General features: G+C 42.4%; 3 protein-coding genes across 11 annotated transcripts; 2 read left to right on the plus strand and 1 right to left on the minus strand.

Annotated features, from left to right (window-relative positions):
* Positions 1 to 27,778: 27,778 nt before the first annotated feature.
* On the plus strand, positions 27,779 to 38,758 carry Chrna9 (cholinergic receptor nicotinic alpha 9 subunit). The gene is made up of 4 exons (XM_046441532.2): positions 27,779 to 27,965; positions 28,865 to 29,019; positions 31,512 to 32,044; positions 36,223 to 38,758. The coding sequence occupies exons 1-4, from the start codon at positions 27,963 to 27,965 to the stop codon at positions 36,762 to 36,764; spliced, it is 1,233 nt and encodes a 410-aa protein (XP_046297488.2). The 5' UTR covers positions 27,779 to 27,962; the 3' UTR covers positions 36,765 to 38,758.
* A 12,822-nt stretch (positions 38,759 to 51,580) lies between these two features.
* LOC124090774 (succinate dehydrogenase [ubiquinone] cytochrome b small subunit, mitochondrial-like) lies at positions 51,581 to 52,186 on the plus strand. Its single transcript, XM_046441658.2, is given in 2 exon segments — positions 51,581 to 51,659; positions 51,662 to 52,186. Coding segments are annotated over 2 exon segments (471 nt in total). The 3' UTR covers positions 52,054 to 52,186.
* Positions 52,187 to 74,974: 22,788 nt separating this feature from the next.
* Positions 74,975 to 237,099, minus strand: Rbm47 (RNA binding motif protein 47). Of its 9 annotated transcripts, none has more exons than XM_046453382.2 (10): positions 236,977 to 237,097; positions 236,658 to 236,815; positions 236,151 to 236,283; positions 202,391 to 202,502; positions 165,688 to 165,773; positions 110,384 to 110,497; positions 87,718 to 88,874; positions 86,729 to 86,932; positions 83,677 to 83,885; positions 74,975 to 77,778 (listed from the first exon to the last, which is right to left on the minus strand). In XM_046453382.2, the coding sequence occupies exons 7-10, from the start codon at positions 88,841 to 88,843 to the stop codon at positions 77,536 to 77,538; spliced, it is 1,782 nt and encodes a 593-aa protein (XP_046309338.1). In that variant the 5' UTR covers positions 88,844 to 88,874; positions 110,384 to 110,497; positions 165,688 to 165,773; positions 202,391 to 202,502; positions 236,151 to 236,283; positions 236,658 to 236,815; positions 236,977 to 237,097; the 3' UTR covers positions 74,975 to 77,535. The 9 variants fall into 9 exon arrangements, with proteins under 9 accessions (XP_046309338.1, XP_046308907.1, XP_046309416.1 ...); XM_046452951.2 differs by having other exon boundaries at positions 86,729 to 86,935; XM_046453460.2 differs by lacking the exon at positions 86,729 to 86,932 and having other exon boundaries at positions 236,977 to 237,099.
* Positions 237,100 to 288,358: the final 51,259 nt, after the last annotated feature.

Consider the following 288,358-nt stretch of genomic DNA (forward strand, 5'->3'; position numbering starts at 1 on the left):
TCTCCCATGCTCCTGAATAGGCAGAATTAATATTGTCAAATGGTCATGCTACTAAAAGTGTTATAAAGATTTAATGCAATTCCTATTAAAATTCCAATGACATTATTCATAGAAATAGAAAAATCAATCATGAAATTCACTTGGAAAAAATAAGAGACCCAGAATAGCCAAAGCAATCCTTAGGTAGAAGTGTGAAGAAGGAGGCATCACAATATCAGACCTTAAACTATACTACAAAGCTATAGTAACAAAAATGGCGTGGTATTAGCACTAAAACAGGTAGATCAATGGTACAGAATAGAAGACACAGAGACAAACCCACATAAGTACAGTTGTACTAGACAGAGGTGCCAAAATCATTCACTGGAGAAAAGATAGCCTCTTCAACAAATGGTGCTAGGAAAATTGGAAATCCACATGTAGCAAAATGAAACTAAACCCCTCTTTCTCACCCTGCAAAAAACTCAACTGAAAGTGGATCAAAGCCTTAGACTCTAGAACAGAGACCCTGCCCCAGTAGAAAAAAGTAGGCCCAAATCTTCATCAGGTCGGCTTAGGACCTGACTCCCCTAACAAGAGTCCTGAAGCGCAAGAAGTAACATCCGGATGTGCTTTTAAAGGAAAGCAGGTGACTTTGCTCCCTTCTTCCTCCTGCCGGCTGAAACGCAGTCGTGATGGTGGGAGCTGCAATGGCCACCTGACTTCAGAGGAGGTGACTATGTACTGATAACAGCAAAGCAGAAAGATAGGAGGAAACGGGGTGCCCAACCTCATGGAGCCCCCTGACCAGCTCTGAAAAGCTTGTGCTCAGACTCTTACATCAGAAAACAAGCTTCCATTGTAGACTCTTTTAAAAACCATAGTTAAGTGTGTCTTCACTAGTACATCCAGTCCCCAGCTGGGCCCCTCGCGTAGACTGCGATAGCAGGGCGAAGACAATTCATGATTCTGCAAGTTGTCTTTACGTGCAAAGGGGACCTAGGCAGGCAGCATGGGATCACATGTGACACTGAAGATTCCTAGCGCTGTCTCAAAGCCTCCGCTTGCCAGGGACACACTGCAGTGGCTGTGGACTGGCTTGTGCGAAGGGCTCTTGCCCAGGATGTGCGAGGCCCTGGGTTCCACCCCCAGCACCGCCAAGGTCAGAGATGCCAAGAGAAGTCAAGGCCACCTCTCGGCACAGCACGGCCGCCCAGTTCCTGGGCCTGCGCCACCTTCTCACTCGTTTTCCTTCACCTTGTCTTGAAAGGCCACGCTCCGCAGACAGCCCTCCCGCCCCTTCTCGGCAGGGCCCTGAGCGGAAGGGAAGTAGAAACTTCTCGGTGGGTACTTTTCTGGTTCCCAAGAGGCCAGCGGAGGCTTCCTGGTGCTGAGCACGAATCACCGAACATCCTGACAGTTCCCTTCTGAGGAGACCTGCTGCATGATGTGGGCGCAAAGGGCCAGTTATGACAAAGTGACAGAGAGGACCCTGCCACCCCGGAGGCAGGTTCTCAAAGGGACATGTTATTGTGTTTCTCAAAGCTATGAATGAAAGTTACTAATTATTATAATAATTGTCATAATACCAAAAATGATGATTATAATGCCACACTATTTGTGTGGTCAGTGACAAAGAGCCTTCCAGGCCAGAACTATTTGGGGGTAGAAAGAACGACTTAATGAGCACTTCATGTGCCTTAAGTCTCATATGTTTTCTCATTAGTCACCTCAAAGACACTCTGACGCTAAGAAAAGCTAAGCAACTTGACAAAGACCCAGAGCTGGAAAACAGAAAGTCGGGATTCTGACACAAATCTAGTGAGGTATGTTTATTCCCTATCATGGAGCCTCAGGGAGACGCCAAGGTTGGCCTAGTAAGGAGCAGGAGGCAACCAAGATCAAGGTCAAAGCCAAAGGGGAAGGGCAAGTGTGGGGAAGGTAGCTCAGGGGCAGAGTGCTCTACCAGTGTGTGCGAGGCCCTGGGTTTCACCCTCAGCAGTAAAAAGATTAAAAAAAGCCAGGGATGAAAGTGACTGGGTGGAGAGGGCACTTTATTATGGACACAAGATGTAAGAAAGTGGGAAAAATTCACATTGAAAATGTACCTGCATCAGGGCTGGGGTTGTGGCTCAGTGGTAGAACGCTTGCCTAGCCCACATGGGGCATTGGGTTTGATCCTCAATGCCACATAAAAAAATAAATAAAATAAAAATATTGTGTCCATCTACAACTAAAAATATCTTTTAAAAAATGTATACCGGCATCAGATCATCCTAAGGTCCCACAGTTTGTTCTTTATTTATTTAACAGTACCAGGATTGAACCCAGAGGCGTTCTACCACTGAGTGACATCTCCAGCCCTTTTTATTTTGAGGCAGGGCCTCATTAAGTTGCTGAGGCTGGCCCTGAACTGGCCATCCTCCTGCCTCAGCCTCCTGAGCTGCTGGGATTACAGGTGTGCAGCCCCTCACCTGGCCGGGCCTCACAGTTTGCAGAGTGTGGGATGAGGGCAGCTGGGTGGTCCCTGGAGGAGAAGGGATTGGGCAAGAGGCCGGTGGCTGCTGTGCCCAGGGAGGGCGGATCTGGCAGCAAGAGGAGATAAGTCAGGAAAATAAAGTTGACCATGTTCTTCCCAATGGAGACTCTTCCTGGGAGACTGTTGACATGACCTGGGGAGGAGAAGGAACTCTGAAGAGTTAAGCCGAGGAGTTCATGGTTCTGTGCATTTCCATAAGTCTGCTTTCCCCGTCTCTGGAAAGTTCTCTTGTTCCGCCCGGTGTGCCCAGGGTGTCATTTTATACAAATGGCCTCTCAGCCCAACCATATTGATCCAAAAGATCAAAGGAGAAAATAAGTCCCACAGCAATGTTCCAAACACTGCTTGTCCTCAGTCACCGAGAAAAATTAGATCAACTCTCCTCTTTTCAAACTCGTCTCTCCCTTTCTGCCCCTCCAGAGAGGCACTTCATCTTTATTTTCATTCAGTGGTAAAATATTTTCTAACGGCATCAGCGAGATCTCATCCCAAGTCAACGGCCAGCTGTGGGGCGGCGGGGTGGGGGGTGGACAAAGGTGACCTCAGTTACCATTCCTCACCCATGTGCTAACACCAGGAAGCTAGGAAATTCGTGACATTGTGGAGCGCTCTGCCTGAAGTCTCCTGCCTTCTGAGTGAAAGGGAAATGCAGCCCTCAGTGCCAGGGAGCCGGCTCTCCATCACTGTGGCCCTGGGGTGCCCAGGAGGAAGTGAAAGCAGTGTGGACCAAGACACAGCGCGCCTGTCCTCTCTGTACTGCTCTGTGGGCCCTGGGGTGGGAGACAGGTTATGCATTTAGCCTAGAAGAGGAAACGTGGTCTGAAGTGGGGCTTTGAGGTCAGGGATAGCCCAAAACTTAGTAATTTCCTTTTGCTTCAGAATCACTCTGACCTCATGATCTTTTTTGTAAAGGGATGTTAGCAAACACAAAAGGCGGCATTTGCCAAGTATTACAGTTGACCTAAAGTCGACTGGATTCTGAACATGAAGGCCCTTTTTATTCTTCCAGTAAATAAAAAATAATAACAGTACTGTGTTTTGCACTAATTTGTAGGTTCCTCATTGACTGCTCTGATAAGGATTGACACAAGGGTTGCTATCCTCCTGGAGGTGGGAAACAGAGAGGAGAAGCAACTTGCCCGAGGTCACACAGCAGTAAGTGGCAGAGCCTAGGATTTCTGTCTTCCTTGTCCCTGTAATTCCCAGGGATGACTGTCACTCTAACACGCGCTCAGGGTTCTATTGCCAGCAGCCCTCTGATTCCTAAGGATGCCTTCTGGAGGGTTCTGACTTGGTGAGAGACATTCTTTACCACTGAAGACAAAGAAGAAAAGAGGAAATGAGGGAGACCTGAGCTGGGATGTTCTTGTGGGAGTGGGGACCAGGCTGGCCCTCCTCCGACCCTGGCAAGAAAATGGCTCCGTTTTCTTTCTCCTCTTCTTGAGAGAACAGGAACCACTGCCTTTTGAGCCAAATGGACTGAGGCTCCAATCCCAGCTCTGGTGAAAACTCTTGAGGAAGCTGTGTGACCTCTCTGAACCTCAGTCTCCTCATCTAGAAAATGGGAATCATGCAATCGCCCTGGTCATTGGCTCACTCTGGGGACCTAAGTAAGGGACTGTTTCTCTCAGTGTGATCTGCATGCTGCTGGGGGTGCAGTCCCTGGAATTTCATCAGCTGTTCCTGCTCTCCCCTGGTCCTGGGCTGTGCCCTGTGTCCTGGGAACCAGCAGGTGCACAGCCACCTTGAGGCCCCGTGCACTGTCCTTCCTGGCCCCCTCCCCTCTTCCCCAGTCCCCAGCAGTCCCACCAGGCCTTGGCCGGCCCTCCTCCTGATGCCACTTCCTGCCGCAGCCAGAGGAAGGTCCCGCCCCTCCTGCTCACAGTTCAGCGGAGGATGCTGGGATGCGCAGGAGTGAACAACCAATGGGCTCGGCTTCCCAGGGGCGTGTGATTTAAAGGGAACCGGTTGGCAGGCAGGGAAGCCGCTACTTGTGTGTTATACGAGAAGCTGGCCTCTATGGACCCTTATCTGTAAATAGAATGAAATCCTTGTATTTCTCTCCAAGTAGTTTTGCAAGAAACCTTCAAAATTGTCTCATTTTTAGTGTTACTTAGAACATTATTTTACAAAAACAAAACAAAACAAAACAAAAACCAATAAAACTGGATAAACACCCCCCAAAACTGTTGTTGTTTTTTCCGATTGACTCTTTTATTCAGTTTTTAACCACATAGGGGATAACAGAATGTCAAGTTTCCCAAAAGGCAATTTTTTTTCACATCAGAAAAATAACTGGTTTTTAAAAACAAAAATGTCTTTATCTCTCACGTAAATAGGCAACCCAAGTCTGGTATGCTGGCTCTCAGAACTTTGTGTTCCTTGTGTTTTGTTCTACCCTTTTCAACATGTGGCTTCTATCTCATGGCCCCAGAAGGCTGCTCCAGCTCCGGACCTTGAGTCAGCATTCCAGTCCCTGGTCAAGAGGGTATGCACTAGTCCTTTAAAGTACTCACTACTCTCCTCTGTGTTCCACTGAGAAGGCTTGGGTATGATTTATTGTAGGGCATACTGGGTAATGTGGCATTTTTTCCCCCTGAGCAGGTGTGTGTCCAGCTAATATTTGACACTTTAATACTGAAGAATGGAATAGTGGGTCTTGGAGACGGTCAGCCTCTGCAGGCCTATTGCTAGTGTTGTGAGGAACATTCAGACACAAGCAGGATCAGACTCAAAATAGGTTCTGGCATTTCTCTCCTGCCGGGGTAGGTCTGCTGTTGGAACCAGAGATATCACTTCAGACTCACAACAAGGATAAAGATTCTAGTTCTGCCTCTCCCTCTGGCCACTCTCAAAGCCTTGAGAGGTACTTAACCTTCCAGGGCCTCTAAAATTGAAGTTGGTTAATTCGATCTCCAGGACCCTTACCTGCTCTAACATTTTGATTATATCTATTACTGTCCTGTCATCTATAACCAAGCAATTAAATAGAAAATGAATGTACTGTAGTATCCCTTACCTGCACGTTTTCGTGATTGCGGGTATCTATTGTCTATTATAGTTTGAAATATTAAATGGACAAATCCAGAAATAAAGAATTTTAAGTTTAAAGTTGCACATTGTTCTGCTTAGCATGACAAAATCTTGGGCCATCCCACTGCCTAGGATTGAATCATTCCTTTGTCCAGTGTATCCATGCTGTATACACTACCTGCCCATCAGTCACTAATAGCCATCTCAGTTATCAGACTATCTCGGTATCACTGTGCTCGTGTTTAAGTAACTTTCACACAGTAACCTAACACCATGTTATGGCTTCTACTTCATCTCATCACTTTCTATCGTTTTCTATGACAAGAAGGGTGAATATAGTATATTTTGAGAGACCATACTTACCTAACTTTTATTGCAGCGTATTATTACAATTGTTCTGTTTATTATTCTTTATTGTTAATCTCTTACAGACTGAAAATTCCAGTTGAACTTTACCATAACTATCTATGTAGGGGGAAAATCATAAGAACATACAGGGTTTGGTACTTCTGTGGTTTCGGGTATGCACTGGGGGTCTTGGAATATACCCCCATGGGTAAGGGCAGACGGCTCTGTCTTTTTCCCATTCTGCCATGAACATTAAATGCTATGGAGAACTAAGAACCCATGACCCACTGCTGGTCCCATTATCCTTTTGACCTTGCCGTCCTTCAGGAGGACACCTTCCCCAAGAACTCACGAGATACAGGGTCATTGGCCAGGAGACGCCCTGCGTCCCCCACTGACCTCTGGAAGGAGAAAGTCTGAAGAGAGTGGCCGACAGGGGCCCTGACAGTGGTGAAGGCTCTGGGTACATCCAGTGGCAGTGGCTGCTATGGCCCATCTCAAACCACAGGGACAGGAAGCCCCTGCAGTCAGTCCGCAAAGAGGCACCTGCTGTGAGCACCCTAACCTAAGGAAATGGGGATCCCCAGGGCACTGGATCTCCACAAACTCCAGGAGCCCTGTTAGAGTTCCTCTGGTTGCTAAGGCACGCCATGTCCCCACCCAGGGGAGGAAGACAGAACTCACTGCTCACCCTCCTTAGCAGCAGCCCCGCGGCCTCCTGTCTGGACCTTAGTGACCAAAAGCCACCGCGGCTGCTTCTGGATGCCGGAGGGACCCTGCTCGCTGGCTGCTCACCATGGCTGTGATACAGTGCTTTTCTTGCTCTGTGTGACAAATGAATGAGCCGGGTGGTGACAGGAAGAGGCCACAGAGGACATGCAGCTAGGAAATGGGGCCACCGGATAGCGCCCCTGTTGGGCCCTCCATCTTAGGCGGAGCCTCCCCCAGAGATGGGCAGACTGTGGAGGAGGACAGGCACCCCCAACTCTGTCATCTGGGGTGACATCTTCCTTGTAAGACGACTCCTCAGGCTCAGGAAAACCCAGCCTGCCTCAAAGGCGGAGTCCTGAGCGAGGCCGAGTGTGTCTGAGCCCTTGTAAAAATGCATCTGCCTTCCGTTCAGGGAGAGCAGTTCCTTTCCTGGGCTGCCCGCAGGCTGGCCTCCGCCTGCCTGACCGGTGACCTAGGTCCTCCGCGTCCTTCAACAACACTGAACTCAACTCTGGGCAGTGGATGTTGAGAGCCACTGTTGGCCGAGTGCCTGGGCCCTGTGCTAGCCTGGCTTTTCCAATTTGATCTCACGACCACCGTTATTCCCCCTGGACAGGCAAGGTGTTGGAGCACAGAGAGTTTCAGTAACTTGCTCAAGGCCACACAGCCAGGTCCTGGCATAGCGGGGACTCCAGCCCATTGCCATCTGGCTCCAGAGACCACGCTCCTGACCCCGCTGCCTCCTCATTCCCAAGGAACTGGACCCGCTCCCCAGTTCCCCAAGGCCTGGGAAAAATCAGGCCAGGCCTGGCGAGGACACTGAGAGCCTGCGGAGGTGAGGTTGGGAGGGGGCAGAGGATCAGGCTAACTGGGCCCAGGGAAAGTCACGTCCGTTGTGAGATGCTGTCGCTATGTCAAGGGGTGGGGTGCCTTTAGACAGGGGACCCATTCCTTCATGGGATCAGGAAGACAAGAAGGGACAGGGCAGGGAGGGGGGACACGGAGTCAAAACAGCAAGTGGGCGAACAGGAAGCCTTCGTGGAACGAGGGCCGCTGCCTCTGTGACCGGAGGTCGCCCGTCCGCCTGGGACTCCTGGGCTTGCTTCTGGTCTGGTTCACTTGTCACTTCCTTCCAAACCCCCAGTGGGCTGCGGCTTCCTTTGTACAGCACGTCCACACACTATGCTTTGTTTTAACGACCGAGTTCACCGCGTGTCCCACGATGGCCTGCGCGCCTTGCCTGTGGTGCCACCAGAAGGCTGTGCCACGATTATCCCCACTTCACAGATGGGGAAAGCTGAGGCAGACTCAGTAGGCAACTTGCCAAACTCACACAGCCAGGAGGTGGAAGGACGGTTCCCATCCAGCCAGACTGGCCGGGAGTCCTGCTCTCTCCTGCTCTGCCTCTCTGCTGACCACTAGGACTTGGTCTGCCCCAGAGCCTGTGCTTACGGGGTCTCCTCCAGGACACTACACTCCCCTTGGTCCTCAGAGACTTCAGCAGTCCCAGGACTGCACTAGCTTCCCTAGAGACCCTTTAACTGAGAGATTTTCAGGGTTGATCCTTCCTCCTAGCCTAAGGCTGTCTGGGGCCACATGCTATTTCTTCGGGAGAGTTCCCTGAAGCCAGGGTTAGAAATGGAGTCTTCATCTGGGATGGGGACAAGGCCGGAAGCTTTAGAGCAGAGAGTTACACAATATGACTAAGCAAGGTCTCGGGAGTCAGGATGAAGGGTTGTCACTGTCCAAATCTGATATAATTTAGGCACCAAAATGATGAAGGACAGCAATGGATTATGAGCTGTTGAAAAACAGGAATCCACATGTGCCTGGTGATAGGTGAGAGGGAAGGGGTGGGCCTTGCTTGCCGAGTGCAGGGTGAGCTGGAGTTGGGAAATCACCGTCTGCAATCATCCAAGGAAACAGTGGCTCACGCAAGAGTCAGCAAGCGATTGTTAAGTCTCAGTGGAGTGTGTGTGTGTGTGTGTGTGTGTGCGCGCGCGCGCGCGCCTGTGTGTGCGTGCGGGTGCACGTGTGGTTTTGGGGATGGAACCCGGGGCCTTGCAAAGGCTGGGCGAGGGCTCCACCATTGGAGACACCCCCAGCCCCAGCAAGTGGAATCCTTTTGTTTTCCGAGAAGCAGGATATTTGCACCATGTGAAAGGGCCTACTCACAGAACGCCTCTTGGTTGCAAGGAACAAAATAGTAACTCTACGGTGGAGAAGTCGAATGACATCTCCACTGGATGATGGAGATGACATTTGATGGAGATTTAGGCTGCCATTAAGGAGCAGATGGCCTTTGTGTGCGTCCAGATGTGACCCCTGAGAAGGACAGAGTACCACTGAGGTACTGTTCTGGCCAGGAATGTGTAACCTGAACTCAATGACAGGGAAAGTAGAAACACTCCAAATGAGAAAGTTCTGTTTCAAAACAGGGGAGCACATTCTCCAATAATGTCAGTATCATGAAAGACAAAAGAAGACAGTGCAAGAGGCTCTAAATCAAAGGCGACAGGAGTCATGACAACTAAAAACTAAATCTAATGCCTGACCCTGATCTTAGACTTAATGCTGTACTAAAAGAAATAAAATAACATATAAGACGTCATTGGGACTGGGGCTGAGCAGTAGGGCATTTGCCTAGCATGTGTGAGGCACTGGGTTTGATTCTTATCACGACATACAAAAAAAAAGGTCTATCAACAACTAAAAAAAAAAGGATGTCATTGGGTCAAGTAGGAAAATAGACGGGGCGGGGGAGGGTTAGATAAATTTACTCTATTGATGCTACAGTTTCTCAGGCTGGTAAATGTACTTTGGTTATGTCAGAATCAGTCTTAGTCTTGGGTGATACACACTGAGGTGTTTAGGAGTAAAGGGCCAAACCTGGCAGATAGATGATAAATAAATAGATGGTAGATAGACAGACAGATGACAGATCGGTAAAATGCTAACTACAGTTGGCCCTTTATATCGGTGGGTTCTGCTTCCAGGGATCTGACAAACTACAAATCAAAAATATTCAGGGAAAAAAATTACTCTGTACAAACGGATTTTTCCTTATCAGCATTCCCTAAACAATCCAGTACAACAGTCATTTGCATAGCATTTGCATTGTGTTAGGTATTATAAGTAATGAGAGATGAATGGGGGCTGGGGTTGGGGCTCCATGGCAGAGCACTTACTTAACATGTGGAAGGCACTGGGTTCCATCCTCAGTACCACAAAAGAAGATAAATACATAAAAAAATAAAGGTATTGTGTCCATCTACAGCTAAAAATTTTTTTTTTTTAAAAAGAATGAATGGGTTTGGGTTGATATGAAAAGATATCTGAGACACAATAAGTGGAGAAAAAAAGTAGTAAAGCAATATACACCATCAATATACATGAAATACAATACATGCTTCCATATTTATAGAAAATCTCTGCCTGTCATAGGGAGTGGCACTAGGGAGAAGGTAATTTACTTTTTTGGGGGGGGTGGAACTGGGGATTGAACCCAGGGGTGCTTAACCACTGAGCCACATCCCCAGCCCTTAAAAAAAAAAAAAAATATATATATATATATATATATATATATATGTTTGTAGGTGGACACAATACCTTCATTTTAATTTATTTATTGTGGTGCTGAGGATCGAAACCAGTGCCTCACATGTGCTAGGTGAGTGTTCTACCACTGAGCCACAACCCCAGCCCCTTAGCTCTTTTTTATATTTTATTTAGAGACGGGGTCTTGCTAAGTTGTTTAAGCCCTTGCCAAGTTGCTGAGGCTGGCTTTGAACTTGGGATCCTCTGCCTCAGCCTCCCAAACTGCTGGGATTACAGGCACACGCCTCCGTGCTTGGCAGTAATTTACTTTTTAATGGACTGGTTACATTTCTTTTAGAAAATTTAAACATGTATTCGTTCGAGTTTTAAAAAAACGATTTAAACATGCTCAGGCTCTTTGAAACTCGTCTTACGATTTTTATCTTGAAGACTAGAGATACAATAAATATTTTGAACCGAGAGGATCATGACAGTATTTACCATGGTGAAAGATTGGGACTAACCTAAATGTCTAGCCTTCCGAGAATGGTTAAGTAAATGAAGAAATATGCCCTGTTTTATAATGCAGCCTTTGAAAAATAAAGTGTCTGAAAAATTTGGACAGATGGGAAAATGCTAATAGCATGCTAAGTAAATTCAGTATTAATCTTAATGTAAAATCAGTATTAATCTCAATGAAGATTAAAATGCATAGAGGAAAAAAAGCGGGGAGGGGAGCCTGGAAGAAATATTCCCACATGACAACAGTGGTTACCTCTAATAGCAAGATTAGGGAAGAATCTTTGCTTTCTGGACCTTTATATTTTCATATATTTTTTTCAATGTTTCTGCAATAAGCATGCATGATTTTATGATGTGAAAGAAAAAGAAAGTAAAATACTGAGAAAACCATGACGCTCCTTCCTGGCATGAGTCAGGGGCTGAATTTTCATGTTTAAATCAGTTTCAGAAACAAGGAGTGGTTTCTAGGCAACGCGCTTGGGAAATCGCGTTCATTTCCATTGTTGCTGGAGAGTGAGTGGCTCAGAGAAACTGCAAGAGAGGAGCCCTTGCGAAAGCAGACTCCTGCTAAGGAGCAACAAGCTCCGCCACCCAGTTTTGGTCATGGGGACTTGCGTTACCATGACCCCAGAGGCATATAGGGGCCTGAGAATTTTTTTTTTTTTAATTTTTTTATTTTGGCAGATGAATGATTGATCTAAATGAGGATTGCTGTAGGTGGATACCGCACAATAGAAATTCAAGATTTGGCCTAAGGTGTGGGAAACTGAGGGGGGAGGGAGCCCAAACAACCTCCCAAAGGCTTTGCCCAGAATCCAGGGCTGTGCTTACCGGGGTGGCAAGGCCTTGTGGGATAGATTGTAGCTCAAGATGTGAAAAGATTGCCTCGTCATTGTATGAGCCATTTACTATCATTATAGATAATTCTGCCGAGCCAGAGGGCTTTTAATCAGGCAGAAACACCGGAAAATGAAATCAGGGCTAAGAAACCCTTGGCCCAGCCTGGTGGGCTGTGGAGGATGGGCTGGGAGGCTGGGCCTCAAGAAAGATGCGTTCTTCACTGAGAGTTTGCACAAGGTGCAGAAAGGACTGCTCTCAGCCCACAATGTACATTTTATTGATTTTGACTGTATTTTTCAGCAAGGAGAGGCATGTGGCTTCAAAAATAAGGGGCAGAGCTTGGCCCCCTAGTGGTTGTCTTTTGCATTAAAAACAAAACAACAACAACAACAAAAAAAAACAAACAAAAAACAACAACAACAAAAAACAACAACAACAAAAAAAAAAACGAGGCTGGGGATGTAGCTGGGTGGTAGAGGCTTGCCTGACTGCTGTCAGGCAAGTGAGGCCCTGGGTTCATCCCTAGCACAGCAAGAATACAACAAAATAAACTGTAATTAATGAGTGAAGGAAACAGTCTGGGCTCTGGGGGCAACAACTAGAGTTTGCTGCCTCTGACCTCAGCTACCCCAGACTTTCTCACGGCTCAAGGGAAATAATCAGAGGCTGTGGCCTCACGGGGGTCAGGAGGGCAAGAACTTTCCACACCAGATGATGAAGAGATTACTTTACCTCCAACCCCCTGAACCACCACCCCACACTGCACTCATGCAGCTCGCTGGGTCTGACCCACCCCAGCCACCGTAAAAACGACAGGCACCCGGAGGATGAGGGAACCAGGAGACTGCTATGGCTTGGATGTGGTTAACGTCATAGACGCTTGGTCCCCAAGGCAATGCCACGGAGAGGTGGTGGAACCCTTAAGAGGTGGGACCTCGTAGGAGATAATTCAATCAAAGGGCAGCACCTTTGGGGGGGATTAAAGGTTGTCTCTCAGGACTGGGTTAGGTCTTGTGGGCCACGAAAACAGGTTGTTATGGAGTTCTGCTTTCTTGGCTCATTCTCTCTTTTCTTCTCTCACTGTCTGACCTCTCCCCTATCCCCTTGTATGTATACTCCCCATATGATGCCATCCACCATGTTATGATAGAACATGTGACCCTTAACAGGTGTGGAGTTCTAGACCTGGGAGCTAAATAAACCTCTTTTCTTTATAACTTGTCCTGTCTCAGGTGACTTGTTGTAGCAACACAAAACAGACTAACACAAGAACTAACCTGTCAGGTAAGATCCGCACAGTCTGTGCCTTCTCCTAGTCAGTTCACCCTCGGGGCCCATTTGTCAGCCAGTCAGCCCTCTAAGGTACACTCTTCTTGTATTACGTCTTCTTCTTCTTCTTCGTCTTCTCCTTCTTCTTTTGGTACTGGGGATTAAACTCAGAGGCACTCACCCACTGAGCCACATCCCCAGCCCTATATCGTATTTTATTTAGAGACAGGGTCTCACTGAGCTGCTTTGCGCCTCGCTGTTGCTGAAGCTGGCTTTGAATTTGCAATCCTCCTGCCTCAGCCTCCTGAGCTGCTGGGATTCCAGGTGTGCCCCACCGTCCCCAGCTTCTTCTTATATTACTTCTTTAACTCTTTCACTGTTATTTGAATTTTCTTAGCATTCACTTTCTCCTCCTAATAGTCCATAAGCCCCTTAAAGGAAGGTGTCCCCTCTGTGCTCAAGCTCTCTGCAAATATTTGCAGTGTGAGTGGATTCAGCAGCAGGGTTCTGATCAGAACTTACTTCCTAGCACCCGTTTGTACTGAGAAACTAGGAAAAGGTTCTAATTTTTATCTAAAAATGTTTTCATCAAAAAACACAACCACGTTCCCACCCCCCAGCCCCCATCCCCAGCCTGCAGCTGGGGTGAGTTGAACACAGGCCTCTTTGGTGTCAGAGCTCAGCGCCTCCCCCCACACCCTGCCTGGCTGTCCCATGGATGTAGCAGGTCAAAGGTGGACTCTGAACTCACCTGGCTTCTTCCGTCCTGACTCAGTCTGTCAGCTGCTGGGCCAAACAGGGATCTGCCTGGGCAAGCTGAGACACTGTTGGGCCTGGGGACAAGCTGGCGTCTCTGCCCGGTGCACTTGGGTCTGGTTTGTTTCATCTCCCTGCCCAGGTTGCCCTCCAGGGAGGGCCCAGTATGGTTAGACCCAGCTGCCACCATCCAAGACTGCCTGAGGGGCGAGGTGGCCCGGGATGAGGCCCACCAGTCCTTGGGGGACCTTCACAGGCCTGGCTCTTGCCACTACAATCATGTATCTTATGAGCCTTTATTTGGCACCTCTTGTATGCTAGGCACTGGGATACCAGGACAAATAGAGCATCTGGGCAGTGTTCAGCGTGGCTGGGGAGACAAGCTAGTAAATGCTGTTATTAGCCAAGAGGACAGGCATCATTAAAGACCGGTGTTCCAGAAACTTCAAGAACATAGGAGGACGTGCAGAATTCTGCCGGAGAGGGGGTTGGAAAAGGCTTCCTTGATAGGTGATTTTCCAAGTGAGTCTTGAAAGAGAAATTAGTCACTAGTTGGGCAAAGAGGGATCGAGTGTTCCCAGGACAACAGCTCAGAGGCACAAAAGAGGACACATAACAAATCTACCTTGTTATGACAGCTATGTGGGGGTGGCAGGAGGTGAAGTGAGGATATGAAAAACCTTGAATGCCACGTTTTAGAGAAGTGATTCATCATATGGATAGTGGGGAGCATGGAAGGATCTCAAGTGGAGGGGCTGTAACATGGTCAGACTTTAAAAGATCTAAGCAATGACAACGTGAAAGTGGGATTAGAGCTTGAAAAGGGATCAGGACCCAGGGGATGTGCATAGCCCAGGGTGCAGTACCTCGTCCTGCGTCAGAGGAGATGAGAGGAGCACTGTGGATTTAGCTGATGGCGACAGATGGGATGCAGGGAGTCCAGGACAGCTCTCCAGATTGGAATGGAGTCTGGGGAATGCTGGCTCCATTCACCACAATCAGGAAGAGGTTGGGGGTTGTGAGTGAGTTCACTCTTGGCCGTGTCTAACGGGATTGTGAAATATCCAGGCAGAACTATCTAGTAAGTAGTTGGTGTGTGGGAGTCTGAGCTCGGAAGACTCTGGTTTCTGATGGAAAAGGGCTGGATGGGGCTTCTCTCTCCACAGACATCCAGTGAGCATTGTTTTGGGTGTCTAATTAATGATTACAGGGTGCGGGAGAATCAGACGATGGTGCAGTGGATGTGGATGCTCCTACAGTCATGGGCTGCTGGTTGCAAAAAGCTCAAGCTAAATAACTCTAATTTTTCATCTATAAATAAACCTGCCTCTGCAGCCGGGGCTTTCAGTAACACGGGGAAAGACGTGCAGCCATGGAAACAGGAGGAGGGCTGGCTGGAGGGCACATCACGCCTGCAGAGCTGCACCGCTGGGAAGCTCCAGCAGAGGACAGGGAGAGTGGTCGGATCAGGGGGAAGTGAGACGCATCTGAGCCCTGGGCCCCAGAGCAAGTCGGGCGTCTCTGATAGGTCACCAGACCTGGGGGGCCCGAGCTACCTCCTCTTAGGGATGCAGTCATTGCTTTAAGCTCTTTGTATCTATCCCCTCATTCAATCACCGTATATCCTTCCTGCCTCCTTCACAGATGAGGAAACATAAACAGGGGCTTAAATGACTGAGCGTTGGCCTCTCGGCTGAAAAGTAGCAGTTCCAAGATTGGAACCCAGACAATCTGGGTCCAGAATTCTTTCTGGGTCTCTTAATTATGAAGCTTTGCTGGTCCTCCATGTAAAAAGAGTAGGGATGGAGAAGGAGGGAGGCAGAAAGGTTGATCAATGGGTACTAAGCCAGAGAAGTAGGAGTAAGAAGCTCTGGGGTGCCAGGCGCTGGGTGCACCCGGCAGTGCTGGCTACTCAGGGGTTGAAGCGGGAGGACCACAAGTTCAAGGCCAGCCCCAGCAACTCTGCAGGCCTTGTCTCAAAACAAAACAAAACAAAAAGGCTGGGGATGTAACTCAGTGGTAGAGTGTCCCTTGGTTCAATCCCCAGGACCGCCCCCCCCCCAACACACAGAAAAATGAAATAAAAGAATGAAAAAAAGAAAATCTGGGGCAGTGTTCCCCCAGGTGGGTAACCACAGATAACAATTATTTACTGTACACCTCAAAAAGCTAGAAGAAAGGACATTGGATGTTTTTACCATGAAGGAATGATAGGTGATTGAGAAGACAGATGTTTAATCTGATTTAAACATTATACAAAATTTACATACGTGGAAAGTTCACCTACTACCCCATGATGATGACAATTTTCACAAACAGTACACGATGTATACATATGTAGAAAGATCAGATGGTACCCATTAGTCTGTACAATTTCATGTTTTTATGTATCAGTTAATTTTTTTAAATTAAAAATATTACTTTGCTGGGCCTTTGTTATTTTCAGTTCATGGGTTTCGCAAAGGGTAAGTGGCATGATATATATGAAGGTTTAGATTGTAGGTGTGTATCTTCATTGTGTTCTCTCATGATTTGTCCCGCAAGGAAGCAGTGTATCAAGATTTGCCCCAAACCTCCACAGGGAGGGGAGTTTCTGTCCTTCTAAATTTGTGTTTGCAGAGCACAGAGGTGACCTGAGCAGGGTGGAGATCACTGCTTCTGGGACTCAGCACAGTGACAATGATCCTGGGCTCACAAGGGAGAGAGAGAGAGCCAGGTGCTCTGTGTCTGTGTGATGTGGCCAGGCCTGCTCCCGGCAAAGGGCATAGCACGAGAAGCTTCCTAGGGGCATAAAGACCATGTTGTCTCCACTGACCGGGATTCACAGGCTGGATAAGAGGCCCTGAGCACACGACTGGACAAACTAGCACACAGAGACTGGGGGAGGTGACTCCAGGGAAAAGGAAGTCTTGCGTTGGCAGGAAACTCGACTTGTGTGATCTGCTAGAAGAAAGTCAGCAGGACCTTCTCATAAGGGAATGAAGTGATTAGCATTCTTTCAACTGTCCACATTTCTCCATTTATATAATATATACATGACTAATAAAACAAAATTTAAGATTTTTAGGACAACTCACATCATGCATCTCTCAGCCCAGATGCATCTATCTAGAGATGAGAGATCAAGTCTGCCGTTAGCCCTCCTCTTTGGGGCAGCAATCGATATCATCTTTTAACCCACCTTTGCTCCTGCGCTCCTTATAGTTTGAGGCTTCCTCAGGAGGGCTAAGATTTTCTGCGACATTGAACAAAAAAAGAGAATCTGGGACTGAATCTGAGAAATCCAACACCAAGGGAGTGGGTAGAGGAGGATTTGCTTGGGAAAGTTAGGAAGAGTTTTACCAGCATGGAAATCCAGAGAAATGACCATTCAGAGATAATTTCTGGCAGATTCCCCTGGTGTACTGACAAGTGGGTGGTGAGCACTGAATGGTGAGCCCCCACGTTGCTCTGGCTGAGGTTACTATGAAGAGCAATTCTAAAGGGGAATGGAGGCTGTCTTAGGGGGGCTGGAGAAGCAGAAGGAGCAACATCACAGAGGTCTCTCCCAGAGTTAATTTTGGGCCCTTACCGGAAGGGTCTGTGGTCCTTCCAGGGTGTTGAGGGCATGAAGTGAATGGATGATAACTTAGGTTTAAAGAGAAACACAACTGGCCCACCACTCTGTTTGGGCCTTTACCATGCAATTATCTTTTCTTTTCTTGTCTTTCTTTCTATTTATTTACTTGTTTGTTTGTTTTAGAAGGACACAAAACCTTCATTTTATTTATTATTTTTATGTAGTGCTGAGGATCAAACCCAATGCCTCACACATGCTAGGAAAGTGCGCTACCACTGAGCTATGACTGAAGCCCCACAATTATCTTTTTGAACATAAACAAATGGTTTGATCATTGTTTTCAAAACCCCCTTTCCTGAAACAGTGGGTGAGATCTAGTCCCCCAAACCAGGGGAATATTTAATTTCTCTGAGACCCTCCTGGAATATACTATTATGGTAGAAAACAATCTGGCTAAGGAATGGGGAAAGGAAGGAAGCAGGGATATTCTAGAAAATATATCAATTAGGACAAACTGATTTGTTAATCTGTTTCTTAGAGCTTAAATCAGTTAATAGATTTTATCATCATAAGCAATTGGCTATTAGAGAAAAATCCTGGATCTTTGTAGATTTGATATTTGAGGCTATTACATTTCAAGCGGCTTTTTTTTTTTTTATCTTTTTTTCTTTTGGTACCATCTCTTTAGAATTGATTGAAAACAGCAGATTTCACACATGACCATACCTTCTGTGTCCTACGCAGATCTGCAGGGAGTTTAGAGAGACACCTGGTGGCCAGGAAGGTGAAGTACCCTGGCTTTGTTAGCAGATAAAGAATTTGAATTGTGTCTAAAATTGGGTTGATTTTTGTAATGGAGAATTTCATTCTTTCTTCCAATGCTTTTAGTAGAATTGTAGTTGCGTTAAAAAAAAACAGGATTTAATTCTTTTTAGAGCTTCTAGTTTTTCCTAAAAATCCTAAATTAATCAGCTCTATTCCTGGGCTAAATCTTTTGGGGGCAGGGACTGAGGTGAGACAAGAGAGTCAAATGCACATTTGAAGGGAAGCTAAAAATATCAGTAGTAAATAAAGATAAAATTTTAATACAATATTTTTCTTTTTCTCTGTGTGGATGTTTTTGGGTCTTCGGGTGTTGGTGAGAAGTGGGGTTTATTTATTTATTTATTTATTTTTGAAATGGGTCCTCATTGTGTTGCCCAAGCTGGTCTTGAACTTGGGGGCTGAAGTGATCTTCCTCCCATGTAGATAGGACTACAGGCATGCACCACCACACCCAGCTCAAAGCAACATTTTTTAAAAAGTCAAAACTTATGCAAAAATTTCATTATAAACAAAAATGTTGACATTTTAAACACATAATTGGTATCAGCGATTTCCTCTTTTATCTCAGGTTCCAAAAGGGATGGAAAAGAGCTAACATACCCAAGGGCATCGCCTTGGGCCGGCTCATCTGTGATCAGTGGATGTATTCCCCTTCCGCGATCTGCTCCCCATCTGTGGCTTCCCATATCCTTGCTGAGGCTCTTTGGTCTCCTCTCATGCTGATCAGAAGCACAGAGTCTAGTTCAAAGGCAACGAGAGGTGAGAAGAAGACGTGGAGAATAGGTTAAAAAGTGACCTGGAGGGAAAAATTCAGAAAGAAAACTTCCAGTTGTCTTGCTTTATTTTACAGAACCTCCCCACTTCCTTAAGGATATAGCTTCCTCTCTCTTCCTCTCAAATTGCTTTCCCTAAGCAGGGGTCTAAGTCCCGTAGTCACAGGAAAGTGAAGAGCTGAAACTCCAAAAGAGTAGTTCTTGTGTTCCGATGAAAGAAAATGTAAAGTCAGACACCACAAGCCATGCAAGAGGACTTTATTATAAGTAAAAGTAAAGTTAAAGCAAAGTGAGTCTCCAGCAGAGAGCACCCTCAAGAGGGGGGGGGGCAGCTCTGAGCAGAGATGGTACCAAAAAAAAAAAGGATAAAAATAAAACCCCAAACAAACAAAAGCCACTTGAAATGTAACAGCTGCCTCCAAACGTATTACTGTTTGATATCTACCAGGAGAACTGGGGACCGCCTTCAGCAAAATTCACCCATCAGGTATTCACCTCCTCCTTCATGTCAGGTGACGGAGTTTTGGTCTTAGTTGGTCCTCTCTGGAACCCTCACAGTGGCCATCTTATTTGGGAGGTTTTCATTTATAAGTTAGTCCCATGTTAACATGGGCACTGGGGTCAACAGCTGGTTAGAAGTTACCTTAGTGCACCTGCGCTGCTAAAGGAATCTTCCTTCCCAGACAGGTGGAGACACCTAGAAGCCTAATTCCTAGCTTCACACCACCCTCAGTGGGCCCTGTCAAGAGTTAGTCCCATTAATCCTTTTCTTTTGATTCATTTTCCCCTTAGTTCCTTTGCTTCTGTTTATTTTCTACAAATGAACCAACACCCTTTGCTCTCTCAGCCACCCTGAAAGCAGTTTAAAGACCCGAAAGTAATTTAAAGAACACTTGTGACCTTGCCGTGCATTTCTCGGCTTCTCATTACCTAACAACGTGCTCTGGTTTAGGTATCCCTTAAGGGTCTGGGGGTTAGAAACTTAATCCCAAATTCACATGTTAATGATATTTGGAAGAGGGGCTTCTGGGAGATCATTGGGATAACACAAGGGCAGGATGGAGGGCAGGATGGGATTATAAGAAGGGCGACCTGAGTTGCCATACTCCCTCTGTCCTGCCACAAGATGTCCCCTGCTCCGTTATGAGACCAGCCAGAAGGCCCTCTCCTAATACCACATTCTTAGACTTCCCACCTCCAGAACTGTAAAAAGTAAACCTGTTCTTCATAAATCTTTCAATCTCAGGTACTCTGTTACAGCAACCCCAAACCCACTACGACATCCCTCATTCCCACCTTGTTAAGTGGGCCTGAGCCGATGAGATGTAGGCACTCAGAGTAGAGGGTGGGAGTAAAGGAGGACATTGCTCTGGTGAGAAACCCCCTCCTTGCTCCTTTTCTGTTTTTTTTTTTTTTTTTTATTGATTGACCTTTATTATTTACTTTTATGTGGTGCTGAGAATTGAACCCAGTACCTCATACATGTTAGGCAAGCGCTCTACCAACTGAGCCACAACCCCAGCCCCTCCATTTCCATTTTAACACATCCTTTTGGCTCTTGCTTGCCAGGACCAGGCAGGAGATGGGTGGAATAAGTGAAAATCCAGGACCCAGGGACGCCCTGCTTCTCAGGAGCCCACCGCTGTGGGAGGTGTTGAGAGTCACGGCTCCCACATTAGCCTGGATCTCAGTTTGGTTAGCGTGGTGCCATCTGCATTTCTTCATTTCTCTTCATGACGCTTAACAAACTTGAAGTAGGCGTGACGATGCTTCTCTGCTGCTTCCCCCCCAGGCTTGTCATTCGTCCAACACTGGCGTGGTCATCAGCGAGGAGGTAGTGGCAAACATCAGGGAAACACTGTACACTCACAACCACACAGTCTGCTAGGAAAGAGGAAGTAGGTCACTGGGTGAGAACACACATGCGTGAGAAAGGATCAGAAACTTCAGAACACTTGTGGCCTGAGGAGGAGGCTAGAAAGTTCCCACCAAGAGGGCCTCCCACCACACAGCGAGGACAGACCCAGAAGCAAGAGGAAGCCAGGGAACTCAGGCCGGGGAAAGTTTTCTGTCTTTCAAGTGTATATTCCCTTGGGGATTTCAGAGAGCAGAGTGTGCAGCCTCTGGCAAACAGACACCAGAGCTTGCTGTGGTCCCCGGGATCTTTCACCCGGTCACACTGGATACCCGGTATCATGTCTCAGCTGTTCTCCTGACCCAGAAACTGCAGGTCCCCCGTCACCTGCCCTTGTCTCCTCATGAACTCGGCAACTTACTGGGTTTCTTGACCAAGGCGGGTTTGACCGCCTCCCAGAGCTGCCTAGTTCAGCAGCAGCATTTATTCAGAGACTGCCATATGCCAAGAATGTCCTTGGCCACATACTTGTTTTCTCTTGAGTCCCCACAGTAACCCCTTTGGGTAAGTGTTACAACTCTTGTTCTTACAAATGAAAAAGAAAATGAAACTCCAAGAAATTATTATTAATCACATGACTAATAAGTGGTTCTTCCAGGACTTGAACCTGGGTCACAGGATTCTTCCTATGTCCTCATGTTCTTTCTGTCGCATTAGGTTGGCAGAGACCTGGGGGAGAAGGCTCCAGGCCTCTTCCTGTAACGTGGCAGATGCTGCTAATTGACCTTGGGGGTTGTTCCTCTCTAGGCAGGACTATGTATGAGGCAGAGAGGCTGGACGCAGGAAAGTCAAGTCTGGGGTCCACATTCTCAAGGAATTTTACTTTGACATAGTTAAAATACATGAACAGTCAGTAGACCAACAAAGTAAGCTCCACCCAGCTCCCTAGCCATGAATGCTAAAAAAAAAAAAAAAAAATCTGGGGAAAATTATAGGAAACATATCCATCATTCGTCTAGCCTTTCCTCCAATTCTTAATTCCTTATATTTCTTTTCTTATTCTAGATATTAGTGATTAACACAACGAATACAGTTCCTCTTTATTGCTGGGCAGCATAGAATAAGATCAAGTGTCCACTGCCCTGGAACTAGTAGGGATTTAGACAATAACCAGACAAGGGCATCCCGTGACACATATACATGGGGCAGCCAGTCCTAAGAGGAAAAAGTAAAGAGGGAAGTGGAGAGAAAGGGGAGGAGAGCTGCTCAGAGCAGGATCATCAGGAAAGGGCGTCTGAGAAGGAGACCAGGAGCTGGCCCGAGAGGGAGCCAGGAGAAGGCACCCAGGCAGAGAAGATAGAGCGAGCCCAGGCCTGAGCCGGAGGGGCAGAGCCTGTTGTGCAATAGCAAGGAGCCAGTGGTGTGGGATGGAGTAGGCCGGAGGAGGGCACTGGAGATGCAGAGCAGGGGAGATGTCACGCAAGGCCCTGAGGATGGGGATTTGGACTTTCACTCTGAGTAAGATGAGAATACTCCGGAGACTGCTGAGCAGGCTGTGGTGTGGCTAGACTTGTGCTTTAACTGACTACCTGGCCCCTTTATGGAATCTGACTATATTTGGAAATGGGATCTTCAAAGAAGTAATCAAGGCTAGATGAGGTCCTCGGGGCAGGACCTAATCCAGTCTGCTCCTTGTCCTTTTAAGGAGAGATTAGGACATAGACCCCCACAGAGAGAAGAACATGTGAGGACACAGAGAGAAGAAAGATGTGCACAAGCCAAGGAGAAAGGCCTCAGAAGAATCAACCCTGCTAACCCTGAACTTCAGAGAGGGAGGAGAGTCAGGGATGATGCCCTGGAGTTTGATCTGTTTTAAGTCATGGTTAGAAAAACTCAACAGAGAGCCAGCTGCGGTGCGCACACCTGTAATCCCAGCAACTCAGGAGGCTGAGGCAGGAGGATCGCAAGTTTGGGGTCAGCCTCAGCAACTTAGTGAGACCCTAACCAACTTAATGAGACCCTGTCTCAGAACCAAAAATAAAAAGGGCTCAGGGTGTGGCTCAGTGGTAAAGCAACCCTGGGTTCCATCCTCAGTACCAAAAAAAAAAAAAAAAAAAGAGCCAACTCAAGAGTCGGAGTCTTCCTTCATGATGCTCAGAAGCACCAAGTCTTTCCTGCTGGGTTTCACTTGGAAGAGTGCACTGCACACCACTAACATGCCAGCCCCGTATCAAGCTCAGACCCTTTTTGGGGCCCAGAGCACAGTGAGATATGGCGCCACTGTTTGTTTCCCCAGGAGACCCTCCCTTCTCTCTTTCTGAATCCCTTTTGTTCTGATTTAATCTGTATTTCCCCAGACAAATGCATTTGGGTACAGCTGGGGGATAAAGGTCACAACCCTAGAAATGAAGCAGTGCTCTGGGACTCTCACCTGTGAGGGAAAGGGCTAGCACCCCACCCCCCGGCTCCTGGGTGGGACTCATGGGGCTGAGTGTTCTGACACACTTCCCCGATCCTCACCACAGACATTCCCTGGCCTGGCCGTAGCCACATTTGGGGGAGATTGTAATTCCTTGCCCGTGATGCTCTAATGGTCATTTTGTGGGAGGGAGGAGGCTCGTTCAGGCTCCAGACTTCAAACAGGGCTGCTGTGTGCTCTTCAGTCCCATTGTATTCTGGCTCTTCATTAGAAAGACTCCTTTGGTGCATACCAGCCCGTGGGGAAGACAGACCTAACTGGCTGAGTTCACTCGGGGTCAGCCTTCGTCCTGCTATGCATCTGCCCATGGGTCCACAGATGACCTACCAGCTATTTTTGTAAATAAAGTTTTATTGGAACACAGCCGTGCTCATTCATCTTGCCTATGGCTGCTCCCACAGTCCAAGGGAGGGTGGCTGTTACAGCAACCATATGGCCTGCAAAGCTGAAAATATTTACTATCTAGTTCTTCACAGAAAGAGTCTGCCAATCTCTGTGACAGATTTAGATCGGATAACTCTCATGTAGAGCATCACAGGACTAAAAAGACTGCTACAAAAATAGGTAAGTAAATAAATAAATCCACTGTGGATTGACGAGGATGTTACCACTGCAATTTAAAAAAAAAAAAAAAAAAAAGGACAAAAAAATGGCAGAACTGATATTCTCCCACCTGCAGTACAAGCTGTTTGTCAGATAAAACCAGTATTCTCTTCCTAGGTCTGTTGAGAAGTTGTGGGGCATGGTGGCGTGGTGGGGACATAGGATGGGGGGAAGAAGGGAGACGTGTGGGAAGTGGGGAGAGGGAGAGAGGGAGAAAGATAAATGGTGGAATTGTGGCTACAGGTAACATGCTCTTTTTCCTGTCAATTATTATGTATTTAGCACTTTTATGGTAGGGTTTCACATAGATGAATTCATTTATTCCTCAAAACAACCCTAAGCGGTAGTCACTCTTATAAATCACCCCCATTTTATAGATATAGGAACTGAGGCACAGAGAGGTTAAGTAATCTATTCAGAGTTCCACAGCTAGTAAGTAGTGGGGCTGGACTTGAATCCAAGCAGTTTTGACTACAGAGTTCCGTGCTCTCAAACTATGTATTGTGCTGCTTTTCTTGAAAGCAAGGGCAGACATAAAATCCAATATGTTGCGAATATGAGGCCTTAGTGAGCAACACTTTGCATAACTTTGTATCTAAGCTATTGACCCTCATTCCAAACATTGGTGCATGGTGAAATAATTTGGAGACCTCTCCTTTAAAGAAAATTGGTAAGTGTGTGTGTGTGTGTGTGTGTGTGTGTGTGTATGTGTAAGACATATGACCAAGAGGAATCCAGCAAATGTAGGGAGTAGCAGTGAAATGGTCTCAGGCATGGAGGCCCATCAGGGCACCTCCTGTGAGCTCAATAAGTTGTGCCTCATGGGTGAGCAGGTGGGGTGTCACTGAGCACCCAGAATAGCCTCCTCTGACAAGATCTTGGCTCCAAAGGCTGAGGGTTGCTGGCACCATGCCAGGTTAACATCCTTTTCCATCCACTCCTTCCTGTGGGGCAGATTGGGGTCCCACCTACCCTTGGTGGCCCTGTTGATGGAGGGAGCACTATGTGACATATAGACATTGGGTTCCATCCCTGGATAACCAGGCCTGCTTGGGAGAGCACTTGACCTCTGTGGTCTCAGTTTTTTCATCTGTGAAGTGAGTGAGCTGAGGTAGCTGGCCTCTAGGAGCTCTTCGGGTTTTGGCCATGTTCTGATTCTGTTTAACAACATGGAGAAAATATTAAAGTCAGTAATTTCTGGGGGAAAGAACACTTTACAAAACATGATGTTTGACTCTTGTAATTTTTGTTACAAAATATACCTGTGGCAGAATGAAGATATCTGTCCTTCCCATCTGCCCTCTGTTCATCTCCCCTTTATATATATGTATCTAAAGAAAAACAGTCTAAGGAAATGTGCCAACTTTTTGGTCTTATTGAACCCCAAATAGTGGATTCAAGTCATTTTATCTTCCATGTATCATTCTGGAAGCTATGGGACCACCATATTGCAGGGTTTCTTTTTGGGGGCTGGGGTGGGGATTTGGCTTGGAGCTGATGGAGAGATACAGTTTGGGTGGAGGATGAGAGGCTCCTGTAAAAACATTCAGTAGTCATTTTTAGAATGAATTTGAGAGGAGTTTGCTTCCTATTCATTAGCATTTTGGCTTCAAAAGGCAAAGAAAAGCATTTGTTTAATTTGGTTCATGTTAAACACTGAGAGGTGACCATCGATTTTCATCATTATTTAAAAAAAAAAAAAGGCGGGCTCGGTGGGGCACACCTGTAATCCCAGCGGCCCAGGAGGCTGAGGCAGGAGGACCCCAAGTTCAAAGCCATCCTCAGTGAGGAGCTAAGCAACTCAATGAGACCCTGTTTCTAAATAAAATACAAAATAGGGCTGGGGATGTGGCTCAGTGGTTGAGTGCCCCTGATTTCACTCCCTGGTACCAAAAAAAACCTTGTAAGTGACCAACCAAAGGCACTGAATTAACCAGATGTCATGGAAGCCCACCGGGACCTTTACCTGAGAGGCAGCTTTATAACAGCAACCGCAGCAGCCAGCAGAGTGTTCACTGAGCACCTATTACCAGGGGCTGCCCTGGGTGTCGTGAAGAATAAAAGAAACATAAGGCAGAGAGTCTCAGCCTGCAAGCAAGTCACCACCACCCCCCCCACCCCCCCACCCCGGCATCTGACGCCACGTTGAGGAAAGACACCGAGAAGAAGGAGAGGCGTGTACGTGTTGTAAGCACAGTAGAGTGGGGCAGGTGGTCTTGACTCTGTCACTGCCATCTGCTGCTAGAGGCAAGCCACTCTGCATCCCTGCATCTCAGTTTCCTCCTGGGAGAACAAGGTGTTAAATCAATTCCAAAAGCACACTCAGCTTTGGAGATCAGAGCCGGAGGTTGAAGGAAGCCCGAGCCTGGGCCCCAGGACTTGGGTCATTGGATGGTGAGTCAGACTGTCATGTGAGGAAAACAGCCTTCACAGCGAACATGAGGGGGCAGGCAATTAAGAAACACACTTAGCTGACGGCTTGGATGACCCTTCCGTGCGGAGGATATGTTCCTGAAGAGGAGCGGGTGACTCATCAGATGGCTGTAACTCGATGAAATAGAGCTATCCAATTTCCTCGCTCTGATTCCAGGCAACCAAATTATCTTAATTTGGTTTCCAAGGCAGTTTCCCCAGGCAAGACGAGAGACAGACATGAGAGCCCAGACTTCATTAGCAATTGGAAATCGACATTCTTTTGTGGGAGCAAAATTGGATCACATATGAGAAATGACTGTGAAATTATACAAAGTAGCATTCAAATGCAAAGGGGGAGCATAGCGTCCTTAGTAACATCATCGCTGGTTAGGAATTGTTCTCATGCTGATTTGGTTAGCCTTTGAATCATCTTTTTTTTTTTTTAATTAAATTTAAAGAGCCCACAAACCCTTGATGACTTGGTAAATGTAGAAATTCTGGATCTGCAAAGCTGATCAGAGGTGCAAATCATTAGCACCTACATAATGCTTTCCAATTTACAATGTGCCTCCATGTACAGTACATTGGTAGCTCTGGGGAAGAGAGAATATCATTTTCCCTAGTCTGTAGTTTGGGAGCACTCAGAGTCTAGGTAACTCATCCAGAATTATGGAGCTCCTAAGGGTCTGGGCTGGCAGTCATACCCAGCGTTCAACTCCAAATCCAATTTACAATGTTGCTGCTTTTTCAGGAAATAAATGCTGTTCTCTGATACAATACCCCCTCACACCAATACTCACACATTTACTATGTGAAATCCAAACCCAGTGGGACAACTGAAGAAGTGATCATAGGCAGAGGTGGTGAAGAACCCAGAATGCCAATCTGTTCAAGAGATCACAGAGCTGCTTCTCCTTCCCCCTTCAGATGCTTCTAGAAGCACCAGGGGCCTCTCTGGATGACTGCATCTGTTGTTCAGTTCCCCTTAGACCCTGCAGGCAGAGTCTGCTTGCTGCAGGTGTGGAAATCTCCATTCTGCTTCCTGTTCTCCCATTCTAGGGGGTCAGGCATGCCCTTGACTCCAGCTTCAGTTCTTTTCTTTGGTCTAGGTGGAGTTCCTGCTGAGGGTAGCTAGGGACCCTGCACTGGGGTGGCTTTTCCAGAACAGCGCTGCCTAACACACCCTGAGCTCCCGGCATCTCAGCTACTAGAGCTGCCAGTCTCCTATTACCAGAAGGGAGGGCTGGTGGGTCTGGATGTGAAGATATTGGTCCTACGTGCAATGCAAACCTGTGCTCTCCATCTGCCAGGTGAGACTGGGGCAGTGCAGGCTCTTGAGTCCAGTCCCTTTCCCTTCACAGAGGGAAGTAAAAGCCCACACTGCCTGGCCAGGACATTTTAGGAGATCAGAAAAATGATGATCTGGCCCCATTCTTGCATCTCCTTTTGCTGGATTTATTTTGCTGCTTCCAGACTGAGAGGTGAGAGGCTGGTGGTGTGTAACCATCTGTATTTTTCTGGGGTCATTCCTTGGCAGGAAGTTGGGGCCGGGGCAAGAAAGACAGGAGAACTGATCTAGCTGCAGGAAGTGTCTGTACTCCCCACTGACTCGTGCTGATCTGGGTAGGACAGGCCAGAAAAACAACCATCCGTCTACCTAGAGCTTTTCTCTAGCCAAAGTTGGGCCATCCCCCATTTTAGACCTCAGCCTGGTATTCTTTGTCTTAAGTACACACAGTACCCTGAGTGTTGATACCGTTCTCTCTTTCTGAGCAGCTGTAGAAACAGCAGATGGAAAATATGCTCAGAAGTTGTTTAATGACCTTTTTGAAGATTATTCCAATGCTCTTCGTCCAGTAGAAGACACAGATAAAGTCCTGAATGTCACGCTGCAGATTACCCTTTCTCAGATTAAGGATATGGTGAGTAACGGATAGTTGTGACGTTTGGAAAGGGTCTCAGGATGAAAGAAAGCATGTTTCCTGAAGAGAAGGTCTTAAGGGGGAACTTGAGAGGGAATGAAGCAGAGTCCTGTGTACAAGCTGGCAGGAGAATAGAATGACAGTGGAGGGAAGATTTCTAAAAAACTGTTTCACTAAATGTTACCCAATGTTCATTAATGTTACTGTGACCTACAGCTCTGGTCATGAAACTTAACAGTCTTAGATCCTATAAAGAAAGCTGGGGTTATGTTTTGTATGATTCCACTTATACGACATTTCCAAAGTAGGTAAATCCAGCGAGAGAGAAAGCAGACTGGTTGCCAGGAGCTGGTGGGAAGGAAGTGGGAGACTGCTCAGTGGTTATGGGATTTCCTGGGGGGAGATGAGAATGCTCTTGGATTAGACAGTGGTGAGGGTTGTACAACCTTGAGAATGTACTGGAAGCCACTGAACTGTACACTTCTAAAATGGTTAAGATAATTTTGGTGTTTTGTGAGTTTAATCTCAATATTAACAAAAGTAAGCTGACATTGTAAGCTATGTCATCTCATAGCTTTAGTGCACATATAAGGATTTTTCCTCTGTTCATGGTAAATATTTCTTCCTCCCTCTATTAGTTGATCCCTTTTTATTGAAAATCAAGCAGTCGATCCATGCAAAAATCCAAAGACTTAAATATCTATTCACTTTGCATTTGAGACACTAAATCGAGAAGGAAAAAATGGCCTTGGTAGTCCATCAAAAGGATAGAATTAAAAAGTTATCACTTACTAATTGAAAATCTCACTTATTAATTGTGAAGAGTAAGTTTCCTGAAGATGAAATGCATTTGGTTGAAGTGTCAATCAGATAAAGTGACATTTAGATTCATTGTGTAGGATGAAAGAAACCAAATTCTGACCGCCTATCTATGGATCCGCCAAATCTGGCACGATGCGTATCTCACGTGGGATCGAGACCAGTATGATGGGCTGGACTCCATCAGGATTCCCAGTGACCTGGTGTGGAGGCCAGACATTGTTCTTTATAACAAGTAAGTACAAGTCCAGGTTTTCCTGGAATGAACCTGTTGATTTAATAGAACCTATACATAATGAAAAAGGAATTTTTAAAACATGCATGAATTTAAGGATTAATCCGTGTTCTTAGACCTTAAAATAATGGTCATGAAAGCTCAAATAGTAAAATAATAGGTCATAGAAGCTCAGAGCTGGAAGGAAACCATCAAATTCCATCTATAGTCTCCTTTTTCAGGTGAGAAATTGGAAGCTGCATTAGTTTGCTAGAGCTGCTGTAACAAAATAGCACTCGTTGGGTGACCTAGAGAACAAAAATTCGTGATCTTGCAGTTCTGGAGGCTGGAAATGTGAAATCAAGAGTTGGCGCCCTCTGAGGGTTGTGAGGAGTAGTGTGTTCAAGCCTGTCCTCTGGCTTCTGGTGGTTTCTTGACATCTTCAACATTCCTTGAATTGTAGAAGCAACACCCTGAACTCTGTCTTCATCTTCACTTGAAGCTCTCCTTCTGCTACCTGGGCCTAAAATTCCCATTTTATAAGGAGACCAGGGATCTTGGCTTCGATGCCCACCCTATTGTATAAGTTAATCTCATCTTAACTAATTATATCTACAATGAGCCTAATCTTTTTTTCCTCTTTCCACATTTTATATTGGTTCATTATAGTTATACATAATGATGGGATTACAATGATCCCAATCTTTTTTTTTTTTAAACATTTTTTAGCTATACATGGACACAAATATCTTTTTATTTTGTTTATTTGTTTTTATGTGGTGCTGAGGATCGAACCCAGTGCCTCACATGTGCAAGGCAAGCGCTCTGCCACTGAGCCACCACCCCAGCCCACAATGATCCCAATCTTAAATAAAATCCCATTCTGAGATGTGGGGCTATTAGGATTTCAAAATACGAATTTTCTGGGGATACAATTTATGGAACAGCAGCATTCACTGTTCATGATTATATGTCAATAACAATGATCCTACTAAAATGAAACTAGAATGGTCCATCTAGAAGATGGACTATGGATTTTGGACTCTGTTAACAGGCTTATAGGACAGTTGACTCTTTTCCACTCTTGGAGCAAGGGGCCTTCGGTAAATAAGTAGGTAAGAATTATGTTCTTCAACTATAAAGTGCACACAAATTACCTAGGAATCTTGTCAAAATACAGATTCAGATTCGGCGGGTGGGCCTGTGTTCTTCCTTTCTACAAGTTCCGGATAGTGTTGGTACTGCCAATCCACAGGCCACACTATGAGAGGGAACCAGAGATCTCTGTCACAATCTAAGCTCAGTTTTTTCACCTTTTTTTGAGGGAACCTCTCTCTCTCTCTCCCCCCACCCCCCTCTCTATTTTGAAAACAAGTTTCTGTGGGTTGAGAAAGGTTCTTTTGTTGCTCAGAACAATGTGAATGAGAGGTAGTTTGGGACAGGATTCTTCCCTGGGTGGAGCATCTACTGAACACAAATTTCCCTTAAGGAAGCAAGACTAGTAAGAAGCAGTTGGATTCAAGTGTCACTTCTTACTCAGAGAGCTCATCCGAGGACCACCATCTCCTGAATCATAGCCCCAATCCTGCTGTCCATTCCCCACTCTGAGTGACCAGGGGGATTTTCCATAGTCCTTCCAAGCAACATAACATTCAAGAACGTAACTGGTGCCTTATTACTCCAGTTCACCCTTGAGAATACAATTGGCTTAGATGATTTCTGATGGCATTCTGTAAGTTCTAACAATTTTCCTTGGAAAACAAACAGAATGCTGGTTCTCTCCTCTGGCTTGCTTTGCTTGGCCAAGGCAGTGACCAGCTCTTACTGAAATGCTTCCTTGCAAGCTCAGGCAAAATCCTAAGTCAAGCGATCCTAGTGCCCCGTGTTAGAGAAGCCAGTTATGTGCTCATGAGTTCATGCAAATGGTTCCTCTGCCTTTGCAATGGCAGTGGAGAAAGAGTAATTTTTTCTAAAGGAAAATAGAATTTCTATACTCAAAAATGTAAGGCATAGATTTTGATAATGCAAAGGAAGATATAACCTGATAAGTGATTATCTCTAAGATTATGGATGAATGATTGTTTTTCCCTGTGTTTTCTAAATACAAATATACAACGCTTACAACAACAACAAAAAGCTATTTTTAATGTTCTGGGGCCTATGTGAACAAAATCAGGTAAGCAGATTTTAGTCTCAACAGGCTAATTTTTGTCTGGATGTTCAAATCATTGACCTGGACCAAGGGAGTAGGACTGGGAATATAGATGGAAGGAACATAGAGCAGAGGTGTTTTAAAGGAAAACTCCAAGAGAACCTAGTCCTGGTGTGTCAATGGAGATGGGAGAGAAGGGCACATTAGAGGTGAATCCAAACTCTCAAGCCAGGATATCAGGTAGAAAGTCAATCCATTGCCAAGGACATTGAAGTGCCCGGCACAAGGCAGTGAAATATCTTGGGTAAGGCAGTTGAGTTCTCTTAGGAAGAGACAGTCATTGTCCTCATCTGACCTCCAGGGCTGATGACGAGTCTTCAGAGCCGGTAAATACCAATGTGGTCCTGCGGTACGATGGACTCATCACCTGGGATTCACCAGCCATCACCAAAAGTTCCTGTGTGGTGGATGTCACCTACTTCCCCTTTGATAACCAGCAGTGCAACCTGACTTTTGGTTCCTGGACCTACAATGGCAATCAGGTGGACATATTCAACGCTCTGGACAGTGGAGATCTCTCGGATTTCGTCGAAGATGTGGAATGGGAGGTCAATGGCATGCCTGCCGTGAAGAACGTGATCTCCTACGGCTGCTGCTCTGAGCCTTACCCAGATGTGACCTTCACCCTCCTTCTGAAGAGGAGGTCCTCATTCTATATAGTCAACCTCCTCGTCCCTTGTGTCCTCATATCTTTTCTCGCTCCCTTGAGTTTTTATCTTCCAGCAGCCTCTGGGGAGAAGGTCTCCCTGGGAGTGACCATCCTATTGGCCATGACTGTGTTTCAGCTCATGGTGGCAGAGATCATGCCAGCCTCAGAAAATGTCCCTCTGATAGGTGAGTTCAAGTGTCTTTGAGTCTCGCTTGGTAGTGACCAGAAGTTGTGTATCTGCCTTGAAATTGTAACATTTGGGCCAACTTAAGTCTTAATATAGGCTGTTGCATGGTTCACTGAGGGTCTGCAGTTGGTATCTTAGATGGGGCTATTGGAACAAAACTGGTCTTTTGGACAACAAGATGCTTTATGGTTTAGAGCAGTGGTTCTCAAAGTGGTGGTCCCGAGACACGCCGCCTCAGTATCACCTGGGCACTTACAGATATAAATTCTCAGGGCCCACATTGGACCTACTGAATTAGAAATTCTGGAAGTAAAGCCTGGCAATCTGTTTAAACAAGCCTTCCAGGTGATTCTGATGCACTTTCCGTGCAAGTCTGAAAACCATTGACTCAGAAGGTAAGGCTCAGATTTTGAAGCCAAAGAAGCCTGAATTTGAACACTCACTTTACCAGTGACTCCTAGATTAACCTTGGGCAAGTTACTTCATCTGTAAATCTCTGCTTCACCATCTGCAACATTTATATAATTGCAACCTCCTGAGAAAATGCTTGGTGCAGAGCCTGGCATAAGGCAAGTATTGAGTTAACAGTGACTTTTATTATCTTTTCACATTATGAGGGTTTTCCTCCGGGGAAGACTGGGAATCATGATAGAAAGCTGAGCTGGAATTCTAAGCCTGACATCCAGGCTTAATGAGATAGTTCTTCACATTTACTGGGTATAAGAGCAGTGGAAGAACTTATTAAAATGCAGCTTCCTAAACTGAAGGAGTTTGGTTTAACAATTTTGACCAACGTTTGGGAATTGAATGAAGCTCATTCTAAAGCAGACCACATTTTCAAAACTCTGCAGTGGTGAAATGTTTCTCCAAGGGTGAATACAGGATGAGGCGATCATCCTCATCTCCCTGCTCCTTTACCTACCTTGGTCTGATATCTCTCCTGTCACCATTAACACCTACTTCCTCCACTGGGGATGTCCCCGAGAGTCAATGCCTCCATCTCCAAAACTTGCTGTCGGAATAGATACTTACCAGAATAAAAACCTAGATCTAATTTTTAGTTCTTTAAAATAAGCAATGAGGAAAAATTTGAGATCTCCCAAGATATTTAGAGTCCTTTGGTTCAAAGGGAGGCTGAATGATCTTTTCTTCTCTGTGGAATCCAGTTTCCTCTCTATGGAATCCTCTCTAACTAATCCAGTATGGAATTGGTTTCTTTGGAGATTTCTTCCTTTTCATTTCTCTTCTAGCAACACCTACACACACACACACACACACATACACATACACACACCCCTACCTTTTTGAGAAATAAACACACTAAGTTTGCCTCTCCAGTAATAAAAAGCAAGAGAGACATTGGCATTGTTATTACCTCTCCTGAGGAAGAAATGATTTACAGTAATGACAGCCAATCATAACAGTTTGAAGCAGATCTATTGGCAGATCCTCTCTTCTTTAGCCTTGACGTTGAACATCTAGTTGGCACAATTTCTAAAGAGAGATGACTCTCTAGAATTTTGCAAGCATCACTTGTTTTGTTTCTATGATGGCATGAATTTTTTTTCAGGAAGTGTATACACAGTTCTTGAGAAGATTAACAGTCACAATTTGTTATTAGTAGCACTTAGGAAATGTGTGCCCAATCTTACAGAAACATGTTTAAGTTTTCCACATTAAGTATACAGTATTTGGTGTGTGTGTTTCTGGCACATGATCTTTTTTTTTTTTTTTTTACTTTTTTTAAAATTTTTATTGTTGGTTGTTCAAAACATTACATAGTTCTTGATATATCATATTTCACACTTTGATTCAAGTGGGTTATGAACTCCCATTTTTACCCCATATACAGATTGCAGAATCACATCAGTTACACATCCATTGATTTATATATTGCCATACTAGTGTCTGTTGTATTCTGCTGCCTTTCCTATCCTCTACTATCCCCCCTCCCCTCCTCTCCCCTCCCCTCCCCTCTTCTCTCTCTACCCCCTCTACTGTCATTCATTTCTCCCCCTTGTATTATTTTTCCCTTTCCCCTCACTTCCTCTTGTATGTACTTTTGTATAACCCTGAGGGTCTCCTTCCATTTCCATGCAATTTCCCTTCTCTCTCCCTTTCCCTCCCACCTCTCATCCCTGTTTAATGTTAATCTTTTTCTCATGCTCTTCGTCCCTACTGTGTTCTTAGTTACTCTCCTTATATCAAAGAAGACATTTGGCATTTGTTTTTTAGGGATTGGCTAGCTTCACTTAGCATAATCTGCTCTAATGCCATCCATTTCCCTGCAAATTCTATGACTTTGCCATTTTTTAATGCAGAGTAATACTCCATTGTGTATAAATGCCACATTTTTTTTTATCCATTCGACTATTGAAGGGCATCTAGGTTGATTCCACAGTCTTGCTATTGTGAATTGTGCTGCTATGAACATCGATGTAGCAGTGTCCCTGTAGCATGCTCTTTTTAGGTCTTTAGGGAATAGACCGAGCTGGCACATGATCTTTACCTTAAAAAACAAACAAACAAAAAAAAAAACTACCTCCACTTTTAAATTGACCTGAATTTTTAACAAATAATAAATGGACTATAAACATTATCAAATGCTTTTCTTCATCTGTTAAGATAATCACGTGAGTTTTCTCTTTCACACATTAATAGAGTAAAATACATCACAAGGTTTTCTGGACCACACTCTCCCTTTTCATGACATATTAATATCTGAAGACAATATGGGATTCAGTTAGTTAATATTTATATAGAACTCTTCAAATATGTCTCTAAGCAAAATTGCCTTAATATTTCTTTTCTCATCACTTTAAGATCAGGTTAAATTGACTTCATAGAATAAAGTTATCCCTCCTTTTCTGTTTCTGCAACATCTTACATAAGATACAAATTTTTTTTTCCTTGAAAGTTTGATAAAACTCATTTACAAATTCTTCTGGACCTAGAGTTTTTTCTATATGGGGAGAAGCAGTATAATTCATTCCCATTTTTATTCAAGTGTTCTTTTTTCTTGCACTAATTTTGACATTTGGTATTTTTTCTTGAAATTTGCCTAGATTATCAAGTACATTATCATAAAGATGTTTCTAATATGATTTTATTTTTTCCGAATTTCTACTCTTTTGTATTCTCTCTTCCTCTTGCTCTCTTTCTCTATCCTGTGAGTGGGCATTTCAAAGATCCGTCAGTTTTATTATTCTTTTATTCTTCTCCTTTGTATCTTTTTCTTTCTGGGAGGGGGTCTGGCTATGTTGCCCAGGCTAGCCCCACCTCCCAGGGCTAGCAATCTTCCTAGCTCTGTCTCTGAAGTAGTTGGGACTAGAGGCCGCCATCACCATGCCCAGGTTTATTACTCTTTCCAAAAGCTTTCCTTTGTTTTGTTCATCTTCTTAATTTTTTGTGCTATATTTCATGAACTCGCCCTCTTTATGTTTCTTTCCTTTATTTCCCTTTTTCATGTACATTTGCTTTATATACTCCCATTTTACAGATATAGTGACACGGTGTCTCTTTTCTTACCCAGTAGTAATTCTCCTCCATATTAACAAAGTTTAAAGACAAGCCTGAGACTTGCTCAAGTTCATAAACTGCTTGTATGTTGAGAGTGGCAAGGTTTTTCACATCATCATCTCTGCACACATTTGCAAACCTTTTAACTTGGAGCCAAGAACAGTGCTGAAAATGTTTACATGCATCATTTCTATTAAGCCTCCTCATATTTTCGTGATACTATTTTGTTATTGTTGTTGTTACCGGAGATTAAACTCAGGGGCACTCGACCACTGAGCCACATCCCCAGCCTATTTTGTATTTTATTTATTTACTTTTTATTTTATGTACTGAATTGCTTATCACCTCGCTTTTCCTGAGGCTGGCTTTGAACTTGCGATCCTCCTGCCTCAGCCTCCTGAGCTGCTGGAATTACAGGTGTGTGCCACCACACCCAGCTCGTGATACTATTCTTATACTTGTTTCACACAGCAGGAATCTGAAGCGTGGCAGGTTATAAGTCCAGCTGGGATTTGAACTCAAGATATTTGATTCAGAGGTCTGCACTAGTGACCACTGAGTAGACCAGTTCCTGAGAAAAGGTGTTGATTTCTTTCTCTTTAAGCAAATCAGAGAACTGTGTTAAAGCTGACTTAGCTGTTGTTGTTTTAATTCCAGGAAAATACTACATAGCCACCATGGCCTTGATCACAGCCTCCACGGCCTTGACCATAATGGTGATGAATATCCACTTCTGCGGGGCCGAGGCCCGGCCCGTGCCTCACTGGGCCAGGGTGGTCATCCTGAAGTACATGTCCAGGATCTTGTTTGTCTACGACGTGGGGGAGAGCTGCCTCGGCCCTCGCCACAGCAGGGAGCGGGACCACCTCCCCAAGGTGTATGGCAAACTCCCAGAGTCCAACCTGAACACAGCCAGGAACAAAGACCTTCCCAGAACAAAGGAAATGAACAAACTCTTAAAGAATGACCTGGGGTGCCAGGGTGAGAACCCACAGGGTGCGGATGGTTACTGTGCACGGTATGAAGCGCTGACAAGAAATATCGAGTACATAGCCAAGTGCCTCAAAGATCACAAGGCCACCAACTCCAAGGGGAGCGAATGGAAGAAGGTTGCGAAAGTCATAGACCGGTTTTTCATGTGGATTTTTTTCATCATGGTGTTTGTGATGACTATTTTGATCATAGCAAGAGCGGATTAGGAGATATTTGATACCTGGGGTGAAATCAATAAAATTCCCTGCGATCTCCTCCAGTGTTCTTTTAAGCCAGATTGTTGTTCAAATGTAGTTTAGGGGTTTTGTTGTTTGTACTTTTTATTTTTGACTTCAAGTCCACATTGCAGCTATCTGTCAGGTTAAAAGGCGATCCAAAAGTTCAAAGGCCGGGAAACTGGAGGAAATAAGGAAAGACTCCTTTCATAACCTTCCAGAATGTTGGGTGACACCTCTAATTGACACAACTATTCACCTCTTTTGCTGTTCAGATAACAAAGCACTGCAAATTAGTGTTTAAAATTTAAAGGAAAAAAAAAAAAAGAAAAAACAAGACAAAAACGTTTTCCCATTCTTCCCTTAGTTCATACTAAAATATGCTTTTTGTTGTTGTTGGAAAATTCTTCCTTTAATTGAATCTAATGACATCTCTTAGACTTTTCTTTGACTTAGCTTGTCATCATGGTTAGCTCTGACAAAGGGTTTCTCCTGAGCAAATATTTCCCCTTTAGTTCCCTCTTTTCTCAACTCACTTTCTAAAACATGCTCTGAGAATGATTTAAGTCTCAGTGGTAAGTTTGCTAGGCAGGGTACATTTCAAGCCAAATCTCAAGTGGTAGAAAAAAGGTTTTGTCCTACATGAAGTTTAAGGGTCAGCAATCCAAAAGGGAAGAGAATTTCTTTTATGTTGATGTCTACATGTTGGTTATGTTGTATATAAACCCTAAAGATGAGGTCATTCCCACATTATCTTTTCTTAAAATAAGATAAATAAAGTTGTTTCTACATTTAGTCTCTGACTAAAATAAGGTCATCAGCAAGCTGAGCTCATTCGTTCAACTATTCAAACATTTATTTTCTCCTACATATAATAAAGCAACATGATTTGTATTTGCATTGGCTAGCACGGCAAATCTTGTGATCATCACCACAATTCTTTGAGATAGGCAGGCAGATATTGCTGTTCTTTCTCAGAGGGAGAAACTGTAGCTTAGAAAAGTGGGTGTAAGTGACCTACATCCTCAATGTCCAACTAGGCTGGGATTCAACTCTTGGTACTATGGCTCCAAGTGGGACCAGAGTTGCTGAAGCCACACGGCTTTTGACCACAACAGATTGTAACTTAGAAGAGACTAGGGATTTTCATTCTTTATTCTAAACTTTCTGCCTTAATTTACTTCCTGTGTATCTCAATTCCTTTCCTACTTTCAATCAAATATACCTTCAAAGGTGGCCATGCCTAATTTTCACAACCTGTGTGTGTGTGTGTTAAGTTACAGGGCAATGAGGAATTAAGATTGTAGATCAAATGACCTTAAGATGGGGAGATTATCTTGGATTATCCAGGAAGGTCCAGTGTAATCATGAGGATCCTTATAAGTGGAAGAAAGAGGCAAAAGAGGGTACCAAAGAGATGATGTCATGAGAAGGACCCGACCAAGGTTGCTGGCTTTGAAAATGGAGAAAAGGAGCCATGAACCAACAATATGAGTAGCTTCTAGAAGCTAAGAGAATTCCTTTTTGCCTCTCCTTTTCTCAATTATAATCTGACGTGGCAAAGAAACACATTGTTCCCAAGAGCCTCTGGAAGAAAAGCAGTCATGTTGAACACTGATTTTAGCACAGCAAGACTCCTTCCAGACTTCTAACCCTCCACAACTCTGAGATAATAAGTGATTTTAAGGCACTAAGTTTGTGACAATTTGTTAGAGTGGTAACAGAAAGCCAATACAGTTCTCATGAGCATTACTGTGTGCTATGGTGTCAGTAAGTCTCTCTACCAGTGCGTTGGAGGTTTAGACCTCAGGGTGGTAGTATTGGGAAGCGTTGGAACCTTAAGAAATGAGGTCAAGCCAGGTGTGGTGGTGCTTGCCTAGAATTCCAGTGACAGGAGGCTGAGGCAAGAGGCACAAGTTCAAAGCCAGTGTTAGCCACTTGGTGAGGCCCTGAGCAGCTTAATGAGACCCTGTCATAATAAAAAATAAAAAGGGCTGGGGATGAGGTTCAGAAGTTAAGTGCCTCTGAGTTCAATCCCCAGTACCAAAAAAAAAAAAAAAAGAAAGAAATGAGACCAAGTAGGAAGTCCTTAGGTCAATTAGGGGTGTGTCTCCAGAAGTGATCGTGGGACTTCAGTTGGTTTTTGGCTTCCTGTTTAGAGATTTGATCTCTTCCATACTTGCCCCCATTGTTGCTACCTGCCATGAGGTGGTGCTGTCAAAAGGGACCCTCACCAGAGCCTACACCATGCTTATTTGGACTACAGGCCTCCAAAACTGTGAGCTAAATAAACCTTTCTTTATAAAGTTTGCCCATCTCAGATATTTTCATTATACTAACACAAAATGACTACACTGTGTATTTAACTTTTCCCATATTTAGATTATTTAATTAGGATGGATTTACCTACAGCCACTTTGAGAAGGTCTTGTTGAGCCATGCCCCTGGGAAACCCTGGGAAAGCACAAAAAAGATTTTAAGCAAGGGAGAGAGACAGTGTCAGAATTGTGATTCAGAAATAAGACTGCGGTGGCAATTAAAAGATTGTAGAGAAAAGAGAAGAGACAGGGAAATAGATCCGTTGGGATGTTTCTTACTAGTTCAGGCAAGTGGTAATGAAGGCTTGACCTGAGACAATGGGAATAAAAAGTAGGAAAGATTACAGATCACAAAATATCTGTGACCTAGGGTAGACCGGGCTTGGCGATTGGTTGGTTAAGAACCGCTGAGGAGATGGTGTTTAGGAGAGATATGAGGATGAGAAGGAATTCGACGGGGTAAGAGTTGAAGAAACTGCCAAATTGCAGGTCAGAACTCAGGCTCAAGGGCAGAACAGGGCTTATTACATAGGAGAAAATTTTAAAAAGGTTTGGGAGGTAGAGAGATGCAATCAAATCACCGACAAGAGATGAAAAAGTCAAGTTTGGCAAGGTGAGCAGGGCCAGATGATGCTGAGCCTTGCGAAGTTTAAAAAAAACACCAACCACTTTGTTTATCTTCTGACCACCTTGGTGCACTGAGATACACCCGGTTTTTTGAGGTCCTGAACTTTGTACTTTCTTCTCTGTATCTCTGTGCCTACTTTTCCATCGACTGTGGGTCCAGACCAATACATGCCAACGAGCCATGGGCAAACCTGGCAAATGGACTGTCTTTGAGCAAACTGGAAACACAAGTTCTAGGATATCTGAAGCAATGGGAGTGAGGCCACTTGTAATGTCACCGACTTCAGAGGCTAACAAGGAGCTGCCTCTTTCTTCCTCTCTGATTGTGCCTTTGAAATAGGACCTGGCTGTTAGAACTTCATGAACTTGTCAATATACCTAAGCCTCTCCAACGCTTAACAAATAAAACCCCATGACAAAACTTCCCTCGCTTTGTGTACCTCTCTGTCTCTGAACCTCTCAGCCAAGGTTCCTGTCTGCACCAGCCAGTATCAGCAGGAGTTGGGTTCAAATTAGGATAATCCATGGACGGTTTCACCAAAGACCACGCGCAAGAGTGTGAGCAGGTCTAGAGAAACACACGGGTGGGGAGAGAGCCCCGGTGCTATCCAAGCAGAGCTATTCCCACCCTGAAGCCTGGAGGAGGAGGGAGAGAAGGAGGGGTCACTTGAAGCAAGGAGAGGGAGCTGTGACCTCTGGGTGACCCAGACCCCAGACCCAGCAGGGAGGCACTGGGGAGTATACATCCCCCTTACTCTCAGTAGTTTGGCTGTTGGCCAAACTCAACAGTCATGAGAAACTGTTGCCCGGGCCAGAGAGCAGAGTGGAGAAGGGTAGAGTGCGAATCTCCAGGGACGCATAAAGGAGAGACATCTGGCACTGTCCCTCCCCCTCTGCCTTTGTCTCTGCAACTAAAATCTGACTTCATTTCTCTCCACTCAAAGGAAACTGCTCCTGTCGAGTTCATGATGAACTTGACAACTGCCAAATCCACTAGCCACCTCTGAGGCCTCTCAGTGGCTTTGACACAGCTGACCTTCTTGAAAGGCTTCTCTCCCCTGTTAAAACCTTCTGCTTCTTAAATGGCTCATTCTCAGGACCCCTGGCTGGCGCCAATCCCTCCTCCCCTGGTAAAGATCGGCTTCCCTCAGAGTCCCACCCTCAGCTCTCCTCCCGTGGTTTTTACGGCCACATGCATCCTGATGGCTCTCAGAACCATTTGCCCAGGCTTGCTCTCTTAGCTCCAAACCCCAGTAATCTCCATGTCAATTGGAAACCTCCACTTCAATGTCTCCGGGTCTTCAGATCCAACAGGTCCCAAACTAAGTGTATTATCTACATCATCATCCAAGTCTAGGCTCCTCCTGCATTTCCTGTGTCCTTTAGTTGTAAACCATCCACCCCAATACCTGGGTTACAAATCAGGCATCCGGTCATTCTGGATTCTTACCTAACCCGACATCCAACCAGTCACTGATCCTGACAATTCTACCTAGTAAATAAATGCTTCTCAAATCTGTCCACTCCTCTCTATGCCTACACAGTTGCCTGACTTTCCACTCTCTGTCATCTTTGGCCTACTGCAGTAGGACCCTCCTTAGGCCTCTCTGTTCCAGTTTCTTCCCCCTCATCAGTGCCAAACCAATCTTGTGACTCTTCCACGTAAAACTTTAAATGGCAAACGAAATGCCTGTAGGACAAAATCCAGCTTCCTGAATATGATATGACAGAGATTAGAAGTGTGTGTATGTTTTCTTTTATGCTACTATAGGAAGAGGTGTCCTTGTGTTCACCCCAGGAGTCTAAATCAATTTCCTGGCATAGAAAGTAGCTTCTTTCAGGGGGAGGACTTCTGTTGTAGAGGTCCAAGACCCCGGTAACTGTCAGGGTCTTTGTCAATGGAGTGGTATAGAATAAGACCCTTGGTGTTTGAGGGGTAACAAAGAGGAAGCAGAGCTGGTGTCCCACCCGGGACTTGTGACTCAGGTTGATGTGGACCTTTGCCTAGACCTTGAATCTGGATGTTTATACAGCAAAACAAACACAAATAACAATAGCCAAGAAAAAATATGCAAAAGAAGAATATGAGAAATTCATTCTTGAGAAAGATATTGGAGATCATGGTTAACAAATCAAATTGTAACTGGGCTAAGAATAGATTGAAAAATTCAGTGAGATTCCATAGAGAATCCAGAAATGGATCTCAGTCCATGTGAGAACTTAATAGATGATAATAGGGTAGTTGAAATCAGGAAAGGCCATCCATCAGAAAAGAAAAATAAAGTAAGATAAAGTCAAGCATTTGTCTTAAATGTATAAAACAAAAATAACTTAAACCCTATGAGAAAAATCTAGGAAATGACATGGATGTAGCAGAGGAGATCACTTTAAAAACAAACAAACAAACAAACCCTAAAAACCAGAAGCTAAAATAGTGAAGATAGGTATATTTGGATTATTTGGATGATATTTCTTTTCTTTTTCTTTCTTTATTTTCTTGTGCACTGGGGATTGAACCCAGGGGAACTCTACCACCAAGCTACATTCCCAGCCCTTTAAAAGTATGTTTTGTTTTGAAACAGGATCTCACTAGGTTGCCCAAATCCGTCTCAAACTTGTGATCCTTCTGCCTTAGTCTCTCAAGCAGCTGGAATTACAGGCCTGCCATAGTGCCCAGCAAGATAAGTATATTTGGACTACATAAGAGCCCCAATTTTAGCTGGGGTTGTAGCTCAGTGGTAGAGCACTTGCCTAGCATATGTGAGGCACTGGGTTCAATCCTCAGCACCACATAAAAATAAATAAATAAATAAATAAAGGTATTGTGCCCATCTACAACCATATATATATGTATTGCTGGGGGCGGTAGTACATGACAGCTCAAGAGGCTGAGATAGGAGGATAGGGAGTTCAAAGCCAGCCTCAGCAAAAGTGAGGTGCTAAGCAACTCAGTGAAAAACCTGTCTCTAAATAAAATAGAAAATATGTCTGGGATGTAGCTCAATGGTTGAGACCCTGAGTTCAATCCCCAGTACCTGTATCCCCCCAAAAAGAAATAACAAAAATATCTATAATATGATCATATTACCTATAAACTGAACAATAACTATATATATATGTATATGAATATGACTGATTACGTAAGCATCCCATCATTGTTCAAGGGCTGCCACGAGCAAGTGGACTGTTCCCTCTGAAGGTTTGGGGGAGAAGGCTTGCCTTTTTGACTCTGGTCGTTGCCCACAATCCTTTGCTTCTTAGCTTCCTTGGTTTGCAGCTCTAACTCTCTGGTCTTGGCCTCGGTCTTCACATGGTGTCCGACTGGGCCCCAATTTTTCTCTTCTCATAAGGACACCACCAGCACTGGATTAGGACCCACCCTAATCCAGCATGACCTTATTTAACCTGAATATATCTGCAAAGACCCTATTTCTAAATAAAATCACATTCACAAGTGTCAGGGCTTAAGACTTCAACATATCTTTGGGGGGGACATAACTTAACTCAGAGCAGGCTTTCAGTTAGACACTGGGTGAAATAGTTTTTAACTTCAGTTGAAGTCACATTAATAGAAAAATTTATAGAAACTTTAACAAAGAATAAAGTTTTAATAATCTTAGGGAAAGTCTAATAAAAGCACAATGTACTCTGATCTATAGCCAATAATCCACGTCAATATGGGGGGAGTAAAGTAAAATAACAAAACAAGTTCAGGTGGGAATGGGGATTATGAGAGCTATCATAGAAGACTCCCACCCTTTTACCTGTTTCCTTCTTCAGACCCAAGAAACACAAATATAATAAAATTTCTACATTACATGGTTTGTACCTTAATTGCATTTAGAAAAAAGTGACTTACCACAGGTTGAAAGTGGAAGTTAGGATCAAGACTAGAACTCACATTATATATATATATATATATATATATATGCATGCATATATAAAATGTTTATGTGTGATGCTGAGAATCGAACCCAGTGCATCACACATGCTAGGCAAGGCTCCACCACTGAGCCACAAACCCAGCCCACCAGAACCCACGTTTTTAAATCAAGGAAGGGGCACTACTTCTAGTGTCTTTGGTTCAAAACAGAATATTCTATAGACCTATTGTTTTCATTAACTAAGCTCAAGAAACAAAGCTGACTAACTCTTGGCTGGAAGGAATACGCAGAATTCAGTGTGAGAAAGCTTTGCAGCTGAATTGGGAGAAAAAAAGTTGAGAAATGATAGGCAAGAAAAAGAGACAATGGTGTGATTCAGAAACAGAACTGTAAAACAATTCAGCATTTTCAGGGAGACAATGAAAATCTGATAGTTTCTTGGGTTTAGGGACACAGCATTTTCACAAATTCTGACTGAGAGCTCCCTTTTCGGGCTATAACCCAAGGAGGGATTTTCTTCACTCTGTCTCTGGCCTGAAGAATGGGGTTAGCGTCTTCTTGCCTATTCAATCATTCTCAGAAAAGTAATTCCCCTTGCTGGTCCCAAGGCTGATACAGAGACCCAGAGCAAGTGAATTGTCTTGTTTTAAATCTTGGAGATTTGAAGCAGGACTCTCTACTATTACCCCTGAGAATATTAGGCTAGGGTGAAATGAATTCCCAGCCAAAGTGGATGCTATCATCTTTGTTTTCTTAATTAATCCAATTACTAAGTGGTACACAGTGATGGTAGTCATTGCACAGTTGCAAGGGTTTAGACATAACCCACAGGTGTCCCTGTAATCCAGAAAACCCACCTACAGAAAGGGATTTGTCAGGTTCTTTGCCAGCTACACTGAATTGTTAATGGCTGGTTTTGAGGGAAGTAATTTAAGCTGTAAGCCTATCTGAACCTTCATAGGTAATATGGCTGTAAAACATATAGCAATCGAGATTCTCACATCAGATTACTGGGCCAAGGTCCAGAGACCAACTACCAGGCAGAGAGATGGCCGACATCCAGATGCTCTTTGTCCCCAGTAGTGGACTCCCAGCAATCCAATCCCAGCCCTCTTTTGGCAACTGCTGTTGGATCCAAGTTACAGAACCCTGGCGGTTCTAATTTGTTGGAAGGCACCAGCTCTAACATTTAGTTCAACTCTTCCTCAGAGAATTAAGCAGTGATTTTTACTATTCTAAAAAAATGTTCTGCAGATGGAAAGGGTGTTATAAAAAAAGACTTGCAATGAGAAAGAATTAAGAAATGGAATCTCTTTATGTACTTTTACCAGGAAGTAAAGTCCTTCTCAGAGGCTCCAGAAATATACCTTCTATATCTCATTAGCCAGAAGTTGGTCATGTGAGTAGTCCTAGACCAATCACTGACAAAGGTGTGGACTGCCCTGACCCACTGTAACATGATCAGATTTATTCCTTGGAGCTGGGGAGGCTTGCACTTTTCTTACCTAACTGTTGCGCTTCCTATAACCTGAACAGTATGAATCACAATGGCATTGGAAAAGAATAGGAAATAGGAGATCAATTAATTCAGGTATCAACCCATTGCTCTTTATATAACAGGGCAAACATAACTTTCTATCTTGTCAAATTCGACATCAACCTTGAAAGGGGAGCAAAAGTTCTTCTCTAGGTCTGTGTTGAGTGTAAGTAGCCCACATATAGGCCCAACCATCCACTGTGAGATCAATCGATTTCAACATAAGGGCGGTTCTTAGAGCCAGCTGAAAATCTGAAACATAAATCCTTTACTAATTTTCCACAGAATTTGTCAGGTTTGATAAAATTGTAAAAGAGCACAGAAGAAAGAGAAAGAACTTCAGAAATCAAGGAAACATGAACATCACAAAAGAACAAAGTAAACTTAATAAAGGTTGAAATAGACTTTGAAGCTACATCTATTAAACCATGCTTAATGATTGTAAATGACCAAATAGTCCCTAGTTATGAATGACAGAAATAATATAAGATGAAAGTCACTGCTGCAGAAGTTAAAATGTCAGGCTATGTGCAATGTCAAGAACTAAATCTATTTTTGAACACAAAGATACATGTGTGCGGTGTGTAATTTTATTAATAGAAAATCCATTTCTCTTGCCTTTATTAAAATAAACAACAAATATTTACTGAACATTGCTTTGAAAAGGTGCCCAGTTACTCTCCTGCCAAGATCTAACTCTAGTTCTGTCAGTGAAGAGCTGGGTGTACAAGACGGGGGCTCTGGCATTCTGAAAGGTGACCTTGACCACAGGCCACAGCACTTCTGCCTCTCTGAACTTGACCATGTTCTTACTCTTGGCAATTTTCATATCCTCAGTTGTAAAATGGGAACCACTGATCCTAGAGTGCTTCGGTCTTGGTTAATTGTAGATTCCTGAGCAGTGGTAGCTAACCTTGAATACTTGGGAACTTATTAGATTTGCAAATTCCAGGACCCCATCCCAGGCCTACTGAATCAGAAATTCTGGGTTAGACTCAGCAATCAGGGTTTTAACAGGCTGTCCTGGGATCCTGACATCTCCTCCAGTCTGAGAACCATTGGGAAAGTGCAAGGGCAATTAACCAGATTTTCCAGGTGTAAAACCAGCTCAATGTCCTGCAATCTGTGACCCTGAACAAGTTAGTCAAGGGGCCTCAATTTCCACATCATCACGATGAGGATAATAGTTCCATCTGTCTCAGGACTGCTCTGAGGCTTGAATGAGTTAATACACAGAAAGTGCTTAAAATAGGGCCTAGCTCACAGCAAGTGTTTAATAGATGACAGCTGGTATAATTAATGATTAATAGTTCTATTGTGGTTCTCGGTCTGCTATGAATGTTTCCAGGGCAAGGGTTAGTGGAGTGAGGTGACAGGCACAGTATGGTGATGTTTTGGCATCCCAACACCTTCCTCCTGTTCTGTAGCTTCCGCTCCACTCCTACCCAAACTGATTTGAGGAAATTTGGGAATGGTAGGGATATTTAAAAAAAAAAAAAGATCTTGGCCAAGAAATTGCTAAGTCTGGTCATGTTGAGATATTCAGCGAGCTGCTTAAACCACGTTGGGATTGTTTATCACTGTGCATCACCGGGCTTAAACCAGGTTGAACTGGTCCTTATGAGAGCAATCTCACTTTTAGGGGTTACAAGGAGCTGTACCAGGGACTGAACCTGGGGACACTCGACCACTGAGCCACATCCCCAGCCCTATTTTGTATTTTATTTAGAGACAGGGTCTCACTCAGTTGCTTAGCACCTCACTTTTGCTGAGGCTGGCTTTGAACACGTGATCCTCGAGTCTCATTTTTTAAATGTTAACAGTCTTTTGATTTAAGAAGTAACTCATAAGAAAGCATGAATATTGTATGATTCCACTTATTTGACTACCCAGAGGAGTCAGATTTCACAGATACAGGGAGTGGTTTTGCCAGAGTCTGGGGGGAAGGGGAAATGGGAAATTATTGTTTAATGAGCACAGACTTTCAGTTTGGGAAAAAGAAAAAATGTTCTGGAGCAGGCAGTGGTGAGTGACGGTTGTGCAACAATATACTTAATGCTACATAATTGTTCACTGAAAAACGGTCAAGTGGTAAATTAACGCTATGTATATTTTACAATAATAAAAATGTGAAAATAGAACTATTAATAAAAAGGTATTACATGGAACTAAGGGGTGGAATATACAGTAAAATAGTTTTTAACAAGGCAGAATTCTAGGGTGCAGGCAATATTCTATTCCTTATCCTGGATGGTGGTTTCATAGGTTTTGATTTTATAATATTTTGTCAAGCTATTCTTCTATGCAATTTTGTGCCTCTATGTTATGTTTCATAATAAAAAGAGTGATGAATACTTCAAAATAATCAGTCATGAACTTACAAATCTATCCAGAGATAATCACTATCAATGATTTTAATTATTTCCTTTCTTTTCTTCTCTGCGTATGTATTTGTTATTCACTCATTTATTCAACCAGCATCTATAGCACACTATTTTAAGTGCTAGGATGTATTACTTATCTATGGCTGAGTTGAGAATTACCCCAAAACTTAGCATCTTGTTTCAACTAGTATTTATTTTCTTAGAATGTCTATAGGTTAGGAATCTGGACATGGTTTGCCTTGATGAATTTAAGACCTCTCATGAGGATGTGGTCACAATAGGCCATTGTCTCATATAAAACCTAGAAAGGATCCACTTCCAGGCTCACTGTCCTGACTCTTGGACCTGGGGACCTGAGTTCCCGGCTAGTTATTGGCTTGAGGCCTCCTGCAGTTCCTTGCTGAGGGATGTCTTCACAGGGTTGCTGGCTTCTCCACAGCTGCCCTTGCAAACCCAGAATCTATCATTAGTCAGAAGTCCCCAACCATGTATGGTAAAGCCCTAATTTAAAGTATCTCATAATGTTACCATATAGGGTCTTGAAAGTCAAATGAGGTAATAACAGTGGGGTTTACTCTGATAGGACTTGTGTCCTCACAAAAAGAGGAAGAGGGCTGGGATGGAGCTCCGTAGTGGAGCACTCTCCTAGCCCACACAAGGCCTTGGGTTTGCTCCCCTGCACTGGAAGAGAAGAGAAAATAAAAGGTGAAAAAATAAAAGAAAAGAAAGGACAAAAAATAAGAAATGAAAAGACACCAGGGATTCATGTGCACAGAGGAAAGACCATGTGAAGACGCAGCTAGGAGGCAAAGAAAGCCTCAATCCAACAACTTGACCTTGGTCTTTAGAATGCTAAGGAATAAATTTCTGTTGTTTACGCCCTGCCCCAGCTTGTGGCATTTGGTTGTGGCAGCCCTAGCAAATGAAGACATTAGACCTCTCCTCTCCCATCTCCACCTGACTTCCCATTTGGTTCCTGTCAGGGCTGAAGTGCCTCCAACCACCTACAGAGCCCTCTGCAGTCCAGCCCTACCCCTTTCTGCAACCTTGTCTCCGGCCCCTCTCGGCCTCGTTCGTTCTGTTCTAGTTGCTCAGCACTTTGCTTTCCCTCCAACACAGCATCTGGGTCCTTTGCCCTTGCTGGCAGTTCTGCTGAGACGCTCCTTCCCCAGACAGGCACGTGGCCCTCGCCTTCACCAGCTTCCCTTCTTGCTCATCCCTGCCCATCCATCTAAAAGAACACTGCCCACAGCCACGTGTGATAGGTAGCAAACGTCTGTATTCTCATGGATGTAGGAGGCTGAGGCAGGAGGGTAACTAGTTCAAGGCCAGCTTCAGCAACTTACTGAGACCCTGTCTCAAAAAATAGAAAAGGCTGGGGATGTGGCTCAATGGTAAAGGGCCCCTGGGTAAGCAGTACCCACGCATGACGCCCAACTCTTGCTGGCTTTGGCTTTCTTTCTCTTTTTAGCTCTCATCGCTCATCTAAAACATACTATATATTTTACTTATTTATTGTTTTATTGTCTGTCTCTATGCCAGAATGAAATTTCCGAGATGGGGGATGTGCATCTTTTTTTTCCACTGCTGAAGCTTCAGGGTCTGAAGGGTGTCTTACCCATAGTCCCTGCTCCATATTTATTTCTTGCATGAATTAAAACAAAATTTGAAGGCAGAGAATTTTTTTTTTAATTTAAATGTATTTGATTATCAATAGTTCAGATACAATTCGGAGTCACTTGTATTTACTCCTCTGTTTTGTCTATTCATGTCCTTTGGACATTTGCTTTAGTCAGCTATTTTGCTGCTGGGACCAAAAGACCAGACCAGAGCCATGTAGAGGAGGAAAAGTTTATTTGGTGCTCACAGTTTCTGAGGTCTCAGTCCATAGACAGCTGGTTCCATTGCTCTGGGCCGGAGATCCAGCAGAACATCATAGCAGAAGGGGAAGGACCTGACAATCAGGAAGCACAAAGACCTCTGCTGACCCGGGACCAAATAAATAAGGCAAAGACGCCCCTCGTGACTTACCTCCTCCAGCTGCACCCGAATTGCCAATTAAATCGGTTAATCCATTCAAGTGGATTAATGCACCAATCAGGCTCTCACAACCCAATCCTTTCGCCTCTAAACTTTCTTGCATTGTCTTCACACATGAGGTTTTCAGGGACCCCTCATGTCTAAACCTTAATAGTCATGTTTAAAAATTAAGAGTCTAAATAGAATGCTGTCTCTGTGTTGATAGTGTCTCTCCTCCAGATATTAGTACCTAGTATGAGTTAGACGGGGGGAGATCTATATGCCATGTATTGTGACATATATTTTGTCAATAGCCTTTAAATTATTTCTCAAGAAAAATATATTTTTATGTGGTTAAATCTACTCTGAGGTCTTTCTCTGAGATAAATTTAGGAGGTTATTGTTGATTTTTTTAAAAGTTTTTGGTGCTGGGCTTAACCCCAGTGGTACTTCTACCACTGAGATCCATCTCTGGCCCTTTCTTATTTTTCATTTTGAAACAGGGTCTCACTAAGTTGCTTAGGGCCTCACGAATTTTGGTTGGCCTCAAATTTGTGATCCTCCTGTCTTGATTCCCCGTTTGCTGGGATGACAGGTGTTTGCCGCTGTTCCCATTTCAGCTTGGTTTTAAAGCAGCAATTTTGAATAATTCAGTCAACTCCCTAGGAAATCTTCCTGCCTTTATTTCCAGAGGTCCTTCTGATGTTCATTTATATGAAACTCACTGACTGGGGCAGGCAGAAATAAGGTGTTTTTCTGTAAAGAGTGTCTGTTTTTATAGCAATAATGACAAATGGATTTTGCCCTGGTGAAATCATAATTGTCAGCAAACAGTCATGCAGGTTTAGGAATTTTTTTAATTCTTATTTTTATTTTATTTTTTTAATATTTATTTTTTTAGTCATAGGTGAACACAATCTCTTTATTTATTTTATGTGGTGCTGAGGATTGAACCCAATGCCTCACACATGCTAGGCAAGTGCTATACCTCTGAGCCACAACTCCAGCCCTTATTTTTATTTGTTATGGTGCTGTCTAGGGTCCAGTTCTACCAGATTTGAGTTTTGTGGCTGATGGTTTGTCTCAGCAGCAAGATACTGTGCATTTTCTAAGCTGAATTGTTTCTAGATGCCAATCGCCAAATTAGCCTTTCCTAGTCCAAGGTCCTATTTTGCAAACTCTGGCGGAAAAAAAAAAAATATATATATATATATATATATACCAAAGCACACGCACAAAAAAAAATTATTGGTTCTCTCCTTCCTTCCTTCCTTCCTTCCTTCCTTCCTTCCTTCCTTCCTTCCTTCCTTCCTTCCTTCCTGGGATTGAACCCAGGGGCACTTAAGCACCGAACCACATCCCTATCCCTTTTTTGTATTTTATTTAGAGACAGGGTCTCACTGAGTTGTTTAGGTCCTCGATAAGTTGCCTTAGCTGGCTTTGAACTCACAATCCTCCTGCCTCAGCCTCCTGAGATCTGGGATTACAGGCGTGCACCACCACACCCGGCTATTGTATATTCAGATATACATGACAGCAGAGTGTATTTTGACATCTTATACATTCATGGAGTATAATTTCCCATTCTTGTGGTTGTACATGGTGTAGAGTTTCATTGGTCCTATATTCATATATGAACATAGGAAAGTATTGTTTGATTCATTCTACTGTCTTTCCTATTCTCTGCCCTCCTCCCTTCCCTTCATTCCTCTTTGTCTAATCCCATGGGCTTCTCTTCTTTCCCTCCTCAACCTCCCTGTTGTGAGTCAGCATCCACATATCAGAGAGAACATTTGGGCTTTGTTTTTTGGGGACTGGCTTATTTCACTTAGCCTGCTATTCTCCAGTTCCATCCAAATGCCATAATTTCATTCTTCTTTGTCTCTGAGTACTATTCCATTGTGTATATATAGCATATTTTCTTTATCCATTCATCTGTTGAAGGGCACCTAGGTTGGTTCCATAGCTTGGCTATCATGAATTAAGCTGCTACAAACATTGACAAGACGAGTTGAGACCTTGAGCCCTCAAAAGCAAGATGGCGGTTCTCTTGAGGCTGGGTGTCCTCTGCGGTGCTCAAGGAGGCAGAGCTCTGTTCCTCTGAACCCCATTGGTCAGATCTGCTCAGCATTTCTCCAGGATCAACCCACCCCAGAATGGACTGGAACACAGCACATTAACCTGTCACCAAACCGCCATTCTGGTTCCAAGGCTGCATCTCTTCACTGGACTAGTGAGAGGGTTGTCAGTGTTTTGCTCCTGGGCCTGCTTCCAGCTGCATATTTGAATCCTTGCTCTGCAATGGACTACTCCTTGGCTGCAGTCCTCACTCTTCATAGTCAGTGGGGCCTTGGACAAGTTGTCACTGATTATGTTCATGGGGATGCATGGCAGAAAGCTGCCAAGGCAGGCCTTTTGGCACTCTCAGCTTTAACCTTTGCTGGGCTTTGTTATTTCAACTATCATGACCTGGGCATCTGCAAAGCTGTTGCCATGCTGTGGAAGCTTTGACCTTTTTGACTTGAGAATTGATTGTATGCCTCTGCCTCTGCTCTGTCATTCAACTCACAATAAGGAGGAAATAACAGAAAGCTCATTGGTGGGCAAACCTTCTTCTAATCACATGGTTATTTTATAATTTCATTGTTGAGGAAAAGGTTTGAGAGGAAATGTATTCAAGAAATGATGAGACCCAGTTCTGCATTCTAGTGATTTAATGGGGTTGTCTTCAAGCTCATGAGACTCACAGTATGACCTAAGCTTTATGTATGAGCTTTTGCTTTTGTCAGTCTCTTAAAGAGAATTTAGCTTTATTGTTACCAATATATGATCATTTCTGCATTTGTCTTGGAAGTAAGGGACAAAGGGAAAGACTGTTAATTCATGACTTTGCAAAAAATTAGATAGTGTTTACTTTTGGAAACTTCCCTGTCCAGCCGAACAGCGGCAGTACAGTGGGCAGCCGAAGACCTTAAATGGCAACTGGGTGAAGGTGTTTCACAACCTGGAAGATGCTCTGTGAGGGGACTGTAACCACTGGCCAAGGACACAAGGTGACATTTTCATAGCTTGTGAACCAAAACAAGAGTCAACAGAACTCCAAACCTGGACACTGAATAAGCTAAGGGACCATCAGAGGAAAATAATAAAGCAGCTGAATGGGTGGCTCTGACCCTGTCCTGTTGCCAGACTTTCCAATTCTTTTTGAGAACCTGGATGAAGAAAAGAGATGCTATTTATTGGAGAAAACCCTTGGAGCACCATCATGAGTCAGCCGTGTGTGTGTGTGTGTGTGTGTGTGTGTGTCTGTGTAATGAGTGGTTCTAGAAGTAAAGTGATCAAAGACATTGTTCCCTTTTGTAGATGAGAGCAGTGGCTTTGGTAACACCAAAGGCACAAGAATGGGAAGAGAAAGGTGGCTAAGTAATCCTTTTTTATTAGTTGTAGATGGACACAATGCGTTTACTTTACTTATTTTTATAAGGTGTTGAGGATTCAACCCAGGGCCTCACACTTGCTAGGCAAGCGCTCTACCACCGAGCCACAACCCCAGCCCCAAGTAATCCAGTCTTTCAGCAAAGAGCAAATACAACCCATAGGTCAAGTTGCTGCTCTACCCTCACACCACTGTGTGTTTCAGACACGTCATATTGGTACGTATTTATGGGACTCGGTGTGATAATTCAGTACATTTATACAATGTGTAATGATCAAATCAGGGTAACTAGAATTTGCATCTCCTCAAACATCATTTCTGTGTTGGGAACCTTCAGAATCTTCTAGATATTTGAAATATATCACATGTCGCAATTCATAGTTACCATATTGTACTACATGACATAGATCGAATTCCCCTTATCTAACTATATTTGGGGGCTCCTTATCTAATCTCTCTGTCCCCCCTTGCCAGTGTCTAGTGACCACTGTCTCATGCTCTTCTTCTGAAGTGTTTTTTTCAGATTCCACAAATGAGCAAGGACATTGGGAATCCCACCTGCTCCGGCCCTCGAGGGCTGCTTCTTGCCACCAGCCCTGCCTGTGTGCTCTGGCAAATCCCTCTCCATGTCAGGCTGTGTGTTCTAGAGGCAAATCCTCTTTGAAGAGGTCTCTTAAGACTTTAATTCCTTCTTTGTCCACTCTCATTCCTTCTTTGCCCAGAGGAGGAAGCTTGTTTTTATTGCACTGGCTACTTCTGAAGCCCTTCGAGGCCTCTCTTATTCCTTTTAGTGGCTAATCACCTTCTCCTGGGGAACACAGCTTTCTATTAAGCCTTGCCTCTTCAAATAACTGCTGGGTTTCTTTTCTCTTTATTGGAGACATATCTTCAGTTTCTCCACTGAACACTGTGGTCCAAGATCAGTGACTGTAAGTATTTCAAGTAACTCCCCCTGCCCCATCTTGCTCACCTAAGGACCATTGCCAGCTGAGTTTCCCAAAACTTCTGTGACCAAAAAGAATAAGGAGAATGGGTAAAAATAGGAAGCTAGTCGGCCTTCCGTAATACGGAACTAGGGGAGTGGGAGAAAGATGAGCCCAAAGAAAGAGCATCATGGGCTGGTGTCGGAGAGAATGGGATTTGAGACCCTGTTGGGGCCTGTGAATTGTATTTCTGCTGATATTCTTGGAGAGAGTTGAGTAAAGACTGACATTTGGTTCTCATTGTTTTGGGTTGTTGGAGTCTTGCCTACTCACCTGAGCCTGAGACGTGACCACATAGGCACCTGGCTTTTGACTAGGCTTTTCCTGATCTCTCTTTTATCTTAGAAAAACCTTCTCATTTGTTCACACTTTTATTTTCTGATGTCCGAGCACAGATATTATTAGGACTACAGTCACTTGAAAAGCCATCTAGAAGGTTCTAGACAATGTTGAAAAGTCCTTAGGTATCTGTTTTCAGTGATTTAAACAGGCATCCACTTCCAACGAGTACCCTCTTCTTTGGTTCTGGAAAACTCTTTCCTTTTTACTAAATTAATTTTTTTTTAAAAAAAAGCACACCATAGGCATTCAGCCAGGCATGGCCTGGTATAAAGAGCACCGGCTTTCATCTTTGTGTTTGTGTGTGTGTTGGCACTCCTTCTCTGTGGGTTCCTTCTCTGTGGGTTTCACATCTGTGGATTCAACCAACCGTGGATGAAAAACAAAATTTTTTAGAAATTGCATCTATCCTAAACATGAACAGACTTTTTTTCTTTGTCATTATTCCCTAACAACAATTACATGCATTTTCCTTATATTAGGGACTATATATAATGTAGCAATGATTTAAAGTACCTGAGAAGATGAGTGTAGGTTATATGCAAATACTATGCCATTTTCTATAAGGGCCTTGAACATCCTCAGATTTTAGTGTCCTGGTACCAATCCCCTATGGATATCAAAGGAGACTATATATTCTCCAAAAGAAACACAAGAAAGACAAACTCGGAGTTAATAGAAATTCTCCCCCTATAAGGAGGAGAAGGGATGAAAAGAAGGGACGAAGGGACAAGGATGAAGAGAGTATTATACAAATTAAATTTAAGCCAAGTTCAGTGGTGCACACTAGCAGCTCAGAAGGCTGAGGCAGGAGGATTGCAAATTCAAAGCCAGCCTCAGCAACAGCGAGGCCCTAAGCAACTCAGTGAGACCCTGTCTCTAAATAAAATACAAAATAGGACTGGGGATGTGGCTCAGTGGTTGAGTACCCCTGAGTTCAATCCATGGTAGTAGTAGTAGTAATAATAATAATAATAATAATAATAATAGCATCAGACTGAGAGACAGATGTAGGTTATTAAAAGAGATAACACCTGCTGAAAATATTTACCCTGGTGCCTGGTAAGTAATGATGCCGGGTTAATGATAGCTGTGGTTAGTATTGCTGTGGTTAAGCTTGCAAGAACTATGACTATGTGAACCTTTTTTTTTTTCCTGTGGTGCTGGGGATTGAACTTGGGGCCTCACACATGCTAGGCAAGGACTCCACCACTGACTGAGCTACAGCCACAAACTCCCTTCTAAGATCCTTAAGCTTTACAACCATCCCATTGTATTTTTCTTGTTTGCCTGCTTGTTTTTTTTCTGGAATCTTTGAGAATCCTTGGGAGAGTAAAGACATATGCTTATCTTTGGAGGCAGCTGGAATGAGATCCTACTCTGTAGCTATTTAGGGGTAGTATGAAGGAGGAAGGAGAACTCTAGAAGACAGAGTGGGCGTTAGAGAGAAAATGGAAACCGGATGAGTTCCTGGGGCTTCTTGCAAAGAAAGAAAGGGGAGCCCAGAGCTGTGTGCAAATCTCAGGGCTGCCTTCCTTGTTCCAATCAGGAAACAGCTCTCAAACTCCCTCCAGCCCTCAATGCTGCATTGTCTAGTTGAGGAAGTCCTTATGCAGATTAGATTATCCAGACCAGACCTTTAGCATTTAACGCCCCTTCTTTTCCTTGTCTTTCAGTTGAACCCAACGGCTTCTCAGCATTCTGGTTGCCTGGGCCAGTGTCTAATCCTCCGACTTGAACATGCTTCTGTCCCTAGTGGAGAAGAGCAGCACCAGGACTCTTGCTGTTATCACCTGTCTGGCCAAGTCTCTCCCCCAGGGTCACAGATAGCAGTTTTAGCAAGTGTGACAGGTGGCTTTTCCAGTGCGTTTTCCCCCACATGTTCCACCTTGGTACCTTCCTTGCACTTCCAAGATTTGCAATCCAGGTGAGTCAGCCTTCTAAAGGTCCTTGGCTTCTCCTGTTGCAGATGAAGAACGGAGACTCTATCAGGCAGGGAGCTGTTGTTGGACATGCTGGTCATTGAAGGCAAAAAAAAAAAAAAAAAGAAAAGAAAAGAAAAGAATTTATTGGAAAGCTGCTCACAGAATCAGTATGAAGCCATGAGAAGCAGGCTCAGAAACCAGGGAGGGGAGGTTATGGGCACAGTGCGACAAGATGCCACCACCGCTGCCAACCCTGGTCTCCATCCTTGGCCATTGATGTCACTGTTAGACTCCCACTACCCTGGACCCAGTATCACTGTGTGCTGTTGCAGGTTCAGAGTCCTGTAGGGTGACATCCTAGAACCCCTGTGGCTTCATGGGCAGCCAGTAACAAGGCTTCCTGCCTTTTAGCTTTTGTGCTGGGGTCACAAGCCACCAGTCGCTCCTGAGATCTTGAGGCTGGAAGAACGCTCTGCCTCACGGTGGGGGATTCTTTAAAATTAGGAAGGGATTAGATCTGAATAGCAGAGGGGGACAAAAAGGAATCTCTGCTGTCATGCCAGACTTGGACAGGGTGATGGCCACAGTGAGTGTTTCCGCCAGGCCCTTGGGCTTGGCCTCCTCCCTCTTCTCTCCTATGGGGGGGTCTGGCCTGCCCAGGTCCCGTAGTGCTTCAGTAACTGAGCAGGTGCATTTGCTCCCTTCCGGAGCCTGGAGTCCTGCCAGTTATTGCTCAACTCCAACCTCTTGTTGTTTTGGCGGCTGGCCTCCATCTCCCGGGCTTCTCCTGGCCATGGTTCTTGGAGTCAAACTTCCTTCCCTGAAGCTGCGTGTTGCCAGCTGAGCCAATCAGATCTTCTACTTAGGTAGAAATGACTTTTTGTTTCCCCTCCTTCTTGGCTCTTTCCTCTGAGGGTCTTCTCTCTATTCCCTGGGTATAAAAGGAAATGTGAAACAGAAGCTTGGAGACCCAGGGATCAGCCCTTAGGCCTTCCTCGCCTTGGTGTCCTTTCCTGGAAACAGGGGGGTGGGGTCAGTAAAGACTCTGAGCTGCTGAATCGCAGGGATCAGGATTCTAATCCAACTGTCTTTTTTTCTGACTCTGCTTCTTGGGTCTTTAACCCCCTAATTTTGATCTGCATTATTTCTATTCTTTTTGTTCATTTTAATCTGAGTTAGGGAGCTGCCATAAAGATGGGAAATTTCCATTGTTTGCTCAACCTTGTGCCCTCCCACTCAGTATTGCCTTAGATCACTGAGCTCCTAGAGTAGGACTTTTCTGGACTCACAAAAGAACAGTAGATAATCCCAGCTGCTAGGGAGGCTGAGACAGGAGGATCGCGAGTTCAAAGCCAGCCTCAGCAATGGCAAGGCGCTAAGCAACCCAGTGAGACCCTGTCTCCAAATAAAATTCAAAATAGGGCTGGGGATGTGTCTCAGTGGTCAAGTGCCCCTGAGTTCAATCCCTGGTACCCTCCAAACAAACAAACAAACAAACCCCTAAAAGAACAGTAGAAGACTGGTTTCTCAATGTTTGGTTCTTACTGACAGCACTGGGAGTCAAATATCCTGGTCATTTTCTTGGTAAAAACATAGATGATCCTGGTGACATGATGTTCCTTCCTGACATCGTAGGCTGCGACCCTAGAACTGTATCTCTGCTCCTTGGTTTTTCCAAGAAGAAAGAAGAAAGCTATACAAAGCAACCTTTTGTTTAATTTTTATACCAAAAGATCCTCTTGCAGGTTTTCTACCCTGCCTTCCCTGAATGGTTCTGTTTCACTGGGGTTTTTATTTTTTAAATGGTGGCCTAAAGACAGAAACACTTACTCACAATTTGCTATGTAGCAGGCTCTGTGCCAGGTGCGGGATATAAGTTATCTCAGTAGGTCTCTCAATAAACAGGAGGGAGGTGGGGTGCCCTCTTTCCCCAGGGGAGGAGAACCGACTGACCTGCCTCTCAGGAGCTTGTCTAGCAGCAAGCTGACCCTCAGATGCCCCCTCATTTCCACAGTTTCTGCATCACCAGAGGTAGAGGAATCTCTGCTGTCATTTGTATTTTCTCCTTTCCAGAAGCCTCCAAGTCTCTTAGAGTTGATCAAGTTTCAGCAGTCTTGCTGAGAAGGACTTAGCAGACATGGAGGAACCCAAGACATCTTGGCCCCATAATGTTCTGGCTCTCACGGAGGCCGTGATGGTGGGTGTGGCCATAGGGTGCACAGGTTCATGAGCCTCTTGGACCGTAGAGATACACTGGATTCTAGAAAAGAGGGCTGTGTCTTCATCTCTGGCCTTCCTGGGGTAGGAGAATAGACACAAGCTCCGGAAGAGATTTCCAGGGATCTCTGACTTCGTCCATTCATTTTTGGCACAATTACCCTTCCTTCCTTCCTCCCTCCCATTTCCCAGTGTGGCTACATATTCGGATTCCCTCATAGTGCTCAAAACATTTTCCATTTTGACTTAACCCAAGTTTTCCTTTTTCGACCCTCTCAAAAAAGGGATTAAGTCGTTATCTTTAAGATATCAGGTTCCTTCCTTCTGAGAGCTATGCCAAGTGCAGATGGCAGTAGTGGGTGCCAGCTGAGTCCCCAGGGCCAAGCACCCATCCAAGGACCTGCACAAAGCTAATGCATCTTCTTCCTGCAAGGATACCTCGGACCTCAGCCTCAGGCACCTTCTTAGGGGGCAGTGGGAGGAGAGAGCAGCTCTCAAAGGGGACCGGCTTGTGTGATTAGGACTAAGGTCTAAGCCGGATTGGGCACACAGTTGTATTTCTCCTCTTTATCCCACAAATAACAACAAATACAAGGTCAACACAAAGAAAGTGTTTTCCCTGCACATCCAACATGTATGGAGATGATATTTAAGTCTGCCGTCCGGTATCTTAGTAAATTAGCCATTTTTTACTTCATGCCTGTGTTTTCAGTCTCTTTTACATTCTTGGTTCTAGCTGCTAGATTCCAGATAGTTCCTGAATTTTTGTTTTCTGATTAACCTTTTATTTTATTTTTTTTACTTTAAAATTTTTTTTAAAAAAATTTATATATGAGAGCGGACTGCATTACAATTCTTATTACACATATAGAACACAATTTCTCATATTCCTGAATTTTTATGAACCTAAAGTATGTTCTTTTTCTTCTCATCAACATCAGCAATAACAAAAGAAGAAGGAAAGGTCACTGTTATTGAGCTGAATTGTGTCCCCCCAAATTTATATTGTTGAAGCCCTCACCCCCGGAATCTCAGAAAGTGACGGTAGAGATAGGGCCTGTGAAGAGGTGATTCAATTAAAATGAGGGCACTAATCCAATCTGATTGGCGTCTTTATAAACAGAGACAGGGACACCAGGCATGCATGGGCACTGAGGAAAGTCCATGTGAACACACATCAGAAAAGCAGCCATCTGCTGGGTGCCATGGTGCACAACGGTTATCTCAGCCACTTGGGAGGCTGAGGCAGGAGGATTGTAAATTCAAGGCCAGCCTCTGCAAATAAGGGAGGGCCTAAGCAACTTAAGGAGACCCCAAAAAGGGGTGGGAATATAGGTCAGTGGCGAAGAATCCCTGGGTTCAATCCCTGAGTACCAACTAAATAAATAAATAGGCGGTCCTCTGCAAGCCAACAAGAGAGGCCTCAGGAGAATCCAAACTTGCCAAAACCTTGATCTTGGGCTTCCAGCTCTGGCATCATAAGAAAATAAAGTCCTGTTGTTTGGGGTATTTTGTTGTGGCAGCCTTAGCAAACCATGTACTCAGGTTTCTTAGCTTTTCCCGAACAACAGAAAGGTGAGAGTGTGTGTCCCTGTGGCTAGAGAGTCACACCTGGACCTCATCACGGGCCTGCTATTTATAGTGGCCGGTGCTCTGTGAGGCCAGTGCTCCTGTCCTGAAGACTGTGGGCCACTTTGTCATCATTTCATATTAAAGTGCGGCCATGGCATGAGGGGTTGGTGAGCGGTGGCATTACATGAGGGAACGTGACCTCTAAGGCCCCCTGTGGGTGGTGCTCCCCTTCATAACCCAGGCAACAGGCAGAGTGACCAAGGCATACAAAAATGGTATATTCTTGGGGCTGGGTCGGGCGGGGGGGGTGGCCTTGTCCACCCAAAACCCTTTCTGTGACAGATGCTTCTTTCACACTCAGGGGGAGACACGGAATTAGTGACACAAATTGAGACACACTGTAAAAACTGAAGTGTGGTCTTGACAGTTGATCACAGTACAAGCTGTTCTGGGAAAGACCTCAGGACGTTTGTCATTTAGCAGAGAACTTCCAGCTGGGAAGGTGACAGAAACCCTGGGACTTGTCATCCAAAGGCCTGAGGGCCTTGTGAATATTCTTAATGAGCTGCACTTTGAACGAGCTCCCTGAGATCTGAAAATTACTGACAGAAATTAGGGGAGGCCCCCCCACAAAGAAATCAGCCTCCAGGAATACACACATCAGAGAAAATCTGCCTTGCACATAATTCTAGATTTTTCTATTCTTTAAAAAAATAGACTTTTTTTTTTTATGTAGATGGGGTTGACCCGAGATACTCTGGGAATTAACCAACTTGGAGTACTGAGAGTATCTGCCTCAGACCCAGGTCTGAGGGAAAGAGGATTGTCCTCTGCTTTGTGTTCAAAGTACTTTCTCCTTATCCCATTCGGTACTTGAGTTGAGGACATCAGGACACACAGGTGTATCAGGAGGACCAAGAGCTTTAGTGGGTTCCCACCTGCCCTCCACCTGCGCTGTCTCCTCCAACCAGGAGCTGACATCAGCCACCTGCCTCCCCTCCCTTGATGATATCACTCACTCACAGGGCCTCCACTGGAGGAGAAAGCTTTGGCCTCATTCAACCAGAGCCTGCAAGAAAATTTTCTTTTCAAAGGGAGGGTCTCTCATCATGTCCACACCATTTTGGGAGTAGAATCCCAGGAGATAGCTGGACACAGTGGTGCACACCTATCATGCCAGCAGCTCAGGAAGATGAGGCAGGAGGATTGCAAGTTCAAAGTCAGCCTCAGCAACTTAGTGAGGCCATAAGCGAATTAGTGGGACCCTGTTGCTACACCCTGGGGATGTGGCTCAGTGCTACTGGATTCAATCCCTGATATAAAACAAACAAACAAACAAACCAAAAAACCCAGGAGATGATGCCGTGTCCTTAAGCAACTATTAGCACATCTGCCGCGACCTTACTCCAGGTCACCTCTATTTCCCCACCTAGGAAGTCTTCAGTGCCACCCAGCACCCTGTCCTTTTTCTAATCCTGTGTTTAAGGAAACACCCCAGTTAGCTCATGGGCCCACCACCTTGAACTGAGTTCAAGGGGAAGGAGTGAACAAGTCTTCTCACTGTCGAAGGTCTTTGCTGCCTGACCTTTGCAAAGGCGTGTGGCCTTGTCTCTTACGTAGATAGGCTGGGCCAGTGCGGAGGCAAAGGACCTTGTTTGCCATAGAATAACAGAAAGCTGGAACCAGAAGATGCCTCCGAGATCATCTGGCCCAAGGTACACACATGAGGAAGCTAAGACCCAGAAAGGTGAAGGAACTTGCCCAAGGTCACACAGGCAAGTGTCAATCAATGCAGGTGCTTCAAGTTATTACCTGCTACCCAGCAAAGTGCCGCCTGCAGCACGTCTCCCCACAACAACCTTACAGGGTAGGAACCGTCATCCCCCATTTATAGACAGGAAACAGAAGACTGGAGAAGCCGGAGGACTTGCCCGGGGACCCTGAAGCAGTATATGAAGTCAGGTTTCCAAAACTCTTAGGGAACACTCCTGGCAGCAAGTCACTGTGCGGAGGATTTGTAGAGTACTGGGTTTTCCACATCCTAAATGTGATTGACAGGTGGCAACTACTGTTTCATAAGTGACCGGGACCATGGGTGGTGGGGGGACCACCTGGCCTCCCTGGGGCGAAAGGATTATACCTCCGTCTTTCCACAAGCCTCTCCAAGGAGACTGTGAAATGTTGACAAACGAGTTGAGGCTGATCCGGTGCCAGCCAGGGTGCACCTACTTCCTGCTTGGCTGCAGCCCTGGCACTGGAGTCGAGGACACAGAGGAGTCAAGGGCTGTTGGCTTTCTCACGGCCTGTGTGGAGCAGGCTGCAGGCGGCCCTGGGAGCTGGGGCAGAGCTGGTTTGTGCCCTGTCCTTCCCTGCCCCTCCCAAGGGCCCCCACAAGGCCCAGCTCCACACCAGAACCTTTGCCCCAGCCTCCTTCCCATTGTCCCACAAACATGCACTTCTCCTGGGCCCTGCTCTCTGCCCTCCAGGTTGACTGATAAGTGGATCCACGTCCTGCGCTCAGAAGAAGTCCTGGCTCCATTAGGTAACATACTTGAAATTTAAAGAATAGAATTGTCATTTCCAGTCAGTCTGTTGGGGACACATATGGGGAGCCAGGAAGGCCTTAGAAGAGCACCTACAACCAAACAGGTTGTTTCCCCCAATTTCTAGGGTTGTGGGGAGCCTGGGACTCTGCTCCCCGCCTCCCCCCATGGGTTCTGCCCATGCAAAGTGAATAATAAGTGAGATTTATTTGCATCTGTTTCGTCACACAAATGCCATACCTAGTGGGGACCTGGTAACTCCCAATGTCTTGTACACCATCATATACAAAGAAAAACTGAAGCTATGCTCAAAGCTATGGCAGAATAATAATAAGCTAGCATATTTGAGCATCGATTATGTAGCTGACTTGGTGTCCTGATTTCTAATCTTCATAAAAACCTGGAGATGAGAATATTAAGTATCCTATTTTACTGATGAAGAAACTGAGATTCATTGACTTACCCAAATTCTCACATAAACTAAGCCTGAGGGAGTCTAGTCTGCCTGACCTCTCCACCAGGCTCTGTATTTATGCTGGGTCTCACGTCCCTCACACTGAGGGTCTCTCACACGCTAGGCAACCACTCATCCACACTGAGCCTCATCCCAGCCCTTTGTATTTTATTTTGAGACAGGTCTCATAAGTTGCCCAGCCTGGCCTCCCAGGCAATCCTCCTGCCTCAGCCTCCCCTGTTTCTAGGATTAGAGGTGTGCATCCTGGCTCCTGGAGAGGAAATCCAATGTCAGGCAGCAGCCTAGTACGAGGAGCAGGAGCGAGCAGAGGCGGCCATGACGTTGTGGTAGGTCTTTCTTTTTTCCTGGTGCTGGGTGTGGAACCAGGAAACCCCACACATGCCAGGCCCCACCCCCAGCAGGGATTGTAGCAATAAGTCATTGAAACACATGGTTCCTGGCTCCTTCTCTGACCATGGCTTTTCATACACCCGCATGGTCACCTCTTCTACCTGCCCACTGGGCTTCGGTGTGCCTCGGGGTTCTGTTCTTGACCTGCTCCTTTGTCACTGTGCACACTTCTCCCCATGTCCTGAGCCACCAGATGCATGTGTATCAAGTGCTGGTTTCTGAAAGACTGCTAATGAATCATCCCCTTTCCCATTCCATATTCTCAATAAACTGAGAAATGAAATAAGGAGAGAAAATGGATACTAAAGACATCCAAATCCACATGTATTTCTATGCACTAGCAATGAACAATCAAAAGCTGAAATTAAATAATTCCATTTACAATAGCATCAGAAAAGATAAAGTGCTTTATCAGATAAGTTTAACCAAGCCATGTAAGGGTTAAACATTGAGAACAAAAAAACATTGCTGAAGCCAGGTGCTGGGGCAACTCCTGTGCGAGCCCAGCTACTCAGGAGGCTGAAGCAGGAGGATCCCATATTTGAGGCCAGCCTCAGCAACTTAGAGGGACCCTGTGCAAAATAAAACAAACTGGGTTGGTGGTGTAGCTCAGTGGTACAGTGCTTGTCTAGCGTGTAGGAAGCCCTGGGTTTGATCCCCAGCATCTCAAAAACAATAATATTGCTGAAATAAATTGAAGACTTAAAAAGAAAGATATTCTGTGTTTATGAAGTATTAGGCTTAATCTTGTTAAGATGGCAATACTCCCCAAAGTGATCTACAGATTCAATGTAATACTTAAGAAATGGAGCCGGGGGCGGTGGTGCACCCTGTAATCCCAGCAACTCTGGAGGCTGAGACAGGGGGAATCACAAGTTCAAAGCCAACCTCAGCAAAAGTGAGGCACTAAGCAACTCAGTGAGACCCTGTCTCCAAGTAAAATACAAAATAAGGCTGGGGATGTGGCTCAGTGGTTGAGTGCCCCACCTACTCCCAAATATATATATTATAGCTCAGTAGTGGAACACCTGTTTCACAGGTGTAAACCCCTGAGTTCTATCCCCAAACCCCCTCCACCCCCCACAAAAAAATAAAAGAAAAAAAAGAAAGAAGAAAGAAAAAGCAACTCAGAATGGAGAAAATATTTGCAAAGCATGTATCTGTATCTGACATGGGTTTGGTAACTGGAGTATGTGAAGAACTTTTACAACTCAGCAACAAAAAGGCAAAAAACTCAATTAAAAATAGGCAAAGGATGTGAATAGATATCTCTCCAAAGAAGTATAGAAATAGCCATTAAGCTCATAAACACATTCCTGACATCAGTCGTCATGAGAGAAATGCAAGTCACAACCACAACAAGATACCACCCGTACCCACTAAGAAGGCTGAAATTAAGGAAAGCGTACCAAGGAAAGTAGCCAGGGTTGGCAAGGCTATGGAGAAAATGGAAGCCTTGCAGGTGGGAACGTAAAACAGAACAGCTGCTCTGCAAGACAGTTTGGTGGTTTCTCAGAAGTTACATGTAGAATGACCAGATGGACCAGAAAATCGCACATCCAACAGAAACAAAAATGTGTGTTCAAACAAAAACGTGTATGTTAATATTGATAGCAATATAATTCATGAGAGCTAAGACATAGAAACAATACAAATATCCATCAATTATTGAGTGGATAAATGTGATGTGACAATTCCATACAATGGTATATTATATAGCCATAAAGAGAGATGAAATACTGACACAGTCAACACAACACCATTGATGAACTTTGAAAACTTGACCCTAAATGAAAGACACTAGTCATGCATGGGTCGTCACATATTATATAATTCTACTTATATGAAATGTCCAGATTAGACCAGTCTAGGATGCCAGGGGCTAGGGGCAGAGGATATGGGGAGTGACTTCTGGATGTGGGTTTTTTGGGAGTAGGGTGACCAAAATATTCTGGAATTACATGGTGGTGACCATTATACAACATGTGGATACAATAAAATCACTGATTTCACCTTTTAAATGATTAAGATGGTGAATTTTATGTTAATTTTACCTCAATTAAAAAATGGAGGCTAGAGACTGGGGCAGGAGGATTACAAGTTCAAAGCCAGCCTCAGCAACTTATGGAGGCCGTAAACAACCATAGTAAGACCCTGTCTCAGAATAAAAAATAGAAAAGGCTGGGGATGTGGCTCCGTGATTCTGTGTCCTTGGGTTTAATCCCTGGTACCAAATGAATAAATGAATAAATAAAGTTTAAAAAATTGGAGGTTAACGAATCATGTTTATTACTGATGAAGCAGCTGGAAGAGGTTGGAGAACTCAGGTTGGCACGAGAGCCAGATGGGCCCCTAGTAATCGCAGCCACAGGCAATGCTGGCCCTGGGAAGGGTTAAGTGAGGAGAGAACAGAGGGAAAATCAACCAATGCTTGGCTAAAAGGAGGAGGGCTTGGTTAGCTCAGAATGCCCAGTTGTTCCCAAGTTTACCAGATGTGAAACCCTCCAGCAGTGAGAGACCAGAGAGAGGCTGAGATAAAGTCATGGAACACCTGGCCCCACCCAGGAAAGGAGACCTTGTGAGCAAGGTGGCAGTGTCCTCGCTGACAATGGAAGCGAGGACAGGCAGTCGGTGTCAACAGGGGCTATGGGTCCCTTGGACTCATGCAACTTTCCAATTTTGTCTCCCTGCCTGGCCGGGTAGTACCAACCTTGGTTTTGTAGTGGAAGGCGTCTCATGCTCATTTAGACCACGATCATCTCTTTAAGATTAGAAAGTCTCTTTCAGGTAAATAAATGTCCAATGGATTTAAAGTTCGCCTTCCTGCCAGGGCTTCCTTCTCCCCCCCACAGGATGGTGCCTGGCCTCGGGGGAGCTTCCATACCATCATGGCGGGAGGTGAGGCGCTCTGGTCTCCATGCTGGTCTAGGGGTCATGGCTGGTTTCTGATGCAGTGTTTTTTTTTGTTTTTTTCCTTTCTTTCTCTCTCCATCCATTTTTGCAGTGGAGATTAAGTTTCTACCACATGAACTCTAGAGGGACAGATTCAATCCAGTGGCCCATCAAGCCACAGTCCTGTTGAAAATCAAGACTGGCCTCCCTCTCTCTGAGGTCAGGATGGATCAGAGACTAGGGCAGCCAGTTCGGCCCTGCGCGTCCCCGCGGCCCCGCCCCCACTCCTGCATCTCCATCACCAGCTTCATCTCCAGTTCCAGGCTTTCTTATCCATGCTCTTCACAGATCCACCTTCTCTTTATCAAGATTCCTCTGCCCCTTCTCCGAAGGAACCCAGCTTATCTCCTCTCCAGGAACAGCTTCCTGGACCTTGAGCCTGGGTTAAGTGCCCCTTCTCTGTGCTCTCCCCGCACCTGGGGTTTCTCTCTGTCCTTGTCCCACTATTTTATAACTGTGACTTTCTTAACTTATCTATGCTCCCAATAGACTGGCATGGTCCCGGGGGGCAGGATTTCTATTTTTGTTTTTGTGGTTGTTTGTTGGTATTAGGGATTGAACTGAGGGGCACTTTATCATTGAGTTACATCCCCAGCCACCCTTTTTTGAAATTTTGAGACACGATCCCATTAAGTTGCTGAGAGTCTTGCTAAATTGCTGAGGCTGTCCTCAAACTTGTGATCCTCCTGTCTCAGCCTCCCAAGTTGCTAGGATTACAGGCATGAGCCACCATGCCTAGCTCTGCTTTCTATTTGAATATGCAGTACAATGCTAGTCTAGAGTAGGTGCTTAAAAATGCTTGAGGAACAAGTTGGAGTTAGGCAGACTCTACTAGGTGAAAGGGAGCTTTATAAAGGAACTGAAAATCGTTTGGTCAAAATTGGCTCCAGTCGGTCAGAGTGACACCAGCAATAAATAACCACAATGGTCATACCGTTGCATCATGGCTGAATACCAGCTCTGCCTGTGTGCTGTTGGCAGGATATAATTCTAGAGAGACACACGGAAGCCAGATTAGAAAGTGTCTGAGTATTTTAAGATAAAATGTCTCATCTTCCTAGAGTTAGTTGTGGGCTGTGCCTGAAGATTTTTGATGTGAATGACATTCAGATTGGAATTTAGAAGATCACTCTAACCCCATTACGAAAGATGAGTGGGAGAGAAGCAAGAATGGAGGCAGGGAGACCTATGAGGAGGCCGCCAGTGCTAATACTAGGTACTGCTGGTGCTCCACAGAGGAATGTGGTGCTGTCTCTGTTCCTGGATCCTTAAAGAATCCAGTTACTCCCCTGTATGATTGCCCATGGTCGGACTAACTTGGCCAAGGGGAAGTACAGTGATGCTTTGATTATGAGGGGGAACATTCTAAAAATGAAAGCAGAACAATCTCTCTTCCATCTCTAGGGTATTCAGAAGGGAGTGTTTAAATTAAAACCTCAAGTTATCCTTCCAAACTCCTAGGACCTTACTTCCGTTTGGAAATATTTAACATTTGGGCAAAAGATACATGTCTATTGAAATGTCTGTTGAACTCAAGAAGCCAGGCTTAGCTTGAGTCTGCAAGTTATTTCACAGAACTATATAGTTTTTTTTTTTAATAATTTAACCTTTACTTATTTGTTTTATGTAGTGCTGAGGATGGAATTTACTGCTTCACCCATGCCAGGCATGCGCTCTACCACTGAGCCCCAGCCCCAGACCACTATAGAGGTGGGGTGTAACACCACTGATTATTGAATTGGTAAGGTCATGCTTAAGCTTCTGGAGTCAGATTCAGGAGGGTTCGAATGCTGGCTGTTCCATTCACATCCGTGAGAACTTGGGTAGTCATCTAACTTCTTTCTGGCCTTCAATTTCTTTATGTGTCAAAGAGGAAGGAGGTAAAATCATAGCAACCACCTCATAGAGTTATTGCAAGGGTTTAGTCAGATACTGCATTTAAAGTCCTCGGTATGGGATAAACAGTCACACGACCTTGTTTAACTTGGACCATCATCCTCTGGGGCCTCCGTGGCTTCCCTGGTAAGATGGAGGTAATGCTCACCCTCCTAACTTTGTGCTCCTCCACAAGACCTGGCACATAATAGATGCTTGGGAAACATTTGTTAATTGAGTGAATGAATGGGGAGGAGAAGAGGAAGGTGTTCTGTAACCATCCAGCAGGATGTCAGGAGATAGAGCTTGAGAAAGAATGCTGTGGACAGCGACATGCTTGTTCTTCAAGGCCAACTGATTGTGTGATTGGTGTCTTAGAACACGCCTTGATTGGCACGTCTTCTCAGCGTTTTATGTAGTACAACTCATATTTGGGACACTGGTCATGAACACTGATCAATGACCTCTCCAGAGAGTCTAAGTATTTGCACCCTGGCAACCCAGAATCCTTAGCCTGGGCTCCCTAGATTGGGCTGTCTTTGTGGTACAATGTACCCGGATGGGTGAAGGAGCTACCAGCCCTTGATGTTGTTCTTTTTATTTGACTGGCTATGGCTTTAAATTCCAAAATCAGAGCTTTATTCCTCAGCTTATTAGACAAGGGATTTATCTTAGTGAAAAAACAAAACATATAACTCGGCTGGGGACGTGGCTCAAGAGGTAGCACGTTCGCCTGGAGTGTGTGAGGCACTGGGTTCGATCCTTAGCACCACATAAAAATAAAGATATTGTGTCCACCTAAAACTAAAAAATAAATATTAAAAAAAATATAACTCTACTCAGTGTGAATTCGTTTCTCCCTTCCCTTCCTAGAGCAAAGTTTGAGAAAAATTTCACTAGCATGCAAAAGGCCAGGAGAAAAGGAACTCAGAAAAGTGATCCTCCAGGACCTGGGAACTCCAAAGGGGTTTGTGTCCCATATCCTGCCAGGTGTGTGACCTTTTCTTTCCACCTGCTCTCATGACTTTTACTGTTAGAAGTTCAGTGTAGGGCTGGGGAGGTGGCTCAAGTGGTAGCGTGCTTGCCTGGCATCCTCAGCACCACGTACAAATAAAGGTGTTGTGTCCACCGAAAACTAAAAAATAAATATTAAAAAATTCTCTCTCTCTCTCTTAAAAAAAATAATAAGTGGACTACAAATACCAAAAGAAAAGAAAGAAGTTGCAGATACACTGTGTGTTTAAAAAAAAAAAAAGTTCAGTGTAACTTCTAGAACAAATGGCTGAGTCCTTACAAAATGGGTGAATAAGAATTACCCTCACCCACCTTCCCTCCCCAGCTCTGGCTTTAGCTAATCCAGGTTCAAACCGAGGCTCTTTCACTTACCAGCTCTGCGGTCTGGGGAGAGTTAGTAAACTTTGCTTTTTAACTATAAAATGGAGTAACAGCCGTAGCTGCCTCGGGTATGAAAGAATGATTCACACAAAACTAATCTACACGGTTAGAAGTCAAGGTGGTGGTTTCCCTTAATGAGGAAGAACACACTGGAAAGAAGGAAGCTTCTGGAATTTTGGTCAAGTTCTCCATGGATGTGCTGTTAAAGTTCATTAAGCTGTAATGTGGCCCATGCACTATTCTGTATCTATATTATTTTTTAACAAAAAGTTAAAAAAAATGTATAAAATACTGCTTGACATGGCAATTATACAGTTGGCAGACTTACTTGATCTGCCACTGAGTGGTCACCCTCTAAGACTTTAACTTACTCCCAAATGGAAGGGGAATGAAGAACAAGGAAAAGAAATGCTCACCGAGGGCAGTCTTGACGGCAGCCAATAATTTGCATATTTGTAGGGAAGGGCTAGGGAATCATGCTGAATTATGCTGAATAGATTGTGTTTGCTGTTGCCTGTGCCTTGGGAGTTTCCCTGTGTAAAGTCTAAAGCATGTTTAGAATCTGTTTCATTTCCAGAATTTCTCTTCTTCTTCTTCTTTTTTTTGGTAATATTTTTAGTTGTAGATAGACTCAATGTGGTGCTGAGGATCGAACCCAGTGCCTCACACGTGCTAGGCAAGTGCTCTACCACTAAGCGAAAGCCCCAGCCCCCAGAATTTCTCTTCTTATGGGAACATTTCATTTGGAAAGGGGAGACCAGGGGCTTGTTAGAGAGTTGAATTAACATAGCACTTTACATAAAATTGAGAAAGTGTGGCCTTATTCCAAGTGGAGTGAAGGTGGGGGTGGTGAGGCTGATGGAAATGATAGCGCCCCATGGTCTTGCCACAGTATGGAATACGATCCTGAAAAAGGAGAGGAAAGATCCCAGCCACCCTGAACTGGCATGACCCAGGTTATCCTAATGCCTCGACTCAAAATGTCTTGACCCGACCCTCCAGCAAGGTCAGCTCAGGAACTATTAGCCTTCAGTGACACGTCTCACCTGCCTCGGGATGACTAAGGCCTATTTAAACCTCATGGTTGGCTAATCATTAATGAAGATTTTTGACAAACAAAGTAGAGCAAGCCAAGAACAAGGGGTGGCTAAAAATTAGCTCAGGAAAGTGGTGCTGCTTGTGGGCATTTGTGTATAATGGGGTGGCATGGGAACTTCATCCTGTTGTGGAGGCCGGTGTGTCTCTGGAGAGCTAGTTTGGATCTTCCTGCACCCTCAGTTATCTGGACAACCACAGGCCTCCAGTACCTTCACAAGAAACCTGCACTCCTGTACCATGGTGGGTGGAACCCAGGGATGATGACAATGTAGCTGCTGTAGAGCCTGCAGAGGAAAGGGTGGAGGGCCCCAGATGCTGGAAACCAGATCTGCAGAAGGAAATGTTGGGCAGCCCTAAGGGCCTTGGCTCAGATGCGCATGCTCGAGGGAACCCCTAAATTCTAAGGATGGGTGAATGCCTCAGGGTTCTTCTCACTTGATCATCATTCCCAGCTTCCTTCTCCTGGAGAGCACATCTCCTCCTTACCTGGTGAATGCACAGCCACGAACCATGCAGAGGTGGAGCCTCTTTGCTCCCTTTCTCCTCCTCGGAAGCAGCCACTGAACTACTTGCTTTCAGGGCCTGGACTGGTCACTCTGCCCTGGTCCCCGGGGGTTTCTGTCTCCTCTTCTCCCTGTCCAATCTGCCCCAGCTCCTACTCATCCTGGAGACCACTGCACAGATGCCATTTCTTCCCCAAGCTTTCTTGACCTCTACCCAAGCCTGGGTGAGTGCCCCCTCCCATAGAATACCATCTGGAAGTTTCTGGAGAGCTAGGAGTTTCTGGAAGATTTTATTGACTGTTGGTTTTCCACTGAGCTACCGTACCGTTGGCATTCAACAAATGTGTATTGAGTAACTGGCTGAATAAAAAAGTCAAAAGGCTTAGGTCGGGAGTGTGGTTCTGTGGTAGAGCGCTTGCCTAGCACGTGCAAGAGGTCCTGGGTTGAATCCCCAGCACTGGGGGTGAGGGAGGGGGCTTAAAAGAAAAGGCTTGTTGGATCAGTATGGAAGAATGCATTTATAGTACAGATCAAAAGGGAAAGCAATAGGAAGTGGCCTTCGAGAAAAGTGCCTACAGAGGCTGGGGATGCAGGTCAGGGGCAGAGATTTTTGCCTAGCAAGATGTAGTCCCGAGTCTGATCCCCAACACTCTCTCTCTCTCTCTCTCTCTCACACACACACACACACACACACACACACACACGCCTATAACATGTCAGCCTTTTTAAAAACACCACTCCAAGTGCTGGGGATTGAACACACGTGCCAGATAAGCACCCTATCACTATACTCCCAGCCTTGAACTTGTGATCCTCCTGCCTCAGCCTCCCTCCCAATTAGCTGGGATTATAGGCACATAGCAGGCCTCTTAAGATTCATGAATTTATTTTATTTCCACAATAAACTTTTGAGGTCAGGATTATTATCTGTAAGCAATTAAGAAATCAGAGGTAGGAGTCTTTTCCAAGGTGGCATGACTGATGTGGCTCAGCCGTGAAGCACCTCTGGGTTCATTCCCTGGATATCCCCCCAGGGTATCCCCCCCCACCAGGTATGCTGAGGGGAACCCAGCCTGCTCCAGCAGGTTCTGGTGCTTGATCACATAGTACCTGCGTAGTCACATGTCCCAGGTTTACTGGCATGGGGAAGTCGAAAACAGAGCTATACTGGGAGATTAAAGAGGGAAAGAGGAGAAAGGACTGCAATACTCTGCAACTTAGATCTTGGAATGAGCTAAGCTTTCTGTAGATAGGCTTGGGTCTTATTCTATATTCTAACCTATTCTATCTTTGACCTTGAGGATCAGAAACGGGAAGTGTCATACACAAGGAAAGGTAGAACAGGTGAGTACATTTGCTTCCTCCTACTCAGTAATTATTTTGTGGTTTTTAGTTCTAAACTCAGGGGCTATTACTGAGCTACACCTTTCGCCCTTTATTTTTACTTTTTATTTGGAGACTGAGTCTCGCTAAGTAACTGGGGATGGCTTCAAACTTGCAATCCTCCTGCCTCAGCTTCCCTGATTGCTGGGATTACAGGCATGTACCATTGTGACTCACGTTGGTTAATTCTTAAAAAAGCTGAAGATATCATTTTTTTTTAGGGTCATAGTGTGTCAAAGTGTCATTTCATGGAAACAACCAGGCCATAATGTCACACTTCCTGTGATTAAAAACAACAACAAAAACCCCAAATCTGATATATACACTGAGTGACCTGAATATTTTATAATAAAGATAATGTTGTACAATAATTGAATACACAAGGAAATCAGATTATGTTAATTATTCTTTCAACTAAATAAGTGCTCATGTTTTCCCATGATAGATTTTTTTGAATAGTTAAAAAAAAAAAAAAAAGAAATATCTATTCTAGGAAAGAATCAGAGGGCTGGGTGTGTGGCCTGTGCCGAGCGTGTGCTTGGCATGTGTGAGGCTCTGCATTCCAGCTCCAGCCCCAAACTAACCAATCTCAAGAGTATATACAGCTAATTTCCTATGGTGTTGGTAAACCTCCCCCATAATCTTAGCTAATAGAATTCCTTAAATCTACCAATCTACTTTCACCAGCCCAGCATGCTGCTCTCCCTTCCAGGTGGAGAGTAGGCATTTCCAGCCATCAACCTTCAGTTCCCACCCACCAAGTTGCAGATAAGAACACACTAAGAACCATCAGGAAAGAAACTGCTCTTGTAAAAAGGCCTTTTCTTTTCCTGGAAGAATACGTTTATCCATTTCTAGGGTCAGCGTGCTGTTTGAGAATCCAGGATGTGGACACTGAGTGCAGATTTGAGTCCTGGTTGTTACGAGCTGTGTGACCTCGATCAGTCACCTTCTGCCTCACCTACTCTGCTACTTACTGTGGTACACCTGAGGTGACGGAAGCCGGAGCCCAGTGAACCCTGGAGTCATAACATTTATCCTCACCTGACATACTACTGAGCTCTGTGTTCTACGACCCAGTCCTGGGAGTGCAAGAGGATCAAAGCTTCGCTCTAAGGACAAAGCCCACCCTCTCTGAGAGGCGTGCTATCTATTTTGTATGATTGTTAACTCCCGTCCTAACATGATCAATCTAACTCTGTGACTCTTCAAGGGCATCTGTACTTTTCTCTGGGAACAAGAAGGAATCAGTAGGTCATGTTGCTCTTAAAAACACTGCTAGCTAGGTGCGGTGGCACCTGCCTGTAATCCCAGCAGTTTGGGAGGCTGAGGTGGGAGGATGGCAAGTTCAAAGCTCGGCCTCAGCAGCTTAGCGATGCCCTAAGCAACTCGGTGAGACCCTGTCTTAAAAATAAAATATTAAAAAGGGCTGGAGATTTGGCTCAGCCGTGAAGCACCTCTGAGTTCAATCTATGGTACAAAAAAAAAATAAATAAATAAAAGGAAAAAAAAATTTGCTAATGATCTGTCTTCTTGGGAGGTTACCAGGCCTGTTCTACCTCTCAATAGGCCTTTATACTTTTAAGAGGAAGCAGGAAATTAGGATTCCAGGGAATGTGGGTTGGGAGGCCATGACCCAGGTTCAAAGGTAAGGCAGCAGCCTCAGCCCTGCTGGGTTCTGAGCCTCTTCTGCGGGCTAGCCAAGTGCTCTACTACTGAGCTATATGCCCAGCCCCCAAGAAGGTAAAATTCTTGATCTTAATCACCTGCAAAGCCAAGTGGAGCAAGTGTGAAAAGTGCAGTAATTCCCTGGACAACTTGCCCCTTTCTGTCTAATCCCTTGCCTGACTTTGCTACTAGACACTGTGTGAAGTTACTGATGGTCTCTACAGAAAAGGGAAGGAAGTGTTCTATAACCTTGCCGTGCACTATGAAAAGGAGAAACAAGAAAGCCTGGGTTTCACAGGCAGTGACCATCAAGGTCACCTCAGCACTTTCATGAGATCACCAAACAGCTCAATGTCACATCAGCCACCTCCACAGAGAGTTCTGGATGCAAAGCTCTTGGGTACCTAACCAGACTTCCGCAGAGAGAGGTGGGACAGTTTGTCACATTCTGTTCCAATCTAAATGCTTAGTAGGATTTGAATGCTCCACCTTCTGAGCCAAAGTCTTGGTAATTCATCTTTCGTAGAAATTTCAAGCCAAAGACATGACAATAGCTTGTCTGTTTCTCCAAATGAAAATGCTCAATTAGTGAAATCACTTCTATGCTGTATCAGGGCTTTCTTAATTTTGTTGGAGAAAAAAAAAAATCAGTGTTAAAAAAAACCCCACAATTTAAGATAAAGTCTTGAAATTGCTTTAAAGAAAGCTTTATTTACTACATACATCCTAAGAATGTACTGTAAATGGAGCAAGATCTAAAAAGCTTTTCAAATACAATGCAGCTAAAAGTAACAACTAAACTAATAGCACGTGAAGCAGAACTCTAAAACTTTTTTTTAAAACATTTATGTAGTTTGTTCTTAACCCCTAAAAAATAAAAAGTTCACATTTCAAGTTATAAACTTACCTCAGTAGTGTACATGAAATGGTTTTGAAACAATAGAAACAGGTAAGACCACAGAGAGGAGGCTCACTGATACTTAACTGGCTGTCACCAACATTTGTTTTTAAGGTAGTTTGGTAGTTGCCATGTTAAGATACCGTTAAAAAACTTTTTTTTTTCTTTTTTGCAAATAATTTACAGGCACATGTAAAATACAGTAAGAGCACTGGGTCAGAGTTTCATCCAGTGACCCTCTGTGACAATCCTTCACAGGAAGGAGAGTACTTCTTTCACACAGTCAATGGATGAAGATCTGATCCAAATTGCATTTTGTTGGATTAGTCATTCCAACAGATTCCGAGTTGGGATGCAGCTTGCTGGGTACCTCATCAGGAACATTGCACTATCACTTTATGTCATTTAAGAATGATGGAAAGGAATGTCAGGAATGTTTAAAGGCCTTAGCAGGCACTCAATAATTTTATAGAATAGTTAAATAAATATTCCTTATATATATAAAAACTCATCCCATCAAGATGGGTGGGGGAAGGCATTTGGTAGTCTCTTAATTAAAAAAAAAAAAACAACTAAAAGTATTTGCTAAGGGCATGATCCTATTATTAATCCACAAATAAGAATTCAGCCATCAACAGAAATACAGTGAATGGAATGATTTGATGAAATCTCTAACATGACATAAAAACACCACTGTGGATCTGCTACCTTATTGCACACCGCACTTCCTGGATAGAGCCTTTTCAAAATTCCAAGTTGATGTAGTTCATAGAAGAGATGACAATCTTAACATTTTACTGTATTTTACATTCACTTTGCTAAACAAAAGCCCTTAAACAGGCACAAAACACTGCAACAATATATTTACTTCCTAATAAAGCAAATCTTTTTAATAACATTGAAATAAAATGGTTTCACTTTGCATTAAACTCTATACCGTGAACTTCAGCAACATAAAAAGACTAAAAAGTCAGCATGAGAAGATATTTACAAACTTTTATAAAACTCCTTCAGGTCTCTCCTCCTGGATATGCGGGCCGCACTTCAGCTCAGCCACCGAGTGCACAGCTAAGGAGGAAAGCCCTTTTCAACAAACATAACGTTCCCAACACCGTCGGTGACCACAGCATTTTGCATGAAACATGATAAGGCAACTAGAGGCTTAACTTTCTGCTGACAAGAGTCTTTGGGATCTTGTCCACAACAACATACATTCTTTGTCTCTAAAAACCCATACTTCAAAAAGGAATAAAATAAAAACATCAGAAAGGGAATTAAAGTTTTATCCTGGACAATTAAATAGCTATGCGAAGATGTCTTATGCAAACATAATATTAAAACCCGGTGCTTACACGTACTCTGCTACTGAAAAGAGCACATGTAGAAGATAATACCTCCCCAACCAAAACAAAACAAAACAGTACAACAAAACAAAGAAGCCCATTAAAAACCCAGGGAGAAGTACAAAAGCCACCAGTTGTTTTCTCTATAGAGTTCTTCATGCATCCTAGAATTGCCAAACTTTGAAGCTGGACTAGGGATGGGGACTGGGGTGAGGTGGGATGGGAGGGGCATGTTTAACAATCGAGGCACATGGAGAACCAACCCAAGGTAATGGTGACAGGTACAGCTTTCCAGTGTTTGGACTCAGAGTGTGACGAGTCATTTCCATGTTGGCCTGAGGAGAGATTGAGTGTTCCGATTTCTTTTCAAAAACAGAAGCATCATGGTAACACATGGTAACACCGTCAACCCTTAATGCCAGCGGAAATACAGCAGAGGTTTTACTGATATTAAAATTGCACTTTCCAGTATCACCTTTAAAATAATGCTTGGTGTAGTATTTCAAAGCACAATTGTTTGCATCTTTAAATAGTGAATATATATTTTCAAAACAGTTCTCCAGCTGCTCGAGGGTGCTTTTTAAACAGCCAGCTGGTCTACTATGGAAGGTACCACAAAATAGAACTCTCCGGAGTGCAGAAGTTAAGAAAATAACCTTCATACTGAAAAATATATCCTTAAAAAACAGAACAACACAAAACCTCTATACAAATGTCATTCGGCGGACAAGTTTTTTTAAAAGATGGTATTAAGGCACGGACCCCTGCGAGTCTCTGAGAAATGTACGAACACAGGCCTGCTCAGTTGAGGACAGTCTTAAAAAAAAACTAGTGAAAACTTCATGTGTATAAAATATTTCAGGTGATATTTGATATTCGATAACATTCTTCACTGTCACGGTTCACATGTGCGTGAATCCAACATGGTCCTTTCTTCATAAATTGTACAGTGTTCCTGCAGCGATGTTTGTGGCTGGCCATTGCGCCTGTCACCAGCCTCAGTAGGTCTGGTAGACGTCGTGAATGGGGACCTGAATAGCAGCAGCCGGGAAGGCCTGAGGTATGTAGCCCGCAGCGTACCCTCCGTACATGGCAGCGGCGGCGGCAGCATTCTTCTGTAGTGTGGCGATGGTGGCCGTGGCCGGTGCAGCAAATGGAACGTAACTGGCCCCGTAGATGCCGGCAGTGGGAATTCTTGGAACGTTCGGAGCCACCGTGTACACGGGGGTTATTGGGCGGCCCTGAGGGGAGACAAGAAGAAGCCTTCCTGAACCTGCTCACTCCAAATCACAACAGTTCACACTCACAACAGTTACCACCACCTGTTCATTCATTGAGCATCTTCTCCCAGGGATGGAAGAATCCCCAAAGATGGATGAAGGCAAGGGTTTCTATTCGCAGGACCTCAGGATGGGAAGCCAGGAGGGTAAGCAAGCAACTATTATTTTCAGGGACTGGGGTAAAAGCCATTAAAGAGCTAGGGGGAGTGACATCCTTAAGCACGTCATTCATCCAAATTCCAGGATGCCACCCTGGTGAAAATGAGACCAGAAAGGCTGAGGGGAAGCTGGAATACTCTTCTACTCATCATTCCACTCTGTCCATGCCCCATAGTGAGCTGGAAAGAGAGTTGGACAATCTTCCTTCCACACAATAATTAAAAATAAGTATTTTCCTTGAAGTGTGGCCCCTAAATACCTGCCAGCTGCCTTCACTCACACTTATTTGTGGGGACACAGAGAGGAGACTTTTCCAACTTAATGGAAATGGTCTTCAAAGGGACAGATTTTTAAGCTAAGACCTTAAAATTTTGTGACTATGTACTTTCCAGCCAATGTGATTGATGGCTCCTATCATGTCCCACCTGAGCTAGGACACCACTCTGCGTACCCCTCCACATAGAGGATTTTCTGCTAACTAAGAGAGTTGGAGAAAGCATCTCAGAATTTGGGGACGCTTAAACTGTGTTTTGAAGGACCAAGAGCGGTTTCCAAATGAGGAGGAAGTGAGGAAGCTCAAGCTGCCTCAGCGTGGATAGCTCTGTACAAGCCCCTGCTCAGAGTGTAAGACACCGTGTTTTCAGAACAAACAGGATTAGGAGGGGAAGATTCAGGTCCTGTGAAGTGTTTTCCAAAAAGTTTGCTGTGAAGCTAGTTTTGAAAGCAGCTTTGTGGAAAAAGGGATTGGGGCATCTTATGTTCCACAGAAAATCCTGAACTCAAGGCTTGTCTGGTCTCCTTACGCCTCACTACATCTAAATGGAAAATTAGACTTTAAAAGTTAGTTCTTACTGAATTCTTATAAAAAAATTAGTTATTTCTCTAACACATCTATGAATCAGACCAATAATTATATTCAAAGGAACTTCTAACTTAGGAATGTTTTTTTCAACTGTGTCAAATAACATATAATCATAACAATGAACGACAACAGTGATTACCACTGCCAGGCACCATTCTGCGTTCCTTGTTTGATTGACATTATTGAATCATCACAACGGCCAGTGAAGGTGGGTACCTGATTACGCAGAGAGGTACAGATGTGTTGAGTGATTTGCATATAGCGACACAGCTTTTAAGCAATGAAATGTCGGACCCAATATAATCTGGCCTCCTATGACACTATGCAATGTACAGGGAGAGTCTCATTAGCTACCCCTTACAACCAGGAGAGTGTTGAAACTGGAAGACTAGGTCGCAGCAATGCTTTCCAAAATGTGTGGATATAGGTTTTAATAACAAATGCACTAAGGGAGGAGACGGCAGGGAGGGAAGGACATCTCTCAGATGTGCTCCGTCCCCCCAACACCAAGTTATGAACATATTTGCAAATGACTCAGCACTCAGGGTGGATGAATGACAGAATAAATCCAGAGGAGCATCAGTTCTGAGTGTCCCAGTGCTGACTCAACCTGGACATACGACCTTAATGATCATAAACTAAGTAAAAAAAAAAAAAAAAGAAAAAAACTTCTACCACTGTGTTTCCAACATGCTGCCAGGGACAAGAACTCACTGACAGCTGAGTAGAGTGTTCTCTGAGCGTTCCCTATCACGTGCCTAGTACTGTGCAGTAACTTACAACAATGAGGCTGTCACGACTCAACTACATGGCAACACCCACGGGCCAGCTACCGCCCACTGTGCTCCAGTTTTCTAATAAGTGTGCTCGATCTTCGTTTGTGCTATTGGTTAGGGTGTCGCAAGGGAGGGCTGACTGAGGGGGGGGGCGCTTCAGTCTTGGCTTCCTGGTGGCAGGTCATGCGTGGATATCTAAATTTCCATAGACCAACATTCCCTGAACTTCACTGAACACCTACTATGGTCTGGGGACCCAGTTTGTGGTCATGCAGTCAAACTCAAGACATGATCCTGCCCACTTTGACCTCAACAGAATAGTGTCCTGTCAGAGCTTCCGGCTTCCTGCTTTCGTGGTGCAAACCAGTTTAAAGGTCATTCTTTCTGCCCACCAAATGATTGAAGGTGAGAGTAAGTAAAACCCAAGTATGGGGGCTAGGACCATCTTTAATCACCTCTGTGTATGAACCTATATCCAGATGATTTCTGGGAGAAGACATGGGCTGGCAGAACCACGAGGTAGAATGGGCTTTGTTTGTTTGTTTTGCCAAAAGATGTTTTCCTTCAGGTCCTTGGGTTGTAGTTCTATTTCAGGCCTGAAGCAAAATGTACTGTGACCTGGTTGTTTTTGAAAACCTTACAATCTACAGGAAATGGCCTAGGTGGGCGCCCTGGCAGGGCAGCACCAATGGGATGACCAGCAGGGGGAGGGAAGGGTCTGCAGCACTTGTCAGTAGTGACCAGAGCACTGGAGGGCTCACGCTGTCTGTCTGCCCTTTCTGATAAAATCATCTCTGTGCCCAGAGAGTGGGGTCAACAAATCCTCCTTAAGGCTGTGAGAAATATCAAGGCTCAAACTCTCCTCGGCCAACCTGAAATCAAGAGCAGGTTGCTAAACCCCTGGCCTCTTTTCTCACTCCCGGTGACGTCCCTTTCATGGACAGTATTTTTCTGTAATATGAGGACGGAGACAGATCTGATCTGCCTGCCCAAATTTGGCCCCTTGCCAGTCATATGGCTCTAGGTGATTCAGTCACCTCCCCAGCCTTGATTTTCTTCCCTGCAAAGGAAGAATAGATGAGAAGCGTCTTGCGGAGAGCCAGTGAAGGACTCCTGTGTTGATTAATACAGCTTAATCGAAGAGAAGGAAGAGAGAAAAATGTGGGAGTGGCAGCGGGAGAAAGATACCATTGAACACCTTTCAAAACTACTTCTAATTCAACCGAGGAAACTGAAACCGTGGATTAAATGAGACCAGGGCTGGCCTGTGAATTTCACTTCCTCCTGCTATCCCAGATTTTTTGTGAGCTTATAAATATATTAACAGCTTTATACCTAAATCACCAAGGTCACCCCCCCTTTATTGCATGCAATTTGCTTTGTTTTCACCCCACTCCCTGTGCTTGGCTAAGACTCCTTTAACATCAGTGTTGGTAATATGCCTTTGTCACAAGTAACATTTGCAGGTAGGACTTATATCCCCTAGCAAACGAGGGGGCACATGTTCCTGGCCTGGTTATATGTACTAGGTCTGAGACTTTCAAAAAGTGACACGTGTCGAGGGGAGATGAGGTAGGTGGGAAGGTGGCAGGTGGGCAGGGAAAAGACTGGGTTTCCCTCCAGGAGGAATGGTTATCTCTGCTCCACCTGTATTACAGATTTCTTGTTGAGAATTAAAACACTGTGAGGAGGCAATTTGAAAAAGCCTATCTACACTGGCAAATATTTCTTCACTGCTTGCAAAGGCCACATGAACTTTTAGATATAAAAAGGCTGAATTGGATCCCTGAGCATCTGCAAGGCAGGGGAGGAGGATGGAAGGTGTACCTCAGGTAGGTTCTGGAAGCCACGCTGGGAGATCAGTTTCCAGTGTGGCTTAGAGAGGATTCTTTTCAACAATCAGTGGTGCTTAAAAATGCTCCTTCTGCCAGGTATGGTGGTGCATACCTGTAATCCCAGTGACTCTGGAGGCTGAGGCAGGAGGATTGCAAGTTCAAGGCCAGCCTCAGCAACTTAACATAACCCTAAGTAACTTAGTGGCTTAGCAAGACCTTGTCTCAAAATAAAAAATAAAAAGGGCCGGGGATGTGGCTCGGTGTAATGCACCTTGGGCTTCAATCCTCACTACCACCACCACCACCAACAACAACGAAACTCCTTCCTCTGCCATGATTCAGCAGGAAATTCAAAAGAAGCAGAGGGCTGAACCTATTAGAGAATCCAGGTTAAAGGACAAGGACAGGGTGTTCAGACTTAAAGAGTACAAAGGCATAGCAGGTTAAAAAGTCAGTAGCTCTGGGCATTCTGCACAAAGTACTAGAGGAGGAACAAATGTCCACAGCAATCAACTGACAACAGTTGTACTTTGACTGAATGAGTTTCGTAGTGGAGAAGAATTAAAAATTATTACTCAATGCAGTTGGCTAGAAGGAATAACTTCTAATGTTCTATAGCACAGTAGGGTAACTATGTTGACAACGGTTAATTGTATATCTCTAATGAGCTCGTAGAGAGGATTCTGAATGCTCCCAACACAAAGAAATGACAAATGTTTGAGGTGATGGATATGCTAGTTACCCTGATCAGATCTTAATACACTGTACCCCTAAATATGTACAATTATTATGTACCAATTAGAAGTAAAAATAGGTATTAAAATAAATTACCTTAATTGCAGAATTACTTTCAAGTTATGGATATTTGCAATCATTCCTCAAGTGATAACTAAACTGTCATGGTACAGTGTGAGTCTCTTCCTTCCTTCTCCCCATCACCTTAGCCCCCTACGGATCCTGACTTAAAGAAGTCTTTTTTTGTTTGTTTGTTTTTATATTTTTATTAGTTGTTGATGGACCTTTATTTTATTTACTTATTTAGATGTGGTGCTGAAAATTGAACCCAGTGCCTCATGCATGCTAGGCAAGTGCTCTACCACTGAGCCACAACCCCAGTCCAAGAATTCTTAATGACACATTGACAAACTCCAATTGGTTTAACCTTTTCTGAGTAATGCAGCCAAGAATGGGTTCCCAGTAGGCAAAAGCAGGGAAAGAGCATCCTCCTGGGGTGGCTATTTCAGAACCACTGAGGTACTCGTATAAAATGACAGCTTCTAGAACCCCAGTCCAGCCCAACTGAAATGGCTTTGAGTATAGTGATCAGTTTCTCAATACATGCCTTGGGTAGTTCTTGTTCAATTAGACCCTGGGTGCGGGCATTTCTCATTTGTAGTAAGGTGCTCATGATTGAATGCTTCACAGAGAAGAGCTCTAACAAGACTTTTTGGTAGGGTTGATGTCCCTCTGTGCTGTGCACTGAAGATACAAAGAAGCCTAAAACATAGCTTTTGGCCTGGGGGAGTCTCTTTCTAAGACACAGCACAGTGGCAGCTAGGTGCCAAGTAATACTGTGGTAATGGCAAGTATGGGAGGGAGGACTTCTCTAGGACAGGTGAGAGGGAGGTTCTGCAGAAGAGACACAACCAAGAAATGGTAGGTAGGAGAACACGATGAGCAAAGGAGGGGAAGGAGGCCCAAATGGTAACATTAGTTTTGGAAAAGACAGGGGAATAGTGTGAACTGTGGCCAGAGAAGAGGAGTGAGGGCAAATTTTTGTAAAGTTTTATATACTTTTATCTACACAGAAATTCTTGTGCTTTTTACGCATATGTGTGCACACATAAATACATAAAACATATTTTATATATAAAGGGTAAACATTTAAAAAAAATCTTTCATGAGCTTCAAATCAGAATACGAACACAGGCTCCATCTCCCTGTACTCCCGGCATCAACTCCGTCACAGCATGAGCTGAACACGCTTCGGTGCTGTACAAAAAATATGACCCTGAAAACCACACCTCACATTTCGTAATACTGCTCCCTATCTTTAATAACAAGGACACACTCAAAGCAGTGCAATTCTTAATAAAAAAAATTACCCAATCCCATAGCTGTAACAGAGAGCTAGGCTCCAAGTAAATTCTAGTGCTGAATGCTAAGATGATGCCACAGCAAGGAGAGGATCCACACACAAATGACAATGACCCAAGGGGAGCTCTACCTGGAAAGGTGGCGGCGTTGATACTGCAGGAATGACAGCGGCGGCTGCGGCAGCAGCAGCAGCGGCGGCGGCAGCACTGGCTGGGTCTGGCTGCACAGCGATGGGGCTGATCATGTGCTCCATTGTGTGGATCTTGCCATCTTCAATCATTTTAGGGGCTGGGGCTGCCTGAAACATGGAATATTGGGCCCCGATGGCAGGGATGGCCACTGCAAGAGAAGCAAGAAGGCAAAACAGGTCCGTCACTTTCAGTCACTGAGGAGGATCTACCATGTGCTCAATGGTATTTTTGGAAAAACGAGGTGAGCAGTCAGGGGGCCTCCCCAGACTTTATGAATACTTTTTCAGTAGAGGCCATTTAACAAGGTGCTGCCCAGCAGGAAGGGACGGGAGGCAGCAGGGAACTTCTTCTGCTTGTCTTGGAACCACACGGGATGGCGTCTCCCGATGTGGAAGGGGAGGCTAGAGCTAGGGTGTGCACCAACATTTTCCACTTGTCTACAGAAAGCTCCCTCTGAATCATTCTCTTGATGTCCCATCAATCAGGAAAGGGCCTGAGACCCTGAAAAACGGGCTCAGGATAAGAAGTGAAATCGAAGGTGGGAGGCCCAGCAAACGTGAGCGCTGCGCCTGCCTGTTGGTTCTCACTCACCTCTTCCGTCACCAGACCCAGGGCCTTTTTCACTTTCACCACTTAAAAAGTGCTGGTGAGGTTTCATTCTGACACTTCAGAGATCTGTGCACATTCTCCCTGCCCTGTATTTCGGATGTCAGTGTTACAGAGCAAGGATGGGGGAGACTTAACAAAAGATGTAAAATTCTCTAATTTTTCTAGCAGTAAAGCAGGAAGAGTGACTGGTCTTTCAGGGACCTGCCAATTCAAATACTTTCTGAACAGCATCCAAAGGAGTGATTTTAAGCAGAGAATCAAACAGATAGTAGTGATTGAATGTCAGCACACAATAAGAAAAGTTCCCAAGGAAAAGATTTTAGCATTGATTTGGGGGAAGTCTGTGCGTGTGTATGCTGTGCGTGTTGAAAGGATATGGAAGAATATGAAATGGATACACAAAGAACCCTTTCATTTATGTTTCTCCTTCAACTATAGGTAGGTCCATTTATTCTAATGAAGATTGACTTGATCAAAAGTAAAGAGGCAAATGACCATAAGTGGAACAATGGTACAGTCATTCAATAAAAAATATCTAAAACCTTAACCAAATATTTTACCTCCCTTTCCAACCATATCTTCCACTGGTCTTGTGCCCAGACACCACCACCCTGGTGTCTCTCCTAGTTCAAATTTTCTGGGTGCTCAGAAATAGAGGCCAAGGGGATGGGATGCAGAGGGTTATCAATTTAAGCCTGTTGGGATTGTACCAAGTAAACTCTACAGGGTTCTGGCCACCAGCCTGCAGGAATCTACCTAGGGTGATACATGGCTAAAGACTGTTCAACAGTTATTTTCTCTAGTTAAACCTTAAGCTACGTAACTTGGCAAGAGGAGAAGACCCTTTCCCAATAAGTAGAACTCCTTTATCCAGATGTTTTGGAGTTACAGAAAGCTAGGGAATCAGTTTTACATTGCTCATAGGACCAATGATATTTATAAGGAAATCTAGTGCCAGTCACTTAACTGCAGAGATGGAGGGACTATTTCACAGGCAAAAAACAAAAAAACAAAAACAAAAACAAAAAAACATCACTTTCCTTCAAATGGAGGCTCCATTACAAACGTGCTTTTTAGCCCTGTGAAGCCAATGCCAATCTATGTCTCAAACACAGATTCCTGGACCCAATTTTGTCCAGGAAAATCAGAGTAGCTGAGCTTCAAATGCTCTTCAGGCCAGGAAGAAGTCATAGAAATATTGCTCCAGTTATTCAACAACTCAAGTTTCCATGCTTTTAGATGCTTATGAGGTACCTGCTGAGAGCAAGTTTGTGCAGGGCTCACTGAATGGAGTTAAAATTTCTTGCAGGTTAGGATCAGAAGCCCTGCCTCGGGTTAGGTGGCTAAGGGTAGCAACGATGTTGGCAAACAGGTTCTTGGGGCTTGGAGCACAGTTCAATATCCCCAGCTGGATTGACTTGAGCATCCCTACTCTAAATCTACTGATCCAGCAGGAAGAGGACGCGAGTGCTAGAAATTACAATACAGGGAATCAGCAATTACAGAAACTCTGACGACTGCCTTGTCCCCAAGTGTTCATGTTTGCTTAGACCACAAGAGGGACAGATGGTGCTACTTCCTCTTGAAGGGAGATTTCTACCCTTTAACACCCAGAACTGATAATAAGCTACACCTCCAGGGTTCAGACAGTTAGGGTAGGACGGGGGATATAGCTCAGTGGTAGGGCCCTTGCCTATATGGATGACACTCTGGGTTCCATCCCAGCACTGAGGGGGAAAAAAAAAAAAAGCAAAAATAAACAAATAAAAAACCACCTGATGGTGGGGCCAGAAATAGACCTGAGAAAGAAAAAGACAGATTTTGGCTGTTGGAAGATACAGAGTCTCATATTCTTCCTCTCTTATATCTTCCCTCTCCTTAACCTTAACTCTGCCTTTTGTGTGTGTGTTTGTGTGAGTGTATGTGTTATTGGGGATTGAACCCAGAGGCACTCAACCTCTGAGCCACATCCCCAGGCTTTATTTAGCAACAGGGTCTTGCTAAGTTGCTGAAGCTGGCTTTGAACTCGTGATCCTCCTGCCTCAACTGGGATTACAGGCATGCACTACTATCTGGCCTATCTCTGCCTTCTTGGCCACAGGTTAAGAAAAAGACCAACAATTGGTGATACCCACTAGAAAAAGTTTCTACTCGACAGTTTGATTTGAACATGGTTGGAGCTAGACCTGGAGCTAGATCATCCCATAAGTTCCAGATAAGAAGGTCTAGGAGGCCACCTTCTTTTTGCCTAGTCTCTGGCTGCCCGTGGTAAATGAATCCACATACGGGTAACCAGAGGAGCCCAGAGGGCTTGGATTCACTTCAAAGATAGGGTTGGGGTTTAGGTAGAATGGATGCATTCTTGCTCTGCTTTATACTGACCTGTACCAGGTTTAATGGCAACTGGATTGACAGCAGAGATTTCCAAATTCGGCACAAGTTCATATGCTTTTTCTTGCTGCTTTCCTTTCCCTTCATGATATCGGCTATATATACCGCGGCCAGCAGAATATCCCCCGAGGTAGGAACCCCTGGGTCCGGGGGCTCTGTTGCCAGCTGCACCTCGCCCTCGGCCTCTTATGCTGCCTGCTTATAATAACAACACAAAAAATGATGAGCAAGCAACCGTGACAGCACAGGAGGAAGACCTTGGCCCACGATTCCTGGCATTTAATTTGTCCTAAGTCTATATGGCAGGTGGCTGCACTTTTGGACTTGGATGGGCTGGTCAAGAGGCTCCAAACATGCTGTTTCCACTTAGATGTGCATCCTAAGTCTGCCCACTCTGTGCAGGAGATTAACCAGCAAAGCGAGTCCCTAGAATTGTAATTGCAACTTCAGTAAAGAAATATTTATAGAGTGTAAAAAAAGTTCAGTCCTGAAAAGGGATCTGCTAGTCCACCTGCCTCATTTTATGATGGAGAAAACAGGCCTAGGGACATTAAGGTGACTGACTAGTTACAGATCCAGATAATTAGAGAACAGGACCTAGAACTGGGGTTCTCTGTTTTCCAGTGTCATGCCGGGTTTCATTATGTCCTAACCAATGATTACAAACAGCAACAACAAAACACTGCCCCAACTTAAACATTTAATTTCAGAAGCAGGTTTTGACCATGAAATGAGCAGGCCTACCAAATTGTGCAGGCCCTAACAAGAGAGACTGTAGTCCCTTGATTGGACTGCTCCCAAAAGAAGGATCTGTATTTTATTCAGTGCTCAGAAATCAGTCTGAAGAATCAGCAAACAGAACTCAGAACCCAAATCCAAAGCCAAAAGAGTAGGGCTCATGGTCAATCAGCTCAGTAAAGTATAGGCTGCCTAGTAACGGGACGCCAGGGAGACCCGCAGAGGAGAAGAGTCCCACTAACCTTTCACGAAGTAGTCCCGGTTGGGCCCGATCAGAGCATTGTAGGGGTAGCCGTAGTAGGCCAGTGTGTAGGGGTCGCAGGGATACACGTAGCTGGGCTGCTGAGCTGCCGCCTCCGCTGCGCCTCCGCCCTTGGCTGCCTTCTGGTAGCGGGAGTACTGCTCCTTGTCCACCGGCTTGGCCAGCGTGACCTCCAGGCACGAGCCCTCCAGCTCGGTGCCGTTGAGGTTGTTCATGGCATGCACTGCGTCCTCGCGGCTGGTGAAGTGCACGAAGGCGTAGTCGCGGATCTTCTTGACGCGCTCCACGCAGCCGGGGTTGAACTGGCCAAAGCTCTTCTTGATGGTGTCCTCCGTGGTCTCGATCATGAGGTTGCGCACATAGAGGATCTTCACGGTTTCCATCACGTCCTCGTCCACGTCGATCTCAGGCTCGGCCCAGTCCACGGCGATCTGGTGGCCCCACAGCTGGATGCGGCCAGGCATGAGCTTGCGGCGCGCCATGGCCGCGGCGCGGTGGCTCTCGTACTCCACAAACGCGAAGCCGCGGTTTTTCATCTTGTCCGCAGCGCTGGCGTAGACGATCACATCGAGCACGCCCTCGGTGACCTTGGCGATCTCCTCCAGGATCTCCTCGCGCTTCTTCATCTTGGGGATGCCACCGATGAAGAGGCGGCAGTTGTCCACGCTGCAGCACACGCCCAGCAGGCGGCCCGGGCGGATCTCGTAGTTGTTGAGCTCGCGCACCGCGCGCTTGGCCTCGTGCTTGTGGCAGTACATGACGAAGGCGTAGCCACGGTTCTTGCCGTCGAAGTCCATCATGAGGCGCAGCTCGTAGATGCGGCCCACTGTCTCGAACACGGGCACCAGCTCGTCCTCATACACGTCGCGAGGGATCTTGCCCACGAAGACTTCGCAGCCGCGCTGCGGGTGCGGGCCCTCCCAGCCGGGGGGCGGGCCGCCATACTTGCGCTGCCCGTTCTCCTGCACCATGCTGTAGCCGGTGCGTTCCATAAGCGCCAGCAGCGAGGCCTCGTTGGGCGCGCCCGCCACGCCCTCGGGTACCTTCTCCGAGGAGGCTGAGGCTGGGTCGCTGCTCATGGCTGCGGTGGAATCCTCTGCGGTCATAATGTCAAAGGCATCCACAGCTGGTGGAAACCTGGAGAAGCAAAAGGTGGCATGAGTGGGGAACTGCACCGACTTCAGCCCCAATTTGACTCCTTTGCCTCTTTCCAGGCTCACAAGATGCATGCTTAGGAATTTTTAGGCCATGGGGTGGTTAAATGAGAAATAAGATGGAGGCTGTTGTAGAACTGCAGCAGCCTTAAAATAGTCTGAAATAGTCAAGTTGAGCAGGAAAAACCAGAAGTGACTCAGAAGGGGGGGAAAAAAACCAGAATGAGCAAGTACTTCCGTTTTATCAGTCCTCCAACAGCTTTGAAACTTAGAGAACCTGCTGCCACTGTTGGTGAAAACCTTAGTTTTTGCAGTAAATGGCAACATCTTTTGATTAATTCCTGCACTGTCAACTCAGATGATTCAACTAAAGCACACATTCTATTTCTTTATTTTGCAAATGCAGTCCTTTTATTTTCTTTCTTAGGCAGTTTTTTTTTTAAATATTGTAGGTGTGGAATAGAGAAATGCAGTAAATTTATGTATGTAAGTATGTATATATTTTAGTTTATTTATTTGGGGGATCAAACCCAGGGCCTCACACATGCTAGGCAAATGCTTCACCACTGAGCTACATTCCCTGCCTATCCACCATCTTCTTCATTTTTTTGTTTGGCTCCAGGGGTGGGTACTGGTCAGGGAATGCTTTACCACCTAATTACATTCCAATCTGTTTTTATGTATTTATTTATTTTGAGACAAGGTCTTGCTAAGTTTCTGAGGCTGACCTGGAACTTTCAATCCTCCTGCCTCAGCCTCCCAAGTTGCAGGGATTTCAGGTTTGCACTACACCATGTCTGGCAAGGCAATGCAATTATTAAAGAAAACTTTGAGCAGGTTTAATAAGTAAGATACATAGTTGTGTGCTGAAGCTTTAGAATAGGAAGGAATGGAATGCCCACATTGCCATGGACCTGGCTTAGGAACTGTATTAAGTCAGTTTATGCTGTCCTTCACACAAAATTCTTGGTATGAACTGTTTATGGATTTGGAATCAATCCACAAAAGAGCCAGATCAACTTCAAGTTGGGGGACTTATGAAGCAATATCTTCCTGGTAGAACACAAGAACTGTCACCTGCATTCTCTTACTTTTGTCTTTTCTTAACCTCTGTACATGGTAAATGATACCAGTATCAATTTGCCCCTGGAGAAAGACACTCAGAGAGGTTAAGTAAACTGCCCCATTTCACACAGAAGGTGCCAGCCTGGAGGAAGACTTGATTCTAAGATTCTGGCTCCAGATTCTGTGTTCTTTCTTCAGAACTGTGCTGTGCAATAGTTTTCTGTGATAATGGTAAAGCTGTCAATATCACATGTGACTACTGAACATTTGACATGGGGCTAGTGAGGCTAATAGAATGAATTTTAAATTTTATTTATTTTTTATTTATATATGACAGCGGAATGCATTACAATTCTTATTACACATATGGAGCACAGTTTTTCATATCTCTGGTTGTGTACAAACCATATTCACACCAATTCATGTCTTTATACCTGTACTTTGGATAATAATGATCATCACTTTCCACTATCATTAATTACCCCATGCCCCTTCCCTTCCCCTCCAACCCCTCTGCTCTATCTAGAGTTCATCTATTCCTCCCATGCTCCCTTCTCCCTATTCCACTATGAATCAGCCTCCTTACATCAAAGAAAACATTCGACATTTGTTTTTTTTGGGATTGGCTAGCTATCTTCTCTAACTCCATCCATTTACCTGCAAATGCCATGATTTTACTCTCTTTTATTGCTGAGTAATTTTCCATTGTGTATATATGACACATTTTTTTAAATCCATTCTTCTATTGAAAGGCATCTAGGTTGGTTCCACAGTTTAGCTATTGTGAATTGTGCTGCTATAAACATTGATGTGGCTGTGTCCCTGAATTTTAAATTTTATCATTTTTAATTAAATTAGCCACAGCTGATAGTGCTGGTCTGAATTTTGTCCACCTTTACCCCTATGGTATAGAGCTTTCAAGGATGACTCAAAATTATACCAAAGGTGTTCAAGGATGACTCTAAATTATACCAAAGATATTCAGAGCTATATACAATGCTTTTGTAATGAAAGTCTCCAATTGTTTAAATTTTATTGAAAATTAACCACAAACAAGAAATCATTGCTAGTCTACCCAGTGATAGCCATAGATTTTCTCATCTTTTTTCTAATTTTGGGAGTGATGTGATATACAGCTTGGCTTCTCATAAATTTACTTTCTCCTGCTTTCCACTTTAGAATCATTCTTTCATGGTTTTACTCTTCATAAAAATATCATTTTTAATGGTGGCACAGAGTTTATCATTTACCCAGAATCAGGAGTGTCACTCATTTTTGAAAAAAAAAAAAATAGCTCCATGAATTGTTTATGAGACAAAATTTCAAGTTTTCAAGAGTAATTGAGGTAATCCAGTGCAAGAGTGCACACCTGTCATCTCAGTGACTCAGAAGATTGAGGCAGGAGGGTCACAAGTCTGAGGCCAGGATGGACAATTTAGAGAGACTTGGTCTCAAAATAAAAAATAAAAAGGGCTGAGGATGTGGCTCAGTGCCTCTAGGTTCAATTCCCAGTCCAAAAAACCAAATAATCTCATTTACCCGCTTCCTTCAAAATAAACCATAGTTTATAATTGTTAGATCTATCTATACATAAATATATATTAAAGACCAAAGATATATGTATAAAAAAATCACTGGAATCTGCTTTATTAAACTGTAGTTCCCATATTGCATGGAAAAAAAAAATAAAAAAATTTAGATGAGTTTAATTATTAAGAAAATACCCCAAAACCTTAATTACAAAAAAAAAAAAAAAAAAAGTAAAATATTTATCAGTTGGCCACAACTGTCCTCTGTTCATCTGCTATGATGTCAAGAGGCAGTATAGTTTGTGAGTAAGTGTGTGGCCTCTGGAGCCAGACTATGTGATGTACAAGTCCCAGCTCTAGTTGTATAAGTCCCAACTCCTGGTTGTATGACCTGGAGCAAGGACACTTAGCTGCTTCCTGTCTCAGTTTCCCTACCTAATACTATTGATTAACCTCATTAAATTTAGTGGAGTGAGTAAATATATACAAAGCACTCTGAACTGTGTCTAAAACATTATAAATGATCAAGAAATGCATTATTTGCTGGGCATAGTGGCATCCGCCTGTAACCCCAGCTACTTAGAAGGCTGAGGAAAGAGGATTACAAGGTTTTAGAAATCAAGGTTTTAGCAAGACCCTATCTCAAAATAAAAATGCCTAGTGATGTAGCTCAGTGGTAGAGTGCTCACCTACCATGCTCAGGGCCCTGAGTTTCATCCTCAGAACTCGAGGGGTGTGGGTGTGTGGGTGGGTGGGGGACCATTATTATATTTTATAAACTTCTGGAAAACTCCAGACCAATTCTTTAAATTTTAGAGTAATTTTTAAAACAAACTTTCTAAGTTCTTTTAAAAATCTGTTGATGTGGCTTTTATTCTTTCTTTTTCTTTGCTCTTAAATGCTTAAAAGCTGACTTGACACAGTTCCAGTTATGAAACTTTTTTTTCTAACATATATTTGAAATGATACATTAGTTCCCGTAGTTTCAAGTTGAAACAGAAATTTCATCATCAGATTTGAAGATGAAGATCTTTTTTTTTTTTTTTTGAAGATGAAGATCTTTTCCCAATGGAAGATAAGCACACATTTTTAAAAAGACTATTTATATAAACACACATATTTATAATCTGTGACCTGGGAAGGAAATGCTAGGTACACGTATAAACATGTATGAGGCAATTCAAGATTTTACCTGTTATACTACAGAAAATATTAACTGCCTGATGTCCAAAGGATTAGATCTCATTGCTCTGTTGAGATACATGAAATTTACTTTTTGTTTCACTAACTGTACTTTGAAACTACTGTTTTAGCCAGAAATAGTCTTATAATGGTCAGGTTGTGGAGTCATTTCCAATTCCAACCCCAAAAAGTAAAAATGAAAATTTTGTTTTAGTCTGAAATCTGCTGGTGCCAGTAAAACTGTTTTGAAACTTTCAAACTTATTATTGAAACTTTCAAAATAGTTATTGCTTAATTCTTACATTTGCAAGCCAAGGAAAGCCTTTTCTCTGTGCTTTCATCATTTGGAACAAACCATGTTACTACCCTGTTCCCTTTTTTTCTTTGCTACTAGGAAGTTCAGGAATGACTTTCACACCAGTTTTAGTAATTGTGTGGGACATTCAAACATACGTTCATGTTCATCTATTTTGGACTATAGTTTCTTTCTCTTTTTAAACATTTTTCTAATATATTCCCATTGCCATGAATTGAACTATTTATTTTAGTCATGTTGATGCTTAGAAGGTATCACACAAATTTTGGAACTAGAAGAGGAATGAATGCATACATACGTGTAGATACACATGAATGTATAAATTCAATTTCCTGCCAGACATTGATTAACATAATATTCAAAGTAACTGTGAGGGCTGGAGTTGTGGCTCAGTGGTAGAGCACTAGCCTAGCATGGGTGACGCACTAGGTTCGATTCTCAGCACCACATATAATAAATTAGATAAAGGTATTGTGCCCATCTACAACTAAAATTATTTTAAAAAAAAAGTAACGTGTCTTGTACACTAACTACAAATATGGCGTTAAAAATGAGTGAGAATAATGAGACACCACGTCACACCATTAGGATGCCTACACTAACAAAAACAAACACATAGAAAATAACAAGTGCGGGTGAGGAGGTGGCGATATTGGAACCCCCTGTGTAATGCTGATGGGAATGTAAGATGGGGCATCTGCTGTGAAAAATAGTAGGATAGGTCCTCAAAAAAATCGAACAGAATATCACACCATCCAGCAATTCCATTTCTGGATGGACACTCAAGAGAATTAAAAGCAGGGACTTAACGACACATATGCTCACCAATGTTTCAGCAACATCACTCACCAAAGCTATAAGGTGGATACTGTACCAATGTCCAGTGGATGACTGGATAAGCAGAATGTGGCTTATGCACAGAATGGGTTATCAGATACCCTCAGGTGAAAGTCTGACCCATGCTACAACCTGGGAGAACCGTGAAGACACACTGAGTGAAACAAGCCAAATGTGAAAGGACAACTGCTCCACTTAGATGAGGTATTTAGAGTAGTCAAATGAATAGACAGGAAGTAGAAGAGTAGTGGCCAGGCCTGGAGGAGGGGGAGGGTGGGGCACAGAATGAGCGTTCATGGACACAATTTTCCTTAGACTCAATAAAAAGCTCTGGAGATCGGTGAGGGTTCACGCCAATAGTAATGTACTTAATGCCACTGAATTATGCACTTGAACATGGTTCAAATGGTGCATTTATTATGTGTACTTCAACACACACACACACCCCCTAAAAAAATGAGAGGGTAAAAAGATGCAAAAGGTAGAAAAATAGTCAATAAGATTAGGATTTCATTAGAGGCCTTAGAGAATGGTAGGCTGAGTACGTTTTCACACATTTGTGAAAAAGTCTCACATCAGATCAGTTAAATAAGTTATGTAAACTTGAGGCCAAAAGCTTACATGTATTAAAAGATAAATGAAAAGGGCAACTATACAGGCAATTTAAGAATTCCAATATATTTTAAAGGCAGCCTTCTTGAGCTTCTTTCCCTCCCTCTTATCCTAAATGGTTTACATTTAACTCCCATTGGCAAATTTATGAAAGCTTTATACTAATGAATGAAGCTGGCTCAGCTCCTGACACTTATATGTGAATAACTTTTTAAGATTTCCCAAAAGACATCAGTATTCATTTTCATTGATTCAGCAAATATTTTTTGAGCAGCAACTATGTAGCAGGCACTGTGTGGAATATTGCTAGACCTCATTCCAGTGCAGTTTACCTCCCAGGAAACTGAATTATGCTCCAAATACTAAATAGTTGAAAATTAAGGCCCTTTGTGTATGTGCTCATTAACCAGATTGCTTTAAAAGGGTCAAACTTCAATATTGTTCATTTGTTTCTAATAAGTTTATAGTCTCCTCAAGTTAACAGTCAGGCCACTGTCACAATTTGCTTTTAAAAATTAGAATACCTCTTTAGAAAGGTCAGAGTGTACACATGTGGTGGTGGGGGGGAGGTGTCTGAGGATTCATGAGAAATACTATATACTGATGTTGATGAGATTCTTGCTTAGGATAAGGTGTCCACACGATAATAAGTAGACTTCAAAAGTTGAACCTTGTCAATAAGTAAAACAAAATACCTGGATAAATAGCATAGAATCTGCAATTTCATCCTTCGGCAGGAGACAGTCAAGCACGTGTTGAATAAATGCAGTCTCTAGAGTCAGAGAGCCCTCGACCCAAATCCTGGCTCCTGCGCTTACTAGCTGGAAAAAACCACTTGGCCTCTTTAAGTTTCAATGCTCCCATCTTTAAAACGGCGACCAGAGCTAATGTTTATGGAATGCCTGCTATTTGGCAGGCAAAATGCATGCTCTTTATGTGTATTAACTCACTCCACTCCTCACAGTGTCTAGATGGCATGTTATGAGGATCTCTGCCTTACAGAGATGGGAATTGAGACACAGAGAGATTGAGCAGATGGTTGGTTAATGAGCATCAGAGGTGTCATGATACTAGCTGACAGTCTGGCCACAGTGCATTCCACAGTTGCCCCAAAGGATTCTCATTGTAGTTGACATATACAGTGCTCCTGGTGCATAACCTCCCGCTGTGACCAAGGAACGCTAGCACAAGAAAATCTGAGCTTAAAAAAAAAAAGCTAATAAAGACATTGAACTTGAGGCAACTTGACCCTGTGTGCAAGATCCTTGTGTTTATAGGAAAACAGGCAAAAGTTTACCCCAGCCAACTTTTAACCAGTCAGTGAAGAAGCCAGGCCAGTGGGTTCTGGTACAGACTGGATAGAGTCTCAGAGCCTCCCAGATTCAATTCACACCAGGTAAGCAGTGCCCTTCTCCACTGGTGATGTGGCTCAGGCATCCAGATGGAAGCCTGTTGCTCCCCTAACCTTGGCCATAGTGCTTTGAAAGGCTGTTCCAGAAAGAACCTGAAGAGACTTGCCACATTGGATGTAAAAGTCCAGTCATCCATGTGGATGCCAAATCCCTTGAAGGCAGGACCCTCATGACACCCAAGCTACCTTTGCACACACTAAAAACACATTCCTCTTTGCTGAAGCTGCTAGCCTTACACATGGCCACATATCTGAAACAAATTATGTACTGTTTGGCATATAAAAACAACATGGAAAAATATAATTTCAAATCAAACTTAACTATTCTGAACTACTAAGTAGAATTTCTTTTTCTTGATTTTAGGCTGAGTTTGAACTTGTTGGGTTAAAATAGAATTTCAGGGTAAACTCAAGAGTTAAATAACAAAATCATCAAGGAATTGAATTCCCTTTTCAGTATGGTTTAGAGAATCTTTAACTATGAAGTGACATTTTAGAGGGCAACGGATACCACTGTACTCAGAAATATTTCTAAAGTTTACAAATCAATCTTTATCTATGATCAAAACCTGTGTGTGTGTGTGTGTGTGTGTTTGCGATGAATATGCAATTTGGAATTCTAGGGAGAGTTTTATTTGCTGACCAACTGACAAATTGCAATTTGAAGATACATTCAGTGGGGTACAGTGTTTTTTTTACCACTAACTGGAATTTAATTCAGTGAAAGGCTTTAGAATGTGTTTATCCAAGAAGTAATACCATCTCTGTTTGTGGTTAGATTTCTGTTTTGATGCTTCCTGTGCATATCATAAAAATTTATCTTTACAAATAATCACTTTTTAAGCATGACCTAACACATAAAATGTACAGATATAACAAAAGACATGCCATACTTGCTAAGAGCAAAGACTGGAGAGTTGAAGAAATGCAAGTTCAAATCATGACTCTGGTGTAATCCCTGTAGCTTGGGAGGCCAAGGCAGAGGGATTGCAAGTTCAAGGACAGCCTCTGCAATTTAGCAAGATCATAAGCAACTTAGTGAGAACCTGTCTCTAAATAAAAAATAAAACAGGGCTGGGGATGTGGCTCAGTGGTTAAGTGCCCCCATGTTCAATCCTCCGCACCAAAAATAAATAGATAGATAGATAGATAGATAAAATCATGGCTGTGCCATGAGGCAAATTACCTCAGTTCCATTTCCACATGTTTAAGGTGGTTCTAGTACCAGGATTTATTTCAGAGGACTGGCTCCAGGATTAAATGACATTTGGCAATATCTGGCACGCCATGTGTTAAAAAGGTTAGCAAATACTATCACTATTAATTTTAAAGAATGTCACAGGAAGGCGAGAATTCAGGTGTTAGAGAAGTGCTTGTCACAGAAGTTGAGAATCACCTCATGGTTTACACAGATATTATTATGTGAAGGGAGATGTTGCCACAAATTGAGTTTGGGAAGGCGGGGGTGTGTGTGGGGAGGAGTACTGCAAGGAAAAAAAGATGAACTTCTACAAAAAGTTTCCAAGACATGGCCCTGCCCTGAGCATTTATCTTTTTGCCCAGTGCCAAGTTACCACCACCCACCTGAGTAAACACGGGAGGGAACACTCCCTCCAATGGGCAGGCCTCTGGCACCAGGACATCTCGGTCAGATCAGAGTTTGAGCGTGTGAAAGGAGCCCCACTCAAAATGGAGGCAGGGCTCTGGGGATTTACCTGCAGGCCCACACCATAAGCCAAAGGCTGAAGCACAGGCTCTTTTCTTCCCCCTCTCTTTTAACCTTATGCTAATTGAAAGGCATGGCCCTTCTGACACATAAAAATCTTTCTTTCTATAACTCTCCTTTATTTAGGCAAAAATCTTGAAAGGATCAAGAGCCAGAGACTCCTGACCTCCTGGGCTGTACCTTGAGCGCTCCTGGCTGTGCTGGGAGGAGCTCATGCACCCTGCTCTTCACTGTGTTGCTGCTTGTGTGGGTTTTGTTAGAGCAAAGCACATCATTCAATGAAGGATTGTGTTTGATAAACAGACACAAAGCCAAGAGGCTCAATGTTCCCAGGCATTTCTATCAACACATCCCTGAAAATGAGGCATTTTGCTGTGAGTTCCCAGGGATACTTGCTCTTTATCACAAGAGGGGTGAAGCCAAGGAGGCAAATGAAGTGGGGGAATTTTCTGCGTGTTTGGCACCACACAAATAACTACTAGGAGTCTGTTATCTTCTTCCCTTTAAATGAGCATTGCACTCTTAAAACTTTTTCTCAAAAGGTTGATGTGGGCAGGGGATATAGCTCGGTTGGTAGGGTGCTTGTCTCACATACACAAGGCCCTGGGTTCAATCCCCAGCACCACAAAAAAAAAAAGGAAAAAAAAAAAAAAAGATTGATGGCGTAATGCTGAATAAAAAAATGAAACCCGTCAATTCAGCACACCCAGACCTAATGTGCTCCAAAGCTGGGAACAAACAGAAGAGTAGGAGGACTTCAAGTGTCAGTTCTTATCTGGGCTCCTTTGACCTAAGCCTTTGAGGGATCTGGCAAGAAATGGAAAGGTTCATGGACAGACAGGTGCTAACAGGAGTCCCAGAAGCAGCAATGGTTATATCCTATAACACTTGCTGGAACTGTCATGTTTTGTACTTTCTAGAATCATTGATCGAGTCTAAATCAAGTCTACCTTGGAGCTATAAACTGAGATCATATGCATAAATAGTAGGAGAAGTCGTTATTTTATGCTGCCTGCCCCCCCCCCCCAGTGTTGGAGTGGTATCTGGATCGAGCTCTTCCAGTGAAGGCTGAGGAGCCACAGACATGCACAACACCGGTCAAGGGTCCAAGGTAAGCGTCGGTGGTATCACACTACTCATTTAATGTGTTTGAACACTCTCAACTTAATTTTTCAACTGAAACATCTACATCATAAAGCTCCGTTGGACTGATTCTGTGGTCTAATTTGACTTGTCATCCAGGCAGGCTGACAGGCCACAAGCACCACTTGTGAAATCAGGCTAAGGAGCTGCCAGAGTGTCTCATTTAAATCCAGACCCCTCTGTTTCACTGCCACATGAGAACTGCTGACAATCTGGTTTTTAAGACTGGAGCCATTCTCCAATGTCACTACTGATTTCTTCAATAATGTAATAAGCTTCACTAAGAGTCACACTTTTAAATATGGTCTTGGGACTGTTAATTCACTTTTACTAAAGTCCAGCTCTGTGCCCCTAAATAAAAGGCAATCAATCATCTGCGGGAATAGACGACAGCCCAACATGTGCACATGCATGCACACAATCCCTCGACTCTGATTGAGCACTTGCTGTATCTGGGCTGTGGAGGGTGTTCATAGGTGAAGTAGCTGACCCCTGCCCAGTCCTCAGAGTTCATGGTCTAGCAAGGGTGGGATAAAAGAGTGGAATAGCAAGGAGCAGCCACGTGCAGTGGTGCACGCCTGCAATCTCAGCTGCTCCAGGGTAAAGCACTCCTGGAGTCTGGACTTCTATCCCCAGTACCCACCCCCACCACGGAAAAAAAGGAAGAAAGAAATTAAAAAAAAGGAAGGAAAGGAAAAAGACCGGAGAGATCACCATAAGCAAAGTTGAGATTTTGCAAAACTGCTGGGGTCCTTGAGAATGGCTGAAATATGGAAAGTAGAGAAGCACACAAGGTGAGGCTTAACAAAAACAGAGCCAGGCTAGGCAGCCATGTAGGGTCCAAATCTTCTGTGGCAGACAATGGGGAACCAAAGGCCATGAAGTTTCAGCCTGGATGAAAGTACAGGCTGAGCCCTCAAGTGAGCAAAACGGCTCCTGTGTAGTGACTCTGCTATTCAGAGGAATAGAAAGAATTTCTTCAAGTTCAGCCCTGTTCTGTTAAGCACTCAGGAGGTCTGAGTAGCATTTACAGGAGACAAGAGACTCACGACCCAAGCTAAGGCACAAGATAAACCTTAAGTTCTCAACTTGACCACCTTCGTGCAGGGAAGCCAGGCCAAATCTACTGTTCATTGTAAACATGACCCTTTCAGAATACATACTGTTACTACCATCATTTTCCTAAGTCCTTCTTCTATAATTAAAATGTAGCTGGGTGCAGTGGCACACGTCTGTAATCCCAGCTGCTAGGGAGGCTGAGACAAGAGGATCTCAAGGTCAAAACCAGCCTCATCAACAGTGAGGTGCTAAGCAACTCAGTGAAACCCTGTCTAAATAAAATACAAAATAGGGCTGGGGATGTGGCTCAATGGTCAAGTGCTCCTGGGTTCAATCCCTGGTAGCCCAATAATAATAATAATACAAATAAAATAAATAAATAAAATGTCAATTCTAAGAGCAGAGTACATGTCTATTCTGTCACTAAAGGATCCTCAAAATTTGGAAGTTAGACAACAATATATATTTATCAATCAATGGATTGTGATTTCCTTCTTCTTAAGTTAGTCAGTGTCAATAGATATTTAGAGAGTACCTGTTTTGTAGAAAGCACTACACTGGGGAAAGTGCCGCAGGGTGGGAAGGGAGCTCTCAAAACCACATAACTATTCAGCACTAGGAGGTCTCATACATCCACTCAACAAACATTTGCTGGAGTGTCAAAGCTAAGACAGTGGCTTAGTGAAGTATCTAAGCAACAATGGACTATGAATCAAACAAAACCCAAGGAATGAACCAGCCATAAACTGTAGATAAGAATAGAAAATCTACACACTTCTGGTTCCATTATATTTAGAGACAGAAATGGTGTTAAGAGCACACTTATAACTAGTTATGTTGTCGTCTCTTACATTATTGCAAATGCAATACATACACAAGGATGTTACAGGATTAACTGAAATCATGGTAATCAAAATCCACTTATTGAGTACTTCTATCAGTAAGACTTTTGCCAACTGCCATCATTTAACACAAATAATTTCAAAAGAGGGCTCAGTGCTACTGCATGTCTTGTATTTCTGTAAAAGTGACTGCAGAGTGTATTTCACTTACACACAGAGATACAGAGTCCACTAAAAGAAACTGATGGCTTAAAGGCAATCCTCCCTGAAAGAAGATTGACCAGAAATCACCTCTGGAAGTGTTTCCTTAATGTGTGATTTAAAACTCTCAAGTGGGTGAGAGCGCCTGTGTTTTGAACCCTTATTATGAGAACAAGACATCTTATGGAAGTTTTCACTTTTTATGACATTTCTAGGGGAAGTTTAAAAGGCAGGCTCTAGAGAAAGGATTATTAAACTATAGCCAGGGGCTGAATTTGCCTCCACAGCTATTTTTTCATACAGTTTTACTGGAGCGTAGCCACACCATCTGTTTATATACTGTCTGTGGCTGCTTCCATGTGACAGTGGCATAGTGGAGTAGTTTCAGCAGAATCTGTATGGCTCACAAAGTCTAAAATATTTACTGTCTGGCCTTTTACTGCAAACAATTGCCCAATGCCAGAGTTCAATTCCTTGAGTAGGAGGCCCGGCTTTTCAACAGCTATATATGATACTGGTAAGTTAAGTCTCGGTTCCTTATTATCCTCATCTGCAAAATGACTATAGTGACAATGATAATTAGGATCTCAAAATAGTCAGTATTTTATTTATTACTCACAGCAACTATCTGCCAAGTGCTTAGGCCAAAACCAAGGACATATCAAGAGTTGATAAATGTTAGTTATTATTGTCTCTTTTAAAGATCAGGGGATTGATGCTAGGCGCAGCGGCATAGGTCTGTAATCCCAGAGGCTCAGGAGGCTGAGGCAGGAGAATCACAATTTCAAAGCCAGGCTCAGCAGCTTAAAGAGCCCTAAGCAACTTAGTGAGGCCCTGTCTCAAAATAAAAAATAAAAGGAGAGGAGGCTAAAAAGAAGAAGAAAAAGAAGAAGGAGGAAGAGGAGGAGGAAGAAAGATCAAGAGATTGAGGCTCAATGAGTTAAATAACTTGACCAAGGTCAAGGTCACAGAACTGAGGCACAGGTGGATCTGATGACAAAACCCAAACTCTTTCTACCATGACATTCTTTACTTCTTTCTTACATAGCAGGTTTAGCTATAGTCAGTGTTAACAGAATAAAATCATTATTAGTGAGAAATGTTCATTACCTGACACAGTCAAAGGAAATTAACATACAGATTTAATTTCAAGTTGTTGGGAAGTTATTCCTTACCATCACACCCCACTTCACCTCCCCGCCCACCTCACTGACCTTCAAAGTGTCCAAGGAGTTCTGTAGAATGTTCCATAGCTATTTCTGGCCCTTTGTAAAACAGTTAACATTTCAAACTATATTTCTAGAATTAATAACCTACGGAATTAAATTCTTAAGTGGAAGAATTTAAGGACTAGAAGTCCATGATCCAAAAGTGTAAGTGGGAACCTGGGACCATGAAGAAGCAGTGTGGACGGCCAGGCTGCCGGGCTTCATATCGGAGCTCTGCCCCTGGAGGAACAAGGCCCTCACCCAAGTCACTGAACCCTCCTGAGCCTCAGTCTCACCATCTATAAAATGGCAGTGATAACAATATCAAGAACAATGTAAAGGAGTAAAGGAGATGATGCAGAGAAAATTGAGGGGAAAAAAAATACCTGGAACAGTAAATTCCCAGAGTCTTTTATTACTATTATTTCAGTTGATCAAAAAGAGTAAATACTTTCAGGCATTTTCTTTTTGTCAAGAATCATGTAGCCATAGTTTAGAAGTACCAGTTACTTGCTTGACCATATAGTTTTGTGGGGTGTGTGTGTGTGTTTGTATGTAGTGCTGGGATGGAACTGGGAGCCTTGTACTTGCTAGGCACGTGCTAGACCACTGAGCTACACCCCTAACTTAACAATATGGCTGGAGTTGTGGCTCAGTGGTAGAATGCTTGCCTGGCATGTGTGAAGTCCTGGGTTTGATCCTCAGCATCACATATAAACAAACAAACAAATAAATAAATTTTAAAGAAGCCCAGAGTTGGGGCCAGGGGTTGAGGCTCAGTGGTAAAGTGCTTGCCTAGCATGTGTGAGGCACCGGGTTTGATCCTCAGCACCACATAAAAATAAAAGCAAATAAAATAAAGGTATTGTGTTCATCTACAACTAAAAAAATTTAAAAAAGAAAAATCTGAGACTATTTATTCCCAAATGTACATAGACAAAGTAGAAAATAACTTATGTAAATATTACCTTCTAAATTTATATGACAAAGTGCTGTAAGATGCTGGACATGTGATTGTATGCTAAATATATTTTTTAAAAAAACTAATGATTATGCAAAAAGCAAATTCCATGTTCTCTTTTATATTTTTCCAATCCTGTAAGTATTGTGTTCTTTTCATAACTACTTGGTGTGAGTGCACTAGAGCTGTCTACTCAGTGAAAGTAGTAGTAGATTCTGAATATTGCCTATTTGAACTATGTCAAATTTACTAAGGCAAGTTTAACAAAGAAATCTGGGTATAGAATTTCTGGAATAATTTTATGTACCAATATTTGAATATATGAATTGTTGGCTTTATGATAAAATAAACTTTAATTCATAATAAAGTTCTATAGAAAAGAAATTCCACATCATTTAGAATAATTCAAGTGACTGAAAAATTAATCTCTATCTACTCTATCCATCCAACTATATCTTCCCTGTATATACCTTCCCCCATATCTACCTTTATACCTATAATACTGTGCAAAAGTATCAGTCCAGTTTTCTTTCTTTTTTTTTTTTGGTACTAAGGATTGAACCCAGAGGTGCTAAGTTGTTAGGGCACCGTAAAGTTGCTGAGGCTGTCCTTGAACTCATGATCCTCCTGTCTCAGCCTCCCGAGCCACTGGGATTACAAGCATGTGCATAGCATTCAGCTTTTTTTAAAAAAATATTTTTTTAGTTGCAGATGGATATAGTACCTTTATTTATTTTTCCTTATGTGGTGCTGAGGTTCAAACCCAGTGCCTCACCCATGCTAGGCAAGCACTCTACCACTGAGCCACAACCTCAGCCCCTGTTGGTTTGTTTTTTGAGATGAGGTCTCACTATGTTGCTCAGGCAGGTCTCAAATTCCTGAGCTCAAGTGATCCTCTTGAGTGCTTTCATTTTCTTGATGGAGAATTTGAGAACAAGGGTGATTATGAGCAAACCACAACTAGATGATAGTAATTTGGGATTATAATTTAATAAAGAAGCCCTATCTTGGGGATGATAGTCTCTAGTTTAACTTCTACTTGGCAAAAGAATCATATTTAAGATAAAATCAAACCCAGAGAGTTAAAAAAAAAATAGTGGAGTTTCAGATATACGGCTTAAAAAAGAAAACAACCCTAAAATTGATGCATAGATGGTATTTTTCATTTGTGAGGTTTCTGAAATTTATACCAAAACAAATTTAGAAAGAGAACTTCCCCAAATGTAAGCTGATGTAGTCATTAATTATGATGGTGTGTGAATGCTATTCTTTTCCTTCCAGCTGCAAACTATATTAGCAATTTGGAAGTAGTAGTTATACAGGAATAACGAGGCCTATGGTTACTCTGTCCTATTATCCACGGTTCCACGTTTCCTAGGATGTGTTCCAGTATTACCTTTTAATGGTATGTCAGCTAATAGTACACAAGAATATTACAAGTCTCTTTGTAAGAAAAATGACAAATTGCCTGACTTGTAATAAAGGCTCTGACAGAGTGACATAGTCAAACATTAGCTTCAGTCTTAGGTGTGACCTTATGATTTTATTTAGTTAACATTAGTCATTTCAGTTGTAACTATGAAACAATATCTGCTACTGCAGGAATTTTTTTTTTTTTTTTAAAGCCACCACATCCTGTCTAATGTAAAGGTCCTTATATTTCACTGGTCAGTGTCTCAAGGCAATAGCTACAGTCAAGTAGCATTTCCTCAGGAATATTTCCAACATCGAACAAGCCATGGGGTACTTTTTTCTATAAATGTTTGAGTTGAATGCAGGGTATATTTGAAGTTAAAAATACTTTCAATTATAGGGACTGGGGTTATAGATCAGTGATAGAGTGCTTGCCTCACACATGTGAGGCACTGGGTTTGATCCTTAGCATCACATAAAAATAAATAAAATAAATAAAGTAAAGATATTGCATCCATCTTTTTAAAAAAATTATTAAAAAATATTTTCAACTACAATTATATTTTATGACAATATAACTGTAATTGGGACTTCATGAGAAAAATTTAAAAGAAAGTGAACTTTCTAGTGGGAGACAACTTAAAGGCAATATGAAAAGATGTGGGAAAGTATGGCATTGAGGTAGAGTCCCCTTCTCCCTGGAAGGTCTCACTCCTGAGCAGTTCTGTACCCATGATGGGTCATATTAGAAGTACATCTCAAGTTAATCTGATGTGGACCCTACGATATAGAAATTCACACACACACACCCCTGAAATCCAAGATTCTCAGTACAATAATGTCAGTCACATATCTCTCTTTCCACACCCACTGAAGTGTGCCACACAGGGGAACAACGCCCTGTGCTGCTAACAGTAAAGGCTGGAGAAACTGCCTAAGGAGGTCTGGACTTCATGGGGGAGACCACCTCCCCATACACTCTTCCTTTCCTATTCTTTTTCTTGTTAATGTTTTTTCCTCTCTCATCTTAAATTCTCATTTAATATCCCTGTTTTTCAAATGTAATTACCTTGGTTAATGAGTACCCCAGAGTAATGTGTGGGAATACAGTGATGCTCGTGTCTGATTAGCTGTTTGCTTTAGTCCTTGTTTAAATAAATTCCGAAGAACCCCCCAAACACTTTCTAATGAGTATTCACCACTTAAACAAAGGTAGTCATACATGGTTTTAAAACTAGGAAAGGAAGAGAGTTCGTCAATGAAAAACCACTGAAGGGCTAAATTTATATGTAAATAAATTTGGAGGTGGAAATTGCAGATATTTGGAAAACACAAAGAGCTCTATTTATTTCTGAGGAAAGATATGAAAAGGAGAAGAAAAAAGAAAGAGAAGAAGGAAAGGAAAACCAGTTTGCCAAGTCTCTATAATTTAACTAGGCAGTTCAAGGTAGTTGGATTTCCAACTTTATAGTTCTAGAAAGCAGAATTATGGTAATTAAAGAAATTCATGAAATATGCACCTAAGAATGGAAACAAACAGAAAAGACATATCGAGGGTTTTACTGAGTATTTAGAATGAGTATTTAGAATGCAATGTTCAAATGTCAGGAAGATACATTAAACTCCTGGAACTATTTTATTGGAGTTTATTTGCCATTCACATCTCATGTACTCTATACTTCCAGTGTATGCACTTGGAGTTAATATTTCAATTGAAAAACTAAGATGTCAATAAAAATGCCGCTGATTTGAGTTAATCATTTATTCCCAATCTCTTAGGGAAATACTGGATATTCTTTGAATTAATAATGTGAGAAATGAATTTAATGCTTCAAGGGAAACACAGTATACCAATCCTGCAAATTATTTTTAGAAAGCATGGGCTATCTTATCCCATCCTACATCAGAAAATTTAATTGGCTGTTATTTCCTCTTTTTCCCAATCACCTTTTATGGCAAAGAGAAAATGGGAACGTACAGGGGCTTATAAACCAGTCCCCATCAACACCAAGAGAGGGGTTGGGCCAGTCAGAGTGTGTTCCTCAGAGGTCCTGAAGACAGTGGCTTAATAAATTTGACATTAGTTTACTTGGAATTTGGACACCTAGATGCCAATGCTAAATGTTCTAATGTCGAAACTCTAATTGTGAAGAATCCTGCAACTGTCGGTCAGTTATCTCCAAGTCCATCAGAGCGCAGCCAGCTCCACGCAGACCTTTGGTACGAGGTGGGGCAGCTCTCAGAACCTGGGCTTGCTTCTTCCTTCTCAAGATTCTGCAACAGGAGGCTGGGAAGACCTTTGCATTTTATATTGGAAACACACCTCGCTTCTGTCCACAGTAAAAGAGAACTGGGACACTGTTTTGAAAACACAGTTTGCCCACATAAAATTGTGGCTAAGCGAGTTTGGTTTCTCTGAAATAGCATGAAGAGTAATTTATTTTTGTTCAAAAGGTGTTTTTATCTATTGTAGCTCTCGACTCACAAACACATTTAGCGTGTCCTCTTTTCTTCCCTCCACTGACAAATATATGAACGTACCCCTCTCTCTCTCTCTCTGTCTGTCTCTCTGTCTCTCTCTCTCTCTCTCTCTCTCTCTCTCACACACACACACACACACACACACACACACACTCTTTTTGTCTAAACCTAAAACACTGTCTACTTTTGGTATTCTTTTGATGGAGACTTCATCAGGCATGTTTACATCAGAATGCTCACTGATCCCAACCTGGCCTCACTGCTGTATCCTAGCTACGTGAGCCATCAGCTCCCAAACGTTTCAGCTTTCTCTTTCCTCTCTGCTGGGAAACACCCCAGCCTACACCAAGAGAAAAATAACTCAGATGAATGTGGAGTATGAATATTTACATCATTTGCTTTCTTGGCTGACACATGCTTTCAACAAAACTCTATGGGATTGAAAAAGACATATTTAAAAAGAATCCTGGTGGCCAAGCCTGGTGCTCACCTGTAATCCCTGTGATTTGGGAGCCGGAGTAGAAGAATGCAAGTTTGAGGCCAGTCTTGGCAACTTAGCGAGAGTCTATCTCAGAATAAAAAGGTCTGGGGATGTAGCTTAGTGGTAAAATGACCCTGGGTTCAACCCCAATACCAGAGGGCAGGGGGAACTGGCTCTAATTGTATACCAGATACAAAAATTAACACAAAATCTATCAAAGACCTAAATGTAGGTGCTAAAACTAGAAAGTTCTTCTAAAAAATTAGAGGGGAAAGTTTCATGACATTAGACTTATCTGTGACTTCTTGGATGACATGAAAACATAGGGCCATGTAAGAAAAAACAGATTGGATTTCATCAAAATTAAGCTTTTCTGCATCAAAGGACTCATAAAGAGAGAAAAAAGTATCCCATGGTGTGGGAGAAAATATTTGCAAATTCTGTCTGATGAATAATTACTATCCAGAATATATGAAGAACTCCTACAAGTCAAAACAAAAACAGCAACAACCTAACTGAAAAATAGGCAAAGGGCTTGAATAGACATTTCTCCAAAGGAGAACTTTACATGAATAATAAGTGCCTGAAAAGTTGTTCAATGTTAGTAATCATTAGGGAAATGTCAATCAAAGCCACAGTGATCGAATAACTATCTCAAAACTAAAAAAACCATTGTGACAGGTATGTGGAGAAACTGGACCCCTTGTACTTTCAGTTGGGAATATAAAATGGTGCAGCCACAGTGGAAAATACTATGGTGGTGCCTTAAAAACAAATGATTTCCAACAATGGAAATATCACATGATCCAGCAACTCCATTACTGGGAATGTACCCAAAATAATTTAAAGCAGGACTCAAGTAGATATTTGTACACCAATGTTCATGGAAATGTTATTCACAAAAGTAAAAAAATGGAAACAACCCAAATGTTCACTGATGAATGAATGGATTAACAAAATGTGGTACATACATAAAGAGGAACCTCATATATTCTTAGAAAGAAATAAAGATTCTATAAATCTTGGAGACATTGTGCCAAGTGAAATAGGCTAGTTACACACAAAAGTGGTAAAGTGCCCCTGGGTTCAATTCCCAGTTAAAAAAAAAAAAAAAAAAAATCTAGTCATGATTCTGTCTATGAAGCCAGAGACCAAGCTTTCCCTTGCTTTGGGGGTCCTCATCATTTGGTACTTTATCTACTACTTTTGAATTACAGAATATTGGAGCTGAAAGAAGACTTCTAGGTCATCTTGAAGGATTTCCCCATTGTTTTACTTTTATATTTAAAAAAAATGATTAGCTTAAAACAAAATTTCCTAATATTTAGTGTAAGAAAATGTTTCTCTCCTAAACTGATGGTGTTCAGTGCACATCATGCAGTTCACAATTCAGTGCAGCCATCGATAAAATCTTTATTGGTATCTTCACCACCTCATACACACGTGTGTGTGTGTGTGTGTGTGTGTAGCTTTTTTTCTTTAACTGAAAAATATCCACAGAGGACCCAAGATTCAAGTTGGGCCTCTCACTTCAAAGAAGAAAACAGGGCTAGAGAAGTCAATGACCTATCCAAGGGCATGTATTTTTGATTTAGTTTGTCTGGATCTACCAACTGGATATGAAGCTTCTCAAAGACAATAAAAAGACTTTCTTTTGTTGTCTTGACACACAACCCACAGAAATAAAGGGAGTGGTGTAATAATACCACGAGAACGAACGTAAGCTTCACCCCTGTTTTTTCCAATGGACAGGTCCGAGAGACTGCAGTTGACATGTGGGGTAGATGGGGTGCTCCTGTCTTCTATTTAGTCCACCTGAGTTTGGCCAGGGGTAGGGCATATAAAGGAGAGGGAGTAGGCTTTTATTTTCAAGGTTTCCATAGAAATATTTATGGTTTTAAATCTTAAATTGGTAATACTTGTTTTTTTACATATGTTCATAAAATTTAACATTGTCACATATGATGGGTGGGGACAGGTGGAACAGTGAGTATAATTTGATGTTTCTGGAAGACAGTTTGACCACATAAAAAATTTTACAGTGATAGTTCGTTCTTGTTAGCCCAGTGATTCCATCTGCAGAAACTTATAATCAGAGACACGAGCTAAGATTTAGACCCAAGTATGTTCACTATGATGGTGCAATGAACACATAGTATGTATTTATGCGTAATAAATATAAATATTCAATATGGATGATTTATAAAATACAGCACTGCCATAAACTTAGGATATCTAATGTTTTCTATCACGTTAACTTGCTAAATAATACTTAAAGACACATAGGAAAATTAAACAAACCAACAAACAAAATAGGAATAAATATGCTGTAATGTTGATTGTAGTTATCTTTAAATGATAACTTAATTGATGGGTAGGTTTTATTTTTTCTATAATTTCCATATTCTTTATTTTTTTCTACTTATAAAAGAAAGCAAAAAACATTTCAAAGGGGGGAAAAAAGAGTTAGCTCTGAGTCCCTGAATTCAAAGAACCAAATCTAAAACCCAGACTAGAAGATACGAGAAAAAGGGACCTGCATTGTTTGGGGGGGGGGGGGGCTGCTGAGCAGGGCAGTGTTGCAACAGCCCCTCCCTGCCGCACAGGGACCTGTGGCCTCCACTTCCTGGAGCTGGGTGAGGGCTGAGGCCGCGGCTGGGGAGGTGACATTGGCAGAGCTACTCTCTTGTTCTCCCCTTCCTGTCTGAGCACATCTTTTTCTTTGGGATTGGAGTTAAGAGCCATATTTATAAGCCTCACAAGTTATTCCTTGTCTCTTTGCTCCTAAGATGTTCACACAGATAGCAGCAGTTGTTTCCTCAGAGGCCACAGAAGTAAAGTGTACCAAAAACTAAGGACTTACATTGTAGGTTCAAAGTGTGTGAGCATGATGTGCAATGCACCACTAATGCTGTCACATAAACACATGCCCGGGACACGCTGCCTAAGCAGCAGATAGCTGGTGGAATGGGAGGAGGCTTTATGTTTGCACTTAAGTGGAAAGGATGCTGGGATGTGTACTTACCAAGAGCCACCAATTCGATAGGTCTGTTCCTTTAGAAGATGCTGGACAGGTAAATTCAGGCAGCTTGCTTGAGAGTTGTCCGTTCAATTTTTGGAGTGCCCTTTGAGGCCGATCCTAAAGGGTTAAGAAAGAAAAATAAATGCTAGAAATGCTTTGTATGTCACCAAATTTCATAGGTGAAATTGGGGGACCATGTTCTTTAGAAATGAACTAGTGTTACTCCAATTAGCATGTTCTCTACAAACCAAGAACTACAATCCTCTTCAAGGATGGCCTTGAAGAAATGGGAAGTAGTGATCAGAAAGTGACCAGTTTCTTCCATTTGATGTGTATTTCTCTTTAGACACCCACGACTTCAAGATAGACATAGTGTTGAGGAAGGAATACAGATGTAGACTCTATTTTATGCTCAAAGACTCACAAAAAGAAGAGCTCAAATCCTTTATAGAGATAAAAATATCTAGTTCCTGGGCCTCCCCACTCCACTTGGGGGCTTATGTTCTACATCACTAATAGATCATCATACTCATCCTTCAGAATCCAGAGAGGGTCCCCCAAACCACTGAGACAAGGACTTCAGGTATTGACCTCCAATTACTCAGAGCTGTTATGAAAGTGACTTACTATTCTGGTCTAAAATGCACAGTTAAGACTCTTCTGAGGATGCTTTTTGCAGAGAGAGGGCTATGAAAAATACTACTTGAGGTTCTAGGATAATCTTAAAAGTCAATTTGCAGAAAACGGTCAAATCAAGGGGACCTAAAGGTTAAAAGTATTTTAGATAAAGCATTACAATATACCTTCAGCTCAAAATTCTACTTTAATTTCATATCTGGAAATACCATCTACCTGACCCTCCCACCACGAAAGCCCTCCTTAAGCCACCAGAAACTCCAAATGACAGTGTGTGTCTAAATGCCCAGGGCTCAACATGGCCCTGTGAGAGCAGCGCCAGCCAGGGAGCTAGAAGACTAGTTTTAATTCTAGGTCAGCCGTGCCCTTGCTCCGTGACCTCGGCAAATGTCATTTGCCAAGCCATAGTTCCCTCCCTCCTCGCAAGAATAAAGGAATTGGATTAATCATAGTTTTTAGACAGCTTTTGTTTTTGTGTGATTTTATTTTGCTTTGATTTTTAGTTGTAGCACCTATTTTTCCACTGAAAATTTACCTAGATGTATAAACCAACCAAACAGAAGCCTGGCTGAAGTGGAGGTGGGTGATGATGGGACGCCTCCATCACCCACTGTGGTCCATTGGGTCACCCATCATAAGGCCACCACAGGGCATCACAGGGCCTTTAGGCCTCAACAGAGCACAGTTCAGAACCCCCGGGTTAAATGCCCTCTAGAGTCAGTTACAAGTCAAAATTATTCAGCCATAATGATCTTTACTGGAATGATCATTTCTTAGTAGGATCCATAACCTCATGGAAACATAAACAATAATCTTAACCAGGACCTAGTCTTAATCCTTATCATTGATGATCTCCTCAAAGGGGTGGGGAGAGTCACAACCTCAAATTACAGAGCAGTAACTGTTAATTTACTTTTCAAGTGCTGGGTAAGCCCAGCACTGAGATAGACGAGTCCTAAAATGCTGCAGCTCACATAGTACTTAATAGCCAGCATCACAGTGTGACCAAAACTATGAAAATGAAAACGCAAATTACAAGGTGCATCTTAAAATTAGCTGTGTAATGTCAAGACAGAGGGACAAAATCAGGCTCCTACATCACTCATTTACTAGGTAAGTGAATCTCAACAAGTTTATTCAAGCTTTTTTGACCCTCCATAAAATGGAGATAATTCAGCACCATTCCTGGCACATACTATGTGTGCAGAGTTCTGGATTTTTCTCTCTTGATATAGTGGTAAAAGTTTCCCTTTAAAAATGTAATGGCATGGTAATGGACATAGATTCCATGAATCGAAAGCAAATTATTACTATGTAATGAAACACAGGATTCATATAGTTTGGTGCTATATCATAATAAGAGAAAGAAAGATCACTGATTAGCTATGTAAGTAGCAATTATTTGCTTAGGCTCAATTGCTTATTTCCAGAAAAATCTGATTTTCCAGAATGACTCCTAACACAATCTATTTCATAAAAATTTTAATGCTACTGTTTTTAAGCTATTGTTTTGTCAAGAACCTTCAAATGAAACCCACATGTCACATCCCTCCTGACACAATATTGGGTACCCTAGAGAAACCCGGTTTGAGATTTTACTGTGGAGGAAAAAAAACTTTTGTGTCTTACAAAAGTCACCCAGTGGGTAGGAAATAGGTGACTAAGATCTGTGCGGTAAATTCCTAGGGAACTGTGGTTTCCAGAGATTAACTGATTTCATTATTCAGTCCAGCCCGACTTTACACCCTGCACTATGAAGCTGCTATAGACATTGCTCACTACATCACGGAGTCTTTCAGAAGACCAAATGGGGAAAATTTTGTAGATTCCAGGAAAGGGAAAAGCTACAGTGAGCAAAGAAACTGGTGTCTGTTTTCATTCTTCCAGCATGTGAATCTCAGAGCTGCTCAGGGCTCCCTCTGCATCACACGGCCGGATCTGAGGGCCAACATTTGCTGGATGCTCATGGCACCATCTCCACCGACCTGACCTGTTTTGGTTGTTTTGGGAGGGGTCCCTCTTCTTTCTGTGTCTTCTCATACCCATACATAGATTGAAAGCTGTTTCAAATCCATGAGATTAATAAATTCATTTTTTACCAAAGGTCACTTCGGACTAAGATCAAGTCACGTTCTGTGCTCTGCTCTCAACTCTCAGTCACTAGCATGGACTAAAAGTAAATTTCTCGTCCCTGCCCTCCACTGAGGAATAAAATTTCCACTTCTTGAAAATAGATTATTAAAGATAAACTAATGGCCCACTCCCAGGGATGCTAACTAAAGTATATAGGCTTAAAGCTACCAGGAAGAGGGATGAGGGTCAGACGACAGATTCCTAGTTTCTACTCTGCCCTTGGATCATCTGACCTAGGACATGCCACCAAACTTCCTTAATAAGGCCTGAAGTTGCTGGCTCCTCCTCCAGTCTTACCTGGTGTCATTTCCCTCTTTACACATGTTGTTCCCAATGCTTCCTGTCCCCCCAATCCCTTGGCTTAGCCAGCTTGTACTCAGCTGTAAATTTTACTCCTAGAAAGCCATCCCTGAAGAGATTCCCACACTGTCACATAATCCCTCCCAGCACTCTTCACAACACTAGGTAGATCTTATGACATGGCTGGTTTATCCTTAGAGATTGCTAAGGTCATCTATAGTCAATTTAATATTCTATTAGGGAAGAATGGAGATCTGTCTTACAGTTATAACTCCAAAGTCTCATGCCCTATCTTGGCCCACAGTAGGAGCTTAATTAATTGTTTAATTAATGTGAGATGGACTACATTTATAATGGTAAGCACATAACTTTAAAATTGTCATTTATAGTTCAAATCATGTTTTTATTCAAAAGTTACTTCTATGTTTCATAAGAATAAAAAAATGAAATTTCACCAATATTTTCATTTCTGGGACTAGGGATGATCACTTGCCTAGCATGTGTGAGGCTCTGGGTTCAAGTACTGGAACCAAAAATTTTTTTTTAAATTTCTGGTATTTCTGGAAGTATACATTCTAGTGACTATAATATATATAATTCAGGGTAGAATTTAGCCTACTTGAAAGGTATCATTTATGGATTTTTTCCAAAGCTCAAATGCTTCTTACCACTTGGCAACATTAAAAAGAAGGAAAAAGAAAAAAAATATATCTTCAAGGAAAATACATGATCTGGATTTATCTCCTTTTACAGATGTTGCCATGTGATACCAAATCAGTTATGGAAAAAGAAACCTTCTTAAAAGAGTGCTAGACTTGACACTGAGGAATTTTAAAGTATATTGCCCCATGACATTCAAAAGGAAGGTATCCTGAAATGTTCCCAAACCACCTCATCCAACTATGCCACATCCGAGTCTCTCTCGACATGAACAGAGAAAAGATCAAGTCTACACCAAATTGGGATGTTTTGTGGCCAGGCTAGGCTAGGTTACACTAAGTCTTACTAATATTAATAATGGTAATAACAGGTAACATTTTTTGCATGTTTATTCTATTCCATGAACTATACCACCATCTTATTTAATTGTTGCTATAACCTCTATGATTTCACTCACTCTGGAGAAAAGGGAACTGAGTCACAGCAGCACAGGAAGGCTGCCCAATTGCTAGGATCTCTTAGCTGAGTGTCATGAAGCTGGGATTCAAACCCATGGTATGAGAACAGAATCAGTGTTCTTAATTACTGTGTCCTGTGGGAGAATCCAATTGCTTCTGCACCCATTTGGAAGAGTAGAAAATTATAATTTGTGCTATAAAAAAGTTACCAATGGCTAAAATTTGGATCGTAAATGTTCCACAAAGGCTTATATATCAAAGGCTTAGTCCCCAGCCTATAGTTCTACTGGGAGGTGGCGGAACCTGTAAGAGGTGGGACTTTGTCCTGGGTCTTGGGTTTTAGGCCAATGGGGCATGCCTTTGAATGGGACAGTGGGGTCCCAGACCCTTCCTCATCCTTTCCTTTTGCTTTCTGGACATGAGGTGAGCAGCTTTGCTCCACCATAGGCTCTCCACCTTCATGTGCTGCCCTACCACAGGCCCAAGGCAACAGGGTCAATCAATCATGGACTGGAACCTCCAACCGGGTGAGCCCAAATAAACCTTTTTTCTTTGTCAGTTGATTAACTCAGGCAGTTGGTACAGTAACAGAAAGCTAATGCATAAACGACTCTATATGTACAGATTAGTTAGAACTAAATGGCAAATCCATGGATTAAGATCCACCATCTTGGGGCTGGGGTTGTGGCTCAGCGGTAGAGTGCTCGCCTAGCCCTGGGTTCGATCCTCAGCACCACATAAAAATAAATAAATAAAATAGTATTTGAAAAAAAAAGACCCACCATCTAAGAATTATTTCAAAAGCCCCAAATATTCAAACTTAAACAGTAAAAACTAAACATAGGAATTCAACTTCTGGGGTGAAGAGTAGAGAATGTCAGTTGCTCACAAGTACCATGGAACCAGAAATACTTGATATTCCAATTGTTCCTGAGATTCTTAAAAAGCCAAGACATCAGGGAAAGTTTGTGAGAAATCAGAGACCCCATGAAGTAAGTAAACAAAGCCTGTAATTTTACTTTCTACTACTGCTTGGTCTACGATCTCTAATCAGACAGTTTTTTCTTGTTTCATTTAACATTATTACCCATTTCTTTCAGTAACCAAGAAAACGAACATACTAAATTCATACCGTGGCCATATGATTTTTAAAAAATCATAGTATTTTTATGTATAATTCAAACTACTAAATTTTTAGATATGATTCATAATTGGTGGTTATGAGATTATCACTCCCCACCCCTCTTAGTCTTTGTGTGACATTTGACCCTTTTTTATAATATGTACCTTGTACCAGTGAAACCTAAGGCACTAGCTAGTTATTCATTAAACCTGGGTGCCAAGGGCTGACTTGTACAAATTACACTGGTAACTGCCCAGCCTGGCCTATGTGCAGAAGTGGAAAAAAGCAATCATCATAGCTGTGAAATTCTGTCATATCGGCAGAATTGAACTACAAATTGCAGCAATTCGTGCCTGACCTCTGATCTGTGAAGTTAAGTCTAAATCTTTGAACCTCAGCTTGGAATTGGGAAACAGCATTTACTTATACTGGAGAAGATGGTTAGCCAGTGTTCTCTGAGGCCAGGGGAATAGTTAACACTGTGACTGCTGGTTTTTCCCGCCCACCAGCCATCTCCCCACAAGAGTCAATGAGAGTAACGAACATCAATGATGGTAGATAGTGATTTTGAGAGCGACCTCTCAAAAAAGGCATTCTGAACAAGTCTAATAAAAACAGAAAATTTCAAGATGCAAATTTTTTAAAATGAATATATCAAAATGAGAATAGGAAATCTGAGATGCTGTAATTGAATATACTGAGTTATATGTGTGCACTAAAAAATTTCATTAAAAATGAGGACAAAAATGAGCTAAAAACTATTTTTAAAAATCTTTCATTCAATATGTTTCAATAAATGTACTCTAATCTCTGTTCTAAAATGCAAATCCTTAATAAGGTATCTTTGGGAAAAAGTAATCATAGAAAACCAATTATACTTTTTCTTTGAACCCAAACTTATCTTTTGATGCTAACAATATTGTACACTAATAAATAAGTATACTAATAAACAGGCTAGTTCTGTGAGGTAATAAATAAGAATAATATACGTTTTTCATGTATATATTCTATCACAGCATTGATTTATCAAAATGAAGACTTTTTCATTATGAAAGAAAAGGGCTCATTTTGAGGAAGCAAATTTTCCTTTTCCTAATTACCTTCTTCTTTGAATGTCATTCAAATTGTTTCATTTCTAGTTAAAAATAAGTGAATAAGATATTCCAACCCTCTGGTCATTTCAGTTACTACTAGAATATAACATATAAAATATAATTAAACTATTATACACAATGAGAGTGAAATGGATTTTTTTGTCTTTAAAACATATAACTAACACATAAGTTCATTTCATGAAATTAACTAACTACTTTTCAAGAAGAAATGTTTATATATTAATTATCAAAATGTCAAATTTCTTTCTTATTTTTAATGATCACATTTTCTTCTCCAAAGACTTACTCTGAAATGACTTTGGCAAACAAATATGTGATGATAAATTCTACATTTAATCCCATAGTTTAAATAGCAACAAACTAGTTTTAAAAAATCTTTGCCGAGATCTAGAGTTTTCAAGAGAGTAAAATGAAAAACTACAAGAGGAAACTATTTTTTAAAAAAGAAGTCCATGACTGAAGTAGTTTTGGTTTTACTGCTGGTAAGGCAAACTGTGCGCCATCAGAAGTTTTACAAACTTCCAATTTTCTTTTGCCTTCAATTTAAAAACTATTGAAATGGAGCATTTGTTTATTCAACCCGATCTAGACTGCTTTAACCAAACACAACCATCTCTGCCTCTCATCTATTAAAACAAATAAAGGCCCCCTACCTTTCCAGCCTTGAACTCTGGATGCGACAGCTAATGGTAACAAAAGCCTTGCAGTAGCAACCTTTGCTCCGGGATCAGGAACCACGGAACTCGCTCATAACCTGGTTCGTCTCCTCATTGGTCAACGAGCTTTGACCACTTAAATGCCTTGGGACTCATTTGCTAAGAACACCCGGGATGAGCTTGAGTGGGTGGTTCAGAAAGAAGGGAGGTGTCAAAACTGTCACACGGAAAATGGTCAATAGCCGTCTGAAATTTAGTGGAAAACCTACTACAAAAAATTGGGGCCAGAGAAGATAAATGCTCTGGCATTTCATAAAGAAGGAGATTTAGCTGAAATATTTTATTCAAACTCAATAATGACTACAAGGAAACCAATCATTTGTTAAACTCACTTTCTAGAACCATGTGGGTGCCCATTACCTGAAACTGCTAGATAAAGATAGGAAAACCAATCATCCTTACCCTGTCTGGATGTCGTGGGAATTAAATCAAGGAATACGCATAAAGCACTAAGAAAAATCCTTGGCATATAGAAAATATTAAAAAATATTACTATGATTTTTTTTAAAGAAATGCTATAGTTTTAGCAACATTTGCTAAAATGCTTTTCTTTAAACTTGGGGCAGATAACTTAGCTTGGGTACCCTTTGTCTATTCTCCTTATCATTACGAATAATCATGTTTCTGAGTCTGGTAGGAAAAAAATAGGTAGATAAAAATTACACGTGAATTAAACCCTCATTTATTTTCCTTTGTGGATCAGTTTGGAGCTAGAAATGGATCTATCAGTAAGAAGTGAAGAAGAGTAGAAAGGGCACAGAAGGAAAACAGAAGGGGCTGGTAAAACGTGCTTTATGGTAATAACAACAGTCTGTACATAACAACAATCAGGAGAACCTGGAGCACTTAAGCAGAGTAAACACACTCCTGTTTAAGCAGCCAAGACACGAACCTCACCGAAAGTCCCTCGGGAAGTGGAGTTTGTCAGTTCAGGCAGCAGGGAAATCAGAGGAGAAGGGAGAAGAAGAGGAACTCTAAGAAAAGCTTCTGGAACCTTCTGAACCAGATGAAAATGAGCTTCATAGCTCATAAAGAAAAACTAAAATCTGTACCTCTTCCTGAAATCCAATTCCGACTCAGCTGCGGGTATAGCTCAGTACTAGAGCATGTGCTTAGCACAGGTGAGGCCCTGGGTCCCATTCCCATCACCATAAAAAGAAAAAACAAAACAACAACAACGAACCAGAATTGTGACCCCCGAGTTTTCCTTGACCTTATTCAATTCCAGAAGCCTTAGCAATGGCAAGTAGCCAGGGTTAGAAGTGGAAAGAGCAGCGTGATCAGAATGTTTTCGAGCTGTTCATCTTTCCATATTTTATAAAAGATAGCTTTATTGCTCATAGATAAAATAATCTAAAGCTATCAACAGTGACTATAAAATATTAGTGAGTTTAATAAAGGGTCAAAATCCAAAGCAAGTTTAATTGTAATCATGTTAAATATTACATAAAACAAAATCGCTGAGTTCTAACTGAAGGAAAATCAAAGCAGCCCTTAGTTACTAAGGCATCATTTTTAAAAAAAAAACTACTGCTTTTAGACAAATTTTTTTTTCTCTCGACTACAAATGAGACCCAGAAAATCTGTTTTTATGTAGGAGAAATTGGGCACATTATATAGAAAAATTTTGGGTATATCGCATGTTTTAGGCATTAGAAAAAGTATTTTTGGTTTGAAAGTCTGTGAGAATATGTGTGTGTGTGTGTGCATGTGTGCACACACTCCTTATACCAAACATAACCAAAAAAATGCAAAAACCTAGGAAAACAAACAAACAAAAAAATCAGAACAAGATGATAAACAGTAAAGTGGGAGGTGAGCTCAGTGGTAGAGTGCTTGCCTACTACACACCAGGCCCTGGGTTCAATCCTCAGCACCTGGGTGGGGCTGGGAGGAGGGGTAAGGCAGTAAGAACAGGGCAGCTTTTCACTGAAGATCCGAAAATAATAATTACGATTATAGCCCACTTTTAACAAAAACAAGCAGATTTTTCCTGCATTGGCTTTAAATAAAATTGGTATAAAAAATATATGCACACTAGTTTCTAGCAAACTTCAACAATATAGAAAAGCACACAGAAAGTCACCCCTCTTACTATATTGACAGTGGCTCCTACTCCACAGCCCTCTCTGAAAGCAGATGTATAAAACTGCATCAATGGTCTCTAAGTGGACATGTGGCACTTCATGGGCCATGAGCTAGCATGTAATAAGCTTGGAAGTCAGTCATCCCTGAAGGAGCGACCCACTGTCTTCACAGAGCACCTTTGTTTCAGAGTGGAGTGACAGCCTGCCAATCTCAGGTCTGAGGTTGTAGAGAAAAGGGGGTAAATGCAGATGCAAAACAGAAGCTTCCAACAGGATAAGCCCTTTATCCTAACAGGATAAGGATAAAGGACAGAGACAAGACTCAAGACAAATTCGAGACAAGGAAATGAAACATAGGAAGGACAATTTGAAATTATGTGGGCTAGTGATTATAGGTAATATCTACTCAGGCTACCCTGACATCCTACCAATAGAGCATTATTTTCTATTTTGGTTTATCTAAAGACTAAGACAACCAGTGTAAAATCATGTGTGTGTGTATTTGCTTTTATATATAACAATAATATTTCATTTTCTAGAAGCATATTTGATACTATTTAGAATTTCAGAAGCTAAGGTAAAATTATTCTTTATTGTATCAGTGCATGATTAAAGTATAAGAGGAAGAAATCGCTCACTTGTGTGTGTGTGTAAGAACACATGTGTGTGTGCACACACACACACAATAAGGTGCAGGCCTCCATCTGAAAAGGTATTAAACATTGACAACAAAGCCATGTAACTGTATTGGTTGTGTCAGTAATAATGGTTGACTACGAAGCCAATTAGCCAACACGGAAAAAGTAGCGAGGTACAGAACAATATCCACAAAACTATGTGATTCAAAGCACCATAGTACTTTTTTCCCCTTAATTTGTCAAATATCCTTTCATAATTTCAACAGGTATGGAAAAGGAAGAGTTCAATAATAGACACTGCATTATCTGGGATAAAGAATTTATTTTATCCAGACATGAGAAAGGACCTGGAGGCTTGCATTTAAAAAACTAAAAATGATATTCTCAACTGATAAAAATGCTTTAAAGAGCAAAATTATAGGAATAATTGGCATTTGTATAGTTCATTTGTTTTAGTGCCAGGTGCACTTAAAGGTACTAGGCAATAGCAGTAAGCAAAACAGACCAAAATCTCACCCTGTGAACCCTACAGTCTCATGGGAGAGACAGACACTGGATGAATAAATCAGTAGGATATATAGTTATGTTAGATTGCAAAAGAGCCAAGGAGACAGCAGGAAAGGAGAATAGGAACAGGGCACAGAGTGTGTCAACATGTTCCCGGACCTATAAGAAAAAGTATATTTATTACTTATTATTACAAAAATTAAGCATGTGAATACATTGTATTTCTCATGGAAAATGCACTAAGTGTATACTGGGATTAATTTAAATCATATGTCCAGGACTTCTGGTTTACATGGTAGTAGCTAATTAATGTGGACATAGGCAAGACAATGCATATCTAAAATATAATAGCAGGAGCCCAATACATGGCACTATAGGAAAAAATCCAAGAGAGAATGTAATGCTTTGGGGTGATTTTCTGAAGTAAAGCTAATTTCCCACTCTATCCTCAGGTGAGCAGGACCTCAGAGGCTTCCATTGGCTGGGCTGGGCTGCTCTGCTAACTCCACTCACCCCTCCCCTATAATCCCTTTAATCATAATATTTAGGCCCACCTTGGTTGCTCATGAACATCCTGTCTCAGAGAGAGGAAAATGAAAGGGGTGGGAGTGGATCAGGGACCGGCCTCAGGTGCATCAGTCCAAAAGCTTTGGAATATTATGTGTCACTGTGCCGTGGTACAGCCCCTCTGCAACTTCTCAGAGCAAATGAGAGAATGAGCCAAATAATGAGACCAAGAAACTCCACCCCACATCCAACCAACTCCTCCCTCCCGAGCTTTCCCTAAAGCATGGGACATTTCTGTTTTTATTCACATTTAAATATGTCACAATGGTGCCCTTATTCTAAATGTTCCTTACCTTCCTGAGTAATGGGCAGTCCTGAAGAGCCCAAGGGCTCAAAACACACAGCTGTGTTACACGTGTTGCTGGCAAGGAGATGCTGGGGGAGGAGGCGATGGAGAAGCTCCACAGGTGCAATTTTTCCTCAATTTTCCTAACTTTCCCTTAGCTTCACCTCCACCTAGAAAAACATAACCTCAACTAATGCCTGTCTGCAGCCCATATCATACAGGGGCACTATTCTAAGTGCCTCATGTCTACTATTACATGCAAACCTCATAAATATGCTGGAAAATGTACTAGAATCATTGCCATTTTATAGATGAGAAAACTAAGGCATAAGAAATAAAGCAACTTGCCCAAGCCAAACCACTAGCAAACAGTGGAAATGAGGCTTTGAACCCACGCATCTGGCTCTTAGAGTTGGAGCCAATAATTTCCCTTCCTTCCTTCCTCCCTTCTCTCTAGCCTCCTACTTGCCACCTGTCTATGTACCTATTCACATCTCACCTTGAGGAAGTGCTTATCACAGCCTGCCAGTGATAAGCACTTCCACAGAAAAACTTGGAACTTTGCAGTTGGTATCTTTGGAGCTTGGTAGGAAAAAATTTAATGCTTGGTGAGTGGAACCATAACTTTTATTTTTTAATTTTTTATTTTTTTAGTGGTTGATAGTCCTTTATTTATTTTACGTCGTGCTGAGAATTGAACCCAGTGCCTCACACATGCCAGGCAAGTGTGCTACCGCTGAGCCCCAGCCCCAGCCCGAAACCATAACTTTTGAAAACTGCACAATCGTTTTTTAATCTAAAGAAAAATCCATTTGCATTGTCTCCCTAAACTCTCCATTTTAGGCAGCATTCCGCATCATTTCTCGAAACCTGTTCAACTTTTTAGTTAATCCCTTTCTGCCATCAACATAACAAATAGTAGTAGACCATAAGTTTAGCAATTACCAAGCTTTTACCTATTTATCCTGTCGTAGTTGTAAGAGTTTTACCTATTTATCCTGTCGTAGTTGTAAGAGTTTAACTTTTTCTTTTCTTTTTTTTTTTTTTGGTACTGGGGCACTTTACCACTGAGCTACATCTCAGCCCTTTTTATTTTTGATTTTGAGATAGAGCCTAGCAAAGTTGCTTACTAAGTTGCTGAGGCTGGCCTTGAACTTGTGATCCTCTGCATTAGTCTCCAGTTGCTGAGATTACAAGCGTGTGCCACTGCACACAGCAACAGTTTATTTTATAAAGAGGAAGTTCAGAATAGTGAATGCAAGTAGAGAGAAGGTACCTATTACAAAGTCATAAATAATGTGCATAATCCAAGCCCTGTGCTCCACTTCTGCTAGAGAAATGCTACCACATCAAATCATAATGTGAAAAGTAGATCTCCTTTCCCCCTTTAGAATGGCAGCCAGTTTAACAGGAGCCCAGAGAGTGTTGGTTTTGCCAAGTGTGCTATTAAGTTTTATTCTTTAGTAATTATATAACTTTTCACAATTTCATCAAAATCGCCACAGAGATGCCCCACCAATCTTTTACTGTGTTTTTCTAGACCAACTGGTGTTGACTGAACACTTTCAACAGTATTCTAAGATGTACTCAAGAACTAGGGAGAGGCAACTAAAGTTGGGACTACCCTGTTGTCTCTTAACTGAGAGCTCATCATCCCTTTGGGGTCAAACAATTGCAACGTGTAAGAGCCCAAGAGAAGCAGCACCAGGTGCAGTCCAGGCCGTATTAGCTACTGGAGTTGGGGGGGGGGGCACTGTCAAGCTGGACCACAGCCCACAGGGAAGCTTTCTGAAGAGGTGCGATTATCTCCATCCTTACTCACAGTCATATTAAATTATAAACACAGGCAACCACAAACCCCACAACTTCAAAATACACACTTCTCTGTATTTGGGGGTTTTTTGTGATTTTTTTTAAAAAGCTAACAATGGTCTTTCCTAAAGAATGTTCCTATTTTAAGAACTATTAAGAAGACAGAAATAAACCTTAAATATAATAATATTTTATAAATATGTTCATTAACCAGGAAATTGAATCTTATTGGGGGCTAGATAAACTAGCAAATTACTGAATAAGTTGAGTCTAAAGATTGTAATACATTTTTGTACAACTTTTGAGCTCAATTTTTATTTGAACTTAATTACTCATTCAACATATCCTTTTTTTTTTCATTTTTTTAAAAAGGGGCTGTTAGTTTTTGAGGAAAAAGTAGATATTCTAAAGAAATTTTAAAAGAATATGGAAATAATAGAAATCATGCAAAAAATATCAAAATTTTAGCTGCTGTAGATCTGTAAAAACTGGTCCTGTCACGAATGATTACAGTGATATTAGAACTATGAGGGCATCTTAAAAAGGCCAAGGCTGAGCAGCTTAGACAGGATGCTAAAATTAGCAAGGAGCCTATGTTCAGGCAAAAGAACAATATAAAATACTACTGAAGCAAACAGTGCAGACTGAATGAACTTAATTTTGCATGAGCCAATGGAAACGACCACACACTTGATTTTGAATTGGCTGTGAATGGTTATTGATCATCTATCATGTGTGTCTTTGTTCTAGTTTTGAAGATAGGGTAATGAGCGTATATGTGTTGGGGGAGGAGGACAGAAACAAATACTATGAGGATGAATAAAGGAGGCTTAGGAAGAGGCACTGGGAGAACCACCCTCCTTCCCCATGAAGTAAAGAGCAAGAAGTATGGAGACCCTGAGAACAAGCATTGCAGATCAAAGGAGGCAGGGCTACAGGACAGCATATCTGAAGAATGGCAAGAAAGAGGAGGCGCGATTCAGGCGGAGGAGCAAGGCAGGCAGGGCTCAGGTAAGGGCCTGATGGATCCAGGCACGGGCCTCAGCTGCTACTTAGTTTCCTGGAGGATTCTGTGCATAGAAGGGATGCAATCTGATTTTCTCTTTACTAAGGTCACTCTGGTGTGGAGCAGGCATCACAGGTGTGCCAAACAGGAAGCAGAAGGACCCGCAAGGAGGCTGCTCAGGTCATCCAGGGACAGGAGGATGGTGGATTCCTCTCGAGTGGAAGTATGGGGTGGTAAGAGGAGACAGTGGCTCTAAGTTGCACTCTGAAGGCAGAGTTGGCAGATCTGGCTAGTGGACAGCTATAGGATGGCAGCATCCGGGATGACGCCAATGTTTTCAACCTGAGCAAGTGGGAGAAGGAAGGGTGCTGCCTTAGGTACACGTTAGGAAATGGGGGAAACTTGTTTCCTGTTATGGCATGGTGTTCAGCCACAGCGATAAACCATGAGGATCCAGGGAAGTGCTGCCAGTCATGACACAGCATGTTGTTACGCGTTCCTAAACCTCTGGGCTTCAGCCATCCAATGCTCTTAGTCCTTAGCTTTACTGCTAAATACAGAATATTGTAAATGCAAACTGTAGTCCTGCCCATCTCTAGTTTTTGTCTGGAACTTGTATAATTCTTTAACTCAAAAGAATGAAGGTGACTTCAGGGACAAACAAAACAAAACAGTTACAAAAAACATAGTAACAGGACTGGGGTTGTAGCTCAATGGTAGAGCCCTTGTCTCACAGGCGTGAGGCCCTAGGTTCGATCCTCAACACCACATAAAAAATAAATAAATAAAAATAAAGATATTGCATCCATCTACAACTAAAAAATAAAATGTTTTAAAAATATACAATAACAGCAATCTGTATTATTATAAGCAATAAACTACAAACAAGGTGGCTGGGGATGGGGGCTTAGAAGGTCCATTCTCCGGAAAACTTTGCCAAATTTGAGCAAACCAAAGACTTGTATGATCAAGAACATGTCTGAAGAACTCTTAGGACATTCCCAAATCCTGTGGAAGGTGAAGCTGGAATTGCAATGGTGGACAGCTCCTGCATTCTCCTCCTGGCCCTTCCACCTGCTGTCTGGCCTTCAACTGCATCCTGGCGCCCCTAAGCTCTATGTTTTGTCTAACTCATATTCTTCCCATCTTGTCCTTCACAAGCCCCTTTTTCTTGGTTCCCCTCTTGACTATGACCTGCTTTTGCGGACTTTCTGCCAACCTGCCCTCTTTCTGTCCCTAAACACCAACTATGGTCTAAGGTCTTCTCTGTTTTTCTATTCTACTCCTCACAGATACATAACTTTCTACTCTGCCATTTAAAAAATATCTTACACAATCTGTTTAGGGCTCTGTTAGTCACAATATGAAGCATGAACTACTAAGTACAATAAAATCAAAGTATTTCTTTTACCTGTCGTATCTTTTCTCTTTCATACTCTCATTATCACTGGAAGTATTCTCTTCAGTTATTAGTTTCTCTTTCTCATATATTTCTTATATCATAATTTTTTCTTCTTTATTTCTGGAGGATAACTAAGTATTGCTAATGTTTTTCTATTCCTTAAATTAATCATTACTATTTTCTGACAGCCACTCAAAAGAAATGTAACAGGCTCTGATTGCTAATCACATGATCATATATTAGGGGAGTGTAGCAATTTTCTCTTTATAAAAATGTATTATCACAGTAGTACATTTTGCCAATTTAAAAATTTGGTCATTTGAGTAATTATCAGGAGTCATGATTGACACTATTTTCGTTGATATTTCAAATCGAGATAATTATCCTATAATTCATATAATAGTTTTACTTGGAACTTAGGGACTAGTAATTTTAGGGTTGGATTTTCTAAAAACATTCTGTATTAAACTGCTCCATCACCGTTTCTTTTTCTGTAAGACAAAGCCAGAGAAATGAGGTACTCGCCAAAGCACCAAGGTGTCAGGGGATGTATGTGGGTTTCCAGTCGGAGGCCTGAAGCACAAATATGGTACAAGAGCTGAAGAGCCCAGATGCACATTCCTCTCAGATGGAGCAACAGCCATTCTGGCTTTCCTTTTTCTGACTATTTTTAGAGTTATTCACCAAATAGGTAAAGAGACAGAGCTTTCAGGTCTTTGTTTCACTATTTTTCCCCCCTGGTACTGGGGATTGAACCCAGGGGTGCTTAACCACTGAGCCACATCTCTAGCCTTTTTTATTTTTTATTTTTGTGACATGGTCTTGCTAAGTTGCTTGGCGTCTCACTAAGTTACTGAGGCTGGCCTTGAATTCACAGTCCTCCTGCCTCAGCTTCCTGAGCCGCTGGGATTACAGGTGTGACCACTGCACCTGGCTCACAACGATTTTTAAGAAACTAAATTTTCCCACTGTGGTTTAGTCAAAAATATTTTACTGATAGTTTGGTATTCTTTTGAATAACAATTAATAGCTTGGAGAATTGAACAAGTAAACACAGTAATTAAAATAGAAACTGAAAATTTATCTAATTTCAAATTGAACTAAAAATTGGCCCCGATCATTACTTTTTCTAAGAACAGAGCATTAAGTGAAATTTTTAAAATATTCATTATATAAAATGAAATCGAGGACAAACTACGAGTAAGCATTGGATTGTTAAAGAGTCCATTTCTTTACTATTAAGAAATCTAACAAATAAGAAAAATATAACCCAATAAATATGAGCAAAAATATAAATTACACAGTTTGGAGAAAAAGAAAATTCTATGATCAATAAACATGAAAAGATGTCCAACTTTATTCAAACTGAACTTTGATTAAAATAGGTGGAAATCTGGGCTGCAGATGTAGTTCAGGGATAGAGCACTTGACTTTCCTAATGTGCAAGAAGCCCTGGGTTCTATGCATTTCTGGCACCATGAAAAGACAAATAACAATAACAACGAAAAAAAAAATATGAAAAGCAGATAAAGTATGTGGAAATATAATAATCCTATCAACTAAGAAAAATTTTCAGAATCTGATAATACTTGGTGTGAATTGGAGAAACGTGCGTTCACATATACCATAGTGGGAATATAAATTGATTTAAGGATGTGAAAAAGTTGTAAGATGCCTGAGGACACAGAGTAAAATATTTTATGTCCATACCCTTGTTTCATTGCCCACTGGTTTATTTATACATAGTAGATACTCAATAAAAAATTGTTAAATAACAAAAATATGCTAATTTTCTCATATTCGTGAGAACAATCTAGCTTCAGTTTCATCAAAACATGAGAGAAAATACACTCTAGATTTAGAAAGGATAGTAGAAAGGATAATTATTAATATTTGAGTAGCATTTAATAACACAAAATTCACTCTTATCCATATGTTATCTCAGGATATAATTTAAAATATTCATTGACATTTAGAAATGGACTTCACATAAGGAATGCTTTTTTGAAGATGTTAAACATTAAGATGAGTAACAGATTTAAGTGGAAGTTGTAAAATCTCTTCCCTAGTATAAAATACTCCAGGAAATGGGGTGAGAGTTGGGTAGGGTGTGCATAGGCTGAGAAACATTGGCTTATGATTCCCGTAAATTTGTAAGTTCTCGTAGAAGGAATTCCCCGTGTGACTGATTCAACAGAGCACACACGGACCCTGTTTAACTACAAAGGTATTTTTTTTATTTACCTGAGTCTTCATAATTTTGACTTTGATAATCCACATTAGTTTTTAGCCAATCTTTAGTTATCTGATGATCCCTGATTGCTCCTGTTTTGTATAATTATTGACTAGGCACCCTTGATCCACTCACAGGGACTTGGGTTTATTTTGGATCCCCAAAGTCAATGCCAGCTCTTCTTTTGGCACTCACTTCGGCAGAGGATCATATGATTTTGGTGGCTTCCAGAAATTATTCTCTGTGCTCTCCTAGAAGGGACAATTACCAGGAGAAATCTTAGGATGGTCAGAACTCATCCATTCAACCTCTGTGGGACCTTCACTAGAGATTGAGAGGTGAAACAGAACAAGACAAAACAGAAGCCAGAATGAGACAAGGTCCCAGGAACTGAGATGTCCTCGTGTCTTTACCATCTGATGATGTTATGGGCTTCCTCTCTACATCATCCTTTTTTTTCCTATTAAAAGTATATAGATACAATATTTAATAACACACAAAGGCACGTACACCCATGTATACCTTTGTCAGTATATGTATATATGAATATGTTTGGATACTCTAAAAATTACAATATAAAGTGTTAGAAGTCTCTTATTCATGCAGGACTAAAAGTTTTGGCAAATAGAAGCTAGTTAATAAACTTAGTTTGATAATACAGAGCTACAAAATGCAGTTAACAACTCTCAAAAGTGATTTTCAGCAGGTTATAGAAATTTCTGTAGACAGTTAAGTGTTGAAGAAACTGAGTATGATGGTGCACGGCTATAATCACAGCTATTCAGAAGGCTGAGTCAAGAGGCTAGCCTAGGCAACACTTTTTTTTTTTTAATGTGGTGCTGGGGATTAGAACCCAGGGTCTTGTGCATGCGAGGCAAACACTCTACCAACTGAGCTATATCCCCAGCCAAGCCTAGGCAACTTAATGAGACCCTGTCTCAAAACAATAAAAATGTTTAAAACAAATAAAAATGGCTGGGGGAGCCAGATGCAGCCAGAAACAGGAAATAGGAAAACCAAAAATTCAAGGTCAGCCCAGACAACTTACTGAGACCCTGTCTCAAAATAAAGTAGCAGAGCACTTCTGGGCTCAACCCAGGACTGCTAAATAAATAAATTAAGTCTTAAAAAAAAAAAAATCTGGCTGGGCATGGTGGTATGTGCCTGTAATCCTAGCAGCTCTGGAGGCAGGAAGATTGCAAGTTCAAAGCCAACCTCAGCAACCTAATGAGGACCTATCTCAAAATAAAAAATAAAACTGGGCCGAGCACAATGGTGCATGCCTGTAATCCCAGTGGCTCAGGAGGCTGAGACAGGAGGATAGTGAGTTCAAAGCCAGCCTCAGCAACATCATCTAGGTGTTAAGTAACTCAGTGAGACCCTGTCTCTAAATAAAATACAAAATAGGGATGGGGAGGTGGCTCAGTGGTCAAGTGCCCCTAAGTTCAATCCCTGGTACATCCCACACCCCCAATAAATAAATGAATAAAACCAGGAGGGGATATGGCTCAGTGATTAAAGTGCACCGGGTTCAATCCTTGGTTAGACATTCTCATACATGTGCCCACGCTCAAGCGCACATGTGCACACACACAAGGAAACTCTCAACTTATAAATTGATGAGTTCTTCACTTCTCCCTTATGGATAGCCTAATATTTTCTAGTTTCTCTGCACCTACAGGGCCAGGGAAAGAGAAGGAGGAATCAACATGAATCGACATCCTTTCTGCTACTTATTGGTGTTTTTGTTCAAAAGTTATTTAGTGGGGAAAGAGCAACAAAGAAAAGGAGAGGGGGAGAGACAGGGAAAGGCCGGAAAGCAGGAAAAGAAAGGGAAATAAAAATAAGGAGGGACAGAAGGAAGGAAGGAATAAAAGGAGGGAAAGAGGAGAAAAAAAGAACTGAATATACTAATTCCAATAATTAGAAGATCTTGGGGAAAATCTTGTAGAATATATTATTTATTCTTCATATAGGTGAAGTGGAAATAAAGATTTCTCCATAACAACCTCAGAAATGTTACGAAAGAAAAATAATAGACTGAAAATGTCAGGAACGTTCAGGAAGAGAAGCAGTATCATTAGCCAGAGTTTATTAATAATATAATGTTGGCCTACTTAACATTAAATATTAATATTATATTCAATGTAATAATATCAAACTATGATCTAGCCATGGTTAAAATATTTTTAGTTACTGAAGATCTTACAGTTATACCCAACTAATACCATTCATAAATAACTTGAGGTGGGCTATATTTTCATTTTAAAGGAGTCTATCTGAAGGTTTGTTTCATAAGGAAGAAAGATCTGTACCTTTCTAATTCTTGTAAAAGTTATGGCCATTCTTTAGCTGAAGGATGAGAACAAAACTGTTTGTGTGTTTTCTTTAAATCCCTGAGAAATGTCAGTTAGCCACAAAAACAGCAAACAAGCTCCCAAAAAGTGCAGTGGAGGAACAGGCTGGAACCATCTATTCTCCGGAAACAGAACTTTAATATCAGCTCCTTTGGTGAGTTCAGAGAAGGCCATTTCTGTCCTTCTCTTAAATGGAGAACTTGTTCTATGCAACTTAAATTAGAATACTTTAGTGAGCACCATTTTCATAATTTATGGTGCTCCCACCATGAGCTTGGTTCAGATTTGTTTAGGAAAATACATTTCCTGCCTCTGTCCTGTCATGATTAAAGTACAGGTTGATGGTCAAATAAGTAAGGTGTGCATCTATCTGGAAAAGATCTCCTGTTTGGAATAACCGCCAGGGCTGTGCAGCCACAGCTGGAAACACCTCAGCACTGGTGGCAAATGCAGGGGAGGTCCCTGCTGCTAGCAGATGAGGGGGAAGTCATGGGTGGGGGCAGAGAAGCAGAAACTAACAGTCACTGCTCTGGTGTCTGTAGTTACCTAACAAGCAGTTGGCTCAGCTGAGGCCCACCTGATTTCACAACAACATCAAGATAAGAACACCTAATCCTTATGGGGCACTTACTCTGTACCAACCTTGGGCTAATTGTGTCACATGTTATCTCATTTCATCTTTACAACGACCCTAGGAGGTAATAACTGTCTTTCTTCTTATTTTACAGGCAAAGAAACTAAAGCTAAGAGAGCTTAAATAAGCTGCCCAAAATATTACAGAGAGTAGGTGGTCGAGGTAGAAAACAGCCAGGCAGCTAGACCCCAGAGCCCATGTTTTGACCCCAGAACCACCGTGCTATGTGGATTCTACCCCAGTGAGAGACCAGTGCACCAATTATTCTCTGTAGACACCCCTCTGTATTCAGCTGCTCTGAAACCCTATCCCCAAAGAAAAATTCTGCATGCTCTTGCTCAGCTTTAGTATTGGTGACTTACACAGTTCTATGTGATAGTATTTGTGGAATGGAGACAACAGATAAAATGCAGTCACATTCTGGGCTGGGTTGTGCCTCAGGGGGAGAGCGCTCCCCTAGCTTGTGCAAGGCCCTGGGTTCGATCCTCAGAACCACATAAAAATTAATAAATAAAGGTATTGTGTCCAACTACAACTAAAAAATAAATATATTTTTTAAAAATGCAGTAGCCATCAAAGCTTCCACTTCAAGAAATAAAGAAAAGCAAACTAAACCTTAAAAACAGCATAAGGAAAGCAATAACACAGATATAAGTGGAAATAAAGAAATAGAGGCTAGAAAAAACATAAAGAAAATTAACGAAACCAGCAGGTGGTTCTTTGAAAAGATCAACAACATGGACAAACCTGCAGCTAGCATGACCAAGAAAATAAGAGAGAAAAGTCAACTTGTGAACTGGGGACGTAGCTCATTGATACTGTGCTTGCCTAGAAGGCACAAGGCTCTGGATTCCATCCCTGGCACTACAAAATTAAAGACTCTAAACTCAGGAAAAAAGAGAGGACATTATTATTGACCTCAAAAAAATAAAGATTACAAAGAAATATTAGGAACAAATTGTGCAAATTAAATAACCTAGAGGTAATGGACAATTTCTAGAAAGAAAAGAAACTACAGGTCTGGAGCTGTAGCTCAGTGGTGGAACGCCTGTCTAGCAGGCCCAAGGCCCTGGGTTCAAACCCCAGTACCGCAAAAAGTTAAGTAAATCTTTCCACTTCTAAGTTCTTTAAAGAAAAGAAAGAAACAACAAAAACAGACTTATGAATCAATGGAAAATCCAACTAGATCTGAGTGTAAAGAGATTGAATTAGTAATAATAATAATAAAAAATCCACAAGACAAGCCCTGGTACACATGGATTCTACAAAGTGTTTAAAGTGTAATGAATACAAGTCCTTCACAAACCCTTCCCCCAAACAGAAGATGGAACACCTCCCAATGAGGCCAGTACTATTCTGATACAAAATCCAAAGATATCACAAAAAATACAGACACACACACACACACACAAATCAATCCCCCTTATGCATATGGATGCAAAAATCTACAATCAAATACTAGCAAACTAAATTCAGTAACATATAAAAAAGATGTATACAACAACCAAGCATGACTTAGGCCAGAAATGCAAGGTTGGCTTACCAGATTAAAATCAATCAATCCATATTAATAAAGGACAAAAGTGACATCATCATTTCAATAGACACCAAAAACCATCTAACACAACAAAGGGTGGCCACATAAGAGAGGAAGAAGTAAAACTAGTCCCTCATGACGTTACAGTACATGTAGAAAGCTGAAGGAAATCTTCTAAAATGTTATTAGAACTAATAAACAAGTTGAACAAGGTATGGGACACAAGGCCAATTTAAAAAAAAATGTGTTTCTATAAACAAGTGATGAACAATCTAAAACATGAACTTAACAAAGCAATTTCACTTACAATTGCATTGAAAGCAATAAAATACTGTGAAAAGTACAAATTATTGTTGAAAGAAGGTCTAAATAAAAGGAAAGACATCTCATGTTCACGGCGAAGGCTCAGTGTTGTTAAACGAGACACATTCAAACTGATCAGCAAGCAGAGTCAAAAAAGTCCCATGAAAATTTCCACTGCTTCTGTGAAGAAACTGTCAAGTTGATTCTAAGGAAGAACAAAACTTAAGGGGATTGACACTTCCTGATTTCCAAACTCACTACAAAGATACAGTATAGAAGACAAGTGTGGGTGCTAGCATCAGACACAGGTCGTTGGAGGCTGTGGTGCATGCCTAAAATCCCAGCAACTCAAGAGGCTGAGGCAGGAGGATTCTAGGTTTGAGGCCAGCCTCAGCAATTTAGCAAGACCCTATCTCAAAATACAATAAATAAAGGAATGGAGGTGTAGCTCAGTGGTAGGGTAGCCCTAAGTTAAATCCCCAGTACTGAGGGGGGAAAAAAAAGAATTTACATAGATCAGTGGAAATAATTGGAAGTTCAGGGGAATAAAGCCCCTCAGGATCCACCTACAGTCAACAGATTTTTTGACAAGGGTGCCAGGAACCATTCAATGGTGTGAAAGGACAATCTTTTCAAGAAATAATGCTACAACACTGGCTCTATACTTGCAAGACATGAAGGTGTTCTACTAATTCACACTACACACAAAATCACAGTGGATAACCATCTAAATACAAGAGCCAAAACCAAAACTCTTAGAAGAAAATGTAGGTGTGAAATAGGATCTTAGATCAGGCAGATGGTGGCCTTTTAGGTGCGATACCAAAAGCACAAACAACAAAAGAAAAAAGAATAGTTGGACACGGTCAAAATTTAAAGTTTGGGCTGAAGCGGGGTGCAGTGGCACATGCCTGTAATCCCAGAAAGGGATTACCGCGGCTCGGGAGGCTGAGACAGGAGGATTGCAAGTTCAAAACTAGACTCAGCAAAAAGCAAGGCACTAAGCAACTCAGTGAGGCCCTGTCTCTAATTAAAATACAAAATAGAGCTGGGGATGTGGCTCAGGGGTTTGCCTCACATATGTGAAGCCCTGAGTTTGATCCCCAGATGCAAAAAAAAAAAAGAAAAAAAAATTAAGTTTTGTGCCTCAAAAGGAAATAAAGACAATTCATAAACTGGGAGAAAATATTTGCAAATCATATTTTATAATACATATATATATATATATATATATATATATATATATATATATAAAGAACTCCTACAACTCAGCAATAAAATATGCAAGTAAACCAATTTAAAAATAAGTAAAGAATCTGAAGAAACATTTTCCAAAGAAGATACACAAATGGCCAACAGCACATGAGAAACTGTACCCGAACACGTCCAACATCATGAGCAATTGTGGAAATGTGAATTACGGACACAGTGAGATACCACTCCACACTCCTGGGAAGGCTATAATCAAAAAGTCAATAACAAGTGTCAGCAAGGATGCAAGAAAATTAAACCTTCACACACTACTACTAGAAATGAAAATGGTGCAATCACTTTGAAAACTGTGAGTAGTTCCTTAAAAATCTGAACCCACAAATTACCCTAAGACCCAAAAACTGCATTCTCAAGTATGTACCTAAGAGAAATAGACAGGACCTCACAAAAGCATGTACATAAATAGTCACAGTCAATTATAATATTATTGAAATAGCCAAAAAGTATAAAAAACCCCAAATGTTCATCAATTAATGAGTAAACACCCAGGCAAATAAAACACCTTATGTTCATACAATGGAATACTATTTGGCAATAAAAAGGAACAGAGCACTGGTGCATGCTACAACACAGATGAGCCTACAAAATATTATAGTAAGTCCAAGAAGCCAGTTGCAAAAGACTACATATAGTACAATTCATATCTATAAGTTTCAGAATAGGCAACTCTGTAGCAGACCGGTGTTTGTCCAGGGGTGAGGCAGGAGACAAGGGAAGTGACCGGTAACAACACTCAGGATTTTCAAGGGGGTGATAAAAAGGTTCTTAAAAGTGATTGTAATATGGTTACAAAATTGTGGGAATAGGGCTGGGGCTGGGGCTCAGTGATAGAGTGCTTGCCTAGTATGCGTGAGGCACTGGGGTTCGATTTCCAGCACCATATAAAAAATACTAAATAAAGGTATTGTGTCCATCTACAACTAAAAAAAAAAAAAAATTAAAAAATTTTGGGAATATACTAAAACCCACTGACTCGTACACTCAAACAGGTGAACTCGTTGGTATGTGACTTATATCCCAATAAAGCTGTTATTTAAAAGAAAAGATAAGCTGAGCATGGTGATGTGCACCTATAACCCCAGAGACTCAGGAGGCTGAGGCAGGAGGAGTTTGAAGTCAGCCTCAGCAATTTAGTGAGGCCCTAAGGAATTTAGCAAAATTCTGTCTCAAAAAATAACAAGGGGCTGGGGCTGTAGCTCAGTGGCAGAGCGCTTGCCTCACACGCGTAAGGCACTCGGTTCGATTCTCAGTACCAAGTAAAAATAAACAAAATAAAGGCATGCTGTACATTTACAACTATAAAAAAAATAAAAATAAAAATGGCTGGGGATGTGGCTCGGTGGTAAAGTGCCCCTGGGTTCGAACCCCAATTAAAAAAAAGAAAGAAAGAATAGAAATGTAAAATAAATACAGGCATGGTGGTACATGTAATCCCAAGTGCAGCAGGAGGACTGCAAGTTCAAGGTCAGCCTCAGCAATTTAGTGAGACCATGTCTCAAAAAAAAAAAAAAAAAAGGAGAGGGGGGGCTAGATGTAGCTCAGATGTGGAATAACACTGAACTCACTCAATTCCCAGTATTGTAGAAAAAAGAAAAAATTATATATACACCCATATACATTTATATGTATACAAAACAGCCATGAGAGCAGGAGAAGTATGGCAGATGCTGCCGCTTGCCATCCTTCAGAAAGACGCATTGGAAAGGCTTCTCCTACATCCCTCCTGTCCCCACCTTGCTTTCAGGGAATAAGACTCAGGCATGCAGCGGTGGGTGCTATGATGTTCATGTTCCATGTTTTGCCCCTAATTTCATTTCAGACTCAAACCTACAGGTAAAACTTCACCATGCAGAATGACACTGGACAGAGGGTTCTGTCGTGACACTATTTTTATGTCCAGCAGATGGCTGAGTGTTCCAGCTGTTGTTCTTGCTGGCTGTGTTCACCCATCACTCCCCGTGGGACTGTCCCTGATGAAGTGTGGCCGTGTGGAGGTGCACACTGAGCACAGAGTCGAGGGCTCCGCGCTCCTAAAGCAAGGCATAATCAGCCTCCCCTCTCAGCCTCAGCGAGTAACACGCTCCCCTCATCCTCCCCTTCCAGGCATTTCCTCATCCCCCTCACCTGCCACCAGTGTCCTGTCCAGCATTCCCAAGCAGTCAACCCCAACACACAGCAAAGGGGCTGAAAGAAAACAGGCTCTGGAGTCTGGGAGACCTGAACTCCAAAACCAACCCCTCCCTTTTCCACTTTCAACCTCAGGCAAGCCTCAGATACCAAGAGTGTCCAACAAAGATCACACAGATGGTTAAGAGGCACCAAGTCCCCAGGATGAGCCAGGTGCCGAGGGGCTGCCGTTGAGAAACTCGTGGCCTGGTAGGATGCGGAGAAATGCCAACAAATAATTTCAGAACGGTGGGATGGGGAACGTGTCGGATGGTACACAGAGGAGGGGATGACTCATTTTCATAATAGTTGAGAAGGAAGAACTGGCTTTCTGGGTGGATGTGGAACTTTGATAAGACAATGTGTCCAGAGGACATTTGGCACATGGCAACTGCTCAGAGAGTGTGAAGTTCTTTCCCTACGAGGAACCCTAGAAACTTAAAAGGGAAAAAATTATATGTTTTGATGAGAGACAATTGAAATTGAAAAGGCCATTGGCTACTCTGGTCAGAGGGTTGGTTACAAGGGCCATTTCAGCTGTAGGAATTCAGCTGGGCATCTGTATTTCTTTACTTCTTATCTTTAAAAGATAACTAGAAAGATATTAATATAATAAATGCATATTGTTACAAATAAATGTGGATGTCCTAGGATTAATGCTGCAAATCTCAGTCAATTGTTCTAACTTGGCCAATAAAGACATCTAATATAGTAGTTAACAAGTCCTTGACTCTTCTTTTGGTGGCATGTATTTATTAACCCCTTCTATGAGTGACACTAAGTAACGTACAAAATTGCACTTAGAACAAGCTTACAAATGACTAGGAAATACAAAATGACTCCTCAGTAATTATAACACAGGGCAGAACAGCATGCCAACAGTCATTGCTCAAGAGGTTTCTCTTGCCTTTGGAACAAAGCAGTGTGATCATACGGGTCCCTTTCTTATCAAACCTTTCCTGTACTCTTATGCTAATTTCTAGAACTAGACATTTGTAAATTGGCTTTCCTTAGGTGAAAATAAGAAATGATAGAGTTTCTCAATACAGACAAGTCAAGTGCTCTGTCCTCTGAGCAAAATCTTGCTGAAATGATGACTCTGCCATCCCTTATCCAGGGATTTAGCTGTATAGAAAAATAATCCGAGGGGGCTGGAGATGTAGCTCAGTTGGTAGAGTGTCTGCCTTGCATGGACAAGGCCCTGGGTTCAATCCCCAGCACCAAAAAAAAAAAAAAAAAGAATCCAAGTCAGTAAATCCATGGTAGGACAAGGAACAAGATGGAACGCAACTTTGGGCACAGTAGGGTCTATGGCCCCAGATGTGGAAACCTCTAAACCAGAGGTCAACAAGCACCTGCACTGAGGAAAGGGACCTTAGGTATGGATTATAGCAGCCTTCTCCTGCTCACTCACCCAGCACCAAATCTCCTGGTAATGCAGCCCTCCATGGACAGAGAAAACAGGTGCAGCACCAGAATCAGAGTCCTTTTGAGGGACTTATATGGACCTAAAAATGGTATAGCTGTAGGGTTTTTCCTTAGGAAAGTTAGACAATAAAACCAATATAGAAGATAACAGACTGAGATACAGAGAGAAAAACAGTTCTGGTGACCTCTTTTGAATACTGCAATGTTTCATTCACCCTTTAGAATTTCCAGTTCGGTAAATGTATGTATATATGTAATTGTAAGTAGATATGTGATTTGACGTACTATATCTGTTCATTGATTCCTTACCCTATTTGGCATTAATTTTTTGTTTTTGTTTTTTGTCTTTTTTTTTTTTTTTTGACATGCAACCGTAAATTAGAGTAAATTAGAGGCTCACTGGGGCTTCTTCCTTGGTATAAATTATCACAGGGATGGCATAACCAATAAGGTAACATAGAAATCTCACCTCATCTACTCTTCCTATCCATTTTTTCCAGGTCTCATGAAAAGTTGTCATTCTCCCTCCTCAATTTCTTTCCTAAAATTTTATTCTATGACCCTTTTCCTACATTAAAAATGGCATTTCATCATTTCTACAGCAGAGTTGTGCTAATCTAACATTCCTTTAAGAAGAGAGCTGGCATTCAAACAAAGAGCTGACAAAGCTCGAATCCTTCTAGAAGGTCTTCATTTCTACAAAGTGTCAGCTCTATGTCCTTTGTAGTAGAAGCTAACAGAAAACCCTCAAGTTCATGGAGAGATCTTTTTTCAATGATTACAGCTGATTGCTGCTTAAGTGTTGTCTCTAAAAGCTCTGTCACCTGTCAGCCCCTTGCTGTATCTGACACCCCCAGCAGGGCTAACTGGGATTGCTCAAAAGTCTAAACAACTGATCACCCCACTTGTCTATTTCCTTTTATTTCATCTGTCTTCTCCTGCTTCCCTCAGAGGGAAAAAAAATAGAAAAAGAAAAAAAGACAAAGACAGCAGACAGGGGAAAGAATAAAACTTACTGGGAGGAAGCTTCTATAGGAAACTAGGGAGAATTTTTTTCAAGGACCAACCTTAAAAATACACACACACACACACACACACAACGTGTGTGTGTGTATATGTTGTAGATGGACACAATACCTTTATTTTATTATGTGGTGCGAAGGATAGAACCCAGTGCCTCACACTCACACGTGCTAGGCAAGCGCTCTACCACTGAGCTACAACCCTAGCCCCTGAAAGGAGAATTTCTGACCAGGGATGAAGCAGACAAGAGACCTCTATGGGTGAAGCAGTGGCTCACTCAAAACCAAAGCAAGGCTACCAGCAAGAGTGGCTGCCTCCAAACTGTCACTTGGTCTACATGAATGTGTACCAAGCCTATTTGAATAACCTGGACTGCAGAACTCAGGGGAAACCCCTAAAGCCTGGCGTCTTTGCAGGGTCCTGACTTTTGATAGTTTTTAAAAGCTCTTCCCTACCCATGGCAGTGATTCTAAATAAGTAGTCAAGGAAAACAAACACACAATTACTTGTCTGTGTAGACATAAAAACTCTTTCTTTGTCCAGCCATCGTAGTTATTTAGCCAATTTTGGCTGTAACCAGAATGGCAGTAATCTCACTGGGAAAATCTTACAGTTTTTCCCATATAAGCAGATGATTATAGTTGTGAGTTAGTAAGTATTTACTGCGCAAGGCTTTTCTAAGCACTTTAATTCATGTGCTCTCGCCTCTAACCATGCCTCTAACCTTTACAACAACCCTAGAAGACAGAACCACTCCCATTTTCAACACAAAATGCAGAAATGGAGGTTAAAGAATTTACCAAGACATGGCACAGCAGAATCCAAACTCAAGGGGGCCTTGACTCCAAAGCTTACCCTCTCCACTGAGATGGCCCCTTAACTCTGCGTTCTTGCTCTTGTTTTCCTTAGGTTTTGCTTTTAATGCAACTCAAAGTGCTTTTAGTTTGTATCCTTCTGATAGCCCACCGTGTGTGCAAATATATATGACTAGTGAAAACTCAAAAGAAATACCTGTAAATTCCTTAGGGATCCCTGTTAAGCACACTATAGTATGGCATTGTATTAAAAATTAAGTATGACGGTTGATATAATAGTTTCTAATTGCTAGAAAACATAAGGCATTTATACATGACTTCTGAAAATATAAGTTTTAATTTCTAACACGGTGTATAAAATGACTATGATTTGATACCTTTACAAACTAGATAAAATCACAGTTAATTTCTGATAAGTCTATTCAACTTGGCTCATACCTCTCTATGGCATTAACGTTTTACACTTTATATTGACAACAGGTATCCAATAGTTGTTGAATGAATATATAAATAAAGGCAGAGGATGGGGGGGGCTTTCATGCCAATATTAGGGAGAAAAGCTACTTTAAAAAAGACAAAAAAAAAAGACAATCAATTTTTCTTTTTTTAAAAAATTAGCTGGGGACATAGCTCAGTGTTTCAGTGATAGAACACTTGACTAGTATGCATGGAGGCCCTGGGTTTGACCCCAGTACTGCAAAATAAATAAATAGATCAATCAAGTGAAATTTAAAACCCATAGCATATAGCTCTTACTCAAGGCTTTTTATTTAAATTTATTCAAATTTTTAGGTGTATGCACTTCACTGTTTTATACTCTTTTCTCCCTGAAGAGTCTATGAGGCAACAGCTAACACTTCAGAATCACATTTTGTTTAATCATTTCCCTCAATTGTTCCCAAGCACAGTGAACCTTTATTAAAGCAAAGAACATATCGTGCATACATCACAGTTGTTTTGTGGACACGTCAGTATCTGGAGCCACATTACACTGTTCTGGAGGCTGAGGATTGCACTTTCACTTATTAATTCAGTTTGTTCACTCACAGACATCCAGGAGTCAGTGATATAACACAGCTGGCCAACGGCACTAGCACTCAGATGCTATGAATACCTTGCAAACCAAAAGATGTGCTTTGTCAGGTGCAGAGGCGCACACCTGTAATCCCAGTGGCTTGGGAGGCTGAGGCAGGAGGATCATGAGTTCAAAGCCAGCCTCAGCAAAAGCAAGGTGCTAAGCAACTCAGTGATAGCCTATCTCAAATACAAAAATAGGGCCGGGAATGTGGCTCAGTAGTCAAGTGCCTCTGAATTCAATCCCTAGTACCTCTCCCCTAAGAAAAAGATGTGCTCTATTCCTGCCTGTGGCCCCAGGGCTTAGAATAAATTTGAGAAATATTCAATGAACTGCACATTAGAGACCAGTTAGCTCAACCCTCATTTCCTGGTGGTGATGTATCTAGATAGCTCTCAAGGTGACAGTTACTAGCAAGTGGTAGAGCTAAGACTAAGCATCAGATTTCTTTTCTTCCAATCCAAAGATCATGCAAAATTCATTTTATGATGACCTACATCAATTCAAAATCAAGTGGGTACTGGGACAGATATTCTTTAGCTCAAAAGCCCATTAATATCTTCAGAACCATGTTTCTTCAAAGCTCCAATTTATTGGCTAAGCACTGCATTTTCAAGAAAATGCTCTTCTGCCTTGAGCATGTGAGTTCTTCCAGTTAGGTAAGGCCTTTTAATAACATAATAACAAAGATGAATAATAATAATCTAGTCACAAACTTTTAAGAAGTCTTACACAGATAAATGCATCCTGAATGAATTCCAATTTTATGAAATTCTAAAATAAGCCAAACGAAGATACGATGGGGGAAAGGACTTCAAATCAATGATTGATTTTGAGGGTTAAGGTGGGAGTAGGGATTCATTACAAAGGGTTATGAGAGAACTTTCCGGGATGATGTTCAAGTTCTCTTGGTAATAATTTGCGTTACATGAGATTATGTCTTTGTTAAAGCTCAGTAAATGTATGTATAACATCTGTGCATTTTATTGAACACAAATTTTTCTTTTAAAAAAAATCATAGGCAAATGTTAAACTTTAGGGGTTGGAGATGTCACTTAGCAGTAGGAAATTTGCCCAGCATCACCAAAAAAAAAAAAAAAAAAGCAAATTTAAAAAATGAGCTTTAATGAAATGTTTCATTAAAGTAATTCAATGTAGAAAATATGGTGTTTTCATGGCTAGAGGAATGGATTGATGGGTAGATATATGACAAAACAAATACGGCAGAATCTGGGTTTGGGGTACGTGGTGTTCATTACAAAATTCAAATTTGCTATATGGTTGAAATAATAAAACACTAATGAAAAAGTACTTAAAAACAAGCACACTCAGTAGGCTTTCTTTGGGTTCTTAACTGTAAAAAGACAAAATTAAGACAATTTGGCAGTAGATATACCAAGGCATTGTTGTTTACTATACTAGGTATGATCACAATGTTGTGATTATATATAAAATCTTAAAATACTAGGGGTGAAAATAATATGATATCTGAGATTTGTTTAAAAGACTTAAATGAGTTAGGTGCGGTGGCACATCTACATTCCCAGACTTGGAAGGTTAAGGGGATAGCAAGTCTCAGCAACTTGGTGAGACCCTGTCTCAAAATACAAACCAAAAAAGACTAGGGATGAAGCTCAGTGGTCAACCCCCAGTTCTAAAAAAAGAAAAAGACTTAAATGAATTGACACAAGAATTACATGTGACGCTGTGTAGCAATATCTTACTAGCTATTGAACCCACGTGATTGGTATTGGAATTTGAATTTTATTCCCTTTGAACTTCAAAGTATGTTTGGAGTTTTTAACAAATGAAGGTGTTTCTGCTGTGAGTCTCACAAGGCACTGGTCAAGGCTCTATGCCCATCTGGAGGCTTAGCCAGGGAAGAGAATCTACTTTCAGGTTTAATTAGTGTGATGGCTGAATTCATTTCCTTGTAGCTGTGTGATGGAGAGACCCAGCTGCTTAGCAGTTGTTGGATAGAGGCCCTTGGGTTCTAGAAGACACAGCAATTGCCTGCCATGTGTCTCTTTCCACTGGCACTTCATATCATAACTGCTTCTCACAATTTGCTAAACTGGGGTCTTAAGAACAGGAGGCAATGATGAGAGTTGCATCCATTAACCTTTGCGGTAAACTACAGGATAAGTAGCAAGTGCTGGGTCTCCTTTGAGAGGAGAGTGTACAGGGAATCGCACCAGGGGTGGAGATCACAGGCCATCTTGGAATTATGTTCACTACAGACAGCTCCTGGGGACTTCTCGGTCTAGAGGAGGTGAGTGTGGATTTGAAGACAGAAAGTCTCACATTTGCTCCTGTGTTACAGTTGTCCCCAGGTTTACATGGGGGATTGGTTCCTCAACCCCCATGGATACCAAACTAAACAGATGCTCAAGCCCCTTATACAAAATGGCATATAATTTATGAACATGTTCCCATATATGTTAACTCAACTCTAGGTTATTTATAGCAACAAATCAATATAAAGGCTATGTAAATAGTTGTCATACTGAATTGCTTAGGGAATAAAAAAATAAAGTGAAATTAAAAACTGAAACTAGTTAATATATTAAGGCTATAAATATTAGAGAACTAGTTGAAGTTCTAAATTTTTTAAATGTAACCTTCTATAATAGAGGTAATAGTACCCATCTTTCATTGAAGGTGCTGCTAGGATGCAGATTAGCATTTTAAAATTAAAGTAAACCTAATTTCAGTTATTACTATAAGTTTAAAAATTAAATTCCATAACTCCCTGGAATGAATCAGAAATCCCTAGGTCACAACTGAAGGTCTTAGAACCATTGGTTATTCATAAATGTATATCTAATGCCTCTCTTTCGAACACTTCATAGTAACATCATTATTACCTTCAATAAACATATTTTAATATGATGATGACATAAACATTTAAAACACCTTCTAAGAGGAACCCCAAAGCTACTAGCTATGCCTAAATAATTCTAACACATGTGCTCAAGACATTAACAAATATAACTAATAAAATTTTCATTTGCTTGACCCTAAACAATTTGACTTAATTTTGTACTTAATGAACTGATCTGTGGCCCAAATGAACTGATTAAGGATCACCTTACTAGATAACCACACAGCACATCAACCTCTGATTTACCAAATAGATGAATTTGAGAGTAGTTTCCATCATCCAACAAAATGATTCTTTACTTTACAAAATGACTTACTACCACATTCTCTTGTGCTTTGTCAATTCATTTAAGACTTGGTTTAACAGATTTCCCTCTAACCACAACTGTTCAATGACAGATCATCACAAAAAGCACTGGGATCCTTGGCATTCTTTGGTTTTATAGCATTTTTCTTGTACTCAGGTTTCACTCATTTCTGAATCTTAAACTCAAGTTTTAAAGCAATGTCTGCAAGTCAACGTTTAAACTGGCCTCTGGCAATGATTATGTTCATTAAATTCCACGATGTCAAAAAATAACTGCAATATAAAATAAGCGATGTCACGTGACTGAAGTTTTAACTCGGGGTCCAAATGCTGCACAGATCAGCCGATGGTTTCATTTATCGTGAAGAGTGAAATAACACAGGGAAACCCTTCTGGTTTTAATTTGAGCATGATCAAGACTTAAGCTTCACCACTAAAATCTGGGGCTGTCGCTTATGTAAATTATGAGGATAAAGGTTAAAATGAAGGTAGGATGGCAAAGAAGATGTGGAAAACGTCAAGAGGGGTGGTATAGAAAACCAATCGAGGCTCTGCTGCTTATAGTTGTGACCCCAGGGATAGAGGGATACACAGCCCATACTTCATAGAGTCAGACAGTGAAAACCTGTACAGAGGTCAGTCCTGCCTGATAGAAATTTCTGTGATCATACAAACATTCTGAATCTGCACTGTCCAATACAGTAGCCACCAAGCAAGTGCTGCTGAGGACTCTGACATGTGCTCAGTGCAAATGAGGACCAGAATTATTTACTTCACTTAATTTTACTTAATTAAATAGCCACATGGTTTGCTGCTCTTGGTTACCATATTAGACAACAGAGATCTAGATTACGGGCTAGCCCTGGACAGAAAAATAAGAGATTCTGGGCAGAGTTAGACCACGTACTCTTGAATTGCTGCCCCCACTCTAGTAGAGGAGCTAATCTTTTTTTCATTCCAATGGTGAGGAGACTCCAATACCATTTAATAGGCTCAGTAACTCCAATGCTCTTTTCTTGATCTTATTTGATTCTTGTATGAACATCTGTTGAAGCTTGAGAAAAGTCAACTGAACATTTTAACAGCCTATTAAATGGTATTGGAGTCTCCGATCTTAGCCCTAACACTAATTAGGCATATAATTACCCTCACCCCACTACATACATGCACACCAGCTCCACAAGCCCCACAGTGAGCTCCTGGCATATACACAAATTCAGCCACCACCTCCTGCTTCCTCCTCGCTCAGAAATCTCCATCAATGCTGGTCACTGTGGCAATGGAACACACCTGTAATCCCAGGAACTGGGGAGGTTAAGGCAAGAGGAGTGCAAACTTGAAGCAAGCCCAGGTGACTTAGTGAAACATTGTTTCAAAATGAAAAATAAAAAAGGCTGGGGGTGTCTGGCTAATGCTTGTAATCCCAGGGACTCAGGAGGCTGGGACAGGAGGATGTTGAGTTCAAAGCCAGCCTCAGCAAAAGCGAGGTGCTAAGCAACTCAGTGAGACCCTATCTCTAAACAAAATAAAAAATAGGGCTGGGGATGTGGCTCAGTGGTCAAGTGCCCCTGAGTTCAACCTCTCTGTCCCCCTAATAAAGAGGGGGAGGTTCTGAGGTGTAGCTCAGTGGTAGAGCACCCCTGGGTCCAATCCTCAGTACGGGGTGGGGATGGGGATTGAGGAGTCTCAAGACCCTCCATGTGATCTTGAGTACTAACATGGTCTACAGCAAAACCCTCAATGCTGGTCAGTCTGCTCATCGGAATGAACGTACACAAAGGTCAAGTTTGGGCATTTTATTAGCTTCTGATATAAAATTTGAAGCAGGTTTGACTCCCTGGCTTTTTGGGTTGGCAGGGTGGGTATGCTACGCTGGGTAAATCACCTGCTGCTCTGTAATCATGTTGACACACTTCCCATGGCAAATTTGGTATGTCCTCGTTACCTTGTCCTGAAAAAGGAGGACAGAACTTCATTCGATGAATCGAGCCTGGTCTGAACTGAGGGGAAGTCAAGTGTGAAGGAGGAAGTAAGCCCAACTCCCTGAGTGGCTGAGGAATGTTTTTACCCACCTAAGACAAGGTTTTCCCATCTCTCTGGTGGGGAGGCTGGAGAACGTGGAGAGGGGCCAGGGAGAGAAACCAAGGACAGCTTGTGAATCAGAAACCCTTCGATGACAGAGAACTTGAAACAGTAGAATCTGCTAAGTCTGGACAGAGGGGGGTGTTCATCCTAGACTCAGAGCCAATGGCTAAAATCTGACATTTCCATCTTCCCCCTCCTTTCACTCCCTGACTTTGAAACAAACACGACAAAGACTTGAAATCGGAACCTAAAGCTAAGAGAGAAGAACAAATGTAATAGACACGAGAAATGAGCCTGCCTTGAGGGGCTGCTGCCTGCAACGTGGTCTCAAGCAGAAAACAGCGAGGGAGAGGTTTTTGGCAGCGCAGATTGTCAGCAGCAGGTGATGGGCATGGAGACGCTTATCCAGGAAAGGTGGCTTGCAGGTTTGCCTCTGAGGGAAGGGGAGCGTAGAAGAGCCACCAGGGGGGACAAGTAATGCCACTCAGAGGACTCAAGATTTTGAAAAGTAATCAACAATTGGAAGGTCAGAAATCTCCCATGGACACTGTTCTTAGCTGTCCTTCACCTTGGTGTTTACTCTTTTGTTGTCAGCGGGAGACTTTCAATGATGTCAGTAATTTTTAGAAATAACATGCATTATACTCTTCTTCTGATTATACTAGAAATCTGTCATGAAAAACACAAAAGCCTAAAGAAGAGAGGGAGGGCTGGGTTGTGGCCCAGCGGTAGAGCACTCGCCTTGCATGTGCAAGGCCCTGAGTTCAATCCTCAGCATCACATAAAAATAAATAAATAAAATAAAGGTATTGTGTCCAACTACAACTAAAAAATAAATATTTAAAAAAAGAAGAAAGGGAGATAATATTATCTCTCTCTCTTTCTCTCTTTCTCTCTCTCTCACACACACACACACACACACACACACAGAGTTCTAGGTTCGATCCTCAGCACCACATAAAAATAGAATAAAGGACCACTGACAACCAAAAAAAAGTGTATTGAAAAAATTGTAGAAAAGCAGAAGAGAAGATGAGATGGAAACAAGGATTATGTGTGTGTGGTGCTGGTGATCGAACCCAGGGCCTCATGCACACTAGGCAAAGACTCCACCACTGAGCCACATCTCCAGCCCATGTTTTAAATTTTATTTGATACAAAGTTCCACTGAGTTGCCCACACTGGTTTCAAATATGATGTGCCACATCTGTATATGGAAACCACTTGATTCCGCTGCTACTGCTGCATCAAGATGGCTCTTTGGTACAGGGAAAAAAAAAAGACTCAGGGTCAAATAAACAGGGTCTTAAATGTCCCTTTTCAATTTTCTTCCACAAAAAAATCCTGAGAGTTGCCTGACCAGTATCCTGCCCAAGGAGTTGCACTTTTTCTGCACCCCAAACAAGAAGTCACGAATCTCGCTAATGGAGGGGCCCCTCTGCAGCCACAATTTGACCCCACAGCAACTTAACCTGGTTTCTATTTAGCTCTAAAAGTTAAAAACCAATTTAAAATCCAAATCCCACCCAGTACATGTCTTTGTCCTGTTGTGAAGAAAGCTCCCAGTTGTTAAGAGAGTGTGTTGAGGAAAGTCAAGATGGTCAACGATTTGTTTAAGGCCTCTTTGCCTTGACCCCGATCATCATTTGAGATCACTGAAAGACATGGTTTTCTGGTGGTGGCAGGATGGCATGGCAAACTGTATGCACTTTGGGGTCAAATTAGCTTAGGTGTGAAGGCAGGTGCTGGCATTTACTAAGCCGTGTGGCTTTGTGCAAGGCACCTGACCTCTCAGTGCCTCAGTCTGTCCACTTGAAAGAAAGGGTTAATGATTCCTCTCCAACAGAGTTGTATGAGAATTGGGAATGATAAAGATCTGGGTGCACAATAAGACAGTATGATCTGGGAAGCCATCACAGACCAGTGTTGTTGAAGGAGCTGCATTTAATGGCTGACACAGATCCCCAAACACTGTGTGAGTGGCAGTGGTACAAATGTAACAAAGGGCGGGGGGGGGGAGGGGGTGGAGTAAACGTGAAAATTATTTGAGAAAAAATTTTTCAAAAGTACACAAGATATTGTTCATAAAGTTAAAAAGAATCCATTCAAGACAGCCTTTGATGACTGCTTCCAAGCAATGACCTACAAAAGAGGCTTTCTACCAACTGTGAAAATAATAAAGGCTTTGTCGCAGAGGATGTGGGCACCTCTTGCTCTTTCTAGAAGTGACTTGGAATGCTTGAAGCGCTGTCGGGCTGGTTCCGGGTATTCTACGGGAGAGAGGGTGGCCAAACTAGCCTATCTGACTTCACTGAAATGAAGGTTTGGTCACACATGCTTTATCATACGAATGCAAAGTTAAAAACATGACCCCTTTAATTGGCAATTAGAAAAAATATTGAGAGGGTGTATTTGTTTTTGTTTTACTAGATGAAGGACACTCTGAACAAGTGTCTGGTAACTTTTTTATAGTATGCATTAGAGAATGTATGTCTTTGAAAAATGCAAAATCAGGGAGGGTAGGACTGGAGAAGAAATTCAGAAACCTTATGCCCTCAGGCCCACCCTGAACTCTGTACACTTCCACGATATTTGGGTGAGGCAGAGAATCTGACAGTCACTGGGTCAGCATGAAGAGTCTTCTGTGAATTCTCATTTTAAGTATTTTCTCAAATTCTACTTTAAAACACATGACCTTTGACTTCCAGGAAACTTCTTAGCAATTCGGACTTGAAATTTACCTAACTTCCTTATGGTGGTTAAATATTTCTTTATGCATACATTCTACTTATTTATTTTTTGCAGTACTGAGAATTAAGCCCAGGGCCTCACACATGCTAGCCAAGTACTCTACCACTGAGCCACATCCCCAGCCCTATACATACATATTAAAACCTGATCTTTAAAAACAAAAACAAAAACACACAATTGCTAAATATTGCTAGATTTTAGAATATACTATGTGAATCTGAAAAATAAAATTTCATAAGAAAGAGTATTATTTTCTATACAAATTTTGATAGGAAAAAGTCAGGTGAATGGTCAGTTTTTCACAGAAGATATAAGGATCTGTACCATAATATAAAAGCTGAGTTAGGCTGAGAGGTAGCTCACTGGTAGAGAGGGTTTGATCCCCAATTCAGCCCGACTCACCAAAAAAAAAAAAAGGCTTAAGTCTTAGGAAATGGAAGGAAATGGAGATGGCATAGCCCAACAACCTTGGTACCATCTTTGCCAGGATAGGACTGCTCTCTGGTGTAACTAACAATTGTGAAGTCATGAAGCTTTCCTCGGGGCTGTTTCCTCAAGTGCAAAATAGTGGCAGACACCTCCCAGGGTGACTGTTTCAGTTAAATAAATGGCGATGTAGAGCACTTGGCAAACACACTCCCAGAAACAACACCCCCCTCCTTCTGCCCTCTCAGATGATAACATTTCCATCCCACCCTTTATGAGATCATTTAACTTTAAAGAGTTGGCACATGTACAGGGAATGATTTTCAACTCATGTTTTTAATTCCTGAAAATTTCTTAAATTGTGGTCTGTTCTTACAAACAAATACCATGCAGCCACCAAAGAAATAATTATAGCTACATGAAATTACATGGCTAACTACCAGAGACCCGATGGTCACAGGAAAGAAGTCAGATCCGAGAGAGCACATATTGTAGGATTCCATTTTATGAAGTTCTAGAACAATCAAAGCTAATCTACGGTGATAGAAGTTAGAATAATGGCTACCTTGGGAGGGTGTAGAGGCACTCGGAGCCTTCTATTCTGGTGACAACGTCCTATACCTTGAGCTGGGTGTTGGTTACATAGGTGCATCTATATGCACAAGCTCACCAAATTGTATATTTCAGAATTATGTCTGTTATACTTCAATAAATGTTTAAAAAATATTTTTAAAGCATTTGTTTGACTTAAGGTCTTCTCTGATACTTTCTTCCAGTGTCTTTGAAAATTACCTGAATGATACATTGATTCACCAGTGACTCAATTATAGGAACTGATATGAAATTTTCCAAATAATTGAATTGACCCATTTAAGCAAAACACACACACAAAAAAAACTATTACTTTCTAGGATGAAAATATTTTTAAACTGATTCATGTGTTCATGTGCCTCACTATCATTTTAAACAAAAGCTATGGGGCACATTCTTCTTGGTGAAACAAGGTTATCCTTAGAAACTGACTCAGTCAAGCTCAGTTGAGGTGGAACAACAACTTCTGGGTCATTAATTCAAGTTTGGATGATGGCAGCTGTTGAGCCCCTTTACTGCTATTTCTCACTGGTACATGCCTGCCGTTAGCCATCCCAGTCCTTCCCATTTGTTTTCCTTCGTTTATCCATCTATGTATGTTAGCGAATGTACATCTTGCTAAGCATTGGAGACATAACAGACAACGTGATCCACAAGCAGCTAAGGGAACTTACATTTTACTTTAGGAAGCAAGTATAAAAGCAGTGTGATTTGTATCTTAAAGTATAGGACATAATTTAGGGGTAAGAAGGTCACTTTGAGAAACTGGTATTAAAGAACTGAGTGATGAGAACCTAGACTAGAATAAGTATTTGCTGAAAAATAAATGAACGTATGGTCATTAGCCCAGCAAAAAAAGAGAAGCAAAAGTTCTGATTTTTTATGCACTGGGAATGCAGAAATGTTACCCAGAATGTCGAAATAATGGCAAATATGATGCACACCTATTATCTCAGTGCTTGGAGAGGCCAGGGGCAGGGGGATCGTAAATTTGAGCCCAGACTCAGCAATTTAGCAATTTATTTTGAGGTCTTGTCTCAAAATAAAAAATAAAAAGGGCTGGGGATGTAGCTCAGTGGTCATTTAACTTTAAAGAGCTAGCATGTGTACAGGGAATGATTTTTCAACTCATGTTTAAAACTAAATTTATAGAGTGCTTCTTGATTCTACACTAAGAACCAAAAGTACTCTATAAGGTCCTGATAAGATTCATAGCTTCAATTTTGGCTGTTGAGAAGTTTTTTTGTCTTACCTAAGCCTTTGAGTTGCCGGACAAGTGAAGGATTGTTAGTGATCACACAGTTAACCTGTACATATTCGGTTTTTATTTCACCCTACAAAATCACCACCAGCCTCCAATGGCCCAACTCTGTGGGAGGATTCCTCCAGGTTGCTGTCGTGGTTCTCATCCCACATTCCCTGAATGTGACCTTTCTAAGCAGTCACCACATTCACCTTGAAAGGCTGTCACCCATCCATGCCTTAATAGAGCTGTGGCAGTTCTGTCCGGAAAAGTCAAAGCAGGCTAGCCTCCTTGGGCATTACTACTTGTTGCAAAATGTCACTTTATTAGGGACCCACTACTGTCCCCAGAGATTTCATCTTCATGGTATTTTACCAATCAAGAATAACTAGTAGTCTAAAGGACAGATGGACACGTAACAACAACCCTTGAAGAGAGAAGTTACTCAATATATACCTTGTAAAGAGGACCTGACATAAAAGCATTATTATCAACTCTTATTTAACAGCAGTAAAGTTTAAAATGCCAGGGATGTGGGCCAAGTTATTCAGGGCTTAATTTAATGCACGATTTGATCCATCAACAAACTACTGTGAAACTGTACTGACCCCTGACAAGAATTGTGCAGGTAACCTTCAGTGATCTTGATTACAATTCTACACAGATTCGTCGAATTTAAAATCTCTAAAAACCAAAAGAAGGAACTGCACAGAATAAAGTTTTCCTAATGACATAAAGGCAAAGCAGGAAGCAATGATTATCTAGAAATGATTTGTTTTCACATTTTCCCCCTAATATAATGTTCAGACTTAACACCAATGAACTTGAGAAAGTGTGGTAGGAATGCATAAGCTCTTCCAGTGATGGGGTCTATATTTTGAATTAATGTGCTATCGCAGAAGGTCAAGAGCTTCACAACGGCTTGAGCAATCTAAATGCATCTATGTGACAGGGAAGTTTGCATATCCTTGTTTTGAAATCTTAAGAGAGGTAAGAAAAGGTTAATCCACCTGTCGAAAGTTACGTAAACTCTCAGTGGTCAAGGGAGCAAAATGGCTTACTGCTAAACTCGTTTCAGCTTTGCACATAAAAAGATATCAAACCCACCCACCCTTCCTCCCGTGAACTCCTCCACAGTTGTTAGATCCAGTCCTATTTGCCTAAATACACAAAGCCAAACCAGAAGGTTTTCCCATGGGGGACATTTCCTGTAATTCTGAAACAGATCATTTCTCCTGGCCATTTTACAACTGGAAACTTGTCAGAAGACCCTTGCCAGTGTCACCAGGCAAAAATGGATTCACATCCGGTTCCTTCATAATCAAGAGGCTCTTCAAATCTGTGCCCACATCTGCCACAGTGAGCAGACCAAATGTTCCATATGCTCCTGCTATTTCTTACATTATACTGCGACACCTTTCCCCAAGAACTGTTGGTTACAAAAACCTTATGGAGCAACTCTGTTTCTAGATTTTCCTACTGACTGTTTGGGTTTAGCTACTAATAACATAGTCACAGTTTCAGCATATAGCACTATTAGGGTCAACCAAATGTAAACAGCTGATTAAGGTTCTAGCTTTATCATGTATGCTAAAATTTTTTACCAAAAAAAAAAAAAAAATAGAATAGAAAGACTTAACATTAGCAGGAATATTTATTCATTAGTTTCCCCCAAGCCATCACCAGGGTATGGAAACCACTCTCAAGCTGCTCTGTCATAGAAACACAGATTTGATAAGAAGCCGTCTTTCCAGCTGACCTTTAACTTGTTACTATCTTGTCTAAGTTTAACAAGGAGCAGGGATAGAAAGTTTTAAAAGTATTTTCGTGAAACCAGAGCCACCATTTAGCAAAATCTTTAAAAGGAATGAGTCACCGACATACGCAGGTGCAGAACCCAAGGTGATACTGGCACCTGGCTCCCGATTCCTTGCTGAAGCAAATACTAGCCTCTGATCCCGTCCCCGGTAAAAACCGAAGCACAGATAGAGTTTAGCTCACTCTCCATGACACACACGTCCTTCTAGTAAAACCGAAAATGTTTGATGGAAACTGAAGATTACAATTCTCCAGGGACTCGGAGCCACCAGAAAACAGAATTTGCAAAGAAATTCCTTCTGCCTCCCGCCCCAATCTCCCCCACTCACCACCCTTGTCCCTTCGAGAGAAGGGAGCCCGAATCTTATGGAGTCTGCAATTTTAAATATTAATAAATATTAAAGTATGAACGAGTACCTGCCAAACACCTGGCGCTCTCTTTCCCCTGCTCGCTCTCTCCTCCCACACGCTGGCAACGGAATGCCCTTCAAAACCATGGCTCAGTGCTTTTGGTAAATGTTTTACGAGACACTAAACAGCCTGTGTCCCACCCTCAGAGCAAACACCATTGAGAGAACACAATATAATGGTCCCAAAGATATCATGCGATGTACAATAATGTCAATGAACAAGCGGGCTCTATTTCCACACTTCCTTTTAAGGGGGGAAAAAGATCCCAAATTTGCAGAGGGTGGGGAGGAAGCTAAGCCACAAGGGCTTCTAGAAATAAAACTTAACCCTGGGAGCATGAGGGCTCTTTTTTTTGTTTTGTTTTGAAGGTGGCATTATGATAAGCTCGTTGTTCTAATCCCCAAGCAAGTCTTGGCTTGCCAAACTGAAAAAGGTGTCAAAGGCAAACTTAATAAAGGGTGGAATTCAGCGGTGAGTCCAGAGACAGTAGCAACTAGATGGCGACCACATACAGTATTTCCAGTTATCAGAGGCAAGTGCAGCTCGGAAAGTTTCTCAGAAACCATCTTCTACAATAACAAAATGTACTCACTTCCCTTTTCCCATATCCCTCAAGTTATTCACAGTTAAAAACCAACTGCTGCAAACCAGAAGTTTTGCATTCCATTCAAGTTAACAATTACAACTGGAGGATAACAGAAACTTGCTGGCACCAAGCTATCGGCATACCCAAAATGTCAGGTGCTTCTCTATACCACCAGGGTTAACCAGATCAAGAGGGGAGCCCAGAGCTTGTCTGTCTGCCTGGTTTTAGAGAAAGGACTTAGCAGATGGACCAAGTCCAGAGTCCGTGTGGGTGACATGCACCTACCTGCTCTTGGAGCTACTAGTTAGTGGGCCAGTCTGAGAAGTGAGAAAATAGAATTATTTTGTTTCTGACAAGCCTGCTCACTACAGGGAGACCAAGGGAAGACCAAGAGAAGAAGCACGAGTTTGCTTTGGCTTTGGCATCACCCAGAGACAGGTTAGGTAAATAAGAAAACCCATGCTCTTGTCCCCACCCATACCTCAGTCCCCAAGAGCACTCAAAATTCTGCATTTCATACCTTGAAGATGTCTGCTGGGGTGGAAAGAAAACTGAGATCATGGTTTTCCTACACTCCCAGCTTTGTGACCTTGAGCAAGTACCTCCACCTCTCTGAGCCTGTTTCCTCATCTACAAGATATAATTTTAAAAAAATATCCAGAGCCATTGAAGATTTATCACGAAGAACTGACAACTCTCCAACTCTGAGCACACAGCACCTCTTTTATCTCCAAAACAGGGTTTGAAGGGCTGTGGCAACTGTGAAGCACCCCCTACCTTACGTGCATGGGTCCCCTCTTCTCCTCTTCCATTTCCTCAAGTTACAGAAGTTTCAGGTTAGCTCTGTGACTAAGGGCAATTGACTTCCCTCCTCCTGGTCTGACTGACTAATCTGTTTGGGTGGGTATCACAAATGACCATTTATCGGCCTGCTCAGGGGTGTGGTGTCAGGGCGGCCAGCCCCAGGCTGTCATCTCTTCAGGCTTACACAATTCTCCCCATCTTGCCCTCTAACACAGTTAGCTAACCTGCCTTTTACACCCCTCCCCCACCTTGCTCTCTCTTTCCTTCTGTCTTTTTTCCCTTTCCTTTCCTGCCTTGTTTCGTCCAGAGACACGATGGGAATGTGGCAGAGGCTGATGATCCTCCTCATTCCATTTCTTCTAGTGTTTGAGTGACACATCAATCTGCCCAGTGCAGGAGCCAGGTTCTACAGGGGAGAGAACTGAGACAGATTCGACAACAGGTGCAACATCGCGGGGCCACTGCCCGCAGGACAGGCACGGGACCTGGGCGTTCCAGACAGGCCAGAATTTCCCTGCTGCCAGTCAAGGGCTGGACCAGCTCCTCACACCCAATGCACCTCTTCTCGGTGCCACCCAAGTCCCCACCTCAGATGATCTGCTCTCCTTGACAACTGTGGCACATTTTCCTTGAAGATCCTTCCCCCATTTCCTTCCCTCTTCCCTCTGGGCTGGCCAACCTTTCATTCTAATTTTGGGGTCTAGCTCTTCCTCTAGAACCCTCTTTTGGGCTGCTCCTGTCCCTGTGTATCTTACTCCAGGGAAAACCCAACAGGAGCCAATCCCCACCTCAGCTTGGAGGTTAGTGCGTTACCACAGAGGAATATAATCGAATTCGGATGAGTAAAATTCAAAGACACAACATCAAAATCCAAAGCAGAGGTGCAGTGGAGTAAATTTCTGTATTAAAAAAGGCCAGACTTGGGGGCTTTAGTGTAGTTTTTTTTTTTAAACAAGAAAAGTGAATTACAAGACAAGATAGCAAAAAGTGAGCCATCCTATCATGCGAAAAAACAAGTATTATCTATTAGATGTCCAACATTACCATGTGCTGGATATGAAAGATCTCCTTTAGTTCAATCAGACAGATGAGGAGACAGAGGCAGAGAAAGGCTGCCCAAGCACACCCAGCCAATGCAATGGTACAGTGCCTGGTCCCTGCCTGAGTCACACCTCCCCTGCGCCCTCTGGCCTCCTCACCCTAGGAATGTGTCTACCGCCTGTCAAGGTACACCTGCGTCCATTTTCTCCTCCCATGGGTTTAAAACCCATTTGGCCCTGTTCTTCCTCACTCGCTCCTTGGCCTCTTCACCCTCCCCACTCCCTGCCCCTCCACCTTTTCTTCTTATTCCTACAACCATCTAGAACTGTTCAAAGCTATTGACAAACTCTATTATCAAGGCTCTCGTGTAACCACAAAGTCCAACCAAATAGCACGGGTTGCCCCACTTCAGGTCACCTGTTTTTGATCAGTTTCTCTGTGGTCCCAAATTTGATATTTGGCTTTCAACCTCGTAGGCTGTTTCTGTGTTCCACCTGGCGCTGGGTCAGCTACTGTACTCAAAGATGATATCATGCTGTTCAGAGACGAAAGTCTGTGTCCCTGAAAAAAGAACTGTGACTACTGCATAATATAAATGCTTCAGAATAACATTTCCCCCGGGGCTAGGGGTGTAGCTCAGTGGTAGAGCACTTGCCTAACATGCATGAAGCCCTGGGTTCAATCCCCAGAACTGCAAAAAAACGAAAACAAATAAAGCAATCCCCAATGTGGGGGCGGGGGGGGGAGGGGGCACGCTGGGGATGTGAGTCAGTGATAGAGTCCTTGCCTCAGACGTGCAAGGCCCTGGACTTTGATCCCTAGCACCACAAAAAGGAAAAAAAAAAAAATCTTCCCTAAATTAACATTTCCCACCTCTGGTCACCAATTCTAAGTCCTCTTTTTTTGTCCCATTGTCTCTGTGAATCTAATGTGCAGTGTTAGAACTGGAATTTTCAACTACAGAGTTCTGATAGGGCAGAATAATTGACCTCTGGAAATCACTGCTCTATCACCCCAGGCTTATTCTAAAACATCTAGTCCCACCTGGTTATCTGTAAGGCTAATATATATTTGGCCAACAGAATGATTTCAGATTCTGAAGGGGGTTTTGAGCTCCCTTGCACACCAGAGAATAGGAGAAAGGATAGGTGGACATGGCATCTGGAGCATCTAAGTCTCCCAGGAGCTCCAAAGGCCCTGGAACGTCTGTGAATCACTCAAGTCCCTTCAGTTCTCTGGAGAGGGTTTCAAAGAGTGTCATGAGTGTGACCCTCAGAAACTGCTCACTGCCCAGCCAAGCTCAACCCAGACCAGAGAGGCAGTTCCAGCAGCCCCTGGACAGGGGAGCGGAGCACATGATAAATCTACACTGTCCAGAGCTGTCTTTTGTTGGGGCTGGGACACCATCCTCTAGACTAGCAGTTCTCAAAGTGAGATACCCGGAACCCTGGGAGATCACCACGACTTTTTTTTTTATTTATTTTTTTATTAGTTGCTCAAAACATTACAATGATCTTGACATATCATACATTTGATTCAAATGGGGTACGTAATCTTAATCTTATTTTCCCACGTGTACAGATTGCAGGATCACATTGGTTATACAGCCACATTTATACATAGGGCCATACTAGTGTCAATTGTATTCTGCTACCCTTCTATCCCCCCCTCCCCTCCCCTCTTTCTACCCAATCTACTGTGACACATTTCTCTCTCTCTCTTTTTTCTTCCCCCTCACACCATCTTATATATAATTTTATGTTAGTATTAAGAGTCGTGGTGACACGGAAAATGGTAGGAGACCCTCATTGTCACCACGACTCTTTTTTTTTTTTTTTAAATATTTATTTTTTTTTAGTATTTGGCGGACACAACATCTTCGTTTGTATGTGGTGCTGAGGATCGAACCCGGGCCACACGCATGCCAGGCGAGCGCGCCACCGCTTGAGCCACATCCCCAGCCCCGTCACCACGACTCTTAATACTAACATATTTGCCTTTTCACTACATTGGCATTTGCACTAGTGATGCAAAGGCAGTGGTGGGTAAAACTGCCGGCACTGTAAAAGGCAGTGTCACCCAGAGTACTAGTAGTCATGGCATTTTTCATTACCAGACACACTGGGGACAGAGCCCAGGGGTGCCCTACCACTCAGTTACCTCCCCAAGTCCTTTTATACTTTTTTTTTAATATAGGGTCTCCCTATGTTTCCAAGGCTAGCCTTGGACTTTATACCCTCCTGCCTTAGCCTCCTGTAGTCTCTAGGATTACAGCAGAGTTGTTTTCTTTGTTTGTTTGTTTTGGGTTTTGTTTTTAAGATAATTCCCTTAAGAATGTATTTGAGGGCTGAGGTTGTGGCGCAGTGGCTGAGCCCTTGCCTAGCATGTGTGAGAGGCACTGGGTTGGATCCTCAGCACCACGTAAAAACAAATAACTAAAATAAAGGTATTGTGTTCATTTACAACTTAAAAAAAATGTATTTGAGGGCTGGTAATGTAGCCTGGGGTAGAGTGGGTTTGATCCTTAGCAACCCTCCCCCACAAATAATTTATTTAATAAAGAAGTATAATATTAATTTTATTAAATCCCAACTTTTAAGTACAGTGCTTTTAATACAGTGCTTCTACTGTGGACCAAATTAGGACAGCTGACTCAGGAGAATCACTTGAATGACCTGCGGTAGAACTGACCACTTTCATGACCTGGAACATCCTCTGTACTTGGAAGAATCAACCATGGTTATTCAGCCTTGGATATTTGTCAGACATTTTCTTGAAAATGTAAGAAATGTGCCTGTCACTTCAAAGAATGTGATAGATGGTATTTGTTTTCAATAAGCAATTCCAGCTTTCAAATAAAGTTAAAATTGGGAGGGGGGAACTTGCATTACCACCATGAGCTTGACAACTTGCCAATAAATAAAGACTTCTCTGATGAGACCAGTTCTGATACTAGCAGATTTTAACATTGTACTGTATAATGGAATGTGTCAATATTTGGAAGATCTTTCACAACTCAGTGAACCCGTATTTTTCAAATGACCAATGCATGATGTTATAGAAGCATATGACTTATCTTCAAAAAACAAGATAAGCCAAGGATTTTAATGTAACAGAACATGAAAATGTCATTGATATGCATAGAGACTGCATACTGCAACCGCTCTTTAAGAAGCCATCCCTTGTAGAGTCTAGATTTAGCATCAAAAAAGAATGTTCACAATTATCAGAAAAGATTACTAAAACATCCCTCCCTTTTCCAACCACTCGTTTTGTGAGGTTGAATTTTCTTCATAAACTTCAGTGCAAACAACATACCTCAACAGACTGAAGTAGGAACAAATATGAGAATACAGTGGAATTCTAGCAAATTCATCATTAAAGAGATGTGCAAAATAAACAATACACTCTTCTCACTATTCTTCTTGGAAATAGTTATTTTTCATTAAAAATGTCATTTATGTTATCATAAAAGTTAACTTGTGATTTTAAAGAAATTAATAGATATTTTTAATTTCTTTAATCTCTAGAGCAATAAATATCAACAGATACAACTTATATAAACAAAAGCATGTTTCATTCCTCAATAACTTTTAAGAACATAAAGATAGGGTTGCCAGATTTAGTAAGTAAAGGTGATATTTTAGGATACCATGTCTCATTCAATATTTGGGACATATTTAAAGATTATTTACTGTTTATATGAAGTTGACATTTTATCTGCTTTTTGTTAAGATGTCCAGGGCCCTAAAAATTTGAGAAACAATGTACTAGACCATGTCCCTCACATGTGAGGAAACACTAAGACCAGCGTTTATTAAGCACTCATTGTATATCAGACACAGTGCTAAATTCTTGACATATAGAATTTCCTCCCCAAAATCTACATGGCAAATACTTTTTTATAATCCCCATTTCCTCATACCAGCAAAGAAACAAAACCCAACAAATGTCAAGTGAAGCCAATTATTGGTAGAAGGCAAGATTGGAACCCACTTGCTCAGCCTCCAAAAATCTCAGCTTATAACTCATAACTCAGGTTTATACTGCATTCTGAATAATGGAGATTCCCAAAGATGGCTGGCTTTTCTGCATATTTGCATCTCAAATTTTAGTAAATCAACTTCAGTTGCTCATCTTCTTTCTGTGTCTCACAGCTGTGTGTTCTGCTACAAGAGCCACAGTGACACCCAAGGCTGTAAGAACCATGTGTGTCAGGGAAATCTATCCAGAACTGCCAGCAGCTTTGGACTTGGAGCTAACAGATACTTCCTGTCCCAAGCTGGGAATCCTAGCACAGAGCAATGGTGCACTGACACTGTTCTTTACCATTAGCTGGTAGCCACTAGGAACCTAGGACTGAGCTAGAATCATCTTCTAGAATGAATTGGGTATTTGTCTAAATTCATGTGTACCAACTGGAGCAAATACAACCATTGCCATAAACCAAGTTACTATCTTTTGTCTGATCATGAGCCAGGCCATGGGTATATTTAGTGAGCTTGAGCTGGATAGCAAACAAACTAGGGAAAGTTAACTGTTTTATGATCCAGCATGGAGGCAAAGACATGCACTTCACTATGCCGAAAGGTCTGCAAATACAGAAATGAATTTGCTTGCACCCAACTACCCCAAGAGACTTCCTCCAAAACCAAGGGACTTCCTCCAATAACCGATTGCTATAATTTAATGTAGAAAGCGATAAACATAGGAAGAGAGTCTAATCTCTGACATGGAAAGATTTCTTTAACAAAAGGCAGAATTACCTTTCAAATATTTTATTTGTCTATTATAAATGTGAGTCTGTATTGAAAGTGAGGCACACTGGATTATGCTAACAATAGTTTATACAGAAACCAAGTGCTTTGAAAATCAATCTGGATGGCCCCTGAGGGGTTGGGAGGCTGAGGCAGGAGGATTATGGGTTAGAGACCAGCTTAGGTAATTTAGTGGGACTTTCAGCAATTTAGCAGGACCAGGTCTCAAAATAAAAAGGACCAGTATGGCTCAATAGTAAAGTGCCCCGGGGCTCAATCCCCATTACCAAAAACAGAAAAGAAAAGAAAATTAGCCTGGAGGAGGGAGCAAGGAGAGAAAGATGGGGGTGGGGGGAAGATGCCCAGTGATAATTGAGAAGTACACTTTAGAAGCCAAGACTGATGCTAGCCTAGAGAGTAAGCTCAGGGAGAAAGGTCTGGGGAAGGCCAAGGCATCTGGACGCTGGCCAACGAGCATCAGAAAGCAAAAGAAGAGTCATGAAGAGAAACTACCAACTTCGTGTTGACCCAGGCCCACCTGGAAGTGCTGCAGCGAGCAGACACTGGACCAGCCTTGCCCTCGGGCCTTCCTGCCCCCTCTCCCAGGTCAGCCCCTTTCTCTGCTCAATCTAGAGCCCTTCAGTGGCAGCAAGAGGAGAGAGGACAAGCTGAGTTGCGAGCGTGGGCTCCCTCCTGAGATGGCCTTAGATGACCAGGGATTTCCAGAGCTGTCCCCTTCAAGGGGCCTTTAGAATTTATTCTTATGACCTCTGCATGAATGTCAAGGAGGACACAGCCAGAACTGTGACTCATTAAGTTCCCAAAGCCAAGTGCAGAATGCACAGACTCTGGACCTGAGGCCTCACTTTCACCTTCAGAGCAAAGTCACAGGGCCCTGCCTGCTTTGTGGTATTTGGATACAGAGGTGAGGAGACCCCTTCTGCTTCCCACCAGCCTGGCTGCCTCTCTCCATTTTCAGCGTTCTCCAAAGCACAAGGAATACAGAATTTAAACTTACGGTGTGTGAGCCACGGGCCTTTTTAACATTTCTGAAAGAGATTTGCCTTGAGAAGTGCTGAGGTCTATTCGTGAAGGTCACCTAGAAAACGACTGGCAAACTTTTCCTGTCAACAGCCACGTGGTAAGTATTTTAGGCATTGCAGGCCATACAGTTTCTGTTACAGATTTTGCTTCCCTTTTTATCCCCCAATTCCTTAAAAATGTAAAAACCACTCTTAGATAGGCAAAACATACAAACACCAGTGTTTGGTTGACTATTGTATTAAAACTTAGGTAGGTGTTCCAGAACCATCTTGCTAACAAAGACTGATGTGCCAAGTCTCTCATTCTCTACTTGGAGAGTCATCTTGTGTTTGCTATGATCCTCTTCAAAGAAATCAGCTATTTCAGTCTAAAATAGTAGTCTAATTTGGAAAACTTGGTAAACACAGTTTAAAATAAGCCAGAAGGGCTGAGGGTAAAGATCAGATGTAGAGTACCTGACCAGCATGTGTGAGGCCCAAGGTTCAGTTTCCAGCAAAACACACACACACACACACACACAATCTAAGTAAATAAAATAAGCTAGAATATTTTCTAAACCCGCTAGTTTTCACTGAGTATGTATATATGTTTGCATTTTTAGCAATGTCATGAGGAGGAACTTTCGTTGTGGTTCATGAGACATGTAATTGGGGAAGTGTAAATAGGTGATCTATTTCAGACAGGCCTCCACTGAGCTAAGTAAATAACTCCTTCCTAGGAGTCAAAAGGTTTTCAAAGCCCAATACATCCTCACAGACCATAGGAAAAACCAAACCAGAAACAGCTGCTTGAGAATACAAATGATGCTCTTAGGTAGGAAGGAGCGATACATAGCTATTTGCCAGGCTAATAATAAGCAAAAGTGTAAGCCAGTAGTTGTCCATAATTGCAGAGTTTTCAAAAATACTGATGTCTGGGTTCCCCCGACCCAATTAAATCTGAACTGAAGGACTGGTGCTTGTGTATTGGTGTTCTTTAAAAATTCTCAAAATGATTGAAACCTGAAGCACAAGAAGCCCCAGTTCCAGGGGCAGAGGGCAGTAAGGGTCCAGATCTGATTAGACTGCACCCTCAACCACCCTGGCTAAGTGTTCTGGTCAACTCCCTAATGCCAAGAGAACTGGAGGCTATCAGAGAACCCCCCAACATGCTTTATAATTTGCAATTAAATTATACATGACTTCTATTTCAGAGTATAAGTTTTACCATTTTCAATATGACCTTTTGTCATTTCCACTGAACTGATTTGGAGAACTCCTGAGAACTCTGGCCAGAATGTCCAGAAAGCTTCTTTTCCAAGGTTCTCTCAGCCCTGGTAAGGAATAGCAATTTAAAAACAAACTCTGGGCCAGCTACAGCAGTGCATGCCTGTAATCCCAGCAGCTAGGGAGGCCAAGGCAGGAGGATCACAGGTTCCAGACCAGCCTTGGCAACTTAGTGAGGTCCGGTTTCAAAATGAAAAGAGTTGAGGATATAGTTCAGTAATTCAGTCCCCTGGGTTCAATCCCAGTACTGGTGTTGGGGATGGGGGGAGGGAGATTGACTCTGACCTTAGACTGACTTGGGCATATACTATGGTTTTGATATGTTCCTGGAATTCATGTATTAAAAACTTAATCTCCAAAATCAAATATTAGTGGTACTTGCAGGCAGACCTCTGGGAGGTAATTAGAATTGTATGATGCCAGAGGGTGGGGCCTCCATGATAGCATCAGTTACTCTATAAGAAGAGGAGAGACCCAAGCTAGCACACTTGCACTCTCTATGTAATACCCCTTGCCAGGTTATAATGCAGCAAAAAGGCCCTCACCAGATGCCAAAATGCTGGCACCATGCTCTTGGACTTCCCAGTCTCTAAAACTGTGAGACATGAACTTCTTTCCTTTGTAAGTTACCCAGTGCCAGGTATTCAGTTATAGCAACAGAAAAGAAGCTAAGACATTATGTGTGCCAGTTCCATCAGGTACTCACTGAGCCTTGTACAAGTTATATTTAAAACTATTTCCTTATTTGCCAAATAGGAAAGCTAACACCTTCTCTATGGAATTATTGTAGATGATATAAAAACAGGGTAACCAAGTAAGAGATCATACAAGTAAACTAATTCTCTTATTCTTGACACATAGTAAGTACTCAATGAAGGTTCATTTTAATTAGCATCATCAGTTCTATGGTTCTAATTCCAATATTTTGTGACTCTAAGAATCCTGTGATGACTGATTACACAGGTGGAGGTGAACAAAAATCAGTTGGTATTGGCATCTTAGATCTAAAGGCCCTGTTTGTGTTTAGTGACTTTCACTCTAGCCTGGCATCCTAATAACCACTTCATTCTTTGCTTAAGGTGTCCCTTTATATTTTGCTGACCTTGATCTTAGTTTCAAAAGGACCTCGTTTATTTTGCAGACACAGAATTTTTGTTATTCTTGATGAAATCAATGCAGCTGTTCTGTTTCTGTTATTTCTCAGCCTCCAGCGGACACCAGTGAGTACAGCTGTGGGGCATGGAAAGCGTATTTTTCTCTGCCCTTGGTGCCCAGCTGAGGACACATCTGGGAGTATAGCTCGGATGCATGGCTCATGACTGGCTTCCAGACCTTGTTCTTGGGAACTTCAGTGCTAACATCTAAGTGTCACCATGAAATCTACCAAAAGTTTGATGCTGACATTAGCCACAGACCTCAGCCTCATAACCCTGGGTGCATGCTCCTTATTGTCCACAGCACTTCATATCCTTCTGCAAGGTATAAAGCCACCACGGACCTGCTGTTCTGCCAAGGGACACAGACATTTTGTTGATACCCACAATTTTCTTTTTCCTCATGCAGGGTGGGAACAGATCTCTTCCTCGTAGGAAGACAGACGTCCTTTGTAGACACACATCCGCTTGTCTGTCATGCTATTGGTGGAGTTATGGCTCGTGTCCACCTTTCTGCCTTTTCAGTTTTGAAAATGAGTTTTCTTGTTTGGCAAAAAGCAAGTCATCAAAGAGCAAGAGACCAAAGAACTGTCGGATTCATGGAACTTTTGCCTACGTGAATGAAATAATCTTTTTTTCTTTTTTAATATTTTTTTTAGTTGTAGTCAGACACAATACCTTTATTTTATTTATTTATTTTTATTTGGTGCTGAGGATCGAACCCAGTGCCTCGCATGTGCTAGGCGAGCGCTCTACTGCTGAGCCACAACCCTAGCCCCTGAAATAATCTTTTTTTTTTTTGAGAATTTTAATATTTATTTTTTAGTTTTCGGCGGACACAACATCTTTGTTTATATGTGATGCTGAGGATCGAACCCGGGCCGCACGCTTGCCAGGCGAGCGCGCTACCGCTTGAGCCACATCCCCAGCCCCCCCTGAAATAATCTTAAAAAGAGAAATCACCCAGTTTGGTATTAGTCTAAAACCCCTGCTTTTATACCCTAGGGAGCCCAGTTTTTCCCACGTATCTGTTTGAGTCCAGAAAACTAATCTGCCTGCTGGAGGGGAACTTGGATTTGGATAAGAATGTCTGATTCTGCGAGCCCTAGGCTTGGGGGCTGCTCTGCCGTCCTCCGTGGACTATTCTCAGAGTCAGGACCTAGTGCTCATGGGGTCTGGGGAAGGGCTGCTCATCTCAAAACCACCGTATGAAGCCACCAAAAGAACAAAGTTAGCTTTTTCTTTCTGAACTGGAAACCTGACTCTTTTCTTTAGTAAGCATGCAGTTCTCATTAATTTGCTATTTATTATATTATTCACTTACTACTCTTAAAATTCAACCCTCCCCCTTCAAAACAGAAAAGAAAGCAAAATAAAAGGTAAGGAATGTCAATGCTGGTCATTTGGGGACTATCAGGAAAATGCTGTATTTCACTGAATCCAAGTGTCCATAAAATACATCCCAATTTCAGGCATGCTAAATTATGGTGGCAGTGGGGGGCTATAAGGAAGAGGGCATTCTAAAGTTTATATAAGCAGCAACACGGCAGAAGAACTCACCATCAGACATTTCCATGAGAACTGGTATTAGATGAGTTTAAGCAAAAGCATTGCCAACAGAATGCTTGCATTCTTTTTGACTAAGGGAGTTCCTGGGTACATTAGTCCCTACAAACACATAGGACACTCTGGCCTAGTAAATTAAGGAAACACAAAAATACTATGTGGTTGTAAAAGGTGGGAGGGGTTTAGGATTTGATGTTAATAGGTGATGTTCAGTGTCCACCTAGTGTTCTCCAACCCTGGATCATGTGTATGTGAGCCAAGGTGAAGATGAAACCACGTGACTTACCAAACGTCCTCGGAAAGCCAAGGGATCGCTGAGCTCTGCTGGGTGACCTGGTGCCAGGTATCCTTCTAATTCCGCTGTTACCTGGCCTGTGAAATGGAAAAGATAACACAACTGAGCCAAAGATGGGAATGAGGGGTCTGAATGGAGTAGGGTGACGGGGTAGTAAGAAGAAGAAATCCAGTGTTTTGCCAGCATTACCCAGCCCTGTGTGTGTGTGTGTGTGTGTGTGTGTGGAATTATGAGGAAAGCTAGATATAACTGGACACTAGAAAATTTCACTGGCCCAAATACATGTGGACAAAAGATGGCACAGCCTTTTACCAGTTTTGCAGACACTCAGATTCATATTAACTAAAAGACATTCAAGGGGAGGGGAGGGGGAGGAGAGTAGGGAGAAAGGGAGGGGGGAAGGGAGGGCAGGGGGAATCTTACTGGGACAAGAGAATAAGAAACAAGGAGGGAAGCTCACAGTTTTGACCAGTTACCAAAAGTCAGCTACCCTGCTTGCCATCTGACTCGGCCTCCCTGAGCCTTGTTTTCCTCACCTAACCAGGGCCTAATATTCCCCACCTACTGAGGCACTGTGACAATCAATACAAAGGCCTTGAGCCTGGCACAGAGAAAAGGCTCGGTGAAGGCCAGCTGTGACTATCATACTCATTTAAAACATTTTCTGGGAAGTCTATGAAATTGTGATCTTTTAGGGTAAATTGCCAAACACACAAACTTATGTTAACCATTGTTCGTGGGTTTTCATTTTTTGGTTTCTGATTTTTGTTTTGTTTTGTACCTGGGATTGAACCCAAGGACATGTAATCACTGAACCACATCCCCGGCCCTTTTTATTTTGAGACAGGGCCTCAAAATAAGTCTCTTAGGGCCTTGCAAAGTTGCGGAGGCTGACTTGTGATCCCCCTGCCTCAGCCTCCGGAGTCGCTAGGATTTCAGGTGTACCCCACCATGCCAGGTGTGTTGTCAGTATTTTAAATATTCCTTCACCTCTGGGAGCACTTTAGAGCTGGCCTTTCTTCCCATACACAAATAATATTCCCTTAAGTGAACAAGTCTGACTAACTAGGTTCTGAACAGCAGATTTATTGGACCACGACTCAACCAAGAATGAATAAAAGTGACGGGTCTCAATCCCGCCCCCACCAAGAAAGACCGCAACCCACCTCCTGGGTAAGAAAATACTCAGTGAGGCTAACTCCTGCAATACCACTCAGTAATCATTTGTTCCAAAGTTCTCCTGAAAGCAATGTCTAAATTAACTAAGGCTGAGCTTTTGATTAACATAAGTGCTCGAAGGAACTTTGACCCACAGAAACTTGGCATCTGACTTGCTTCTCTAAGCCCAGCCTAGGTCACGGTTGCCCATTTCAAGGGTAATAAAGGACCTGACTGTTTGCTTGCAGCAAATGGAGGCGGTGCCATGTCATTACATGGTTTTTACCTCTCCTGTCCACTGAACTCTTGGCAGAGAAAGTTTGCAGCCCACATGTCAATTTTTTGACCGAAAGGCACCGAAGGACTACCTGGCATGTTGACTGAATGTCAGTTTCTTAAGAACCATGAATATGGTCCCAAGAGCAAAGTGACCAGAGGTTTGAGCAGGTGCATAGTATAGCCATCCAGATTTGGCCTCAGAGAGCAAACTGCTCTCTCAGATGGTTCCTGGGCTCCCCTTTATTGACATGTTATAAAACAGGAATCGGACCCAAAGGAGAAAACCGTGGAACTTGAGAGTCCATGACCCTGCCTGTTTGGAATGATTAGTGCCCCAAATTCATAGGCTAAAGTCCTAAACCTCAGTATCTCACAATGTGACTGTAATTGGAGACAGGGTTTTGTTTTGGTTTTGATACTGGAAACTGAACCCAAGGGTGCTCTATTACTGAGCTACATGTATTCCCAGCACTCTATTTTTTATTTTGATGCAGGGTCTAAGTTGCTGAAGCTGGCCTCAACTTGCAATACCTATTGCCTCAGCCTCCTGAGTCACTGGAATTACAGGAGTATGCTGCACTAAGGAAACAGAGTTTTTAATGAGGTGATTACGTTTAAGTGAGATTTCTGGGTAGACCCTATTGTAATATGCTGGTGTGCTTATAAGAAGAGAAGTTGAGGTTGCCAGGCATGGTGGTGCACGCATGTAATACTAGCAGATCAGGAGGCTGTGGCAGGAGGATTGCAAGTTCAAAGCCAGCCTTGGCAATTTAGCAAGGCCCTAAGCAAGTTAGCAAGACTCTGTCTCTAAATAAAATATTAAAAAGAGCTATGTATGTGGCTCAGTGGTAAAGAGCCTCTGGGTTTAATCCCTGGTGTCAAAAAAAAAAAAAAAAAGGAGAGATGGCCATCTGATGGACAAGGAGAGAGGCCTCCAGAGAAACCAAACCTGCTGACACCTTGATCTAAACTTCTGTTGTTAAAGCCACCCAATCTGTGGTAGTTTGTTATGGCAGCTCCAGCAAACCAATATGTGCCCTGCACAGCCCCCAACCTTATGTCCCAGGAACAGGCTGGCAGTAACAGAAGGGTGAAGTAGAAGCTGGCACAGAGGTGCACACCTGTAATCCCAGAGACTCGGGAAGCTGAAAGCAGAAGGATGGCAAGTTTGAGGACAGCCTCAGCAACTTAGTAAGGCCTTGTCTCAAAATTAAAAAAAAAAAAAAATCTGAAAGAGGGAGGGTTGCTGGGTTTGATGTAGCGAAGTGGTAGAGAGCCCCGGGGTTCAATCCCCAATACCTCAAAAAAAAGGAGTGGCATGAACAGAGATAAATGTAAAGGCATAATATCTATCTACAAGTATCAAATTCAGAAACCTTATAATATTGTAAGGTTGTATAAAACATGGCCATGTCTTGATTATGCTGGTGGTCCTTCAGTTTATAATCCCTGGGCAAAACCATCACAGTTTGACATTTAGAAATAGCCACTATTCGTGTTTTCAACAAATATGAATTGAACACCTACTATAGGGCAGGCCCTAAGCTAGGCTGGGAATAGCCATGATGAAGATAATGGGTGTGTTTTTTGCTTTCATGATATTTAAGGTCTGGAGTTGGGCTAGGTACTGAGTTGGGCTAGAAATATACAGTTGAAAAGACCAAGTCTCTGCCCTCCAGGAGGGTGCACAGCTGGAACGAGATCCTTATAGAACATTGTGGCACTGGCTTTAATTTGCAAGAAGCAATGGAAACTGGGAAGATGATCCCTGCTGTCTGGTCTACTCAAGGAAGATGTGAGCCAAGTCCTGAAGGATGAGTAAGTCTGCCCAACAGACAGGAATGAAGGAAGAGGACATTTTCCAGAGAGACGAACAGTTGGTTCCTGGGTGCAGGGACTCAGCATAGCACCTTGAAAGGATGACAGCTGGTTGGGCACAGCCAGACTGAGGGTGGGCAGTGGGGAGCAGCAGGGCCTGCAGCTGACCGAGGCCAGGAACCAGGAGCTCACATTTTATCGCACAGGAAACCAGTGGAGAATTTTAATCAGGAAGGCGACATGACCAGAAGTACACACTAGAAAGAGCACTGTGACCACAATGCGGAGGAGGGCCAAAGGCAGGGCGACCTGTCAGGGGAAGACGAAGGTGGGAACCAGGGAAACAGATACAGGGATGGCTTGGTGGTCAAGGTCAGGGATGCAGACTGGAATGGTCGTGGCATTTGGCCATGGCCGTGGGTGACACTGCCCCTGGGTATTGTGTACAGAAAGAGAACTACTTTGATCAATGAAGAGACGGAATTTCTTACGAAATTTAATTCCATGTTTTACATCAGGAAATGAACCTCACTCCTTTTGTTCGCCTACCAAAGCCACATGTGACTGTACCTCAGTTTCTTCAGACTATAAATATAGGTAATAAGAGCACTTCCCTCCTACTGAGGATTCCTTACGTTAATTCGTCTAAGTACTTAAATGCAATAAATGTTAATTAAAGCCGAGGTGAATTAAAGAACAAATGAGAAATTAATGACGGGGCAATTAATGATAGTCTTCCTCTCAGTGAATAAGAGCCAGATTACCACAAGGAACACAGCCACAGAGGATAAAATCCCACACAGTTCCCTGGGATGGAGGGTTTTAGTTTCCTTGGATCTCTCGAGAGCTCTCACACAGCCTCCTAGAGAGTGCCACAATATTTGTGTATGAACACCTTCTTTAGAGATTCAAGGGGATCTGAGGGGACACTGACAGCAGAGAAACATGACAGGAGTTTCTAGAGAGATGGAAATTTCTGTATCTTCACTGGGGGGAGGGTGGTTCCAAACAGTATAGAGTCATTAAAGTCACCCCTTAAAAACATGTGAAATTTATTATATGTAGATCATACCTCAATAAGGAGAGAAGGGAGGGAAAGAGAAAGGAAAAGGGAACCCACAGGGAAATGGATATTTATATTCCATAGAGAAAAGGAAGATATTTGCATGAAAGAACTTGCCTTAAAACTCCCAACCTCCAAAGGCATCCTCTCTTTGGATGAAACTGGCAGGGGACGCAAACAGAGCTTCCTTATGCAAGAAATATTTTGGAATTTCCAAAGTCTTCGTCTGTGGGATCCTGTGTCCACAGAGCAGCATTTTTCTATGCCTGGTTTCACCAGACAAGCTGCCCTCTTGTGGTTTTGACATATATTTCCTGAGCACAGAAGTGGGCAGTTTTTAAGCTTTGTAGGTAGCAAGCCCAGCCTGCTCACAAATATTCACCAAGGGAACTGACAAGTGCAGACCCGCTTCGATTCAAGAGGCATGGGTCTGGGTCACAGTTTTGAGTCACTAAGAAAATAGGGTCACCACCAGATAATATGGTTTGAGGCTGACAAATTCAAAGTCCGATTTAATCTCCACGTAAATTGCTGCTTCATTTGAATGTGCTTTAGTAGTACTTTCACTTTTGCAATGTGGAATCAGCCTATCAGGAGCCAGCCCAGGTCTAACCCAAGGTCAAGGCCAAGAAAGCGGAACTGCAAGTTCCAATTCTACCATCTGCGAGTATTGCTCAATATTCCCAAGGTGCTGTTGTCCAAAGAAAGAAAACAACAAAAACCAATGAACAGTGCCCACCACTGTTGTTTATTGACATTGGAATCCAAGAGTTGGATAAAAATATTTAGAATTTGTTTAAAATAAAAAAAGGATGGGCGGAGGGACGGTGGAAGTCAGTAAGACAAAGGAAGGGGGTAGTGAAATAGCATATCTTAAAAAAAAGATACAGATGCAGGAGCCAGGTGCAGTGGTGCACACCAGTAATCCCAACTACTCGGGAGGCTGAGGCAGGAGGGTCACAAACTCAAGACCACTTATCTCCAAGTTAAAAATAAAAGGGGCTCAGTGGTAGAGCACCCCTGGGTTCAAACCTAGTGGGGAAGGGGGACATAAGCAACATTTTCTCTTGAGAAAATAATCCAATTACTTGAAAGATCTTTTATTGGGGGGGAGCAGGGTGCCAGGGATTGAACTCAGGAGTACTCGGCTACTAAGCCACATCCCCAGTCCTACTTTGTATTTTATTTAGAGACAGGGTCTCACTGAGTTGCTTAGGGCCTTGCCATTGCTGAGGCTGGCTTTGAACTCCGTGATCCTCCTGTCTCAGCCTCCCGAGCCACTGGGATTACAGGCGTGCACCACCGCACCAGGCCTTGAAAGATCTTTTTTAAAAGGAAAATATAAGTCCCTAAGACTTTTCAAAAGATAAAGATATACCACAGAATATTGAGATGTCCAGGTCACGCAGCATTGGGCTAGAGGTGAGACTCACTCTTGATAAGCAGCTGCTGGACCCAAAGTCTAGTATGGACTTGGAATAAAATCCCAAGTCCTTCTCCAGGCTTCCCTCAGTGGACCTTCCTTTTAGCCCTATTCCCTGCTTCTCTCCAAAAGCCCCCTGTTCTGACCTCACCGCTGGCCTCTGGCACTTCCTTCAACATGTCAGGTCATTCCCACTTCCCTGCCTGTCACCTCTACTGCCCCCAGTCCTCTCCCAAATGGATTCAGACCTCTGCTAAAATGCCACCACCTCCAGTAAGTCTTCCCTGAATGCTCTTTTTAAACACCCACCAATCATGAACCCTGTATTATCATCATTCTTTCTTCTCTTCCCTAAGTTTCTTTCTTCTTCTTCTTCCTTTTTTTTTTTTGGTGGGGGGGGGGTACTAGAATTGAACCAGGGCACTCCACCACTGAGCCACATCCCCACCTCTTTTTACCTTTAGACAAGGTCTTACTAAGTTGCTCAGGCTGGCCTTGAACTTGTGCTCCTCCTGCCTAGGCTTCCTGAGTACCTGGGATTAAAGGCATGCACCACCACGCCTGGCTGTGCGTTCATTTTTATCCCTTTTTAGTACCTATCTGCCCCACTGATATGTGAGCTCCAAGAGAAGGCCCTTTCTCTTCTCTAAGGTGCTCACCGCTCCTAAAGCAGGTCTGTCACTCATCAATATTCAACGTTTGGGAATGAAATCATCCTGCTTGAGGAGATAATGAGCCCTTAACCATTCCAGTTCCAACAGCTATCAACATTGACAAGTCCTTCCTGAGGTCTACCTCAAGGCCTTACTGCAATAAAAGCACACTTCCTTACTTGAATCCCAGACCGGCGGATAGCAGTTGGCCAACAACCTCTGTAAGTAATGCTTCAGGACCACAGACTGGGAGGCTGGTGAAATGGGCCTCCCTTAGACACCTACTCTGGCCCGTCTGTTGTGAAGCTGCGGACACAGGTACAGAGAGGGTACTGCTGTATCCAGGCTCACTCAGCAACCAGGAACAGCATCACTTAAAGTGCACGGTACCTCGTTCATTTCTGTAACCCCGGGACCCAGCCTGGTGCCTGGCACAATGGGCTCAGCAGAAATGCACCCATGGAATCAATATCCTCGATGGAGCTCAGAGTCCTCCTGCAACTGAACGCACTTCCTCATTACTGTCCCCACACTCACTTCCTATCTGAGAACCATTTCCAGTCATTTGAGTCATGTGTCCTTACTTCCTGTCCTCTTTCTTTACAGTATATTTTAACAACATACCAGCCACATTGGGAGGTGCTTTTGATTTTAACAAATAGCCCAGCCTAGAAAATACCTAGGAAAAATGGGCAAAGCACACTTAAGGAAAAAAAAAAAAAGACAGAACACTGGCAGACTGGCCGTGAGTGCCCTGGTGTAATGCCACGCAGGAGGCCCATCTGGTCCCTGTCTGTATTCTTGCTGCACCTAGCAGGGTGCCTGGCACACAGCCAAGGCCTATCTGTCAGGAGAGAAGAGTAGAAAACGACACTACAGATTCATTATAAAGCCTGCAGAAGCTTTATAAAAAAAGAAGTTTACTTTATAAAGCTTATACCTGCATGATGGCTTCTTAATCAGCCCTATAAATACATTATCTTGCTTTAGGTTACAAGATGTACCATAAACCAACCAACCTTCCTTCCTTCCTCCTTCCGGATTGAACCCAGGGGCATTTTTACCATTGAATTACCTCCCCAACCCCTGTTATTTTTTTATTTTGAGACAAGGGGGTCTTGCTAAGTTTTTGAAGCTGGCCTTGAACTTGCGATCCTCCTGCTTCAGCCTCTCCAAACTGCTGGAATGATCAGCATGTGCCACCATGCACATCTCTGGCTTTTTTCCAATAAGACTCCACAATTTCATTTCTTTCACGAGGTCTGAGAATCCATATGCTTTACTAAAGAATGAATGACTTGCCCGATCATGGGGTGTTGCCCCAGAATAGTGGTTGAGACAGAGCTTCCCTAATCCAACAATCTGAAGTCCTAAATCTCCAAAATCTGAAAGTGACAGCCACAGTAATGCCATAAGTAGAAAATTCCATATCTGTCCTCACAGGACAGGTCAAAATCAAAACACAGGAGCACTAAAAATGTGCCTCAGGCTATGTGCACAAGGTGCACGTAACTAACCCATGAATGAGTTTCAGGTTTAGAACTGGGTCCCATCCACAAGATATATCAGTTTGCACATACAAATATTACAAAATCTGAAACTTTTCTAGTCCCAAGCATTTCAGATAAGGGATACTCAGCTTGTATTAAGCAATCTAGGGTATGTGTAACATATTATTATTTTTTTTAATCTAAAATACTCCAGATTCCAGAATACATCTGGCTCAGCAGGTTTCAGAAAAGGATGTCTCTGGATTACACTAATGGAGAAGTAAACTCTCCAGTCACACCACATCTTAGGTAGCACAGTCAGGACTGCAGTCCAGTCTAATTCTGCAGGCCATGCTTGTGGCCACCACATGCTATCTTTCCAGTCGATGATGGGCGTGTGAGCTGAAAAACAATGATTACCTCAACTGTTTTTCTGATGCTGCTCCAAGAAATAGGATGAGATGCTGAGCATGGCAGCACACGCCTGAAAATCCCAGCGGCTCGGGAGGCTGAGGTAGGAGGATGGCAAGTTTGAAGCAACTCAGTGAGCGCACCCCTGGGTTCAATTCCCCAATATGAAAAGAAAGAAAGGCAGGGAGAGAGGGCAAGAGAGAGAATGAGGAAGGATGCAGCAGTGACGGTCAGGGCGGCCTGTGTCACCGCTGTGAAGACCGATCTGGACTAGTGACAGCCCTGCCTGACAGCACTGAGGGACAGTAGCTGCAACACAGTGGATTTCTTAGAAGCCGTGGCCTACATCAGGGAAGATGGCACACAGTTTTGGTGATCAAACTTTCAGCCCCTTCCTTAAACATCCCTCAGGATCCACTGTGAACTATCCAGACAGACCTGCTAGTGATCTGGGATGACCCTCCCACATTATTTTTCTCCTCTGTGTGTGTGTGTGTGTGTGTGTGTGTGTGTGTGACATTGGACTCGGGGCTTCACATACGCTAAGCACAAGTTCTACCACTGAGCCACATCCCCTGGCCCCTCCACTTTATTTTCTACTTCTTTTTAATTTTTTCTTAACTTTCATTTTTCTTTTTACTTCCACATTCTTTTTTAAATTATAGAGTGAAGTGAGAGGGGAATGCTGTGGGTGGGGTGTGAGCATGAGATTGGGGAGTTGTGCAAGTGTGGAAATAGGTTATTTAAAAGAGGCTTTTGTCACTAATATCTAGAATGCACAACAACGATAAAGTGGGTTTTAGCTTCTGTTTCTCTCCCCTAAACTACTCATTTGCAGAAACAAAAGATGCTGCTTAATTGGGGCCGGCAGAATTCTTACTTTACCAAGTGCTCGGAGGTAACTCCATTCTTCAGATCTCAGTGCCTTGACAAGCCCACTCCCCAAACAAGAGAGTTGCCCCCCCCCCTTTTCTGTTCCTGTTCACATATTGGTATAAGCTTTCTCTATAGCACTTGTTAGGGATTGTCATTAAATACTTGTCAGTTTGTTAACATCTGGTTGTCCCCACCAGACAGCAACTCCGTGAAGACAGGATTCTTGTCTCTTTTCCACCTCTGTAATCCCAGCTGCATCAAGCACCTGACATGTACTAATAGTTCACTAAACATTTATTGGATGAATCAATGAAGAAAAAAACAAAAGAAGGAAGGAAGGAGGCTTGAATTTCACTACAGAAAGCTGGGGGAGGGATGGCACATCCCCAGGGGACACCCACAGGCCTTCTCCCACCTCTGAATTGAGCAAGCGTTCTTGCCTGGGCAATTCAAATTGGCAATTCACCGTAGGCTGCCCAGTGACCTGTTATCTCTATAGATTTAAAGTCTTGCTTAACTTCATTGTTCCTATTTAACTTTCACCCTGTTCAGATCTTGTCTTTCCAACAAGATTATAAGCATGCTGAGTGTAGATTAGACCATCTTGAATTCCTCAACGCTCCCACAGTGGTGTGTTACATCTACCCTTTTTATAGTGTTGCTTCATTTACTACCCCAAACCAAATATTATTATTCTCTCCCTTCCCTCGCCCCCTTTTTTCGGTAAATGAGGAAACTAAGGTTCAGAGAAATTCAGTTCAGTCTGTCAGAGGTGGCATGTGAATACAGATGTTCATGATCTTCTCTTACAGTGGACTTGTCTCATCAGAAATCAGTCTTCCTCTTGTGCACTTCTGGTCTTTAGTTTTACTTTACACTCTATTAAAGTTTATGGATTTTAACATCTACTGAGCCCCTATATGTGCCAAGTACTGGGCTGGTCCTTATAGTGCACAGGGAACATACAGCCTTTATTTTATCCATACTATTTAACATATTACCATTACATAGGTCCCATCTTTCTCTCAGGACTGGTTGTTTCTTTAGAGGCTGCTTAACCACGCTAGAACAGCCCCTGAAAGAAGGCAGGGTCTTTGCCTGCTTTGTTCACGCATCTGGCACGTGGAAACAGGGGACTAAAATATTTTTCAAGTGCATCTAACATGATATCAGGCTGTGTCTTCTAAAACAATCACAGGCAGCAAAGTGGAGGATATAAGACATGTAGCCCATAATATGGGTGTTAATTTTACAATAAGGAGTCCAGTTACATGGGCATAATGTGTGGCTTCACAAACTATGCACGTGAGCTAGCTCTATTTTCTCCCCCAAACTCCAAAGTATAAGAGTGTCAAGTGAGAAAACCTTTAGTGTTGGAGATCTTATGTCAATTTTCTAAAAAATGAGAGTGACCGAGGAAGAAAAAACTGGGTAGTTGTTTAAATGTAAAATAGAGATTCTATCTTTGCTGCTATGGATGACCAGCACCAGGACAGGCAAAAGCTTGACTCAGCAAAGTTCTCCAGAGTTTCGTGAACTATCTCCCCCACCATCTTCCAAGGCCCCACCCAAATCGGAAGACTTGGTGGCACAAAAATAGGATTTTTTTCTTGTTTTTGCTTAGTCAGGCCCTTTATGACAGAGAAAGGGCTTGTTTCTGATTTCTCAATTCCTGATTCCCCTGGCAGCACGATCTGATTCCTATGCACAACAAACTACAAATTAAGAAGATCAGTCAATGTTCCTTTAAATCTATGTGTTTTGAGCAATTTTTAGTATTTACTGGGGGGGGGCGGGGGGCGGGACGCACCTCACTAACAACAGCCAGTGACAGTTAGACACATTAGCAAACAGGCCTGTGAAACTTTCACTCATAACCATGCACTCACCTTCTGGAACATTATCCTCATTCTCATTTTTCTATCCAGATTCTTTTTTTTTTTTTAGAAAGAATTTTTTTTTAATATTTATTTTTTAGTTTTCGGCAGACACAACATTTGTATGTGGTGCTGAGGATCGAACCCGGGCCGCACGCATGCCATGCGAGCCGCTACCGCTTGAGCCACATCCCCAGCCCCTATCCAGATTCTTTATAGATGCACAAACCAGACCAGTCAGCCAAAACACTGCTGTCAAAACACCGGAAGCCACTCATAGGAGTGTCAGGAATTTCCTACCCAGCCAGGGCCACTGAGAGTTTAGAGGTTTCAGCAGCATCACAGGCAGAATCTGAATCCACCCCGTTGAAGTGCTTTTAGCACTTACTAAACTCAGACTTTGAAATACAGGGTCCTGGAGTTATGGTAATCTCCAATGTCCCAGGCACAGATGTCTCAGAGGATAGTGCACAGACCAGCCCCTTCATCCCACTCAGATGACCAGCAGAGCTCAAAGTACCCTCGCCAAGTTCAATGCAAAATCTAATCCAGTTGGAGCTCATAATAGAACCAATTCCCTGGATGCTGGGTGACTGATCTCCTGGCTCTCCCTGCTCCTGTCCCTGCCAGCCTTTGGTCACTTGCAAGCCAGAGCAGCCAGGAGGCGATGCCACCTGCCCTTCCCCTGTCCAGTCTCCATCTGAAGTTTTCATATATTCTGTTTGTCAGTTCTACCAACCTCGTCGTTGACTTCTGGCTACCACACCAAATCAAAATTGCTGCCAGTCCCTTTTCTTTCATTATTTCACATTTCGGACACTGGCTATGCGCCAGGAACTGTGTTCCTGGTTTTAATCCTCCAAGCCATCAAGCAAGGTAGGCACTGTTAAACTCATTTTCAGTGAAGGAAATGGAGGCCCAATGTCTTGTTAAAAGGCTCCTAAGAGGCAGGCCAAGACTTAACTGTGGTCTTTCTGCCACTACTGTTGTCTTAAAATAAAAGATCCTTTGCTGGGCTTGGCGGCACACGCCTGTAATCCAAGCGGCTAGTGAGGCTGAGGCAGGAGGATCATGAGTTCAAAGCCAGCCTCAGCAAAAGCAAGGTGCTAAGCAACTCAGTGAGACCCTACCTCTAAATAAAACACAAAATAGGGCTGAGGATGTGGCTCAGTGGTTGAGTGCCCTGAGTTCAATCCCCAGTACCAAAAAAGAAAAGAAAAAAAGAAAGAGAGGGAGAGAAAGAGAGTGTACCAAAAGATCTGAAATCTCTCCTTCCTTTACCCTTTCAGTTGACAGTTATTAGAAGTCCCCAATGTCTGCTCCTCTCAATGACTTAAAGTCTGTTTCTTCTACTCTGTAATACACCAAATATTACATTTTAACAGTTCTCAAGGAGCCCGTGTGCTTATTTACCCATGTAAAGCTAGTCAGTTCAATGTATTACAATCTGTACCATAAGATTACAATTCTGGGAACAAGTCCCTTGAGAGATAATCTGCAAGATCCACTAGATTTAAGATACACTAAATCAATATAGAAAGAGGCCACCTGGTCTGTCTGGCTCCAAGACCAGCCACAGAGGTGAGTAGTCACACTGCAAGAGAAACAGGAACAAAGAAAACAATGGGACTACCAGGAGGAGGAGGGGTCCTCCTTTGGAAGCCTTGGAAAAAGCTGACAAAGCCTACTGGAGCACAAACTAGGAGGCAGGCTCCGACTCAAAGACGAGGTCATCCTGTGGGACAGACGAGGCTACATCAGGCTACAGGGGCAGATGCCATTAAACTGTAGATCCCTCTCCTCTCCAGTTCTGATTCCATGCTCACCAGCAGAATTCTGAGCATGACCTCCCACCCAAGGCTGCGTACAGGGGAAGTATGTGCTGGTTTCCCCAAAAGTCCAGACACACTAATGTTCAGTCCGATCTGCTAACACTGGGTTAGACAAAGGAGAATGAAAGGAACGGAGGGGGGATAAGAATGGGAAAGACTGTAGAATGAATCAGATATAACTTTCCAAGTTCATATATGAATACACGACCAGCGTAACTCCACATCATGGACAACCACAAGAATGGGAAGTGATACTCCATGTATGTATAATAAGATACAGTCCATTGTCGCATATAACTAAAAAGAACAAATAAAAAATTTTAAAAATAAAAAGTCCAGGGATGGTGATACATGCCTGTAATCACAGCTATTCGGGAGGCTGAGGCAAGATGATCTCAAGTTCAAAGCCAGCCTCAACAACTTAGCAAGGCTCTAAGCCACTCAGCCAGTCCCTGTCTCTAAATAAGATATTTTTAAAAAGGGCTGGGGATGTGGCTCAGTGGTTAAGCACCCCTGGTTTCAATCCCCAGTTCCAAAAAAAAAAGACTCCACAAACATCAGAGAGGGCTGCTCCAAGCCATTGCTGTGGTAGAGGTTCACCTAGACCCTCTGTCCCCTGGGCCCTTTGGTGGAGGGCACTTCTCATCCTTACACTGCCCCTCACAGCACCCCTCCCTGAAAGGTTGAGGAACAATGCGCTGCAGCATGTTTGAAAATCAGGTTCCTGAACCTTAATCCAGCTCTTCTGTGTCAGCACCTCCAAAGGAGAGCTCTAGAAACCTCTCAGTTTCCACAATACCTCAGTCATTTGAGTCACCAGGAAGCTTGTCCACCACATTTCTCTGAGAATTCGCTTAGCTCATTGTGGGTGAAGACCGGGAAAAGGCAATGTATTCAATGCAACAGGATGCATTAGACATTCAGGGTTTTTAAAAGATCCTTTAAGAAATAATGATACAACAAACAGTTTTTATTATCAGACCAGTGGTTCCTTTTCCTCACTCCTTTGCCCCCCAATCTACCAAATAACGTCACAGAAATTTAAATCCTGCCTTACTGAAACTCCCCATGACCTGACATTGAGAGAACAGTGAATGTCAGGGAGCTCAAACTCATGTTTATATTTTGAAAGGCTAACACAGCCCTTGGCCCAGTGCCTTAGGCAAATGTGGGCACACTCAGTACCTTCACCAGCATCCTGGCCTGCTTCTTTCCCAGGAAAAGCCTATAGACCTTTTTATGTGCACAATACATTGTCCTTTAGAACAGTTACTGTACACAGACACACACAACTCCCCCACAAAATGTTTCCTTTCTACCTGTGACTACTACATTCTAGAATCCACAACTTGGTTCACTGACAATAAAATGTACAGGACTGTTCAGGAACATCATTCTTGGGAGAGACAACAGCAGTGAAGAACCCTCTCTAGGGGTGAATGTTGGACCTGGTGAGCGTGATGCTCCAAACATCATCTCCCCAGGAGTCAGGAATGACAGTAAGACAAGATGAACAGGCGACTTAAAATTATCCAAAGGGCTGGAAGTGTGGCTCAATGGCAGGGTCCTTGCCTAAGTATGTGTGTGTGGCCCAGGTTCAATTCCTAACACTGCAAACATTGGTTATTAATTAGATTATTCAAAATGAGTGAATCCATATGTTATGTCAGACTGGCACCTTTTTTAGCCCTCGCTAAAATCAGAAGTACATTTGAGAGTAACTGGTGACCTCTGAGCTGCTCACTATTCAACTAAGCCAACTCCACATAAATCCATTTTGCTCCCTAAACATCATTTAACTAATAAACTCTTTAATGATCTATGGTGCTTTCTTTTCTTTTTCTCCTTTCTTTAAAATATCATGAATGGCCACCAAATCCACAAAAATGCTCTCCAAAAATTATGATTATGCTGTAATTATATTAGAGGATCACTCACAGGACAAATTATTAGAAGAATCATTCCTTCCAAGAAAGTGAAATACCATAGATACCTGCCAGTTGATCTAGATAAGAAACCTGAGAGTCAGAGGAGCCGGTGGCTTGCCCAGGCTTCCAGGACAGATCAGCTCTGTTGGGCCCACAGGAGGCCTTTCCCACTGCACACGGGAACGGTGGTGCTCAGAGTGGGTGGTCTGCTACGACCCAGGTTCACTTCCCTCATGCCGAGTGCCCACCTGACCCCCACTCTGGACTTGTTTCATCCAGGAAGGTCATGAACACACTCGCAGTGTGACCATGTTACCCAGGCCACCCCTTGAAATCAAAACAAAAGAGTGACAGAACTGCAGTGGTCCATCCCCCCAAGTATACCCTTTGGGGGGCATATTTACAAGGGTCACTGCCAAAAGTGTATTCGAAAGTCATGAAAAATACAAGGTAGAGAGGTCACAGTTCCCACATTTCGGTGAGGTGGGACCATTTGACTTAGCTCTGGCCAATGTATGGAGACAAAGTAATGTGTGCTGTCATGATGGGATGGAGGCCTGCCCCTAATAATCTACCTACATTATCCTCTGGGCTCTTTCCTCCTCTGGCTGACTGGGATGGCAATCCTGGAACCTCGCATGTTGAAAAAGGTGGTCACTGTCAATTTGGGTCTCCAAATAAGTCCATGGAGGCAGCCACCCTGCCAACCTCACATGTACCCAGAATCGAAGGCTGAGTAAGAGATGTTGTTAATGGGTCTATGGTATTTAGGGATATACATATCCATCACCTAGTGTGTCCAAATGAATATAAAAGGAATCTCTGAAGATTGGGGAAATCATAGCTTTATAGTAGGAGAAATAAATAGCACAAGTACATATTTGTTGTTGTATCAACACAAAGCAACAGAAGGAATCCACAGGATTTGGGGAGGAGTGAAACTAGTATACTAGACTATTGTAGTTTTCTTCTAGAATACAAGAAATCTCTGTCTTGCTTCCAGAAAAATTCATTTCCTCTTTGAAACACAGAATGCCTTTTTGAAAGAATGTTAGAAATAATGTTTAGGACCTCAGGCCCTATTGACCCCTTCCCTTTTTTGTTTGTCTAAGTACAATGGAACACCAGTCTTATGGGCCTGTGAGGCCTGAAGATCTTCAGTGGGGGGGGGGGCAAGAGGTACAGGTGAGGGGGGGGAAAGCTTCCAAGGAGCCCAGGGGCTGAAGATCTACAAGGAAGGCTCTGGCCTAGGTGGCTTGACAAGCTGTGTAATAAGAGCAGGGACTGAACAGGGGTTGAGGAAACCCTGCAGCAACTCTGATCTTGATGAAGTCACAAAATCTATTTCTCCACAGATGCAAGAGTCTTCTTCGGTACTTTATCAAAGGAAATGTTAGTTTCTTATTAGAAGCCAAATGGCATTTTCATTAATGGACTGTGAAGTTAGTTTCTCATCCATCCTGAACCCCCTAAGTGATGTTAAGCAGTGCTTATCATGATTTTTGATACAAGGCCATAGTTACAGGGCTCTTCACGGGCACCAACATACATCTGCCCACCTGCCTGGGTCCTGGAGCAGGGTTCCCGATGCCCCATTGGGCTACACACTAATGTTTCAGTTACTGGTTTATGGTAGGTTCAGGGATACTAGGGAAGGTGCCAGAAGGCCAGGCCACTGGTGGTGGGACATGCAGGCATTGCAGCAAACAAAACTATGCTCTCAGGCTGGGGTTGTGGCTCAGTGGTAGAGCGCTCGCCAAGATGTGTGAGGTCCTGGGTTCGATCCTCAGTACCACATATTAATTAATTAATTAATTAATTAAGGGTATTGTGTCCAACTACAACCAAAAAATAGATATTTAAAAAAAAAATACAACTATGCTCTCAGGGACGCTGGATGTCGAAATTCCTACATAAACAACAATGCTTATTTTGCACAACGGAGCTATCTTCAAAGAACTAATAACCTGAGACCTGCCTTCTTATGCCAATAATAGAGACAGAAAACAGTAGGATAACTATTGTCAATATGCTGGGAAACAAGCCAAAACTATGAACATAGAATTCTATTCTCATTAAAAATATATATTTTTAAATGAAGGTGAAAATAATGACATCTTCCATCAAATAAAAAGTGAAAGGGTTTTTCACAAGTTTGTAAAGGATGCTCTGTAAGCAGAGGGAAAATGATCCAAAATCAAAAGTCAAAAATATAGGATAGGATGAGAGCAATAAAAATATTAAATTTAAACACTGACTATATAAAACAGTCATAAAAATGTATTATGGGGTTTTAATATAAACAGATATGTAATAAATATATATAAAGGGAATTAAAACACATAACAAGACTGGCACGTAAGTCAGAAAATAGGTAAATGGACTTAAATTAGTCTCAGGTTCTTGAATTGTCCAACTGGAGGGTAAAAGTAATGACACTGGACTTTAGTAAGTAAAGAATGTAACTTCTAAGGCAAATGCTAATAATATTTTTAAAAAGATTTTCAAACTAATAAAGAAAAAGTGGAATCATAAAACACAGATATCCACCCTCACATGAATGGGACCTGAGCAGTCAGAGCAACAGACTAAGACAAGTCCAGAAATATAGCCAAGTACATCTGGGAATTCCACAGGGACTGGGGGAGGTGTGTCGTGCTGGTAGAAACAGGAACTACTAGACAAATGGCTCAGGACACCTGGATCTCCATGCTGGAAAAGTTGGATCTTCACCCCACATCTCATACTAGGGTGAGTCCTGAAGAGATCAAATATTTAAATTTGTAAAATTAAACCACAAAAGTACTACAAGAAAACATGGGAGAATTCTTTTACAACCTTGAAACGAGACCTTTCTATTATGGTTGAAAATCCAAAAGCCATAATAAAAGATTGATAAATTGAATACATACAAAAATAATTTTTAAGCCACCTTCAAAATCAAAAGACAAATGATTAATAGAGGGAAATATCCACAATTCACATGACAGAACCGATTTCTGTAATATATAAAAAGTTTATAAAATCAATGATAAAATAATGAATAAAACAACAGGAAAACCAGGAATATGGACAGTTGACTAAAAACAGTATAACTGATCCTTAATTTTATAGAAATATGCAAATTGAAACTATAATGCAATATAATTTTTCAAATTGGCAAATATCTGAAATTTGATAACAGATTGTGTTGGCAAGGCTATAGGGAAAATGATACTCTCAGACATTTTTAGCTAAAGTATATAATGGTACAACCTTTATGGAGGACACTCTAGCATATCTATTATAAACTGCTAACAAGTATACCTTTTTTTTTTAAGGTACTGAAGATTGAACCCAGGGGAGCTCTACCACTGAGCTACATCCCCAGCCCTTTGTATTTTTTATTTTGAGATAGGGTCTCACTAAGTTGCCAAGGCTTTCCTTGAACTTGTGATCCTACTGCCTCAGCCTCCTGAGTTACTGGAATTACAGGCATGTAGTATCACACCTGGCTAACATGTATAGCAATTCTAATTTGGGAATTCATCCTACAAACACATTTATGCTTATGAAATGATGTGTACAAGAATTTATTATGATATTGTTTGTAACAGCAAAAACTTGGAAGCAAACCAAAAGTCCATCAAGAGTGAACTAGTTAAATAAATGTTAATTAAAACTAGTTTAATATATAATGAAAACTATGTTGCCACTTAAAACAAACAAACAAACAAGAAAAACCAAAGTGTGAGTTTGGTTTTTGTTCCATCTATTACTATTGAGAACTCTCAAAAGTTACAAAGCAATTCAGCTAATATTCTACCTCTGTGGAAAAGAGAATAAAGAACAGAGGCTATGAGCATATTTGCTTACAGAGCATAAAGGAGAGATTAGAAACTAAAAGCAGTTGTATCCATACCTAGTTTATTTGAATAAAACAACAACCTCACATTGAGAAAATGTGTTGATCTGTATTATTATGCATTCTTTAATTTTCCAAATAGATTCTTTGTGTATTCATTTAAAAGTACAATACAAGCTTGGTACAGTGGCTCCTTCTCAGCTATTCTGGAGACTGAGTCAGGAGGATTACAAATTTGAGGCTAGCCTGGGCAAGACCCCACCTCAAAAGAAAAAAATACAAAGGGCTAGGGATGTAGTTCCATGGTAAAGCTCCCCTGAGGTCAATCCCCAGTACTGGAAAAAAAAGATTTTTTTTTTAATTTTGCCATATTTAGGATTTAGAGTTTTTGGATTAGGGGTGTTCACTCCATATGTTAAAATGTGGCACAAAATCATGAAAGTGTTTTCTATCCCTAGTAAGAAATGAACAAGATTAAAGTTAATCTAATAAACTTATATTACATGCATTTTTTAAAAGACAAATAATTCCCCAAATAGTCACTTCTGGGTAGCATAATTACAGGTGATTTTTATGTTCTCCTTTGTGTCCTTTGTTTCTCTTGCAGCCAAAGGCATTTTTATAATTAGATTAAAAATTTATTTCTAACAAAGTAAATATGATAAAGAGAAATTGTCTTCAGTGGTTAAGAAAAGGAAATAAATTTTTACTTTGAGGGTAACTGAAAATTGAAAGTAAACCAAGAAAGATAATTAGACTTTCTGTTTCTGCAAAATTTTATTAAAATAGTATTAGACATCTTGGTTAAATTTTCATTTATTAAAGTCTAAATGGTAGATCAGATGACCTCCTGCCACAGTGCTGTCATAGCAACTGAAGAGCAGTGCTTAGAACAATTTTCATTTAAATAATGGGAAACAATGTGACCCACAAAGTGAAAGAATCCAGATAGCTCCACAGCCTCTCTGCAGGTGTTGTGTTTATTAGAAGATCTAAAATAATCTCCAAGAGTGAAGGAGACTCCCTCCAATGTTTTTACATAGAAGACACATTCATTATTTGAGAAATAGCCTGGGCATAGCTAGTACCTGAGAGGAAATGAACTTTCTAGTAAGATCAAGTTCAATTATGGTTTTTCTAAGAAGTATAGATTTATTAGTTTGACTGTAGTGAATCTCAGGGGACACCTGAATGAGACAAAGTGAGATGCTACAGGAAGAATTTCCAGATTCTAAAAAAAAAAAAAAACTTCAATGGAAAGACTTTTCCCAGACTATTAGACAAACTGTGTTTTGTAGGCATGTTTTAGAATTTCATCACTTCATAATCACAAGCTCATAGAAGACCAGAGGGAATAAGGGAAGGCATCTATCAAAATATTAGAAGGGATAAAATTCAAAGGAAAGAACAAAAGTTAACTCAGGTTACAAAGTTGGTCATTCTCCTAAAACATGCAGTGCCTATGGACCCCACAGGGATGGATTTCAACAGGCAGCTACTTGGCAATCCTTAAAGACATTCTTGGTGGTAGGTGCCACCAGCATCTGGTAGCCAGGGGACACGGATGCTGCCAAGCATCCACTGATGCACAACCACCAACGACTGTCCACAACAGCAGTCATACTGAGGTTGAGAAGCCCTGACCTTGAAGGTTACCAGCCACAGAAACACTCAACACACACTGTAATTCACACAGGAACATTTTACCACAGCTACTTCTAAGAAAATACCATGAATAGCCATCCACAAGGAAGTCTCACCAAGTCACCCAGCCCTGGAATTGGAAATCTTTCATGGCTTTGTTCTTAACCCCACTCAGACCACTTTGATCAGGACCACTGGGCACCAGGTTGAGTAACCCGTGCCAGTTTGCCTGGGCCTGTCCTGCTTTTAGCACTGAAAGGACAAACGAAGCTGCTCTGTTGGCCAAGAGCACACAGGCATTTGGTCATTGGGAATTTTTTCTTACTTGAAGAGAAACATCTGGTTCCTTCACAGTTTTCTCTAAGCATTCCTAATAGGCTACCATGCTCCTGAGGTCTGGTCCCAGGGGAGAGAGAAAAGGCTGGGATCTCAGGTGCTCTGTGCTGGAGCGGGGACTGGTGGCCTTCTCCTGCAGCCAGTCCCAGCTGTGGACAGTTCATCTTTCCTACCCCACCCAGGACAGTGGTGGAGGAGCGCCTTTGGATAGAGCACTGGGAAAACCACTCCAACCCAGAGGCCCACATAGCTGGCTGAGAGGCAGGGTGTGCAATCAGCACTGTGGGGTCAGCTTTCTTAAACTCCCGGGGCGGAACCCCAGGCAAAGGAATGCATTCCTTCAGACAGGAGACCTTTCTGGTTCTTAATTGTCAGTCCCAGATTATACTCTCAGCCTCTATTTCTTTTCTTTTATTCTTCTCTTCTTGCCTCTCCTTCTCTGTCTTTTTAGTACTGGCGTTTGAGCCAGAGATGCTTTACCACTGACATCCAGTCCTTTTTATTTTTTATTTTGAGACAGGGTCTCTCTAAATTGCTGAGACTGGCCTAGAACCTGCAATCCTCTTGCTTCAGCTCCCAAGTGACTGGGATTACAGGTGTGCGCTACCCCATCTTCCTTCAGCCTATTTCTTCTAAATGAGAAGCCTTCTGACTACTCTCCATCCTCCAATCAGCTCACAAAATGCATACATAATATCTCACAAACTGTAATACCAAACAAATGTTAACATATCAACATCATATTGAGAAATCATTTCTGCCTTTGAAGTTAGCAATTACCTTTCATCTTCTAAACATGTATGATTACCATGTGTTGTGGGAAGCCATCCTGACACGTGACTGGGCGACTCCCGTTAAGGGTCTGAGGCTTCTGGCTGTGTCAGAATTTTCCCGGCCCTTTCCTGATGAGAGAACCCGTCCATGTGGGGGTGTGACTGACCACTGACCCCGGGGGCCCAATCACTGACCCTGACCTTGGAGTGCAGTCCCCCCTCAACCTTCATTGGATGGAATTATCCCCTAAATTTCTTGTTCCCCAATAAAAGGCTACTCCCTGGCGTGTTCACTCTCTCTCTCTCCTGCTAGCCCTGAGTAATCCTTGCTGCCCTGCTGGGCGGTTAGAGGTTGGAGCCAGAAAGGGGAGCCATCTCGGACCTGGCAATAGAAATAAAATAACTGAGTCTGTGTGTTTTATTTCGATCTCTTCTAACTAACTTTATGCCAAGAACCTCATTAATGAAACCATTGCGCAGGCCGCATGGTAGAATGTGTTGTGTCACATAATATTGACAAAAACTGGGGCTGGGGATAGAGCTCAGCTGGTAGAGTGCTTGCCTTGCATGCACAAGGCCCTGGGTTCAATCCCCAGCACCACACACACACCAAAAAAAAAAAAAGAAAGAAAAGAAAAAACCTATGAAGTATTATCATGATGGTGCCCACATTATAGATGAAGAAACTGAGGTAGGCTGCCAGGAGCTCTCAGGAGATTAGACTGATAGTCTGGCTTCCAAGGTCCACACTGAGAGCCACCTGGGACTCTCACTGGGAGATAAGTGGGAGTTGCTCAATGGAAATGTCCCTGGAGAGCATGAATCATCCCCTTTCAGCCCACCCCATGAGGAACTCAGCCCGAGTTGCTCCTGAAAGCCTGACTGTGCTTAGTTCCTCCTGGGTTTACTTCCTCGAGGGCTGAGCCAACAGAAGGACTGGCACCAGTTTCAGTTCTGGGAAAGGCTACACCCCACGTAGCCGGGGCCTGTGCCCACACTCCAGCTCTCTGCGTGCTGGTGAGTCAAACCCTGCCACCCGGACTTCCTCGAACCGGGAACAGCCTGCTCATGAGGGGCCTCGATGACAGCTGGTGTGCAGACAAGACACCTCACAGCAGCCTCAGAAATATCAAGGAGTTCACAGTGACATGAAGACGGCACCGGAAAAGAGCCTGAGTGACAGTCCAGACAAACGCAGAACGCACGATGGACACCTGACTTGGAGTCCGTCAAAAAAACAAGGACATTTCCCTCTGCCATCTACTCCTTCTCCCATGTCCCAGTTTTTTGAAATCCTGTTTTCCCTTTCCTAATCCTTTCCTTTCTGGTGCTGCATATTAAAAAAAAAAAAAAAAAAAAAAAAAAAAAAAAAAACCACCTGGAACAACATTATAGTTACCAGAAAACAGGAATGAAGCCAAACAAGAACCCAAACCAGATATCGGCCTTATCAGAGACAGTTGCAAACTCCAAGTCTGTGCCTGTGAGTTGCTGTTATTTTCCCTCCTTCAAGGCCCCATGGTGTTACTCCCTGGGCACTTCATAGGTGGTTCTTGAACCAATAACCTCTCTCTACCTCTGTTTTCCACTTTCATTCATTTCCAGTGTTCTTTGGTTTTCTTTCTACTCTCTCACCTGCTGCCACAGCCTAGTTAAATTCTACCATTCTTACAGCTGAAAACTTATCTTGTTTGGGGCCTTTTCTATCATTTTCTCTTTCACCTTAACCTCTGGAAGTACTACTATGTTACTAAGGGTACCAAGAAGACAAGTGACCTGCGTTCTCCCCGTCTCGGTTCCTCCATCTGGAAACGGTGCTGTGAGCAGGACTTGCTGAAGACCAACAGATAAAATGCATGCTGAGTCCTTCCCACAGTATCCTGCACATAGTAGGTACCCAAAATGGAAGAGCTAAAATGGTCGTGCCAAAAACCTAACTTGGACAGGACCTGCTAGTTCAGGTCCTCTATGCAGGTTAAATTCTGCATATAACTTACGAAAGTAATCATTTAAAAATGATAGGAACTGGATCCAACTTAGAGGGGAACTTTAGAATAGAACTTTAGAATAGAATCTAACTGAGGGAGGTGACCACAGGAACACTGCCCTGTTCACGGAGGGTTGTTCAAATCAGAGCACTGCCCTGAGCATGGGTAGACCTACGTTTCCCAGGAGCCCTGGGGAAAACTAGTGAAGCATTTTCCCCTGCGGGTCTTTCTTTGTTGCCCTCTTCTCTATCTGGAGTTACTCAGTTGGGAAAGTAGGCTTTAGGTTAAACGTCATTTTCTCCCACTCTGACCATTACTATACAGAAAGTTTTAGGGAAAAGTCAGTTACATCTTTTATTGAACCCAGAAATGCTTGTAGAGAAATCCCAAATCCTAATTCAGTCTAAACTCCAATATACCAAATATCACGGACTGTCTCCAGTAAGAAATCTTTCTCTTTAGTTAGCAAAGTCAAATGATTTCACCTAATGGATATTTTCTCTGGTTTTTTTTTTTTTTTTTTTTGTAGAAGTGGGTAATAGGGATTGAACCCAGGGGCACTCTACCTCTGAGCAAATCCTCAGTCCCTTTTAGCTTTTTTTTTTTAACATCAGGAAGCAAGGCTCTATTCTGCAATATGGAGGAAACATGCTTTTCCCACCTGCCCCAGACTAAATCGTTACCACTCAGGAACTGGCCAGCAATGCCCCTTGGGGACCCCTTGCAGGGTTCCAAAGACAAACCAGAGCCTGAAAATTCTTTCTTTCCTTAAACACACTATGTCATTATTTACAGAATTCACTTTTATACTGGTATCAAATATTATACTAAAAATTCATCACCAAGCAAACTTTATTATTTTTTTTTCCCTCTTAAATTTCTTTGCTAAATATCTTCACTGTCCCGGGTACTTCTGTTTCTTATTTTCTTGGTGTACACTTGTCCTTTAGGTTTTCTGCACATCTCTTGGCACCTCAAGTGACTCTCTACTCAGGTTCACTCTCCAGTCTAGGCTTTTATTTTAAGACTCGGTCTTGCTAAATTGCAGAAGCTGGTCCCAAACTTGAGATCCTCCTGCCTTAGACTCCCAGATCACTGGGGTTACAGCTGTGTGCCATCACGCCCAGTCACTTCATAGATATTTTCTAAATTTGTTTCCTTATACTTTTTAAAACAATCTTAGAATCCAATGACTTGCCTGTGTTCTTAAAATCCTTTCCATTTCCTCATTTCTTCCTTCAAGTTTCTATCACATTCTCTTTGTTGTGAAAGGTAATCAAATTGAACAACAAATGAGTTTAGGTTCCTCATTTGGAGGAAATGCTTCAAACTCTTGATTCTTCCTGTTTGAGGCCTCTAAGAACTCCTCAGAACACTACAGGGATAACCTTGTGGAGACCAGATCAGGAATCTCAGGCACAAAGTGAGGTTAGATAATTAGGAGGATGCTGAAGAGGAAGCCCAGTGACCATAAGCACAGTGACAGCAGGACTACAAGGTCGGGGGAGAAGGGACTCAAAAGTTTGGTGGCCAGCATCTAACCTGCCAATCAACTGTGAGCTGCGTGCTGTGTTCACTGTGATCTGTGTTCACGAGCTCTCTCCAGCAAGAGCGACCTTTTGCATACCTCCCACAGTTTTGTGGAGCAAAAGAGCGATCCATGATCCTTTCTGGTCCTGCATTCCTGGTTGGCCAGCTCCACAGTCAACCCACAGCAGGCTTCTAATGAGGGTTCCAGCCATCCTCCTCTGATGGCATCTACACCTCGACCAAGAACTTGGCCCTTGGCTTCAGACTGACGTAGGTATGAATTCTGAATCCATACCTTTCAAGCTGATAACTTTAGGGTCTCTCTGAGTCCATCTCAGTTATAAAATTGGGACAATAATACGAACTGCATGAGGTTTTTTTCTTGTTATTGTTGTTACATCTTAGGACTTGTGGTCTTCATCATGAGCTCACAACAAATGCAAAGAATAGAGTATGTTAGAGCATAACTATACCTTTTTTAACATCTAATTTACTTTTTTCTTCTTCTAAAAATATTTTACGTGACGGTGCATTGCTAACTCTTTAGTAATACTAATCTTCAAGGGAGAGTAAGTTTTGAGGTGGAGAAGGGCCCTGGACCTCAATAGTCCACTGCCTACAGAGAATTCTGTCTGTTCTGAAAAGAAAATGAAGTTTTATGACTATGGCCATAAATGACGCCTTATGACATGCAAACCAACACCAAAAAAAGACCTCATGCTCTTCTTGCACACTGGAGCACTATAGAAATGCTGCTATGTTATGGGGGTTACTTGTCATCCCTAAGATTTACCCCAATACTCTTGTTTCAGAATGTATTACTTAAGAGGGTTTCACATATCATTGAATTAGGCTCAGCATTCACACACCCTGAGAGCCGATCTGCTGTCAGACCATCCTAGGGCTTAAGTGGATACAAAAGAATTGGAAGCAATCTTGGTTCTCAAATACCTTTTCTCTCACTGTTATCACGTGAGCATATGAAATAAGTAAATATCAGTGCAAAATAGTGTTTGATTAAGGGACAAAATACATGGTCCAGGCTTTATAGGACTTGCCACTTCTTGCCTATCCTGATATCTCCACTGGCTGTGCCCTTGCCCTCTGGCACCCTATCAAAATCAGCCACTGGCAGAAGATGACAGGTTAGGAGCAGGGAAAAGTCAAGAGTATAAATTCTGTAGGTTCTCTCCCTTCTATGTGACAGCAGAGGGGCTCCGGAGTTTTTTGTTTTGTTTTGTTTTGTATTGTTTTGTTTTTTGATACTAAGGATTGAACCCAGAGGTGCTTCACCACTGAGCTCCACCCCCAGTCCTTTTTATTTTTTACACTGTAAGGCACAGTCTCACTAAGTTGCTTAAAGTTTTACTAAATTGCTGAGGCTGACTTCAAACTTGCAATCCTTCTGCCTCAGCCTCCCGAGCCACTGGGTTTACCGGCATGCACTACTGCACCCAGCAGGCTGCAGCTCTCTACCAGAGGTTCCCACCAGGGTTTTCTCCATAGAACTAATTCTTCTGAGTTCTTGGCAAGACTTTACATTTCCTTCTTGGTATCCCTAGGCCTGATAATCCCTTTATTAAGCTCAGTTCAATTATTCTTTTGGAGTAGAAATCTGCTTCCTATTAAAAATCTCAGCTTGGGATGAAGTTCAGAGATAGGGTGCTTGCCTAGCATGCCTGAGACCCCGGGGTTCAACCCTCAAAATTGCAAAAATTTTTTTAAAGAAGAGAGACTCTGATGGATGTACCTGCTTCTCCCACACACCCATTCCCCTACCCCAAAGAATTTGAAGTTTCTTTCAAAACAATTTAGCAGTTATGGCTGGGGGCCATCTAAACTAAGAATTGTCTCTCCAGGGCTCTTAGATCCCACCCTCTGTCGGCACTATGTTTAGATGCTGGGGATGCCAGCATTTACACCCTGGGGGTGGGGGGAGAAGAATACAGAAGGAAACAGATAAACAAGATAACTTCAGACACTGGTACATGCTATGGAGTAAATAAAGCAGAGAAGGGTCAGAGGAGTCAGCTCTGACATATAAGAAGGGGAGGGGTGCAATCTAGGCACCAACAGGAGCAAATGCCCCAGGCAGGAACAAGTTGCTTGTTTTGATTTTAATTCCAGGAACAGAATTTGTGGCTCCAGCGTGGTGATGAGGGTGGAGGTGGGAGAGCTGAGGCTGGGGAGGTGAACGAGGCCATGAGATGAAGAGCCTTATAATGAGCCATAATAAGGAATTTGGGTTTTATTCTAAATAAAAGAAGATGCAAAGGAGACTAGTCAGCTTTGCAAGAGGACACTTGGGAAGAAGAAGAATTAGCAGGCATCACAGAGATGGTCTGTTTGGTTTTTGGGAGGTAGACTTCTTTTTGAGCTGGTATAGTCTGCTGCAGAGGGTAAGACAGGGCGAGGGGAGCTTAAATTAATCCTACAGAAGACATCTCCTAAACCACGGCAGAAAGCGCCTCAAGAGAACTCGGAGAGTGTGTGGTACCAGCCTCGTAGGAGGGAAAAGAAACCAAACAAACGAAGCACAGTGGCTAGGACAGCTGCAGTTTGTGGGCCCCATTCACTCTCCTGAACTCCAGCCCCAAACAGGAACTGGACTTCCCCTGCTTGGAGCAGCGCCTCCAACTCCCCGTATCCATCGCTAACCTCATTCTTCCCTAAATCTGCTGCTCTTCCTCTTGGCCCTTCTCCGCAGGTGGATCACCATCCCCACGTCACTACACCAAATCCCAGATGGCGCCTCACTCCTGCTCCTTGGCTCCCTTCACTCAATCGCCGACACCTCCAGACCCTATCTTGAGTCTGATCCTCTCATCCCCCCTCTTTCTCTCACCGCAGCCCATACCTTAGTTCAGCCTCAATAGCTTCCTGACAGGTTCCAACTCTAATGCAAGTACTGGTTGTCAAGGCAATCTTCCCCAAACTGGGATCCAATGTGTCACTCACTACCAACTAGTTAACAAAGCTTACTGATCTGACCCTTAAGGACCACCCCATCCCATCCCATCCCCATCCCACCCCCATCTGGTGCCTGGTTTTCCACTCCAACGTTCCAGACTGTGACCCAACTATCCCTAACAGACTATGGTCATTTCCTAAACACATTTCTCTGGCTCCAGGCTGTTTCTACTGTATGCAGTGGGCCCTCTACCTGTTTTTCCTTCAATATTATTCCTTATTCTCAATACCTACTCATTCACCAAAAACATTCATCTGTCCCTTCTTCTGTGAAGTCTTCTGGTCACCATTCTGGTAGAATCTATTGTCTCTTCCCATCCTGCCCACACTGTAAGGTACTCCTCTCAACTTTAGTCAGGGCACCTGTGATAAGTTAGTGCCTTTATTTATAAACTCTCACCATCTAAATGAGTTAATAAGCTCCTTGAAGTCGCAGATTCCATTATTCATCTTTGTATTCCCAGCAGCTAGCAGAGAGCCTGCCACATAGTGCTCAATACATGCTCTCAAATAAAACCTCATATACAGACCAGGCCAAGCATAGAAAAGATGAAGAAAAGAAAAAGTTCAGGGTTAAAAGGTACTTGCAGAAGGAGAAAGAGGAGGAAAAAGCAAGGTCAAGTCAGATCATCAGGATTAACAGCAAGGAGAGCAAGTTGGAGTCACTGCAACACAAACACGACTTGCGAATGAATGGCAGTTCTGAGAGGGCCCTTCAGAGACAACAGAGAGATGGCCGAGAGTGCTTGGGAGGACAAGGTTGGATGCTTTATAAGAAAAACTACATAATCATAATAACAATGTCCAAAAGGAAGTGCTTCTTAGGGGTCAGGCATTTTAAATAGGTTGCTTCTTTTAATCCTCACACCAGTACTATAAGGTAGGAACTATCTTTGTACAGTTCATAGACAAGGAAACAGAAGCTTACCAAACCTAAAATATTAATGCAAGGTCAAAGAAGTAGAAAATAGAAGGTCTGGAATTCAAGCCCTTTAACTTCAAAATCTGAGCTTTTAACCACAATTACCATGGGGGCTTACTGCATAAAGTATTATTTATTTATTTTGATTTTTTTTATTAGTTGTTCAAAACATTACATAGCTCTTGACATATCATATTTCATACATTTGATTCAAGTGGGTTATGAACTCCCATTTTTACCCCATCTACAGATTGCAGAATTACATTGGTTATACATCCACGTTTTTACATACTGCCATACTAGTGTTTGTTGTATTCTGCTGCCTTTCCTATCCTCTACTAGTATTATTTAAATACATTAGAATTCTTTATAACTAAACCACACTGTGAGTGACTCTCTTAATCACTTCATTTCTTTAAAATTTCAAAATGCAGATTGTGAGGTTTCCCCTGGTAAGTAGAAGTAAATGTGTGAAGCAGTTTTGCTTTCAAAATGTATCAAAGACCACCTGGGTTGCCAAGTTTAAAAAAAAAATTAAACAGAATTACTAAATACATTTTCTAATTTGCTATGAAACAGAGTTTGTTTAAAATATAAATCTACTAAAAAACCCTCTATTTTGTTCATGCTTTAAACTGAGCTCACCATGACGTTATTATTACAAGGTAAGCTGATGAAAAACCCGTGAACCATGACTAGAACTTTCTGTTCCAACTGGACAGACCAGTACTACCCACCAGAGATGTAATGGGAGATATAAGATTTTTAAGTTTCCTAGTAGCTATATTTAAAAAGTATAAACCACAGGTTTTAACCCAACATATCCAAAACATCAGTTCAACATGTAACCAATATGAAAAATATTAAATTACTAACGAGATAGTTCAGTCAAAAAAAGACTGTTACTAAATCTTCAAAATCTGGGGTGTATTTTATACCTACAGCACATCCAATTTGGATTCTAAATTTTCCTCAGAAATACTTAATTACTTGCAATGATTAGTTGAAAAAGGTATACACACATTGCTCCAAATGTACTTACAAGAATCCCAATAAATTGTTTAACAAAAAAGATTTTACAGTACTTGTTTTTAAACTTAAATTCATTATAATTTAAAATAAGCTCAGTCACATTAGCCATATTTCAGTAGTCACCAATGACTACTGTGGCTATGGTACTGAGCAGCACAGCAATAGACCATGCCACACACACACACACACACACACACACACTCTCTCTCTCTCTCTCTCTCTCTCTCTCTCTCTCTCCCCCCCCCCCACAAGCATGCTAAAAATGGAAAGGTCAGAAAGTTGACCGGAGCATTAGCTAGTAATGTGAAGTGACTGTTCCCTCCTTATAGAGGTGAACTGACTGCATTTACTGCTTCCATTAAAAGTTGCTCAACTTGTGGCTGAAAATCAGCAAAGAAAATGACTCTCTGGGGCTGGGGATGTGGCTCAAGCGGTAGCGCGCTCGCCTGGCATGCGTGCGGCCCGGGTTTGATCCTCAGCACCACATACAAACCAAGATGTTGTGTCCGCCAAATACTAAAAAAAAAATAAAATAAATATTAAAAATTAAAAAAAAAAAAAAAAAGAAAATGACTCTAAGGGACATCATTCATTCCTTTTCTAACAGGTTTTACTTGGGGCCATTAAATGAATACCTAGTCCACATGACTACAGTATTTAAAAATTTTATGCCCACAAATCCTTGTTTGCAAAATCAAGAAAACTAAGAGGATTAGGTGTTTCCATGTTAGCTAAGCCAGAAAAATAGGTTTTGCTGTTTATTTTAAAATTTAGCTGTGCACAGGGAGAAAAATTGGTATGGAGTAGAATTCATGTGCCACATGAAAAAGAAAAGAGGAAAATAATATCAAGTTCCTTTAAGCCTGTATCTTATGCATCCTTTCCATTTCAGAACATCAGAATAGGTTTGTAACCATCACCAACTCTGACTTTTATTTATTGTAGAAGAAAGCCTCTAAATTACCCCGTATATATTTTTGATTAGCCTCTAATAAACATTTTTAAAGGTCTTATGTAAAGAAAAAGTACACACATTACAACTGCCTATTATTACCTTGCCTCATAATGGCCGTCATGCTTAACCAGAGTAACCACAATGGTGGTTCTTCTCAGGACAAAACCTGTCTTATCATCCACACTTCAAAACAAAATCAAAGCGAACTCAGGCAGCTCCGTAAGACAGAGGTGTTTCAGCACATAACCAGGCAAGGTCATTAGCATGCTCCTATTAGCCCTGAGATCATGACCGAGCCATCGATCAAGCATAATATAGTGAGCTACATCTTTGGGGCAGATACAGGATATTATTCATTGCTGACGACCAAATAAAATGCCTGGCAAAAAATCCAAAGGCCAAATGTGTCTCTGATATGTGAATGTTAACATACAATAAGGGGAGAGAGAGAGAGAGAGAGACAGACAGAAGTTGACCGGATTAGACAAAGGAGAATGAAGGGAAGGGAGGGAGAATGGGAATAGGAATGACAGTAGAATGAATTGGACAGAACTTTCCTATGCTCACATATGAAAACATGACCTGTGAAACTCCACCTCATGTACAACCACAAGAACATGATCCTAATTAGAAGAAGCTATACTGCATGCCTGTACAATATGTCAAAATACACTCTACTGTTGTGTATATCTAAAAAGAACAAAAATAAATAAATAAAATGCCTGGCAAATAGTAGGCACTTGAGAAATACTTGTTGAATGCTGAATGAATGAATGCATCCTAAAGAAAAGACACTGAGTAGCCATTCCTCGGTAGGGTGGGTGGTGGGAGGTAGGCTGGCATCTCTCTGCCCACACCACCCACAATCTTGTCCTCTGGCCTCTTCTGTCCACCCACAGCTCCTTCCCTAAAGTATATTAGATGCACCAAAGTCACTCAGTTCAGCAAATTTTCACTAAGTGCCCTGACCGATGCTAAGTGCATAAGAGAGGGTACACTTCTTGGAGAATTAATGCGTTAGGGAGATGTCATAAATGTCCCCCCTTTGCAGTATGTGTTGGGGGTGGCTGCATTGTGATTTAAAAGGTTCTCCCTGTGCCAGGCACAGTGGTCACACCTGTAATCCCAGCAACTCAGGAGACTGAGGCAAGAGGATCACCAAGTTCAAGGCCAGCCTAGGCAATTCTGCAAAACATTATCTCAAAATAATAATGGCCGGGGATGTGGTGCAGTGGTAGTATTACCCTGGGTTCAATTCCCAGTCTCTCTCTCTCTCTCTCTCTCTCTCACACACACACACACACACACAGGCTCCCCCTATTGAGGTTTGAGGTAAAGACCCCACTGAGCTGTGACAGTGCTAGGTGTCATCTCAAAAGAATACGATGATTCCTAATGTTAAATACCCTGAAAAGAGGCAGCTCCTCCAATAAGAAAAAAAAAAAAAAAAAAAAAAAAAAAATATATATATATATATATATATATATATATATATATATATATCTAGAAGGTGAGCTTTGACCACCAGGAATAGAACCTCCTTTGAGTTTTCCCTGGATGTGGAGTCAGACATTGTGGAAAGCAGTCATGCTGGAGGGCAGTCTTGGTAACAAACTACATGCAAAGACAGAAGAGCCTTATTCTGTCAACAGAGTGCCTAGTTACATATTTATTTTCAGTGTTCATTTTGTTCCCTCAAGCACCCTAGAGCAGCACTCCTGAGACAGGCAAGTGAGGGCTGGCAATTGGTCCGAGGAGAAGGTAGCCCTTGGAAACAGAAGTCACTACTAAGCAGGCCAAGCACCCCACTGGTGTCCCTCTCTCCACTACCAAATTTTATTAAGTGTCTCACTGGGTTTCCTTCCAGAATGCAGTGCACACACAGACAGCTGGTAAATCCAAGATGGCAGCATGATGAGATGAACAGATGAAGTTCAGAACAACTGTGTGCAAGCAGGGGACAAAAATTTTAGATAACACTGTGGCCTTGTGCACATCACATGACTTCCTTAGACTTCGTGTGTTCATCTATAAAATGAATGATCTGAATTGGATATTACCAAAGGGGATTTCGTGCTCTGCCACGAACTACCAATCTAAATACACTAATGTGCACTACTGATAACTTGCTCAAGGAGTTAAGAAAGGAGGATTCCACCCGCAGGGTGGCTGTAAAGGGTTTTGTGAAGGAGTAAGGATTTGAACTGGGACAGAGGACAAGAAGAGCTGAGACAAGAAGCATTAGAAGACTCAGTGGCCAGGATTTAGGAACACAGGTGGTATGTCTGGGGAAATCCTCCCTGCTGAGTTGGGAGGGTGGAGCTGGGGTAGTGGAGACTAAAAATCTGGGTGGAGACCCAGAGACCACAGACAGTACTCAAGGAGAAACTATGGAACAGAGATAGGGTATTGACATCAAGAAAGTGACCAGAAGCTGAGTCTCCTCAACCTTCCCTGTGTTCCCAGTTACCTATTCAAGTACATTATTAATACTACGTGCCAGGCACTAGGTGCTAGAGAGGTACTGGGTAGGAGAACACGCAGGAGGGGAGAAAGAAGACACTGTAAACATGAAGAGGAAGAACTGCCCTTTACTTCTATGAATAATTTGCCCTCTAGGCATGTTTTAGAGCTTATTTTAACTGGATTTCAACAAAAAACATCCAATATGGGTGTGGAGATGGGATGAAGCAGTCTCTGCTTTTTCTTTTTTAGTCCTAGATGGACACAATAGCTTTATTTTATTTGTTTTCTTTTTTTTAATGTGGTGGCGGGGATTGAAGCAGTGCCTCACACAAACTAGGCAAGCGTTCTACCACTGAGCCACAATCCCAGCCTCTCTGCTTTTCTTAATACTGAAAAAAGTATGGCACTTCCCTTAACCCTTGTGAACCTTTATTTCTTTGTCTGTATAATGGGCCTGACACCCCGTCAAGATTAAATGAGATGCCTGGCGGGGAATGCCTCCTAGTTAAGATTACTAATTAAATAAACAAGTAAATTAGCCTACAGAGTGGCACTGCAGTCTGTCTACAGGATTCTCTTCTGTCAGTAACTTGTCAGAATCTATCCTTTGCCTGCCCAGTTCATGGGGCCTGGCTGTATGCTACACGGTTCAGTGGATTTTAGTATATTCATAGATCTGTGCAATCATCACCCTCGTCAGGTTAGGAATAAACAATCATTTTGCCTCAGTCAATTTGGAACATCTTCATCACCTTAAAAAGAAACCCTATGTAGCCGGGCACAGTAGCACACACCTGTGATCCCAGTGACTCGGGAGACTGAGGCAGGAGGATCATGAGTTCAAAGCCAGCCTCAGTAAAAGCAAAGCACTAAGCAATTCAGTAAGACCCTGTCTCTAAATAAAATACAAAATAGGGCTGGGGATGTGGCTCAGCAGTTGAACACTCCTGAGTTCAATCCCCAGTACCAAAAAAAAGAAAAAGAAAAAGAAAAGAAACCCTGTGTCTATTAAGTCTCAGTTCTAAGCAATCTTCAGATCTAAGCAATCGTTGGTCAAATACAGATGCTTTAACCAGATAAAGCATCACAGGTTTAAAAAATCACAAGTCACAACTGCTAAGGAAATTAGTATGGAACCACCATCTGACCCTGCTATACCATTCCCTGGTATTTATCCTAAAGAATTAAAGTCAGCATACTATAGCAATACATGCATACCCATGTTTGGGGCAGCACAATTCATAATAGCCAAATTATAGAGCCAGCCTATGCCAATTAATGGACAAATGGACAAAAAATGCAGTTCATATGCACAATGGAGTTTTCTTTAGCCATAAAGAAGAATGAAATAAAGTCACTTGCAGGAAAATGGATGGGACTTGAAACCATCAATGTTAAGCAAAATAAGCCAAATGCAAAGAGTCAAGGGTCATGTTTTCTCTCATTTGTGGAGGTTAAAAAGAAAGAAGTGGGGTAAAAAGGTGTTGAGGGTGTGGGTAATCTCAAGAAAATAGAAGGGAGACCAGTAGAGTGGAGAAAGAAGATGGGGAAGGGAAAGAGAAAGTACTGGGGAAGGAAATGAACCAAATTATATTGCTATATAGTATGCATGTAGAAATATGTAACAACAAATGCCTCAATCACATGTTGTTATAATGTACCAATAAAAAATTTAAAAATAAACCGGGTGTGGTGGCCCACACCTGTTAATCCCAGTGGCTCAGGAGGCTGAGGCAGCAGGCTTGCGAGTTCAAAGCCAGCCTTAGTAAAAGCAAGGTGCTAAGCAACTCATTGAGACCCTGTCTCTAAATAAAATACAAAATAGGACTGGGGAGTTGGCTCAGTGGATGAGTGCCAATGAGTTCAATCCCCAATACCAAAAGAATTAAAAATAAAAATAAATAAATAAATAAAAGAAACCATAGAGAACCCCCTCACCCTTCTCACCATGTAAGGACAGCAAAAAAACATCACCATGGTGATGAACTGGACAGCCACGCTGCCCCTTCACCAGACACCAATTCTGCCAACGCCTTGATCTTAGACTTCTCAGCCTCCTATACTATAAGAAACAAATTCTGCTGTCTATAAAAATAAAAATAAAATATCCTAAGTCAAAAATGTTTCTAATACATCCATCCTGCCAAACAGCACCGCTTAACCTAGCCTACCTTAAATGTGCTTAGAATACTTACATTATCCTACAGTTGAGCAAAATCATCTAAGACAAAGCCAATTGTATAATCAAGTACTGAATATTCCACATAATTTATTGAATACCTCTCTGAGAGTGAAAAACAGAACTGTTGCATAGATAGGCCCTTTTTTTGGGAGGTGGGGAGGGAGCAATGAGGATTGAACCCAGGGGTGTTTAACCATTGAGCCACATCCTCAGCTCTTTTTATTTTCTTTATTTTGAGACAGAGTCTTGCTAAGTTGCTTAGAGCCTTGTTAAATTGCCGTGGCTGGCCTCAAACTTGTTTATGATCCTCCTGCCTCTGTCTCCCCAATCACTGGGAGGTGTGTGCCACCATGCCTGACTGCATAGGTATATTTTTATATCACTGTAAAATTTTAAAAAACATAAGTCAAACTGTTGCAAGTTGGGACTATCTGTGCCAGAATATTTTGGTGGCACCACAGAAGATATTGAAAGGGCACAACACCAAATGAGCCAGCCAAAATTCCAATGCAATGGCTGTGAAGCATGACAGGGTCGTTCATTGCCTCTGAGAGTCTACAGCGCTCCACCACTGAGCTACAGCCCCAGCGATTTAAATGAGTGAATTACATGGAATATGAATAACATCTTTTTTTTAATATTTTTTATTTTTTAGTTTTAGGTAGACACAATATCTTTATTTTACTTTTATGTGGTGCTGAGAATCGAACCCAGTGCCCCACGCACGCTAGGTGAGCACGCCACCACTTGAGCCACATCCCCAGCCCCTGAATAATATCTTAATAAAGCTTTTTTTTTTTTTTAAATGCTGGTATTTAGGAACATGATGAACATGTAAGACAGAACACTGATCCTGAAGTGTCTGCGTGAACAAGGCAGGCCATGAGGCACTTACAGTATTTTTCTCTACCTTTGACACAAGTCCTGGGCCCAAGAAATCTTTCAATTGCCTCTTAACCCAAGTGTTAGAACAAAGAACAGCTTGAATGGTTCCTGGCTTTGGCTGCAGGGATGGTGGTGAACTGGACAGCCCATGCCATCTCCAGCTGAGAGATGCTAGGTGGATACAGGCCAAGCACAGGCATAGTTTTCTCTTTTTTTTTTTGTAATAGGACAACTCTAGGCTTGTGTGTATGTAAAATATCTTATGTTTTAAATGAGCAAACAGTTCAATTCTTAAAGACTGTGCAAGACAACAGAGCATGGGAAAGCAAACCAAACACATTTTAAGGACTTCATATTACCTGTAAACGTCACACTTGCCGCCTCTAATCTAAGGTCACTGAGCAGTCCTGGTGGAAGTCCTTCTTCCCTGGGCAAGGGTCCGGTCTCTGAGCTGTAGACACACTGTCTCACCTGGTGAATGACATGAGTACAAGAGATCAGCATGTAGCTTGGTTGTAGTTATCTTAAGAAGCAACAGCCCAAAGAGCAGAAACCACCTAAATGTCCATCAATGGAGGAATAGGTATAGAAAATGTGGTATTGTCCTGCAAGGGAATATTTATTATTCCCTGTTAAAAATCAATGAAGAACTGGTCATGCCATATGGTTGGACCTTGAATACATCATGCTAAATCAAAGAAACCAGATACAAAGGTCATACATTATGTGATTTCACTTACACGAAATTTCCAGATTAAGTAAGTCTAGGGAGGCAGAAAGCATATCAGTGGTTGCCAGAAGCTACAGGAAGGTGGGATGAGGTGTGACTTTTTAAGTGGATAGTGGGGTCTTCAAGAGTGATGAAAATGTGTTGGAACTAGACAAAAGTGACGGTAGCACACAACACTGTGACTATGTTAAACACACTGGATTGGACACTTCCAAATAGTTCATTTATATTGTACGGATTTCACTTCAATTTTTAAAAAAGCAACAGAAACTGGGGATGAGAAAATCAAGGAGTGGCAGGTACGTGGGGACAACTGCAGTTATCTGGGTGAGCAATGGATTCTTCTTGAAGCACCAGAAAAGGCTCCCAAAGGGTAGACTATGGAGTGGAGTTCTCCAGCTAGACAAGAGGGCACCGGACACAGTCTGTTTGAAGGCGTGGACAGAGAGCACGTAAGGTTCAAAGGATGGCAAGAGCGTGGTGTGAGGTAAGTCTGTGGAAATGGAATTTCCTGAAGTTATGGAATGCCTAGGAAAGACTCCCTGTGGTAATCCCAGAGTGAGTCACATCCCAAAATATGTTTTACAACTCAGGGAAGGGCCCGTTCAAAGGCAAAGTGTGGTGCACTAATTTGTAATAGGTGTCTCCTCCTCTTCCGAGTCAGTCCACCATTTCCTATCCAGACAGCAATTCAGAGCCTTCACCTTTGGTTACAGGCCCAATTTTTCCCCCCAAAAAAATGTAATTTTTTTTTTCCCTTGGCTCTTCCCTCGATTGAGTAGATTTCAGTTCTAACAACTACCAAAAAAAAAAAAAAATAGTATTGAGGTGAAGTAGAGGGGAGGCACCCTTTCATACCCACTAACTGGTTTGCCTCTTGTTCACAACATACTGTTCACTATCACACTTACATTTAATTACTTGGCAATATACCTGGGTTGTATCACCTGAAAATGTTTTCCTAACCTTTCTTTGGCATTTATGAAGTCATTTTTACAACTTCCATAAATTAACTTTCTCTTATCAAATTTTATATTTTAAAAAAGAGCTATATCAATAAAACCACAATGAGACATCATTTCATCAAAGACACCAGGATGGCTGTTTTTTGTTTTGTTTCAGAAAAATAAATAAGACAGATAGACATCATTACCCTTAGTACATGAATAATTGTACAAATGGTGTGACCCTGTTTTGTGTACAACCAGAGAAGTGAAAAACTGTGCTCCATTTGTGTACAATGAATCAAACCGCATTCTCCTGTTATGTATAACTGATTAGAACAAATAAATTAAGAAAACTTTAAAAATAAGTAAATAAATAAAAAAAAAAAGAGAGTAACAAACAGTGGCAAAGAGGGAGAGAAATTAGGAGCCCTTCCTTGTGCACTGCTGATGGGAATGTAAAATGGTGTAGTTGCTTGGGAAAACAGTTTGGCAGCTTCTCAAAAAACTACCAAAATTACTAAGGATCCAGTGTCTCCCAAGTGAAACGCAGAGACTCAAAGAGAAGTCTGTGCTTTACAATTCATAGGAGTAACATTTGTTCGTGGGCAGATAAACGGATGGACCTCATGCAGGGTGTGTGTGTGTGTGTGTGTGTGTTTGTGCATAATGCAATATTATTTGATCTTAAAAGGAATAAAGTTCTGAAACTTGCTAAAACATGAGTGAACTTTGAGAACATCAAACTAAGTGATATCAGTAAGTCACAAAAATACAAATACTGTCAGATTCCACTGACATGAGGTAGAAGAGTTGTCAAATTCATAAAAATGGAGAATACAATGTGGTCACCAGGTGGGTGATGGAGTGGGAAATGTTTAATGAGCTTCAGTGTGGGAAGATGAACATTCCAGAAACAGATAATGGTGATGGCTGCATAATAATGTAAATGTATTTAACACCCCTGAACTATGCTTAAAAAAGGTTTGGGTGACTGGGAATGCAGCTCAGTGGTAAAGCACTTTCCTCACTTGCAAGAGGTCCTAGATTCTATCCCCAAGCAACCCCCCTCCCCAAAACAAGTTTAAAATGGTGGATTTTCTTTTATGTATATTTTACAGTAATAGAAAAAAATTAAAGAATCACCTTAAATTCATATAAGTCAAAATGCAAATTCCCAGGCTTTGTGCCCAAGAGATTCCTATTCTGCAGGTCTAGGGTGAGGAATCTGAATGTTTAGATGAGCCCTTGAGTAATTCTGATGCTGAGGCTCAGGCTACACACGGAGATCCCCTGTTCCTTCATGTTGACACTGAAATGACATCCTGAACCCTGGTTAGGTTTACTCACCTCCTTATCCAATTTAGTATCAATGAAAACAACTCGGGGCATATTTTATTTAAAAAAAAAAATTAAATGTTTCATCAATGAGCCAACTTTACCAATGAAAGCATTGTAAGGGAAGGATCCATAGAAACCACTTCACAAATATCTGAAACACTGATCAATGTATATTCCTACCAACCCAAGGGAATAGTTTGGAAAATCATGTTTTCTCTCCTCCCTCTTCAACTCATTTCAAACACGGAAAGTTTCCATTTGGGCCTCTTTTTTCCTGCCAGGACTGTGTCAAAGTAAAGAGCACAAAAGACAGTATATTCCATTATAGTCAGGGATATTTCTCTTGATTTGAAAGTGATAAAAGAGATGAGGGCCATTGCACAATGTGGTTCTTTCTGAGATGTTTTGTAAAACACCATGTTCCAGTGTCTTTTGCATCTTCTGTACTGATAGCAAATCTGCATGGAGTGACACTGGAACAAGATAGTAAAAGTCAAGGCCTTGGAGTGCGGCAGTCTTCCAGATTGAGGACTGAACTTCAGACTGGAGCTGTCGGTATGTGGCTACCCTTCTCCCTGGGAGGAGTATATAAACTCTCAGAGCTATCAACCCTCTCTGCTAACATTAAAGACTCTGCCTACAGGGACCTTAATCCTATCTGCATCCTCTTCCCTCCCTCTACTGCCCGAGTAGGTGGTCCAACAGACCACCCTCTGCTCTCTGTGCCTATGTGTAACCTGAAGTATCTGTCTCAGCACTTGTGCTTATGCTCTCCCTGGGCCTAGAACATTCCCACTAAATTCCAGTGCTCCATTTCCTTGCTGTGTTTCCCTGTCACCTCCTTCAAGAAGTCCTGCATGTTTCCTCCCCTTCCTTTCCTCTCCGATATCTTTTCTTTCCTCTTTAATCACTTTGATCACTACCTTGATTTTTCATCCTTGTAGCATTTATCATTTTTTTCTGTGCTTTATTTTATTTCACTTATGTAAAAGCACTTTGAGGTTGAAGACTGAGCACTATTAGACTATTAGTCTTTGAATTATATCTTTTTTGGCAGGCACCATGATGACCCATGCAACGGCCATTCCCCTTTCCAGTGCCAACAGGACTCCAAGGTCTGATGGCTAACAGATGGGCGTCCGTGCTTATCACTGTGCATCCTTCAGCTATTTTTGGAAGATGAAATAATCAGTTGGGATAATTATCTGCATGATTCTGGTTTAACAAAGGGAAAAATTCATCCTTAAAAAAGACAAGGAAGAGGTATTATTATTATTTGCAAAAGAAATTGAAGTATCCAGCCAGGCAAAGTGGCACACACCTGCTCACCTGTAATCCCAGCTACTCTGGAGCTGAGTTGGGAAGATCACAAGTTCAAGGGCAGTCTGGGCAACTTATTAAGACCCTGTCTCAAAAATAAACATTTTTTAAAAGGGGGTATACGGGTATAGTTCAGTGGTAGAGCATTTGCCTAGCTAAAGTGAGGTCCTGGGTCCAGTCCCCAATATTGAAAGAGAGACACACAGCGGTGTGTGTGTGTGGGGGGGGGGGTTGAAATAGTCTCCTCAGCTCTTTCTACAGTTTATGTTTAAAGGATCATTTGACCAATGACTCTTTAGTGATCTTCATCTATCTGAAGCTAGAGTAGACACAGTCTCGTTGTGTGCAATTAGCCAGAAGTCTAAGAGAAAGAAAGAATGAAGCAAGGCGACTCAAGATGCCCAATCAGAGGCACAGGCAAAATCTACTGCTAAACCAAGAAAGCAGAGAACTTTCAGGAGCAGGGAGGTGACTGTCCTTGGAGCCAGAATTTGCTGGCTTTGTAGACAGGAGGGTGGGAAAAGTGAGAGCAAGAGGAAAAGAAGCTTAGAGCAGAGGAATCAGATATAATCAGGCAGGGGATGGAGGTTGAGAGGGACAATTATTACTCATCTCCTGAGACGAGAGAAGGACAGGAAGATTCCTAGATTTAAAAATAAACTCTTTTCACCACTTCAGCCTCCTTCTGGCCAAGGCTACACAGCACTCTTCCTCTAGTCAGATTATTTACTGTGTAAGTGCATGTCCATATGCTAGACAAGGGTCAAAAACATTTTTTCCTAAAGGGTCAGATATCTTGGGCTTTCTGAGTCAGTTTCCGTCATAACTACTCAAATCTGCCGTACTATGCAAAAGCAGCCATGGTTTTTATGCTTTACCACTGAGTTACATCCTGAGCACTTTTCATTTACTTTTGAGGCAGGGTCTTGCTAAATAACCCAGGCTGGCCTGGAACTTGTGATCCTCCTGCCTCAGCCTCCCTCCCATGTGGCTGGGATTACAGGCATGTACCCCCATATGATTTTCAAGTGTTCTCTTGATCTGATTTTTTTAAAAAATATATATATTTTTTTCATTGTAAATGGACATAATATCTTTATTTTTTATGTGGTATTGAGAATCAAACCCAGTGCCTCACATGTGCTAGGCAAGCACTCTACCACTGAGCCACAACCCCAGCCTTTGATCTGCTTTTTTAACCTTGAAAAATATAAAGGGGCTAGGTTCAGTGGTGCGCGCCTATAATCCCAGTGACTGGAGAGGTTGAGGCAGGAGGACCCCAAGCTTGGGCAAGTGAGACCCTGTCTCAAAATAAAAAAATAAAATGGGTTCAATCCCCAGAATCACCACCAAAAATACATACATACACACACACACACACACACACACACACATAAATAAGCTATTTTCCTCCCTGGAGCAATGACCCACATTTCCTTGAATGTGTATCTGCTTTCCTAAATCTGTGTGTGTGTGTGCGTGTAATCATGAATTGAATAGAGTACATATCATATGTAGTAAAGGCAAAAAGACATGCATGGGAATCATATTAGCCATATTCAGGGAGGTGGCCTGAAGAGAGAGAAAGAGGTTATGAAGGTGAAGGTTATAGAGCTTCAGTTGTGGGCCATGGAAAAGGAGGCATTTGGTGTGGTAGTCCCTGTGCTTTTCAGTAGACCCAAAATATTTCAATAAAATAGTAAAATAAATTTGTAAAATATTGAATTTTTGGTTTAAAAAAATAATAAAGGCTTATAAAATGAATGTACCTGAGTTAATTTCTGTTTTGGCAGAAATGACTGTTAGTAAAAAATCAAATAAATAAGCAAACAAAAACAACCTCACCTGTCCATGAAAAAGCTCTTCCTCCAGCTCCTGAATCACCTAGAAAGATTTTGCTCAGTAGCCCATGCAATAAGGAGCAGGGCACTTGGCAAGAATGAATTCACATCCCTTAGCATCTCTGTTTTACATCTGCATGTATTATTATCTGTTTTCTAAAACAGCACCTTTTGGTCAATGTAACATACCAACTGCTAGTGTAACTCCACAAAATGGAATTTCTAAGGCAGGCAGCTACAGTTAAGTCCCCAACATTTACTTTCAGAAAATTCTTCAGTGTATTATTGCATAGCAGAGCAGTGTGACAAGGATCAAAAGATTAGAAACAATTTCAATTAACTCCTTCTGCTAATATCGGTAGAGGAATGACCATCGGCCTCGAGTTCTAATGGAAAATAAAGCATGGACGTAAAGGGTTCATTATTCAACAAAATCACAGACTTCAGAATGTTGCTTTAGAGAATCAAAACACAAATGCTTTGCAGGCGTGAAAAACTGAAAATGATATAATTAAGAGTATAAGTTAAGCTATTTTGAAAAACCTCTTGACACAGGAGATCTGACTCTATATTTGACAGCATCCATTTCTCCTCTCACATGTGTTTAAGCCACAAATGAATTATCAGAAACTTCTATACTTAAAGGACAAGAGAGGTGGGATCTGTCCTTCTAGGAGTATGGATTCATCATTCTTTAACTTTGCAAATAATCAATGCTGGTAAAAATTATGCTATATAACTAAAATAACATTAGGAAAATAAGTTAAATGCCCCCAAATCATGAAAACAGTCAAGTTCAGCAAAAGAACTTCCAAACTCAAATAGGTATTTACCAATCCCAACCCAGCAAAATGAGTACACATTTAGGACAATCCTCAGTGTGGCAGATTAAAAGTAGCCGCAAAACTTTTCGACACTCTTCCCATTGAGAGGTGGGGTCCATGGCCTCTCCACTGGACCCTGGGTGGGTTCTGCGACTGCTTTGACCTAAAAGTGATACTGTTCCAGCTTCTAAGCCCAGGCTCAAAGGGACTAGGAGCTTCTCTAGCTTAACACTTCCCCTTGGAGATCTTGGCTAAAATGTAAGAAATCTTACTACCCTGTAGGAGAGACCATATGAAGAGGCCCTATGGCTGCCCAAGGTGCCAGGCATGTGGATAAACCATCTTGGATGACCAGGGCTGTCTAGTCACAAGCTGAGTACCATCAGCAGACCCCAGTGATGCACCAGTGGCAGGACAATCCCCCAGCTGAGCCCTGAGCACATCACTCACTGGTGATTGTTTGGTTTCCTAAGAGATGGGGCAGGGTGTTAGACACCCAGGGACCACTGGAGTCCTTGACATCATTCTGGAAATTACCTCTAATGTAACTCTTCATTTTTCTGAGGGACAGCTTTCACCCCAACAATGGGATCTTAAATTGTATTACTTCTTTTTTTTTCTTTTTCTTTTTTTTTTTTTTTTTGGGGGGGGGGGGGACTAGGGATTGAACCTAGGGATGCTGAACCACTGAACCACATCCCCAGTCCTTTTTTATATTTTATTTAGACACAGGGTCTTGCTGAATTGCTTAGGGCCTTACTAGGTTACTGAAGGTGACTTTGAACTCGTGATCCTCGGGCCTCACCTCGGAGCTGCTGGGATTATAGGCATGTGCCACCACACTCAGCCAAATAGTATTGCTCTTGCTAGACTAGACCTTGGATAAAAGTTCCAAGAAATAAGATTCCAGCTAAATGTAAGAAAGACCTTCCCATACCAGGCATGGTGGTGTACCCGTGATCCCAGTGACTCAGGAGGTTGAGACAGGAGGATTGTAAGACCAAAGCCAGCCTCAGCAACTTAGTTAGGCCCTAAGCAACTTAGCAAGACCCTGTCTCAAAATAAAAAAGCTGGGGATATGGCCAGTGGTTAAATACCTCTGGGCTCAATCCCCAATCCAAAAAAAAGAAAGGAAAAAAAAAAAAAAAAGATCTTCCAAGTAGGGTTTTCCACCCACAGCAGTGCCTCGTGGAAATGACGACGCTCCCATTACTGCAGGAACTCCAGGACAGGATGGAACCTGCGAATGGCAGAGCAGCCAAACCCCACCCCCCAACGTGGAGTCATAAAGACTGGAACTGCCTTGCTATAATTAGCTGCATAGTTTAGGGCAAACTGCTTAACTTTTCTGAGTCTGTTTGCTTATCTGGAGAACAGATATTCTAATAAGAGAAACCCAAGAGAACTGTAATGAACCCCGCCCATGGGAAGCTCTAGGTGCACACCCTTATCAGATCACCATTATCACTAGTGCCCAGAGGCCGCCTGCACTGGATGGAATGTCAGACCAGAAAGCCCCTGAGGTCCTGTCCAACTGAAAACAAGCAGATGATTCTATGACCACTCCTGGAAAACCTGCATCTGCAGAAAGCTAACTGAAAGCAACCCTAAAAGATTTTCAACGACAACTTGATCAAGCCAATGGCTTTCTCATTCTGTTAACTTGAGGTCATTTCATTCGTACTTAAGACCCTTAATTCTATAAGAAGAAAAGTAGCAAAAATTACAATGGATGGAACTTGCATGCCAAGCAACACTCTGCTTGCTTGTGCGCTGTCTTGACACAAGGAACCACAAGCCTTCGACCGTGGATCCATCAGGTAGACCTGGGCCACTCTTCCCTCTCTCAGTACTAGCCTCCTTTTGCTGCTCTCTGTTCCTGGAGATGAAAAGTCCAAGTCCAACTGCCAAGCCCATGTGTTCCCAAGTTGGGGTGGAAAAGAACAGGAGAGGATTCAGAGGAAACCATTTCAGGTCAAGTCACCTACAAGTCTTGTGACAGTGCAAATTAAATCTCTCTGGGCCTTATAAGAGTGAGCCCTCATAAAGAAGTTCTAAAGATGTAAGGGATGATGTCTCCATAGGGTTTGAATGTTGTAAAATGAAATGCAACTGTATAGTTATTACATTTACAGCTAACATGTGGCAGATAAGAAATCCCGAGACAACCACGGCACGTGGACAACTGACAAGAGGCAGCTCAGGATCTTGTACCCAGGGACAGTTTCTGTTTTTCACTGAGTCGGTACTTTCCTTCTTTCTAGAACAAGGCTTTTTATCTTTTTTATATTTTACAAATCACAACTTTCTTCCCATTATTTTACCTATAAATTTCCATGGATGTATAACATATAAATAGAAAATGTACACGTTAACAGAATACCTCACCACTGATTTCCACAAACCAAAGGTACTTCATGTCCCTTTATAGTCACCACCAACCCAAGGTTGACCACTATCCTGCCTTCTAATACCAGAGATTCATCTTGTCTATTTTTGAACTTCACATGAACAGGTTCTTGCAATATATCCTGTTGGTCTGGCTTCCTTCACTGTTAAGTTCATGAATTCCAAGTGGATTTTTGCACGTAGTCGTAGTTGCTTGCTCTCATTATATTAGAATCCTGTTGAATGAACATACCACAGTTTTTTTCATTTATTCTACTATAGATGGATATCCAAGTTGCTTCTGGTTTGGGAATATTTTTGATAGGGATCCTAAGAACATTGCTAGCCTCCTCGTCTTTTGGTGAACATATGTACAAATTTCTGTTGTTTACATTCCTGGGAGTGGAATAGTTGAGTCAAATATTTTCAGATTTAATGGGTCCTCTTTTTGGCACCAAACATTTAAACAGTGCTTAGTTTATGTTCATCACCCAGCCTCCAGGATCCCACTCCTCTATTCAGTCTCCATACAAACCATACTTAGCTTGCCCCTCCTCCAGGACTGGGGATTAAACCCAGAGATGTTCTACCACTGAGCTAGTTTGTTGTTTTTGTTGTTTTTGAAACAGGATCTTACTAAGTTTAGAGGCTGGCCTTGAACTTGCAATCCTCCCAACTCCACCTAAGTAGCTAAGATTACAGGCATGCACCACACCTAACCATACTTAATTTTTTTTAAATGACATCGATTGTGTTGTATGTTTTGTTTTGTTGGTACTGGGAATTGAACTCAGGGGCACTCAACCACTGAGCCACCTCCCCAGCCCTATTTTGTATTTATTAAGAGACATGGTCTCACTGAGTTGCTTAGCGCCTCACTTTTGCTGAGGCTGGCTTTGAACTCTCGATCCTCCTGCCTCAGCTTCCTGAGCCACTGGAATTATAGGCATGCACCACCACGTTCAGCATGTTGTATGCTTTTAAACATTCTGTGTTTGGGGAATGCTACAGTTTATAACACTTACCATCATATTTAAGGTCTTCACCCTTTGGCCCTAACCAATCATTTATTTATTCCACAAATACTATCTCCAGCCTTGAAATACCTCACAATCCCACATGGGCACATAGGGCATGTCAGAGCCAAGTTCTGGAGGAACCCAGAAGGTCTGAGAAGACTTAAGAGAGGAGGAATGGGCTGGGGGTATCGTTGGGTGGTAGATTGATTGCTTGGCATGTGTTTGGCCCTGGGTTTGATCCCCAGCGCCAGCAGAATGTGGGGTGGGGGATAATTTAAGATAGTCCTAAGAAATGACAGATGGAAGGGAGAAGGAGAGTCCAAGGAATAATATGCTGTAATGAAAAGGCATAAAGAATCCAAGGAGGGAGACATTTGATGAGCCTGCCACATCGAGTACCAAAGTATAGGAGCCGCTCTGGGGCTGGAGTACACACCCAAGTTGGATTTTGATGGGCCTAGTGCCCAGTGTTCAAAGGTCACTCTGTAAGTCCCAATCTTTCACTCTGGATAATACACAAAACTGATGCCCGTGTTACTTTTAGATGGTACATGAGTACACACATTCCATTTTAATGGTTTATTTACGTGTACATTAGGAAAATACTGGTTTTCTGTGGAAGGTAATAAGTTCCATTTTAAATAAATGTGGTGTTTCTTTGCTGTTGTTTGTTTTAGATAGGGTCTTGCTCTGTTGGCCAGGTTGGTCTTGAACTCTTGGGCTCAAGTGATCCTTCTGCCTCAGCCTCCAGAGTTGCCGGATCACAGGTGTATGCCACCTTACTTGACAACATGCCTGTGTTACTTAAAATGGTTGCTCTCTACCACAAATCGCACCCTCCCTCCCAGGCCTTGCAAAAACCTGTTTATTCCAAATTCCGCTGAAACCAAAATGGTCATCAAATGATAAATGGATAAACAAAAAATGGTATCTCGCTGGAGGCGGTAGCGCACGCCTGTAAACCCAGTGTCTTGTGAGGCTGGGGCAGAAGATCATAAATTTGAAGCCAGCCTCAGCAATTTAGCCAGGTCCTAGGTGAGACCATGTCACAGAATAAAAAGGGCTGGGGATGTAGCTCAGTGGTGAAGTGCCTCTGGGTTATATCCCCAGTACTCCCCCGCAAAAAAAAGTGGTATCTCCATACAATGGAATATTATTCAGCCATAAAAAGGAATGGAGTACTAAGATATGCTACATAATCGGTAAATCCTGAAAACATGTATGTTAAGTGAAATGAGATTCTGTTTATATGAAAAGTTCAGAACTGGCAAATAGCAGAGATAGGAAGTAGATTAGTGGTTGTCAAAAGCCAGGAAGAGGGAAATGAGGAGTTAATTGCTTAACTAACTGCTACAGGGTTTCTTTATGGGGTAATGAAAATGTTCTGGAATTAGACAATGGTGATGGTTACACAACTTTGTAAACATACTAAAAACTACTGAGTTTTATACTTTAAAATGATGAATTTTATAACATGTGAATTATATCTCAAAAAAATCCAACTAAAAGACTATCTCTCTACTATGAATAACTCACTTATTTTATGAAAAACTGAATAAATGAAGAATTTGTAATATAAATTATATTGATATAATCAAGTACAGAAATAAAATTTGATACAATTTAAAAAATAATAATAAAAAATAAATAAAGACTATCTCTCTTCTCTGACTGTCCCCTGCCCTGGGCTCTGTTCCTATCACATGTCCTATAATGGTGCAGTCATTTGTCCCCATTGAAAAGCAAGCAGCTTGTGGGGCAGGAACAGTGTCCTGCTCACCTCCATCTCTCCAGAACCTAGCAAAGTGACCAGTGGGTACCTAGCAGATGCTCCAGTGAATATCCATGGATATAAGAGAGACACGTCACTTAATAACAAGGATACAAGACGTGTATCGTTGTCATGCGAACACCATAGAGTACACTGATACAAACTAAAAAGGCAACCACAGGATCACCATCTTATTACGCAGTCATTGACCAAAATGTCACTAGGAGGGGCATGACTAGGATTTATTCCCTTGAGTGTGCAAACTGGGAAAGACCAGCCAACCCAGGAGCAAAGAATGACTCCTCTGCCCTGGGCCACGAACAACCGTGTAAGAAACCCTTCCTTTTGCCATTGAGACTGAAGCAAGCTTAGGCTTGAGTTTTTTTCCCCCTGTCCAATCAAATAGGCTTGTCTATGGCAGGCAAACACACAAATCCAGAATTTAGAGGTTGTTGGAGCAACAACAACCTCAACTCCAAGAACACTGTGCTTTCAAAGCTGTTGTTAGTAAGCCACATTCTGGGTGAGTGCAAGATAGGAAGTCAACAGAAGGAGCAGACGTCAATCAAAGAGGGTGGCGCTGATGAAGGTCAAAGTCTTCCACGTACCTTCCTGAGTCAGCCTGCTAACCCTGCTGTCGTCATCGCCAACTTGGAGAAACAAGAGGACAGGAAACATGTGGAGTCTGGCTACATCTCTACACCTGTGCTCTCTAAGGCCACTCTGCTAGAGAGGCGTGACAGATGTCAATTTAAAATGACTGCATTAAATTTAATGTTAAGCCCTGTGGGTTCCATCCCTAGCACCAAAAAAAAAAAAAAAGAATGATCTTTCATTCTGAAGAAAAGTCACATGGGTTCAAATCCTGGATCTGCCCTTACTAGCTATGGAACAGTAGGCAAGTTACAACTTCTCATCTGCAAATAGGGATAATAATTTTGTGGACTTCATAGTGTTCTTACGTGAATTAAATGAGGCAGTCTTCATAAAGTGCTTAGACCAGGACTCGGCACATAACACATAAGCATATTAAAAGTCTCATCTTTGAGGCGTTTCCTCGACATCTCTCTCTTTCTCTGTCATATCAGGTGAAACTGATGCTACTGACTCCTATCATAGCATCTAGAATTTTCCATGGCATTCATTTTTAATGCTTTGGTCTCTCTATAGTAGACCATGGCATCTTTAAAACAGAAATCTTTCTTATTCCTAGAAGGTAAATGTAGTCACAAAATAAATAGCTTTTAGTGAATCAATAGATGAACAAACAAGTACCTCTGTTAGAGAAAGCATGAGAAAACTTTTTTATTGACCTGTATCTCCTAGTCTGTGAGCTCTTTATGATCCACAGTGTTTCACACTTCTTTTTTTTTTTTATCTCCAATGCCTGATACAGAACCTGTATCTACTCAATGAATAAATGGTGGAGCCACTACTACCATAAGGGGGTCCCCACAGATTCCGGGCAGGGTGGCACATATCAGTAATCCCAGCAGCTCAGGAGATTGAGGCAGGAAGATTGCAAGTTCAAAGCCAGCCTCAGCAACTTAGGCCCTAAGCAACTCAGTGAGACTCTGTCTTTACATAAAAACTTAAAAGGGCTGGGGATGTGGTTCAGTGGTTAAGCACCCCTGGGTTCAATCTCTTGTACAAAAAAAAAAAAAAATCCTTCAAGAGGAATTTTTGGAAGCAAACTTAAAATTGTTATTAAGAAATGGACAAAACTGCAGGGCATCTTAGATTAATTGGGACAATTTTTCAATCATATCTAGTCAAAGATATCATTGATATATATATATATCCTATATATCTCCAATAAAATACATGAAAAGAACAACTAAAATAATCAAGCACTGGGTACTGCCTTCCTGTAAAGACTCACACCTCTTCAGAACAGAATGATGAAGACCAAGTTAAAATAGGATTCAACTGTCAGAATCATGAACAATCAAGAGTCAGAGTTAAATTAGCTACCTCTACGAGCCTCTAAAGTCAGCTTTAGAAGGAAGAAAAGTGAAGACTATGTTAACAAGAAGTTCCCAGGAACTCTGAATGAATCAAGGGATCATAAATCCACAATGTGCAGCGTGGAGAGAGAGTGCTACACAGGGAGGCTAGCTAGATGCTGGGTGCAGAGGCGCACACAACTGAAATCCCAGCCACACAGGAGGCCAAGGGAGGAGGATTGCAAGTTTGAGGGCAGCCTGGGCAACCTAGTGAGACTGTCTCAAAATAAAAAATAAAAAGGGTTGGGGGTATAGCTCAGTGGTATAGTACCCCTGGGTTCAAGTCCCAGCACCAAAAAGAAAAGAATAGCTGGAAACTCCATGAAGGTCAGTACCCAGGACACCCTCGGAAGCCCACCGGAAGCAGAAGCTAGAATGGGCAGTTCTCTCATCTGAACCAATAAGGTGTATTTAGAGCTGCTGTGACCTCAAATGATGTGGCACGCCACAAAAGTTCCTGAGTGAATTTCCTAGTATCTCAGTGCACATCATTTTCCCATTTATCAAATCGGAAGGTATTTTATACATAGAAAAAAAATAAAAGCTCATGGTAGCTATATTTTGTTTCCACTTCAGGGAGGTCAAAGCTGAATGCATGGCAATTTTTATTCCCCTATGATCTCCATCTCTTAGGTTTCTCGGGTTTCCTTCCCTTCTTTGGTTGTAATCCTGTGTTTTTGTTTTTGCAGGGCTAGGGATGGAACCCAGTGGTGCCATACCACTGAGCTGCATCCCTAGATCCTTTTTTAAATTTTATTTTGAGACAAGGTCTAAGCTGCCTAGGTTGGCCTCAAACTTGGGATCCTCTTGACTCAGCCTCCCATGTCTCTGGGATTACAGGCATGTGTCACAGCACCCGGTTTGTAATTAATTTCTTATGGAAACTAGGTAAACAGCTTCCTTCAGCCAAGAACAAATACAAACACATTTATCTCTCTGCTCCAAATCTGCAGGACATTAAATATTGACCAAAACATTTCTTCAAAGGAAAATGTGAGCGCAGTACATAGAGATCATTTCTAGCCATCCTTGCATGTTTGCTGTTTTCCAAAGTTGTTGACAGTGCAGCTGAGTCACTGCACATATTCAATTAGCATAGATCTTGTCCCTCCAAGGAGTTTAGAGTGCCATGTAAGCACTTTTCACCTTAAATGAACTCAAGATAGAGATTTGATAAAGCATAGGACAACTTCATTCTATCTAACCTAAAACCTTAAACTTCAGGCATCTTTAGGTCTGAAGGACCCTGCTAACAAACTTTCTCAAAACCCAGCTCTGTTAGAAATTTATAAACAACCAGGATGACAATCCAGAAGTATTTTAGTAATACCAAAAGTTCGTAAGGAAACATGCTCAGAATCTGAGAAGGAGACAGTGGAGACCCTGTCATTGGGAACAGAATCTGCTGCAAAGGGGAAAACAAACTATTAATTTGGGGGCTCTTCTAGCAGGTTGCTGGTGACCACTTATGTCTTAAGAACAGAAAACAGTGGTTTTGCTACTGACCATCTCCCCATTTCTCCCTGACCCCTGAATCATCACAAGAGAGATCAGTGTTAAAATCTAAAGGAAGAAGCAGGAGTGTAGCTCAGCGGTACAGCACTTGTCTAGCATGTGCAAGCCCTCCCTCCGACCCACTCTCCCACACACACGATTAAAGGAAGGAACACTGTCCTGGGTGTGTAGGACAGCAGTGGCTATGGAAAGCAAAGCCTCATCTAGACAGCAATTTCTCAGCCTTGGCACTACTGACATTCTGCACTGGATAATTCCTGGCTGTGAGCGGCTCTCTGGTGCACTGAAGGCCATTTACCAGGTCCTCAGCCTCCACCAACTGGACACCAGTAACACCTCGACCCCCGGATTATGACAACCAAAAAGAAAGAGTCCAGACGTGCTCAAATGTTTTCTGGAAGACAAAATTTTTCTCAGTGGAGAGCCACTGACTGGGGTAGCCCCATACTACACAGCAGCCATTGTGACCCTCTCAGATGGCATCCAGGAATCAAGAACCAAGTCTGCAAGAACTTTGTAGGAATCACCTCACCTAGCAGTTTCCTTCCTATGATTAACGCCAGGGTGACTGCCCCCATCCATCCCTTTTCTGATCTTTCCCTTAAACATCCTAAGAACACCACAGATTTGAACCATGAGGGGGGGGGGGGGGGCGTTTAGAGCTGTGTAAGAGTCAAGGTCTAGTTCAAAACCTCTCCTCCCTTCTATCCAGTTTTAAAGCTAACAAGATGAAGTGCCGTGTTCAAGCTCAATTGTTTGAGGTGATAAAAGTCAATGGCAGATCCTAGTAAGACTGAGTCCTGGTCCAGGAACTGAGTTTTTCCAAACCTGACCTCATGGGAAGAAGTCTGAACTCTAACCTCCATTTACCGAGGGCAAGTTACTTGGCAGGTCAGTATCTCATTTCCACACCTGTCAAATGGATAGAAAGTAGGACCTACTCATTAGGAAAAGTTTCATTGATTAAATAAGGTAATTTCTGGCACACAGTATGTGCTCAATAAATGTTAGACATTACTATTTTCTTGCATCAACTTTCAATTCAAGTATTTTATGACAGCTAGCCGATGCGCAGTTACTCAAACACAGCCTCCTCCTTTCTCTATGTGATTATTATAGGTATACATCGACACAGCTCCTCACCAAAGATACTTCTTATCACAAATGTTAAAAACAGAATTTAAATAAATGTGAAAACTTCAGGAGCCACATATCCTTTTGGAAAGTGACCCATCTTGGGCAAAACCAACAACCACACCATTTGGTCCAATTAAGCAATAATAAATTTGATCACACTTGATGGGCTCCACTGGCGTTGACACACCAAAATAAACAGCTGCAACCGCTGACAGTTTCTATAACTCTAATGCGAAACGTCCATCATAACCTCTCTCCTTCCTCCACCCAACCCTAATGGTTTAAGGCATCTTAAAACATCACATTGTGAGACATTAGTTTCTTATTGTTTCAATTCCAAATCATGCCATTTTACTCCTATGATTTTGAAAATATATATTTTTTTTTTTTTTTAAGAATAATCGTGGGAGGGACATGGAGCCTTATAGCTGTGGTACTAAAAATCAAGATCTAAAACATTCATGGCTCTAAGCTCCTAAAGATGGCTCTAAGCTCCTAAAGACCTTTGCCTTGCTTTCTGTCACATCCCTAGCACTTGCTCTGGGCTCTAGAAGCTCACAAACTGGGTTTGCTAATGACACACGTCAGCCTTTCATCATGTAGTTTAAAATGAACCCAGCAGGGTATGGTGGCACACACTTACAGGACCAGCTCCTCAGGAGGCTGAGGCAGGAAGATCACTTGAGCCCCAGAGTTCAAGACCAGCCTGGGAAACATAGCAAAACCCCACCTAATAAATAAATAAATAGAAATAAATAGGGTTTTTTTTTTTTTGCAGTGTCTGGACTGACCTCAATTTCCTCCCACAGAGTATGCAGCAGTACAACAGACCTGAAAGCTAGACAAGGAGAAGACAAGAAATAGATTTGCATGTTCTAAATGGATCCAGTGTTACAGTGTCCATACATACAGATTGGATTTGCATGCCTCCAAGTGATTGTAGCTCATAACGACATTCACCATTTCAATTCGAAATATTTTCTTTTCTCTTTTGTAATGCTGAATGAACCTCTTTGTTCATGAAATGATTTCTATTTAGTTTCCACTAGTGATTATGTTATCTAATGTTATAAACTGAGTAGCTATATACTGAATATATATAAAATATATTTAACATGTTAAATATATTCACTGTATTAAGTATACATAAGATAACATTTAATGTATGGCTAAATACATTTATTACTATAAACTATGTATTTGTATATAATGGGAAAATTATATTTTTGGTGAACATATAAGACTAATTAGAATCAGAAGAGTCTCTTTGTGGATTTTTTTAAAAATATTTTTTGAGCATTTTAACATTTTTTTTTTTTTTAATGTGGTACTGAGGATTGAACCCGGTGCCTCACATGTGCTAGGCAAGTGCTCCGGTATTGAGCCACAGTCCCAAGCCCCTCTTTTGGGTTCTTTCAGTTTTTGTTTTTTGTGGTCAAACCTAGGGCCTTGAACATTCTAGGGAAACACTCTACCACTGAGCTACACCCCAGCCCCAGAAGATTCTTGATGACCAAAATGATACTTAAGCTTTGTTGTTTTGTTTGGGATGACGAGGACGGAACCCAGGACCTCCAAGGGCACTACTTCTGAGCTCCATCCCAGACCCTTTTAAGGTGTTTTCATTCTGTTTGGGTTTGGGTTTGGGGTTTACCTGTGTTTAACATTTGCTCCTCTAACCCAGTTCCCATGAGTTTCCTATACACTATGTCTGTTTTAATGTGTCCCCCAAAAGTTTACAGTGAATGTTATTTGGAGGTGGCGCCTTTGGAAAGTAATTTAGAATCAGATGCGGTCATGAGGAAGGAAACCCCATGATGGCATTAGTGGCTTTATAAGAAGACGAAAGAGAGACCTGAGCTGGCACAGTTGCACTGTCTCTGTCAAGAAGGCCCTCACCAGGCACCAAGCAGATACCCGCACCAGACTTGGACTTCCCAGCCTCCAGAACTGTGAGCCAAATACTCTTCTATTCTTTATAAATATCTGAACTTGGGTATTTTGTGGTAGAAACAGAAAACAGACTAAGATACTAGGAGGTGTCAATTAGTATTATCCTCTCACTTGTGATACATAAATAAAAATCATACACTCTATAATTGCATATCTGGACACAGTAATAAAAAGAGAAACAATGAAATAGAAGATAGTTGCCAAGAAGGACACTAGACACTAGAGTGTCTCTTGCTCTTGCAGAAGTCACAGCATACAAAAAGGTAATGTACAACATTTCCTGGGGGGTTAACAGACATCTCAAAAAACATGCCCCAGAACAAACTCTGGACCTCCAAAATCCAGCTCAAATTTGTTCTCCCCCATCTCTGGCAGTGCACCCAGTAACCAAGCAAGAAGCCCCATCCTCTCTCTCACCCATAGAGCCAGGCCTTCAAAGCTTGTGGTTTCTGCCAACCATTGGCGAGGCCCTGCCAGGCCTGCACTCAGGCTATAGAAGAGGCAGGCACAGAAAACCCCATCCCAGGGTGGGATTCTCTCCGTCTGCACCACCACCTTCAGAGGGCTCCACGGTCTTGTTCTGTTATGGGACTCCCTCCCTCCCCTCCAGCCTTCGCTCAGAATCAGAGCTCTCTGCCAACAAGGAAACCCTCTCTCGTGGCCCCTTCCTAGGCTTGGAGGAAGAAAATGCAAGCTTTGGGCCTCGGTAACCCCCATACCCTACCTCCTCCCCACTCCCCTCCCTGCACGCAGCTGCGTGGGCCTTCTTAAGTGACTCACCACACCAGGCGTTCCCAGGACCATCCCATCTCCCTGTCCATCACACTCCTCTGCATCACGTCCCTGGAGGGGCCTCCTGAATCCCGCTACCTGGCCTACTGTCTAGCCCTGTGGGCTCTTCCAGGAACTCCCTGTCTCCACCCCCAAACACCCAAAGACAGCCCCTTGAGAGCAGAGGACTTTTCTTTACCACAGCTTACCTGGTAGCCAGTGTCCGGCACGAAGCTCAAAAAGTAAATCAAGGTTGTGTCTACACAAGAACAACAAGTCTTTTCAATGTATCTAGTTTAAACTCGATTAAGACGCATTTACTGATTCTGTTGGATAAATAATTACCACCAGCGCCCTCTACATAACGTGTGTTTATGTGTGTATATATACTTAGATACATGTGTATATACATATATATGTATATATGTGCATATAGTTTGAGGGAGGTTGAACTCAGGGCCTCACAAATGCTAGGCAAGTACTATACCACTGAGCTATATCCCCAACCTTTATTATTATTATTATTATTATTATTAGCTTTGAGAAAGGATCTCACTAAGTTGCCTAGGGCCTCACTAAGTTTCTTTTTTTTTTTTTTTTTTTTTCATGGGTTTATATCTTTTTTTTTTTTTTTTTTTTTTTTTAATTTTTTATTGTGGGTTGTTCAAAACATTACAAATTTCTTGACATATCATATTCCACACTTTGATTCTAGTGGGTCTCACTAAGTTTCTAAGACTGGCGTCAAACTTGTGAACCTCCTGCCTCAGCCTCCCAAGTCACTGGGATTGCAGGCATGTGCCACCACACAGTTTGTCCCTAACCTTATTATTTTATTATTTGATTTTATGACAGTCTCGCTAAGGTGCCCAGGCTGGCCTTGAACTTGCAGTCCTTCTGTCTCAGCCTCCCAAGTGGGTGGAATTACAGGAACCCAGCTTACATAGTATATTATTAAAGACAGGTCTAATTTAACATTTATATACTATTCATTTCTGATGTCCCATTCAGTATATATGGCAAATAACAAAATTACTGGCAGAAAGAACAACGGATATTAACTGTATTTATTAAGATAGTTTGTGAGTTTTGTTTTCGTGCTGGGGACTGAACTCAGGGCTTCACACCTGCTAAGTGTGCAAATGACACCACTGAGCCACAATAGCCTAGTGTTTGTTTTTTAACTCCTCCACAAATTGTCCTATTACTGTTGATCATGAGGATGGCTTCAAATCAACTTTTACTGAGTTAGTTTGTTTGTATGCATGCTGGGGATTGACCCTAAGGCCTTACACACGAGGCAAGCAATCTAACATCGAGCTACATACACCCCCAAATCAACTTTTAAAAATCCAAATAATTCTAAATCAGCCATACCCATGATAACAATAATCAGAAACAGGGCCAAGGAAGTAACTCCGTGGTAGAGTGCTTGCCTAGTATGTAGGTTCTGGGTTCAATCCTCAGCCCTGCAGAGAGCAGAAAAATAACAACAATCAGAAAAACCAATGCCAGGGTTTTCACCTACTCTCAGAAGAACCCACATACTATTGCCTCTTTTTTTTTTTTCCAATTGCAAAGAACCATCCTGGAGTCTACACTCACCTTCCAAAGATGGGCCTAGGAGCCCCAAGCCTAAGAGCCTCAGGATCCTACCAGCCCCAGGGAGGCCTTCTGCAGTGCGTTAGGTTATAAGGCGGAGGAAAGCACAGAGGGTGCTGTACCTCCAAAGGCCAGAAGTGATTTTACTGAACCCAGGTAACTGTCCAAGGAAACAGGCCAAGCTAGCAAGCAAGCATGATAGATTAGAAAGTCGGTTTGCTAATCAGTAAAAGGCAAGGCCAAAGTCTTGTACAAACGCTGTAGGGAAATACTAAAGACTCAGACATTGACACTAGAAATTCTGTTTCATGCCAGGTCAAGGCAAAATACCTAACTGAGCTTTACCACCAAGAAAAATCTAGATGGACTCCCGTAGCAGCAGTTGGCACCTGGCAAAAAAACCTCGGAGGTCAAGAGAGACAGTGGAAGAAACGTGACAACAGTTATTTTCAGAAGCATCACTCATTATCGTTAGATGACAAGAGAAAAAGCGATAAACAATGAGGTACCATGCGTTAGTCCAGCGTGATCATCCAGCGCGATTCACAAGACTGGTTCCAAGCAGGGCTGGGAGATTTCGATGGAAATCACGCGAAGGTTGCCAAAGCCGGGCTTTGATTTGGAAATGGGGAAGTGCTGAGAGATTGCGACACCCCACACTTGGCCCTGCCCCACTCACTCCTTAGTCATCGCCTCCATCAAGGGCTTGTGGTGGCACAGAAAATAATGAAACCGCAGGAGACATGGCAGCTTAGGAGAAGAGGCCTGGGAGGAAACCCACGCCCACTCAGAAGGATGTCTGCACGGTTGTGCTTTGAGTAAAACACAAGTTATAGGAATAGAGTTTCAGTCCTCCGTGTGCTAGGTGAAAGCCCGGGTGTCTTATTCATTCAACAAATATTTATGGGGTGCCGACTCTGTGGTGGATGCTACCTCTAAGGTGCTTGGGTGACATCAATACATGAAGCAAGCATTCTAGTGGGAGTGAGACAGATCATAAGTCATAAAGGTATGGAGCATGTTAAAAAGTGACAAATACCAGAGGGAGTCAGCACGCCAAGAGGATGGAGGAATTGCCGTTTTTAATGGGGGGAGGAAGCCAATTATGGTGGAGCCTCTTTGTGGTTCCAGCCATTCAGGAAGTCAAGGGGGGAAAAATTACTTGAACCTAGAAATTCAAGGCCAGCCTGGCAGCTGTAGTGAGATCCCATCTCAAAAGTAAATATGTAAATAGACAGGGGGAAGGAGAGCAAAGACTTAAAGGAGGTGAATTAGTCTATCGTGGGGATATTTGGGGACAGTGGTTCAGGGACAAGGAACAGCGAGTGCAAAGGCCCTGTGGCATGAATGTGTCATGCACCTCACACAGAGAAAGCAAGTGTGATGAAAGCAGGGTGAGTCCATCTCTAGCAGTCAGAGAAATGCAAACCAAAACCACCCTAAGATACCATCTCACTCTAGTAAGATTGGCAGCCATTATGAAGTCAAACAACAACAAGTGCTGGCGAGGATGTGGGGAAAAGGGTACACTTGTACACTGCTGGTGGGACTGCAAATTGGTGCGGCCAATTTGGAAAGCAGTATGGACATTCCTGGGAAAGCTGGGAATGGAACCACCATTTGACCCAGCTATTGCCCTTCTCGGGCTATTCCCTGAGGACCTTAAAAGAGCGTACTACAGGGATACTGCCACATCGATGTTCATAGCAGCACAATTCACAATAGCTAGACTGTGGAACCAACCCAGATGCCCTTCAATAGATGAATGGATTAAAAAATGTGGCATTTATACACAATGGAGTATTACTCAGCACTAAAAAATGACAAAATCATAGAATTTGCAGGGAAATGGATGGCACTAGAGCAGATTATGCTAAGTGAAGCTAGCCAGTCCCTAAAAAACAAATGCCAAATGTCTTCTTTGATATAATGAGAGCAACTAAGAACAGAGCAAGGAGGAAGAGCAGGAGGAAAAGATTAACATTAAACAGAGACATGAGGTGGGAGGGAAAGGGAGAGAGAAGGGAAATTGCATGGAAATGGAAGGAGACCCTCATTGTTATACAAAATTACATATAAGAGGTTGTGAGGGGAATGGGAAAAAAAAACAAGGAGAGAAATGAATTACAGTAGATGGGGTAGAGAGAGAAGAGGGGAGGGGAGGGGAGGGGAGGGGGGATAGTAGAGGACAGGAAAGGCAGCAGAATACAACAGACACTAGTATAGCAATATGTAAAAATGTGGATGTGTAACCGATGTGATTCTACAATCTGTATTTGGGGTAAAAATGGGAGTTCATAACCCACTTGAATCTAATGTATGAAATATGATATGTCAAGAGCTTTGTAATGTTTCGAACCAGTAAAAAAAAAAAAATCTACAAAAAAAAAAAAAGCAGGGTGAGTGGTGTGGTAGGAGATGATCAGAAAACAGGGCAGGGGCTGGGGATATAGTTGAGTAGTATGAGTGTTCTCCTGTCATGAGCAAGGTCCTGGATTCAGTCCCTATCTCTCTCTCTCTCTCTCTCTCTCTCTCTCTCTCTCTCACACACACACACACACACACACACACACACACGAAACAGGACTAGAAATATAGTGCCTCTGGCCCCTGGATGAGATTGGGAGGCACTGGATGCCTTTCAGCAGCAGGCTGACTGGATCTGACCTCTGTTCTGAGAGTCACTCTAAATACTAGGCCAAGAACAGGGTGATGGGTGAGGCCAAAGCATGGACAGAGAAGCAGACTCTGCAGTCCCACGGACTCTCTTTAGCCAATGGGCAAAGAGAAAGACCCTTCACCATTACCAGGATGTGGGGAACACAGTTGTCACCATTTAGTTTCAGGATCTGTATCCTGTGACAGCTCCCACTGAGGAAGTGACTCCCGGCTTCCATTCTGGGCTCACGAGTACCACTGGAGCTGGCGATTTCTGTTTATTCACTGGCAAATCTCCACATGCCTTGAGGTGGATCCTGAAACCCACAGTGTGGGGCAAAAAGCAAGACAGGTCCCTGGGCCAAACCCTCGGGTGTACCGAGTGGGAGGAGCTGACTGGTGACTGGATTCCCTTTGCTCTGCAACAGGATTTCACTGGAGGCGATTCTCTACTTCTCCACTCACCTGTCCTCCTTCTCACCTCTTTTCCCCAAGGAAGAGCTACACCACAGTCTACCAGAAAAAACCACACTGCCGGGGCTCCCCGCCTGGATACCCGGCGGAGAGAGTCCTTCCTCTAGGGATTTCTTGGTCACTCTGCTTAATTTTGAGGAAAGATGCTTCTTTCTTCTAAGAATTGTCTAGTAAGTGCCTTCTAATCATGAGAACACGCACTGTTTTCTCCTTTCCTTCATTATCCATTGGCAAGGGGGACCCTTTTGGAGCTGGGAATGTGGCTCAGTGGTAGGGGGCCTGCCTAGCATCCATGAGGCCCTTGGTTTGATCCCCAGCACCGCCAAAAAGGGAGAAAAGGAAAAAAAAAAACACTCAGCAAGCAGCACGACCTTTTCAAACGATATACGAAAGGGCAGAAAAGAGGTATAAACTTGTTTTTTGGTGTCAGGGATTGAACCCCAGGGTGCTTAACCACTGAACCACTTTGCCAGACCCCCTCCCTTTTTTTTCTTTTCTTTCTTTTAACTGTAAATGGACATAATACCTTTATTTTATTTATTATTTTATGTGGTGCTGAGGATCAAACCCAGTGCCAGGCAAGCGCTCTACTACCTAGCTACAGGCCCAGCCTTTTTTTTTTTTGACAGGGTCTCACTAAGACCTCACTAAGTTGCTGAGGCTGGTTTTGAACTTTTGATCCTCCTGCCTCAGGCTCCCAAACCATTGGGATTACAGGCCGGCTGTGGGTCACTGCGCCAACAGAGATATAAACTTTTAACAACAGGTGATAGGCACCTGAGTACTTGGCAGTTCCTCCTGCCACCCATCCCGCTCTGTCCCCACCCCACCCTGCCAATCCATGTTTCCAGAGGCTTGGCTGAGAACAGGGCTTCTGCTCTGACTCATTCCTGCCAGTTTACTGCAGCACTATAGTACTTCTTCCATCCAACAAGTTTTGGTAAAACCCTTGTGGAAGAAATAGGACACCATCTAAATAAATATGATGTATAATACATATCCACAGAATGCAAAAAAAAAAAGAGCATTATTTTAAATGTTAATATATTTGGATGAAGAACATCTTATTTTTAGTTATTGAACACTCATGATAGACCAACCGCATTAAAGGATGCAAATATTATTCAGGCACAAATCCCACCTCCAAGGCACTTCATATCTGTTGTCTAGGAAAAACAGTATATGTATAAAAGTAAGTGGTGACATAAAATGCCATGGGGAACAGACACATTAGGCATATGGCAGTTCTGACAAAGCTCCATACTGTATATTACTGTATGTAATGATTATGACTAGGAAATACCAATCAATGAAAGTCCATAGGAACTACTTAAGTTTGATGTATTACTTTTTGGGGGGTGAGGGGTACCAGGGATTGAACTCAGGGGCACTTGAGCCACATCCCAGCCCTATTTTGTATTTTATTTAGAGACACGGGGTCTCACTGAGTTGCTTAGCACCTCGCTTTGCTGAGGCTGGCTTTGAACTAGCGATCCTCCGCCTCAGCCTCCAGAGCCGCTGGGATTATAGGCATGCGCCACGGCGCCTGACTGATGTATTCCATTTTTATTTTTATTCACTGAAAATTTCACCTTTCCATTAGCCATCCCAGAATCCACACTCCATTTTCAGCAGGACACTGACAGTCTCCACCTTGGTGATTCTAAATAACTTAGTATGCTATAAGAACCAAAACAACTGCAAAATAGGGTCTGCCAACAGTGGCAATGGCCATTTGGTCAAAGCCAAGGAATGATATTAGGAAGAGAATCCTGGATTCCAACCAGCAGAAAAGGCCACACAAGGAAATTATTTCAGGCTGGGGCTGGGGCTCAGTGGTACAGCACTTGACTAGCATGTGTGAGGCCCTGGGTTCGATCCTCAGCACCACATAAAAATAAACAAAATAAAGGTATTATGTACAACTAAAAAATAAATATTAAAAAAAAAGAAAAAGAAAATCATTTCATGGAGCAGGGGAGTGAGATAAGATTCAAACACCAAAATGCTTTCAAACGTGATGCATATCATATTAATTACTTACCATATCATTCAGATTATACATCAGCCACTGTCTGTTTAAACTTATTTTTTTCTTTTTTCTTTTTTTTTTTTTTTTTGGCAGTGCTAAGAATGGACCCCAGGGCCTAATCCATACTAAGCATGCCCTCTACCACAGAGCTACATCCCCAGCTCTGTTCTAAATTTTTCTTTTTCAGTACTGGGAATTGAACCCAGGGATGCTTTACCACTGAGCTACATCCCCAGCCCTTTTTATTTACTTTTTTATTTTGAGACAGGGTCTTGCTAAATTGCCCATGCTGGCCCTCAAACTTGCAATCCTCCTACCTCAGGCTCCCAAGAGGCTGGGATTACAGGCATGTGCCACCCTGCCCAGCTCTCCATTCAAAACTCTTTACATACAAGAGGTTAATCCTCATAACAACCCTGTGAGGTAGGCATTTTACAACTGGGGAAACTGAGTCACTGGGTGATTTTTTTTTTTTTAGGTTACCTACTTAAAGTCACATGAAACAAGGGATAGAGCCAAGATCAAAATCAAGGTGGTTTATGCCCTTTACTACTTGGCTATGGAGTTTGAATTCTGTGTGAATAGTCATCCTGTCCCCCAAATTGTCATTTTTATTCTGGCTAAATCCTTTTCTTTCTCTCCACATGTGACCAAACTCTACTGATTACCCTGAGAACAAACCAGCCCACAGGGCTGAGCTCTCTGCATTAGCACCCTGCAGCTTTGGGCTTTTATAATCTGACTAAACTCCAAGGTAAATCCACAACCAGCACATTCTCCCCAATAGAAAGATCCTCTGCATGAAAAAATATATCATGGATATTAATATATCATGGATATTAGCTGATAGAATATAAAACAAAAACAAAAACATCAGGTATTGAATCTTCTGTTAATAATAACCTGCAGCACCCCGTTGAATTTTCTGTGTCACTGAACCCTCTCCATTGTAGTTACACAAAGGCAACTTTGTCTTGAGAAGGCGACTGAGGATGGGCCTAATCTTGGCAAGGGCTTGGTATACCAGGAACCGTGTCATTATTTTTTAAAATAAATGACAACCAACAAAAAGAAATATTATTTAAGCTATCTTCTCAAAAAAAATCACAGCGCTATTATCACAGACATCAGATCCCCACTTTTAGAAAAATGAATGTTTTACCTGAGCTTGAAAAGTCCAAATAGACGTTTCTCAGAATAGGGATCACCTGAAAAAAAGAACTTCTCCATTTCATTAAATACTTTAGTACTATGTTATTTTTCTTTTGGCACATAAAATGCTTTGTAAAAATGACTGAGTCACAAGTTTCAGGCCAGCCTCAGCAATATAGGAAGACCCAGCCAGGAAACAGAATATGGAAAGGGCTGAGGTAGCTTCGTGGTAGAGCACTTCTGGGTTCAGTACCTGGCCCTTCAGGGGTGGGAGTGGGGATTAATTTAAAAAAGAGAGAGAGAGAGAGAGAGAGAGAGAGAGCGCCAGATCATAGTGCCCTGATATCTTTTTGACTTCTGTGTGAGTGGAACCCAGGGCATCATACATGCTAAACTGAACTCTGAACTACTCATCCCCAGCCCTAAGGTAGAAACTTTTTCATTATAATTTTTAAGGTGGACATTTCCTGGGTCAGGTACCAGCATCCTGTCCCTGTCAGCTGCACAATGTCCAGCATTGGCTGTACACCATGCACTGCCCATTGGGATATATAGCTGACTCTTGCTCACCCATGTGAGGGTTATCCATCCCTCCTAGAAACAGGTTCCTTCCACCCAGCCTCAAGGAACATGAGCAAAATTGACCAAGAGGACTAGGGTTGTGGCTCAGTGGTGGAGCTCTCACCTAGCATATGTGAGGCACTGGGTTTGGTCTACAGCACCACAAAAAAATAAAATTATTGTGTCCACCTACAACTAAAAAAAAAAAAAATTTATATTTTTTTAAAAACTTGACCAAGAGGGCTGGACTTCTGGCTCAGTGGTAAAGTGCTTACCTAGCATGTGTGAGGCACTGGGTTCGATCCTCAGCACCACATAAAAATAAATAAAATAAAGATATTGTGTTCATCTACAACTAAAAAAAATATATATATTAAAAAAAAAAAAAAGACCAAGAAGCCAAGCTCAGTGATACATGCCTGTAATCCCACCAGCTTGGGAGGCTGAGACAGGAGGATCGTGATTCAAAGCCAGCCTCAGCAATGGCTAAGCAACTCAGTGAGACCTTGTCTCTGAATAAAATACAAAATAGGGCTGGGGATGTAGCTCAGTGGTCAAGTGCCCCTGAGTTCAACCCCCAGTACTCCCCCCCCAAAAAAAAAAATTGACCAAGAGCCCTGGTAAAGCACAGTTAGGAAGCTACAGTTTTCAGAGACCCCCCTTTCATTCAAGACACACCTATGGGGGTATCACATTCATAAGAACCACAAACATTCAGTATCTCCAAAGAAAAATGTCTTGATTGGGGGAAACTGGATATTGTTTTCTTCATTAATGTGACTGACTATAATTTCTAAGTAAAATACACGTTTTCAGAACCAAAAATCCACGGAAACAAGAGGGTTAATATTTTGCCAAAACACAACAGGTTTTCAGGAGTAGGCTACCACTTTGTCTTCTGATGCCATCTCTCCCAGGTGGGCTTCAGAAAGGTAGAGATTGTACTTTTGGTTTCTAAAATGACCCTAAAACCTCCAGTGGGGTACTAAAAGACCTGCTAGAGCTGGGCACGGTGGCCTACAATCCCAGTGGTTCAGGAGGCTGAGATAGGAGGATCACGGTTCAAAGCCAGCTTCAGCAATGGTGCGGGGCTAAGCAATTCAGTGAGACCCTGTCTCTAAATAAAATAGGGCTGGGATATGGCTCAGTTGTCGAGAGCCCCTGAGTTCAGTCCTGGGTACTCCCCCCCAAAAAAAGACCTTCTGGAGTCCAGTGCTTCTACTATACCATCAGGTTACTTTGGGGTTTTTGGTATTTTATAAACATAAACTTATATACCTCTGAACACACCAACAAATCATTTTTACATAAACTGAGTTCCTATGATAAACAAACACTGAAGAGTCACACCAACAATAAAAATTCATATTCTATATAAAATTTGTATAAACATAAGTGTAATTTGGGGTGCTGTCCTGAAACCAGTGGAAAATGGAAGGAAGGCAGGCGGTGGGAGTAAGACGAAGGGCTTGTGCCTTTTGCAATCAGCTTAGTTTTGGCTGTACCAAGAGATGGTATCTTGAATTCAATCAAATCAGCATCTCCTGTGGCCCACTAGAAACCTTCCAGTTACAGAGGTGGGAAGAAGCCTCAAATTCCCACAGTCGCCAGTTCACCTGCAAGAGTTTAAGGACGTGGATAATTTCCCTGTGAACTTTCTATTGAATTCCTCACTAGTAGCACATGCTGAACGCACCGGTTTCTTGGCCACCTGTTCCTCTAGACTTCTCTTCCTTTCTACTTTAACTGGAAAATTTCTCCCCTAAACTATTTTCAGAGCAAAAAGAGATTCTTAAAAGCAGGGTGTGAGGGGGTGTTAAATGACTCCAGGGGGAAGATATCTCCTACCCCCACCTAACCTCCTCTCCCCATATAGATGCTGACCAAACAGAAAGAAAAGCAACTGTGAGAAATATCAAATCAGAATCAAGCTGTGACCAACTGAGACCATCTCAGGAGTGCTTTACCAGGTGATTCTGGATGGCACATACAAAGTGGCCGAATGCCACCACCACCCCCACGTCTCCAGCATGAGATGTTTCCAACAACTAGAGGTGGCAACAAGATGATTACTTATTATCATTTTTACACCAGTTACCTGGAGGGTCCTGAGGCCGCACCTCTCTTGTACCCCAAGTCATCCCTGCATTGCCATTTATGGAAAATCTTCACCAGGTGGTTCTCTGAAGCAATGACTGAGCAGGTGGCTGTTCTGACTAACATGCAACTCTGATGGTATTAAACCAGAAAATCAACGTCATCCTAAGACAGAGAGTGCTCCCAAGAGGAAAAATATATCTCTTCATCAGGCCAGGAGTTGGAAGGTTCCAACATAACTTTTAACTTGGACTCATTCTGACAAGCACTTTAAGGTGCATTAAATGTCTTCATTGTAACTTTATGTAAATTGGTTATGCAAATTCTGCGTTCTAGCAAAACATCTCCTTTTCCTAAATCTTACGATTCCCAAATTTAAGCCCTCTTCACAGTAGGAAATTTTTTTGTTTTGGTTTGCTTTTTGTTTTTTCCAAGATTATGTATTCTTTGGGATACCAAAATCCCTGAGCCTGGATCCAGATCCAGTTTTAAGGAAATCTCTCTCCCACACCAGCACCCTGTACTCACTTCCTTAGCCTTTCCTAAAAAAAAACAGGGAGAGGACTTGAGATGTGCAAGTGGAAACACACAAAAGTATTTCCATAGCAGTCAAAGCTCAAACATTTGGGCCTAGGGTGGGCACACCTGTAATCCCAGCTACACAAGAGGTTGTAGCAGGCCGATGTCAAATTCAAGGCCAATCTGGTCAAAGACCCTGTCTCAAAGTAAGAAATTTTATAAAAAGCTGGGGGTATAGCTCAGTGGTAATGTGCTTGCCTAGCATGTGCAGGCCCTAGGTTCAATCTTCAGAAGGACAGAGGGGGCTCAATTATTTGGGATATGATTTACTTATTTTTTCCCCTCCAACTAAATCCTTTTAGCTTTCCTTGAAGAAATGACTGGAAAAAACACCATTCTGGAAAATCAAGGCTGAAAACAGCATTCTGTGTGTTGCATAACAAAACAGACCCTTTACAGAGGTGTGAAGTCCCATGCATACAGGTTCCATAACTGCAAAATGGGATAGGACTTATTTTAGTTTGGGGCTCAGGAATAGAATTTGAGAACTGAGGGTGTGGCTCAAGGATAGAACCCTTATCTAACATGCATAAGTTCCCCCCCAGCACTATAAAAAAGAAAAAACAAAAAGTAGAATTTATAAAGCATATTCAATCGTCTTGTAAGAAAACTATTTCATCTACATTAATCTTTTTTTAATATTTTAAATTATTTTTTAATTGTAGATGGACACAATACCTTTATTTTATTTATTTTTATGTGATGCTGAGAATCGAACCCAGTGCCTCACAGGTGCTAGGCAAGCACTCTACCACTGAGCCAAAACCCCATTCTTTAATCATTGATTACTAGTAACCCAAAGATTATAGTTTAATATGAATGTTCTTATCATGTGAGGGAAAACACTGAATGTCTTAAACACTAGGTGCTCAGAACATGTGTCCAGAAACATGCAGCTTCCTTGTTTTCCACCTTATTTCATCTTCAGGATCACTAACTGTTTTAGGTGTAATCCCTTCAAAATTTAATCTAGAGCATTTCAGTGAGGAATCAAAAATAAATATATTCAGAAGGCAAGAGAATTAATAAGCCATCATCAATTTGAGGCCAGCCTGGGCAACATAGTGAGACTCACCACTCAAAAATCAGTAAATAGATAGATAAGTGAATAATGCAATATTAAGAAGCAAATATTTTAACTACTGAAACTACAGACACTGCTTAAAATGTTGATATTGAATTCTCAATCCTATAAACTTCCGAAAAGGCAACAATCAAGAAGATAATAAAACATCAGATTTTGATTCATATTCAAAATATGTTCAAAAATACTCTTGATCTGATTCATTTAAGTGGGGGGAGGGGTGTGGCTCAGTGACCCAGCAAGTGCCAGGCACCCATAAGACCTTGGGTTCCATTCCCCAGCAACCCTCCAGCACCACCTGGGATGGGCCTGGGAGGTAGAATTTGGAAAACAAAAACAACTATTTTGTAAGAAAAGTGAAGGACTGCAGAGTTAAGCTAGAGACTTTGTTACTGTCACTTAACTTCTTCATTCCATAAATACTGACTGTCAGTCATGCAGCTAGAAACTTGTGAAGTTTCCGATTCCCTGTTCTCCCCAGGTATGGCCTCAAATGAAGTCAAAGAGGCCTACGGCTTGTATATAATCAGAACAAGGTGAAGGGTTAGATGGACACAAAAATACACAAAAACTCAAATTACCTTCTCCTTTCCCTTCCTCCTCCCACTTTCTTTTCCCATTGAGTTGGTTTTCTTCCCTCTGATTATCAACTTAACATTATTCTTTAAATTGAGAGCAGCACAAACTTCCACAAAGTGCTCAGTCCCTTGGTTGGGTACTTTGGTTTGTCTAGTGATTGTTCACCACACCACTGACAACCTTTCACCTTTTAGAATCAGCACCTGCAGTTCTTGTTCTAATCGCCAACCTTTTGTGCTCAAACCTGCGACAACCCCTTCTGTTGTATTGCCAACGCTCTGCTTTCCCTCCCCTTAAAAATCTGTGTGACTTCACCTTAAAGCTTAAATAAAATCTTCAACTGTATTCCTGCTGAAGAAAATGGAAGACACGAGGGAGGGAAAAATTACTTTTAGTGCAAATCAGGAATGGCCTGACTGGGTACCTTGAGAGGATGGTTATTTTTCTATGACTTTGATAAGCCTCAAAATAGAAGCCACGTCCCTAAAGGCCTTGGGACAGTACCTCCAGAGTCACTAAACTTTTATCTAATTTTAAAATGAGTCATTTATTTGGAAAATTCCACTTCCACTTATTTTAACTGATTTCTTAATTATCCGGTGACTGTTAGCTGTCACCATCCGCAGGCCCTACCCGTTTCTACAGATTGAATTTTTAACTTTGAAAAAACAACCCAGCCTCCCCTGTGGGTTCCCAGCAGAGGCGAAGGAATCCAGGAAGACCCCCTTCCGCCTTGGTTAACACCTAAATGGGATGCCTCAAGTCATGAATGCTTCTGCAATCTCACTGTAACAATCGGACTCTAAAGTCACCTGTGCCTCTGGGCAGCCCAATCATGTGTTTTCAAGGGTGGAAAAAAAAAAATCTGTTTCTTTTATGGAAAAAGACTCTTTGCTACAGGAAACGTGAAGGGGCTGTCGGTTCGATGATCTGCTTTTCCAAAAGCTGACGCTTTACAAATCTTTTTATAAACCCTTTACTTCCCACTAAACATACCAGAACCAGAAGGAAGACGGTGGAAGGAGCGAGATAAGGCAAAACGAGCGAAGAAAAAAGGGGGGGGGGAGTTACTACTTCAAAACTGGGATCCAGATGAAAGATTCAGGGACAGTAGTGACAAGGATCACCAAAAGCCACCTTACCTTTGGTAAGCATCTGGAGTCGCCCACTTCAGAAATTACCACCAGTCCCCGCTCAGTAGCAATTGACACAGCTAGGAAGTAACCTAAAACATCTTCGCCGCCGCCCTCTTTTTAATGTAAAACCAAAATAAGGAGTGTCCAGCTACTCCCACCTCGCCGCTTAAAGCCACAGATCGTTTTAGGCTTAACTCCGGGGCTCTGGGAATTGCAGTGGGTCAGAATCTCTCAACTTTGGAGACGGGCGCAGAGAAGGAACTCCTCACCAGGACAACTCCCCCAAAACCCGGCTTCCCACTGTCCCGGGCTGCGCATTCCAATAACCCCAAGGCAGCTGTGGGGTTCAATTCCCCGCGGCAGCGACACCGGCAGAGCGCGGCGATGGCCCCAGCCCAGCGGCGCCGCGTCCGCACCCCGCGGAGACCAGCGGCCCGGCTGCCCGGCTGCGTCCGTCCGGCGCGGCGCGCGGGGAGCGCTCAGGGTCTGGTCTCCGGGCTCTTCCCGGTTCCCTCCCTCCGGCCTCCCGCTGCCCTCCCCCAGCCGAGGCCATTCGCCTCACAGTAGCAAGGTTGTCTCTGTCTACTCCCTTCCCTTAAACTCACCAAACCAGATTTTTACTCCCAACACCGGCAACTTCCCGTAAATCTGCACTGAAATTTTATCCTGCTCGCTGAGCCTCCGCTGGCTGAAGGCCAGTGCAACATTCCTGTTGTTTTAGGAGCGCAGATACCTTAGCTGAAGGTTAAAAAAGAAAAAAGAAAAAAATCGGCCTTGATGGAGAGATTTGGGGACTTCACCCGCTGGACTCCTCCCCTCGCTCAAACAGTCCCATGCATCGCAAACATGCAGAAAGGGCCCCAGAAAGTAGCACCTGCTCCACCTGGGGACATGTGTGCGGCTCAGGCGTCCGGCCCCCTCTGGGTGGCTCAGATAAACCTAGCCAAGAACTAAGTTGGAGGACCGGGCGCAGAATCCCGCTGCGGATCTCAGGCCGGGCCGTCCCACCCTCCCCCGGCCTCTCACTGGGAAAGAGGTCGTAGGAGCAGGTAGGCTCGCGGCGAGCCCCGAGGCGGGCCTGAGGCACCAGGGCCCTCCGCCCGCGTCCTCACCTGCGGCACAGCCTGGCTCGGACCCGCGTAGGAAGGCACGTCACGCGGACCGAGTCCTGACCCCGGCCGGGGCCTTCACAGCAGGGCCTGGGGCCTGGGCGCCGCTCGTTCAAAGTGGCTCATTTTAATGCGCCCTGACCTGGTGTTACAGCTGGTTTCTAGAAAGGGAACAAAAACAGTGCATTTAGAAACTGCAGCCCAGGGCCTGTCTGAACCTTGCCTGATCTCGGCGGAGTTGGCTCCAACTGCGACCCCTTCCCCACTCCCACCGAACGCACCCACCCAGCGCCTGCAACCCGTGCCCCACCCCCCACGTTACCTGTTTATACAAGAGTGAAGGAGCCTCCCGCATTTCAAAAGAGCCCTAAGCCTGTTTGGAGGCGCTGGATCCGCCAACAGGAATCGAATTCTGTGACTAAACAAACTAGAAGAGGAAGCGGGCACCACCAGGAACCTAAAACCGAGTTGTGATTTCGGGTTGCAAAGTCATTCAACGGAGCGGGGCGGGAGGGATATTGTCTCTCCTTGGGCTACTTTAGTGGAGAAATGCTCCAAAAATACCTTTTGCTGGCTAAATGGGTAAACATATAAAGAGCTTGGAAGAGTAAGGGTACCTGGCACATGGTGATAGTTGCCATTATTATCATTATTATACGTTTCTTTTCCCCCCAGCAAAGGAGAGTTAGAATGGACCCCAGACTCAGCACTGCCACTAGTTAGGTGGGAGGCCAAGAGCAAGTTATTCAAAAGCCCCTCCCCCTCGGTTTCTAGAAGATTCTAACGACGGGATTTTTGCAGTTTAGATTCATTACCAACAGTCTCGAATACAATGGAAAATAAAGTATTTGTGAAGGGGAGTACAACTGATTTTCATCGCACTTAACAGTTGTAAGAGTGACAAGCGACATGTATGCTATACGTATAATTCCATGAAGTTCAGTAATAGAAAGGGAACTCAAGACCAATTGGCCTCTGGGTGTGCTTAATTCTAATTTGGATTTAGGCACTTGCTTAGACCTGCTGTTTAACTAAGGGGGGTTTCTTAAACCAGTGTGAATTAGAGGTAAGTAATTTTATATATATATATATATATATATATATATATATATATATATATATATATATATATATATATAATGTGATTATTTAAAACTAAAATGTGCTCATGTCTCCATCTTTATCCTCCACTTGACATTTAAACAAACAAATCATAATCCCTGTACATTAAGGAGGCCCTTTGTACTACTTTGACCCATCTTATCATACCTCATCAACTCCTTACAGAGGGATTCTGTTATTCTCATTTTGCAGATGAAGACACTGAGGTCACAGAGATTTAGTAATTAGCCCAAGTTTTCCCTGAGTAATGAAGCCCGGATTAGTTCCTATGTCTGGTTAAATCTAAAAGCAGCCTTTTCCACCTCTGGGAAAAGTGATTCCTTCTAGGAAAAGAATTCTGAAACATTTGACATCCTTTGACCTTTTATCTTCCTGCAAAATTTAACCCAGAACAATTCAATATTTTCTGAGTTTTAGATTCATCTCTTGTCAATACGCTTGACATTGACAGTGTGCACCGAGAATAGCAGGCAGTGGGAACACTCCTAAGTTCTTGCACCATACCTAAGTGTTGACTCTGCCAAGCATGAACAAGGGCTCCACAACCTTAAGGCAACTTGGAAGCCAGGCATGGTGATGCACACCTGTAACCCCAGCAATGCAGGATGCTGAGGAAGGAAGAACACAAAGCTTGAGGCCAGCCTCACCAAGTTAGTGAGACCCTGTCTCAAAAATAAAAACAGCTGGGGATGTAGCTCAGTGGTAGGGTGCCCCCAATTTAATCCCCAGTATTACCATCAAAAAAATAAATAAATAAATAATAACTTGGAAAACCAACTCCACATTAGCCTAAATTTTTCTTTTCTTTCCCAGAGAATCTTCAAAGATTTTCAATGTCAGGGACCCTCTGAGATAGAGGATTCAAGGGGAAACATTCTTGGGAGTACAGATGTTTCCACCTCTGAACAGGATTTTCAATAGGAAGCACTGAGTCAGAAAGCCTAGAGAATAATGATTGGGAATAGAATGAGATTTGGCACAGCACTTGCCTAGAGTGAGGGTGAAAGTGCAGAGGTCAGTGTGACCAGGTGAACTGGGGTTGCAGTCAAGGAAGATGGCCCTGGACGAGGTCCAGGTTCCAGGAAGCAAGTCCTCCTAAGGGTTCTGAGTCTCTTGTTTTTTTTTTTTTTTTTGTTTGTTTGTTTGTTTGTTTTTTCGCTATGTCACCCAAGCTGGTCTAGAACTTGTGAAACCAAGTTATCTTCCTGCTTCAGCCTTGCAAATGGCTGGGACTACGCCTGGCTAAAATAGATTTTTTAAGTGTCAGGCTATGGCAAAAGAAATGTAAGCTTTCGTTATTTTGTTTTTGTGAGTGACCTAATCGCCTATTTTTCATTATTACTAGTGTGTGGGGGTGCTGGGGATAAGTGCTCCCCCACTGACCCACACCCCCCACACACACCCCCCCCCCACCCTGCAATGCTGTTGTTCATTCTTAGGCAAACTCTCTTCTCCTGCATCCGTTTAGTTTTCCAACCCCCTGCCCTTTGCTTTCTGCTTCCTTCTTTCCCTTCTGCTTATGAAGCAATGTTCTGGAGTGAGCGCAGAGAACATGGAGCCTGGTTTCCCTTAGAGTCTGAATCTCTTAGTTGTGAGATACTGGACAGACTGCTGAACCGGTCTGAGCTTCAGTTCCTTCATTTGCTAAGTAATAACATCTACCTCTCTGGATTTCAGGGAGTTAAACAAGAGGCAAATTCTCACTGCAATTCCTGGCAAGGAGAAAGTACTTGGGAAATGGCATTTCCTTTTGCACCTGGGAAAAAAACCTACTCTAAGGCTTACAATGAATTGTCTTTCTCTTAATTCAAATAACACCATGCCAAGACACCCTTATCAAAGGAGGCAAGGCTCAGCCCTTTGTCAAGAGCCACAGTATAATAATAGCTACTCAAGTATATAACATTTAGAATGATACATTAATTACCACCTCCAATCATCACAACTATGTTAAAAATGGGGAAGACACATTCATTTTAAATCACCCCACTGCTCAGATTAGGAAACTGAGGTTGGCAGCAGTTGCTTGAAGATTTTTTGTTTGTTTGTTTGTTTCTGAGGATTGCACGCTATTGGAACTATGGCTACTCTTCCTATACTCAGTGAGGGAGCGGGATCAAGGGAACTTCAAAAGATTTATTTAGCTTCTAGTTGTGTTGTTGGGGAAGGGCCAAGAGATTCTGGCTGGAGGTTTTGGACACTTCTCATTTTGGAGGCATGCAAACCCCATCAAAGATGTGTGCCCTGTGAGAAGTGAGGCGTGCTGACCCTGTGAAGTAGGCTTCCAGCTCTGTGACAAACAGAAGCGCAGCAAAATAAAGAGCGAGGGGGCTGGAAGTCAGTGAGATCAAAGTTGGCACCCTGGCGGATGTGGGGTCATGGGCAAGTTGCCTAACTCTAGACCTCAGGCTGCTGCTGCTGACTATCCTAACTATCAGGAGGATTAAATGAGATAGCACATATGAAAGGGTCTCACTAAATTGCTCAGGCTGGCCTTGAATTTGCAATCCTTTTGCCTCAGCCTTCAGAATGGCTGGGATTAGAGATGTGTGCAAAGGTGCCCGGCAACACACTAATTTTTTATCTACGAATTTTCTTTTCTTTCTTTTTTCTTTTCTTTCAAGTTGCTGGAAATCAAACCCAGGGGCTGGTGCATGCTCTTTATCCCCACTAAGTTTTCAATACACGTTAGTTATTTTTCTTAAAGATTATAGACTAAGGTCTATATGAGGCTTAAATATACAGTGCAGCAGTTATATGCAAAGAGCTCAGAACAGTACCTGGCCACTGAGCCTCATCCCCAGGCCTTTTTATTTTTTATTTTGAGACAGAGTCTGGCTAAGTTGCCCAGGCTGTCCTTGGACTTGGGACCCTCCTGCCTCAGGCTCCTGGGTTGCTAGGATTAAAGGCGTGCCCCAAGGTGCTGGGTTAGTATTTATTTCTAATGAGAGCTGACCTTTCGGTTATCATCTTACAGGGTAAGATAATCACAGTATCTTCTTAATGATTTTACTTTCTACCTGTTTCCCTCAACTCTCCTAATTTGACCTGAAAAATAACAATTATTACTGGTAAAATCACCTACCTGAGCCCAAGCTTCCTGTTGAGGCTGGTGATATTTTTCCCAACAGAAATTATTCAAAAAACAAAGTCCTGTTTTATCCAGAACATGCAAATTGACCAGAAAGCCCTCTCAGCCCCACAGTTTCTACAGCCTCCTCTTTCCCATAGAGTGACCACACCCACAGACAGCTTTCCTAAGAAATCTTTTCATTTTCAATTTTTATATTAAATCTCCACTGGATCCAATATGTGCAAATTCAAGAAACGTTATTCCAGGACACGCTAATCCAAAGGATTAAACCCACCGCTAACCCTCGAATGCAGTCATCCACCCATAGGACCAGGAAGGCCATTCAGAAGTCTATTAGAAGAGAGTCTGGGTTGGCAGTTTCCATGACACACCATAGGAGGGCCCCTAACTGAATTTTAAAAATGTACTGAGTTCACAGAAAAGAGAATTAAATATAGCAGGGGTTCACTCCGGACATTAATCTCAGAAGCCAAATCCTTCATTTTGAGAAAGGCCTTCAATACAAGGAGTCCCTTGACCTTCGTTCTGCTTGCACAAATAGTTCTCCCAAAGCCTGCCCTGCTGAGAGGGAGGGAGCATGCATGTAAATTATAGGCCTTTAAAGGCTCAGTCAGGACCGAGAAATGGTTTTGTTATGGCAACAAGTGCTATTAATTCCTTTGTATCCCTTTAAGACTCACTCCCCACCTGATCTCCAGATTTCTTTTTATTTTATAATGGAAAACAGCCTCACATAAGAAGTTCAATCATTTAGCAATAATTTATCAGAAAAGAGTACGAACATAAAATTGCTAATATTTATTAAGTGCTTATTAGAGTATTTGCCAGACGCTGTATCACACACTTTACATGGATTAACTGTGTAATCCTTACAACACCACCATAAGATGCAGACTGTCAGGCTTGTTTTATAGAGGAAGAGACCAATGCCCAGAGCAGGCAAGTGACAATGCTGAAGTCCCATAACCTCGAAGTGGCAGAACTGGGGTTTAATACAGGCCATCTGGTTCCAGAGCCTGTGATCCTAACCATGACATTCCGGGGCCTCACAAAAGATCTATAATTCTATTATATACACATATGTATTTCTTCTACTAGTGATATCACTGGTGTCAAGAACAGTGTCTGGCACGTATCTTTTGAATGATTCAGTAGATGTGGATTTCAGTGTTATGATCTCAATATTTAGAGGCGTGTGTCAAGGGAGGTAGGGTCCAGTTCAGTTAAAGTCTGAGGATTAAGGTCACATTTGAAAATGAATAAAAGTGTGCTTTCAAAAATATAGTTAAAGGTTTTCATTTGAAATGTACTGTAGGAGATGAGTATTTTGCAGGAAGACATTAATTACAGGTGTGGTCGAACTTACTGACATAAAAGCCACATGAATTATAATGTGAACCTTCTTACCTTTGCTTTTATAGTTTCTCTGCTTAATATCCTTATATCCACCATTTACTTGCCATCCATCTGTCTCTCTGTCCATCCATCCATTACCAGTATCAGCACAGCGGTGAAGAACACAGTTTGAAGCCAGATGCCTGACTGAACCCTGTCTCTGCCACTTAGAAGATATGGGACTGTGAGCAGATAACTTGGCCACTCAGTGTTTTTAGACTCCTCCTCATTACTCACTCCATTAGGAAGAGTTCATGTCTTATTCTAAGCATGGTGCTGGGAACAGACCAGGCCTACTTTTTATCTATTTATTTACTGCCAGTCTTTCATCTTTTTTTTTTTTTTTTTTGGTACTGGGGATTGAAACCAGGGGTGCTTTACCGCTGAGCTACATCCTCAGTTCTTTTGATTTTTTTATTTTGAGACAGGGTCTCCCTAAATGGTTAAGACTGGTCTCAAACTTGCAATCTTCCTGCCTCAGCCTCCTGAGACTCTGGGATTACAGGTGTGAGCTACAGTGCCTGGCTCCCTTGATTTTATTAAAAAATATTTATCAGGCATCTACTATGGGTCAGATTCAGTGCATCATGATAAAGACAGAAAATAAAAGATGTAAGGTTTCTATCCTCAAGGAACTCATATTTTATGGAGACAGGTTAAGTGCTATCCAGTGGCCACACAATGTGTGATCCTAGTATGCTGGGGGAGTGTTATGCATTCTAGCTTAGATATAAAGGCCCATCTGGGGAGATGATGTCAGAGCTGAAGGATCTGAAGGCTGCCTAGAGTTAGCCAGGTAAAGAAGAGGAAATGTACATCTCAGGTGAGCAAAAATCACCAAGAAGCAAAAGAGATAGTTAACTGGGTGTTAGGGCAATGGGGTGAGATGCAAATGAGAGATTGACAGGGCCAGTTCATGACATTCTCTCATAGCTGGGCATCTAGAGGAGTTTTAAATGAGGAGTGTTGAAATCAAATTGGCATGTCTGTTTATCTATGAGAGTCCAGGTCTTGGAAAAGTAGATGGAGAAAATTCAAGACACATTTCGGGGGAAGTGTCTGGGGACTTTAGTGACCAATCAGATTATGGGATGAGTGAGGAGACAGAAGATTGGGAGCCAAGATGATCATTCATTCCAGAAGTACTTAATGAACACCTACTAGGTGCCAATCACTGTTCAGGGCCTTGGGAAAATAGCAGTGAACCAAACAGGCACAAATCCTGTCCTTGTGAGCTTACTTCTGGTCAGGGGAGACGGACAAAAAAAAAAAAAAGTAAAATATAAAGCATGGTTGATGGTAAGTACTAAAAATGAAGACGGCAGGGAAGCTGGCTATGGTGGTATATGCCTACCCTCAGCTGCTTGGGAGGCTGAAGCAGGAGTCTGGTGCTGGTTTCACAAAGTCACTGTAGGCATGAGTGGTGTTAGTACGCATTGCAAGGGGTCAGAGCTGCAGCAGAGAGGCTAGGTAGGAGGTCACAGCAATGGTGCCTGAGGTCCCTGTGGGACACCCCCACAGACAGGCCCAGCAGTCAGCTCCTCAGGAACACCTGGTCTCTAGAACAGCCCACCTATATGTGCAGGTTTCAGGTCTTAGCAGCTAATGAGTAAGGCCTGAAGCCTTGAGATCGTCCAGGTTTTAGGGGAACCAGAAGTGAAATGGGAACAGGAATTCCATCCTGGCAAAGGGAGAAGAGCCCACGAAGGAGGCTAAAAATGGAGTGTTAATGCTGGGCGCAGTGGCCCACATCTGTAGTCCCAGCTCCTCAGGAGGCTGAGGCAGGAGGATGGCTTGAGCCCGGGAGTTGGAGGCCAGCCCAGGCAAGGTAGTAAGACCGTGTCTCAGAAAAGAAAATGAGATGTTAGTCCAGGAAAGAATCAGATTGAAGGAGGCAGGCATGTTCACACAGTCTGATGAGGGGGAAGACGAGGAACGGGAAGGATGGAAGACTGCCGTTTTGATCCACAGGTAGGAGATGACTGTGCCCTGGACCAAGGTGATCTCTGTGGGCTGATATGGCTGAGCAGTGAGCAGGTGGTGAGGGAGTGTGTAGACATCTTTCTCCAACAACGGGGCTGCGAAGTGAGCGGTGATAGGGCAATAGCTGGAGGATCAAAGAAGAGTTTGCTGTTTGAGATGAGAAGGACCTGCACATGTCAGTCAGCTGAGGGAAAAAAGCCAGTCTGGTAGGTCTTTGTTTTTAGCCTTCTTCATGGATCCTCTCCCTTTGCCAGGACAGAATTCCTGTCCCTACTTCCCTGCTGGTTCCCCCTAAAACCTGGAGGGTCTCGTGGCTTCAAGCACTACTAATCTGCCCTGATGCCCCGGACATTCATTCATTCATCCATTTTTTCAAATATATTTCTTATCTACCTAGAATCAAGCCCTAGGGACACACAAAAAGAAACAAGATCTACTCCTTTACAGTGGAAAGACAGACACATCTATAACTGTATGTTATACAAAGTGAGAGGGGAAATAAAGATGGATATAAAACGCCAGGAAGAATCCATTAGTTCTGACTGGGGGAGAAAGAGGCAAACTCTCTAGAGGTGGTAACGTTTGGACAGGGAATTAAAAATGAGAAAAGAAGCTGGGCACCTTGGCTCACACCTCTAATCCTAGTAACTCAGGAGGCTGAGGCAGGAGGATCATAGGTTGATGCCAACCTGGACAACTTAGCAACATCTTCTCTCAAAATGAAAACAATAAAAAGGATTGGGGATATATCTTAGTGGGTAAAGTGCCCCTGAGTTCAATCCCCAGTACCGCCAAAGAGAGTGGGGAGTGGGGTGGGGACAGAGGAGCAGGGCATTCTAGCCAGGGGAACCAAATGAACAAGAAGATAGGGGTGAATGGGGGAGTTAGAAAGCACTTAGCATCTGCTGGAGTGAAGCTTGGGATGTGATGGAGTGGCAGGATTTGCAGCTGGTAATGTGGGTGAGGACCAGATGACTAAGAGCTTTGAAAGGAGAATGGTCCTTATTGATGACAAGATTTTGAGCATGAAGTGACATGATCAAGGGTGTATTTTAGAATGAAAACTCAAGCACAACACAAAGAATACATTGAAGAGGGGAGAACTTGAGAGCAGGGAGGAAATTGCAATGGTACAGGTAGGAGATGACATGAGGCAGCAATTGCTCAAGAGATGTTGCATGTGGTAGCTGCTGTGGCTGATCTCATTCCACTCTCCTTCCAATGTGCCTTCCTGAACTGAGAGTCTGGAAAGCTAAAAACTACATTTACCAGACTCCCTTGCAGTTAAAGTTCTAAACATATATGAGTTCTGACAAACAGATCCATTTGTGCAAGATTTGGAAGATAAAGGAAGAGGTCAGTTTTCTGACTGTTTCTGCTCTTTCTTCTAGCAAGCACAGTCATGAACAGACTGCTCCTGTGGGAAAATCCCAATGTGCTAGCTCTACATTTTGGGTATCAAGAGACAGATCCCAGAACATCTCTCTCTCTCTCTTTTTTTTTTTTTTTTGCTATTGTGGATCTCTCTGCCAGAGCAAAGTTCGGTTGCATAGATGGCAATGGTGACTTCCTGATTCTTCCATTGCAATGAAAATGGCATGTCCCTGAATGCAATACTTCTAGTGGTGGCTTTGTGATTCTGTACTTTCCAGATTGAGACAGATCTATCAGCACCCCTGGTAGGTCAATTCTGCAGTGTCAGTGTGCATGTCATACCTCATGGTCCAGTTGTGTAGGCTCATAATTGCATATGTGAATCCCTGGCTCCTTCAAACAGCTGTTGTAGTTTCTCCTGGTTGCAGGTGAACCCTGCCTCTTGTATTGAAGAAAGAGAACTGAAATAATTTGGTCACCAATTGAATGTAATAAAGAATGGGGTGGGTGGCAGTAAGAGAAAAAGAAAGGGCAATTCACTGCACGCTGATTCATGTGGCCATCAATCAATTAGGGATTCTTAGAGAAGGCGGAGATTTGCAGGTGAGAGAGTGGAGCATCTCATGTGTTGTTCAAAACAGGTTTTCCACAGCATCCAGCCACTGCACAGGCAGTTGACACTAGGTCATTACTGACTGGGAGGGAGCAAAAGGAGATTAAGCTTCACAATCTAAGTGGCACACACCTTCAAGTCTCATTCTTTTTTTTTAAGAGGAAAGGTTTATTTTGTCACAGAAGTTCAATTCTCTCCTCCTCCTCTTCTTTTTCTCTCTCCACCCCTCCTCCTTCTCCTTCTTCTTTATTCTTTTTCTCTTTCTCTTTCTCCTTCTCCTTCTCCTTCTTTTGGTACTGGGGTTGAACCCAGGAGTGTTCAACCACTATGCTACATTTCCTGTCCTGTTTATTTTGAGACAGGGTCTTGCTAAGTTGTGTGGAACTTGCAATCCTCTTGCCTCAGCCTCCCTAGTTGCTAGAATTATAGGCATGTGCCACTGCATCCGGCTATAGAAGTCCCATTCTTGCCAGGTGTGGTGGCACATGCCTGTATTCCCAGCGTCTCAAGAGGCTAAGGCAAATACAGAAGATAATCAAAAACTATTTTGAATCCTTATACTCCAATAAATTAGAAGATAGTGAAGGCATAGATAAATTTCTTAAGTCATATGATCTGCCCAGATTGAGTCAGGAGGATATAGAAAACCTAAACAGACCAATATCAATTGAGGAGATAGAAGAAACCATAAAAAGACTACCAACTAAGAAAAGCCCAGGTCCCGATGGGTATACAGCAGAATTTTACAAAACCTTTAAAGAAGAACTAATACCAATACTTTTCAAGCTACTTCAGGAAATAGAAAAGGAGGGAGAACTTCCAAATTCATTCTATGAGGCCAACATCACCCTGATACCTAAACCAGACAAAGACACTTCAAAGAAAGAAAACTACAGACCAATATCTCTAATGAACCTAGATGCAAAAATCCTCAATAAAATTCTGGCGAATCGGATACAAAAACATATAAAAAAAATTGTACACCATGATCAAGTAGGATTCATCCCTGGGATGCAAGGCTGGTTCAATATACGGAAATCAATAAATGTTATTCACCACATCAATAGACTTAAAAATAAGAACCATATGATCATCTCGATAGATGCGGAAAAAGCATTTGACAAAGTACAGCATCCCTTTATGTTCAAAACTCTAGAAAAACTAGGGATAACAGGAACATACCTCAATATTGTAAAAGCAATCTATGCTAAGCCTCAGGCTAGCATTATTCTGAATGGAGAAAAATTGAAGGCATTCCCTCTAAAATCTGGAACAAGACAGGGATGCCCTCTCTCTCCACTTCTCTTCAACATAGTTCTCGAAACACTGGCCAGAGCAATTAGACAGACGAAAGAAATTAAAGGCATAAAAATAGGAAAAGAAGAAATTAAATTATCACTATTTGCAGATGATATGATTCTATATCTAGCAGACCCAAAAGGCTCTACAAAGAAACTATTAGAGCTAATAAATGAATTCAGCAAAGTGGCAGGATTTAAAATCAACACGCATAAATCAAAGGCATTCCTGTATATCAGCGACAAATCCTCTGAAATGGAAATGAGGACAACCACTCCATTCAAAATATCTTCAAAAAAAAATAAAATACTTGGGAATCAACCTAACAAAAGAGGTGAAAGACTTATACAATGAAAACTACAGAACCCTAAAGAGAGAAATAGAAGAAGATCTTAGAAGATGGAAAAATATACCCTGTTCATGGATAGGCAGAACTAACATCATCAAAATGGCGATATTACCAAAAGTTCTCTATAGGTTTAATGCAATGCCAATCAAAATCCCAATGGCATTTCTTGTAGAAATAGAGAAAGCAATCATGAAATTCATATGGAAAAATAAAAGACCCAGAATAGCAAAAACAATGCTAAGCAAGAAGTGTGAATCAGGCGGTATAGCGATACCAGACTTCAAACTATACTACAGAGCAATAGTAACAAAAACAGCATGGTACTGGTACCAAAACAGGCGTGTGGACCAATGGTACAGAATAGAGGACACAGAAACCAATCCACAAAACTACAACTATCTTATATTTGATAAAGGGGCTAAAAGCATGCAATGGAGGAAGGATAGCATCTTCAACAAATGGTGCTGGGAAAACTGGAAATCCATATGCAACAAAATGAAACTGAATCCCTTTCTCTCGCCATGCACAAAAGTGAATTCAAAATGGATCAAGGAACTTGATATCAAATCAGAGACGCGCCGTCTGATAGAAGAAAAAGTTGGCTACGATCTACAGTCGGTGGGGTCGGGCTCCAAATTCCTCAATAGGACACCCATAGCACAAAAGTTAATAACTAGAATCAACAAATGGGACTTACTCAAACTAAGAAGTTTTTTATCAGCAAAAGAAACAATAAGAGAGGTAAATAGGGAGCCTACATCCTGGGAACAAATCTTTACTCCTCACACTTCAGATAGAGCCCTAATATCCAGAGTATACAAAGAACTCAAAAAATTAGACAATAAGAGAACAAACAACCCAATCAACAAATGGGCCAAGGACCTGAACAGACACTTCACAGAGGAGGACATACAGTCAATCAACAAGTACATGAAAAAATGCTCACCATCTCTAGCTGTCAGAGAAATGCAAATCAAAACCACCCTAAGATACCATCTCACTCCAGTAAGATTGGCAGCCATTAGGAAGTCAAACAACAACAAGTGCTGGCGAGGATGTGGGGAAAAGGGTACACTTGTACATTGCTGGTGGGACTGCAGATTGGTGCAGCCAATTTGGAAAGCAGTATGGAGATTTCTTGGAAAGCTGGGAATGGAGCCACCATTTGACCCAGCTATTCCCCTTCTTGGTCTATTCCCTAAAGACCTAAAAAGAGCATGCTACAGGGACACTGCTACATCGATGTTCATAGCAGCACAGTTCACAATAGCAAGACTGTGGAACCAACCTAGATGCCCTTCAATAGACGAATGGATAAAAAAAAATGTGGCATTTATACACAATGGAGTATTACTCTGCATTAAAAAATGACAAAATCATAGAATTTACAGGGAAATGGATGGCATTAGAGCAGATTATGCTAAGTGAAGCTAGCCAATCCCTAAAAAACAAATGCCAAATGTCTTCTTTGATATAAGGAAAGTAACTAAGAACAGAGTAGGGACGAAGAACAGGAGAAGAAGATTAACATTTAACAGGGATGAGAGGTGGGAGGGAAAGGGAGAGAGAAGGTAAATTGCACGGTAATGGAAGGAGACCCTCAGGGTTATACAGTGGAGGGGGTAGAGAGAGAGGAGGGGAGGGGAGGGGAGAGGTGGGGAGGGGGGAGGGTGGATGATGGGAAAGGCAGCGGAGCACAACAGACACTAGTATGGCAATTTGTAAATCAATGGATGTGTAACTGATGTGAATCTGCAATCTGTGTATGGGGTGAAGGTGGGAGTTCATAACCCACTAGAATCAAAGTGTGGAATATGATATGTCAAGAAATTTGTAATGTTTTGAACAACCCACAATAAAAAATTAAAAAAAAAAAAAAAAAAGAGGCTAAGGCAGAAAGATCATGAGTTCAAAGCCAGCCTCAGCAACTCAGGCCCTAAGCAACTCAGCAAGACCCAGTCTCTGAATAAAATATAAAAAAGGACTGGGGATGTGGCTCAGTGGTAAAGCACCCCTGGGTTCAGTCCCTAGTACCAAAAATAAAAAAAAGGAGAAGAAGGAGGAGGAGGAGAGGAGGAGGGGGAGGAAGAGGAGAAGAAGAAGTCCTATTCTTGAACAAGAGTCAGCAAAGAGGCATCAGTGAAATTCATACACATTTACTGTCTGTCCCTGGAGCACACCCCCCCTTGGATCTTACTATTCAGATAGCTCTCTTTCTAGTAGGATCTCTTTCTTAATTTTTCTTTTTCCTTCTTATTTTCTTTCCTGGTGTGTGTGTGTGTGTGTGTGTGTGTGTATTGCACTTCTTCTTTTTGGAATGGTAAGAACCAGTATAGCATACCAGCATCTTTCTTTCAGGGCATGACTGACAAAGTATTGCTCAAAAAAACCTCAAAACCAATTACTTTGGCAAAGACAACCACCCATGTGCCAATGACGCATATGACCTCTCCACTGAAAAGTATTAAATATGCATTGTGATTTTTAACAAACAACCTGGGCAAATGGTAAGATTTTCTTTTTCCTCATTCTTACTTAAAAAAAAAAAAGCCGCTGATTCTATGTATTGCCAGAACCATGACCACATTTCCAAGGTTATAGCAGCATAAAGGGAAATGGACCTCAGTCTGGTTCTTCTGAATGCTTTGGTCAAATAATAGCCTGACACTGCAAACTAGAGATGGTAGCATGTGTTTTCTGTTTTTACAATAAAATTCAGGGATTTATACAATTGTCATGAAGTGTCTGCTCACACAAATACATTTCTTAGTGGACGTAGGATAGGGTAGAATGTAGATGCATTCGCAATCTAAGTATTAGCATCTTTGGGGGATGATGGGTCAGACATCAAGATGCATTTGAATGTGCCTTTATTGTAGCATTGGGGACACTTGTTTATTGTCAATTAAATGCCAATGTTTTTGCTTAGCTGGATTATGAGTGCCTCCTGAGGGCGCAGAAACTGTCCGTTGAGCTGTTTCCCCAGCCCCAAGTGGAGGCCCGTGGGGCGGGCACCTGAGGAATGCTGGATGAATGACGGAGAAACACATGTCAAGGGACATGTTTTAGTACTGACTCTGCCTCAGTTTCCTCAGCTTTGAAATGAGTTTTTAGGGCATGTGTTCTATTATTTCTAGAAAGAACATCTTACCTGTAAACATTTTTTGATCCCTAAAGGGAAAAGATAAAGAATTTACTTTCCTAAAATTGTTGATGTATATCTGTTTAGTGAATTCAGGTTGATGGTTCCTACAGGGGGATGGATAGAATGACCTCTGGGAGGCCTTTATGGGCTCTGTGATGGGGGAATCCTGTTAACTAATCCTCCTCACCTTGAGATCTGTGTCAGATCCACTGGGTGGGTGTGGAGCCCCATTCCAGAAATGATTCTGGTGACTGGTTGCTTCTATTTTCCTCTTGTTTACCATCAGGATATTTCCCCTTTCCATGGGGATTTTCTGAAAAGGTCACACATCCACTTCAGAAAATCATCCTTTTGTTGAATGACAATGATGGACTCTTTCTCTGGTTGGCAACCAGAAGCAACTGGCTAGGCAGAAAAGAGGGGGCAAGGCCACGTAGTTGGCCAAGGCCAGAGGGAAAGTCCAGGCTCCTCTGATGACATTAGGACTTCGGCAAAATATCTTCCATGGAACTGAGGGTTAGGCAAAGTTCCACTGAGGTCTTGCTGGAGCTGCACTAGGGAAGGAAGAACCTTCTGTGACCAGCTCCGGGCTTACTAGGAAGGAGTTCCAAAGGGCTTCAGAGCATTCTGTTAGCCCGGCCCTTTTCAATCTACTTCCAAAATGCCTGCACCACATAAGAGCACCAGATGCCCATTTGCATCCACGTACTCCTGCTATAAGCACAGTCAGTAGCTCTGGGGAGAGCTGACTATACCCAGCCAAGTCATCCATCACTCGGATACTGAGTCCCTGCCCGTGCTAGACCTTCACTAGATGCTGGGCTCAGGATGTGAATGAAGTTACAATCTGTCAACCGATGGTCTGGTTAGGTAAACACATGCATGCACAGAGAATTATTATAACAGTATATGGGCCCTTCTCTTCCTGGTAGTACAGAAGTTCTAATTCATGCTCCTTCTTGTAAGTGCTGCTGATTGGCCCATCTGTGTGCCGGCAGAGCTGATGTTGATGTGTCACTTTGCCTTCTCAGGTCACAATCTATGTGTTTAGGTGATACTTGGCTCATCTGATCATGGCACTCTGCTGCCCAAAAAACTCTCAGTGACTTCCATCCCCTATCAAATAAAGATCCAACTCCTTAGCAAAGTATACAATTTGACTCCAACTTTCCTTTTAAGTTTACCTCTTGCCATTTCAATGAATAGTTCATAATTTATGGTGCTCTTTGCATCTCTGTGCCTCTGGTCCTCTGTAGCAGTTGCTGCAGGGACCCACTGACATCTGACTGTGTTTACCCTTCTAGGCTAAAAGCTTCTAGCATTATCTACCACTCCCTTCCTATGCTTTTTTGGCTAAGGGGGCAGCCTAGGCAAGGGTGTCCCTGAAGGCAACACCCCAACATTTCTTTGCCTCCTGCTGGGATGACTCGGAAACATGGTCTACACTGACTCCCAGACCTGACTGGTGGGTTGGACCTCCAACCACCAGCAATGGCAATCACCTGGTTAACACGCGCCCCTTCCATTCCTGATTGTATTCCTCACTCTCTGACTGCTGTTTCCTAAGATCATAGCCCAAACTAACTGCTGCATTCAAGTCCTGTCTCTGGGCCTACTTCTGGAGGGATCCAAGCCAAACAAGTCTCTTCTGTGTCCCCAGCATGGCCCCTATGCCCTTTGTCTCCAGTGACTGAGTCCCTCATCTTGAGAGCACTGCAGATATTGGTCCCAACCATCATGTTCCACCATCCACAGCGTGAGGAACTCCATCCTCTGAGAGCCTCCAACCTTAACCCAGACCTCACTTGGGATGCCAGTCACGTGGCACTGTGGTCATGTGTGAGAGTGTTTGACTTTGCCCACTGTGACTATGTGAGCCAAAGTCATAACAGTGTATCTGATACAGAGTAGGTGCCCAGTAAATATTTGGTGAATGAATAAATGACCTCTCTGCTGTGACTCCCTGGCTCACATCCTAGCACACACAGCAAGAAGCCGGAAGCCATGTTCCTGACCCACAGCTCTGGGCCAGGGGAATTCTTCTTGAGCCTTGAGAAGTGGTTGGGAAAGCTCTCCTGGCCCCACCCATAGGGATCAGGGACTATGACCTTAGTGCAAGCAGAGGCTCCTTGTCAACTTGCCCAGGCCTTTAGGGATGGTGGAATTAATTCTGAGTGTGTGAAAGGAGTGAGCCCCAAGGGCTGGTGCAGATCCAGCTAAATGGCCCCTGAAAATGACTGCAGATAAGCTCCAGGCATCCCACAGATACCTTAAGAGAGCTGCTATCTTTGTAGTTTTTATCCCAGGGTGACACGGAAAACCAGTTCTGGTAGTAAACCGAGGGCTAAATGAATCACCCCAAAGGAGATAGAAAGTCAAGAGGAATCCAGAGCTGTGGGTTGAGCAGGCCGCTAGTCTTCGGGAAGAACTGGTTTCAGCTGACTTTCTGCACTTTGCCTGCAGTGTTTTGTTTTTTTTAAATTTCAGTGCCAAGGAAGACCTGATGCCCTTTGAAGATCCAGGACAAGCAGGAATCAATGGCACAGGCTGATCCCTTGCAATGTTAGACTTCATACAAACAAACAGAAACACAGTGTCCAGAGCCACGAGGTGGAAAGCTGGTCTTCCCTGCTGGGTGGAAATGGAAATGAACCAAACCGCCTGGAGAATTAAGAATAGGGAGTTGGCAAAGGAAAATGGCCCTGCGTTGAGTGATCCTGGTAGCAGAAGTGAGGAAAGAACCAAGGAGGGTTTGAAGAGGAGGAAAAGAAGGGGAGCAATGATTAAAAGGGGCAAATAGAGACACTGATTAGGTAGGGAAGGGAGGGCTTCCAGGTTGCAGATTGGTAGCACTTATTTCTCATAGCAGCCCTTCAAGCTATGACAGGTATTCCACAGATGGAAAGTAGATCAAAGTGGTTAAATGACTAGCCCCAGGTCTCCCAGCTAGTGAACAATGAAATCGAGCTCTAAATGACAGGAAGACTTGGGAAATATTTCAAGCACAGTTCAAAACCCAAGATAGCCTTCACTGATTTAGGTTGAGCTCTCAGAGTCAAAACTCAAGACTCAAAACTGGGGTTGACTGGGGTTGCATATATTTTCCTTCTCTGCATTTGTAAATTTACCACCCTTGGGTGCTTCGGGTTGTAATCACTATGATTGTGGGAGAAAGAAGTGGAGAAAGATCCTGTGGAATATCCAGAGGCCTAACTTTTGGGAAATCTCCAAATTGGGGTTTGTGCTTGGATTACAAAGGAGTGGGGAGGAGGGAGGAAGAGAGAGAGGGGAGAGGTGAGGGGGTGGAAAGGAGGAAACCTGCTAGCAAGGGATTTAAATGTTCACACTTCCCACTTCTTAATCTTGCTTAGGACCAGAGACACACTGAAAGGCCTCAGGATTGGCAAGTACTGCCCTACTTTCAATTGGCCCAAAGCAGGAAGGCTTAGGTATGTCACGAGAAAGGCTCTTGTTAGTACTCTAAGACCAGAACAAAGCAATGGGGAGGAGACTCCCATGTTGAAAGCTGTGATCCCCAAAGAAGCCTTGATAGTGTTATGACTGTGGTGTCTCAAGTGTCACCCATGGGTATTGAAAATGATCCTCACATCCATTCCACAGACATGAAGATCATGTACCTTAGATTTAGGGAAAAGGTAGAAGAGGGATCTGGTTCAGGGGGGAAAAACAACAAGAAGAACCTTGAACTAGAAGATGCAGGTGCCACTTCTGGGTCTGACGCCTCTGCTGGGCTCCCTGGGCTAGTGTGAAAGGCCCTCTTGACTTCATGTCACCTTCTGCACTCTGTTCTGAGTCTCATGAGGGAACTGTGCTAGTCAAGAATTCCCAGTTCCTAAGTGTCAGGGAGTCTTCCGGGTTGTCAAAGAGAGAGGCAATCAGATGACATTTTAAGCTCTTTAGCTCCAAGAGGATGACTCAGAAGACAATTTAAGCATTATGTATATTGTACTGCATTTCAAATCCCCTAATTTGAGTGCTAATTAATTTAAAAAATATATATCTAGCTGGGCATGGTAGTGCATGCCTGTAATCCCAGTGACCTGGGAGGCTGAGGCAAGAGGATTCCAAGTTCCAGGCCAGCCACAAAACTGGGTGCTTTTAGTATCCTACAAGAGTTCTTTTGGGTGGCAATGGAAAGAACACAGGCAGGTTTTAAATCCAGAAGACCTACATCTGATCCAGAGCTCCTACATTTGAATCAGAGCTTTATCACTAGGATATAAATAAGCCCCAGCAAAAACTCTTCATCTGTTTTTTTTTTTTTTTTTTTTTTGGTGGGGAGGAGGTACTGGGGATTGAATTTAGGGGCACTCAACCTCTGAGCCACATCCCCAGCCCTTTTTTGTATTTTATTTAGAGACAAAATCTCACTGAGTTGCTTAGCACTCGCTTTTGCTGAAGCTGGCTTTGAACTCGTAATCCTCCTGCCTCAGCCTCCCGAGCAGCAGGGATTACAGGTGTGCACCATCACAGTCAGCTCTTCATCTGTTTTAGCCTCCCGTGGAGAAGGAGAATAATTGTAACTGTGATAGTAATACCCACTGTTTATTGGGTGCCTTACCTGCTGGCCACTGAGCTAGGCTCTTTGTATCATAGCTCAAGATTCACTCACAACTGTGTGAGTTAGGTGTTACTATCCCTATTTTACAGATAAGAACATGGAGTTCTCCAAGTCTAAGGAACAGCTAGGACAGGCAGAGCTTCAAGTGAAATCCAATTTGGCAACCCTCTTTGACATTTAATCCTCCCATACTTCCTCCAAGGATAATAGTATAGATCAAATATATATTTTATATTGTTTTGTAGTTTTAAATAAGGTAATATTTTAAAATTGGGGTTTAGCAGTGTGCTTAGCTTACAAAGGAGTGGGGAGGAGGGAAGGAGAGAGGGCAGAGAGAGAGAGGTGGCAATATACAAGTATCCTATATGGTATTCATTACTAATACAACAATAATGAAACTGCAAAAATGGGATCCTAATTAGAGTAAGTTATACTCCATGTATGTATAACATATCAAAATACGCTCTACTATTATATATCTAAAAAGAACAACAACAACAAAACAATAATGATGAGGCAATAACACCAACAATTGTGATGTTTAAAAGCTCATAAGCAAAGTGAGTATCAAAATAGGAAATATATAATTTAAATATATAAATTTAAATTTATATAAATATAAAATATAATTCTATTTGAATGTCAAACAGATTCTAGTTGATGATTGTAGGCTTTTGGGTGCTGGGAACTTCCCTTACAATTTTTATCACTGAATGTTTAAGTTTCTGGGCTTAGAAAAAAGTTTGTAAGAGCAGAAATGTGGATAGCTGCGAAACAGTGCGGAGAAGATAAAGGACCCACAGAAACATCTTTGAGCAATTTTATTACTGAAAGTACCATCTGGCCAAACCTATCAGAAAATAACCAGGGATTGCCAGCTGGCAAATTTTCCTTCACCAAAAAAAAAAAAAAAAAAAAAAAAAAAAACAAGCAAAAGACTCCATCATCTATCAGTGCAGTGATTTGGGGTTATATGGTCAGAAAACAATAGGTGACAAAGTGTCCCTATGAACCATCAAAGTCAACAAAGAATCCTTTTGGCCTTTTCCAATGGAACCATGTTAACTTGAAATTGAATCTTAGTACAAAGGGACCAGGCACAGTTTTTTTAAAAGAGGATGTGAGAACCAGATTCAAGCAGGTGCAAAGTCAACCCAGAACTCTTTTTGTCCCACTGAGGTATCAATGCCTCTGTGAGGAGCTCTCCCCCTCCCTATCTCTCTTTGTGTGTGTGTGTGTGTGTGTGTGTGTGTCTGGCTATCTTTTATAAACTTGCGTTGGGGAAGGAACCCAGGGCAAGCTAAGCCCATGATCTATCCTCTGACCTAAACCCCCAGGCCAATTACTCCAATTTCTCAAGTTCCCTTAAATTTTTTTTTTTTTAAAGTTTTGGCACTGGGCTGAGAACATAGCTCAGTGGGAGAGGGTTTGCCCAGCATGGATAAGGCCCTGGGTTCCATCTCCAGCACCCAAGTGGGGCCGGGGAGGGGGAGTGTGGGGGGGTAGAAATCCTGATAAATTTTAAACATGTTGACAAAAAACAAAAAGTGAAAGGGAAGGCTGGGGGCGTGGCTCAGTGAGGCACTTGCCTGGGTTGATCTCCAGCACCTCAGGAAAAGAGAAGTGAAAGAGAACTTAGAGCTCATCTAGTCGAACTTGTAGCAGAGGATGCTGCCTCACCCCATCCCTCCTCCCTCAGTGCCCCCACACTAATTTTTACTTTAATATGTGAACTTGCACATCACATTTGCAAACACCAAGATATCTGAGAGAATAACAACCCCAGAGTATTAGTACTCATGGGCTGTAGGTAGCACTTTCTAGGTGCACAAGGTAACCACTTCATACCTACCAGGACTCATGGATCCTTAAGACAACCCTAGGAGGTCAGTACTATTATTATCCCTGTCTTACTCATTCTTGATCTCTCCACTTATATGACCAAATGGCTCAACTCTTCAGAACTTCTATCTTCCAGAAATACAGAGAGGCTAAGTTGTTCGACGTCATGCAGATCATCAGTGATCTGAACACAGGCCAGCTAACGCTAGTGTTCATGTTCTTACCCCATAGAACGATGTATAGAAATGATTACTAGTTGTCTCTGCAGAGGAGAAATAGCAAGACCAAGTACTCGGGATGGCAAGATTTCCTTTTCTCTGTAATCCTCACAGACTGTTAATAGGTTTGCCATCTGTTTGTATTACCTAAACAATAAATGTAACAATTGTGGGTATCTTTTTTTGGGTACTAGGGATTTAACCCAGGGATGTTTAACTACCAAGCCACATCTTCAGCCCTTTTTACTTTTTTTTTTTTTTTTAATGTTGAGACACGGTCTCACTAAGCAAGCTTAGGGCCTTGTTATATTGCTGAGTCTGGCCTTGAACTTCCAATCCTCCTGCCTCTGCCTCCTGAGCCTCTGGGATTATAGGTGTTCACCACTACACACTACACCCAGCTCAATTCTGGCTATCTTTTATAAACAGCTAAAAAATGCAAAGAACATTTCCAATATACAATTTTGATACATTTAATATTTATGAATATTAAGTGTTCCAGAATTTAGTAAATATCGATTTATTAAAATAATAAAATGAATACTGATGATGGTTGTACAGCACTATGAAAGTAGTTTAATGCCATTCAACTTAATACTTAAAAGTAATTAGGATTATAGATTTTCTTATGTATATTTTACTACCAAAAAAAAAAAAAAGCCAGGCATGATGGTACACACTTGTAAATCTAGCTACTTGTGAGGCAGGAGGATCACAGGCTCGAAGCTAGCCACAGCAACTTAACAAGCACCTGACTCAAAAAATAAAAAATGACTACAAATTGGTGCAACACTATGGAAAACAGTATGGAGATTCATCAGAAAACTTGACATGGAACCACCATTGGATCCAGTTATCCCGCTCCTCAATTTATACCCAAAGGACTTAAAATCAGCATACAGTGACACAGCCACATCAATGTTTATAGCAGCTCAACTCTTTACCAGTAGGAACACATTTAATTCTCAAAATTATAACATGATACTCTATTCTTATATTATTGCTATTCCTGCTCATTTTATATCTGTGCAATCTGAGACAAAGAGAGGTTAAGTAATTTAACCAGATTCACATAGCCAAGCTATGGAAACAACCTAGATGTGTTTCAAAGGATGAATGGATAAAGAAAATGGAGTATATATACACAAGAGAATATTACTCAGCCATAGAGAAGAACGAAATTATGGCATTTTCCAGTAAATGGATGGAACTAGAGAACATCATGCTAAGTGAAATAAGCCAATCCCAAAAAACCAAAGGCTGAATGCTCTGATTTGTGGATGCTAAACTAAACAAGGGAGGTTGAGGAGGAGAACAATAGAAATAGATTGGACTAGATAAAGGGGAATGAAGGGAAGGGAGGGAGGAGGGAAATAGGAAAGACAGTAGAAATAATTGGTCTTATCTTTCCTAGCCTTGTATTTGTATACAGGACCAGCATAACTCCACATCATGTACGACCACAGAGTGGAAACCTAATAGAAAAAGTTATACTTTATGTATGTATATTCTGCCAAAATACATTCTACTGTCATGTATAACTAAAAATTAAAATAAAATTAAAAGGGCTGAGGTTGTGGCTCAATGGTAGGATCCTTACCTAGCATGGCTGAGGCCCTGGGTTCAATACTTTGTTTAAAAAAAAAAAAACGTTTTCAAAGCCTTGCTGCTCAGTGAAGGGAAAACTGGGACCATACTTTCCAAGACTTCAAGCAGCTTGGAGTCCAAATATCTCAAGTCAAATTAGCTTGGAGTCCAAATGACTCAAGTCAAATTAGCAAGCCTTTATTTATTGTGCACCTACAGTATACAAGGCCTTGCGCAGGGTATGGGGTATATAAAAATGACAAAGCTGTCCTCTTTGCTGCACCTTGAGTGATGGAATCACAAAGTCAAGAAGAAGAGCTGCTTTTTGGTAAAGATGATGCCCAGGTGCCCAAAGGCATTGGAATATTCTTCTTTCTAAATTAAAAAACAAGCAAACAAAAAATCTTATTGTTGCTTTGAGTCAGCTTCTCGATATGTGGCCCAGGCTACAGCACTCGGGTATTTTTACTGATTTAACAGGCTGTTTCTACCTGACCTTGGCCACTTGTTGAGTTACCCTGAGCCAGTCACTTTTCTAGGGGCTTCTACTTCTTCATGCTTAATTGGGAAGAATAATCTGCCCTACTTACAGCATGTGGTTACTTTATAGTGAATATGAAAGAAATAATGTAAACAAAGGTGACTTTTTAAAAAAGCTATATTGCAATGGCACATGCTTATGTATAATTCCAGTGGCTTGAGAGGCTAAGACAGGAGGATCATAAATTCAAGGCCAGCCTCAGCAAATAAGCAAGGCCCTAAGCAACTTAGCGAAACCATGTCTCAAAATGAAAAATAAAAAGGGTTGGGGATGTAGCTCACTGGTTAAGTACCTCTGGGTTCAATCTCTGGTACCAAAAAAAAAAAATTTATATTAGAATGGTTAGTACATGCAACTGGTGAAAGTCCAAACAGTATAAAATGCTATACTGTAAAAATACCTTCTTGCTTCCTCTCCAGTTTCCTAGGCTCCTAGAGGCAACTGTGTGTGAGCAGGTGTGTGCCCTTTTCTCTTTTGACGTAAGTGGAGAATACCATCATGCTTTTCTACCCCTGCCTTTTTCAATTACAACATAACTTAAAGATATAATTTGTTTCTGTATGAGCTTATGAATCTGTCTCACTCTTTCAAACATGTTTGTGTCTCATTTATGGATTTGCCAAAGTTTATTTAATAAGCATCCTTTTTAATGGCCTTTTTTTGTTGTTTCTGATTATGTGCTTTTAGAATTTACTTATTTGTCTATTGTTGTTGTTGTTATTATTATTATTATTATTATTATTTTGGTACTGGGGATTGAAACCAGAGGTGCTTTACCACTGAGCCACATCCCAGTCCTTTTATTTTTCATTTTGAGACAGGGTCTTGCTAAGTTGCCCAGGCTGGCCTTGAACTTGGGATCCTCCTGCTTCAGTTGAGTGGCTGCGATTACAGGTGTGCCCCACCATGCCTGACTCCATGTTCATTCTTGATTATTTCATGCATTTGACCAAGTGGCTCACCTCCTCAGAAATTTTATATTTCCACATATAAAATAAGAACAATGGATCAGTCACAAAATGCATTCATTTCTCTCAATCTTCATACCTTCAGAGGACCTCTAAGATGTAGATTTGATACCCCTCACCTTACTTACACGCTCTTTACCTGATGGTAGTAGTTGTGAGCATGAGCGATGGAAGCAAACGGCCTGCATTTCCATTTGCTGTTACCTCTTTCCAGAAGTAGAATCAGAAAATACTGCTTACCCACCTGTGCCTCACTTTCCTCATCTGCAAATGAGAATATTAATAATAGTGCCTACTCATATGATTGTGTGTGTGTGTGTGAGTGTGTGTGTGGAACTGGGAAGTGAACCCCGGGTGCTCTGCTACTGAATGCATCCCCAGTCCTTTTTAAATTTTATTTTAAGAGAGGGTCTTGCTAATTTTCCCAGGCTGGCCTTGAACTTGTGATCCTCCTGCCTCAGTCTCCTGAGGGGCTGGGATTACAGGTGTGTGCCACCATGCTTGGCTTTACTTTTGTGAGGTTCAAATGAGATATATTGTATAATGCACCCGGTACAGGAGATGGCATATAGTAAGAGTTTGAATAATATCATTTATTACTGTTATTGACTCCTCTCAGATTTACTTTCTTTTTTTTTTTTTAAATAAAATCAGAGATTCTTTTTTTTTTTTTTGTAAAATCAGACAGTTGGGTGAGAGAACCTATATACTCTGTAACCAGGAATGGAGTAATCTTCTCTATTTTGCTAATGGATGAAGAAAGTCAAGGCCACCTGACGCCAGGCCATGGTCAAGGTTATAACCAGTGTCCAGAGGGATCTTTTCCTCCACTGGCCTCTCATTATAGCTGCATTGCTAATGGCCCATTGGTCCTAACAGAGCTGGCCTTGACCGGAGGCTCCTACCAGGAAGCAGCAGCAAAAGTCCTTAGACTTGTGTCTTTTTTTTTTTTTTGAGAGAAGTTTTTAATATTTATTTTTTAGTTTTCGGTGGACACAACATCTTTGTATGTGGTGCTGAGGATCGAACCTGGGCTGCAAGCATGCCAGGCGAGCGCGCTACCGCTTGAGCCACATCCCCAGCCCTGACTTGTGTTCTTAGAACTGATACAAAGACACTAATTCAAGTGGGAAGCTCTATCTACCTCACTCTTCTTTTTATCAATGGAATCACTCATGTGCTACAGAAGATGCCTTGGATAAGGTGGCACCACCTGCATTCTTTAAGGAAATGATAAACAATAAAAATCAAGATGACAGCAGGATTTCCACAAGCAAGAGTCAAGTGACTGATCTAAAAAAGTTATGCGGGCTGGGCTTGTGGCTCAGAGGTAGAGCGCTCGCTAGCATGTGTGAGGCACTGGGTTTGATCCTCAAAAAATAAAATGATGATATTGTGTCCGCCTATAACTAAAATTTTTTTTTAAAGTTATGATGCAAAATATTATGTAATTTCGGAAAAAGAAGAAAGATTGAGTATATTCCTCAATAGAACAGATGATCCCCCAACCAACTGCCAAAAAATTATAAAACACAAGAGAGGCCCAGCACAGGGGCGCAGGCCTGTAATCATAGCAGCTCAGGAGGCGGAGACAGGGAAGATTGTGAGTTCAAAGCCAGCCTCAGCAATGACGAGGTGCTTAGCAACTCAGTGAAACCCTGTCACTAAATTAAATACAAAATAGGACTAGTGATGTGGCTCAGTGGTTAAGTGCTCCTGAGTTCAATCCCCAGTACCTCCCCCTCCAAAAAAAAAAAATACACAAGAGATTTGTAGGAGGCAATAGTGGAAATACTTCAAAATGATTATAGATTATAGTTATCCACATGGCAATTCTTGTTTCAATTATTATCATTCTTTTAAGCATAAATGTAATACCAACTTGACCGTTCTTCTCCCCATCCCCAACAGGTACCAATAAATTGTTATGTGTAATTTGAGTTCTAAAGAAACAAAAAGACAAGAAAGGCAAGGCCTACTAGAATGACTACTTTCACAGAGTGAGAGAAGAGAATCCTGGAGGAGAAGAGACCTGCCACATTCTTCTGTGACCCAAACCACACAGTGGCCCCTGCCACAGGACTCAAGCCAGCTGTGTGCCGGGACTCCCTGCACTGACTCTCATAGGCTCCTGGGAGCTGATTGTTGTCAGCTGGTAGGCCAGTTAAGAAATATAACCTTTATTAGAATTAAGTAACATAAATTTCTAATTAAGTAAATTAAAAATAAATTTAAATAACTTTGAGAGTTCAAAGCCAGCTTCAGCAATGATGATGTGCTTAGCAACTCTGTGAGACCCTGTCACTAAATTAAATACAGAATAGGGCTAGTGATGTGGCTCAGTCATACATACTTATAGTCATAAATAGGGTCGTACATACTTAAAAGTTATGGTCTCCTTTATATTTTGTTACAGTCATCTGTGTTTTTGAGGAGTGTTGACTGCATTTGAATGGTGGGAATGGGGTAGATGGTGTGCCCTTCACATCTCTTTCCAACTCCTCATTCAGCGATGTCAGGTGCAAAGCTTGAAATCAACCAGCATGGTGGCTGCATGTTTCCGTGGGCTGAGGCAGGAGCATCACAAGTTCAAAGCCAGCCTCAGCAATTTAGTGAGACCCTAGGCAACTCAGCAAGACCCTGTCTCCAAATAAAATACAAAAAAAAAAAAGAGCTGGGGAATGTGGCTCAGTGGTTGAGGGCCCCTGGGTTCAATCTCCAGTACCAATCAAACAAACAAACAAAAGTGGCATGTGCTATTCCCATGGGTCTCTTGGAAGAAATCTATTGCTCTCCAGCTGAAGAATGCATGATTATCATCCCATTGCCCTTAAATGAGGGGCCCATGAATAAGACTCATGGCCATAGCTCTCTTCTCCTGTTTCCTTAACCAAAATAAAATGAATAATTCTGAATGCTTGGCCCATAGCCAAGGACCTCTCGAGTTCGATTCTTCATCCCCTGTTTGCAAGAGCTAATTACAGTGAGGGGTGTGCTAAGCAAGAGTTCTTTGTGTTCAGAGTGAAATAATGGCTTAGTCACCCCTGAGAGTACGGAGGCTCTGTACCTCTCCCCAGTGCAGTAAGCACAAATCCCAATCTGATAGCATGTGACTTTCTTTTTCTAAATGAATCAGACTTTATGAATAGAAGTGGAGCTTTCCTCCACCGGCTCTGGCCCAGCCATGGCAGTTAGCATATTTTCAGTTTTTCTTGTTGAATTGATTCACCAGTGGTTTCAGGAGCCTCCTGATTTGAATGGTCAGTTCTGACAATGTCAGAGGGAGCTGGAATCCTTGCTTTGCAAACTTGCTAATTATATAGCATCCACTTACCTCTGCTTTTGTTTAGAAAAGAAGGAAACCCACTCCTAAACATAGAGAACTGGGTTGGAAAAGGAATCTTTTCTCTCCAGGTTTCTGGGGCAAAGCCAGTAAGCCAACCCAGCCAAAGTCTCAGTGCCCTATCTACAGATGCAAGGCACCAAAGGGTGGATTTGAACTGCTTACTGGCCACCAGTGGACATAGATATTTAGGGCCTAAAGAATTCGTGCCTAAAGACGCTATACATTATACGGGGTAAAAATGGGAGTTCATAACCCACTTGAATCAAATTTATGAAATATGATATGTCAAGAACTATGTAATGTTTTGAACAACTAATAAAAAAAAAAGAGACTATACATTGACAGAGTCTGGTGCTCCCTAAACCATACCTAATTCATGGGAGTGGAACTATTACTTTTTTTTTTCCTGTTTATTTTTTCCTTATACTGTGAATATATGACCCAGCTCTAGGACATGAAGCAGGTGTCTTGTAACACAGGCCAATAGCCAATCATCAGACAATCCCTGTGCAGCTTGGACTCAGAATTCAAAGTAAATTCTTGTAGGTAGTGAAGAATCAAAACTTTAAACTCAGACACAGAGCTGGGTGCGGTGGTGCATGCCTGTATTTTCATCAACTTGGGAGGCTAAGGCAGGAGGATCTCAATTTAACAATCTAAATTTTGCCTCAGCAATTTAGCAAGGCCCTGTCTCAAAAAGAAAAATCTAAAAAACTAGGAATGTAGTGCCCCTGGGTTCAACCCCTAGTAACCCTACATACATACATATGTACATACATTCAGGTACTCAGAGTTCTTTCTCGGGTGGGGGGGACTGGGGATTGAATTTAGGGGCACTCAACCTCTGAGACACATTCCCAGCCCTATTTTGTATTTTATTTAGAGACAGGGTCTCACTGAGTTGCTTAGGGCCTTGCTGTTGCTGAGGATGGCTTTAAACTCCTCTTGCCTCAGATTCCAGAGCACTGGGATTACAGGCCTGTACCACATTGCCCAGCTCAAATGAGTTAGTTTTGACTTGATAGTTTTATCTGATTATTTTATCTTAAAAATGTGGTTAGTCCTCATTGTCTTGAATTGTCTTCTCCTAGGACATTCCCAATGGGTTTAATAAAAGACTTGACTCAAAGTGTTATAAAAACCTTTGCCACACATAGTTTCATGTATTTATTTTCTTGCCATTATTATTTTGCTATTTTATTTTGAAATCTTTTTATTTACTTTTAAAAAATTACTTGCTTTTATTGAGAGCAAACCTTCCAACTAATTATAGGGTTAGAATTGTGAGTTTAAGGTCAGTCTCAGCAATTTATACTTAGTGGGACCCTTTAGTTAGAATATATAAAACTTCACCTGATAGGTTTTTATCTTTAAAAAGTAGTTTGTTAATCAATCAGGGTCTCACTGAGTTGCTTTGCACCTCACTGTTGCTGAGGCTGGCTTTGAACTCACAATCCTCCTGCCTCAGCCTCCTGAATTGCTGGGATTAAAGGTGCATGCCACTGAGCCCAGCCAGAGAGTTCTTTTTGTTTGTTCATAACCTTTTTTTTTAATATTTATTTTTTTAATTGTAGCTGAACACAATACTTTCATTTTATTTATTTTTATGTGGTACTGAGGATGGAACCCAGGGCCTCGCACATGCTAGGCAAGCATTCTACTGCTAAGCCACAATCCCAGCCCTAACCTTTTATTTTTAGTAACTGTAGACTCAAAGTTATATAAATCTATTTTTCCAGAATAACCACAGAAAACATTGCTAGTAACCTGATAATGAAGAAACAACCTTTTGACATGTCAGAATTTTAAATTTTTTTGTCATACTGGGGATTGAACTCTACCACCCTTTCTAATTTTGAGAAAGGGTCCCACTAAGTATAAATTGCTAAGGCTGACCTTAAACTCACAATCCTCCTTATCATTGGGATTACAGGCCTGTGTTACCACATCCCTGAAGATTTATTTTTAATATATATATGAGAAGAAGCATTGCTAAAACAGTTTCTTAGGCAATGCTTAAAAATTGAGTATGTTTCCCAATTCCTTTTCTTCTTCTTCTTCTTCTTTTTTTTTTTTTTTGGTGCTGGGATTGAACCTAAGGCCTTGTACATGCGAGGCAAGCACTCTACCAATTGAGCTACATCCCAGTCCCCCAATTCCTATTCTGATAAAGAAACTGTAACTATTATTGAGTTGCTACCAAGTTCATTTACTGTGAAAATTATTTTATATGCCTGACTGCATTTAATTTGTTCCTTTATTCAACAACCATTAAACTCTCACTTGGGCCAGGCACTGGTCTGGACATGGGAGTACAGCTGGGAATAAAGCAGATACAATACGGGGTCTTATGGAAATAGATAATAGGTCAGATGATGAAGAGTTGTATAGAGGGCTGGGGTTATGGCTCAGTGGTAGAGCGCTTGCCTAGCATGTGCGAAGCACTGGGTTCGTTCCTCAGCACCACATAAAGATAAATAAATAAGTAAATAAATAAAACTAATTATCATCTTTAAAAAAAAAGAGTGGTATAGAGAAATCAAAGGAGGATGAAATGGGGTAGCATATGGCTTTGGGGAGGTCATTGCTATTGGTTTTTTATAAGGTGATCAGGGAAGTTCCCTCTAATAGGATGACAGTTTTCTAGGTAAAATTTTTTTCTAGGAAGAGACTACAGCAGAAAGTAAAAACATGTTTAATATTTTACTAAACACAGAATTATTTTATAGATAAGGAAACTGAGGCTCACGGATATTCTTTTTTTTAAATTTTTGTTCTTTCTTTTTTTAAAAATATATTTTTACTTGTTGATAGATCTCTTATTTATTTTTGTGTGGTACTGAGTATTGAACCCAGTGCCTCATGCATGCTAGGTAAGTGCTCTACCACTGAGCCACAACGCCAGCCCCTAGGGATATCTTTATATGTGTGAAATAAGAAGCGAGGTCAAAACACAACCCCATGTCTATTGACCTCAAGGTCTACGTCTTATTCTCCCAAATGCCACTCAATTTACTCATCCTAACCAAAACATGACTAGCTTTAAAGACTGGCAAAATTTAGGACTACCAGTAATTAATTGGTGCTGCTGTTCTATAATTTATTATAGCTTTAGGCAACTTACTGACACTTGTTCTTCTCCAGAACAAGCAAAATGGGATCTGGGTAATTATCAACTCAGAAGAACTATTATGAGAACTAATGAGCTACTGCTTACAAAATACTCCAAACATTAAGAATCAGAGTGCTCTTACTCTGTCTTATCATCACACCCCCCCCCCGCCCCCCAGGGAACCCTGGGTACCTCTATCCCTGCCCACCCCATACTTGCACCCTGGGTCCACCTCTGCTTTCTCTCTGCTGGCAAAACCAATCCCAGTTGTGCCTCAGTATCCACAGGGGATTGGTTCCAGGTCCCTGGGGATACCAGTCTGAGGATGCTTAAGTCCCTGGTAGATAGAAAATGGTAGTGTTTTGCATTTAACCTTAGCACATCCCCCAAATTCTTTATATCATCTCTAGATTATTTGTAAAACCTAATAAAATATAAATGGCTGTTATGCTATATTCTTTAGGGAATAATGACAAGGAAAAAAAGTCTGTTCATGTTCATTAAGGACACAATTTTTTTTTCTTTTTTTCTTTTTTTAGTATTTTCAATCCATGGTTGGTTGAGTCTACAGATGGGGGACCTGCAGATACTGAGGGCTGACCACACCTTGTTAATAAAACCAGAAGCCCAGATGTCATCTTTAACTTCTTTGCTCTCCCTACCTATATTCCAAGGTCTAGACCACTCTACCTTCAAAATGTATTTTGTATGCATTCACATCCCTCTACCTTAGTTTGTTTCAACCTACCACCGACTCTTGCATGGAAGACTCTAGCAACTGGCCAGCTGGCCTCCCCTTTTCCATCTTGCTCTTCTCCCGTGCATTCAATGCACAGAGGCCAGTAGTGTCCTCCAGAAACAGAAATCACTATATATCAGTCCCTGCTTTTAACCCTGAGCAAACCACTGCCCCTTACCATGGCTATGGGGACCAACTCATCCTGTTTTGCCCAGAACCTTCTTGACTTTAGTACATAAAGTCTCATATACCAGGAAACCCTCATTTCCAGGCCAACTGGGATGATCATTCGCCCTGACTGTGGCCTCAGAGGCCTTCCTCTCATGCCTCTCCTCAGTCACCACACCCTTGCACAGTGGCCTTGATTAAGTGCTGGAACATCTTGACCCTTCCCACCCTGAGGTCTTCATGGCTGTGCTCGCCCTTGTCTTTGCCTGGAATATACTTCTTGTGGCTGGATTTTTCTCATCCTTCAAGAATCAGCTTAAATCCTCCAGGAAGATCTTTTCCAATGCAAGTCAACTTGATGGTTCCCATCTGCTGTTCCCTGCTAGAGCATTCTTCTGTTTCCTTCCTAGCTGTTATCACTAGTTAAAAGGAAAAAAAAAAAGTTTTCCTATAATCCCACTTGGAAGAACACTTCCAACACCAAATGCTTAGGCTTTCCCCACCCAACAATTCTCCAACTCTCTGCAGACACCAGCCAGGTGGCCTACAATCTCGCTCAATTCTGGCACTAATGGTCTAGAGTTAGCACAGATCTGATAGGTCAAAGGCCCAGTCTCTTAAGATTGGCCCAACTTCAGATGACAATGGCAATCCAGGCCTCCCAGACTTCTCACCAATGGGCTATAAATCAGGAGTTCTCATGACCCCTCCTGAAGTTTCATAATTTACTAGAATGACTCATAAAACTCAGGAAAGCTCCTTACTTATGATGACCAGTTTGTCATGGGGATGTAACTCCTGAATAGCCAAGTGGAAGAAATGCATGGGGGGAGGGGTGGATCTAGGGCATAGCGTTTCTATGCTCTCTAGCATCTCCGTGCTCAATCATCTGCCAGAAGGTCTGTGAATTCCATTATCTAGATCTTTTATGGGGGTTCCATTATGTAGGCACAATTGATCAATCACTGACCATTAGTAAGTTCAGTCTCTAGTCCCTGTCTCTTCCCCAGAGGTTGGGCAGTAGGGCTTCAAGTTCCTAGTCTCTAATCACATGGTTAGTTTGCCTGGAAACCAGTTAGCCTATCCAAAAGTCACCTCATTACCTAACTTAGGTGTTGTTGAAAGGGGATTTTTTTTTTTAATTAAGGGGCGCTCTACCACTGAGCTACATCCTAGCCCTTTTTATTTTTTACCTCGAGTCAGGGTCTTGCTATGTTGCTTGGGGCCTTGCTCAGTTCTTGAGGCTGGCCTTGAACTTGCAATCCTTCAGTCTCAACCTCCTTTGTCTCTGGAACTACAGGTGTACACCACCACGGCCGACAAGGGAATTGTTAGGAAAAAAAAAAAAAACACCTAAGAACTTACAAGCATTTTAGGAGCTCTTGGAAGGAACTGAGCAAGAAGGACAAATACCTATTTCTCATTATTCAAAATATCACACCAGTCTTGATTTATTTTCCATTTACCTGTTCATTGTCTCTTTCCTATCACTAGAATGCAGAAGGGCAGGGACCTTGTCTACATCATTCACTGTGGCATCCCCAGCACTAGCATTTAGCTAGTGCTCAGAAAATATTTATGGAACCAAATTTTTAGTCTTGAGCTCCCCCCTACCAAAGAGCAGGTCAACCCAGGCCCTACAGAGGCAGAGGTTAAGTAAGGGCTCACAAACATCAGGACATCTGGACAACCTGGCTCCCACCTGACTCCTGCAGAGCACTGAGACCTGACCTCAAATAAATTCTGGTTTATCTAGAGGCCTAGAGGGGTTAAAGGTCTTGCCCAAAAGTTACACACTCAGTTTACTTTTAACATAAGGCTAAAACCAATTCCCTGCTTCCCTACCAACTGAATTCTAATTTTAAAGAATCTTAGTGCAGCAAGAAATCTCCAGATCCTATCCATCTGCTCCAGCCCCTCCACCTTATCATTATCCCTCTTTAAGAGATAAACATTCTGGAGCCAGGAGAAATAAATGACTTCTCCAAGGTCGCACAGCTGTTGAAAGACAAGGCGGGACTTCATTCCTATCCTGCTCTGTCTCCAGGGGTTAATCTTTTTAATCTGCATTTTGTACACCCAGACAAGCAAGTTTCTTTTCCATTCTAGACGGGTTAGCAAATGCTACCAGAAAAAAAGAGAGGGGGAAGTATGAGGTACTGGGATAGCTCAGGAGGGACAAATTATTTCAACAGATGGAACGTTTTTTGTTCCTGACTCAATCATTCATTCAGTGAAAGTTTGAGTTCCTACTAAGTGCCGTGAATTGTTCTGGAAACTGAAGATGCAGTGATAAATAAGACAGATGGAAGCAGACAGGAGGGTTTGTGCCTGGAGCCCAGCTACTCAGGAGGCTGAGGCAGGAGGATGGCTCAAGCCTAGTCCAGGTCAGCACGCAACATGGTGAAACCCTATCGTAAACACACACACACACACACACACACACACACACAGACAAAGCCTTTCTGTCTTCCTAGAGCTTATAATACAATATAGGAGAGGGGCAACAACTTTACAACAATAATGACATCCATAATTACACATTTTTCCTTTTTTAGTGAGGAGGATTGACCCCGGGGCACTGTACATGCTAAACACACACATGCTCTATCATTGAGCTATAACCCTATATATATATTTTAATGTGTAAGGTATATCAGGTTGTCAAAGTGCTAGGAAGAAAAATAAGGCAGGCCAAGGAGATAGTGACAGGCGAGAACCCTGCTGCTTGCCATGAGATGTCCTGGGGTTTGGAGGTGGCTCAGCATGCGCCAGACTCTGGGTTCAATCCCCAGGAGCAAAATTAGATCATCACAAAGATACTCTAGTCAGAAACCTCTGGAGCAGAAATCTGAGTGAATGAAGGGCAGGGACTAGTGAAAAGATGTTCGATGCCAGGGTCAACTGGGACCAAATGGCCCTGAGGCAGGGTAAGGCCTGGCCTGTGCGAGGGCGAGCACAGAGGCCCGGCCAGGAAGTGGGGGCGGGGATTGGGAGGAGGGAGTGGGGGGAGGGGACTAGCCGGAAAGAGGAAGTGAAGGTCTCTTAAGGAGCAGGGCCCAGATCCTGGTGGTAACTGCTCTCAACAACTCCTCTTCAAACTGTGAATATTAAGCCTGATATTTACAAAGCCAGGTCTCAGAGAGAGGGGTTTTACGGGGTGTGTTTGTGTGCACTTCAGTATGTTACCAGCGCCATAGGATTTGCATCTTGTTGCTAGAATGTTAATCTGTCTAAATCCATTCGGCTTCACTTGCTGGGAATCAGTCCCTGGGTGCTTGCAGGGAAGAAAGGAGCCGGCTAATTCACTAATTCGGCTCTACCGAGCAGACTCAGGCCGCGCCCACAGATCAGGATCCTGCAGATACCACGCTATGGTTCAGCCAATAGTTTCATGTTGCTTTCTAAAAATAAGAAGGAACCTGAGTCATCCTTAGTCAGAGAGAGCTTTAATTTTTTTTTTTTTCACCCCGTGGCTCTTCATTAGTTAACACATTACTTAATGGCAATGTGGGCGTCCCGTCTGTGACATCAAATCCCACCCTTGCCGCATTCGTGAGATTGTTTTAACCAGTTGTCCCAAACTCCTGGGGCCTCAGTGTCCTCCTCTGTACAACGGAAGTCTTGATGCAGTATTAGTTCTCTAATGCTGTGTGTAACAATTGAGCACACGTCTAGAGGATGGGGACAACACCTACCGATGGCTTCACTCTTCAGCAGGTGGGATTAATGGGACCTGCTCAGTCTCACAGGACTGAAGTCGAGGTTGGCCAGCTGTGTTCTCACCCAGAGCTCTCATAAGCTGCAGCAAGAGCACTTCTTCTAAGTTTGTTTTTCTTTTGTTTGTGGTGCTGAGGATTGAATCCAGGGCCTCACGCTCAGCAAGGGCTGTTCCACTGAGCTACATCCCCAGCACTGTTTCCTTCTCTCTTTTGAGACAGGGTCTCACTAAGTTGCCCAGACTGACCTTGAACTTTCGATCCTCTTACCTCAGTTTCCTGAATGTCTGGCATTACATGCATGTGTCTCTGTGCCGGCCTAAGCTTGTTCTTGCTGGTGGCAGAATTATGGTCCTTGTAGGACTGCAGTCCCTGTCACCTTTGCTGGCCTCTCAGCTGTTTAAGGGTGCTCACGTTTCTGTCCAGGGGCCCCCTCCATCTTCAAACCCAGCAACTACAGTTCAGTCCTCCTCAGGCTTTAAATGTCTCAGCCAATGAAAACACTCTGCATTTAAGGGTTCATGTAATTAGATCCAGTGTACCCAGAAAATCTCCCTTTCTTAAGGCCAAATGTGCCACATAACATAATATCAGCATCAGAGTGAAATCTATTTTTTTTTCTTTTTTTTTTTTTTTTTTTTTTGGGTACTGGGGATTTGTTGCGATGGTCAAAGGTGCGACTTATGCAGTCGAGGGGGAGAAATAAAGAATGTCCATGCGCTTCTGCCCTTTCAATGCTTTATTCATTCAAATCACTCAATACAATTTCACTCTATAGGTTCTTAATCAAGAAAATGACAATCCTTAATGCTAGGCACTGCAATAGACAAAATCAATCCACAGCAAACAATTCTAGATTAATTCAAAGCACTGCAAACATTCTTAATCATGACAGGCTCATGACAGACATTCTCTCTGCATGCTAAGCTCAAGTGCCAGATCTAAAGTCTCAAGGCTTAGGCTCTAAGTCCAGCAGATGCACACTCACTCAGAATGCGGTGATCAGGTCAAGGACTTAGCTTCTCCTGAGGTGGAGCTGAGGGCCAGTTGAGGAGAGGGTCCTAGGGAGAAGTTGCAGTTCTCACCAGGGTCAAAATGTGGCTGTAGAATTTGAGAGCCATGAGGAAGATGCAGAGAATCAGGCAAATGATGAGAAGAGTTGGGGTGTCAGTCCAGGTCCTCATCAGGCTCTCCAGCATGAGGATATCAGTGTCAGTTGGCTGGATGTCTCTTCATTTGCTCCATCATTTATGCGAAATTTGGGGGGCTTCTGACCACCCTGTCAATCCTATCAGCTGCCACCTGATTTCTCAGTGATGTCATTTGCCCTGAGGTTAGATTATCTGGTCTGGAAGTCCCCATCCTGATTTTCTTGCCTTCCCCCCTTATGGGGGGAGAGCAACATGACAGAGACTTCACTCTGAGTTTGTCAGGGTGGGGAGAAGTGACTTGTTTATGTCAGGGCTATGCCTGAGATCATATTGGAGGGCTCCGTAGGCACGCCAGGTGAGACTGCAAGTTTCAACTTGGAGTTTTAAAATGGAGTTGCTTAGGCTAAGGCCTAAGGTCATCCTTTCAGGATTGAACCCAAGAGCCCTTGACCACTAAGCCACATCCCCAGATTTGTATTTTATTTAGAGACAGGGTCTCACTGAGTTGCTTAGCACCTCACTGTTGCTGAGGCTGGTTTTGAAATTACAACCCTCCTGTCTCAGCCTCCCAAACTGCTGGGATTACAGGCCTTCATTATCACACCTTGTGTGAAATCTTGACACACAAATTTCAGGGATTAGAGTGGGGCATCTTTGGGGGGTCATTTTAGAACTTTTGCCTACAACCAATATCTTCCTCACAGAAGTTTCTAGAAAATTAGAGATAATGTATACATGTAAAATAGTTGACAATTAATTCAACTACAGCTAAACAGAGGTCCCCCAATGTGTTTATCTGAGCATCAAGCACAAGACCAGAGTTGGAATTATCTAATAGTAAATACCTATTACATATTTTTCGTATGGTATGGATATTAAAATAGCATTTCATATATATAAGCACTGTTTTTATTGGAATATTAATCTGGTGACTTGATCTGGAGGTTCTATTGGACCTAACTTAACAAGAAAAGATTGGGTTCTTCCGTTTCCTGAGTACATTACTTGTGTCTCCTTCAACAATTGTTTTGGCAAAACTGCCTTCTCTTCTTCCTGTGTTCACTGGTAGAGTTCTACACAGGACTTTAGAACTCAAGCTTTTACAGTGTGGGTGCCACCTGAACCCTGGGAATCTACCTAGATCCTATCAACTTAAAATGGGAATGGACGTCCACTGCATATTATTGAAGGCCTGGGAAAAGTAAAAGGGAGGGGCTCTGACTTAATTTAAAAATATGACTATTTTTCTTGACCAAATTAAAAATGATTGAGGCCAGGCATGATGGCACACACCTATAATCCCAGAGACTTAGGAGGCTGAGGCAGGAGGATTGCAAGTTCAAGGCCAGCCTTAGCAATTTATTGAGACCCTAAGCAGCTTAGCAAAACTGTCTCAAAATAAAAAATGAAAAGGGTTGGGAATGTGGCTCGTTGGTTAAATACCTCTGGGTTCAATCCCTGATATTAAAAAAAGGAAAAAAAATTGAGGTTGTAGTTTGCATATTCATGAAGAATAATGTAGCATCCATGAAGAGCATGAGCCTTGGAGCTGTACTACTAGGGTTCAAGTCCTGTCTCTGCCATTTTCTATCTGTGACCTTGGGTAAGTTATTTAATCTCTCCATACCCCAGTTTTCTCATCTGTAAGCACCTACTTCATAGGTTTGCTTTTAGGATTGCATAAATATTTATGTAGTGCTCACAATGGGGCCTCGTGAAGAAAAGTACCATATGAGTGTTGAGCAAAAAAATTCTCCCATCACCATCTTCTTCAGGAACAGAGGATAGCCGAAGTGAGTCATTGAAGGCTTCTCTTTCCTGGCCTCATCTACTCTCTTGAAGGACAGGGGCATGGATTCTTAATTTTTTTTTTTTTTTTGTACTGGGGATTGAACTCAGAGGCACTTTAGCACTGGGCCACATCTTTAGACCTTTTTATTTTTCATTTTGAAACAGGGTCTCACTAAGTTGCTGAGGGCCTTGCTAACATTGCTGAGGCTGGCTTTAAACTGGTGATCCTCCTGCCTCAACCTCCTGAGCCACTGAGATTACAGGCGTGGACCACTAGGCCTGGCCATGGATTTTTAAAAATTAAATTTTATTAAATTAAGTTTTTCTCCATTCACTGAGTGTCCAGAAGGTATCATTGATATTAGTCTCTTATACTCTTTCTTAAATAGTCTACACATATAATACAGCATGAAAATTTATTTGTTTTTATGTCATATAAACCTGTGATACTGGGAATCAAAACCAGGGGTGCTCTAATACCGAGCTATATTCCAAGCCCTTTTCATTTTTTATTTTAAGATAGGGTCTTGTTAAGTTGCCCAGGCTGGCTTTGAACTTGGGATCCTCCTGTCTCAGCCTCACAAGTTGCTGAGATTCCCAGCATGTATCACCATGCCCAGCTTGTTTAGACCATTTTCACAGATATAGTAACACAAATAGTAACATCCTATTCAATTCTGCACCCTGTTTTTCTTCACTTAGCAATGTGTCTTATAGATCTTTCCATGTTAGTATTTAGAGAGCTATCTTATTCTCTTTAATGGCTACAGAGCACTTCATGATATGTGTGTACCATATTTATTTAACCAGTTCCTTGTTGATAGACAATTAATTTTCAGACTTTTCTATTATAAATGATACAAAAGCCTTCCCTTACCGGCAGTTTCATTTTCCATGGCTTCAGATATCTATAGCCACTATGATCCAGAATTATAAATGAAACATTTCAGAAATAAATAAATAAATAAAAGTTTTGCTTGTTTGTTTTTGTCATGCTGGGGATCAAACTCAGGACTTGCATGTGCTATGCAAGTGCTTTAACACTGAGTTACATCTCTAGCCCTCCTAAGTTTTGAAATGCATCCCATTCTGAGTAGCACCATGAAATCTTACACTTCTCTGCTATGTTCCATTTAGGATGCCAATCATCTCTTTATCCAGCGCATCCATGCTGTGTATGCTACCCAACCATTTGTCACTTAGTAGTTGTCTCAGTTATCAGATGGCTTCAGTATTGTACTGCTTGTGTTCAAAGAACCCTTATTCTACTTAGTAATGTACTATTTAATAATATTCCAAAAGTACAAGAGTAGTGATGCTCACAATTGGGATATACAAAAAAGAAGTTATAAAATGCTTCCTTTAATAAGGAAAAGGTAAAAGTTTCTGACTTATGGAAAGAAAATAAATCATACATTGAGGTTGCTAAGATCTATGGCAGGACTGAATCCTAATTCACAAAGAAGGAAATCATAAAGAAGGAAAAAGAAAGCTAGTTTTGCTGTTGTATCTCTAACTGCAAGCCACAGTGCATGGTAAGTGCTTAGTGAAAATTTAAAAAATATTAAATTTTTCTATATATTTATAGGAAAAAAGAATAAGTGTATGTTTTTTTGTTAGTTTGTTTTTTTAGTCATCCTGTGGAGTCTTAAACTGTATCATCCATTGCTGAGGGGTACTAGTGTACTATAATTAATATCCTTGTAGACATACTATTTTACACATCTGGGAGTTTATCTGCAGGATAAGTTTCTAGAAGTGGAATTGCTGGGTCAAATTGTATACACAGTGTTGACATCTAATACTAAATTGACTTTCGTGGAGGTTGTTCTAACTTACATTCCCTTTAACAATATATGAGTACCTTTTTTCTCACCCCTTCACCAAAATAGTTGTTGAAAGTTTTGTTGTTATTTAAAAATTTTTTGCCATGGACTGTAAGTCTGTCTTTGACCTTCTGGTGTCAATATGGTCATTGACAGTAATGGAAGTGCAAATAAATGGACCTCTGGAAATCAGGATCCTTTAGAGCAAAGGCTAATTAAATCTGGCTTTGGTTCCAGTCTGTGTCAATTGGGCTAATTGTCAATGCAAGAATGCCAAGACAAGGACGAGGTCCAGCTAAGACTGCAATGATCTTCACATGCGGACAATGGACCTTCTGCTCCAGCTTGCCTAGCACACGTTCCCTAAGATACCTATGGTATTAGGACATTATACGTGGAGCACTTGCTGGGGTTTTGCTGTTGTTTTGTTGTGGTGCTGGAGGTTGAACTCAGGGGTGCTCTACCACTGAGCCACATCCCCAGCTGCCTTTTTAAATTTTTATTTTGAGACAGGGTTTCTCACCAAGTTGCCTACGCTCATCTCAATTTTGCAATTCTTCTGCCTCAGCCTCCTGATTTATTGGGATTGCAGGTGTGTGCCACTAAAGCCCCAGCCCCAACTTGCTGTTTTTTGGTTTTTTTTTAAAAAAAAAAAAACAAGGATTTTGGTCCTTTTATTCTGAAGGTAGCTCTCCACAGGTACAACAGAGTTCTTTGTGTTCAGAAGCCAAAGTGGCTAAAATACCAAATTGCGTAAGCATTGCCAGTCAGCGGAATCAACCAGGCGAACGCTAGAGTCAGTGAACACCTATCTGCGTTCAGTAATATGGCACCCCCGGTACTGACTGTTCCTTGCTAAGAAGCAGCATGTACCTTGCCAAGGAGGCACTGGTGGCTGCCAGTACATTTAGCTAATAAAAGAGGTTTTCTTCTCTGGGATAATCTTAACACTAGTCATTCCTGGTAATATACTTTACGGTATTCATATTCTATTCATATTTATTATTTGTGTAATAATTAACAGCATTCATTTCTATAAAAGTGATTTTATGTGTCAAAATAGGATCAATTCTCCTTATTCTGATAAGGGCTAGAAACTGCAAAACCAGATAAAAATCCACTTTTTAAAAAGTATCAAGGTTTCAATTATAGATCTTACATATTGGAATTATGTACAGATGTAGCTGTTAGGTCTGTTTGTTGTTCAGCCTTTGGATGGTAAAGGCTTATCAGTTTTTAGAAAATCTGCTTTTGAGATGAGAGTTTGTATATTTATTTTAAATCTTAATCTAACTTGGTTTGCAGTTTGATAAAACTCTTAAGTCTGAATTTTTTCCTTTCTTCTCTTTTTCAGATAAGATTTGATTCAAATTCCAGTCTTCATTCAATAGCATGTAACTTCCCTACATCTCTCATTTCTTTCCACATGATAGTGTCAAACTCCTAAGGAAAGACATCATGTCCCATTTTGGCTGAAGCCAGTCACGCACGTAGTATTTGCTTGCTTTTCCCTAATTTGGATGGCAAAAAAAGAGAACTATCTCCATTTGGTCTTCAACATACTCTCTAAGATGACTCCATAGATATAAAAATTTCCATACAGCAGCCTCGATAGGCTAACCATAGACTTCTGCCAATTAGAACTTTAATACTAATTGAGTGTTCCTGGGAATTGTGACATTCCTGAATCAGTGTTTAAGCTAAGATTCAACTCTGAATTATCAAAATTGTTTAATCCTAGCTATAGTTTTCAAGGGAAGCCACCAGGAAAGATTCTTGAACATTTGGCTAATAGTGGTTCATAAATGCTAATAGGAAAAATAGATATAGCATGTTTTACAGGTTGAATTTTTTGTCACCACCCTCCAAATTCATATGTTGAAGCCCCAATACCCCGTGTGACCATATTCGGACATAGAGTCTTTAAAGAGGTAATTGAGGTTAAATGAAGTCATAAGGGTGGGGCCCTAATCCAATATGACTGGTGTCCTTATAAGAAAAGGAAGAAACATCAGGGAGGTTCCAACATACAGAAAAGGACATGTGATGATATGACAAGAAGATGACCATCTGCCAAGGAGGGAGGCTGCCGGAAACCAATCCTACCAACACTTTCATCTTATACTTCCAGCCTATAGAACATGAGAAGATAAATTTCTGTTTACCCAGACTATGATACGTTGTCATAGCCCTAGCCAACTAAGTGTGATTGTCAGGAAGAGTAGAGAATTTGAGCGAGTTTATTAGCATGAAAATCGTCCCCTTGTGGGGTGATGCTGTTGGAGTGAGGTGCCTCCTATTTAATCAAGGGCAGTTCCCCATAAAAGGAGTAGCAGACAGCAGTCATTAGCAGATAACACTCAGCAGATGGCAGTGGGCACTTGAACAGGTCAAGAGCATCCAGGCAGGGCACCTTCAGTAGCCACTGCACTGCTGTATTAGGGGGTTGGCGATGTGGACTTTCTATAAACACGTTGGTTCAAAATGAACCTTTTACTGTTTCCTTTCAATCAGATTGTCCCCATTAAGTCCCTCCTATATAGAAATTCAAGCTTTAACACAGGCTGAACAGGCATGTTCACTTATCTGATGTGTGCTGGATATCTACTTTTGTTCAAAGAAGAGCATTTGATAAATTACCCTGTCTCCCTGGTATTTTCATCTCTCAGAAGGAAGAGAAAACAATAAAGGAAAATAACTATTCTGTCTTAAATTTTCACTGCATATCAGAGTGGGTAATGAGAGACAAGTGTCATGACAGAGAAGACAGAAAATCCTAAACTTTGGGAATGCCAATTTCAGAGAGCCTTTCCTTCAGAAATACAAAGTGTTGAGTCTTTACCCAGAGACTACCAAAGGGACTTGTTCAAGACCTAAGGAAAATTCTAAAAAAGTGAAATGTTGGCTGTTAATCCCAACGGTACACTTAGGGGTGATTCTTGGCAGACACATCTGTACCCTGACCTGCCTCCCAGGCCTGAGCTGATGTGGGGAGGATAATTTACCCAAGCTTAGTCATCAGTTTCTTAGTTCAAGGAATCATCTGGCTTGTTGAACTGAGAATCCAGGAACACGATGATGGCCATGCCCTTGAGCAGAGCCGTGAACTAACAAAGACCATGACCCTGATTTCTCAAGACTTGGTGTTCAAATTTGTTTGGAAACTTTTCTTTGTTCTCTCTCTCCCACTCCCTCTTTTGGTGGTAGGGAACCAAAGGCCTTGGAGATAGATGCTAAGTACACACTCCGCCGCTGAGTTACGTCCCTAGCCCAAGATTTTTAAATCCATCCTGACCAGATTTTGTTTCTGTTATTTGCAACCAAAACAACATTAAATAACATAGTCTACAGCCTTGCCTAAAGATTGAATAGTCTCATATAGAACTATTAGTTTTTAAATGTCTATAGATAATGTTGACTAACAATTTATAAACTCATTCTCAATTATTAGCCTGTTCATAACTTTTTTCTCCACTACGTATTTTTCTTAATAAATACTAAGAGCCCAAAAGAAGTAAAAGTGTGTTGATGTCAATAAGGAAAAGGAAAAGATGGAACCCATAGATATAAAACTTTCTGACAATGTGAGGGGGCCTCTTTTTGAGTTAATGGACATAAAACCTAAAAGATTAATCAATATTCATTTAAGGTAGGAAGTCACTGGCACCTGGCAATCTGCCCAGACCAACTGCGAGGCTCAGTGGGGGCCTTGGCAGGGGGCAGATGCTTCCAGGCACCCTGGTAACTATTTTACAGACTGCATTTGACCCTACCGTCCTGAGTGAGCTTTGAGGACACAGCTGGGTTAGCCATCCTGGGGCTGTGCGATGAACTTGAAAGAGACTCTACTCCAGCTCAGTGCGTCTTGAGAGCTGGCATGTTCTGGACGCTTACTCTGTCCTCGGGCTTCCTTGTGAACACAGGGTGTACTGGTCAAATTAGCTGCTGTTTGTTATTGGACGAACTCCTTCTCTGGCTGTTAACAAAGTGGATACTTTTTTTTTTAATATTCATTTTTTTAACACCTTCATTTTATTTATTTATTTTGATGTGGTGCTGAGGATTGAACCCAGGGCCCCACACGTGATAGGCAAGTGCTCTGCCACTGAGCCACAACCCCAGCCCATAAGGTGGATACTTTGAGGAAAGGGTGGCAGCTCTGACAGGGTAAAAACTGAAAGTCATCGTTCATTGGATAAGAAGACGCTGATGCTGTCATTTCACTTGAGTTTGTAGTTTTAAATGATTGTAAGTACCTAGAATCATCACCAACCTATCTAAAGGCCTGCCCTGTGCTCCTTGTAAAAATTGGTCTATCCATAGAAGGACCTTCATAAAACACGAGGTCCATTTTAACCAGTGCATCTGTTTAACCAATATAAAAACCTCAGATCCTGGGCTGGGGTTGTGGTTCAGCAGTAGAGAGCTTGCCTGGCACATGCGAGGCCCTGGGTTCGATCCTCAGCACCACGTCAAAATAAATAAATAAAAATAAAGGCATTGTGTACAACTAAAAGAAATAAATATTTTTAAAAACCCTCAGTTCCTGCTATAGGACTATGTAAAATTTTAAGATAAACTATCATGATTAAAAGTATGTAAGCTGGGCCTGGTGGCACACACCTGTAATCCCAGCAGCTCGGGAGGCTGAGGCAGGAGGATCATGAGTTCAAAGCCAGCCTCAGCAAAAGCGAGGCACTAAGCAACTCATTGAGACCCTGTCTCTAAATAAAATACAAAATAGGGTTGGGGATGTGGCTCAGGGGTCGAGTACCCCTGAGTTCAATTCCTGGTACCGCCCACCCCGCTGGAAAAAAAGTGTGTAAAATGAAGCTGGGCATGGTGGTACACACTTGTGATCATAGCAATCTGGGAGGCTAAGATGGGAGGATCAAAAGTTGGAGGCTAGCTTCAGCAAATTAGTGAGATCCAGTCTCAAAATAAAAAATGAAAGGGTTGGCGATGTAGCTCTGTGAGACAGCACTTATCTAGCAAATGTGTTTAATCCCCAGCACCTCAAAAAAAAAAAAAAAAAGGAAAAAGTATATAAAGTCAATAGCATAGTAATTTAGGATATGGTATTAATAGTTACATGTCATTACTTCTACCCTCACCTCACCCCATATGCTGCCCTCTGCTTGACCCAAATGAGTCAGAGAAACAAGCATTCTGAGCTCAGGAGCATTACTAACCAACCATTGAACCACCCTGTATGGCTGTTAATCCTTGGTCTCACCAATTTGCTGACACACCTTACCTTGGCCTGCTCCTAAGACACAATGCTATTCAAATATAGTTTGAAGATGGACTTCCTTTATTTCTAGTCTTCCTTGTTTAAAAAAAAAAACACTAAAAAGCATTTTTTTTGGAGGATGGGTATTGGGAATTGAACCCAGGGTTCAGTGTATCACTGAGTTACAGCCCCATCCCTTTTAGTTTTTTTTTAAAAAATCAGGGTCTTGTTAAGTTGCCATGGGTGGCCTCAAACCTGGAGTCCTCCTGCCTTAGCCTCCTGAGTGGTTGAAATTACAGGTATGTACCACCACGCCCGGCTTTGTAAAAATAATATATCAATGTGGCCTAGTTCTCTGTGACAGAGAGCTCCTGAATTCCCAAGCTAGTCCCTTGGTTCAGTTTTGGGTGTTGCAAACATTCTCTAAAACAACTGGGGAATTCTTTGCCATTGGAAAAAGACCTCTGTTCTCAGGCAATGTTACTCAATACAAAGATGACTTTTCGTCTCTTTCTAAAATTGGAAAAAGTTATTTAGGTTTTAACTTTAAAAATGCAAAGACACACAGTTGGGGCAATATGTGCTTTTTAAAAATTTTGGTGGTGCAGATGGAGCCCAGGGCCACGCACATGCTAAGCACGTGCTCTGTCACTGAGCTACACTCCCACCCTTAATATGTAAATTGATTAGAGTAAGACTGTCTCTCTTTTCAAGCTACCACAGAACTAACAGATGAAACAGCGACCAACACGAAGGAGGACACATCCTAATATCCAAAACCCAAAATTAATACCAGGAGATAATTCCACAGTCATCGTTTTTTTTTTTTTTTCCATTCATTTTTATCTGAAAGAGCAAAGATTAATCAGCTACTTGCTCTAATATCTGAGCAGGTTTAGAAAATGGAAGACCAACAACTGCCAAGTATCAGTCTTGACTGATCATGGGGGATACCTTGTTAAATTTAAATTTGTTGAGTGATAAGATGTGACTACCATTTAAGTATATTTCTTTCTTTCTTTTTTAGAATATATTTCATTGCTAACAGTAAACAGCCTATGTGGTCACTGTTTCAGGTCCAGTCTAAGAAACAACCATGGACACTGCATTTCGGTTGTCTCTCTTTCCTATCTAGCCAGTTAGTTTCTTCATAAAAGAAAAAATAGAAATCCGTTCAGTGTCCATTCAATTTTTCAATTGCAGTTCTCTCTGCTCTAGGGAGTCAGATTCTGCTGAAGATACTATGTGTCTAAAGGAGGTGGCTACATGGATGCAAGCTGACCCCCGTGAGTGAAAAACAGCCTGTCCTCCAAGCTAATTTTCATCTGGAGCTGTCTTCTCACAGACACAATATGCTAAGAGCTGGGCAAGTCTCCTTAGTAATTCCATAGACTATTGAAACCTAAAATGTAGAGCAACTCTCATATCACATGTTTTCTAACCAATGTGGACATGGCTGTGCTGTTGCTCAAACTCTTTCTTATCTGGAATTTAAAGCATTCTTTTTGAAATCACTGTTTGCTGAGACCATTTTTGTCTTTGGAAGAAAGGAAAAAAAAAAAAAAACCCAAAGCCCTCTGTCCTAGATGTCTGGGAAGAGAGAAGCATTTTTGGAGGTGGCTTTACCTTCTGCACAGAGTTTCTACCCTTCCCTTTTGTCTCTTCTGCTAACTGTAATCACTCACTACTCCCAGACCCAAGGACTAGCCCATATGAATGGTGTCACAGATTAGTGTGTGTGTGTGTGTGTGTGTGTGTACCAATACTGATATTGATAGGGATGCTCTACCACTGAGCTACATCCCCAGTTCCTTTTATTTAGTTTGAGACGAGGTTTCATTAAATTTCTGGCCTCAAACTTGTGATCCTCCAGCCTCAGCCTCCCAAGTCACTGGGATTACAGCGTATATCACAGTAATGGACTTTACTTATCTCTTTATGAGCCATTTTCTCTCTCTCTCTCTCTCTCATCCGTGAAGACAACCTGGACAGTGTCCTTGGTGGACTTTCTCCAAGTCACTTTGTTTCCCTGGATGTGACTATACATGGTGTTTGCAGGGCCATTGATACCTGGTTTCAAGATTCCTTTTTTCATTAATCATTGCGTGGGCCTCCTCACCTGCACCCTGGCCCATGTGCTCCTTACAGATCTTAGGGAATGTGTATCAGGGTTTTGGAATTCTCTTATTTAGAATCATGCTATTGGACTGCCTCAGACTTGCAGAATCATACTGACTGGGTAGCAGTGGGCAACATAAGGGCCTTTGACATTCCTGTGGTCTGCGCAGCCCCGTCATGGACACAAGGAGTCTTCTGTTAGGAAATCTCAGGCAGCACCAAAATGGTTGTGGGTCTGTTGGAGGAGGCAGAGCTAAAAGGTCCTGAGGACTCAAGAGCAAAGGGCTCTCACTCCTACCAAGATGACAACCAAGAAAGCAGTAGATGAAAGGAATCATAAGATATGCCACAGAAAGGGCAGCCACCCTCCAGAAAAACAAAGGTGGCTTAAGAAGTTCAAGGCTATTAAAACCACAGTTGTAGAAAAACTATGGAGTTCTAATTAGACATAATTCTGAGGAATCTACAAATTTTGGTTTGTTTATTTTTCTTTTTTTGAGTGGTGGGGATTGAATCGAGGGGTGCTTTACCATTGAGCCACACCCCAGCCTATATCTATCTATCTATATCTATCTATCTATCTATCTATATACATATATATATATATATATATATATATATATATTTTTTTTTTTTTAATGTGGTGCTGAGGATCGAACCCAGTGTCTCACTGCATGCGAGGCAAGCGCTCTACCACTGAGCTACAACCCCAGCCCATCCCAGCCCTTTTTGTTTATCATTTTGAGACAGGGTCTCACTAAATTGCTTAGAGCTTCATTAAGTTGTTGACACTGGCTTTGAACTTGTGACTCTCTTGCCTCAGCTTCCCAAGCCTCTGGGATTATAGGCATGCCCCACCCCCAGTGGTGTTTGTCTTTTTGTTACATTAAATATATTTTCATATAAAGTATCCCAGGTAGTCAAATGTAAAGAAATAGCATATTAAGAAGTAATTATAGGGGCTGGTGTTGGGGCTCAGTGGTAGGCCGCTTGCCTAGCATGAGTGAGGCACTGGGTTTGATCCTCAGCACCACATACAAATAAATAAAATAAAGGCATCGTGTCCATCCACAACTAAAAAATAAATAAATAAAAATAAAAAGAAGCAATTATTACTTCTATTTAGTGTATAATGCTATTGTTATATGACAACTGAGATTAGTACCAGAATTTTCAGATTAAAAACTATTGAACTATAAAAATTACCTTAGTGTACACTGCTTTTATTATGAAAATCTTTTCTATTTTTAGGTTCTATGTATCTAGGAAGAAAAATTAGAAACTTTGACTATATTGATGTTTCAATAAATATTAGTTTATCCATTCTTTCACTAAATGCATTAAGTATATATTTGGCTCATGCTAATATTTGGCTTATGCTAAGCACTGAGGATACAAAGAAGTAGACAGTCTTTGTCAATGAGGGCTTTAGTCTAATGAAAATAGGCAAGGAAATAAATAATTAGCACAAACTAGGGGACAGTATTGACTCCTACTGAATGTTTTGGTGTGTAGGTTCATAGAGAAGATAAATATTTTTTTTCTTTTCTTCTTTTTGCTGTACTGGGGCTTGTAGAACTCTACCATGGAGCTACATCCCTATCTATCTATCTATCTATCTATTTATTGTACCAGGGATTGAACCCAAAGGTGCTTAACCACTGAGCAACATCCCCACCCCTTTTTTATATTTTATTTAGAGACACAGTCTGTCTGAGTAGCTTAGAGCTTCATTAAATGGCTGAGGCTAGCTTTGAACTTAAGATCCTCCTGCCTCAGCCTCCAGAACTGCTGGGATTACAGGTGTGTGACAGCTGGCCCAGCCCCCCATCCTTCTTATTTGTTATTTTGAGACAGGGTCTCACTGAGTTGCTGAGGCTGACCTCAAACTTGAGATGCTCCTGCCTCAGCCTCCTGAGTTTCCGGGATTGCAGGCATGGGCCACTGCACCTGGCTGGAGCAGGGCATCTTTGAGCTGGGCTGCAGGATGATAAGCAGTTTGCCTGGTGGGCAAGAGAAGGAAGGGCACTGCGGGCAGAAGGGACAGCCTCCTTGGTATGCATGTGAGAAAGAGCAGGCAATGACAGTGGCTGGACGTGACTGGACCCTGAGGACCTTTGGGGTGGTACTAGGAGATGAGGCTGGGAAGGCAGGTAGGGTCCAGGTGGTGCAAGAGTTAAGCTTCATCAGAGTCTGGTGAAACTGAAGGATTTTAAATAGGGAAACTGCTATGGTTTAGAGATGGTTTGAGTGTGTCCCCTGAAGGCTCCTGGGCTAGAAGCACGGCCCCCTGTATAGCAGTGTCGGGAAATGACAGAGACTTTAAGAGGTGGAGCCCAGTGAGAGGGAATGAGGTCCCGGAGGCCCTGCCCTCAGGGAGGATTAAGGTAGTTCTCTGCAGGAGCCCAGTTAGTTCCCATTTGTAAAAAGAGTGAGCCTGGTTCATGAATCCCTCTGGTTTCCTGTCTCATCATGTAATCTCTTCCACACACTCCTGCCATTGTGATATTATCCCCTGTGAGGCCCTCATCAGAGGCCAAACAGATGGGGCCACCCAATCATGAACTTAGCCTCTAAAACTGTGAGCTAAAAAGGTACTTGGTTATAGCAACAGTAAGTAGGCATAAATATAATGATCCCATTAGCATTTTAGGAAGCTCACTTTGGTGGCAGCAAAATCGGATAAGGTAGAGTGAGAGGTAAAGTGTTGGAACGCTACTCTATGGCTTGATTGACAACGATAATCACTAAAAAAATATTTTACCATGTGTCAAGCACTTGGCATATATTATCTCATTTAATCTTTCCAATAATCCTATGCATTATAATGTATTAGTACAGAGTCAGTTATACTGTGAGAAGAAACAACCCCCAAAAGTCAGTGATTGAATAGCCAAAATAATTCCTGGTTCATACCAAATGTTCTAAGCCCACATGGGCTTCCCAGGAGGCCTCCCCCTCATGGTCACGTAGAATCCAACATAATGTGGGTTCATCTCAACGCAGGCCTTGCCGCAGTGAGAATTGGCATCCTTTTAACACTGGAAAGGGGATTTGAGTCATTGTGTTGTATATGGGCTCTCAAAGCTACTGCCCAAGTGTCACACAGTTGCCACCAACTGCAAGGAGCAGGGAAATGCAATCCTTCCATGTGCCCAAAGAAGAGCCAGACATAGACAGATACCAGCTCGAATTTCTGACAATCCTAGTTCTGAGCCTGGGATACAAATGTACACTTCTGACTTCATTTTGAAGTCGGACGAAGGCTTGTGAACGGATTTAGTTAATGGAATGGTAGAAGCTTTAAGAACTAAGAGTCTTTTAAGAACTAAGAGCTAGAATGCAATGCATCTGATTCCTGTTTCCCCTTTGCCATGGCAACCGGAAATATTCTAGGTAGAGGTTGCTGGTGTAGCCTGGATCCCGGAGGAGTGAGAATCATAGGTAGCAGAGGTCCTACCATCTTCCAAAGAGCATGGGGTGTGAGTTGCTGTTTTGTCACTGAGATTGGAAGGATGTCTGTCACTGTAGCATAACCCTGTCTACCTGGGACTGTTATAGGTGAAGACAATATTTCTGTGAGATTTTTAAATTCTCCACAGAAACTGCAATGCAGCAACAAAAGATGTGGAGAAAAAAAAATCTCCACAGGTTATCATTATTTCCATTTGAAAAACTGGCAAAATAAGACTCAGAGAAGTTAAAGAATGTGCCCAAAGTTTTATCTAATAAGCAGTAAAGTCAAAATGGAAACCCAGGTAATCTGACTTCTAGAATGGAGCTCCAACTACAGTTAGCAAGAACCCAGCTTAATGCAGTGGAAGTGGGGACGCACCAGGGGGACGATTTCAGTGATTTGTTGTTGTTGTTGTTGTTACTGCGGACTGACCCAGGGCTGCGTTACACCGGGCTAGAGCCCCAGTTCCTTTTATTTTGAGACTGGGTCTGGCTAAGTTGCTGAGGCTGGCCTGGAACTTGTGATCCTCCTGCCTCAGCTTCCTGAGCGCTGGGATGGCAGGCGTGTGCCACTGTGCTCAGCTGTTTTTGTGACATTTGAAAGTAGAATTGAAAGGATCTGCGGAATGATGACACAAGAATAGAGGACAAATAGGAATTTAGGGAATTCTCCGTTTTCTGGTTTGGCAACCAGAGAACAGGGAATGTGAGCAAGCTGAGGAGTGGAGAGGTGGATGGTTTGGTTGGAACCCTCTCTTGGGGCACTTTGAAGCTGTCATTCCATTGTCTTCTTTCTCCCTTGTTTCTGACAATTTAGCTGTCTTCTTGTTGCTTCATACATCATTTTTGTGCCTTTTGCTCTTGTTTTCAAGTTTTCCTTTATATATATATATATATATATATATATATATATATATATATATATATATATTT

The sequence above is a fragment of the Marmota monax genome, unplaced genomic scaffold, assembly GCF_021218885.2.
Source record: "Marmota monax isolate L192 unplaced genomic scaffold, Marmota_monax_Labrador192_F-V1.1 WCK01_AAM20220418_F8-fsc00025, whole genome shotgun sequence".
Classification (NCBI taxonomy): domain Eukaryota; kingdom Metazoa; phylum Chordata; class Mammalia; order Rodentia; family Sciuridae; genus Marmota; species Marmota monax.

What these genes read in the sequence shown, in the direction of transcription:
- Chrna9 (XM_046441532.2), top strand. An exon ending in GACATTGTTCTTTATAACAA is followed by an intron (nt 29,020 to 31,511) that starts GTAAGTACAAGT and finishes TCTGACCTCCAG; the next exon opens with GGCTGATGACGAGTCTTCAG. An exon ending in AGAAAATGTCCCTCTGATAG is followed by an intron (nt 32,045 to 36,222) that starts GTGAGTTCAAGT and finishes TTTTAATTCCAG; the next exon opens with GAAAATACTACATAGCCACC.
- Rbm47 (XM_046452951.2), bottom strand. Translation starts at nt 88,843, where the DNA reads ATGACCGCAGAGGATTCCACCGCAGCCATGAGCAGCGACCCAGCCTCA. An exon ending in TGCCATTAAACCTGGTACAG is followed by an intron (nt 83,886 to 86,728) that starts GTCAGTATAAAG and finishes CTTCTCTTGCAG; the next exon opens with TGGCCATCCCTGCCATCGGG. An exon ending in CAACGCCGCCACCTTTCCAG is followed by an intron (nt 77,779 to 83,676) that starts GTAGAGCTCCCC and finishes GTCTCCCCTCAG; the next exon opens with GGCCGCCCAATAACCCCCGT.